We start from the raw sequence: 288,358 nt of genomic DNA, 5'->3' as shown, positions 1-288,358 counted from the left end.
AAAGGCATTAGTGCATACTTGCCCCTTGTCTTTTCATTGATCTGTTAGTGATCTTGAGCATGAGCTGGTGGACGTTATTGCACGGCACCCGTATCTGATATTATTTGATGTGAGTGATGCTGTGTTGTTGGCACGAACACCGAGAGCCTTGCACGTCTTGATCATCAGGGTCTCAGATTTTATGAATCAATGGTACTTATGAATCAATGTTTCCAACTCCAAAGCAATATCACTGAGCCCTAGGAAACCCCGCTTTAGATTACCCACTTGCACAGGGGAGAGGTTGGACTGGGTGGAAAAATATAAATACCCAGGCATCTCTGGTACTCACAGGATAAACCGGTGCAATGACCCGGCCATAGAAAGCAGATCAACGTGGGTCTGTTTCCCCTTGCAGGAATCCTGGGTAGCATGCCAGCCCGGGAGCCAAAATTCTAGGGATGGCACCTTAAGGTGCAGGCATTTGGGGCTACCCGACTTTACGATTTTATAGAATTTTATCATTTTAGAGGATGAATTCCTTAGTAAGATTTGAGGGTACCAGACTCACCTCCAATTGCTATTGTTCCCAAGAAGTAGGTATGCCATCTGTGGAAGATCTGCTATGATCAGAATCCCTCTCAAGCATATGTTTAATAGTGATGGTGTTACTAGACTCAAATGGCTAAGAAAAGTCAGAAAGTAATAGGTAAAATAGGCTAAATCCAGAAAATATGGGCAGAAATAACAAACAGATTATCAGATTGCATTTGTATGTTAAATATAATACGGATAGAGAAAACATGCATTGGGATTGAACCATACCTTACCTGGGTTGAAAGGTTATATGTTATTTTACCAATGGAAAATACAGAGTGGTACAGTTCATCCCGACCAAAATACTGGAAAACACTGTTTTTTTATTTTTATTTAGGGAGTCCCCACGTATTCCCCTTATTTTGTATCCCAACCGTATCCCGACCCATTTGAACCCCTTACCCATATATATTTATTTAATATTTTCAGTGTTTTTCTGCACTATAGTCATGATGAAATGCACCACTTTGAAATTTGCTTCGGTAAAATGACTGGGTACTGGGTTGAAAGTACTTGCGTGTGTGTTGACGAACTTTAGGTTGGATCAATTGCCTTTAAACGCTGTTATGTCTGGTTGGCAAGGCACTTCCTCAGTGTATAATTGCTGCACCTGCAACCCAGAGATTGCAGAAGTGCATTTTGTGTTTTTCTGCAACAGGTAAAATGAAATCGCCAGATCACTTTAGTACTGGTTCTAGGAAAGTGTGGTTTTACTCAGTGCCGGCCTCCTTTCACGTTTTTACTGATGCCGAATGAGCCTTCAGTGAGTTATCCGTTGCAAGATGCTCACTTGGTGCCTTGAAAGTAAGGCCACAGTTCTGATTTCACACATTTGAAAGTGTTTTTTTTAAAGATTATGTTAACTTGCAAGTATGAACTGTTTTTTAAATATTTTTTTAAAAACACTTTGTCATTTTCATCATACATCATGTTACCAGTGTAGATCAATTAGTCAGAGTAAAGGATCTGAAACCTATGCACATAGCCCCCCACCTAGAGCTCCTCGCACTCACCCCTCCAGGCTTACACCTGCTTCTAATAGACATGCCTTTTCCAGTCCCCATGATTAGTTGGGACCTCCCTCTCCACCACCCCCATCTGGTTTGTCAGGTAGTCTAAGGTGGTCTTAAATCAGACCATGCCTCAAGCGTGGCCAGACCTCGTGCCATACGGTGTACCGTGGGACCCCGTCTTCTAGTTGAAGCAACAGTGATGCCACTTCCCTTTCAGCTCGCACCCACTTATGCCAATCACCCATCTTAGGCCCAGCCTGCGCCTTCTAAGCCATTGCGATCACCCGTTTTGCAAGTAAAAGCCCCAGCATTAGCAGTCTGGAGATAGACCCCCTCGCCCCATCTTCCTTTCCTGAGGTGAAGTTTTAAGTGGTTTTTAAATTATTATTTTTATTTGTATCTTTTATTGTTGCTTTTTTTGTTGTCTTTATGGAAATATATTGTTTCCAACATAAAGATTAATTACATTGAGGTGATTGTTTACTGAGATGCTGGAGCCTATGTTTCATCTATTTCCCTATTCCCCATTGCCCCCGTTAATAGGTCACATGGTATGTTATGTCACCAGGATTTATACTGTGCATTGCTGCCATTCGCATGCTATCCAGGTGCTATAGCAGATTTGAAAAAGAGGTGGGAGTGAATGAGTTTAGTGGCAACAGATGGATAAGGCTAGATGACGTTGGTGTTGAGTTGGTGCATCTAGTTCCGAAGCACTGTTAGTCTGTGCAAGTTTATTGGAAGGTGCTTTTTGCCAGAAGGAAGACGCATGTGCCCGTTGTCTAGGCGATGGTATCGAAGTTGGGTGTAGAGGTGTAGAGCTCTGTTGTTTGATGTATGTGTGTGTAGCTTACATGCGGGGTTCCCACTACCTTTGGAGGCAGTATGCTAGAGAAACAATAGAAGAAGCTGGATTGTAAAGGAATGGGTCAGAGAATCTGCTGAGGTGCAATACAAAATTGGCCTATTCATTACATGTCATCTAGCACTAGGAAGCGTGGAATATGTGTGCAGGAGTTTAGACCTGAAATCGTGTCATATCACTACACATTAGCAACTGGGGCGGGGCATTAGCCAATCAGGTTCCATAAAACGCGGGCTGAAATCTCTAATCTCAGCCCACGTTCCATGGAACCCGCAGGCTGCCTCCCCTGCTGCGGGCCGCCATCTTCCCCCACCTTCCTTTTTTTTACTTTACCCAACCCCACTACCCGGTCCCACTTACCCGATTTTTGCATCAGTGGCACTCGCCGCCGCAGCAGCCTCCCTCTTAGTTTTTCCGGCTGCCATGGTAATAAAAGGTGGGCTCCATACGGAGCCCCGCCTTCTACAACCATGGCAGCCATTTTGGACAAGTATTTTCATTCATTGAAAGGGATGCACGCAGCGTCCCGTTCAATGAATGAAAATACTTTTTTCAGCACCCCTCATTACCGCTTTGGTAACCGGGGGTGCTAATGGCATTAGCACTGCTTTCCAAGGGCTGGAACGGGGGTCACAGTCTGGAGCCCTCGCTAACTGCCCTCGCTTCACTCAGGCCTGTCTGGCCATTACCCCGTTCCAGCGCTTAGAACGGGGTGCTAACCCACATTAGAGCTGAGTCCTGACGTCAGACTGCCTGCAGTCAGAGCCAGCACATGGTCTCTCTGCAGAATTCCAGCAAGCACAGAGAGCATGGCTGCGCTTTTGGAGCGTTCCCACTTATTATCAATCAAGAAACGGCTTTTAAACACATCACAATCTGCACGCCGTGTGCTTTTTCCCAACGAAACAAATTCTACATTCATATCACATTTCAAGACTATAAGATCTCTTTCATCAGGGCGAGAAAGCTGTGAAGTATTAACAGGCCGATTCATGGAATAAATGTGCGCCGAAAATCCCGGCGCAGAGGGGCCAATACGTGCGCTGCGCCGAAAATTAGCGAAAAGCGCAGGGAAACCAGCGCACGTCGATTCATGGAAGTCCGTGCGCAAGAAAAGCAGAGGACGTGCGCTGAAAAAGCGCGCGGCGCAGGCCGGCGCACAGGTCAACCAACGTCGTGCGCCACGGCCACTGCGCTATCACTCCGAGCGCAGCGCACAGCTCTAAAGTAGGCGGAACACAGGGCGGGACACTCGGAATGGGGAATAAAAAGGGGCACAACACTCGGAATGGGGAAGAATGTGGGCGGCACGGGGAAAGTTTAGGAGGCAAGTGCGCGGAACGCCCACACGCTCGCATACAACACGTATTCATGGAATAGAATAGGGCAAAAAAGCGCACGCTCAAAGCAGCGCACAGGCACAAACAGGCACAAACACGACCGCCACAAGAAGCGTCTCTGCGCCTGCAAGAAATGTGCGCTAAAAGGTGCGCCAACAAATAGCACCTATATACAGACATGATCAATGTCCAATACTGTGGCCCTCCAGGACAAATGACGAACAAAGGGGTACCCACAAACACAGACACGCGCTGAGAGAAAAAATAAACGTGTGCGTGTATACCGGGGTGCGCGGGAAGTTGCACACGCGATATGGCCGGGTACGTGGATTTCAGGGGTGCGCGGGAAGTTCCACACGCGATTAGTCAGGGTACGTGGATTGCAGGGGTGCGCGGGAAGTTGCACACGCGATATGTCCGGGTACGTGGATTTCAGGGGTGCGCGGGAAGTTCCACACGCGATTAGTCAGGGTACGTGGATTGCAGGGGTGCGCGGGAAGTCCCACACGCGATATGTCCGGGTACGTGGATTTCAGGGGTGCGCGGGAAGTTCCACACGCGATTAGTCAGGGTACGTGGATTGCAGGGGTGCGCGGGAAGTTCCACACGCGATATGGCCGGGTACGTGGATTTCAGGGGTGCGCGGGAAGTTCCACACGCGATTAGTCAGGGTACGTGGATTGCAGGGGTGCGCGGGAAGTTCCACACGCGATATGTCCGGGTACGTGGATTTCAGGGGTGCGCGGGAAGTTCCACACGCGATTAGTCAGGGTACGTGGATTGCAGGGGTGCGCGGGAAGTTCCACACGCGATATGGCCGGGTACGTGGATTTCAGGGGTGCGCGGGAAGTTCCACACGCGATATGGCCGGCTACGTGGATTTCAGGGGTGCGCGGGAAGTTCCACACGCGATATGGCCGGCTACGTGGATTTCAGGGGTGCGCGGGAAGTTCCACACGCGATATGGCCGGCTACGTGGATTTCAGGGGTGCGCGGGAAGTTCCACACGCGATTAGTCAGGGTACGTGGATTGCAGGGGTGCGCGGGAAGTTGCACACGCGATATGGCCGGGTACGTGGATTTCAGGGGTGCGCGGGAAGTTCCACACGCGATATGGCCGGCTACGTGGATTTCAGGGGTGCGCGGGAAGTTCCACACGCGATATGGCAGGGTACGTGGATTTCAGGGGTGCGCGGGAAGTTCCACACGCGATATGGCCGGCTACGTGGATTTCAGGGGTGCGCGGGAAGTTCTACACGCGATTAGTCAGGGTACGTGGATTGCAGGGGTGCGCGGGAAGTTGCACACGCGATATGGCCGGGTATGTGGATTTCAGGGGTGCGCGGGAAGTTCCACACGCGATATGGCCGGGTACGTGGATTTCAGGGGTGCGCGGGAAATTCCACACGCGAATTGGCTGTGTGCTCCCAGGCATTACCTGTACACCCTCCACGGCCCCTGCAGGCAGCACACACCACAGGGAACTACCCTGCACACCTGCTCATGTCTCCCACCACCCCCACCCCCCATCCACCAGGGACACCCTCCACCAGGCCCCCACCCATGTCTCCCACCACCCCCACCCCCCATCCACCAGGGACACCCTCCACCAGGCCCCCACCCATGTCTCCCACCACCCCCACCCCCAGCACTGTGGGGAACCTGCCAGCAGGCCCCCACCCATGTCCAACCCATGTCTCCCACCACCCCCACCCCCCATCCACCAGGGGCACCCTCCACCAGGCCCCCACCCATGTCTCCCACCACCCCCACCCCCAGCACTGTGGGGAACCTGCCAGCAGGCCCCCACCCATGTCCAACCCATGTCTCCCACCACCCCCACCCCCCATCCACCAGGGACACCCTCCACCAGGCCCCCACCCATGTCTCCCACCACCCCCACCCCCAGCACTGTGGGGAACCTGCCAGCAGGCCCCCACCGATGTCAAACCCATGTCTCCCACCACCCCCACCCCCCATCCACCAGGGACACCCTCCACCAGGCCCCCACCCATGTCTCCCACCACCCCCACCCCCCACCCCCCAGGGACACCCTCCACCAGGCCCCCACCCATGTCTCCCACCACCCCCACCCCCCATCCACCAGGGACACCCTCCACCAGGCCCCCACCCATGTCTCCCACCACCCCCACCCCCCATCCACCAGGGACACCCTCCACCAGGCCCCCACCCATGTCTCCCACCACCCCCAGCCCCCACCCCCCAGGGACACCCTCCACCAGGCCCCCACCCATGTCTCCCACCACCCCCACCCCCCATCCACCAGGGACACCCTCCACCAGGCCCCCACCCATGTCTCCCACCACCCCCACCCCCCATCCACCAGGGACACCCTCCACCAGGCCCCCACCCATGTCTCCCACCACCCCCACCCCCAGCACTGTGGGGAACCTGCCAGCAGGCCCCCACCCATGTCCAACCCATGTCTCCCACCACCCCCACCCCCCATCCACCAGGGACACCCTCCACCAGGCCCCCACCCATGTCTCCCACCACCCCCACCCCCCACCCCCCAGGGACACCCTCCACCAGGCCCCCACCCATGTCTCCCACCACCCCCACCCCCCACCCCCCAGGGACACCCTCCACCAGGCCCCCACCCATGTCTCCCACCACCCCCACCCCCCATCCACCAGGGACACCCTCCACCAGGCCCCCACCCATGTCTCCCACCACCCCCACCCCCCATCCACCAGGGACACCCTCCACCAGGCCCCCACCCATGTCTCCCACCACCCCCACCCCCCATCCACCAGGGACACCCTCCACCAGGCCCCCACCCATGTCTCCCACCACCCCCACCCCCCATCCACCAGGGACACCCTCCACCAGGCCCCCACCCATGTCTCCCACCACCCCCACCCCCAGCACTGTGGGGAACCTGCCAGCAGGCCCCCACCCATGTCCCCCTGGCCCCAGGTCCTGACGATACACAATCATGGCAGTAATGGCCAGCATACCCAGCACAAACACCCAGGCAAGGATTGCATGCACCCACATAGTGAATGCAATCACATGACACAACCCCAAAGGCAAGTATGCAAAAGAACACATGTCCGTCACACACACATACACAATGGGTGCAAGTGAATGTCAAAACCCATATCATGACATGTAAGAAACCAAAGAGAAAATAACACAAGTGTAAGATAATATAAAAATGTATTAAAAACAAAAATTAAGTAAACCAATAAAACATACAACTATGTGGCAAAGTAAATAAAAGGTCCATGTCCGAGAACAAAAATGATAAACCAAAAAACAAAGGATTAAAAAATCAATAGAATTTGTCCAAAGCAAAACCATGTAGTAGGAAATCAAAGAAAAACCATTACGTCATGGTGTAAACAATAAGAAAATAAAAAAATGTATCTCCCAAAAAATAACAATATATACAGGAATGTTCCAGGGTCCATGAGCCCAACACCACAAATGAAACCTAATACTAACTAATAAAAAAAATATGTACAAAAAAGTGGCCATTGTCCGAGCGGTCCAAAATAATTAAAATAAATAAAGGAAACCTAGCACTAACTAACTAAAAAACTATATACAAAGGCAGCGGGCTAGTCCTGCGGCTCACTTGGTGATGCTGGCCAGGGCATCCTCGAACTCCATGTCAATGTCCTGGAGGCGGGACTCTGTCCTGGCCCCGAGGTCTCGCAGGGACAACCCCATGTGCTCACCAAAATCCCTGCGAGCCTCCTCGAGGCACTCAGCCCGCCTCAATGCCCGACGCATGGAGATCTCCGCCCTGGCCATGGCGAGCCGCTCCTCTTCCGCCCGCTGCCGCTCCGCACCTATCCGCTGGCCAAACTCCTCCCACACGGAACACACCGCCATGCCAGGGTTGCCCTGCCCTCCGGCCGATGCCTGCCCCTCTGATCTTGATGGCCCTGAGCCATGATGCCTCCCACGTCGAGCCCGCTGCTGCCTCCGACGCCACTGCCTCTGCCAGCACGACGGCATCCAGGCTGATGGTAACCACCGACGCCGTCGTGCACGTGCCCTGCCCGATGATGCCGGCACATCTTCCATCTGCTGGGGTCCACTTGCTGTGTTGTCCACCCCTGCTGGACCTCCGACTCCCAACTGTGGTAGGGATGGGATCCCCACCGAGCTGGCTGCATTGGTCGGGGCAGGTCCACAGGGGGCCATGGTGGCATCTGGGCCGGAAGACGGCAAGGAGAACGACCGGTGGATAGCCTGCACAGAGGAGGAGAGGGCCGTCAGATTGGCCAACACATGCAGGAACCCCCCGAACATGGCCGATCCCAATTGGGCCACGTCGGCACGGTGCACTTCGTGATGACGTGCGTGCTCCTCCCGGGAAGCACGCACGGCATCACGAATCACAGCCGTGCGCATCGCGACCCCAATCAGGACCTGCTCCACGCGGCCAGGGGTTCCCACGGCCGCAGGTGGAGGGGAGTCAGTTGACATGGACATCCACTCTACCTGCGGACGGGCCTGGGACGGGGCATCCCTGCTGGTGCATGGTGGTGCACTCACAGGGTCAGGGACAGCGACATGCACAGGCACCTCCACGGTGACCTGTGCTGCCTCCTGCCCCTGGCCCTGGACTGCACCACTTGCACCAGCAGGGATGCTCCCACCAGGCCCCATGTGTGCACCAGTGTCGGCCTCCTCCTCCTCTGTGCAAACCACCAACCTGGATAGCTCCTCACCGTCTTCCGCCGTAGCAGGCCCCTGTGGGGGCTCACCCACCCCTTCTGCTGCAGCCGTGGGGGCATCCCCGCCGCCTTGCTCCACAGCGCCGTCTCCGCCCTCTTCTTCACTAGCCGCTGCGTAGAGAGAGACAAAGGACACAAGCATCAGGCTACTGTAAAATGGTCCCCTAGACAGGAAGCAATAGCAGATGAGCACCCCTGTCAAAGTACACTTCCATCATGTCCCTCCACAACACATGGGTCAGTCCAGGCAAAACACACACAGTAACAGGCATGGTGCATGCCATGCACATTTCCATGCATGTCCAATTGACTCTTGAAACATTCAATGATATGTAACTCACATGCATCATGGCTCATGCATATCACATGCACACACTTCACCTCAGTTACATCCATCTGGCCCCAAACACTACGAACACAGGCGAAACAAGGGTAAGTTGGGTGCGTCACTGAATCTGTGCATTGTCACACACATGTGTCATGCATCCATGGCATGCACAAGTCACAGACACGCAGGTCAGGCACACAGACATGGCTACCATATATGTACCTGGCATCAGCACCCATCCTTCACCCCCATCCATGTCCAGGTACAGAGACTGGCATGCTCTCATGTCCTAAATCTGCATAGGGCTCCCCATGCCGCATTTCAACACATGCAACAACCATGTGGGTCACACATCACTGGTCGCACATGCATTACCATGATGTCCCTGCACACATACATGCATACATGGCCCATGGCACACATACAGGCAAGTATCATAGAACCAGCACATCGCAACATGCCCTGTCTCACACAGTAATGCTTGCACACTTACCGCTCAACTCCAGACGGGCCTCCCTCTCAAGGACCTGGGCGTGGAGCGCTGGGCGTACGCGTTCCAGGACCCTCTTCTGGATGGAACTCATGCGGCCCCGGCCCCCCTCCACGAGGCGACGGGCCTTCACAAGGGTCCTGGACCTCAAGTCCTCCCAGCGCTTCTTGATCTTCTGGACGTTGCGGGTTGCCACCCCCTCCGCGTTGATGGCAACCACACAGTCGGCCCAGATCCTCTCCCGTCCTTCCTTGCTGGCGCGGGACGATCCAAAGAGGGCATCATACTGCCCCAGGACATGCTCCACCAGGACACCAACTTCGGTGGCAGTGAAGCTGGTGCCCCTCTGCCCCTCTGGCCTGGGGTTGCCACTGGTGCCAGATGTGGAAGTGCCCGACATGGCAACCCCAGAGGCAGGTGTGGGTGGGCAACTGGGTCCTGGGGCTGGGCTGTGGAGCGATGTAATCCCAGTTGGGAGTCTTCAGTTCCAGCAGGGGTGGACACAGCAACTGGACCCCTGCAGATGGCTGATGTGCAGGCACCAAATGGCAGGGCACGGTGGCAGCAGGCAGGCAGGCAGGCAGGCAGCAGCAGATAGCACGTGGGAGGCTGCTCAGGGCACTGGGGGGGCAGTAACTCGGCCTTCTGGGCAGGAGCGTGGTGTTCCGTGTGTTTTCGGGTGGCCAGCTTGATACGGAGTGATTTGGCACGTGAAATTCCTGCACGTCAGCGTGAAATCCGAGGAAAGGCCCTTAGCGCGTAAGTGCATCAGCACGCATACGCGATTCTATTGGACCAGAGTCCCTCACCACGTAAGCGCGTCTGACGTGATCCGCACGGGCGTTCCCCACTCAGCACGTGATGACGGAGCACACGTGGAAATACTGCACGTCAGAGTGTCATCGCGTGTAATTGGCCAAAAGTGCGCGTACACGCGATTGGCCTATGTACGTGTATTACATCGCGTGTAATTGGCCAAAAGTGCGCGTACACGCGATTGGCCTATGTACGTGTATTTCAGGGGTGCGCGGGCACTTACACACGCAAGTACGTCAGCGCACCTGTATGCCTGCTGCGTGGGAATTTCCACACGCTATTGGAGTGGGAACTAGATTCCAGGGGTGCGAGGGTCACACGCTCGCCTAGAACACGCGCAAGGCATTAATTTGCGCACTTATCAATAAACAAGCCAGATGCCAGGATGAACATACCGTTCCTAGCAGCAGTGGCAGTGGGCTACCAAAGGAGGAGGAGGAGGAGAGTCAGGGCCAGAATATTCACACCCAGAACCAGCCTATTTGGGATGCCTGATGACCAGGTGTATGGGAGGTACAGGTTTCCAGCACACATCATACTGGACCTGGTCAGTGAGTGGGAGGATGACCTCACATCACCCACCCTGTGCTCCCAAGCACTCAGCCCCCTGCAGAAGGTCCTGAATGTACTGCACTTCTTGGCCACTGGATCCTTTCAGCGGACAAGTGCCATAGTGGGTGGTGTGTCACAGGCCACGCAGTCACGCTGCCTACACCAGGTCTTGAACATCATCACTGCACGGCCATCAGTCCGCAGGCACATATATCTCCCCAGGACTCATGCAGAAAGGCGGACGTGCATCCAGGAATTCTATGGTGTGGCTCAATTCCCCAAAGTGCTTGGTGCAATTGACTGCACACATGTGGCTCTACGTCCACCCAGGGCAACAGAGCACATCTATAGAAACCGCAAGCACTGGCATTCCATCAACGTGCAAGTTGTATGCAATGCCAAGGGAATAATCACATCAGTATATGCCAACTATCCCGGGTCCACCCACGACAGCTTCATCTACAGAATGTCTACCCTATGCCGGGACCTAGAGGCTGGCCAGCATGGAGATACATGGCTGCTTGGTGAGCATGAATGCCACTGCACATGCATGCATGTCAGATACTGGGTCATGACACAACACCACTAATGATACCCATCACCACCTCCGCAGGGGACAGTGCCTACCCTATCAGCCCCCACATGATGACCCCAATCCGGAACCCCACCACGCCACCCGAGGTAAGGTACAACACAGCCCACATTGCAACACGGGGCATAGTGGAGCGCACATTCGGAGTGCTGAAGTCACGCTTTCGCTCCCTTGACCGTTCTGGCGGGCAGCTGTTATATGCTCCCCGAATAGTGTGCAGGATCATAGTGGCAGCATGTGTCCTGCACAACGTTGCAACACGCCGGGGCCTGCCCGTGGACATGGTGGTGCCCCCACATCCACAACCACATGCACGCCCGCTGCGCATGGGAGGGGAAAGGGCACGGGGGGTGGCAGCCCGTACGCAACTGGTGGCCAACTTCTTCACCTAGGAATCACAGTGCTGGCTAGTGCACACTGCTCTGGCACATACCATCTGACAATCAATGATGACACTACCTGACAATGTCACAAAATTACTTGACAATATACTGTCAGATACACATCAGCCTGAGATTGTTAACATGGAAGTGTCACTATGTGTGCACCCCTACCTACACATACACCAGCAATGCATCACAACGAAAAGACACAACTCCATCAATCAAATATGCATTGCCACAGGCGATTCACTACATGACAACATTGCCATGTCACCCATTCCCTTCACAGTCCCGCCACTGAGGACACCATGTCATGGTATGTGAGAGCAAACAAACTGGCCATCACAACATGACACCGGTGTCACAAATAGCAGTGCCCCAAATGGAACATAGCCGCACTTGAACAGCTAACCGCGCTGGAGCCACTACTACACACCTGTGTAAGAGTAATTTCAATCAAATTACACACCAACCCACCCTGAAGCCCACCCAAACAAGACACAATGCATGTAATCAATGGTAGTCTCATCACCTGATTCTGCTGGTATGTCCTCACCGTCCAGATGTACAGTGATGGCGCCACGCAAAAGTGTCAGTGCACATCTACCGACATGTAGTCTGACTCCAGAGAGTATGCCCGTGTGAAGAACTGTGTGAAATACCTGCAAAACATGAGCAACATATGTAAGTAGAGGCACATATCAAACCATCATGCATAGTTAGGTGCAACAACAATGTACACTATGAATGTCTACACAGTATTGACTATGGACTGGCCAACAGCTCATGGGAGTCCAATGTCACCGTGTAATTTGCTGTCACTTGGGCACACCCTTTGCAAGCCCCTGGAAACGGAAGCAGGAGGGGTGTGGATGTCTGCTACCCAAGCATCGAAACCAAACTCAGGACAAGCCTGCATGTGCCCAGCCACAATACAGTGTATGCCCAGGTACCCACACAAGGCAACACTCTTGGAAAAGAAAAAAGGAAATTGAGAAAAAATGGCCATGAAAGGGCCGGCGGGGGGGGGGGGGGGGGGCACCTATGAGGTCCGAGGACAGGATGCACGCCACAATCCACCTGTGTGGATCATGGGAAACTAAAACACCCCATAGGCTCGTGGCCCACACGGCTACTCTGTTGTGGGAGATGAGTCGCTATCGCTCTGGCCAGATCCTGCAGCTGACTCAGGAGGTGGGGGAGCTGCCTCAGAAGATGGTGTGACAATGGGAGGCAGCCCACGCAAAGCACGAGTTTGCTCCTCCATGGCTGCAAGTAGGCGGGTCTGGTAGTTCTGGTTCTGGGTTATAATCATGCGGAGGTCCCCATGCAGTAACTTCCGGGATGACCTGACCTCCGCACGAGTTGCCTGCATCTCGGCCGAGAGCGTCCGTGTCAGACGCTCCAGCTGCTCCTCTGTCCTTCTATGGGATGAAGCCTCAAGCTCTAACAGGGTCGACCTGAGGTGATGGAATTCTTCCCTCAGGCCTTCCCTGTGGCGCTGGGACTCCATGGAAAGTGATTCCCGCAGAGTCGCCAGTGCCGCCCGCCTGTCCTTGTTGGACGCCAACATATCCTCCCTGTGTGCCTGGCAGATGGACTCTGTAGCCTGCTCCAGTCGCTCCATCAGCCTTTCTGGGGGGACAATGGAAGTGGCCACCCTATCCATGGCCTGTGCAATCATCTCGGATGACGCTGCCTGTTGGTTGGCCATACCGTAGATGGATTGCTCCCAAGCGGTATTGCCAGGTGGCATACGGCCACCACGTTGACGGGCACCACACCTGCCTGGGGCAAGGCGGACTGCGCCTTGCTGTGCCGGCAAGGCCTCAGGCTGCAGGACTGCATTCCCTCTCTGATCTGCAGCCCCAGGAACAGGATCAGAGATTGTGTGGTGTGGCCCTGCATCCGTAACCACCGGAGGCTGAGCTGCCGACACTGACATCCCCATTGAGGGCAATGGCCCGGCTGCAGGTGGGTCGGACAGAGGAGATTTTCTCCCAAGAACACTCACCTGCGACTGCACATAGGTGTCATCCTCCGAGTCTACACCTGAATACTGCTCGGGGGAGGAACCCCCAGAGACACCCCTCGACAGCACGACCTGCAGCACTTGTGGGTTTTCACCCACAAACACACCACGTCCCTCACTTGTGGAAGGTCGGCCCGGGTTGCCCTCCTGGGACGGCTCAACCACCACATCCCCAGCATCAACAAGTGCTTCGTCCCCTGCAAAGACATGAAAGAGAAAAATGGAAACAGGCATTAGCACCATGGCATGCAACAAGGGCTGATGAACAACAGAGGCAGTAGTTCTACGACACATGTCCCACATGACTGGGAGACCTCCTATGCATTCACCATCACTGGGTCTGTAGGGGAGGCTCAGGGCATACAATGTACAGATTGGAGAGCAACGCCTGCTCACCATGCTGCCTAGCACTGCCATCACACATTGGCCGGTGATTGCCATGTCAAAGGCACATGCCATCACACACATGGCATGTGACATAGCCACCAAGTGAAGAGGGAGAGGAGGGCAACTTTTTTGGATTTCAACCACTCTGGTCCTGACATTGCATCATCACATCAATAAGTTAACATGTTGTACATGGATCTGCTAGTCCAAATTGGCCACGATGCACAGTGCCTTGTCTACATCAACAAAATGCAGTAAAAAATGAGATTCCACCTCCCCATCACCTGTAAAGGAATCATATAGCATTCGTGAAGCACCGGTCCAGAAATGTATGAAGGTACAGCGGAGCACTGAGGGGTGGTGGGGCAGTAGGGGATGCCAGTCAACAATCCTACTGGTGCTGGTGTCATTCATGTCACGCAAGTGCAGGGGTGGGTGGCACAATGAAGTGCAAGGGGAAGTGGCGGCTGGAAGTGCTGTACAAGGTAAGTAGGACTTAACGTCAAGGGCAGATGGTGTTAGGCGCAGACAAGTGCTGGGGGGGGTGGCCTATAGGGGTACAGAGACAATCATGCAGTGCTGTGGGCTCGGAGGGGACAGGGGAGGTACACACTGCATCTGGCTCGGCAAGGTCCTTGCAGATTTCTATGTGTCCTGCAGAGTTGTCACATGCCGCAGATATGTGCCCTTGGATTGGGGATCTCATCTTGGTGAAAAGGGTGAGGCGCTATTGCCTTTGGAGCATGTGGCAGGCCAGTTTGCCAGAGGATGAGCATGATGCAGGACATTCCCTCTCTGCCACCCGGCACCTGTGGTCTGGGTTCACAAGAGCCGAGTCATGCCAGGACTCTGCATTGGCATGGGGCTTCAGACAGGTGGTCATGACCGTGGCAAAGACATCCAGTGTACCTGACATAGAGTGGAGCATGGAGTGGGCCCTGTCAGGATGGGAGTGAGCCTAAGGGGGAGCTGGATGGGGGGGAGATTTTGGCAGCATGAGCCTCGACTGACACACACTTCATGGGTTGGAATACCAAGAAGGTGTGTGACAGTGGTGAGGGTGGCTTTGCCTGTGGGGTGGTGAGGGTGAGCTGGGAGGAGAGGAGAATGTGATCACTCCAGGAGAGAGGAGTGCAGAGATGGACGGAGAGGGGAAAGTCAGATGAGATCAGAGCATCAAGAGTGTGCCCTGCAGAATGAGTAGGGACAGACGGGAGTCTAGAGGGTGAGAGGGAGTTGCTGAGGTCACAGAAAGGTCACGTGGGGGGGTCAACAAGCATGCAGGTGGATGCGTACAGCACCAAGGAAGAGGATTTCTGTGTCTGGGGACATGAGTGAGGAGGAGAGGTGAGGACACTCAGAAAGGAAGTAGTACATTTGACCAGTTTTCCCAGACACAGTACGCACAGTTTGTGAATGTCAAGGTGTGGTAGAGAGAGACGTCACACAAGCCATTCCAGAGTGGAGTAGGTCTAAGTAGGAGTGACAGTGGCAGGAATACCCTCAGGGAAGCCAAGGGCACACCCCCCCTGCACAGTAGTGGCGGGCCAAGGAGAGGGTCTCCTGAACATCAGGTAGGAGTGTGTGAAGGATGCAGACAGAGCTGGCCGTCAGACATGTTTCCATGAGACCAAGGATGTCAAGGTGCATAACCTCATGTAAGTGACAGATATCGGAGGAATGCCTGATGCAGCCGCAGTGAAAGGAGTGTAATTGTGGAGGAGGTTGACAGCCTTGGAGGACTTACGGGGAGTGCTAGAGATCAGAGGTGCAGCATGTGTAGGAGTTGGAGTGGGAGGCGGAGAAGGATCATGGGAGGGTGCAGGGAGGCAGTGCAGGATTGATGAGGAGAGAGGAGGGGGGACAGCAGGAGAGGAAAGGAAGTTGATGAGATGTGGGTAGCATTTCTCAAGGAGAATGAGGTTGGCCTAAGGGCCTTGGACTGAGATGCTCCCATTACCATGCACATCAATTGTGGCCTCTGAGGATTGGAAGGAGGCCAGGAGTACACCCCAACGGGTCCCACCATTGATGGTGGAAGAGGAGCAAGGAGAGAGGACAGGGACCATGTGAAGGGTCTATGGGACAGGCAAAGGCATGTATGAGCAGATGTCAGTGAGAGTTGGCTTTGAGTAGGCTCAGATGCACTTGTCAGCAATAGGGTGGGTCGCATTGGAGGGCAGGGTGCCCTCATTTGACTGTTAGCAAGCAGGTGTCGTGAGTAGGGCACGATGGTCTGAACTGTAGAAGTCAGGGAAGATAGACCATGAAGAGCAGCATGGAGTGTGAGGGAATGGGGCTCGAAACCAGACGGTACCAAAGCACACAGGTAGGAGGTGGATGTCAAGGCAACATCCACAGTATGACAGCATGTTGGTTGGCATTTATATACAGAGGACGCATTAGCATGTGGTATCATTGCATGTCAGGCATGTGAAGATGAAACTTGATTGGCTGGGGGAAAGTATAGGAATGGTATGTAAGACATCAGATGAATAGACAGGGGAGTATGAGCAACAATGTAGTGACAAAATGACAATTCAAGGGCAACTTCCATGGTGTAGGGCCATATGTGCACTGTTGCCAGTTGGGATAGTGCTGTGGGCAGATGGTGTTGCACTGAACATACTGGATGAGGCACATGGGTGCCACTATCAACTCTGCCACACACCCCCTTGACAGGCACCCAACATGAATGCTTCACACACACACCATGCACATGGATAATACACACATGCATGTGCACTCACCGGATGATGCCTCGTAATCAGGGAGATCTCCCACACCTTGGAGTTGTCCCTCGGTGACGTAGGATCCAGCTACGGACTCGTGTGGTGTGAGTTCTATTTCCTGTGCTGGGGACTCACCTCCAGTCACCAAGGTTGCGGCATGACTTGAGGCCAGCTTATCCTTTGCCCTGCGCTTAAGGTCATTCCAGCGCTTCTGGCAATCACTAGCTGTGCGCCTCACTACTCCAAGGGCACTTATTCTGTCAGCAATGGTCTGCCAGTGTGCCTGGCGTCTGGCATGTGTGGTCTTGGACCCTGCAACGATGACCATTTCCCTATCATGATCTGACACATACTGAACAAGTGCATTCAGTTCGGCGTCTGTGAAGCTTGGCTTCCTTGATGGGCCGGACTGTGCAGCCGTGCCTGGGGCATCAGCCTGTGCCGGACGTGCACTCTTCCTCTTGCGCTTGGAAGGGGGTGGGGATCCAGAGTGTCCTACGCCGCTGTGGACACTAGGGGCAGGAGCCGTGGTGGACTCAGCATGGGAGTAGGTGCAGGCATTGGGGGTAGTGGGATGGGGTCAGGCCTGATCTGAGGTGCATGAACTAGGACCGACACAGTCTTGGCAGGGTGTATGAGAGGTGGGGTGGATGGAGCCACACCCTGGCTACGGGGGCCAGCAGATGACCTATCTGGCATAGATGCGCGTGCCCTGATGACACCAATGTGCACCGGTGCACGTGCAGTGGACCTGCTGACCTGGATGTCAGCGATGGGATCACCCTCGGACAGGTCTGCTGCCACAATGGGCTGGTCCGACAAGGGCTGATCAGGGTTGGTATCAGCCACATGACCCTCAACTGGGGGGGGGGGCATGGGTGTCCCTGACTGGTCCTCCAGACTGGGGGGGACAGGGGCACCCTGCATGTCACAACCACGTCCCCTAGTGGATCCTCCACGGCCACCACGTGTGGCTCGGCCACCTTTGCCACCCTTACGGCTTGCACGCCTCCCAACCATGGCACTGATGTTATTGTGCGTATGGGAGTCGGTGTGCACAATTGTCCTGGGCAATTGGGTGTCAAAGGGGTTGGGTACCAGATGGTATTCGTACCCTAGTGCAGTGGCAAGGCTATATGACACCCCTGGGGAAAGATGACGGGTCACGCAACGCACAGGCACCCCAGAAAAGTTAAGGAACGTGCACAATACCCCTCCTAGACCACGTGTGCTGATGGAAAACCCTGCACTACGCTGTGGCATCCAGTAACACAATGAACGTATGCGTGTCACACGCAGCCTAGAATGACCTCTGAAGGGGTAGGCTACACACGGGGCAAGCACAGAAGTTAGATACGTGCGTGACTCACCGTCTGCCAGGTAAAAGAGCGTGAAAAATGAGCGCGTTTGGTTGGCAACACCCCCGCCAAAAGAAGATGTGTACGCTGTCTGAGGAGACAGGACAACAGTAGAAGGGGACACTGTTTGAGGGAACAGGCCCAGGTAAACCAGTAAAAGAGAAAAAAGAGAAAAAGCTGTCAGAGGTAACAGGGAGTACGAACTGGAAACGCCGTGAAGTAAATCGCGTGTGAAACGACAAGAAGTACAGAATTCACCCACTCGCTCTCCACGCAAAGCACATACAAGGAAATGGTGTTCTACACTACCTTATATACAGGCCCACACGTACAGCGTCACTTACGGCGTGTACGTGCTTGGCCCATGTTCACCAATCACACGCTTTGTCACTTCTGCGTGTGGATCCTTTTTCACCAATCACACGCTTTGACACTCCTGCGTGTAGCTCACTTTTCACCAATCACACGCTTTGTCACTCCTGCGTGTAGATCCATTTTCACCAATCACACGCTTTGTCACTCCTGCGTGTAGATCCATTTTCACCAATCACACGCTTTGACACTGCACGTGCAGGTAACTATAGACGCACATATGCTGGTGACGGGTTTTCGCGCGATTTGCTGAGTGTGGGGTTTTCACGTGCAAAATCACTCCCTATCAGGCTGTCCACGCGTTCAAACACGAAAGACCACGCTCCTGGCCAGGAGGCCAAATTACAGTCCCCCAGAGCCCTGAGCACGCTCCCACCTGCCATCTGCTGCTGCCTGACTGCCTGCTGGCCACGTGCCCCACAGTGCTGGTGGGTGGGGGTGGTGGGAGACATGGGTGGGGGCCTGGTGGAGGGTGCCCCTGGTGGATGGGGGGTGGGGGTGGTGGGAGACATGGGTGGGGGCCTGCTGGCAGGTGCCCCTGCACTGCTGGGGGGTGGGGGTGGTGGGAGACATGGGTGGGGGCCTGGTGGAGGGTGCCCCTGGTGGATGGGGGTGCAGGGGGACATGATCAGGTGTGCAGGGTAGTCCCCTGTTTTGTGGGCTGCCTGCAGGGGCCGTGGAGGGTGTACAGGGTACACCTGTGAGGGCCCACCCAGCCTATTCGCGTGTGATAATTCCCACGCACCCCTGTAATACACGTACCCTGGCCAATCGCGTGTTGAACTTCCCGCTACCCCTGTAATACACGCACCCTGGCTGTTCGCGTGTGATAATTCCCGCGTACCCCTGTGATACACGTTCCCTGGCCTATCGCGTGTTCTACTTCACGCGTACCCCTGTAATACACGTTCCCTGGCCAATCGCGTGTTGAACTTCCCGCTACCCCTGTAATACACGCACCCTGGCTGTTCGCGTGTGATAATTCCCACGTACCCCTGTAATACACGTTCCCTGGCCTATCGCATGTTCTACTTCACGCGTACCCCTGTAATACACGTACCCTGGCCAATCGCGTGTTGAACTTCCCGCTACCCCTGTAATACACGCACCCTGGCTGTTCGCGTGTGATAATTCCCGCGTACCCCTGTAATACACGTTCCCTGGCCTATCGCGTGTTCTACTTCACGCGTACCCCTGTAATACACGTTCCCTGGCCTATCGCGTGTTCTACTTCACGCGTACCCCTGTAATACGCGTTCCCTGGCTGTTCGCGTGTTGAACTTCCCGCTACCCCTGTAATACACGCACCCTGGCTGTTCGCGTGTGATAATTCCCGCGTACCCCTGTAATACACGTTCCCTGGCCTATCGCGTGTTCTACTTCACGCGTACCCCTGTAATACACGTTCCCTGGCCTATCGCGTGTTCTACTTCACGCGTACCCCTGTAATACGCGTTCCCTGGCTGTTCGCGTGTGATAATTCCCGCGTACCCCTGTAATTCACGTTCCCTGCCTAGTCGCGTGTAGAACTTCCCGCGTACTCCTGATTTGAAGATTGCCCGCTTTGCTTTCCTTGTTTGCCTGCCCTGTGAAGTGGTCCAGGGTTTGCGCAGCCCTTAGCGATGATTTGGCGATTTTGATGGCTTTTCCTTGCGCGAGGGCGTTCTTGGGGGCGTTACTGGCGCTGCTGCAGGCTCGCTGCGATTCTCTGCGCCACGGCTGGTTTGGGAGCATGAAATCCATGAATACGCTGTGCGCGGAAATCAGTTTTAGCGCACGTGCCTGGCGCAGACTATCGCAGGCGCACGCTGTGCGCCAGCCGCGTGCGCTACTTGTGCGCTGGATTCTATGAATTACCCTGTGAATGTGTTGATGGTGTGGCCATGAAGTATACAGATTAAAATATCTCCTACCGCATCTTGGAGTTCCGAGGCCTCGTTCCTCCACGTGGTCAAAGACCTCCTTGGTGACAGGCAATATCCTTACAACCTACATCAGGGGGTATTTTCCCCCATAAATACTGCAGCATGTTCATAGCTCTGAAGCCTGAACTTTAATATTCAGCGAAGCGTGATGGCGAGGTCTGTGCTTCATCGTGTCTTTTTCTGGGCCCCCTACGGTTTACACAAATGACATTTACTTTGCTTTCTCCCAGCAGTGTTTCAACCTGTGCTCTAAAGCAGAAACGCGTGCACGGGGCCAATTTTTCCAGCAAGTTATTGTTAATAAAAACAAAACTCCTCTGACTGAAATTCGGGATCCCCTTAGGCGTGGGTTTAGAAGATATTCAAGCTGACAGTTTGTAACCGTCAAAGGAGAGCCATGGTTACAAACTCTGACAGACCTGCTTGGCAGTCAGTTAGGATTTGACACCCCTATTAGGTTCAAGTGCAAGAACGGAAGCGTTGTTATTACAACATGAAGGAATAAAGGAACTGAAAGTGTTGGTTCAAAGGTATAAACCCAATCATGTAGTTGGAAGCGCAATTAAATAACGAAAGGGAATTGCATTCCCTTTGTCACCCAAACATGTGTGGAATGCCTGAGGGGAGCACTACAAGTTTAGGGGATTCTAACAACACTAACCGGTAGGAGGCAGTGTCAGGTACAAGCCGACGTATGAGGAATGTGTACTGGGTCAACATAGAGCCTGAAAGATCAATCAGGTATTTGTACTTATTGGCGGTGCTTTCTTTACATATTTATTGTTAATTGTAAGGTGCCAACTGCAAGAACTCAGGATTCGTGGCACCTCAACGTGGGGGGAGTTACATGTGCATGAGAGGGCCAGATCATTCAAAGTCCTTTGTGCATACCAGATCACCTACGTCAGGGATCTGCAACCTCTGCCTCTTCAGATGTTTTGAACTATGTGTCCCATGATGCCTCAGTATTGACTATGCTTTATATCGTTGATGGTAGTTGTGCTCCAAAACATTTGGAGAGTCAATGATTGCCAAATCCTGGGTAAAGTGCAGAGGGTAGGGAAATAGGGGAAGCAGAGGAGTCAAAAATCATTAAAGTGAGTGTACTACCGAAACAAAAGCAAGTGTGCAGTACATTCATCAACAGACAACTTCATTAGGAAAGTTGTGTACATAGGCCAGCTGAGGTGGCATAAAAAAAGCCTTATGACTATCACAGTTTTGTTCCTTAAAGGCATTCTTTGAGAGTGTAATTGAAGAGACACTGGTATAAAATGTGTTCTTGAGAAAAAAGGTTTATAGCGGCTTCCTGACTCTCAAGGGTTTTCTTCAGCTGTGAGGTGATCTGCAAGTCATTCCACAAGTTTGCATCAGCGGTTTTTAAAGGGTCCTGCACAAAGTCTCTATTTCAGACAGCACCAATCGTGGGTCTCATAAAGTGACTCTTTACAGTAATATTCATACATAGTGGGGAAACCGCACAGCAGTGGTGCGTTACATTGGTAGTGGTAACGGATGCTATGGCACTAGAACCAGGTGGAGGAGACGGTGGACTATATCTGAGTAGTACAGGTTACTCCAACAATACAAGCAGGTTGATGATGCCAAAACTATACTTGTGCAGGTGAGCAATTAGATGTATGCAAGTATCAATATATTCTTCATGAAATCTGGTTTTCCGACCTATGCAGGAATGTAAACATGCATTCTGAAAATGCAGGTGGGATAAGCCTGGCTTACCCCATGTTGTCAGTTTCTATGCACAATATCTGTGCCCTTTTCATTAAGTGTAGATTTGAATAATATGGACGTCATTACTTGAATTGTCTCTGTGCATAATGACTGAACTCATAACCATCTGGCTACAGCTGATTTTATCCTCCAAAAGATTAAAAGCTGAGTTGAGCCTGCCCCAATTTGAATATATGTTATGCAGGTTGTACAGACTTTTGCAGTATGTACACAACCTGCTGAGACATATTATGGGCTGGTCTCGTGAGAATTGTAATTTATGAAACAGGGGCAAGATACACGCAAAACCCAATTAATTAGGTTTTAAAAGAAAAGATTAACACAAATCAATGCTAGACACCGTTTTTATAGTATACAGAATCAGTGATCTAATACACTATAATAGTGCATCTGAAAACAATACAATACATCCCAATGACATCGTCGTTAATGGCCATGCCATTTTTTGTATCCCTTGTCCCCTTCATGGGGGGCCGCCACACTTTCACCTTCTACACCTTACCTTCATCTTATATTTTTCCTGATGTCTTTTCCTTTTGAACTTTTCACCTCTGTCCAACTGCTTTACATTAAACTTAATCATCAGGCTGGATTTATTGGAAAAGCTATTTTACAAACTCTGTTTTCACATGTTGCCATAATGTTGGGATAAACTCCCAGGTATGCCAGAGGGCCACTAGGAGTTCACAGGCTCTTGGAAGGCCCAGAACCTTCCCCAAAATGAACGTAAGACTCAGTCAAACGGCAAGTTCAAACTGTGGTTTATACCAATCAAAAACAACAGGGATCAGTAAAAGGACAGAAGAAATCCATGGACGTCTCAACATCTCCTGGCTCGCAAGCCAGTTGTGTACCCAAATGACATCAGAGTGATGCTACAACTTGGGCCCTTGTCCAGAAAAACTATTGGACCACTGAATTGGGTACTGAGTAATAGTCCACCTATAGTGGACACTATGCATGTGAGACTACTGGCTCTTGCATGTCAGGTGGATGGCCTGGTCCATCCCCAAATCACTATCTATAACAAAGTTGCAGTGTGAGGGTCTTACCATTGGTTCTTTCCTGTTGTTACCCACCCCTAGGAGCCTGAACTGTGATTGGCTAGAACTGATCTCCCCAGGCCTGGGATCCGCAAAGGTTCTCAGCTCATGGTGTACCTTTTCAAGGTGATAAGAACGACTATGGAGGTCATTACGACCTTGGAGGTAGCCATGCCGCTATTTGTGGCATGGCTACCCCCATTCCGGGTACCAGGTCCGGGTTCCTGGAATGGGGAAATACCAGGCTATTCTGACCTTGGAGGGCCCGGTATTTCCCCATTCCAGGAACCCATCCCATTCCCATTCGAGCCCCCATAGGGCTCAATGGGAATGGGGAGCATGCTAACATCGGGCCCGTTAATGACGGGCCCGTTATTAGCATGTTGGTCTGCTCACGGGACCCGATAAGGACGCCTGGTACAACCAGGCATCCTTACCGGGTCCCACGAGCAAACCTCGTAATGTGGCGGTAGGGGGTTTAACGGGGCCGGCAGCTCTACCGGCCCCATTAACCCCCTCCCACCAGGGTCATAATGACCCCCTATGTGTCTGAATTGTAACCTTTGTGTACCACCTTAGTCTATGAGAGTGCTCTTTTGCTCTGTGCAACACTTGTTTCATTTTATAACATCTTTGTTGCAAGCTTCTGTCGGGTGGCGTGAGATTGGCTGCCTTTCCCAGCCCTGGTTGTTGTCCATTGTCTGAGTCAGCCGGGTCACATGTTCGGAGACCATGATTTGGAGCTGTGCAGCTCTGAATTATGAATAATTATTTGCATTTATTGCAGCTGGTGTTACTGCCATTCAGGGAATGGCATGTCATCCATATCTAGTGACCTTGACAGCGGGTCCTATCTCACACATTTGCTCTTGTCCAGTCTGAATTCAACTCAGCTCAGCTCTTGCTGAGAGACTTGTGGCCTGCTGTAATTTTCCTAAACCATAACGCAGTCCCTAAATTGTTCATGCTCTGCTATATTCTCCATAGGTTAGTCACACTTGGCTCTGTCAGGTCTCATAGCTGCTCCTGCAGTTCCATAAGGTTATTTGAGTATAAGCATCTGCAAGCTTTACTCAGGATCTCTTGCTTCCTGCAGTTTCTGCGTTGCTGTGTTTAGCTAATGGCAAAATAATAAAAGCAATTACATTATGTATATGTATCCATCCTCTAACTATAGAACAGTTTGCTCGTGTTCTTCATGTATTTGAGTGTGTGTTCAGGTGCCGATGTGTGGATGGCATGTATGCTTCATGTCTAATGCTGCCAAGTAGTGGTGTCGCTATCGACATCAGCAACATGATTTGTGGCTCTCTAATTGATACTTTCGGTTGAGGTCTCTTTAGTTGCAGCCTGAGGCCCCTCGTCCACTTTGGGGTCGATTTTTAGCGCACCTGGCCTGTAGGACTGGCTGAAGGGGTACCACTCGACATACTTATCAATCACTGGGGCACTAGGAATTGGTCCGAAATAGTATGGGCGATCTCAGTATCCCCTGTCCTTCTTCCGCGTCGTGTATCATATATGAGCGGGAAGAGGGGCGAACTTCCAAATCCCTCTTCAGTCCCCCCTCTATTTGACCTGTCAACCACATCCTTGTATGATGGTCCTTTTGCTCTCGGCTCCCAAATCTTCATTATTCCTCTGAGGTGTCCGTGATAGTTTTTGTGATCATCGAATGACCAGTGCATGTAACAGCATACTCCTTCAGAGTTGCACCAAACCCGTTTCCCTTCATAGAATTTTGGATCATGGGGATTGTCCAGTTACATGGACCCTGCTGGAAATAGTTCAGACTGCGCAATCTTTGATCTGAGCTTGTCTCGTTCTGCAACAATCTCTTTTTTTTGTTCCTCCTATGTTTACATGCATCAGGATCTGCATCCCGATGGCCTCTTCTGCTGTTTTCTTGCCATGCAGATCTTGATCCCACATGCTGATGCTCCCACCATGAGTGCTCCTGCTATTACCTTCAGTCCGTCTGACAGCCATGATGGCATCGGGGACCACATGCACGCTAGCCAGCTCTTGTCCTTCGCTGTTCCTCGTGCTTCATCTTCCATTTTTGCATGCATCTGTGCCAACTCTGCTACTGCATCTGAGAGAGTTCCGTAAACTTCATTGTTGGCTGGTATAAAATGTGCAACAGGAACTCCCTATCATTGCGCAAACTCCTCCTTCCATAGCTGTGAGGAGATTCAAAACATTTCTATTCTGGAGCGCCACCAACCTTATTGCTCTGAGCTCTTCCTTTATGGCATTGAACCCATTCACTGTAGAGTTAATCATTACAATCAGCTCCCAACGAGTGATCTGTAACCACTTGGCATTCGTACATGTCTATATTCCTGGTATTATTGATGCCAAGAACATTTGTGTTCTGCTGAATAGTCTGTGCTCTGCTGCAATCCCGTCCAATGCCATTTCTGATGGCTCTAATAAGTAATTCCCCCCTCTTTTCACTCTGCTCATTCCTCCCAGCTTTTCCACCTTGACCGATCTCTGCTTTCTCTTATTGTTGTTCATTTTTGGGAAGTCATCGAGCTTTACATCGTTCTTGAGTACAACCAATGAGGGCATATTGATGTGTGCCAGGAAGTATACTCATCCCCATTCAGGTGTCAGCTTCTCAAACGCCTTCAATCCATGTGCCCAGTAATGATCCATCAACACTGCCTTTCCTCCTCTCATTGCTGTGAGTTGTTCAATTGTTTTGCATCCTACGTTCTCTCCAACTTCAACATCACCATTGTTCTGTGTAATGAAGCAACTTCCAGCCTTCTTAGGTTGAATTGTAAGGTTTATTACCAGCTTCTCAAGTACCTTTACAAGCGATACATAAGTTACCTGAAATAGGACAAACACTGGCAGCCCATCACCCAGGCAGGGGACTTACCAACTGCCTGGGTTAGAACCCTCACCCATAGATTCTGTCATTCAGGCATCAACACACTACATGACATCACAACATTCCTTCTTGCCTAAGCAGGCAATACACAACACATCTCCCGCCTTTACATTTACACAACACACACAAAGAAATACTTCACAAGATTCAGATAGCACAGGGCTGGTGTCTTCAGGGGGGTTAGTGGCATCGGCCCAGCTTCGCTCTCCACCCATGTCAGCAACTTTGCGCTCGCATCCCATTCCTTCAGGCACTTGTAATTTTCTTCCTGCACCTTATTCACTGGCGACTGGGATAGTGTCAGTGCCTTGCTTCCCACCACTCCATCTTGCCATCCATCGTTAGTGTACACTCATCCATACACTAATATATGTGGCCTTTCCCAGCATCCAGTCTCTCCTCCTATCTCCTTCACTCTTGTCTAGGGACATGGCAATTCCTTCAATCTGATAGTCTTCATTTCTCCCTTTTCAGGTCTGTCCGTTTTGTACTGCAAACCTTCATCTAGCTGCCAGCAATTGTTCACCATGTATAGTGTCTTTATGTAATTGTCTTCATATGGGAATGTCCCTTTGGACATCCATCTCAATGTGGCTGTCTTCCCTTGGAATCTTCCTTGCGTTTGCATCATCGCAAGATACATCAGACACTGTGCTTTTGCTGCTGGTATGTCAGTTGCGTTGAACGTTCTAGAGGCACTCATGGCATAGGGGATTGAAGAACAAACATAACAGCTCTCCCCAGTGGTTTCCTTACCTACTTTTGACATGTGTGTGTACCACATGTTGTTAGATACTTGAGCAGTGCCAGTGAGATACATGTCTACTCTGTTCATGTTTGTGTCAACACTACGCTTACCTCTCCTTACCTTCACAGCAGTGTCTTCTCGTCCACCTGACATGGTCGTCCCTCCTGCTGGGTCAGGGAAATGCTATTAGGGGATACAGCGGTAGCAGAAACAATAACATATAATTGCCAGAATATGAATCCCATCAAGCCACTGGGAATGAATAGACACGATATAATAATGTTATTTATTGTTTCTTTCATAACCACTTATGCTGCTTGCTCCAGGCAGCCTGGTGATAAAGTCACCCACTTGAAATTTGTGTTACTGTGTTAGTAGTTGTCAGTACAATTAAGCCCCGCAAACCAAATAATCACTAATTGCAAAGGCAAATGCCTCTGCCCAGATCTTTCTTACTGAGGGATCTCTTAAAGTTGCCAACACTGGGAGTTCACCATGCTCAAGTTGTGGGAATGTATGGGCCAAGCACTCTACAAAAACAAGATAATATACTGCAGGGGATCATGCTCGGAATCGTCTGGGACTCCTTATATAGTGCACAAATTGATTAGAGAAAGCTTTGGGGTGATGGGTGGAAGGTAGCATCAGGAAAACAACCTATACAATACCCACGACATGCATGTAGACCTGTGTGTGCGAAAAGAAAAACAACAAACAGACAGAGTATCCTTAGTCAATTTGGACAAGTATTCCAGTTGCTGCTTCTGCTGCTTGGGATTGTGTGACCATAGGGTGTCTGGGTCTTCCTAATTGGGTAATTTCTGTATGCACTTGTAGTTCATCTAGGTCCTGAACGTTGGCCCTGTCGGTCACTGAGACTCTGTTGCATGGTGAGGCCACTGCTTTGTAGGGCTTGACGTCGTGGAGATGGTTCCATACAGTCTTACCAACTAGCCAAACAGCACAGTCTGCTTCCTCCTCTACAATGTGAGGTCCCGTGAATCTAGGCGTATTCCAGCCCCTCACAAAATGACGCAACAGAAAAATATCCTCCACTTTCACTGAATGCTTTAGTTCATAGTCTTGTGGTGCATCGTTGCAGTAAAGATCTTCGTCATCTTCGGGACCTCCCTGGATCCTCTGTATAGATCCGCTGTGTATGGCAAGAGAGATAAAAGAGGCACTAGAAACCAAAGAAGTAATGTAATCATACATCTCTTGTCTGAACACATCTGCACTATTCTCACAGTCTTTCAGTGCTCTTGTGGGAGGAGCCAAGGGAAGATGCATGTGTCATCCTGTCATCACCTCATGGAGCATTAAATGCTGGTCAGACACTGGCTTATTCCAAAATTCAAACAAAAGTTTTAAGTAATTTGCAGTCTCTGATACAGTTGTTGGCGAACTGATCTTCAATGGATATTTGTTTCCTAAGGTCTAAGTTAAGGTGCTGCTTGGTGATGGCTAATAACACTCGGACTGCTGGGTGTGTCATGATTGGTAAAAGTGAAGATTTACTAGTCACCTATTAGCGCACCTTCTGAAATTTGTTCATGAAAGATAAAGAATGTTCATGATGCTAGATTCATTTTTATGAAAGATTTAATGCATAATGATGCCCTCAACACGTGTTTCACCAAAACATTTGGCTCATCAGGAGGGTTTCTACAAAAGAACAAATATTTTTTCAAATTCATTAAATTAGATCATATATAACTCATTGCTTTTGTGACCACATAAGAAAAGAAAACACACATTTTATCAAAAAACAAAATACCCACTTGTAACATTGATCTTTTTTCAAGAAATTGAGAAAGTCAGGCGGTTGATCACATTTTATGGCTGATTATGATTAGAATGAGATAGCCACAGATTATTGACTTTTCACGTTAATTTTGTGATTATATTGACGTTAGTCTTACCTTTACTTAGACTGAATTTGTGAATGAGGTATTCATAAAAATCCTTTCAGTCTAGACTTATTAGAAAATGGTGCCCAGTAGATTTGTCTCGAGATTGTTTTAAAATTGAAATGGCCATGTATTTTGTTTCCACTGTGCTTTTAATAGCAGCAAGCTTTTGCTAGTAGTAGTTCTGAAAAGGAGAGGTAAGTCATTTAGGGATAGAGAGCAGCTTAGTTTCCCCAGGTCACAATCTGTATGTGTGTTCATAACAGATCGCAGGGTAAGTGCGAGCATATTCATACCTTTGTGAGTCTTTACGAAAAAAACGTTTGTGTTTGTTGCAATCGTCTTTTTCCCTCGTTTCTAGAGTCGGTTAGGCACAACCCGACTATTGGATGGTGGCTATTTAAGTGTATTACGTGAGTGCGTAATGGCATTCAGAATTAAGTGTGCCATTTTGGATCGGGCAGAAAAATAAAGTCTTAACTGAGTGTTCATTTTGATTAGAATACCGCGCTTTGGGTGAAAAGGCAGATAAATGGATTATCCGCAATGATATTCTAAATTGGGCAAAGGTCATTCATTCTTTCTTGACGTGATAGTATTTTTAGTGAAAATTACGCTTTGGGTGAAAGGTAGATAAATGTATTATTTGCAATATTGTTCTAAATAGGGCAAAGGTCATTCATTCTTTCTTAGCGTGATAGTGTTTTTAATGAAAATGACACTTTGGATAAAGAATAGACAAATGAATTATCCGCAATGTTATTCTAAAAAGGGAAAAAGTTAAAGATGAAATTGGTGCGCGATTCTGACTCAGTTCTGGATATTAGAAAATTATTATACATTTAAAAAATATAATTACATCTGCTGCTTTGATTCCATTGGTGGAATTATGAGAGAAGATTATGAATAATCCATTGGTTCTAAAGACATCCCAAGTTTCATGATAGTGTTGATATAATCATATTGTACCCACATTAGGAGCAGCTTTATATGTATTAATGAGCTAATTGCTAGTGCACAAATAGGACACATAGATAATTATTAATTTGATTGACATGAAACTCATTAGTGATAATGATTTGAGACATCTGCTCTGATACATAGTAATATCACAATCGCTGTTGAACACAATTTAGAAAGAAAGAATACATAGTTAGATGACCGAAGGCTCGGCTAAGGATATTGCCGAACATCGGTATTCAGTAGATTATCAAAGATGGTTCAATCCATACTGTATATTGATACTGAAAAGGGTTTATAAAACATTTCCCAATTCAGAATCTGTGTTCAAACCTGTGATGCAACAGTCCAGGGATCAAATCCAGAACGCTTCCCTTTGTCTTAGTCTTTTCTCCATGTTTCCACCACTTGGTGATTTTACTATTTTTTCAATTCCAAAGAATTTTATTTTGTCCATTTGTGTTTCTGGATGTTCTGTTAGGATATGTGAACCCAGAGGGAATCTAAAGTCCTTGTTGATGATTGTTCTTATATGTTCTGAGATTCTTGTTTTCACCATCCTAATGGTACTGCCCACATATAGTTTGGTACACAATAAATTTGCTTTTGCAATTTATGAAGTCTTTGATCTTGTGATTGTATCCATTCGGCATCAGAATATTTGAGAGACCATTTTCAGAATACTGTACATTGTGCATGTTACGTTTTTGAAATTTCCGGTTAGGACGGTATGGTTCCATAGTTGTGTGAGCCCTTTTTGTTTTTGATGTAGTTCAAAATGAGATGGGCTTATGATTTGTTTCAAGGTTTTAGCTTTTCCGAATGTGATTTTAGGTTGATCATCCAAGAACGGCTGTAAGTCAGGATCTAATTTCAGTAGATACCAGTGTCTAGATATACTTTTCCTGAAATGTTTTGTTTCTGAGTTGAATGTAGTAATGAATCTGAGTTTTTTGTGACTGTTTAATGTTGGTTTGTGGTTCCTTGTTCTGTAGAAGGTTAGATCGTGATCTGGAGTTGGTTTTGTCTTGTACTTTTCTCAAGATTTTTTTAGAATAGCCTCTTGTTAAGAATTTCTCAGTTGCATATTGTTTGTGCTTTTCAAATTCCTGCGGTTCCGTGCAGTTTTGTTTAATCCATAGATATTCACCGTACGGAATGTTGTTGATTATATGTGATAGATGGTTGCTCTTTGCGTATAGTATACTGTTACCTGCCGACGGTTTCACATATAATGTTCAGTGAATTTCATGGTTTTTGATATAGAGTTCCAAATCTAAGAATTGTATTCTCTCATTGCGTTCAGTCATGGTTAATTTCAAATTGAAATTGTTGTTGTTAAGATGATTGTGGTATTCCTTGAGTGATTTTCGATTGCCTTTCCAGATTACCAGAATATCGTATATGTATCTTCCCCAGTATGCAATTTGTTGATGGTCTGTGAATGAACTGTGATTCCATGCGTGTTCTAATTCATAGGCTCCCATGTAGAGATTAGCATAGGGAGGGGCAAATTTGCCGCCCATTACCGTGCCTTGTTTTTGTCTGTATAGTTCTTTATTAAACAGAAAGATGTTGTTCTTGAGGGTGAATTCTAGCATTTCGCAGATCATCTCATTTTGATTGAAGTATGATATTGAGCGTGTCTATAAGAAGGATTGAATAGTTTGAATGCCCTTGTCATGAATGATGCTTGTATAGAGGGCTGTAACATCAAAAGTCACTAGACTAAAATCAGACTCCCAATTAATGAATGTTAGCTGCTGAATCACATCTTTAGTGTCTTTAATGAAAGAGGTCAGATTATGTACCAGTGGTTGTAGATGACTCTCTATGTATGCTGATATAGGTTCAGTCATGGATCCTATACTGTTGATTATTGGTCTTGTGCTTGGCAGATTTTCAAAGGGTTTGTGAATTTTTCAAAGAAAATAGATATTTTTGTTCCTTTGACTGGACACCAACAGCCCATTCTTCACTGAGTTTTAGCATGGGATTATCCTTAAGTTTCTCATAACAATCCTCATCAAGATGTATTTTGGCCATTTTTAGATAGTCATTGGTGTTGAGCAAGACATTTTTTCCACCTTTATCTGCTTGTTTTACTATTAGTTCCTCATCGTTTTTCAGTTCTCCTATAGTTTTTCTTTCGAAAAAAATTAGATTGTATTTGAAGTTGAGACTCTGGGGGTCATTCCGAGGTTGAAGGTAAGGAATTACTGGCACCGATAAGGGTGCCGATGCCGGTAATCCCTTACCTCCGTATTCCGAGGTCCCTTTGCGGGTCCTTCCTTACCTCCTGCTTTTAGCAGGAGTAAAGTACGGGACCCACAAAGGTACTTCGGAGGTAATTATGGTACCGTAATTTACGGTGCCGTAATTACCTCCTTCCCCATCCCCATTGAGCCCTATGGGGCAGAAATGGGAATGGGGAAGGGCAAAAGGTGAATGGGGAATTACCGGTCCCTCTAACCCTGGAATGGACCGGTAATTACTCCATTCACCATGCCAGATTTGGGACGGTTTCGGAGGCAACCATGGAGCTAATTACTCCATGGTTAGCTCCAAATCCGGAATGAGACCCTCTGTTTCTTTTTCTTTAGGTGATGTTTTCTTAGATCATTTAGTACAGCCTTTTGGAAGATGTCTACTGTATTGCCAGGTGGTAGTTGAGGGTTGAATACTGATTTATTTTTTAAAGATGTGGTTTCAGCTAGATTGAGTTCTAAATCTAAGTCCATAGTGAATGATTCAATGGTATGTATGTCTTCTGTTTCTTGGATATTTAAAAGTTCAACAATATTTAGTGAGTGGGAAATGCTGAGATCTGAATGAAATGTCTTCTTTAATGATTTCTTCATTGGATCTTTTACTGCAAAGATTTTTTTCAATTTCAGAAGTCTTCCAAATTTGAATATGTGCACATTTTCTTGAAAATAATCTGAAGAGGAGGACGGTTGAATGATAGTCCTTTCTTTAATGCTGATTCTAATGCTTTGGAGAATTCTTTGTTTGAGAGGTTAAGTGTTAAGCTTTCTTTTATTGTAGGCTCTCTGCTCTTGCAGAGACTCTTTGTTCTTTTGTGCTGCTTTTTGATGTTCCCTCTGCCCCTGTGTCCTCTTTTGGTCTTTCTTCCTTGCTTACATCTTTGTTTTGACTGTCCATAATGAATTGTGATCTGGTCATTGAGTTTTCCACTGTTTGTGTTTTTTGTACTCCTCTAAAAAAGAGTATGGCCTTAGAGGTTCTTCGATGTTATCATCATTTTCAGATGCATTTTCAATTTCCCCGTCACTAGTTGGTTCTGTCTCAGAGGCTGACATAGAAGCTTCAGTTTCAGACACTGTTAATGGTATTGGCTTGATTTTGATAATCAGATTTTGGGTAATATTTTTCTTGTGAAAAGTGTAGACACGTTTGAATTCATAATCTATTTCATCTCTTAGAAAGGTCTGTTGTTTTTTATTTTTATTTCTTGTTAAAATGTTTCTAAATAGTTGTCCAAAATATTTGAATGTGCCTTCTGGTATATTGAGATCTTCTATATTTTTAAATGTTTGTTCAATTTCTTTTGTCAATATGTCATTCTCATAAAGACTTGCAAAATAAGAATATGCTCGTGCTTACCCTCCGATCTGTTATGAACACACATACATATTGTGACCTGGGGAAACTCAGCTGCTCTCTATCCCTAAATTACTGACCTCTCCTTTTCAGAACCGTTACTAGCAAAAGCTTGCTGCTATTAATAGCACAGTGGAAACAAAATACACAGCCATTTCGATTTTAAAACAATCTCGAGACAAATCTACTGGGCACCATTTTCTAATAAGTCTAGACCAAAAGGATTTTTATGAATACCTCATTCACAAATTCAGTAAAGGTAAGACTAACGTCAATATAATCACAAAATTAACGTAAAAAGTCAATAATCTGTAGCTATATCACTCTAATCATAATCAGCCATAAAATGTGATCAACTGCCTGACCTTTTCAATTTTTTGAAAAAAGATCAATGTTACAAGTGGGTTTTTTTTGTTTTTTGATAAAATGTGTGTTTTCTTTTCTTATGTGGTCACAAAAGCAATGGGCCTCATTACACGGTAGGCGGTGGACCAAGGTGCTATTAGCACCTTGGTCCATGCCGGTAAAATACCGGCACCGCCTTGGCGGAAAGGGGATTTACCGCCCCATTCCAAGGTTGGAGGGGCGGTAAATCCCCTTTCCGCCATTGCCCTTCCCCATTCCCATTTCTGCCCCATAGGGCTCTATGGAAATGGGGAAGGCGCTAATTACGGCACCGCAATTTTGCGATGCCGTAATTAGCTCCGAGGTCCCTTAGCGGGTTGGATATTAACGCCTGCAAGAAGCAGGCGTTAAATCCTCCAACCCGCAAAGGGACCTCGTAGTACGGCGGTAAGGGTTAACGGTCACCGTTGCCATTAACGGTGACCGTTAACCCTTACCGCCGTCCGTGTAATGAGTTATATATGATCTAATTTAATGAATTTGAAAAAAATATTTGTTCTTTTGTAGAAACCCTCCTGATGAGCCAAATGTTTCGGTGAGACACGTGTTGAGGGCATCATTATGCATTAAATCTTTCATAAAAATGAATCTAGCTTCATGAACATTCTTTGTCTTTCATGAACAAATTTCAGAAGGTGAGCTAATAGGTGACTAGTAAATCTTCACTTTTACAAAATTCAAACAAGGCTAGAGGTAAACAGTTCAACCTGTTTTTCTTGGTGCTCTGCTGAGTTTTATCTATGCATTCCTTTAGGAGTCCATTCAGGCGTTCACACAACCCATTTGCTTGGGGGGTGGTACGCACAGGCAAATGTATGCGTAATGCCTAGCAGTGTTGTGATGTGTTGTAACAGCTCATTGGTGAAGTGAGGGCTGTTGCAAGACTGCAGGACCTCACACAAGCCCCAACTTGGGAAAGCTTCCTTGACCAGAAACGTGGCCGCTCTAAGGGCATCAGCATGTGAACAGGACCCTGCCTCTATCCACCGAGAAAATGGGCAGACAACCAATATCATGTAGCAGCATCTTTGGCAAACTTGGATCATGTCCACATAGTCCATGTGGAGATGCCAGAATGAGCCTATGGGTTTTGGTATGGCTCCTCTCACAACTCTCAAAGTATGCCCTGCTGTAAACTGCTGGGAGGTCAAGCAGTTGCTTATAAAATCAGCTACATGTTCATTCAAATTTGTGAAAAACCATGTCTCTCCAATGCGTGTAGCAATTACCTCCTTCCCTGTGTGTATTGGATAGTGTAATTGTGCTAATTCTGTCTTCAACAATGCTAGTGGCATAACCACTTTACCTGTATTATTCTGTTGCTATAAGGCATCTGTTGGAGACATGGAGCATCCTCTCTTTATCCATAGTTCCTTCTCCTCCTGGGGTGCAGCTCCCTGCACCATAATCTGTGTCTCTGGTAGTACATTGTAATCTTCCCTCACCACCATGTTCCTCACTCCTCCTTGAGCCTTCTGTCACTCCTTCAGTTCCCACAATTGCCCAAAATACTCTGTATATTTTCCCTCACCATCTGCTGCTTCATTTCCTCTAGAAATAGGGTCTTCCCCTTTTGTGTGAGCCTGGCACTTCACTAATGCTACCTGTTTTGGATATGCAATCACCTCAATACATTTGCCCAATAATAGCGCATGCTGCATTGGGGTCCCATCTGCTCTCCTGAACCCTCTCCTGAGACATCTGCCAGTCTTGAGTGAACCATTGATGTCATGTAGGCGGAGTCAGAATAAATGGTCACCTCCTTCTCTACACTGTTTTCTAGTGTTAATATAAGAGCCAATAGTTCTGCAGCTTTTGCTGAATAATGGGAAGGTAGTCGTGCACTTACAACCACCTCACTTGTCCCGTCCTCCTTCAGTCTTACCACTGCAGTCCCAGTACGTCTGATCCCATCAGTTTGATCAATTGTTGATGAACCATCAATGTAAAGCACATCTCCTCACTCACGTGCGTCCTCCTCCACTTTGCGTGTCTCACTGAACATCTCTATGTTCTTTGTGCAGTCATGTGCATAATCTACTACCTGAAGAACATCTGCCAAAAATGTTACTGGATTTACAGTCTTGCATCTTATTATCTTCAGTCCTACATTCGATAGTATCACCTCATACCCTGATGCTCTCTGTGTGGTCAGTGTGCTCTTTGGCTTATGCAGTTTCGCGAAGAGGGTGTGCTCCATGTACAAAGTTGTGGTGCACCCCAAGGTCACTTCACCACGGCAAAGGCTGCAGCTGCCAATGAGTGTTCGCACAGATAATGTCCTCTCATCACTGGGCCAAGTTGTCCACTGTAGTAAGCAATTGGCTTATGGCCCATGCTTGTCTTCTGTATCAGTATCACTTTCATCACTACACCATCAGTGTGTGAGAATAAGAAAAAATCCTTTTTATAGTCTAGGGTTCCTAACACTGGAGCAGTACTTTTTGCTTCGTTCACCTCCCAAAGCCTCAGTCATCTATGTGGTCCATGTCAGTGTTTGTGTTCCCCTCTGTGCCTCTTTAAGAGCGCCAAGTAGTGGCCTTGTGTATGTATTGTAATCAAAGACCCATGTGCTGCAGCAATTGCACAACCCCAAGAACTGTTCCATTTCCCTTACTGTTGTGGGCTGGGGTGTTTTGCGTATTGTCTCTGCTCTCTTTGAGGCAATGTGTCATCCGTCCTTGGATCACATCTGCCCAGTGTACAGCACTTCCTTTTGGCAATACTGTAATTTTGCCTTGTCCACTTTGTACCTTTTGTCAGCTAACACTGTATGCATATGCATTGGGTCCCTCCTATACTGCTCTTCTGTCTCACTGCAAATCAACATATCATCTACATACTGTAAAACTGTGCTTTACGTCTGTATGTAACTCAAATCCATCTGTTGAAGATAGATGGTGATTCACAGTACCCTTGTGGCAAACGAGTATGTTTCCACTTCTGCTTTCCGTAAATAAAGCTGGTCAAGTCTTGTGAGTCGGGGTGTAGTGTCACTGAAAAGAATGCATTCTTCAAATCAATGACTGTGAAACAGGCAGCTTCCACTGGGATGCCACACAAAATTGTTGTCGAGTTTGCTGCTAGAGGATACTCTGCTTCTACAATATGGTTAAGAGGTCTGAATAAAAAGCCATGACCTCCTCCCCATTGACCTTGCACACAGGGTACACTGGTATGTTGCATCGAGATTCTGATGGTACCAGAATGCTCTTGTCAATCAGAGCTGTAATTGTCTCATAGATGCCCTCACCTGCCTCCTTGGTTAGAGGGTATTTCTTTACTTTTGGCAAAATCACTGCTGGTTTACATTTAATCTTCACCGCTCCTATGCTCTTTAAGCATCCCACATCATAAGGACTTCTGGTCCATAAACTGCTGGGTACTTTAGCCATGTCCTCCTCCCAAAATGAGGGTGGTGCCTCCAGCGCTATTGCCATTCTCTGTGGCACCTCTCTATATTGTATTTGTAACCAATAGGTCGCACTCCTTTTGAACACCATCTCCAGTTCATGTCTCTCTTCTCTGAATAGTTCATCATCTGTTACTGTGGTCAGCCTGCACCCTTCTGCAACTGCAACTATTACATCCATGCCCTTCCAGTGGTATCCCCTCTGTGTACTGCAATCCAATCCTCCCCTGCCAACACTGCCTCTTTTTCTATGGACACTTTCGTTCCCTCTGGATTGTCCAATGGTGTTTCTGGCCTGAACAAGTATTCGTTTGGGACTCGCCACACCTTTCCTGCAATGCCTGGCATCCATGCAATGGCAATGTCAGTCCCATATTCAAGCATCTCTGGTCCACTGGATCCCCCCTCTGTACCGTATGTCCACAATATGCTTGAACAATCTGCTTTACATTTAACATGTGTATGCCTTGTGTTGAGCACACTATGTCCTTGTCTGTCAATGAGATGGTCATGTTTAGTCTGCTCATGATGTCTTGTCTCAAGATATTTACAGGTGTTTGTCGAGAGTAAAGTAAAGGGAGTGATAAGGTAGTGATAAGTCATGATCTCCTATAGTGAGATATTATCAGTGAAAGGAACCACTTCTCAAGCCCCAGAAAATCCTTAAGTGTTCATGGCATTGCCTGACAACGTAAATGTTCCTTCCCTAATGCATGACCTAGTGTCAACAAGAAAGAAAAAAGTTTTGTCACCTATCGCCACCCATATGCAAGGTTTCTCTGCAGGGTTGGGTGTGATCGACAGGATGGGATACTTCAAGTTTGTCTGTGGGCTGACCCAATTGAGGGTACATGGATAACCAGTTCCCTGTAAAGGGGTTGTTCCCCACAATGGTAACCTCTCCTAGTCGTCGGCGGGTACTGTTGCCACTGTGTCCATGTGTGCTGGTGCATCATCATTCTGTATCTGCGCTAGTTGTTGTGTGCTCCCTCTAATCTGTGGGGCTTGTAGATACTGTGGTATCGGTGATAACATCTGTGGTACCTGCATCTGTACTTGGCCTTTGGTTGTGCTTGTGGCATCTGTTGATATGTACCCTCCATCTGCTCTTGTGGATGTTGATCTTGTGCATAGTCCCGCTTGATATGGCTGCTGGCCCTGCTCCTCCCAATTCTGTTGCAACCCTCTAAATAGACACACCCTTGAGATGTGCGCTAGCTGCCCACAAATCCAGCACTGTGGTGGCTCGCTCTCTTGCCCCTGAAAACCCCCTGAAAAATCTCCTGGGTTCTGCTGCATCTGTTGTCCATATCCCCAAAACCCTCCTGAAACCCCCCTTGGTTGTGATGCATCTGTGGCCTGAAGCCACGCCCCCTTTGTAGGCCTCCCCTTCCTCAGAACCCTTGCTGTGGGCTACCCCGCCCCATGTATACTTCCCCAATGGGTGGTGCAAACTGTTGTGGCTGCTGGTGCTGCTGCTATGTCTGTGGGGTGGGGCTGGTTATAACCGCCCCTTCTATTGCATACTTTGATAGCTTTCTCTGTGCTAATTTAACTTCATCTGCATTCCTGTATTCTGCTTTTTGCTTAACCTTCTCCTGCCCTAGTCTACAACGATGCACTATCGTAAGCTGTATCTCGGGCATCCTTTCACTTCTATTCCTACCAATTTCTTCAAACTCTTCTGAACTGGCTCTGGTAGTCCCTGCACTAATATATGATAAAATATTGCTATTGTTTTGTCCCAAGGCTTTCGAGTTTTGAGGCGCCAAAGCACTTGAATCTCCTGAATGTACTGCACAGGATCTTCATCTTCCCTCATCTTACGTGGCGTAATCGCCCTAATGTCTGATGTGTCTGGGTATTGAGTTTGTAATGCATGCCATACTGCTGCCCTGCAGTTTGCAAATGGTGCCCCATCGTGCACTGTGTTCTGTGTCATCACCGGTGGGAACCCCGCCCTTTTCCATACATCATCAGCTGCATCTCATAATATCAATACTAACAGTCCCTGTATGTCGCCCACTGCTAGTCTGTGGCCAGCTGTCATCTTTTCCCTCTCATAAATCCATTTCCCAGCTCCCACGCTCAATGATGGTAACCTACACTTCACATTCTCCTTGTCTGTGTGCTTCCATGGCACATACTGAGGTCTCACCCCTTCTTTCTCTAATATATGCTGTCACCTCCTCGGGTGTCCTTCTGGTCAGTCTGATTTCTTGAAGCCCTCTCCCGTCCTCAATGCCTGTGCATGCATCTACTGGTTCTAATATAGGTACCCTCCTGTTATCGTCATAAGCTCTAGACAATCATCCTCTCAAGCAAGCTATGTCTGTCTCCTCTTCCTTCGTCCTCGGAGTTCCCTTATTCTATCAATATATGTGTTGTGAGTGGTTCAAAAGTCATTTGTCTGCTGTTCCTGCTCTTCTGAATTGGCCCCTCCTTCTCCTTGTCTGTGGGTCCTAAATTCACATGACGCCCAAGTGTCTGTCCTCGTCCCCATGTACTGTGATTGGCCCTGCTCCACCCTCTCATTCCAGCTATATTTGTCGTCATTGTTGGGTGTTCATGTTGCTACAAACATCATCAGCAAAACTTAGTCTCCTCGATGTTAGATCTGTGTTAGCTTTCATGCTAAGATCAATGTCCACTAAATCATACTTGCTACCTCCTGCCCAGACCTCTAGGCTGGCTGCTCCTCCCTCTGTCGTGCTCTTGCCTCGTGCGTTTGTGCTGTCTGGCTCAGCTCATTTGTCCTCCTTGCGTCTATTCTTTTCCTTATCCAGCACGGCCTACATCCTGACCACCCATATTGCTCACTCGTCCTCCCAGCACGCTTGTTCCTTCGGCAATCTGGCCAACTGTGACTTCCTCTGTTCTCTCTGTACCAATGCACGTTTTCTTGCTCTGCTATCTCTCTCCATTGCTCTGCCTTTTCCAGTTCTCTCTCCCTTTTCTCCCTCATCTCACTTTCTGTCCTTTTCCTTTCCTTGAGATGTCTTTCGATGCTTTCTTCCTGCTCCCTTTCCAAGTGTTCCCTCTTTTCTTCCCTTCTTCGTTCCTTGTCTTCCCACTCCAGTTTCTCCTCCCTCCTTCTCTCTCTGTCCTTGTGCTCTAATCTCACCTCCCTGTCCTTCTTCCTTCTATCCTCCTTGTTGTTCTGTCCAGTCTGTTGTGTCACTGTCCCTTTTTAGGCTTTCTATCACCTCAGTCGTCCATTCTGTCCCTCCATTTGTCTTCCCTTGAATTTTCAAAAGTACTTGCACTGCTATCCATTCATTCACGCTTATGCCCTTGATCTTCTCATTTGCGTGTTACTGCACCTCACTGCTCGCCCCTGCATCACTAGCTGTCTGCCCTGCGCCTTTCTGCGTATCCTCCTTAGTATATGGTGTTGGCTTATATGTCGGATTATAATAACCCTCTGCTGCCCTTAGTTCCCTCATTAGGTACATTCCCTTTTCAACGTCTATATCATCGGATACTACACTTGGAGGAGCAAGGTGAGGTGCAGAGGGATGGCAAGGTGAGGTGCAGAGGGATGGGTCCCTTGGTCCTTCACCTCCTGCTGGCTTAGCATCCACAGACACCTCGCGCATCCCCTCTCCCTCCTGAAACATGCGCCACAACTTGAATATGGCCATGTGTTTGGTCAATTTCTTCCTCTTGTATGTATGCTGTATCTGTGTTAGTAGCTATTGCTGCACGTCAAGGTGGCCATGGTTTGGTTAATTTACCTTCTGTACTTTTGGACCATTCTATGCTATATTTGCATATCTTTTCCTCATAGGGTGGAAGTGTCTTACACAAGTGCTGAAGGGGAGTAGTCCCCCACTGTTACGTTGATACATATCAATACCTTTTACCGGACCTCAAGTCAAGTGCTTCGATAATCCGCTGTTTGGAGATAAAAGTCACAATGCAATAATAATGCTTTCCAGTTTCTAAAAGCCTCTCTGCCTCTACAACTTATCAGGTGTGCTCCGTGCACCGCCCCTCCTTCACAATCAGTGCCTCCTCAAGCACACAACCACAATCATGTGCATGCACCTTCCACTGGTTCACCTCGCCTACCAATCCCAGGTTCTCAATACTAGCTCCTCGTCATCTCAAGCTCTCTGTGTCCTATATGCAAACCTGCAGGTGACGTCACCAAGTTACCAAAACAACATAGAAAAAATCAAACATCGCGCACACACTGTAATGGCCTGTTACTCTCATTCCACACAAAAACCCCACAGCGGCCTCATAGCACTGAAAAACACCGCACGCAAAGAGTTGTATATTTCTTCATTGCAAACACCCGGCATACAACAAGAATCAACTGGGTTAATCATGACTAATTATCTTGCCATAGATTTTCAAAGATGCTAATTTGGAAGAAATAAAATACTGCCATACCATTGATCATAATATTATTGATTGATCTGTATATATGTGCAAGAGGTCAATCTCAAGTCACTGCTACCAATGTGGATGGCATCTTGTAGCCAGAATTTTTCAAGAACCTTTATCTGGTGACATACATACTCTTGACAAGTCTGTGTAATCGCATTCATCTTTCAAAATGGCTACTTTGCTAGAGTACAAAGCTCTGACACCATCTGTGCAAAATCTCAGAAGACACATCTGTGGAGGGGGAGTGATGCCTCGCTTGTCGTAATTTATGACAAACTGCATTCCCTGAATTACACTGAAAGCCACTTCCAGATGCCGCACAACCTTTTCCCTGGAGGACCCCTGAATCAATTTTACATCTAGATAGATCAACTTTCAACTCCCCTGGCTCTGCAGACTGCACCAACTGGTTCCAAAAATTGTGTTTAACTCTGTGGTGCTGATAGCTCGAAAGCCAGGCAGGTCAACCAAAATATTGTCGTACCTCAAACAAACGGAAGGAAACGCCTGTGTGGAACTGAGCGATACCCACTCTGTAGGTCCAGGCATGCCATCCAATGCCCAGACCACAATACTTCCTAGACAAGATGGATGGTCTCCATCTTGAAGTGCCTGTATAACAAGTATTTGTTTAGTTCCCTCAGATGTATCATTGGATAGAATCATTTGTCCTTTCTTTTTATGCACAATAAAGAGGATTCTGAAGAACATGGATGGAGAACACGATGTCCTTTCCATGGCTTCCTTCCGGAGTAGTTCCCTTACCTCCCAGTAGATGACCCTAGCCACAACGCACGTTAATTTGGCAAATGGCGCCAACATTTCTCTTTCATGCTGCTAAAGTACCCCGTGCCCCTTTTCCCCTTCCTATTTCTTGCACCAAATCAAACCATCAAATCCTTCACTTGGCCGACACGTAAAATGAATTACTAATCGATTTTTCACCGAATTTGGGTGATAAATTCGGTTTTGGCTACGTGTCACATCGGATCATTGTGTGTTGCAAATCGTTCAAGGGTTTAAATAGACTTTGTCTCCAGGAAAGATCAGAAGTGGCTCTCCACAGGATTCAGTTCTTGTTCAGATTGAACACCATATCGCCCACTCTATTGCAGTAATCATGCACAAAGGGACTACTTTGCTTTTTCCTTGGCAGCAGCAAGAAAAAGAGGACAACAGATTGGGTGGAGGCACATTTATGGCAGACCAACAGCGTGGAAGGGCTACAGAGCCAATCACAAGGAATTATGGTCCTTGTAGATAGATTGGGAAAAGTTTGGTTTAAAAGAGATAGATTCTTGCTGCTGTCGGGAAAACCAAAGAGATTATGATGCATAATACTCGCCTCTGTGCCCTTAATATCATCTCAAATTAAAAAAAATTCACTGTAGCCAAATTGCCATTCTGAAAAGATGCAACTGTGAAGGTTTACGAATAGCACATATACCACCAGATGAAGGATAAACATTCTTGCAACAGGCTGTTCCAATAAAGAGATTATGGGCATAATGAGCAATTATTGAATATAGAAAAACATAATTGTATGTGCTACTCTGGAAATACAGCAGTATGGTTTGGGGTGGTGTGAATATCACTTCATTGGACTTTAAATCAGACTGAAAATCACACAGTATTACAAAACCCAAGTAATCATTAAAAAAACATTGTCTGAGAGGAGAGATTTAACAAGAATAATCCCACGATGCAAATTGTTTTTATTCCCTAATCATAAACTAAGTGCATCGTTTGTTACAGCTCAAATATAATAGCATCATCACAATTAAAAAGTGACCTGTCACAGGGGGCCTTAAGGCTTAAAACAAAGCTAGATCCCATCCCCCCCACCACCCGATAGAGTGCTAAGGCAAAGTGCACAATATCGCATGAAGCAAATTGACAGCAACCAATTGTTCTCACCTCCAATTGTTCTCACGCTTTTAAAAACATTGCCAGAGTTTAGCGACATTGGTGATTGCTGGACCTCAGAAGAAGCATAAGTGTCCCTCGCCTCTTCCATATTCCATCCGCAATCAAGTGCATTCTTATGTTGTGGAGGCATTAGTTCAGCACAATATGTGAATTCCAGATGATGCAACAGACAAACAAATCATTACTGTGATTGCCACATTATTCAGAAACAGCAATACATTTGCTTTATTGTAATTGGTTATTTATAACGCACTTAATACCCAGAAGTTCCTAAGCTTGGACACGGGATCGAACCTGCATTTCTCCGCATCCTCTTGCTTCCAAGGCGAGCGCATTGCACCTAAACGATCCTCAATGCGTTGACGTATAGGACTGCACCTACCTCTTGAAATTGATGGTTCTTCGCAAGTCTTGCTTCCATCCCTTTCTTCCGTTTAATGAAGTGTAGTGCAGGTGCAAACAATAAAAAAGGCAGCCCACAAAGCAGTGGTAATCCATAGAATGGCTGGTCTGTACTTGGTGGCGAGACACGTAGGTCTATTGGCAGATGACTGTGACAAACAGCAGAGGATATGGAGCGAAAGGATATACAAATAGGGCGATAGGATCAATGCCCAAAGTGCAGGCCCAATATGCTAGTGTGAGCCAATTGGTATCCAGTGATTGTTTCGAAAACCTTTACAGAGAGGTACTTTTTAACGAAACTATATCACTGAAAAAATGCAGAATTTTAAACTAAATATATATGGGGTGGAGTAACAGGTTAAAGGGGGTGGGGAGGGGTTGGTGGGATTAAAAAGATAGCGGAAAGGGTGGATTGGGGGAACCCCCAAATTCACAACAAAAATAAATTTGGTGATTTTTTCAGTATTATAGTTCGGTAAAAATGCTTATCTATAAAAGCTTTTGAAAAAAATCACATTGAGCCGGCCCAGTTTTGTTGGCCAACGTCGGCTAGGTTGAAGGTTTGCGCAGCTAGCAGTTTTGACCCGTGTTACTGAACAAACATTCTTTAAAATGCACATTTTGAAAAACATTTTACCCAAAAAACTCCCCAATGCTTACTACTCAAACAGCCTTCAGACTGTTGCCCACTTTTTCATTTGACGCACAAGCCAATGTTATGCTCCGGTCCGATCATGTCAAAGGTAATCATATTTGAAGATACTTACAGGTGATATGGGTCCACAAAGAAGAGGTTGGATCGTCTCCTTGGGTAATTTGATCCAACGATGAGTCATAACACAAAGAGGCTTGTTTTGTATGTCTAGCCATAAACAATTCAGAGGAGACCACTTACCGCTGCACTCCCTTTAATGTAAGTAGTATCCTCCCATGCTATTTTCTTTTTTTATGGGTGTAGATTTAGCATGGAAATTGGTCGGACCCGGATTTATGTTCTATATTTACAAATGAATTGTAAAATCCGCCTGCCATATCCGTGCCCGGTGGATGGCATATACATGGATTCTTACGAATCAGCCTGCTTTTTGCAGGTGCAGAAACATGTGTATTCAATAAAAATCCAAAGCATTTCCAGCAGCATAAAAATCAGATGCGGCTAAAGATGCTGTAGAATTTGTACGATGAAGTGTGTGGGGGTGGCAGAATCATATATGTTAACCCGTGCACTACCCATCACACAAATCCGGCAAATCCTTGCAAATCCGGTAACAATGAATTCAATATTTTATCCGATTTTTACTCACTGTTCATACCCCCCACAAGGAAGAAAATGTCCCCCAGAGAGGGAACAGGCAAAAGCTACACATGTGCTGATACTATATTCGTTACACCTTCTGGAACCTGAGAATTATTTTCAACAGTAGCTGTTGCTGGTGGCACATCTCAGAATACGGCCTCAATCCACCAATTAATCTGGGCAATGGACCACACACACCTCCCTGGCATACCTGCAGAGCTGCGGCACACCAAGGAGTAATGCTATGACATATCACAGTTCTCCAAATGTGATTGCGGCAATTTATGACACTCGCATACTGTTGCGCCCAGCATCTGCCCACAGAGTTACTTTAATATCCTCTCAATGCGCAGGTAAAGTCAGATGCAAACAACACAAAATCACAGATATCCAGGCACACACATGACATATAAATATTCACTGATAGAGGAATATTTACTCTTCAATCCAAGTGATGATCAAAGTCCCTGAATGACATGCAAGGGAAGATGAAACATTATCTGAAGGCAGTAGAGAGAGAGCAGAATGAAATGACAAATGTTTGTTTGATAAGTGAACTGAGTGATGCGTTCATGCCAACACTGTTCCCAAAACCCTTTGTGTAGTATTTTCCTTTGCAGGTTACTAGTCATCTGTATGTCTGAATATTGGAATGTTGGTGTGCGTGCTTGGAATGTGGAGTGTTGGGCCTCTGGGGTGTTTCACAGAGTGACAGTCTTGGTGCTGGCTTGGTGCTGGATGCCAGTGGTTTCGCACATAGGTACTTGTTTACCTGCACCTGGCAAAATACAGGCTCTTATTATACTTGCGTGTGCAGGCGTGGTACTTCAGGACTGAGAAGGGCCATACAATATTTTTGCGATGAGGACTTGGAGCTGTGAGGTGGAGCAGCTTTGTGAGATCACTGTCCCCCAACGAACCATCCATCCAGCAGGCCAGCCGGCGGGCCAGCTGTCTTCCTCCAGCACTACGTTCCCATCTGTCTGCTGTGAGTGTGCTGGCAGGAGCAGGGGTCGAAAGACCTAGGCCCCGGGAGGTGGCAGGTGACAGAGAGCAGCAGTGGCCCATGCTGGGCTGTCAGCTGTAAGTGCCTGGCTAAGGGAACATTCTGGAGGTCTGCTGTGTTGCCTGACGGAATGTTAGTGGAAGGAGCTGGGCCGGCAGCTACGGTGGGCAGGTGAGCCTATGAGCAGGGCGCAGGAGGAGCAGGGCCTGCAGGATATCATGGTGATAATCCGTTGTGGTGTGGAGATGGGAAGTCCTACCGGTATTGGGGACAGCCTTGTGCAGGCAAGGGCTCCCCATTCCGGCAGTGCCCATGAACCAGTTGGGGATGGGATCCACTTGCCCACAGGTGTCATAATGATGAAATCGTAAATTGTGGAAGGGAGTGGTTCTGACACGTCATATGCTAGTGTTCTGACAAAGGCATGGGTAACTACGAATGGCGTCAGTGCTGCGGTTCCTGCAGCGCAACATGGAATGGGTCAGAGCGGCACAAGCGTCAATTTGAGGGTGAGGCGGTGGCCAGTACCATCCAGAAGGACCGAGATGTGGGGAGATCCTGCAACATTTGAGAATCAGTTTCAGGTAGTGGACACTTCTGTGCTAACGGTAGTTACCTCTGCGTAGCATGTTTGGATTACTTTGGTGACTTAGTTGTGGGAACCTAGACTCAGGAAGGAGATGATTACTGGCGGACAAGGAGAGTAAAAGTATTGACTTCATTAGGTGTTTGTTCATTGGAGACCTGTGTTTTGGATTTGTAACGTTTGTTGTCTTTGTGTGTGTTGTGCTGTGGTATCCTGGGGTTCAGTGAACAATGGACTCTCCTGGGGTGGAGTGGTTTATCTCTAGGTTGCATAGGTTTTGAGGCTTGTATTTATCTAGCGTGTGTCTGGTATAATTGGAATGTGTGTGTTGCGGCCTCACTTTAGTAATATTGCTTTACCTCTCAATGCTTTTGGTGTTTATTGGAGACAGGTTTTCGGGTTGCCTACCCCACTCCTGTTTCCTGGACATGAGGGTGTGGGGTTTGGTTCTGGGTATTCGGGATGAGGGATAAAGCTTTGGGGGTATTTGAGCGTTCCAGCAGGACCATTCATTGTTTTGTGTTTGTTTTCTGCTGGGTGCACTGTACATGCTGCAGATGTAGTGAGTGCAGTTGTGTGCTGCAGGGTTGTGTGTGCAGTAGGGTGCTGCAAGGTTTATTTACATTAAGGTGCTGCTGGGTCATGTGTGCAGTAAGGTGCTGAGGGGTCTTGTGTGCAGTGAGGTGTTGTATGTTATTCTGTGTACATGTTCCTTCCTGTCAGGGGTTATGGGGTGCAGTGAATGGCTGCAGGGCCATATGTGCACTGAGGTGCTGCAGGGTTGTTCTGTAGACAGTTTCCTTCCTGTCAGGAGTTTTGGGGTGCAGTTTTCGGCTGTAGGTACAGCATTGTCTTACCTTGGTGGACTGCAACTAGTTTGGCAATTGTTTCTTTGGGTAGGCTGCAACAGGTTTTGGGTGCATTCGTTTTTCTGGATGGTCAATTGGGTACTGTTTGTTCCCTTATGTTTTGTTTGTTACCTAGTTGGTTGGTTGTGATTGGTTGCCTCATTTTGCATGTGAGGTGGTTGAACATTTGCACAGTGATTGTTGTTGGTGTGTTGGTTAGGGTGTATAGGTGACAGGTTTTCTTTGCTGCTTATTGGTTAGTGGATTGCATTGCTTGTTGGTGGTGTGGGGTTACATCTTGTTATCAGGTCAGGTTTGTCTATCAGGGGTTGCCTGATCTATGTTCCTTTATGGGGGTGTGTTTCCCAGTTTCAGTTTTGGTGAATTTGTAAGGTCCTGGTTATGGCGTGCTATGGCTTTTTGTGAGGTGGTTTGTCTGATGGGGATTGGTTGTGTGCGTTCGCGCCTGGGTGTGACAGACCTAGGACTTCAGGGTGGCAGTCCGGCGTGAGAATAGTTCTGTTTTTCTTTGGTGGTCTCAGGGCTTTGGGTTGTTTTATTTTGATTGGAGGAGAGCAAGTCTGTGCCTGGGGGTGGCAGACGTAGGAGAATTGTGTTTAGGGTGGTTGTCTTCCTGACAGTTTGGTGTGGCAGTTATTTGGCTGGTCCTTTGTTCATTTTGGTGGGCTCTGTTGACTGCCACTGTTGGCATGTGTCGAGGTGTGTCAGTACGGTTGTTGGTTGGTGTCTTGGGAGTTGGTTTTGACCGTAGGACTTTCTGTCCACCTTTGGGTGTGCACGTCGCTGTGTGGATGTGGAGTAAGGTGATTTTGGTGGTATGTTTCAGGTTATTTTTCACTGGCCATGTTAAATCTCCTGGAGAGGTGTCTGGTTTCTTTGGGTTACGGTGTGCGTGGTTCTAGTTCAGTGAACGTATCCATTTGCGGTCAGGCGTTACCAGTGCATTGGTTCCAAGGGCGTACGGGGGAGGAGGTGTAGTATTCTGTTTTGCAGGTTACTCGTCATCTGTATGTCTGAATGTTGGAATGTTGGTGTCTTTGCTTGGAATGTGGAGTGTTGTGCCTCTGGTGTGTTCCACAGAGTGACAGTTAGTCTTGGAAATGGCTGGGTGCTGGATGACAGTGGTTTCACACTTAGGTACTTATTTATCTGTACCTGGCACAATAAAGGCACTTATTATACTCACGTGTCAAGGGGTGCTACTTCAGGACTGGGAAGGACCCTACAACACATTGCCACCAGTTTGAGATCCTTCTGACAGACTCTTACCCCTCTTAACTCAGTGGGCCGGAAAGGGAAATAAATCTGGAACATCATGAGAGGCCTGGAGGTAAAATCCCCCATTCTATGCTCTCTATGAGATCGCATTCCTCAGACTCCCTGCAACAGGTATTACCCAGGCATAGAGATGTTGAGGAAATGGGAGAAAAATGACCCACCCACAGCCATCAATTCCACCCTACCATGACCCCGGGCCATGGCCTGTAGTGGGTACAACGAGATAGTTGGCCGCAGCTTGCAACCAGGAGACTATGGGGGTCATAACAAATGAGCCGGTCCAGAATTAAGGTGCTGGTAACAATGTTACCAATACCTTTTCTGAACTGGCTCACTCCGTGTTTGCCAGTAGGGGCTGGGAACTACTGATAGGCCTGGCCTGCCAGTAGTTCAGGACCCCTAGCTGCAGATAATTCACTGAAGCACTGGCACCATCTACAACGGTGCCGGTGCTTCCCATCCCATGGAGTCCTAGCTAATACCGGGATATTGGGGGGTAGAAACAGTAAGCTGAGGTTGCAGGTAAGCCACTGGTAGTACCAGCGACTTACTGGCAACCTCGGAATGAGAGCCTGTGATTAGTTAAGAGGAAGAACAAGTAGGAAACTAGTCCCGGACCAGGCTGTAGACCCACTGATGTGGCTGGAGAAAGTTACACCAAGAAGTGCTCTTGGAGAAGAGAGAGAATCTCCATCACAGGCTTTCACAACTCTCAGATCCCCATAGGCAGCGCACTTTCCCAGGATGGGTGTGAATTCCATGTGCAGTCAAATGAGTGGTCTAAGAGATCAGAGCATCTCTGCATGGGCCTCATCCAATAACAAAAGAGCTGGGACGCCCACTGCATCAGAGCTCTCCTGCGTACCAACTGCTCTTCACCAGGACCCCTTTGTGCACCCTCGAAGCCAAACCTCCTGCAGATCATCCCTAATGACAGAGGGTGCCCACCTACCCATCCCTATTTCCTGCTCACTAGACACCACTCAAGGAAGCCCCTCCTAGAGCACCCACTCTCAAAGCAGCTCCCCAATTGCTCTGTCTGCAGGACACCAATCGGCCCTCTAATGCTGCAATGCAGACAAGCACAGGCGAACCAACGCTCCAATGTCAGCCCCACATGCTAGGGCCCCTATCCTAGATACCCCTAGAAACACAAACACACCATCATACTTGGCCATAGTTGGCACAGCAAGATGGCTCACACGATTCTGTCTCTGTCGTTGTCTTTACAGGATTATAGGTACACTGCTATTTACATGCCTTAACAACAGCAGTATGCTGACATACTCTGCTACCATGTCCAAAACATGATCATAACAAAGGTAAGAGTAATATAACACAACACCTCCGTGTTTTCTCAAAAAACAAGAATAATCACTGGCCATCTGGAATGCCGGGTGCCATAGGAACCTGGCACTCCACAGGAAGCTTCCGGAGAGCCATGTGCATGCCTGACACTCCACAGGAAGCTTCCAGAGAGCCATGTGCATGCCTGATCAAAACTGAACTCCAAATCTCTCGAGAACGCTTGTTACTCCGTAGAGGAATATACCATTTTCTCCCATTCAGTCTACCAACCAACCTTTCATGACCAACCTGCAAGATCACTGAGGACAAGGGCTAGGCGTATTCATAAACACGGGACTAAAAAAGAACAATACCAGAGGATTGGGTGCTCCCCACTGGCCTCCTGCCCCTCACAACAGCATAAACATCAGTTGAGGTACAGAGACAGCACTCACTTCTCAGTTATTGGTACTTCCCAAGTCAATGGAGCTAACTCTACTCACCCACTCTCCCCACAACGATGATGTGTTCTACTGCATCAAATCAGTACGAAAACCCTATGAAGCAGCACATGTAGCCCCTTACTAGTTATGTTGCCATTGCCATAGATACCTAGGGACATTCTCTCAAATGGCTGAATGGTGTGGACTACACATGCAGTCTTTTATGCTCATCTTAGTCGATGGAATCTTACTTTTAACAATAGTCAAAGTCACAACTTGTTTATCATATAGCAGTTATTCCCCAAAGATTAACCATTGAGTAGCATTCTAAGATTATAAATAAAAATGTGTTACCTTTGTACAACTCAATTGTACTCATTTTATGGACCTAGTTATAACAAAAGCTCAGCCACCTCACTCCTTGCCTTGAAGCTGTGACTAGCTTATCTTCAACATCTTCAAACAAAGTAGTGGAACTCCTCACTATCTTTGAATTTCATCAGGAACTCTCCTCCTCTCCTGTCAACCCTACCCATCCTAATTCCTTTGCAGGCCCTCCATGCAACCTAACTTGCAAACCCTTGGGTACTTCCGCTGTGTTCGGTGCTCTGTTGCTTCCAGCTAGGTTCATAAATCCTGCACAGAAAGTGTTGCAGTGAACGTTGGCTAGCGTTGACGTCCTGGACCAAGGAAATACCCAGTAGGCAGCAAGGGGGTTGGTTGCAGCCACTAGCTCTGATCTGGAAGCCAACCTGTGCCAGTGTTGCATATCCAACACCGCTTATTGGAGAACATCCAGTCAAAAGGAAAATAGTACCCTATGCTGAAGACACAGCCTTGTGTATGTGTATTAAAAACAACCTTCAGTTTGAGCATTGCAGGTTTGAATATTTTATTATTTTTCTCAGTCTTCTAGACCGCTCCAGTTTATGAGGGCTCCCACTTCACACAAACTTAACATGTTCACATATGTTCACTCACTATTATGTGTTCAAACGTACAATAATAAAAACATCAATGGCTATAACCCAACAATAAAATAGGTCCAATAGTAGCTGCCGCCGAGTGGCTTTAAATGGTAGCCTCACAGAAGGCAACCTCACCTTTCACTAATGCCCGGGCGATGCAACCGGCACATAAATGCTGTGAATAGATGACAACGAGGTGTGAGAACGCCTACGCCAGATACAGAAAGAGGACTGCCCTCTAAAGACGGCGTCCAAGTCAGCTTTCAAACAAGACAGCACACTATCACTTAGCAATTCACACGTACAATAATAAAAACATCAATGGGAATAACCCAACAATAAAATATGTCCAATAGTAGCTGCCGCCGAGTGACTTTAAATGGTAGCCCCACAGAAGGCAACCTCACCTCTAACTGTAGTGCAACGTACACAGCACTACTGTACACTGAAAGGATTAAACTATTGGGGACACTATTTTTTCTAAATGTTAGCCTTCTACCTGAGCTGAACTTATGCTTTCTTATAGAAATTATAGCCTAATTAATTGGAGGTCATGCCCTTCTATTCGTGACTGATTTTCGACTTCAGGCTGACGTCACCAGTACAGGAATATGGTAATGTTAATCTGTGCTTTCATAGCATTGGGTAACATCCTTTGCATGTGAGCAGAAGCAGCAATTGGGGTACATTTGATTACTTGTTTTCTTTTGGATATTTTGGACCTTTATATAAATAAAAACAAATGTAAAAATAAATCTGAACAACAGATAAAATATACGAAAAATCCTTGAGTAGAGGACCACAAACAGGATAATTGTCTAGTAAAAGGCATGGGGCAAGTTAGTACTCTCACCTTCAATGATGGCAGAGAGTCCGCTGGTAAGAGGCTGGCCACTGCCTCTTGGCTGGGCCAGGCTAATTAGAGAGAATTCTGCCTATGAGTTGCACCTCACAGATGCGGATCATAGATTCTAGGCATGGTGGAAACGTCATCAGGAAGAAGCTCTAGGAAGGTCTTTGCATGGATGCAGAGAATCCTCATTTTGTTTCCGCCATGCGGCCCACCAGCAGAGCATGGAAAAATGACTGGCAACGTTGGCTATTTTTAACATTCTCTCACTCCGAGTGAGATCTTGTGTCCCCCACACCAGTGGCCCCACTCCCTGCCCCCAGAAAACCATTTGTGAGATCAAACAAAGCCTTCCATGTAGTTTACCAAAAGGTTATGCCAGGTATGGGGTGGGCGTAGAATCTCTATTCCAGGGAGTAGAGGGTTAAACTTGCACGCTATTGTTTACAGAGAAAGCAAATAATTCCTCAATGCCGTGGGTGATTGATATGCAATTTCGCAGTTCCTTCATTTCAAGATTGACTTGTATCCATACAATAGTTCAGGTTCCTTCACTCGCGTATATTCCGAGTTGCTCAATATAATTTCAAGCTTGTGCCCGCACTACATGTTCAGTAAATAGCCCACTGAGGATGGAGTTCTGCAATACAAGAACAAATGTTGAATCCATGAAAATTACATTTTAAATTACTTCTTGCTGTGCAACATCTACTGCAAAATCTATTTCATTTCTGAATTGTCACCTCTGGTTAATTTTTCCACATACCAAAACTCTTAGCTCCTGGGGTCACCAAGCAGGATGTTGCCTGTATTACGTCTGGCTTCCTTTTTTTGTCCAACTACATCTTATGGAGATATTTCAGAAAATAGTGTAATTTCAATGTATGTGACCTGAGTTAGCTCCTCTTTACCTCACCCCACCTGGCTTCACATGTAGCAGAACACTACCAATCCAAAGATAAATAAAAGGCCTTGTAAAAATCTCCAAGAATTATAGAGGCTCGTCCACCTTGTAAGGTCTTGCTCGATTGTTTTAGACAATTGTGAGTAATTTACTCTGTCAGGTATCCCCTTTCACTGGGAAGAGGTATACTAACTATTATTTAGACATTTCTTACCTCAAAGGGATTGTAGTTCTCATTGCACCTGCTTCAGTAGGTGAGGGAAGCATTAATGGGATAGATTATCCCTCAGGAAGTCAAGGGTAAATGGAAACCCTTGTTATTTTTAACAATATAAACCCTTCCAAATCAGTCATCTCTTTGGTATGTGCAGCTTCATCTTGGCATAGGGGGTTGGCAGTCTAGTTTCCTGCTGAACTGAATGGTGCACACATTTGAAACTGTAATATTCTTTGGTAGCAGAAGTGTCTTGCCCGCACGGCTTCTGGGTTAGCAAGAGGACTGGCACAATAGGATTTCCAGCATGGGTTCTTACTTTTTTTTAACAGTACAAATTCTGCAAAGAGGGCCGTATCTTAGATGTTTCCGGATTCATTTGGATAACAGGCAGTTAGTTGTTTAGTTCCCTAATGGTCTAGACTGCGCTTAATTATGACCCTGTAAAACTCTGAAGGTGTAGATTTGTGCCCGCCACTGGCTTTCTGGGTTAGTGGAAGACGGACTTGAACAATAATATTCCCAGCCCAGATTCTTCCCCACATGGATGGTACTGGGCTAATCCCCACGGTAGTTTTTCGACTGATGGAAATGCCAACATAGTCTAAGTACATGTACTCTATCAAATGTAGTTGGTTTACATCAATATAGATTGTGCACAGCATTCATCATTCATATTAGTTGTAGTTAACTGCACTAATGTTCTTTTCCCTACTCCTATTTTTGTTTTTCTCACCTCCTATGCAGCAATACGAAGAAGCTATGATGCATGTTTTTGCCATTCTGACTAATAGTTTTCAGAAATAGTAACTAGACACATATGTTCCTTGAAAGGCACGGTATATGGTCATTTTAACCACAAATATCTGTCTCCCAGAAACCTTCTTACCATATTCAATACGTCTACATTTCCAGTAGCTTCTTTCGTGCTGGCAGTGCCACAGAATGGTATTGCAATCTTATGGACTCCATAAAATGTGCTTCTTTGGTCTTCATGATTATCTAGTCAGGAGGGTGATTAGCCGGAGTTTTTTTAAACCATCTAAAGAATTATGCATAGATTGGACTGTGGGCACTATGATCGGTATAAAAATCCCCGTTTTCTCAGCTCCCCATTTTCTAGAGTTCCTTGTTGACACATCAAATGACGGGCTGTCTCCTTTTAATACACATCACCAAGTATATGCCTCTGACACAGAATTCATCTGCCTGTGTTACTCTTTCTGTTGTTTTTGGCATGAACTTTGGAGAATTAATATTCATTATCCATATTCCACAGGGGAGACCCTTTTTTCCCTCTGCAGGTGTCTGTCTGTTTGCATGATGGATGGGTGCGACGACACAACAACCCTTCTCTTTCAAAAGATGAATGATTACAACAGGAGAAGATTATGTGGTTTGAAACTGCTATTTAGTTTCTTTGGCTTATCCCCAGCCCTGATGAAGTCTCTAATCGTTTCTTTATGATGAATTAGATGGCCAGCAGAAACTAGCAGACCCCATTGTTGTCTTTCTATTTTTCAGAATTAAGTATCACTTATTGAGTCATTGCATAACAGTGTCAAAATCAATTAATATGTCAAATCTAGGAATGTGGGGCTGTGCTGCAAATATTTGGTCCAATAAGTGATAAATATATATTCTGACTTTTGTCTGTTACAGATACGAAAATATGAACACTGTGTGGGATATTCAGAGAAATCAAGATGTTGAATTGATTGCTAACATATGGATGACCATTCTTCAATGTAATAACTCAAATATGTTTTCTTTAGCTGTATATATTGAAACAAATGTGATGAAATTGAATGAATTTTTTATAGGTACATTAAAAAAACTATTTAAAAGATTTTATATTTCTAAATTAATAGCCTGACTCCAATTAATTGATTTGGTCCTTTAGACCCTTTTTTCCCTCCAGAACTGGGTAAATAATATGGTTCACAAATATTAACGCCCTGAGGGCTTTCCTTGTTTTCCTATCCCTATGTGAGAGAATCAGGTCTGAGACCTCAGATTTTGTGTACTTTATCTTGAACTGTGAGGCCTCAGTGAATTCTGCCATTTCCAGCAAAACCACTTAGAGGGAGGACTTGGGCTCTGCTACCATTAGAACATGTTGAACAGACACAAGTTATTAGACTCACCCCCCATTTGACATCCTGAATTTCTGCTTGGCCACTTCTATGGGCCGCCACATTGAGAACAGAGAGTGGGAGAGGCAGCATTCCTGTTTTGTACTAGGTCAGAAAACGTGCTGTTTGGTCCCGCCCTTTCTCTTGGGGCTTAATAGTTTTCAGACTGAATATAGGCTCTATGTGCTTTCTAGACATGGGTTCATGAAGCCCAAATTCCACCAGAAGCTGAACTATAAACCCCCAGTCTACTTTATTAAAGGCCTTCTCTGTATTGAGCACAAGAATGACTGCTTTGATCAATGCCATGTAAGTCTTATCTATGATTTGATTGTTATGCTATTGAGATTTATATTGTGCACACATGCCAATTGCATGGTCTTGAGACACATGGGCAGTTCTGAAAAGAGAGTGCGTGGCTTATGTTAGTGGGGAAATAGATCAAATGCAATATAACTTTGCTCTTGTGTTGATGCATGCATAGTGGAAGTACCCTGTGCTCTGCATGTGGCTCTGTTAATAGATGTCCTGTTTCGATATCATAGAGACATTTGTGTCCAGAGGGCAGCCTTGCATGCCTGTGGTGCAAGGATGCTAGGACTGGAGTAAGTACATTGATTATAGAGGAGTAGTGCTCTATTGTTTGATGTCTACTGGGAGGGTTATTCAGTCGCTATGTGTGAGTGGCTTGGTCGATTTCCATATAGCTGGTTTGAGATTAACAAAGTTAGAGTTAGTGGCAAGGACAAGGGGCAACTTGCAGCATTTATCCCATGTGACTACGGTAATGTCTCAGTAGGGGGTGCTCCTTGGGTGATGTCTCAGAAGTGGTGCCTTTCAGGTAAGGTACCTTCTTATAAGAGTGGAGTGGGCTGGTGTCTCTGGAAGAGGACATTTTGCAGCAACGTGTACATTATTACAGTTGAGAACTATAGGGGCCTGGGGGGATTCATGTAAGACAAAGGGACCAAATAGATAGCGGGAGGAATTCCCAATGGGAAATCAAGGTATGGATTCTAGAGAGGGCAGAGTCTGGGTGGGGTCCCTAGATACATCTTGTCATGCTATCTGTGTAATTGGGGACAAATTGCATTGCATAGTAACGGGTGGAATCACAGTGGGACACCTGAAAGCACAACCTCAGTGGAGCAGAATTACAGTGTGACACCCAGGTGCACAATTACAGTGGAGCGCATGGATCAAATACCATGAGGTAAAATCACATTGGGGCACCTGGGAACAGTATAATATGAGATAGAGTGTTATTAGCTGGTGAACAGATTAACAAGGGGAGGAAAAATTCAAGTCACACATAGCATAACCTGGGCTAGCAAGGCATGATAAGGGCATGACAAGGCATGCCAAAACATTAGATGTTGTAGCAAAGTAAGAAAAGGCACAACAAGGGAAAACATCCAGGTCTCTCCACGCTAATTTCTCTGGCCTCTGCAGCGTGCTGCCATATTTCTCATTGAACTAATGTCCAACCCTCTCTTGCTCAGTTTCTCTTTATCCGTCTCTCTCTTTTTTCACTCCATGTATCTATCTCTATCTCCCCCCTCGCTCTCTCGCTCTCTCTCTTCTCCATCTCCAAATCTCTGTCGCTCTCTCTCTGCATCTCTTCTTTTGGATTGGCTGTGATTAGGATTACAAAGTAAATTGCAGTCCACTGTCACAATGATCTCTGCCACCACCTCCTCAATGGCTTGCTGGCATTCTATAAAAGTCTCCTGTCGCAGACTTGCAGTCTCCAAGCTAATATATCTGCCTTGACAGTCAGCCACTAAAATCCTGTTAACAACAAGGGGAACATTTATGTACAGAAAGCAATGGAACTGGACAGAGTAGTCTCAAAATGACAATCCTTCCCAATCCCACGATAAAAGTTGATTTTCTTGAAGAAATACTGTATCAAGATATTTCAAACATAATTTTCTTAATGAGGGGGCTATTTGTTTGACATATTCAGATGCCAACCATTTAAAGCCCAAACTGTAGTGATTGTCTATTTAACTACAATCAGTTGAGCTTGAAGTGGATGGAACCCTCCCTCTCAAATGGGGAATGAAAATCATGACCTGAAATCAAGAGATCATTGTTGAAAGGAAACCATGTAAAGTTTTACCCCTGTTATACCTTGCAAACCTAACCAAACCAACTCTTAACCCTAACACACTTACAGTGTAACATGTGGAGTACCACAAGGGTCTTGCGTCTCACCAACGCTCTATAATATATTTACGAAGCCCTTGTTTGATGATCTTGACCTCTTGGGTGTCACCTACACGACTTATGCAGATGACACCCAAGTCCTTATCCCTATCTCTGGCAATCATGACAGAGACACTAAGCTGCTAAATAAAATCTATCTCATCATTCATCTCATCTATCTCATAGATGGCCACAAATGGCCTCTGCCTTAATGATGAGAAGACCAAGCTTCTCCTAACGGGCTCTCAAGCCAAATTAAACAAACTGGACACTTCCTTTAATTCATTCTCGATAGATAGCATCAACATCTCGGTATCTAAAGTGGTCCAGGCACTTGGCATCTATCTCAACGCTTCTGTAACCTTGACAAAACAAGTGAACACTGCAGCCTCAGCCACAGCTTACACTTGTAAACTGATAAATTCATGCAGACCATTCCTCTCCTCAACAAGTTGTTCCACACTTGCCAGCGCACTTATATTATCCAAACTGGATTACTGTAATGCACTATATCTAGGAACCAGTAAGCGTAACCTAAACAAGTTACAGGAACTTCAGGATAATGCTCTAAGCACAGCCTTTAGCATACAGAGATCCCAACATATTTTTGACACTAGATGCAAAATTCGCTGGCTGTCTATTAAAAACAGAATCTCCCTCAAAACCTTGACAGTCACTCACAAGTACTTAGCCAATTCAGCACCCAAATATCTGTGCTGCAAATTCACCAAAAATCAGTCCGACAACCTATCAGATCAGCCCAACTACTCTGCCTCACAGTCCCTAAGTACAACAGCCAGAAATCCAGCGGCAACAGCTTCCCTGTTTCAGCCTCTAAACTCTGGAACTCTATACCCATAGATCTTAGGGCAGAACCCTCCTTCACCTTCTTCAGAGCTAGAGCCAAATCCTGGCTCTCCACCCAAGAGTGTTGTTAACTTCTATGGTATCTGTATATACGTCATTGTTCTTTCTGTAATTGTTCCAACTTGACTAGGCAACATCTGTAACCTGCCTGAATTGTACCTCTTGACAATGCTTCCTCACTTCTTGTCTCTGTAACCTGCCAATGTAACCTGCATAATTATCCAAAATGCGCCCAGATACCCGAGGGTCTGGTGAGCTATACAAATAAATAAATACAAAATACAAACATCATCCACAGTACTGTGAGCAAGGCACATCAATGCCCTTCCTGGGACCCATCGCCAACCTTTCACTAGCACCCACAACCTGAGGCATAGTACTAATGAAATGTTGAAATGCTACCCAGCAAAACCCTAAACAACCAAAGCAGTTTCTTATCAAGAACAGTCCATTAACTTGTATAGAGCAAAGGTTGGTGACCTTGTAAAGGCCTGCACATGACTGTACTAGGGAAAGAAAAACATGTGAGCAAAAGAGTGTGTGGAAAAAATAACAAACAATCCCTTTCCTGATCCAGTAATGAACACTGCAGAAATATAGGGTGGGAGCGGATGTTTCAAAGTGGTTGCTCTTCAGAGCTCACAGACAAGCATTGCCTGCTTCTCCTCTTCCAACAATCAATCCCCATAATGGTATTGCAATGCAGCACCAATGCGGGGCACCCACATCCTTCCCATTCCTGCAACATCTTACTTTGGAAAGGCACAGCAGATCATGTCTACAGCTTCAAAGTCTACGACCAGTTCCAGACACGGGAAAGTCAGTCAGAAAGTACCGAATGTTACTGTGAGCATAATAACTGCCCTTTTCGGGTTGCTTCACGGTTCTGGTCATTGCCTCGGGGGTAACCAGCACCACCAGGTATCGGAGATGCAAAGAGCATGACCGCTCACTCCATCATCTTGCTCATTCTTTACATCACGCCATTAACAGGGGACTATGCTGTGCTCTTACGCCTTCCTTAATCCGTATTCCTTGGTTTACTAAACCAAGCTTCTCTTGTCATTCTTATATAAATATCTCTTTTTATCCAAACCTTTCATTCTAATAATGTTTTGGAATAAATTAATAAGTATGGACTATAGAAGCATCTGCATTTCTAGGATTATGCACTGCTATAGTATATTATATCACGCCATACAGGCTGGTATTATCATCAGTACATGAACAATGGACTACTAAAATCTTTTTTTTTTCTGTGACTCGGGGGTCTGCAACCTTTGGCTCTTCAGATCGTTCATATTGCAACTCTCATAAGCTCCAGCTAGCACAGTCAATGGTAAGGGATCATGGGAGTTGTGGTGCAAAACATCTGGGGAGCCAAAGGTTACAGATCCCTAATCTACAGTATTTTCCAATAGTAATCGAAATGACCAATGCATCATTTCGATCTCTAACTTTATCCAATGATCCCGTGTTGCTATGGCGGTGTTCAGACAGATCTTACATGATCTTACAATGACAAAAATTACCGATTTTACAAATTTTACAATGACAATAATTGACAACTCACAATTATTAATTTCCTGACATTATGGTATGGCTCCTACCATACAGGAAATATGTTGTGATTAATAGAACTAGATAGTCTATAAAATGCTGACTTTGTGTCAGTGGCTACACCTTGTAGAACTATCGGATGGTTCTTATGAAAACTGAAGTCACTAAATCCTGAATTATATGTGGAAATTATCCCTGAATTGCTAGAAATCATGTTTGCTCATGATTCGCAAAGCTGCAGAATTCTGCACAATTTTGCTACGATGGCAAGCAGTTTGGTTCCATTTTTTACCACTGAGTCTGGTGATCAACTTAAGAAATTAGGGTCAGGGTGTGGTATAACAAGGAGTGTAGAAACATGAAAATAAACCTTGGCACTTAACAGAAAGTTATGAAGTCTATAACATGGATGAGATTGCCCAAACCAAGAAGTATAATGAAAAATGGAAAAAGAAAAATCATCTCCTCTAATATAAAGATTTGGACAAGCTTTTGTTAGGCATTTGTAGAGAATAAGCAAACATTATTTTGGTCAATTATCAGCAGGGGAATGCCCTGAATAAAATAGGCTGCTAGTTAATATAGCAAAATTGGACTTCCTCACTTTACAAATAGAAACATATATAATTAAGAAGCATTTAGTGCAAAATTAATGAGTAATTCATTTTAAACATCTGTCAAGTGAAGAGTGTGAGGGCTTGACTTGATGCAGGTATCAGGGAGGGGTGCAGGAGTTTTCTACTTTGGCAATATGAAGACAAAATGGAGGACAATGACATTGGCTTGTTCATAATGCCCAAAACATGTTCAATTTCCGTTTGGATCCAAACAGGTGTGGTTAATTTTCATGTGTTGGGAAGCTCCCTGTTTTGTGACTCAGTTTCTTCTAGCACATTTTTGAAATAGGAATCTTCTGGCCATGTATTTACTCAGGGATCTTAGTCTGTGTCTCCTCCCTCCACACTCTGGCTGACCTTCATTTACCCCGAGTGCATAGTTAAGTAAAATGGGCCACCTCCTTTGTTGCTTTGTTGGACATTTTTGAAATGTCCAACTGTTATTATCCAGAAATAATAATTATATGTGCTACTCTGGAAACACATAAGCGTGGTATGGGGTGGTTTGTATACCACTTCATTCTATTGTCGACATTAAAGAAGACTGAAAATCACACACAAAGGCAATACAAAACATAAGTAATTATAAAAGGCTCCTTTCCCTCACTGAATGCATATAGTCTTGTCGTCTTGTCTTTGTCTGAGATAAAAGCATACCAAGAGTAATCCCCGGCTGTAAGTCGTTTTTAACAGCTAATCATGGGCTAAGAGCATCATTTGTTACAGCTCAAACATCATAAAATCATCACAACTAAAAAGTCATCAGCCACAGGGGCCTTTAAAGCTTAAAACAAAGCTAATGCCCCGATAGAGTATTTAAGTAAAGTGCACAATAGCGCATGAAGAAAATTGGCAGGGGCCGATCCTTTTCGCCTCCTAAGGGACATTTCTAAAAACACTGCCAGAGCTTAGCAACATTGGTGATTGCTGGACCTCAGAAGAAGCATAAGTGCCCCTCGCCTCTTTCGTATTCCATCCGGAATCAAGCGCAGTCTTATGTTGTGGAGGTAGCAGTTCAGCATGTGAATTCCAGATGATGCAGCAGAAAAAGCAAGCATTGGCAAAGCCATCCATTTGGGCTTTGCACCTGCTACTATCAGTGTCCATTTAATACCATTATGACAGTGCCTGGTTTTTCAATAGTTTTGTGGTATGCAGTAGACAGGAAGCAAGTAGGAATCTGCTAGTAAGTCTTCAATGTAAGTTCCTTATTTAAGTTCAAAGTCACAAGTAAATATTAAGTAATAGCAGTGACCATACATGTATTTCACACCAAAGATATTTGTTTTTCCACGTACTGATGACAACTTCTTGTAATGTCCCTTCCTATGTTGCCACTAAGTAGAGCTGGCAGAGGCAGGGAACACTGGGGTAGAGCTGAGTCAGGACAAGGCCTTTGGTTCTGGCTCTACAAGCCCAATGCGGGCTGAGCCAGAGTCGCATGGTGGCTGGACCAGCGGTGGAGTCCAAGGGGGAGGGCGTCATGCAGTGTGGGGGGGGGGCGTTAGAGGGGCAGCGTCAGTCTTTTTTTATGGGGAGAGGGGTTGGGAAAGAGAACAAGGGGATGTTGGTGCTGGGAGAGAGGGACAGCGCTACTGTTTTGGGGATGGCAGGATTAGCAGAGAAAAAGAATATGGTGGCACTTGGGGCAGGGTGTAGAGAGCATGAGTATTTTTTTCAAATAGTGAGAAGGCTGGGTGAGTATGGGTAAGGGGAACAAGTAATGTAAGGTAAGGCGGGCGCTTGACTTACCTTTAAATTCCCCTGCCAGCATCAACCCCGTCATTCCAGGAAATGCTCCGCCCCATACCAGCCAATAAAGTGGCTGTGGTGGAACATGAAGTCTGGCAGCCCAGACTGGAAGTGAGGTGACGGTCACCTGAACGTTCTACCAGCAGGCCTGGAGCATTTGTTTTAACGAGTTTCCATGTGACTGGGCAACAGGTGAATTTTGATCAGCCCCTGCTTTGGGCAGGCACTGACCAGAGAGAAGGGTCAGGCTTGAGCCCCAGTACAGAAAGGCACACCAAGAAGTAATCATGAAGAAAAGCGAGAATCTTCATCACAGGGTTTCATCAATTTCAAATCCCCTTCAGCATCGCACTGGCCCTGGATGTACGTAAATTCCATGTTCAGCCTGATGAGTGATCTACAGAGTCAGAGCATCTCCGCAGGGGCCTCATCCAATTAACAACAGAGCTGCCCTGTCCACTGCATCAGAGCGCTCCAGTGCACCAACTCACCCACCGCCAACCACCATGCTAATATGTTCTGCTGCATCAAATCAGCAGGATGATCGGCACAGGCAATCCATTACTATATCCTCCATCAATCTATAGGCACATTTTCTCCCATGGTTAAATGGTCTGACCTGCATATCTAGCATTTGGGTCAGTAATAAGGTTAATTCCAAGAATAATGAAAGTCACAACTTTGAATAGGTCATTATAAGGCAAAACTTTGATTAAGCTACAGACGATGATGCTGACCCAATGTAACATTTTAGATTATATTTTGATGTTTATCAATGGGGAGATAATTGTAATGTAGTATTATGATTTGTTGTATTTGTTTATACATTTGTATTGTTTTAACCGTTTATGTGAATAATTCAAAATGAACCGTAACACAATAAAAAGGTCATAACTTAATTTTCGTGTAGTGCTTACTCCCCTACAGATTACCCATTGAGTATCATTATAAGTAAAAAATGTGTTATCTTTATACCAATCAGTAGTTTAAGGACCTAATAATGATAAATGCTCAGCCTCTCTTTTCCAGAGAACATTATGGTCATAAATTAGAATGTGACTGAAGGGGGGTGGGGGCAAGGCAATGTCACACCATTCCACCACATTCCACCCCTTGAAGCTGTGACTAGCTTCTCTTCACCATCTTCCAACAACGTGGCCGGAACCCTCGCTATATTTAAAGTTCCTCTGGAGCTCTCCCAACCTCCTATCTCGCCCTATCATTCCAATTCCTTTGCTGCCCCTGCAACCTCCTATCTCGCCCTATCATTCCAATTCCTTTGCTGCCCCTGCAACCTCCTATCTCGCCCTATCATTCCAATTCCTTTGCTGCCCCTGCAACCTCCTATCTCGCCCTATCATTCCAATTCCTTTGCTGCCCCTGCAACCTCCTATCTCGCCCTATCATTCCAATTCCTTTGCTGCCCCTGCAACCTCCTATCTCGCCCGATCATTCCAATTCCTTTGCTGCCCCTGCAACCTCCTATCTCGCCCTATCATTCCAATTCCTTTGCTGCCCCTGCAACCTCCTATCTCGCCCTATCATTCCAATTCCTTTGCTGCCCCTGCAACCTCCTATCTCGCCCTATCATTCCAATTCCTTTGCTGCCCCTGCAACCTCCTATCTCGCCCTATCATTCCAATTCCTTTGCTGCCCCTGCAACCTCCTATCTCGCCCTATCATTCCAATTCCATTGCTGCCCCTGCAACCTCCTATCTCGCCCTATCATTCCAATTCCTTTGCTGCCCCTGCAACCTCCTATCTCACCCTATCATTCCAATTCCTTTGCAACCTCCTACCTCACCCTATCATTCCAATTCCTTTGCTTCCCCTGCAACCTTACTTGTGACGTCGCCGTGGGCACTCCCCCTGGGTAGAGTGTTCAGTTGCTTCCCAGCTGGGTTTGCGGTTTATAAATCCAGCACATGTAGTTATGCGGAGAGTGCAGGCTGCTGGCATTAGCTTGGCTTATTCCTCCCTTCCTGGACCAAGGAAATCCCCTGTGGGCAGGGAGGGGGTTGGTTGCAACCACTAGCTCCGAGTTGGAAACATGCCAAACTCTGCTGTGTTGCACATCCAACAATGCCTATCCGGAGCTCCCCTCCAAAAGCAAAGTATTACCCTATACGGAAGGCAGAGCCTGGTGCCTGTGTATTAAAAGCTACCCTCAGTGTGAGCACTGCACCCTTGAATGTCATAGTTTTAACCAAATTGTTTTAAAGATAACTTTGTCAGAACCACACAAAAGATTATTGTGGAATAGGATTGGAATAACATCTTTCTTATTTTGCTAAAAAAAAAAATTGAAATCAAACAGATGCAAAAAAAGAATGTTCTATCATTCTTTCGCCCCATCCTCTAGACCGCTCCCCTTTTATGTCAGTTCAATGACCACACAAGCTGATTATGAGCACATATCTTCACCCAATGTCATTTTATAACATTCCTCAGTCAATTACAGATCTCAGCATGTTTCAAGTTTCTCTTTTGTGTTGCTTCGATGTATTGTTTTGTGGAAACAATCCGCAAGCTGTAAAGCGTTACAACGTTGTGCCCTGTCCTTGGATCACTTGAAAACCGGTAACATGAAACCCTTAGAATGAGTTTTCAAAATAAAAGAAGATATACTCCTTAAAATAGCATTCATTGTTTAATGTCAAGTGGTGTGCATCCTTGTAAGCAGAAGGAGGGGGGTGTCATGATGCCCACCCCCAGGCATCCGGACCAAGCCCATCAGCCCCGGGAGCAGGCATCTATACATTTAGTGCAACCTCAGCAGCCCCGGCTAGGGGCTATCTGGGTTCAGTCCTGGCGCCTTAGGCGCCAGGCTCATAGTAGAAATTAGTCCAGGCGCCTAAGGCGCCAAGCTCATAGTCATTACTTACCTCAGGCAGACCATGCTGCAAATGACTCTAATCCAACATGAAGCCTGAAAGGGACTATTTTTCTACAGGGACTATTTTTTACTCGGGTGTGGAGTCTTCTGCCACGCCCGCCTCGAATCCGGAGCTCCTAAAACAAAGAGGAAAGAAAGGGACAAGGTTAGAAAACGAATTTATTTCTATTCCACACCTGATTCTGGATCCATCTCATCTCCGGACCTGCAAAGAACATCATTTCTGCACGCGCCGCACCTCCAGCTGCAGCGCCGCGCCATACTCACCAGTCTTCACAGCATCCTTCGGGTCGGCGCTGCCTCCATCATTTCTTCGCCGAACTTCGGCACCTAGGAGACAAAAGAAAACCATAAGGTGAGCCGAGGGAACCAACAAATATAATTCTTACCACCATAGACTTACCTGATTTACCACCGGAGGCATCCTTTTGTGACTCTCCATAGTTTCACGTGCCGCATCTGTAAAGAGAGACAAAACAACACGTTTTCCACGTGCAACATTTACCGGACACCGCCGGGTAATACACACTCTTACCTGAGCGCCACCAGCTGCCACAAGAGCATCTTTTCAAGAGCCAGCTGCAAGACAAGAAAGGAAGGGGGGAACAAGAGTGAACATCGGACATATTGAACTCTATGAAGTAAATACTTACTGGTCCTCACCAGGAACCTCAGAGTCAATACTCTCCGGAACTCTCCCGAGCCTTCAAACCAGTGAAGTAACTGGAATCGACGTGCCCCTGCAAATCCACGCAGGATGGAGAGCTCATCTTTCAAGAATATAAGGTGAGATTGCTGTGAGGGCATTTCGGAGATGATTAGTTGGGGAGGACTGTGGGGGTGCCATCACTTGAATCCACAAGTGGCTAAATCCATCTCTCCACTTGCAGGAGAATATTTGTACGGGTTAAGCAGACAAGATTAGGAGGGCAGATCCAGTCAATCATCGCTGCACTACGCATCACGTGGGTGGAGACCGCAACTGTCCGGGTGCGACCGACGCCCCTGTGGGAGCCAGGTGAGCGTAACAGAACGCAAAGCCTATCTACAAATCCCCACCCGGGCGTTATGGAAACCTCAGAAACTGACCAACTAGCCCTATTGTTAGGGGAATTTAGGGCAGAAGTGCACTCCGCGCTCCAAGAGACTAATGCCCTCAGGAGAGAACTGATTGTGTCAAAGGAGCGCACTGATGATCTTGCTAGACAATTACTGCAAAACCAAGCTGGGCAAACACCATTACCTGGATTCAGGGGGAATCCAACTCCTGTTTCATCGAGCGATCCTGTGGATGTGTTTCTACCAGGGAGCATTCCTTTAGCTCCACCCGAACGTTTTGCTGGGGACCCAAACAAGTTTGCCGTGTTTATGAACCAATGCCGCTTGCACTTTTTATGCAGACCTGGAGCTTTTCCGAACGACCAAACCAAAGTAGCCTTTGTACTATCATATCTTAGTGGCAGCGCAGCAGATTGGTAAATTCCATTAATTAACCAGGATGACCCTCTTCTTCGGGATTTTCAAGGTTTTCAATTGAGCATGGAAAGACTATTTGCCAGACATTCACAGGGACAGGCCCTGGATAACGAACATTTATCATTACGACAAGGTAACCAGGATCTACTAACCTATATCGCCACTTTCAATAGGTTAGTGGTGGAAACCGGATGGCCAGAGGTAAAACGAATTACATTATTTCATCGTGGACTTCGGGGTGAACTCAAAGACATTTTGGCCCAAGTTGTGAACCCACCTCAGGATTGTGCAGAATATATAGACTTAGTGGTCCAGTTAGACCACCGACTTCAGAATAGAAAGGCTGATCAAGCTAAGTTCGAGAATAGGGTATTGGTTAAGCCCAATGTTACCCTCAAAGGAATAGATGTATCAGAGCGATGCAGATCGGGGGGGTCAAGGGACCCTTAACTCAAAAAGAAAGAGAAAGAAGACAGCAGATGCAATTGTGTCTGTACTGTGGGGCCTCAGGACATTTTCTATGGGATTGCCCTATAAAAACATCTAAAAGAGTAGTCGGAGTTGCTGATAAAAATCAAACAGAGCCTGATTCAGGAAACGACCACGCCCGACAAGCGTAGTGGTCCGCTTGCCGAGCTTGAAGAAGGATACTCAGACCTCGCACTTCATTATACCAATGGTCCTTATAGATCCAAGGCAGCCATCACGTATGCACGCAGCGAGGGCATACATTGATAGCGGGGCCATAGGAAACTATGTGGACCACGAGTTGGCTTCTAGGATGAATCTATCTCTCTGCAAAAAGACCACTTATGATATGGCATCACCACAGTCGATGGAACTGAAATTGCCTCTGGTCCTGTAACTCATTCCACCGCAGAGATGACACTATTGGGTCAGGATGGGCATCGAGAGACTATTGTGTTTGATTTAATCAATGCCCCGCAGTTCCAAATAATATTGGGGATACCTTGGTTGGAAACACATAGGGCCTCATTACGACCCAGGCAGTAAGTTACCGCCTGGGTCGTACCCTTACCACCATGGTGTAAACTATGTTTACACCATGGTGGATGGCAGATTTACCGCCCCATTCCAAGGTGAGTGGGGCGGTAAATCCCTATTTCCCATTTTACCATTCCCTATTCCCATTTTTGCCCCATAGGGCATAATGGGAGTGGGGAAGGCGCTAATTACGCCACCGTAAATTACGGTGGCATAATTAGCACCATGGTCCCTTAGCGCCATGGATTTTAACGCCTGCAAAAAGCAGGCGTTAATATCACCATGGCGCTAAGGAACCTTGTAATCAGGCGTTAAGGGTCGGCGCCGTTTACGGCGCCGTTAACCCCTTAACGCCTGATTCGTAATGAGGCCCATAATCCTTGTATTCATTGGCGAGAGAAGAGTATAACATTCCCGGATTGTGCACATACTTGTTACTTGAAAAAACCCTTGAACCAAGGCTGGCCACAGTCGCTACTCCAGTCGTGCAGTTACCTCAGGAATATCAAGAATTCCAGTATGTTTTCCAAAAGGAACAGCCATACACCCTACCACCTCACAGATCATACGATTGTCAAATCGATCTCATACCCGGTGCACAACCTCCATGTAGTAGGATCTACGCCCTTACGGAACCCGAAAACCTTCACCTATGACAATACTTGGACCAATACCTTGCTAATGGCTTCATTTGTCCATCCAAGTCCCCTGCATCTTCAGCTTTGTTCTTCGTGCCTAAAAAGGAAGGTGACCTCCGAACGTGCATAGACTACCGCGCATTAAATCAGATCATGGTTAAGAACCGATACCCATTGCCTCTGATCCCCGAATTACTAGACCAAGTAAAGGACGCTTGCATCTACACTAAATTAGATCTCTGAGGGGCATGTCATCTGGTACGTGTAAAGAAAGGCGACGAATGGAAGACTGCTTTTCGCACTAAGTACGGGTTATTCGAATACCAGGTGATGCCCTTCGGGTTGTGCAATGCACCAGCAGCCTTCGAGTATTTTATGAACGATGTCCTTCGTGAACTCATTGACGTCTGTGTTGTTGTATACATAGACGATATTCTAGTGTACTCCTCTTCAGAACCAGACCATGTGAAGCACGTTTGTGCAGTCCATGAGAAACTACGCCAGCAGAAGTTATATGCAAAATTGGAAAAATGTGTTTTTCATGCTACGGAAGTTGAATTCCTTGGATTTATCCTGACTCCAAAAGGAGTCCAAATGGACTCTCAAAAGGTGGATGCAATCCTCAAGTGGCCATCACCCAGTTCAGTTAAAGGGGTACAAAGCATGCTCGGATTTGCTAATTTCTACCGCAGATTCATTCCGGATTTCTCACATGTTGTACACCCTATCACAGCACTTTTGCGAAAAAACAAATGCTTCTTGTGGACCGAAGAAGCTGAAAAGGCCTTCCAAGAGCTGAAAGCGAAATTCACGTCTGCACCTGTCTTAAAGCATCCACACCCCAAACTTCCATACATAGTTGAAACTGATGCATCCAGTTTAGCCATGGGAGCTGTCCTGTCCCAGAAGGATCCTGAAACCGGTCAACTTCACCCAGTAGCATTTTGGTCCAGAAAGTTCTCGGCACCCGAGTTAAACTATGCGGTTACCGATAAAGAATTATTAGCCATCAAATCCGCCTTCAAGGCCTGGCGGCATTATCTTCTCGGTGCCAGGCATAACATTACAGTAATCACCAATCACCGGTACTTGCAGTATTTAAAAACAGCCAAGGCCCAATCGTCGCGTCAACTTCGATGGGCATTGTCTTTGCAGAGTTCGATTTCGTGATCACTTATCGACCACGTTGTAAAAATGGCAAGGCAGATGCCTTATCCCGAATAGGGATGGGAGAAGCATATGCGAACCCGGAACCGGTGCCTATAATTTCAGAACAAAGAATTCTTGGCATAACCACTCTACAGACACTAGAGGATATTCAAGTAAAGATCCAACAACTCTTCGATCCAACAGCCCTGCAGGACTGGGTGAAGAAAGGCTTAGACTACTCAGTCATAAATGACCTACCTTATTATCATGGGTGACTATTTCTACCACACAAGGAACTACAAGAACTAGTCATCTCCAATTATCATGACACCCTGATGGAAGGACACCCAGATATCGCAAAAACTAAAGCTAAAATTAAGAGACAATTCTGGTGGCCCACCTGGCAAAAAGGCGTAAAGTCATATGTAAAACCAGCTGGCCTCTTACAACCTTTGGATATTCCCCCTACACCATGGCACACCTTATCGTTAGACTTTTTTACAGATCTACCTCCATGTAATGGATTTAACACCATTCTAGTTATTGTGGATCTTTTTTCCAAGATGGCCCACTTTATTCCTCTAAAGGGATTACCTTCTGCTTCAATTCTGGCCGAGGAGTTCCTCGAAAACATTGTTCGAATACACGGAATTCCTTCCGTATTGGTCTCTGACCGAGGTAGTCAATTCATTTCACATTTTTGGAAGAAATGTTGTCAACTGGTGCAAATCGACGTGAGGTTATCAACCAGTCACCATCCCCAGACCGATGGTCAGACGGAGAGGACCAAGCAGACCCTTGAACAGTACCTACGTTGCATGGTACACCAGACCGAAAGTAATTGGAAAGATATTTTATGGATTTCCGAGTATGCATACAATAACTCTGTACATTCAGGAACCGGAAAAAGTCCCTTTTATACCATATATGGACATCACCCTCGAACCTCCGAACTAGATTCGCCTCAGCATTTAGAAATGCCTACAGTTAGTCATTTGCATTCTACTATTACACAAGCCTTTAAAGAGGCAACAGAACATTTGAAACAAGCAAAAGAGAAATATAAGAAAAATGCTGATGAACATAGAAGTGAAACTCCACAATACCAGATTGGGGATCAAGTTTGGCTGGCTACAAAACACATACCACTGAAGGGAACTCAGACTTTTAACCCTAGATATTTGGGACCTTACACTATTAAGGCCATTATCACCCGGTAGCCATCAAATTGGAATTACCCTCTAAAATGCGCATTCATCCTGTCTTTCATGTTTCACTTTTAAAACCAGTTCAACCAGGAACAAGATTAACCAAACCACACGACCCCATCTTGATAGATGGAGAACCTGAATTCGAGGTAAAATATATCCTGGACTCCAAGATGGTTAAATCAAAACTTTTTTATTTAATCGATTGGAAGGGCTACGGACCACAAGAAAGGTCATGGGAACCTAGTGACCACGTCCATGCACCTCGGTTGGTGAAAACATTCCATCAGAACTTCCCAGACAAGCCAGGGCCCAGTGGAAGAACAACTTTAGGAGGGGCCTTGGGGGGGAGTGCTGTCATGATGCCTACCCCCAGGCATCCGGACAAAGCCCATCAGCCCCGGGAGCAGGCATCTAGACATTTAGTAAAACCTCAGCAGCCCCGGCTAGGGGCTATCTGGGTTCAGTCCTGGCACCTTAGGTGACAGGTTCATTGTAGGAATCAGTCCTGGCGCCTAAGGCGCCAGGCTCATAGTCATTACTTACCTCAGGCAGACCATGCTGCAAATGACTCCCATCCAACATGAAGCCTGAAAGGAACTATTTTTCTACAGGGACTATTTTTTACTCGGGTGTGGTTCTAGGGACTTCTTACCTGGGACTATTTTTGAGGCTATTTAAACCACGCCCGACCAGCAACACACGCTTCATGTTATTATGCATCCAGCAGCGTAACGCTCACTGTGCCTGCAGCCTGCATCCAGTCTTCTGCCACGCCCGCCTCGAATCCGGAGCTCCTAAAACAAAGAGGAAAGAAAGGGACAAGGTTAGAAAACAAACTTATTTCTATTCCACACCTGTTTCTGGATCCATCTCGTCTCCGGACCTGTAAAGAACATCATTTCTGCATGTGCCGCACCTCCAGCTTCAGCGCTGCGCCATACTCACAAGTTTTCACAGCATCCTTCGGGTCGGCACTGCCTCCATCATTTCTTCGTCGAACTTCGGCAGCTAGGAGACTAGGAGACAAAAGAAAACCATAAGGTGAGCCAAGGGAACCAACAAATATAATTCTTACCATCATAAACTTACCTGATTTACCACCGGAGGCATCCTTTTGTGACTCTCCATATTTTCACGTGCCGCATCTGTAAAGAGAGACAAAACAACACGTTTTCCACGTGCAACATTTACCGGACAGCGCTGGGTAATACAGACTCTTACCTGAGTGCCACCAGCTGCCACAGGAGCATCTTTTCACGAGCCAGCTACAAGACAAGAAAGGAAAGGGGGAACAAGAGTGAACATTGGACATATTGAACTCTATGAACTTAATACTTACTGGTCCTCACCAGGAACCTCAGAGTCAATACTCTCCGGAACTCTTCCGAGCCTTCAAACCAGTGAAGTAACTGGAATCGACGCGCCCCTGCAAATCCACGCAGGATGGAGAGCTCATCTTTCAAGAATATAAGGTGAGATTGCTGTGAGGGCATTTCGGAGGTGATTAGTTGGGGAGGACTGTGGGGGTGCCATCACTTGAATCCACAAGTGGCTAAATCCATCTCTCCACTTGCAGGAGAATATTTGTACGGGTTAAGCAGACAAGATTAGGAGGGCAGATCCAGTCAGTCATCGCTGCACTACGTATAACATGGGTGGAGACCGCAGCTGTCTGGGTCCGACCGACGCCCCTGTGGGAGCCAGATGAGCGTAACAGGGGGACGCTGACCCACACAAAAAAATATGCAATGAATAAATGAATACAAGATAACGAAGATTTATATCCAAGAGCATCCCCAGGTGCCTGTACTCTTTTGAATCTTTCCACTGTTTTAAAAATTTGACAGAACAATGCCCCATTATAAAAAGATGCAGTAATAATGCATTAATGAATGCATAATTAACATGCAACACAATGTTAACAACCGTTGCCTATTAAATAATTAAACAAAGGTGTGTCAAAGTTTTAGTAATTCATAGCTAATGCATAATTATTGTGTAATGTACAAATCACTACTGGCTCTGAGGTCATACTGTACACTCAAAGGATTCAACTATTTGGGGTACTAGTCTGGCTTTTAGCCTTCCTCCTGAGCTGACCTTATCCATTCTTATAGTTTTATCTGCAAATTAGATTCAGTGCTAATTGCCTTCTCTGTGGAGCTTAATTAATTGGAGGTTATGCCCCTATATACGAGACTGATTTTCGAATTCGGACCAGAAGTCACTAGCACAAGAATTTGGCAATGTTAATGTGTGCTTTCCTAGCATTAGGCGACATCCTTTGCATGTCACTAACAGCTGCATTTGGGGTACAGTTGATTAATTTATCTGTAGATTATTTGCAACTTTCAAAAAATAAAAGTAAATGTACAAAAAATGTGTACAACAGATAAAATATACTAAAAATACTTGAGTAAAGGACCACAAACAGGATAATGGTCCTGTAGAAGCCATGGAACAAGTTACTACTCTCACCCTTATTCCCTTCAAAGGAGAGTATCTTCTGTAAAGATTCAGGCTGCTCCCTGGATGCAAAGATCCATGCATCGAAGCAGATGCGGAACGGTTTTGCATTGATGCAGATAATCCTCGTTTTCTTTCCGCCATGCGCCCCACTTGGACAGCAGGGAGGAATGAAGGGCAACAGTTGATTTTTTACATTCTCTGGCTCGCATGGAGAGGTTGTGGCCCCCACACCCTGCCCCCAGAAAAACATATGTGATACCAAACAAGGCACGGTCTTCCAAAGGATAAAGCCAGGTCTGGGGAGGGGGTGGAGAATCTCTATCCCAGGATGTGGAGGTTTACACTTGCACGGTATTGTTTACAAGAAATGTGAGACACCAATCAATTCCTCGATGCATTGTATGAATGATGTGCAGTTTTGAAGTCCCTTAGCCTCAAAATTACATTATATCCATACAGTGTTTCATGTTACTTCACTTTCCTGTATTACAAGTATTTTCATATGAACCCAAATCTGTACCTACACTACTTGTTACAGTAAATAGCTTTCACCATCTGAATTTCTGCAAAAGAACCACCAGACCTGCACACATGAAAATTTGATTTTAAATAACGTATTGGTTATAATATCTACTTCAGCATCGATTTCTTTTCAGAACTCTCATCTCCCATTGGCGTTTCCACATACCAACGCTCCAAGCTCCTGGCTGTTAAAGCAGGATGTTGCCTGTATTACTTCTGGGTCGTTTTTTCGTCCAACCCCATTGTATTGAGATATTGAGGAAAATAGCACAATTTCAATAGATTTTTTTCATCAAAATGTGTGCCCCTTCGCCCTTCGCCTCTCCATCCTCTTCCCCTAGCCTTCACATAGAACGGGACAACAACAATCATAACTTTAAAAAAAAGGACCTGGTAAAAATGTCTCCAGACCTTGTCCAACATTGTCTAGGCGGGCACATCAGATTATACAGCTTTTATATACCATTAATAGGATCAGAATTCATGTTCAATAGGACCGTGCAGCCATGCATCAATTGACATGGGTCAGTCATCCCCAGGAGGTACCATGTGTGTACTCGGTGGATCTCATTTTCCCAAATCCTTGGAATCCACTATTGTGTGTCTTAGATTTGTTCGTGTGTCTCCGTTAGAAATCCTAAAGGCTCTCCACATCATGTCTGCAGTCGGCTGCCTTCCCAAAGAGAGAATGAAAATGTACCTGTGGAGTGGGGAACTATCTCCTAAATAGGAGATCTGACCTCCAAACAAAAGCCTTTAAGAGCTTGAAAACACTACCAATCACATGCAGATAGGAGTGTGATTCCGCACATGCCCGTCAGCAGACACCAGGTCTATCAGGCTAAAACATTTTTAGCAAGGGTGAGGTGCGATACTAACAGAATATCAACTTATATTGCAGCTCAATCCCTTGAAGACTGACCAACTATATGGCCGCTCTCGTATATCAGTGTCCAAGTAGTGTCCTTGAGTGAGAAAACTAGTTCCCTTTCCAAGGCGTCCATGTATTTTTCTCTTTGTTCATGATGTGTTCAGGTCAGCTCATTATAGAGACCTGAAATTAATCCCCTTCATAGTGTGGGCCACCTGTAGAACGTTTTGGGAGATGGCAAGGGGCCTGTTCATTGCCAAGTGTTGAGACTTGAAGGTATTGTAGGCACCCATTTTTCTTCAAATCGATCTCAGATTTAGATTGGAAAACATATTTATATTGACTCCCGGCAAAAGATCTCTAAGTTTGTAGCAGCTTCCACCCTGCCATGTGAAGGGAGTGGGTTTACAATAACCCAGGACTGCAGAGCTCCGTTTGCAACTAAGGTACGCCTAAGACTGTGGTGTGAGTGCTCACGGGATGCAGAGAAAGGAAATAAAAGGAAAAATAAAGGTGCAGGAACTGGTGGATGTGTTGAGCGGAGCAGCGCAGCCCCGTAGCACCACATGTGCCGCTGGGCAGCAGACACAGGCCAAGGATTGAAGACCAACTGGACAGGGTGAATTGGTTGCCTGGGGCTGTACTGTTGCTTTGGTAACACCAAACAGGGTGCTCCTGAATGCATGTGGCTGGCATGTCTCTGCCCATAGCAGAGAGCAAACCCAACGGACAATGCTCTAGTGGCGACTCATTGCACTGCCGAGGCCACAGCAGCGCATCACCAAATGCCCACGTTGCCGGTTGGAAACTGAGGTGGAGGGGAGAGGTGCCAGTGGTCCCAGGGACGAAGGGGGGAGCTGCGGCACAATATTTGAGGGACCATATACCACGGGCCAAGCAAGAAGAGCCTGAGCTCCTGCATGCTCGGACCCCCCCAGCCAAGTGACAATTGGGAGCATCTTGCCTCTGAGTCCCCCCATGTACTGGAGACACCGTAGGGACTAACTGGAGGCTGGCGGCGGGGGCATGGGCGGCTGATTGAGGAGTTCGAGGAGGGTGGTGTGAACGATTGTGGGGCAACCAGATCTGATAGAAGAGCGCTGTACCAGACAGGGGCACTGCAGATTTGGGGCAAACGAGATGGCGGCGTCGAGCAACGCGCACAAACACTACTAGTGCCGCAGGTGGGATTATTTGCTGACACACAGCCACTGGCAAATCTGAAAACCTTTTGCGCCTACCAACACTGTGCATGACAGAGGGCCAGTAACTGCCCAGCGGCACGTGCACCAATAGTGAATCATCGCCAGAGGCACATCTACACACAACATAATTAAGGAAGGCTGGAACTGACGAGCACTGAAAGTGACGCAGCCCCATTGCATGGCAGGTGACGCTGGACGATGTGCGGACACCGCCTGGTAGAGCAGAGGCAACGTTGTTCAAAAAGAAGTAATGCAACAAAGAGCAACAAAACTATGCCCACCAACAGAGTTTTCACCCCATGCTCTAAAAGTGGACAATACTCATTACACTGCAAGTAGCCATCAGTGTTGCACGGACAAGCTGATAACTGGACGGCTGAAACCAGGGCTGAAGTGGTGCACCAGCGAACACAGGGGTATGTCCCCATCTAGAGAAAAGAGAAAGGCCACAATCATCAACTCCTTTAATAATGCAACCAGACCTCCTGAACCAACACTGGGCAATGCCGAATCACAGAACGTAACGGGGGCAAGGGGATGCTGGCAACAAAGATGATCAAGTGCTAGCATCAATTGCAGCGCTGAGATTTTCTATAGAAATGAAAATTGAAGAGGTCAAAGTGGATATGCAACTGATGAGGCAAGATGTACGCAATCTGGCGGAGAGAGTAACAGCAGAAGAAACCTGCCTAAAAGAAACTAGCGAGACCACAAAAGACCTGGAAATGGAGATGAAAGAGCTGGAAAAGAGAAACGCTGTGCTGGAATCGTGGTTGGAAGACGCAGCAGGGCAGGCCTAGTAAAACAATGTTCGATTACTCTGAGTTCCTGAGGGGCTGGAGGGTCTGAACCCTACGGGATTTGTGGAGACCTTGCTACTACAAGAGATTGATGCTGGAAACATCATGCAGGGATTCATGCTAGAGAGGGCCCACAGATCCTTGCAGAAACTACCTTTGCCGGGGTCGCACCCCCGTCCGATGATCGCAAAGATCCTAAACTTTCAGGACAGGGAAGTTATACTTAAATAGTCACGGAAAAGAGGACAGATACAACGAGACAACTCTACAATAGCCATATATCCTGATTACACACCTACAGTCCAAAGGGCCAGAAATTCTTTTGTGCCGATTAAAGGCAGTCTCTGACAATTGAACATCAAATACATGCTCATGTATCTGTCTAGGGTTAAGGTGATCTAGAAAGGTCGTCCTATTTCTCTTGAAACTCCGGTGGCGGCCACTAAGTGGCTGGAGCATAACAACCTGGACAGAGGAGAAGAAACTGTCCCATGACCAGTAAACTACTTTGAGGGGGTGGTGGAAGCAAGGGAAGTATGTACTGAACTGGTTATTATGGTATGCTGGAATGGAACTGGCACCAAGAATACCCATGTTAATGAAACTTAAATTAGACGTGGGTGGCGTCTGGCCACCTAACTTGGGCTCATAGGTCTAACCCACGCAAAGGTTGGAGTCGGCTGGATGCCGACGCAGTTCAACTCGCACACAAAGGCCTGGATGGGGCAGAGCACTGCGCAAAAGGTGCAGCAGATGGGCGTGAATGTTTAGTTGTGTTTGTTGTTTGGACTGTTGTTTATGCTTCACGTAAAATGGTAAATGACAGTGAAAGGTTATTTTGGATGACAGATGGATGGGGGTGGTCGGGGTCATTAAAGCAGGAAAAAAGGGCAGATGTAAGTTCAATGTCAGGTTAGGAGGAAGGTGTGGGGGAGCAAATGACTACATATGACTATGACGGCTGACATCAAGGTATTAACATGGAATGTACGGGGGATGGGTACATACCTGCGCAGAAACCATGTGAAATCCTTCCTTACTAGGAAAAAGGTGTCCATTGCATTGCTGCAAGAAACCCACCTCGTGGAGGGTGAACTGGCAAAGGTGAAAGAGAGCTGGGGGGGTCTGGGGTATGGGGTGACATATTCCAAAAATGCTTGCAGGGTTTTCACATGGATAAATGCCGTGCCCTTCCGACTGCTGTGGATGGAAGCTGGTGCAGATGAGAGGTACTTGATGCTACAAGGTCACATAGAACAAGTAGAAATATGCATAGTAAACTCCTACTTCACCAACCATGGTATCCCAGCTCACCTTAACATGCTATGCGCTAAGATAACACCATTCCAGGAATGTTTTTTTGTTTGGGGGGGGGGGGCTTCAATTGTGCTAGGGATCATAAAATGTACAGGTCACTCCTGGCTACGAGCAGATCAGGATTGGCTCCAGTGGCGCTGAACGCATTGCTACGAAACTTGGATCTAGTCGATGTCTGGAGGGAGGTAAACCCTAGATATAGATGCTACACCTATTTTTCTTCACCTCATTGCTTGTACACTAGAATAGACTTCCTGTTTGTAGGTAGGAACCCAACTGGCGGAAATACAATTGGCGCAATACATGGGTAGGTCAATCTCGGACCACTCACCGCTCCTGATGGAGTGGAAAATGTGAGGTGCCATACCCCCCATACCGATGTGGCGTATGCCCACTGATGCCTTGACAGACCAACTCTTCAGAGATGGGCTCAAAATCAAGCTGGAAGAATGCTTGGAACGGAACGTAGGCAGGGTGAAAGACTGGAGCACGGTATGGGAGGCAATGAAAGTAGTGGTGAGAGGGGGCCATTGCTAGTGCGGAAGGTATCCGAAAGGCAATAATGGTGGAACTGGAGCAAAAGGAGGTGGATATTTGGCAGATGGAAGTAAATACAAGGGGCAGCCGAGATAAGGAGTTAAGCCTGGCTGAAGCCAGAAAAAATTGCCAAGACGCCTGGGAAAGGCTATCGAAATTTGATTACATGGTGAAAACTGCTAGGGTGCACGCAGAAGGGCATAAGCCGAGTAGGTCATTGTCGTGGCTATGCAAGAGGGAACACCGGAGGCATCTAACCACGGAACTTGTAGATGACAAGGGACACGACACACACGACACAACAGGCAATTAACGATACCTTTACTGAATTCTATTCACATCTTTATAGGCATGATGAAGTGGTCCCCAAGATGACATATTAGGGACACTAGAGGAAATAGGGTTGCCTAGGCTGAGTGAAGCACAATGCGATGTGTTGCAACAAGACATATCGGCCGAAGAAAGTGGCAAGGCAATTAAATTGCTGGCCACTAGCAAGACACCAGGGAGCGATGGACTCCCCCGGAGTTCTACAAAGTATACGCGTCAGTTCTGACCCCAGTGCTGCATGAAGTGTTTTTCAGAAGCCTATGAAAAAGGAGTGCTTCCGACAAGTATGAGAGAAACCTCAAGGAAGGCCATTGACAAATGTGGTTCATATAGTGGTTCATATAGGCCAGTGGCAATGTTAAACTACGACATTAAGATATTGACGACTATACTGGCCAAGCGGCTCTCCAGGGTGATTGGTGGATTGATACACAGGGATCAAAACCACTTCATACCGGGCCGCATCACAGCCATGAACCTGCGCCGGCTACAACACGTAATAGCATAAAGGGCTGACTCACAGGCCCAATATGCAATAATCTCGCTACACTCGATAAAAGCATTTGATTCGTTGTACTTGGAGTGGCTGCTTGCAGTACTGAAGGAGTTTGGATTCAGGCAGAAGTTCATTAAATGAGTAAAGATACTATACACAGCGCCAGTGGCGAGGGTCAAATCCGGGAAGTTGGTATTGGCACCCTGGGAGATATAAAGGGGCACCAGGTGAGGGTGCCCACTATCACCCATGCTGTATGTGCTGGGGTTAGAGCCAATAGAAATCTATTTTAGAAAACAATTTCCTGAGGCAGGCATATGGGTAGGAGGAGTTGGCCATTTGATATCGCTCTACGCGGATGATGTATTACTATACCTGAGGGACCCACACCTCAACATACCAGTGATACTGGAGGTGCTTGACAACTACACAAAGGTATCTGGTATCTGCTTCAGCAAATCGAAGTCCTGCATATTTCCGATAGCTGGTCTGAGAGGGAAAAACGTGGTTGAACTACCGAGTGTGGGCCTCCATTGGCAGCTGCAATCATTCTGATACCTGGAGGTGAACATAGGGAACACACCAGAGAAAATGCATGAGAGTAACACGGCAGCTCTGGTGAAGGGCTTAAGAAAATCTATAACATTCTGGTCCAAGTTACTGTTGTCTCTGATGGGTAGGGTTGCCATCACCAAAATGATACATTTGCCACAATTTTTGTACTACTTTAATAACGTCCATTACTACATCAAGGCCCTCTTATTCTTTTTACTAGAAGCCCTCCTACATGAATTCCTATGGGGTGCAGCCTGACGTAAGCTAGAACTCACCACATTCTTCTTACCTTATAAAGGGGGGGGGTGAAGTTGCCGGATTCTGAGAGGTATTACTTGGCAGCACAACTTAGCTTTGTAGCTAGATGGCTCTCAGACGAGGCTACTTCGGAGGAAACAGTGCTGCTACAATGTTTGTTGGCACTGGCATGCCTGAAAGAAATACTATGGCTACCACTGAGGTGCTTGGGTGACACACCCATGATTGTGACACTGGGGCGGCAAGTGCGGCACAGGGCCTTGACACTGTTGAAGCTTGGGCGTCCCTACTCACCTGAGATTCCAATTGCAGCAGATGTTTGTAAAGACAGAATACATCTGGAGGTGGTGAGACATTGGGAAAGATGGGGTGTCTACACCTGGGGCGATACGTATGTGGAAGGTGTCTTTAGGGAGTTTTGATCGCTAATAGAAAAGGAGGGGCTGCCTAAGGGGCAATTTTTGTGGTATCAGAGGATTAGGAGAGCGGCAAGAGGGAGGTGGAAGGAGTGGCCTGGGGAACCGGTGACCGACCCCTTATTGACCCTATTGCACTGTCTGAGTGATGCCTGTAAACCGGTGTCCAGATTATATGGTCTACTAATAGATAGGCCCCATCCCAAGAGTACAGGGCTGAAAAATCACTGGGAGGTGGACCTGGGAGTAGATATAACAGAAAGGGAGTGGTAGAGAATATTACTGTACCCCCGGGAGGTGTCCAGGAACTCCCGCTTAAATTAATTCAGCTTAATGCATTATACCGCGCCTATATGACCCCGCACAAGATAGCCAAATTTAACAGCAACAAACAATCATTGTGTCCCTGGTGCGATGAAGTGGAAGCAGTGCTAATGCACATGTTCTGAGGATGCGGGCATGTATGACGAATTTGGTGGCGAATAGAGCAGGTCTGCAGATGGGCTGGGAATATACGATACGACTGGACCCCGAAGGTATGTCTGTTGGGAACATACCCTAGAGATAGCAAGTTCAAGCATGTGGTAAAATTCATGGACATGGCATGCATACTCATACTGGCCAAAAAATCCATAGCGATGGCTTGGAAATCAGCCAGGGGCCCGCAATATGCACAATGGTATAAGGAATTTGAACGCTGGGCAGAAGCAGAAGCAGAATCAGAGTGTGGGGTGGGATGGCTGCTAAGACTGGGTTGGATGCAAGTGTCACTTATGATGCTTGGAGGACGCTGGTTTGGGACATGTTCCATCTCTCAGATGACAAGCCCCCATGAGTATCCATATGTTTTTGCTAAATCAGCTGACATCCAATGTAAATGAAGGACAATATGCTAATGGTAACCAAAAGTGTGGAGTCACAAACAAGGTACTTGTGCGCTATTTATCACAACTCAATCCGTGAAGCACAATATCAATGAAAAGGGTGTTAGCAGCAGTCCAATACCCACCAACCAATCCACATAGGCTGGCGCTAAATTAACAGTTGTATATTGAGAGGGGTAGGATTGCGCTTAACACCATTAAAGTACAAAAAATCAACAATCTGGGTACAGTATTTTAATGAAAATATATTGAAGAACAGCCGACACGTGTTTCGACACTTGGGTCGTCTTCAATGCTGAATGACAAACATCATTAGCACATGCTAATTAACATATTCAATAGATAACAGTGAAGAAATTGTTGTTGAAATAAATACAAAAAGGTGTTTTAAGGATATTACAGAATAAAAGACATACCAAGAAACAGGTTAGGGGTGCGGTACAGCAGTTGCGGATCAATGTAGGAACACAATAAAAATAAAAGAAGAAATGGACAATAATCAAAACAGGATTCATCAACACAAGTTAAGGTTAATACCCTATTGCCATCTCTAGACTAGTTATGACCAGCAACCCGTGGCACAACCACATGCAAATCCAGACACCAAAAGAGTTCAGGTGATAACCAAAATTCTAGATAACCCTAAAACAATAATTGTGATATTTAAAGGAAGAATACAGGAATAAACACATTAACCACTAATTGGTGACAAGAGGCAACTTGAAACACCAATTATATAGAATCACAACATCCTATAGTAAGGAGTCCGTCAGAGAGTAATAGGACACAATAGAATCACTTACCACACAAAGCTACAAATAATCAGTTTAATGACGATATCCTATTAAGAAAAGAAGTAAAATAGACCTCAGTTCGGAGGCTTCAATGCGTCCTGAATCAGATAATAGAGATTTTTAATTAAAAACGCTCACCGATTGTATATGCTGAGTGGTTCCCGTCAATCAGGACATATTGCGAATGAAAGAAAACAAAGTACAAGATCTCACATTGGCCGGCAAAAATATATAGCCTGAAAGATGACTAAAGTTAGTGAGAAACTGCGGTATTACGGTGAGCAAGAAGCAGATACTCGCAAAGAGATAATTACTTACTCGACAAATCGAGTGAGATTCAAATATACCAGGACAAATCCAACCTACGGTAATCGAGAACGCTCCGAAATAATAGATGCCGCCGGAGACGTCACAGGAGTGACGCCGACGGAAACGTTGACACGTTAAGTCGCTGTAGTGACGTATTATGTCAACAAAGTGACGGTAGCAGAAAGAAAAGCAACCGCAGTCGCAGGCAATGACGTTTAGTGTCAACACAGCACCGAAAAAAGTTCTGAATACCGGCGATTGCCGGAACACATTACAAGATCACGTTGAGGTTCAAATAGATCAACCTTTCAGCATGTGAAAGTTATTTGTTGAACGGGACTCAAATGGAGAGCAAATCTTATTTGGACTCCTTCTGCACAGTAAACATAGAATACTGTACCCAGATTGTTGATTTTTTGTACTTTAATGGTATTAAGCGCAATCCTACCCCTCTCAATATACAACTGTTAATTTAGCGCCAGCCTATGTGGATTGGTTGGTGGGTATTGGACTGCTGCTAACACCCTTTTCATTGATATTGTGCTTCACGGATTGAGTAGTGATAAATAGACACAAGTACCTTGTTTGTGACTCTACACTTTTGGTTACTGTTTCACCGTCACTTTTACTTGTGCTAGCTGACCATCACTTTATCGATAATGGCTGACTATATGGCCAATAGGGACCAAGATAGAGCGGCCCTATTTGCCCTGAGGGGCAGTACCGCAAATGCTTTTAAAAGCAATTTCACAGCTCCTGAAACTCTAAAACAGAAATTTATCAGACTTGAAAGATTATCTAAAAAAGAAATTAATAAGTACTGGGAGCAGGCATCCCTCACTAACTATCTTGAAAATAACCTCATCCCCAGAGGCTTACGTAATTGAAATTTTCCGAATTTCGATAATGAGGAAGATGCAGACCTAGCGGAACAGTGGGTAGATAATCTTAACCAGAGCTCTAAGAACATGATAGAATTATTAATTCTACATGCTACTAGGGAGCATAAAAGAGTACTTACCTAAATTCAGGAACTTAAAGAGGAAATCACTAAAATGCCAAACGCTGAAGAAACTAAACATAAAAATTTCGATAAGATGCATGAAATTTTAGTAGAATACCGAGATGAAATCAAATTGCGTAAATGTAGAAAGTTTTTTCGAGATGATAAGGACTATCGTCAGGATAGAGTTTATACATTCCAAACTAAATATGATAATATCAACATTGGTTCTAAGTTCGCCTCAGCCACTACCTCAGCAAATACCACTCCCGCGAGTTCTGACCCTGATTCTGAAACAGATCCTAGTGAACCACAGACTGATGATATCCCAATTAATGAACCCAATCTAAAGGGCAAACATTTTTTAGGGGAAATTCGGAGATACAAAAAAGGAAATGTAAGATTCGCAAGTACCAAACAAGTTCGCTTCAACAAAATACCAACAGTATTTACTCCAATACCCCCAAACATACCAGGGGAAGGAGGGGGGGCAAGCGGCAGCAGAAGCGGCAGTTCAGACGCAGATCAAGCTCGCCCGGGCATCTTGACTCGCTCCAAAAAACGTTTGGGACAATAACTGATGTTGATCTAGTAACTAATCTTTCCAATCGTACTTTGACTGCTCATGAAATATCTGCCCTGAATAAAGGCTTATCATTTTCACCAAGTGTATGTACTAATTTTGTCAATTTTCAGGTTGACCTCTATAAATTTCTGAGAAAACTTGAGCTCAAAAAGTACTTTGCCACACAGGTGACAATGTATAAACCTAAACCCAAACCTGATCCCCCGAGTGTTCTCAGCATTGGAGATCTTAGAGCCATTGAAACTTTGGTTTCCTTGAATCAGGAGGCAGGTTGCGACATTTCTAATGTTATCCAGGACTTGAATATTAATCCACTTCATTTGGACATTACGGAACTTAAACGGAAATCCAAGTTCACACCGCAATTTATTGGAGACAATGTCATTGAGACCTTTAATCAAGCTCTGACTCGAGACATCCATCAATATATGGACAAGCGCTCCAAACCCCATTGGAAATCTAATCTTACCAAGAATAAAAAAATTGCTCGTCAAGAACTAGCTAATGACAGTAATATTGTAATTAAAGAGGCAGACAAGGGGGGTAATATTGTCATTTTAAACACTTGTGACTATATCACCATGGGCCTTAAACATCTTGAAACCCCCGGCTGCTATCTAACCCTCAAATGGAATCCTACTAAACGTGTTGTACTAGACTTAATTGATTTGATTGGTTATTGGCATTCTAAAGGTTACTTAACTGATGATGAAAAGGATTTTTTGCTAATTACTGATCCCACCATACCAACAATGTATTTTCTACCCAAGATTCATAAACCTTATGACGCTTTACCTGAAGTCAGACCCATCATGAGCAGAATTCATTGGGCTACAGAGAGCTTGTCGAAATATTTGGATGAAGCGCTGAAACCATATGTAACGCAAATGAATTCTTATATTAGAGATAGCACTCACATTCTGAAGGACCTCTTTGCTATTACCTGGCAAACAGACTTCATGCTAGTTACCATTGATGTTGTTGCTTTGTACACTAATATTAATCATGATTTGGCATTACTTACATTGTTTTCAAAGATTGCTCGGCATCATTCATTGAACATGTTTCTATGTTTAAACAATTTTTGAAATTTGTCTTAGCTAATAATGTTTTTCTCTTTAATGATCAATTTTATCTTCAATTGAAGGGGGTGGCTATGGGGGCTAAATTTGCACCCTCCTTGGCTAATCTCTTCATGGCATATTTTGAAGAAACCCACATCTTGAATCAAAATCAGTATAACGCCAATATCGTTACATGGCAACGTTTTATTGACGATATTTTCCTGATTTGGAAGGGTACTGAAGACACTTTCAATGACTTTCTTACCTATGCCAACACCAATACATTTGGTATTAATTTCACCAGTAAATGTGATTGTAAACAAATTGACTTTTTGGATTTACACATATTTGTTGAGAATCAACAAATTCATACGCGTACTTATAGGAAACCCACTGAGGTGAATTCCATATTAGCAGCACAAAGCAACCATCGACGAACTACTATCAACAATATTCCTGCGGGAGAGTTCCAGAGGGCCAGGCAAAATTGCACACGCCCTATTGATTTTGATATGGAATGTAATATCATTAATCAACGCTTTCTGAACAGAGGATATCAAGCCTCTGTAATCAATGTAGCCCATGCTAGGTTTACTAATGTCACTCAACCGGACCTTTTGAACAAGGCGCCCAAACCCAAAGACTCTTCACCACATATCTCTTTGGTTACCCCATTTACGGCTGATTCTTCTATGTTGTACAAAATGGTTGCTAAACATTGGCACATCCTGAGACTCAACAAGGATTTAGAGCCATATTTGACATTCAAACCGAAAATTCACTTATCTGAGATCACCTACTATTAAGTCACGGTTGAGTCCCTCATTTTTTGATAACAAAATGGCTAATCCTTCATGGCTACAGCAATTTACGGGTTTTCGCAAATGTGGGAACTGCAATCAGTGTCCTTGGGCTTTTCCCAAGTGTGAAACCTTCACTGATAAGTTTGGATCTATAGTGACTATTAAGGATTTTATTGATTGTAGGACAACCCATGTGGTATATGCCATTGTATGTGTCTGTGGCAGACTCTACGTGGGCAGTACTATTCGCCAGCTTAGAATTCGTATCAGAGAACACTTGGCCAGTCTCCGGATGTGTGAACCAAAATCTCCTCTAGCAACTCATTGGCAATTAGAGCATCAACTTGCTTCAATCGCTGATTTGCGTTTTATTGGACTGTTGAAAGCACATAAGGGGAAAAGGGGCGGGAATCTCCAGCTTAAACTGCGGCAGATGGAAGCAAAACTAATATGTCTTCTGAGATGCACCACACGTGGATTAAATTCAGATCATGAGATGCATGTTTTCTTGTGAATCCAGTTCACCTATTAATGTTAAATTCTGCGTTTTTTAAATACGTTCTCAGATGTGGGCATCATTGATTAAGCCATCTGTCTGATTGTGGCCAGTCATCACCATGGCGCACCACTGATGCGCGTCCAATCGTCAGCACTTACCATATCTTTTGATAGTGTCATTTGGATATTCTATGTTTACTGCGCAGAAAGAGTCCACTTTCACATGCTGAAAGGTTGATCTATTTGAACCTCACCGTGATCTTGTAATGTGTTCCGGCAATCGCCGGTATTCAGAACTTTTTTCGGTGCTGTGTTGACACTAAACGTCATTGCCTGTGACTGCGGTTGCTTTTCTTTCTGCTACCGTCACTTTGTTGACATAATACAGCACTACAGCGACGTAACGTGTCAACGTTTCCGTCGGCGTCACTCCTGTGACGTCTCCGGCGGCATCTATTATTTCAGAGCGTTCTCAATTACCGTAGGTTGGATTTGTCCTGGTATATTTGAATCTCACTCGATTTGTCGAGTAAGTAATTATCTCTTTGCGAGTATCTGCTTCTTGCGCACCGTAATACCACAGTTTTTCACTAACTTTGGTCATCTTTCAGGCTATATATTTTTGCCGGCCAATGTGGCATCTTGTACTTTGTTTTCTTTCACTCGCAATATGTCCTGATTGACGGGAACCACTCAGCATATACAATCGGTGAGTGTTTTTAAATAAAAATCTCTATTATCTGATTCAGGACGCATTGAAGCCTCCGAACTGAGGTCTATTTTACTTCTTTTCTTAATAGGATATCGTCATTGAACTGATTATTTGTAGCTTTGTGTGGTAAGTGATTCTATTGGGTCCTATTACTCTCTGACAGATTCTTTACTATAGGATGTTGTGATTCTATATAATTGGTGTTTCGAGTTGCCTCTTGTCACCAATTAGTGGTTAATGTGTTTATTCCTGTATTCTTCCTTTAAATATCACAATTATTGTTTTAGGGTTATCTAGAATTTTGGTAATCACCTGAACTCTTTTGGTGTCTGGATTCGCATGTGGTTGTGCCACGGGTTGCTGGTCATAACTAGTCTAGAGATGGCAATAGGGTATTAACCTTAACTTGTGTTGATGAATCCTGTTTTGATTATTGTCCATTTCTTCTTTTATTTTTATTGTGTACCTACATTGATCCGCAACTGCTGTACCACACCCCTAAGCTGTTTCTTGGTATGTCTTTTATTCTGTAATATCCTTAAAACACCTTTTTGTATTTATTTCAACAACAATTTCTTCACTGTTATCTATTGAATATGTTAATTATCATTTGCTAATGATGTTTGTCATTCAGCCTTGAAGTGTCGAAACACGTGTCGGCTGTTCTTCAATATATTTTCATTAAAATACTGTACCCAGATTGTTGATTTTTTGTACTTTAATGTTGTTAAGCGCAATCCTACCCCTCTCAATATACAATATGCTAATGGCACTGCTATAAATGGAGACCCCTAATAGGCGACAGCAGGTGACATACAGGACACCCCTGATCATCTGCATAGAGAAAACAACGCTCGATAATATACGTTGCCTAAGGAGTGAAGAAAGTTTATATTTGTTATTATGTTAACTTGTTATTAAAAACATGTGAATGCACATATATGTGAACTATGTCGCTAAGAATGAAGAGTTTGATACATGTGTAATATGTTTATATACAAATGCCAATAAAAACATTTTAAAATAAATAAATCCAGACAAATCTAAAATTGTGATATTTTAACATTCCTTGATGGTCACAAAATCATTCATCTGTCATCTGATCAATGAAATGATTCCTATCGTGAACGAGGTTACCTACTTCGGCTCACAGATTAGAGCATTTCCAACTAAGGGCCATTTAATATCGGACCTGGAGAGAAAAATCCTGAACATGGGCTCAGAAATAAAAATATATATTCCAGGTTTTGCAAATTCTCAATAGTCCTGATCATAAGATTTTACGTTGGTAAAATAGTTCCATCCCTTCTTTATGGCTTGGATACCAGCATGCAATCATTTGACATAGGCCCTCATTACGAGTTTGGCGGTAACCATGCCGCTATTGGCGGCATGGCTGCCGCCGAAATCGCGTCGGGGTCTGGGTCCTCGGAATGAGGACTTACCGGGCCATTCCGAGTTCGGAAGGCCCGGTAATTCCTCCCTCCAAGGACCCGGACACGATCCTTCCCCATTCCCATTTCAGCCCCCATAGGGCTGAATGGGAATGGGAGCAAACAACGGGCCATTACGAGATGACCGGTTGTTTGCTCCCTCTTCCCCTTGTGGGACCTGGTAAGCACGCCTGGTTTTCCCAGGCATGCTTACCGTGTCCCGCGAGGGGAACTCGTAATGCGGCGGTACGGAGTGAACGGCGCCTGCACCTTTTACAGCGCCATTCACTCCGTACCACCAGGGTCGTAATGAGGCCCATAGACTGGGACAGAATCTAAGCAAAGCTATGCAGACAAGTATTGGGTCTCCTTAATTGTGCTCCCACAGCTGCCGTACGATGCGTACTGGGTTTGACTTCACTCAGAGCCTGGCTAGAGTGCAAGTGGATATCCTTATACAGACTGATCATTTGCCCACCCTAGCCATATCTATATGAAGATGTGCGGGTCTTATTACAGGGGTCGGGGAAAAGTGCATTGACATTTTGACTTTATCGGACAGTACATTAGAAGTACTGATCCATAATCCCCTCAAGGTTAAAGACGCCATTAAATAAATGGACTGGATCAGGACCATTGAGAGGATGAGGGCGGCAACAATATCAGTATCTATGACCCCGACTGATAAATCAAGATCCTCTCTCCCTAGATACTTGAGAAATCGTCAGACCCCAGTATAAGATTTGATTTCGTCTAAACCTTCTGCCAACATTAGAAATTCAACATATCAGAAATGGTTTAGAGATTCCATCTAACATCTGTCAAAAATGTGACAGGGCTGAGAAACAATCCCTTGAACATGTGTTATCTGTATGCCCAGGGACATCGGACCTGAGGGCACAAAGACTGCAAAGATTATTGCACAATCAGTGGTTCTTAGAAACTCATACCTTCTGGTTAAGACCAGCCTCAGGGAATCAACCTTACCTGACAGCGGAAGTCGTAAAAATCTTGAAAGATTTGAAATTGATCGGTGCACAATGGGAAAAAAATTAAATAGTAAGCCATTCTTAAAAAAAATAAAAAATAAAATAAGATTGCCGGAAAGAAATTATAACATCTGAAGAACTAAAAGCGCCACCATATTCAGATTCTCCCAAAATACACACTAGAATGGTCATGAGATGGGAAATGATATGCATACCCCAATTTTAAATGTCTGCATTGGTGAATGTGTTGGAATTTTTACACTGTTATATTGTTGATTTGATTTTAGATCATTTTTTCTCCTTAAATGCGCAAATTCATAAATTTTTCATATATTGTCTACCTTTTTCTCTATTTTCTTTTCTGCTTTTTTTAAATATGTTGTTTTTTCTTTCTTATATTGTGTTTGAATGTTATAGAATGTTTTCTTATGTAAAAGTATTTTTGTGAAAAGTCACATTTTGACTATAACACAATAAAAAAATTCAAAAAAGAATATTCATTTCCATTTACTTTGTTTTTAGCTTTTCTCTGACAGTTCTTTCTGCAATGTAAATTACCATATAAGGTTTTAAATGACATGTCGAAATATATATTATTGAAACGTGTTGCTCTTATAAAATTATCAGTACAACAAATGTCTGTTTGTATGGAGGTTCATGTGTATTTTTGAATGATTATAAGTAGAATTCATCAATGAAGACACTTTTCTAGATTCAAAACATACAGTTAAATATGCGTATATCTTAGACAAGGGCCATGAAGACAGGCTGTTTTCAGCATCAGTCTGGTATTCAGTATTTAAAAAGAGGCCAAAATGGTGCTGCAGTTATCCAAAGGATTACTGACTGAGGATGGCATGTACGCCACTGAATACATCTACCAACAGATAGGTGAGTGGAAAAACTTAGAATAACTTGTTTAAGTGGAAGATCTTAAACTAGATTACTTGAGCGTATGACACATATTTATATAAGCATTCTGTTTGCTTAACAGGTGATTATATTTACTAAGGCCCATCACGGCAGACCTGATATTAATAAAAAGAGGGTGAAGAATAATTGTTAAGCACGATTGCTGGTAAATTCGGTGTTATAAGAGCCACACATTTTTAAAGCATATATCGATATGTAATTTAAAACAACTGAAGGGGGCTGCGAGGGCTGCACAGCAGAGGAGGGTGAAGGGGTGAGCCCATGGACATCGATTTACCAAAATCCCAGGGGTAGCAGAAGTGACATCACTGATCAGATGACATCTCAGCAAGTGATGTCACTTGACCTTTGACCCAGATGACATTCATTCCTCTTTAACCCTGGTGATATTACCGGCTTGCGGGCGTAAACAAAAGTACATAAATGTTACAATTTTAAAATACCAAATACGTACTGAAGCAGACCAGAATATTTTATGTACCAAGCACATTTCCACAAGGGTACTGCCTTTATATGCCATGGGGTCTTGATATGACTGGGTTAGACCCAATATAGAGGCCGAGGCAACATTGGCTCCACAACTGAGTTCACTGTTTGAAGGTATGAATATATCTTTATGCAATAATTATGACAAAGAATTGAGCAATTTTGGGGAGCGCTGTGACTTGATTCTGTCTGAAATGCAATTGTAAAATGGGGCTAGATATACAGAGAATGTCATTGTGTGAACTACAAAGGGAGCTAACCACACATCTGAGGAAATATAAGGAGATACAATCCTACGTGATCAGATTCCCAGGGCCGAAATATTGCTACATTTATATGCACTTCTGTTTTGGGTTACTAAGGATCTCTTGGCAACAAAGAAATTGTCAGGTCTGTAAAAATCTGATGGAGGCAGAAACACTAAAACATTGGCTGATTGGCTGTAGCGCAACACAAGGCCTGAGGAAAATGTGGATGGGGAAGTTGATAAGGAAATTAGAGGATTTAGACAGTGAAGTCATGTGGGCTATGCTCTTGTATAGATACTGTATCTCAATGACCTTTCCTTTAGTGAATATTTTAATAGTATACATAAAACGTTGGGGGAAAATATTTTCCTCGACTAGTCCACCATAATGAAATAGGAAAAGAAATAAATGGTCAGATAGGTGGAAAATGTAATCTTGGGGGTTACAAAGGGAGGCCCTGATGGGTATATAGTTCATGTTATTATATTGCATTGTGTTGAATGGATTCATGTCTGTAATGTTTGTTTTTTAGAATGTTGTGTCTGAAGTGATTTATTGCCATTTGTAATGAACTAAGAGTTTGGGAAGTATATGATTAAAAATGTGTTAAAATCCTTAAAAATCTATAAACACACAATACAAAAGGCCGTGGCACTGCCATAGATATGCCACTTCAGCATTGTATGGCCAATTACCTCCATATTATGTCAATTATAGCTGCATGTCATGTATTTTCATAACATGACAAGTAGATCCCCTACATTGGCAGGTGCAGCGATAATACAGTATCCAAAAATCCAATAGATGAAAGTCACTTTCAGTGCACAGGAGCATTCATTGTTTAATTAATGATATGTGATTTATATATCGCTTTCGCCAAAGTGCTGTACATAGCACATATTTACATACAATTATCATCCCAACTGAAGTTGGTACTCATTTATCAACCTCGGAAGAATGAAATGCCGAGTTACTCTTGCCAAGATTTGAAATAGCGACCTGAAGATCACACACAGATTGCAGAAGCGGGTGCTCAACCCGCTGAGCTATCTTACTGCTTTTCTATTAAAAATGTAGCCTTGATGATGCACAGTAAAACATGTCATGCCACAGTAAGACATACCTAGACTGGCAGCACCAAAATGCCAATCTAACCACGTGAGAACACATCATATTTACTTTATCATAGATGCCCAGTAAAATATACAATGCCACATTAAGGACATTCTGCACCCAAATGCCAGTCTAGTCAGGTAATTACACTTATCATGATTTCTTTATCAGAGAGCCCAGTGCAATATGGCATGCCACAGTAAGACATGGCTGGACTAGCCGCAGCAAAATGCTAGTCTATGCATGTAATAACACGTATTACTTCATTATAGATACCCAGAAAAATATGCCATGATGCAGTAAGAAATTACTAGACTGGCTGCACTCAAATTCCAGTCTAGAGAGGTAATAACACTTATCATGCTTACTTTATCATAGGTGCCCTGTAAAAATGGCATGCCACATTAAGAAATGACTAGACTGGCTGTACCAACATGCAAATCTAGCCACTAATAGCACATATCATACCTGGTTTATCATGGATGCCCATTACATGATAGTGCACCCCCCTCATTGCCCAACCCCCCCCCATATCCTCTCACCTTCTCACTCTCCTCCTTTAACCCCAAAAATCAGCCAATTGGCCGAGCATTACATCCACATCCCAGTATGTCGCCAGGTGCTTAATAGGCAAGTAATGGGTACGAGGAAGAGTAGGACTAGGAGTAATGAAGATTACCAGTAAGTAATCTAGACATTGAAAACAAGCACACACATTCACACACCATTCACATGCTCATTTACACAAGTGCACCCATCCACCATTAACTCACACACCTAGCCACCAATACATCATGCACTCCACACATTACATAATATACACACACACCCGTTCATGCACTCACATACATGCATTTGCAAACAAAAAATGTTCTTACCTTATCCTGAATCAGGTGCTGCTCTGAGGAACTCCAGTGCAATCCGTTTCTGCTGTGAGGAACACCTCTGTAGGCAGGTCCCTCTGGCTCCCATGCTCCATGCAAGCAGGGGAGTTGCAGCCTTCTACTTCCTGTGGAGTGGGGGGCTTCTTTCCGTTACAGAAAACCGTAACAGGAATCATTTCTTTCTGATGTCAGGCTAACTTAAAAAATAAAATGAATGTAAAGAGGGCTCTAGTCTGAGAGCCTCTTTACCTTCGGTTTCCCTTTGCCTCTGCAACCCTTAACCAGGGCCACAGAGGCAGAGCCAGGGATCACACAGGATTTGCCAGGAGTCGCAGTGGAGTGTCTCGAGAGTGGTGGTGTGACCAGGAGAGGTGGACTGTTCAGTCTGGCAACAACTCCAAGACCGCTGGAGCACTGGTGCCGCAGAGTTGCAGAGAAGAAACTGAAGAAGTTGGAGCGAGTACTGAATCTATGCTATGAAAAATATCCCTATCCTGCGAGCAGGCCTGGTGATGCCAGCTCATAGAATGCAAGGTAACGGCACAGCAGGTAACCCGGGAGGGAAGACGCAGATAAAGAGTACCCTGAGCCTATTCGTCCCAGTGAGTGGCATGAAACTAAGAAAAGTAAAAAACAGCATGAAACTACTTTTACTTGTTTCAGTAATATAAGAACTGGACAAGAGAATAAGAATAACTATTGGGTCGGCATTAAATATCTGAAGGAGAAAAACATAGAAACAGAGGAGGAACAAGATGTTAAGTATCTTATTCATAAGGATTTAAAGTACTACAGAAACAGGATGAGAACCACATAAACAAGGATTCAGTATCATTAGTAATCTCAGAGAAGGTGAGATTTTCCGAGACACTTAAGAAAGACATTGGGCGTCATTATGAGTCTGGCGGTAGCCATGCCAGTAAATACCGACACGGCTCCCGCTGGAGTCATGAATTTGCCAGCACCCGGCAATGGGAAATTACCGGGGCATTCCAGCCCCGGCGGACCCAGTAATTGCCCATTGCCGGGTGCCGGTATTTATTACTCCCCATTCCCATTTGAGTCCCATTAGGAAGGCACCCGTGAGCAGAACTTGTAGTTTGCCGGACCGGTAAAAACAGTTCCGGCAAGCTTACCGGTACTGTTGTTACCGGACCGGCAACCTTGTAATGAGGGCCATTGTACAGGAATTTCCGAAGCCCATAACATGGAGGAGGAGAAGCCTATGAAGAGAACGAGTAGGGGAGCCAAAGTCTTGGGAAAGTCCCCTAAAGGAACTAAATAAGTTAATCCAAGAGATAGCTAAAACGTTTCTCAAAATTATCTACTAAGGATGAGGAGGCCTATGCAGGAAAAGTGAGTCCTTCTGGTATTTTGTTATGTTTGTCTTAGTGGTAGGGGCACAGCAGCCCAGCTTTGGATGGAGGACAGACTGTTAACTTTGGATTTTACAACAGACGACGAGTACCTTAGTTAGTTTTGCTAGGCAGGGAGATCAATAGATTGGGGATAGTGAGGCCTTTTTCACTTATTATTTTAATAAAAGAAAGTCAAGAATAGCAAAAAGTAGTCTGTCTCCTTCTTCTGACCTACCACAGTAGCCATTGATGGATTCCTTTCTCAAGGCTCTCCCGCTCCAAGGGGACCAGGCAAGGTTGACCCCTCTCAACACTGTTGTTTGCCCAGGTGGTAGAGCCCCTAACATTGAATAGAAATGGAAAAAAGGGGTATAAACTGCCATAAAATAGGGTTTATAAAGCTGCACTATTCTCTGATGATCTATATCCTGTCACTAACAGAGGCTGAAACCTTGAATTCACCACTTATGCCTTAAAGGAGTTTTGTTAAGCCCTTAAGATTGAAGGTCAATCTAGAGAAAAGTGAAACTCTGAACATCAACATGGATCCCTCAGTAATAGAAAGCATGAAACAGAGGGCTCCTTCCCGCTGGGCGGAATGTTTAGGCATCCGGTTGACACGGCATACCTTTCACCTGCTCCATGCAAACTAGGCTCAGTTCATCACAGCAATTAATCCAGACCTACATACCTGGAGCACACAGGGAATCTCCCTATTCGGGAGAATTGCTTCAATTAACATGAACATTCTCCCAAGATTGCCTTAGAACTGTTGGGCCCTCCCAATACGCATTCCCTGAGGACCATTAAGCAATTGCAGCAGGACATCATATCCTTCATTTGACAACAAGGGAGGCCCAAGGTCCCTAGGATTACCCTCTTTGAAAATAGTGACAACGGGGTTTGGCACTTCCCAGCATTTAGAAATAATATCAGGCAGCACAACCGATGGTCCTACAGGGCTGGGCTGATTCCCATTATATCAAAGAATTGAGGCACCTGGAGGAGAAGGTGATGGGGAGGCCCCTACAGTTTATGCCCTGGCTCCCTTGTAAAGATAGTCCCCTGGGTTTGTACGAATTCCCAACCACTAGGACAACACTACAGGTGTGGGGTGGCATTGTCGTCCAAATGAGCCTGTCTTCCTTCCCTTCTCCTATTACCTCCGTAGACTAAAACACAGAGTTCCAGCCAGCCTACGAGGGGGAGGCATTCTTGGTCTGGAGAGCATGAGGGTGTGAGTATCTATTCCATCTTTATGAGAAGGTGCAAATCAGATAATTTGAGTCATGCAAAGCTACCTCTGGGGTGGAGAGAGGGAGAGGTTTCGCTACTGACAATTAAGGCAATTAAGGCATCTGGGCCTGCAGGCACATAATACAAAAGCTGCACTAAGGCTACTTACGCAGTCCAAGAAAGTGATTGTTACTCCCACCTGTTCCCACTGTCTGATATCCTGTCTGTATGCCTGCCTCTGTGCGAAGCAGAATTATGCCCCCCGCCCCCTTTGCGCAGGCCTGGCATAGAGAGCTAGGCACTGATTTGGTGGTGGAGAGTTGGCAGGAGGCATGGAGGGGTCTTTGTAAAGCCACCACATGCGTACAGTATGTGTAGAGTAGGTTTATGGCGAGGGTCTATCTTACTCTGGATAGAATGAAGCACAGGAAGGGGGAAAGGGCTATGCTGTCATGGATTCCGGGGAGCTGGTATTTACCTACATGTCTGGTTGCACTCCCCAAGCCACATCGTTACTGGAGGGAGGTGTTACACTCACACCACTTAATGACTGGGGCCCTAATCCCGCTAGAACTTTAGGTTTGCCTTCTGTGCATGTTTCTAGGAAATAGGGTTTACATCCTGCACACAAGGGTAGCTATAGTGAGACGTATGCTTTTAGTTGCTAATATCGCAATCTCGTCCCGCTGGCGGACAATTATGGATCCCAGATTGGTGGTCTCAAATATGGTCCCTGCTAATTAACGAGAAAGTCTCCCACACAGTGGTAAAAGTGATCCAAACAAAGCAGTGGAGCTGTGGTCTCGGCAGGGGAGAGAGTAGGCAGAAGCATAGTGCAACATGTGACAAGATTTTGCAGCCGGGGCATTGCAATAGTCTTAAGTGACTAGTAACTAAGGGTCCCATTACAACTTTACACTTGCACCGGGACATGAACGGACATATCCTCTATATAGAATGGCAAATTTGGTCGTAAAATTAGAGGCATGGTAAACAATTCAAAATAAAAGTAGTGGAACACTGCTCCCGACCGTTCCTGCTCACCTCTATCACTGCTCCTACACAGTATAGGACTGTAAAGCAGTATTTTTTTTTAAAGTGGGCTTTCTTCTTGGATTATGTTTTAAAAATGTAATGTGGATTACACCTGCCCGGTGAGATTGCAGGCAATGGGCTTGCTTGGTTGCTCCTGATCCTCCGCGAGGCATCTCAGGATGGTTCGGGACCCTCATGGGAGCTGGGGAGCGGTGTGCTGCCCACCTTGTATTCCTAGAAATCAATCAAAATAATGCTGTTCACTGAGCATGGAAATATACTCTTGGAGGGATTACCCGCTATTGCAGAGAGTGGCTAGGCCTGGCCAACTTTGATCTGCTACCTCTGTTTATGTCATGTTTCGTTTGTTCTCATTCTAGTTTGTGAAGGGCTCATTTGAATGTTTTGAAATAGCTGAGAAGTGAGCACTACAACATAAGATGTGTTGTATCACTGATAAATGTCAATACACATATTTGTGTATGCCAAAAGTTAGCTCTTTCCACTTTCAAGAATTTCTTGTAGGGTATACTTTCATTGATGACCTATGAGGTGGACCAGTGACACATTCACACACCAGGGGTTAATCGTTCCTAGAGAGACATCTCATATTATGGAGGCTAGCCTCACGCACTAAATCAAGAACATTGATATGACCGAAGTAGTTTAAATATACTGCACCTGTAGATCAGGGACAGATGCAATTACATAAAAAGGAATGTTTTCACATATGTATCACCTCTAGAGTACTGCCAAAATTACCATGCATGCAAAAGTGGCAAAATGTTGCTGCTAAAAGATGTTGGCCGTTTTTAATTTTTCGATTTAAAATGGTGCAATAATACGCACATATTGCGGCACACCTCTAGATGGGAGAGCTTGAATGTGTGGGTGCAACCTTTGTGGGTTCATCTCAAATGGGATTTTTTATCTTGGACCTTGCTCTCTATGGTATTGCACACACAAAGTCATTGATGTTGTGGAATACTGTGGGCTATCTTGAGGGTCATGATTTCCTATGTATTCGTTGAGAGACTTCTAAAAGCACAGGTTTACTTCGATCATGAAATCTCAGCAAGAGAAGTCTGCGCTGGTGTTTGCACTTAACTAAGCTTGCCTTCCGCTTACATACCACGAGCTATATAGGAAAGCTCCTGGCTACCACTCGGTGTATCTCCTGCACGGGTTAATGAGTTTTCTGCTTTCAAAGGCTGAACTACCTATCTGATGTTGGAACGCCCTAACTACGATCTGAACTTCCTCCTCTTTGCTTGCCCGTAGCAACGCCATCTGCACTTTTGGTGCCTGTGGACTGGGTAATTTCGCTATGCAGGAGCACAGCGATTCATATCTGTGAGCCTTCCTTCTGCTGGCATCTCTTTGAGGGGCACGTTGACCATTGCTAGGCAACCCCGACCAAAAACGGGAGGCCACGGCCACCTGCCTCGTTCAAACTCACTAGCAGCGGCTTGGAATACCCGCCCTCAGGCAAAGCCGCGGCGAAGTGAGCCAAGTGGGCAGCCTGCTATCTGCTGCCGGGAGATCCGAACTTGCTCCTCGTTGCTTGCCCATAGCAACGTCATCTGCACTTTTGGTGCCTGTGGACTGGGTCACTTCACCTTGCAGGAGCACAGCGATTCATATCTGTGAGCCCTCCCTCTGCCGGCATCTCTTCAAGGGGCTCTTTGATGGTTGCTAGGGAACCCCCACCAATAATACGAGGCCACGCCCACCTGCTTCGTTCCCACTCACTCCCCACGGCTTTGACTCAGCGAAGTGGGACTTAGCTGTCTGCAGCTGTCCGCGGCATCTCCGCGGCTAACAACCACGCAGGCGTGCCGCGCCCCCCAGTACCTTCCCAGATACTTCATTCTGCAGCTTGGTCTACCATCAAGATACTGTTTTTCATCTCCATGACTGTATCCATAATCAATTGTTCATCTCCCACTATTCCTCAAACAGACTGTCGTTCCATTGACTCATGTCAGAATCCCAAACTCATCTATCCCAACTTGTTGACACTTCTACTGTTATTGACCTTATCCTATGGAACGCAAGGTCTCTCTGCAATAAATCCACTGCCGTTTTGCACCTATTTCTACGATTACATCTCACTTCCTCTCTGCAACTGAAACATGGATTCTTCCACATAATTCAATTGTATCCGCCTCGCTTACTTCCTCTCTATCCTCTTTTGCCCATGTTCCTCGAGCCAATGGACGCAGTGGCGGCATTGGCCTACTATTCAGTCCCAACTGCTTATCTGTTCCTTCTCCTCTACCCCTATCGGAATACTCTTCGTTTTAATTTATGTATAAAATCTTCACCACTCCTCAAGCTATTTCTTTTCTTATTATCTATCGCCCCCCTGGCTCATTGGGGTCATTCTGTGAGGACATTAACCATCTGCTTGGTCATACTTCACCTAGTCCCACACCTCTTGTCTTGCTTGGTGACTTTAATCTCCATCTCTCTTCTACTCATTTAACATCTCCCCTTCTCTCAATACTTGATTCATATCTACTTTCTCCACTTCCTACTCCCTCTACTCATACTTCTGGTTCTACTCTTGATTCGATCTTTATTTCATCATTTTCTGTTTCCTCCATATCTGCTTTTCCTACCTGCTCAGATCATTCCATACTCTCAGCTTCCCTGTTCCCACCTGCACCTTCTTTAGGTGTGATCTACGCAACTTCAACTCCTCACTGTTCTATGATACCTGTATGAACTCTTTTCTCTCTCTCACACACTTTTCAACTCTTTTGGCGGATGAAGCAACATCCATTTTCTCTTCATCTCTTGCCTCTAGTCTTGACCAACTCTATCCTCTTTCCTCCTTTCATTCCACTCTCAAACCTGCCTAGCCTTGGCTCTCTTCTCATCTCTCATCGATGCACCGTTTTCTTCGCCGCCTCAAAAGGCGCTGACGCAAACTCCGTTCTCCCGCCAATCAGGCCACTTATTTCTCTTACCATGCTCTTTATGACAATTGTATCAAATCTGCCAAGCGTACTTATTTTTCCGATCTTCTGCATAGCCAATGTACTCATCCCCATCGTATCTTTCAAACTTTGACTCGCCTTCTTTCTCCTCCTACACCTGATCCTTCTATTACATCATCCTTATCAGCAGCTGATCTTGCTAATTTCTTCTCCTCTAAAGTACACTCTTAACACGAGGATATGTTTTCGTCACCTTCATATAATACTTCCTCCTTATCCTTTCCAACACCTTCTATCACTGTGTCTAATTTCGCTCTTGCATCAGATTCTGAAGTGGCCTTTCTTTTGGCCAAAGTTCACCCCACCGCTGCCCCTGGTGATCCTGTTCCCTCTTTATTTATTCCAAAAATCTACCTGTTCTTGGTACCTTTTCTTACCTTCTTTTTTAATATCTGTCTTAACACTTAGACTTTTCCCTCTGCCTTGACGCACACAATTATTATTCCTGTTTTAAAGAAACCCACAACAAATCCTCTGCTTGCTTCAAATGTTTGCCCTATATCCCTCCTACCTTTTTATCTAAGCTTCTTGAGCGTCTTGTTTACTCACAAATCTCAACATTCGTATCTGATCTATCTTTTCTTCCCCCTACTCAGTCTGGTTTTCAACCGCGCCATTCTACCAAAACAGCTTTGACCTCTGTACTTAACTCTCCACAGCTCATTAATCAAAACAGTCTTCCGTTCTCCTTCTTCTTGACTTATCTGCTGCTTTTGACAGAGTGGATCATTCCCTGCTTCTTAACTCACTCTCCTCTTTTGGTTTTCGTGGGTCTGTTTTATCCTGGTTTTCGTCCTACCTATCTAACCGTACTTTTTCTGTCTCCTGGGGCTGCAATACCTCTTCTCTTTCTCTCGATCACAGAGTTCCTCAAGGGTCAGTCATTGGTCCTTTTCTATTCTCTTTGTACACCTCTTTTATTGGCCCTATTATTTCATCCTTCGGGGTATCACACCACTTCTATGCTGATGACACTCAGCTTTTTTTCTCCTTCTCATCCATCACACCTGACATTCATCACACTCTTTCATCTTGCCTCACTTCTATTCAATCCTGGATGACTTCTCACTTCCTTACTCGAAATGCTGGAACGACTGAAGCCCTATTCTTTCCTGACAATATTCTCCCTTCCCTGTTTCCTCATCCTTCTGTTTCTTTTCCTCCCTCTAATCTCCCTCACCGCTCACAATCTTGGGCTTCATTTTGACTCTAATCTCCCCTTTGCCCATCATATCTCTCTCACTTTGCGCGCCTGTCGATTTCATCTTTGCAATATATGTAGAGTTCGCCCATTTCTTACTTTTCACACCACAACGCTTCTTGTATCCTGGCTAGTCTTCTCCCTACTCTTCTACTGCACTGTTCTATTCTTTGGTCTTCCCTGTTCACTTCTTGCTCCTCTTAAATCAATCTATCATTCTTCTATTAGCTCACTTTGCCTTCTCTCTTATCAGGACTCAATTTCTTCTTCTCTTATCTCACTTGGATGGCTTTCTTTTTATTCTCAGCTCAAATACAATTTCCTTTACCTAGTATTCAAATCTCTCTATGGTCTTGCCCCTGACTATCTTGCATCTCTCCTATTATTCTATTCTCCTTCTCGTTCTAACCGCTCTGCTGGTCTTTTTTGACTTAATGTTACTTGTCCCCCTGTGCTCAATCCCGCTTCTTGCTCCTTTCCACGGGACCGTCTTCCTCTATCTCTTCGATCTATTACCTTTATTCTCTGTTCGGTTCTTCTTTAAAAACTAATTTTCTTCAGTTGTCTGATTGATTGATACTGGTTGACCCTGAACAATGATCTCCTTTGCTGATTTTAATATACCACTGATGGTTCTATGTAAAGCGCTTTTGTTAAAGGCACTATATAAAGTATAATAAAATACAAATACAAAATACAAATAGAGAATCGCCATATTGAGCTAACAAGAACGATTAGTCACATGTGTCAATGTTCTGACCCTGAGGCATCTAATTGGTTCGTATGGAGCTAAACTCTCCAATGAGAATAACAGATTGCCTAGGGTGGAGGATGATTGCATCTACTATAGAGAAATCATTATTCAATTAGGCAGAATTACCCTGGGCCAAGAGGAAGAACCTATGCCTTAACATTTAGTTCATCCTACACACTTGGTGAAAAGTGTAATTGCGACTAGTCCCTACAGGTTATATTGGTCTTCATATACAATGTTTAGACTGGGTGTGTCACCATCTCTCTCTTGATGGAACTGTGGATCATCTAAGTGGAGAAAGGGCGCACCTCGTTTTAGGCGGTAGCGGCCCATGCGGTGATCACCACTTCTGTTGTGTAGAGCATTCTCCATGACAAGGAGGACCACTGATGACATGTCACCTTCGTTCATCAGGGTCAGAGGCCCCTGTAGACCCCTACATGAAATGGACCATGGTCCCACATAGGCTCTGCAATAGCCTCTGTGTCTCAGGTAGGAGGTGATGGCATTGAGCCATGCACTTACTATGAAAGCTATGAAGGTGTTATTGTGAGTGTGTGTGTGTGTGTGTGTGTAGTGCAAAGTGCAGTGTTGGAGGCACAGATAACACTGGGACAGGAAATGTGCAATGCTGTAATGTACTGTTGATCCAAACTTTATTATTTTGTTTGGGTAGATGCAGCATGAAAAGGGGGACGGAAATGCATATATTGTGTACCCTGTGAACATTATTTTATTTCCTTACACACACCCTGTAAAGGAGGAAGTGTGGGATATTTTTAATACACAGCTAGTGCTTTTCCTTGTGCACAGCCAGCATGAAAGTGGGTCAGCAATTCCATATATTGTTGCGTTGCTCTCATCCATACCCATATCAGATGGTTGCAGCTCAACTCGTCACTATTTTTATCGTTGCATTCTGGAACGTGTAGTGGTGGCTTTTCCATTATAAATATAGGACCACAATCCGTGAATGCAAATAATAAAGACATGATGAGATGAGTTACACACGCTGACATGGGTCTGGTTAAAAACTATGTGAGATGGACAAGTGGCTTGCTTTGGGCTGCATCAGCATATGGTTCTGAGGACTTGCAAAGTGTTTTGGGAACAGCTAGCACGAGCGGGGAGGGGGCAAACTGCTGCTATATACTGTTGAGACAAGTCCTCATGATTTTGTTTGGGCACAGCCAGCATGAAGCAGTGCTCTGAAATGCCTCTTTGTCTTGTTGGTGACCTGGCCATCACTTGGAGTTTTAATGTGTCCCCCTACCGAACCAAATGTAAATCCAGTGGCTTTGTGCATTAGTTTACAGAGAAACCTTTTGCACAAAGTTTACTCCCACATCGCAAATATACATATTATTAAAAAAAAAAAAATAATAAACAACACATGACGTACACCAAAACAAACATATTACTACATTAGTTACAGTAAAATATACTTCGGACGTTTAAAAATCCGATTTCTTTCAGACATAAATTGCTAGTGCATATGCTGTTCAGACTGCATATCTACAGTTTCACTTAAAACCTATAAATTAATAGCATTTAAAAAGTAGTGAAAGCAACAGACGCAATTACTACCAGTCAAACTTATGTCTAAACTTATTCATGACAAATGTCCCCCCTCCATTACTGATCTTATTTATCACTTTCATTCTACTACCACGGTTCAGGTTAGATTGACATTGAATGGCTTACTTTCCCATCCGATTCCGACTACACGCGGCCTTAAACAAGGCTGTCTGTTAGCGGCAGCCATTTTTAATTATTATATCCAAGATATCAAATTTTCCTTTGAACCCATCCAATCAGATTTTCCGAAATTTAATGGTGTCTCAATTAAAGCTCTCTTCTATGCCGATGATATCGTTCTCATCTCAAAGACTCCCAATGGTTTACAAAAACTTTTATCAGCCCTAGACCACTATGCCATAGAGAATGATTTAAAAATTAACTCCACAAAGACTCAAGTCTTGATGTACAACCCTCATTCTGGTTTCCATACTCGGAAACATTGGCTGATTGGTAATAATATTTCTTTGTCCTTGGTTTCATCATATACCTACTTAGGTATTATTTTTGAAGCCTCTCTCCATCCACTGAAACATATAGCTCAGATCGAAGTTAAACTTCTGACAGCGATTTCACAATAACGTATTCTTCTTGCAAAATTTGGAAAATTTTCCATAATCCCGGCCTTAACATTTTGGCAGATGAAAGTCATTCCCACCGTATTATATGGTTTGGAAACAGGATCCCCCATACCATCTACTACTCTTGATAAATGGGAGGCTACATTTTGGCGGAATGTGTTGCATCTGCTGCAGTGTATTCCCATCTCATGGTTACGATATGAACTAAGCCTCTCTTCTCTGTCTGCACATCTTAACTGGAAACAATGTTAATTTTTTAGGAAATGTCTAATATCATCTTGGATAGACAACCTACTTAAGGTATTGTCGAACTACATCTTTACGACAGATCACGTTTTTATCCGAAGATGGCTTTCAGCAGTTTACAAGATCTTGGCTGACGCAGATATCTCAATTGAAATTCTTCTGCAAAATCCTGGTAAGGCTAAACAAAAAATCCATCAGACCTCCTGGATCATGAATCATCAAAAATGTCTAACTTATAAACATGCTTCGAGCTTTCGTTTTCCACCACATACGAGAGGCACCACACAATCCTATTTATCAAGAGCACCTTCACCAAAATATAGAAATTTAATTCTCTGTTTCCGGCTACATATATGGGAAACGAGAGACCTGCTCTATACGTGTCACCTAATAGGACCTCTTCAAAACTTCTGTCGGTTTTGTCAAACAACCAAAATCCCAGAAACTTTAGCACATTTAATCACTGCATGTCCAATTCTTACCAGTCTGAGACAATTGCATTTTCATAAATACTGTCTTGGATACGCTATGTATGAACCTGATGATTATTGGGATCGTATTTTGGCTCGTCAGATTTGAAAATTCAGATAGCAACGGTCCATTTTCTTCTCTCTTTAAACTTAGATCAAGGAAAAATTGTTTATTCTTAGTTGAACCGAGTACGATGAACTTTATGTCACTGTGTCCTCTTTTTGTTTTTTGAAGAAACTCTGATCAAATTGTGAATACCAGATTATTAATATCTATCTTGTATTTACTGTTGTCCACCCTGAATGGTCCTTAGAGAAATTATCTTAAATTGTTTTTAATATTATTTTAATCTACCATGTTCAGTCTGTGTTGATATGTCATGTTAATTGAAAAGTTGTAACATAAAAATAATGCAACTAAATCAATAATAAAAAAATTCAAAAATTTAAAAAAATAGACGCAATTACTACCCAGAAACGATTTGTTGCCAAAAGGCCTGCACGTTGACCCAGCTGATATCATCAAAACCTTTATTAAAAAACGGATATCTTAGGCGCTGCAGACCTGGGCATTCAATAACGAGGTGAACAAAATGCTCCACTTCACCCAATTCATTACAACATGTGCACGTATATCTAAGGGCTGCACCCCCACCTCTAATGGAATTGATTTCCCCCAGTTGGTAGCACATTTAATCCAAATCTCAGGAATTGTGCTCTCCAATGAGAATTAGGTATCAAGTGGTCAGATATTTAGGAGTTGTACCTTGGTTTCACAAATCTCATTTTAGATGATTGTTTAATTTATATGTCAATATATAGTCCACGGTATCTGACCAATCATTGTTGAAGAGTCTCCTTTTTTGCCTCTCCAGGACTTTCAACCAGTAATGTTGATGTTTTCATAGTAACTTCCATGACGTTTTCTGCTCTTACCCTGAAATAATTTGTCAGGGCAAACACTCTTGTTTCTCAGATTATGGTGGGTTAGATCCTCAAAGAGTGAGTTCTCAAAAGGCAGAAGCATTTTCCTGTGGAATTGTAGCATGCACCTGCTGAACCATCCCTTGAGTGAGATCAACCCTAGTTTGTATCTTAAGACAGAATTTGGGACACAATTTAGTAGGGTCAAAGCCCCTTTCCATACTTTTCCCTCAACTAACCCCAAATCAATCTTATCTGCAATTGTAGAATTTCAAACCAATATAGAAGAGATGGCACTACTTTCCCTGTGTAGAAATGCAGTAAAGGTTGTATCAAGGAGGGATCATATCTATGATTCAGTCGCTTCAATTGTGGGATAAAACCCTTAACTTTTTCTACCAATTTTTTGAATTGAGAACTTCCACGTGGGATGGGACAGTAAAGGAAAACCCAAACAAGTGAACTCATTAGTAATTCCCAGGCCTGATCACCTGCACTCCTCCTATAGCCATATTGTTTTGACATATTTCTGCAAAACCTATTGATATTTGTTTTTGAGTCATTCAGTTTTAAATTGTGGTCCATTGCATATTTATCAATTGTTGAAGCCCTATCTGTATAAAACGTCATTGTCACGGGGTCACCAGTACATATGTGTTGTACCTATGGTTTAGGGGTGGGGGGAAAAAAACACTTTTGACAATGATTCACCCATGTCAGAGACATGCAAGTTGAACAGGCAGGGGGCCAGCACACACACCTGTCATAAATCATTCTTGGAGTCCACCTCTTTTGTGGTGTTCCCCTGCATGTTCAACCTGCTTTTCAATTTGGCCCCTTTATGGAGATAGATTAGACTGTTACAATGTCCCTCATGAAGGCACAATTCTTTCAATTTCCTCTATAGTACCATTTAAGAAGCCCTTGATAGCTCTACACTCACTATGTAAGGGGCCATGCCCTGTCTATGATAAGCGAAGTGTGCCAAGGCATACATTAAAAACCCATTAAGAGTAGTGCCATTGTCCTTTCTGAAGCCAGTGGAAATTTAGCAAGACGCCCAGACTTGTTTGCCCAGGCTTCCAATTCATTCAATACAAGGGCAGCAAATAACTTACTATCAGCATCCAACAATATAATTGGCAGGTAGTCCTTTGGGCACTCTTTAGCCCCTTTCTTGTAATTCTGGATAATACAGGATACAGGATATTTTCCATGTTTTCTGGCATTTTCCGTTTTAGGCTAATACTCTGAAGCACAATGAATAAAATAGTTGCACATATATCAGGTGCATTTTTAAACATGTAATGACTGAGGCCGTTCGGCCCTGGTGCGCTCGACATAGACGCCTTGTTGACAAGTAGCCTGATAGTATCAATACCAAAACGAAGTGTCCAGGGTTCGTCACCAATGGCCAGAGGCTCTGAGTTATTGGGAACTTTGTAGAGGTCGGCGAAGTTCATTTCCCAAGTAATAGCAGGGATTGGATTCATCTGAATAGTAGTTTCAGTACTGTTTAGATTGCGTATTAAAGACCAAAAGTTACAAGAGCTCTTTTTGAGTAAAGTTCTTGACATATCTTCACTATCTCGTTGTACTAGATATGCCTGTGCGTTTTAACCCAGTCATTGTATCCCAGTCTCAATTTGCACACAGTCATGATGTTAGTGTCTGCTGAGGAACTTGATGATCTAACTAATTTAAGATGTAATTGTAGTTCCTTTTTCTTTCGAGCTGCAACAGGATCATATAATTTCTGAACATAGCACCACCACGCTTAGTATTAGGCAGTTCACTCGGCTGTTTGCTGATAAAGGAGATAAAGAGCTCTACCTAAAGACCATTTACACCTGTTTTCCCAAGTAGTGTTATTATAGAATGCTGTTAATAATGAATTACATTTTTTCACGTTATTTGGGTACCAAGTGATTTTTTTTGTTGTTGTTGCAATTAACACTAAAATATGTCAGTGTCTCTGCTGAACGAATATTAGTTTTAATGACAAAAGTGGCCACTAGCATGCAATGATCACTTAAGTTTGTTTTCTCATTTTTGAAGGTATTACATTACATAAATAATGTATCTGATACAAAAATGTAATCATTACATGATGAAGAGCGGTCATTGTACCATGTGTTTTGCCTCTCCAAATCCCCTCGTGTATTTCCATTGAACATTTGTAGACCCAAACAATTTCCATTTGCTACAGTGGATGCATTTTTTGGTCAATTTTCCTGACTAGTGAGTGGCACCGAGCCTTAAGAGAACCACAAAAGGAATTAAATCACTGGCTAAGATTATATCGCAATTATCAGCTACATTCATGAGTGACTCCACAACCTCATCCATTTGGCCTTGCAAAGGGTTGATCGTGGACCTTGAGCGTTATAAACAATCTTTTGGAATTTTCTATGGTCTGCAACATTGTTTTTGCAGCCAGAACACCCAATACGTGTTTGAGACTTCTGAAAGCTCACCTAGATGGCTTGTATTTATTGCTGTATTTAGCCCTCCTGATGGAAGGCCCCCATTATCCCGAGTGGCTAGCGGTTGTACAGTTTTATAGCCATCTATTTTCATTGATGCTAAAAGCCACACTTCTTTAGTCAGGATAACTGGGTGCAGACGTACATTTTTTCCCAACTGTAGTTATTGAATAGTTGAACATGCTCCCTCACATTCCATGAAACAACAGAAGGCTCAACAACACATGACAGTAAATTATAATCCCCCCGCTATACTTTGCAATACGATGGTTTTCTGCAGAGAGGATATTTGGAATCCAGCTCCAGTTATTTGCCCCCATTTTCATCTCAGTGTCTGAGCACGTGATATTTACAATCCTTTGCCCCACAGTAGAATTAGAACACTGAATTTGTAGATGACTGTACTTAGTTGCACACTGTTTCACTTGTTCAGTGGGTCGACTGCTGGTAATCGAGCTAATTTGCTTATTCGGATTCCAGCGACCATGATCAGGAGTCACATCATAGCCCATCTGTTGTAGCACCTGTGATAGTGATCACCACTATGTCTGTTCTTTCATCGTCCACAAAATCTACCAAATCAATGTCCCTCAAAGACAGCTATCAGAGCTTAGGTATCTCATGTATTAAGTTCATAATATACGATCGATTCAAAATAACTTCATTTTCACCCCACAGTACAAATTCCAACAGAAACTGTGGTGTGTCACTGTTATCTTGAGATTGATGCTGTGGTCTTTCCAAAGCGTGCTTAGACTCGACCAATAGCTGTTTAGAGACCATGTCTATGGCAGAATTTTCAAAGAATGTAAACCCCAGTCTGCCTGAGTTTGTCAGGCACTTCTAGTTAAGATCTTTGTATCGTATTTGGGTGTTGATTCTAGGTCACATTGTACGCTGATGTGCTGCACGATGGAATCATGTATTTTAGTTGTCACTCTTTTCTTTGAATCACTTTCCATGGGGGGGGGGGTTCACCAGTGGGACCATAGCAACTAACCGGAGCTGAAACTAGGGGTTTGACTGTAAAAGTCAGTGTTTCTTTCTCCACGGTGGCCAACCCCAGGACCAAGCTTGTGACACCTTCTATTTTGTTAAATGTAAGCCTCTATGGAACTTTCTACAGTTCCTTCTGTTGACAGCTTTCCTCTGTTGATTTTTGGTTTTCTTTTTGGGTGGTGCCATCGGGAACTTAGTTTATTTTTTAACCAGCATTTCTTCAAGTCTGTCCTTGGGAGTCCTGGATGAACCTGGATGGTCTATATATTCTTTCTCGGTCACTAGTATGACAGCCTCAACTGATTTTTGGTTGCACTCTTTCATTAAGTTCAATTCTTTAGCCGATGCAACTTCCTCTAATGTCAGCTTAATTTCACTGACCATAAGTGTGTGAGCCTTGACTTTCAGGTGGATGTTATCATATAGGCGCACCATCGAGCTAAGCACCAGGTTCTAGGCTGAGGTAGTTGGGGAGGATAATTCCATTTTTTCCTTTGGTTCCCTTAGTGTGCGGTGCAGGTCAGGCGGTCCAGGGACGCTGGAAACATATGAGGAAGTGACAGGCATGTGCTTGTCTGTGCTGAACCTATATTTAGTTAGGAAAGAAGGAAAAGATTCCAAACTCTTTGGAAAATCATCTTCTTGAACTGGATCCACGTTTGTTATTGAGCCTCTGTTGGACAGAATGCTGCTACTCATTCAAATCAGTTCTGCAATTAGAGTCCGCAGCTAACACAGGCAGATGAAGGACTCTCACATTTGTGCGAGGGTTCGCTTTTGGATGCACAGTGCTGGTACTCTCAAGTATGTAAAAATGTGTGATCTTTCCTGCCGGTGTCCTCAAGGTTTCTGTTTCTGTGTTCTTGATGCATTGTGTCCTTTTGCTCTCCTGAACCAGGCTGTTTGGTGATTTGATAGCGGCACCAGAGTCAACTTCCATGGGAGCTGGCACCACATCCCCAGGGGCATCTCTCACTGCACAGTGAATTCCGTGATGATATACACTATTATGGGTACCGCCGTAATACAAGGAGAAGATGAGGATTCACTCACTTCATTTGCTATTAAGTTGTGGCTAATACACTGTGTCTGAATTTGGAGAGTGGAGGGTTGTGCAGGATTGGAGGAAGCCTGTGTCCTATCCAGAAATGCGCTTGTGGCTGGATCTCAAGCTCACCATGGGGTCTGGAAAACACTCGCCCGGTGGCAGGGAGGATTGCTGGGCCTCCTCTCCTTGTGTTCTCCAGTGTTGGTCTTAGACATGACATGGTAATGAGACCCTTATCTGTGTCTTGACCTGGATAACGAAGGTGTGCCCAGGGCCCCTTCCATTCAAGTCTGCACTGCCAGTGTCAGAGTATTATGAGATTATATCATTAACAAATCGACTGTTCAGACTGGTTACCTGAGTCAGCTTGTATAGAGTTACTCCAAAGATTATAGGCCTGTTAATCCATTTTTGAAACAAGAGTCAGTCTATGATACAATGTATTCTCACCTGAATTCACTACAAAACTGCCACCAAACTGCATTCACTGCACTCACTTCAGAACTCCACGCCTGATCATGTTATATGTTCGTACACTGCTCTACACTTTTCAAAATCCTCCGCTGGGAAACACGAGTTGCACAAACAAGGGTCCTCGCCACCAGCCACAAAACTGTACTCACTGCTGCACTCAGTGCGGCACTCCGTGTCTGATCACGTTATATATGTTCTTATACTGCTGTGCACTTCTCAAACTCCTCTGCTGGGAAACACGGGTCTCACAAAGAAAGGCCCTTGCTACCAGCCACCAAACTGCACTCACTGCAGCTCTTCGACCCATTGTTTAATGAAATTTCATGAGGAAGCCCACCCGAATCCCCTTGAATTGTTTCAGCCTTGCATGCTATGCTTGCTTCAATGAATTGCTTTAGAAAAAACCCTGATTCCCCATCACTTTAAAAAGTAATTACTGGTCTTAAGTAAAAAGGTGATTTGGCAACGGGGCTTGGTTCTTATTGGGTGTACTAGTAAGTTGTAAAGTTTTTCAATCACACTGTGTCTTTTGATGCCTCTTTACTACCTCTTCCCCGTTAGCATGTTGACTGGTGACTTTTATTTTAAGGACTGCATGTATGTTCATATGTTCACCTTTCCATTTAGCTGCGTTCACTACTTCATTGTTGTACTCTGCCTTTTGCTGGTCTGCATCTTGCAAAAAAGAATAATAAAATATACAAAAAAAAAAAAATTCAATCAAAGTACAGGGTGCATGGCTGGAATAACTGAGGCAAAGACAATGCTATAGGTTATATTAAGATATTCTAAAGGACTATTGATATTTCGGCCTACTCACCGTCTAGCGTTCGATGTTAACTGATTTCTTGCTCTAGGTCTACTTGGAAAATCACAATGAGAATTGCATATATGCACTTCTGTGTGAACCATGTATTTGCCATATTATGTACTATCTAGTTATAAACAAGGTGATCTTAGTGGTGACATGATTAAAAGGGTACTGAGCAAACAGACTCTGGAAAACTCAATGAGATCAACCTATCCTCACATGTATCTATCATGCTTCACTATTTTCCAACTGACATGGGTGACGTTGAAAAATAAAAGGTATGTCACTTCAGTTACCAGAAGTGTGTCACTGACCACAATGTTGCTTCTCAGGATCAATAGCCTGTCAAAGGCATGAACCTATGATGGTGACATCAAGCTCTGCTTTACTACTCAGTTTTGGAAATATCTCATTCACCTCCAGATCCTTTTTCAGGATTGGCAGACTGTGAGGGGGTGATCATCAATCTCTATTCAATATAAAGGTTAACAAGTTCTCAGAAATGTTGTCATTTATCGCTAACTTCCTTCTCACAATTGGCAGTCTCTCGAAGACTTTGTAATTGGCCTCTATATTCTTTCTCGGGATTGACAGTCTCATAGAGGGTTGTAATTATGCTTTATATTCCTTTAAATTATTTTCACAGTAAAATGTATTCATCATGTTTGTTTTACCTTTGGTGTACAGTACATTTTACTGTGCATCAAGGGTAAAGCAAACAGCATAAGTGTTTTTACGTGGTTCGACTGGCATATATAAGCCAGTCTAGACACGTAATACCACTTATGCTGTTTGCTTTAGCCGTTATGCACATTACAGATACTTTATTGTGCATAAAGGGTAAAGCAAAAAAGAATGCCATGCCCTCAGCAGCTCCCACCCCTAAATTTAGCATCCCTGTGGGGCTTCTAAATTTAGCGGTGGGAGCTGGCTGGCACACACCACACTCACATACAACACTTTCACCCACGCAAACAGCATTCAAACAACTCCTTGCATTCATACATACATAAAAACAAACACACCTACATGTGCACCTACATACATACACACATACATGCACACACATTACATACAAAACACCTAATTACTCGATGCCATGGAGAGGACTGTATAGACCTCCTCTCTCCTCCTGTCTGCAATGTAAACACACTACTAACAGGAGAGGAGTTCTCTCCTGTCAGTCACTGTTAGCACAATAATGAGAGGTGATGGAACAATCTTCTGACTCTTCACCACCTCTCACTACTACATCCTACATTTGTTGCAGAACCGAAAAAGCAAAGTGGGGACGTGCCCCCTATTCAGAAGAATGCAGACAATGCACCTGGTGGACGGTCCTGCCTGCCACTCAGGCAAGCGGTAGCCAGCCACTCAGGCGAGGGTGTGGCACAGCCCACCACTGCTCAGTTATTCTATTCTTTAGGCCATCTTTCCTCTTCCTCTTCAAAGACAAACTTTGGAACGCTTGTGAAAAGCAGACATGTTTACACCTCTTCAGAACGTAATGCGGTTACATTCCAGTCTGAGATTCTGCAGCAGACTATCCCATAGAGCAGGGCCTATTTGGATGTGTAGTAGGGCCGCAGACTGCAACCAGATAGCCCTAGTAGGTTTTTAATGTCATTGACGATGATCTAGGTATTTTGGGCTTTTGCCCCATCAAGCTCTGTAGGTGATGCACAAGACTCATTTCTTTGCTCATTCGAAGCCGGTGAATGGTCTTGGTTACTCTGATTCTTACCATCATTCTGCAATGAGATCAGTAGCTGGTAGTCTGAGTAAAGCTGGACTGGCATGTTACATGTTTCCATGTAAACATTACCTGGATGAAGACGACATGTAGGAGGTCCTAATGATGCTCTTATTTCTCGCCTGCCTTCTTGCGTACGCTTTATTCGGTTTTATATTCGTACAAAAGCTTGGGCTTACGAACGACACAAAATCTACTGAAATATGGGTTGGCGAAGGACAGCACTTGCGGACTATGCAATCAAGATAAAGAATCACTACGGCATTTAACATTGTTCGGTCAAGAACTAAGAACGGAAAGAACAAAATTGTTGCAGGATGTGTTAAGTCTGACGTGCTTGATGCTAATTTATGGTGGGAAGCAGTATATGATGATCCAAACCAGAAGATAATCATAGCCCCAGGTGTCTTCTTGGAAGCACTGATAAAAAGACTGGAAGATACAGAGGAAGTTTGTGAAGTAAAAATTGACTTTTAATGAATGCTAAGGCCAATAGCCAGAGCCAAGACCACAGCAACTTGGGCCAGTTCATCACAGGAACTATAAGGAGCGACATAAGAGCTTGGACATGATAAACTGGGAATCACAGTCTTTTGAGCATGGCAAACTGCATGCAAACCTATGCAAACCATAAGTTTACAAAGGTTTACGAGTGTTTGAAACCTTTTTGTAAACCTTTGGTTTACATTGTGTTTACACATAAGTAAACCGTGTAGTTATGCAAGTCCATTTGGACTTAATGTTCCAGAGATTTGTAAACACTAAGTTTGTCATGGTTTAAAAATCATGAATACTTTGTAAACCTAATGTACACTTAATATTTCATGCACAATTGAACATTTCATTTACAAATAAAGCTTATTTGTAATTTTTTGCAAACCTAGCATACACCTCAGATGTGGCAATATTTGTAAACATTTGGTTTACACCATTTACTATTGTTTGTAAACCTTATGTACACCTCAAAACTGTCATTATTAGTAAACATTTGGTTTGCACAATTTACAATGTAAACCTTTGCAAATAGTGGTCAGTTCAGTCTTTTGAGGGCACTTTTACTTTATTAAATAGTAATGTTGTATACCCCTTAAAAACAATGTTTTAAAGGTTGTGTTTTAGGAGTTTACTAACGAATCCTCGGAAACACAGACCTGGAATCTACTGCGGTAGCTGTTCTCCCCTCTCTGCAGTGTCTTAGAAAAGGCACATATGATTTGAAGAAAACCACTTGATTGTGCATCACTGGTAGCACACCAAAAAAAGGTGATACAAATATTTAAAGCCTCTCAACCATGTGATTACATGCCAAAATTATACTGCAGAAATCACATAAGATGTAGATCCATATAAAAACATGCAAAACAATAGCAGGGATCGGACTTGCCAGGAGCTAGGAGTTATTTAGCTCCTGGTTATAGCCTAGGAGAGCCTGGTTAACTGGAAACCAAGAAATACCATGAACTACTTCTGACACTCCAGGCAAGTGGTGCTATACAAACACGGTTATGTGGTTATGTAATATAAACTGAGTAGGTTTGGGTTGTGTATAAAAGAGAATCACGGACACACTTAGGAGACATTTAAAGCATATTGGATTATATTTAAATGGACAATAAGTTACAGTTTGTGTTTTACGCAAAGGTTCCATTTGCTGTGCTCTATGCACTTCCTCCTCGTTCCCCGGCATAGTCCTGCCTAAATGGTGATGCCTGATGCAAAATGTGCTCCTGTTCAAGAAATCCTACTTTCAACCCCTGCAATTGTAACCACCAATTTTCTCTAGGACGTTAGACTCTTGCTACACCACATCTATATAACCTACATGTCTTATGAATTGTTGGTTAATCATCCAGTTATGGCTCTTTGTTTTGTCTTTCTTTTAACTAAATTCAACTCACTGAAATGTCATAAATGTCCTCAGTGTGCCAGACTACTAAAATTAACTTTCACAGGGCAAATGAGTGGAAGCAACAGCTACATAACATGTTTACAGCCATGTGAACCAATTTGTTAGTGGGTTTAAAAGTAAAAAACATTTGTATGCTGAACATTAGGCAAATAGTGGCCATTGGCAAATGTAATAAAAAAAACACTGAGAACTATAGATGAAGCTAATGTACGATATATTGGAAACCCACAATAAAAGCATTTTGAAATACAAGGTCCTATATTTAGACAAGCCCAACATATGCATTTCCTAACCTGCTAAAGTACTGGTGTGCATCTCAACCCTGCTTTGATACAGCGCACCAACTCTCATCTCCCAGAGGTTTCATCAAAATCACAAATCTTATCCCAGACAGTATCCAACATGATTTCACATCCTATGATTGGAGTAGGGAATTCAGACTAAATGCAAGCAACTTACAAGGCAAATGTTCAAAACAGAATAATGGCAATTACAATGTGTGTGACTGTGGTCAAGTATTCATACAAATTGAGCCTTCCAAGTATTGGGGCATGTTGAATGTGGTCATGAGAAATATAGAAACAAACCTATGGGCAGCTCGACACATCTACTCTGCCAGTTCCGTGCTGCAGCAACAACATTATTCTCTTAGCTTCTACATCAGCCACCGAATGTTTGACAGAGTTCATAAAATAGTAACATTGACCACTTACAAAGCAGAAATAACTAAGAATTCCATCTTGAGTCTTAGGGGCCAATTCATGGAACAAATGTGCGCCAAAAATCCCAGCGCAAGCTGGTGCAAGCGTGAGAAAGCAAGCGCACGCGCACGTGTGCGATTCAAGGAAGGCGCTGCGCGTGTTTTCCACTGGTTGTGCGCCAAATCCGTGCATGGCGCACGCGGGCGCACACGTCATCAAACAGCGTGTGCTACGCGCACAGGGAAAGCGCACATAGCGCGGCACACACAACAAAAGTGGACGGAACACTGGGCGTAATATGCGGAATGGGGAATAACGCGTGAAAAAGAAGGTGTAGCTGTGGAAGTACTACAGGGAACTACACGGAACGCCGACACACACGCGAACAACCCGTATTCATGGATTTGAATACAGGAAACCCACGCACGTCAAAAGACGTGCACAGGCGTCAACACGTCTGCCACACAAAGACAGGCAGAAGCGTCCCGCGCATAGTACAAAAGTGCACGGAAACAACAAACACGTATATACAGCTACGATGAATGCCCCATTTGTCGCAGCACTGATCGTGGGACACCGCAGGAGGAGGAGAATAGCCAGGGCCCGCCTTTTTTCGCCCCGGACAAGCCTTTTTGGGATGCCTGACAACCAGGTCTACGGCAGGTATAGGTTTCCACCTCCTATCATCCTAGACCTGGTCAGGGAGTGGGAAGATGACCTTACATCCCCCACCCTCTGCTCCCAAGCATTGAGCCCCTTGGAGAAGGTGCTCAATGTCCTGCATTTTTTGGCCACTGGGTCATTTCAGCGGACTACTGCCATAGTGAGGGGGGTCTCACAGGCCACGTAGTCACGCTGCCTACACCATGTCTTGGCAATCATCACTGCACACCCCTCAGTCCGCAGGCACATATACATGCCCAGAACACCCGCAGAAAGGCAGGCCATTGTCCAGGACTTTTACCGGGTGGCAGACTTCCCCAAAGTGCTTGGTGCCATAGATTGCACCCATGTGGCCCTACGTCCACCTCGGGCCACTGAGCACATCTACCGAAACCGCAAGCACTGGCATTCCATCAACGTGCAGGTGGTATGCGATGCAAAGGGAATCATAACCTCTGTCTATGCAACCTACCCTGGCTCCACCCAAGACAGTTTCATATACAGAATGTCCGCCCTGAGCCGGGCCCTGGAAGCTGGGCAGAATGGCAACACATGGCTCCTAGGTGAGTACAAATGCCCGTGCACATGCATGCATGTCACACACACACAAATACACAAACCCCAATAATCACAACCATCATCACCTCACGAGGGGACAGTGCCTACCCTTTGAGCTACCACATGATGCCGCCAATCCGGAACCCCACCACACCACCCCAGGTAAGATACAACGCGGCCCATATTGCAACCGGGGCCATAGTGGAGCGCAGATTTGGGGTGCTCAAGTCACACTTCCGCTCCCTTGACCGCTCTGGCGGGCAGCTACTCTATGCACCCCCAGTAGTGTGCAGGATCATTGTGGCAGCATGTGTCCTGCACAATGTTGCAACACGGCAGGGCGTACCGGTGGACATGGTGGTGCCCCCACATCCCCAAGCACAGGCACAGGCGCTGCCCATGGGAGGGGATAGGGCACATGGCGAGGAAGCCCGGACCCAGCTTGTGGCCACATTTTTCACCTAAACTCCCACCCCTGCGGAGTGCACACAGGCCTGGCACATACCAGGTGACAATCGATGATGACAAAGAGACAGTCAACTGTCACAACCTTACCACCCTGAGAATGTTGCCATGGAAGAGCCACATTGTGTGCATCCCTAGCTACTTAAACATAAGCAATCCTGTGTGACCACAAGGCACACATGCAAGTTGTGAATCACGCAGACCTGCAAAACAGGCCATGACTATCACTGTTATGTCACCCAAACCCTCCCAAACCACAACAAGACATGGCAAGCAATAGCTATACACCATCACAGTACCAATAAGGTACACATTGACATGTGAAAAATGTAAAGTGGCATCAGACAATGATGCCTCACAAGGAATCAGATGAAATGACGGACCAACAACCTCCCACACAAAAGAAGTCATACCCAAATGCATTCCAACAGTTGTAGTTGTAACATAACAATGAATGCCTGCCTACATGCACATTGTGCATAGCAAAATCAACACTGCACCTTCTGTGTGCCATGTCCACCTCATGCAACACACTGCTCAGCGCACAGCATAGTAAACAGCCATTGTGTGTGAGGCACACCCTAAGCATCACATCTAAGCGACAAACTACATCAAAAAGCAAAATACGCATGTACAGGATCCACAATTGGTCATAGATCATGTGCTGCAGGGACACAGTGTGCACCAGAAGGCAAACCGAGTGTACATGTGGACATGGAAGGGTGGTTGTACATGTAGTGTATCATAGTGCGAGTGTGTGGGTCAGTAGGGACATGCACTCAATATATGCATGTGCAATCAAGTGACCATCAGTGTCCTCTACACATCACATGTGAACATTCACCATGTGTACACCCCAGCATGTCAAGCCACAACTATTCCCTCACACCTGAAAGCTAAACACAACACATGAACAGACATTGATCAGCAAAATACATCATGTACATAGGATACTGCAATTACAATGTCAGGATGCGCATCACACTATAGGGCAAGGCAACTGTCAACAACAAAACACCCCCCTCCCTCACAAATCACCATGACCCACTGAACAACATCACCTGGGTTATGTAGCCTTCATCCTTGAAGTACACCTGGCCACAGGATCACCCTTCCCCTTTGTCAACATCTCCCACCTTGTGTGCAAAAAGTGTCCAGCACCCTCAGAGGCCACCTTAACTTGCAAAAACACCAAATCAAAGAGAACTGAAAGCAGGCCAACACAGAAGCCAAGCAAAAAGCCTGCAGGCAGCAAAACAAACCAGAAGAGCCTCCAGTAGATGACTTGAAGTAGCAGTACGTCACAAAGCCCAAGTACTACCACAATGACGTAACAACCAAGGTAGCACAGTAAAACAATGTCACAACAGGATGTGTACCATATGTGGTACATAACACAGAATAATGCACCACGAACTGATGTGTACTGTCACAGCTCCCGTGTACAGGTGCAGGAGTGGCACGAACCAACCGCCCCCACTGTGGTCGGGATGCCTGCAAGGCCAAACTCACACAGGCCTCTGAGACCCTGGTGGGGAAGGAGGGTCAGGGATATGCAGTCGGGACAGGCATTGCTATACTGGATAACCGGAATGAGGGGCAGGAGAGTGGAGTAGGATTCACACAGGAAAGTAGGAAATGCACAAAAATGTACTTCTCACATTTACACATACACAAGTACACCAAACCTGATCATCATGCACATAGTAACAAATGACTCAAATGGAAGACAAAGAGAACTTATCTCTGGGGTGAGTGCTGGCCTCCTGCCTGCGCACTCTCAGGTCCGGTAACAGGAGCAGTTTAATGCTGCAAAGAGAGCCACAGTTACTAATCTGTGCGTGCCCATAACACATAAACACACCACCATATATGCCCCAAAGTAACAAAATATTCTACAAACAAACAATCTGGTGTGGATGCTTCGTACCCATACGTAACATTACCCCTGTGATGGTTCATACACAGTCAATGCAGTAAGTCATGCGCCGCTGGGTGCATTGCAAATGGAAGACCAATGTGTCACGAATCACACAACATGCAATGTTCCCTGGGTAAGGAGCAAGACGCAAATAGCAAGGTATGACTTCAGAACAAGTGGTGTTCCACCATGACCCAAATAAAGTAGGTAGTGCATGTGTCAAATTCTACATGGTAATGAAATGCACTGCACACGAGTCTGTCCCTTGCTGTCTGTCCCTGTGAGCTGCTTCTTTCCATGTCTTGCAGTGCTACATGGCTAATACAAGTGTCTCAATGGACCATGGTGGACCGGAAGGTATGTGCCACTGGCCCTGCAGGTGCCCCAGACAACTTTCCCATCAACTAGCCATTAGTCCACCAATGCAGCTCAGCTGTATTGTACGCTTCAACACCAATATTTGTCCAAGCCCACCGTCAGTGCTGCTACTAAGCATGCATGTGCAACTGGCCAGGTGGAAGGTCTGCTGCGTTGTGGCCCCCCTGTGCTGCTCACCTTGCCTGGAGTCCCTTGAAACTGTTTTCGGATGCATGAGCGCAATCCCTGTGCCTCTGCTTGCCCACACATGCGCATGTCGGCACCACCAAATGTGTCCAACTTCCAGACGTCCAATGGCCCATGTCTGCTGGCAAAGGTGGTCTGGAGGCTCACCCCCCTGCAGAAAGTGCATGAAACACATGATTAATGCTTTAAAATCATCTGTGTGTCGTGTGTGTCTCTTCAGGCATTACATGACTGGACCATGTCAGAGATGTACATCACAAATCACACCATCAGTCCGTCTTTCACAGGCAAACTGTTGAACACACCATCTACGCCGTGAATTGCAACAAGCACATGTACAGTATAGATAATAAACATACTACACAATGAATAGCAATGGATGTACACATCAATCATGAAACCCCCCATCTAGCAAATGAAGAAGAGTGGTCAATAACACCCCTATCATCCACACTAGGGGTGTTAACACATGTTTCACAGCAGCAGACATGCCACAGATATGACAGTCCAGAGCCCTTGTGTAATAGGCTGTTACACCGAACCATCCTTGCGAGCCCGTGGATAAAGGAAGCAGGAGTGGCATATGTGAGTCAAGGACCCCAAGCTGCAAACACATACACAAGACAAGCTTGAAGGGCCCAGCTGGAACAGACAGTGGATGATCTCAAAGGCCACAAAGCACCACACCATCACATGAAAGCACAATAGACAAACAATTTTAAACTATATTAACTAATTACACTAACTATGAAAAACCTACATTACCTATTTAAACTAACTATCAAATTGAAACTAAACTAACTAAACTAAAAGAAAAATCAAAAATGGCCACATACGACCAGGGGGGGAGGCACCCAGGAGGGGGGAGGTACAGGGTGCTGCTCAACACCCACATGCGATGATGTTGAGGAAAAAAAAAACCTCCATAGGCTCAACGCCTGCACAGCCCGACCTATGTGGGAGATAGACTGTCGTCCGAGTCTGGCTCTTCCAGGAAAGGAGGACATGGCACAGGAGCCTGACCACGCCTAGCCACAGCTTGCCCCTCGTCGGCAGCAGGGTGAGCCTGGTTCTGTGCGGCGATCACACGTAGGTCTGCATGCAGAACCTCCCGTGATACACGTGCTTCCTCTTGCAAGGTAGTACGTTTAACACGGAGTTCCTCCTGCAAGCCCTGGCTGGACAAATGCTGCACCTCCCGGCAAGCATGTAGCTCAGCCGAGATGGTACGCTCAAGCTGCGCAAACCTCTCCTCTGCCCGCTCCCTCTGGGACATCATAAGGACACCCAGAGTGGATCTGAGGGAAGCATACTCTTGTCTCAGGGCCTCCATGTGTGCCTCTGCGTGAGCAGCAATTGCTTTACGCAGAAACAACATTTCATCCTGGCGTGCCCTGTCTGAAGCTGCCATGCCCAGCCTGAGCGAGCAGGCCGTAGACCGTGCCGCCTGCTGCTGCAGAAGCACCTGCCTAGCAGGGGGGAGCACAGATTGGGCCACACGCTCCATGCTCTCAGCGATGTTCTCCATTGCTGCCCCCTGCCGTTCAGAATTGGCAGTCATGTCTTGCTCCCACTCAGTATACAGCGGTTGCGCACGGCGACCACGTTGCTGTGCTTGACCCCTGCGGGACCCAAGGACTGGGTGTCCTCGTTGTGTTGGCACCGCCCACGGCTGCACGACTACATGCCCCCGTCGACGTGATGGCTCAGGCACATCAGTGACTGGTGTGGAGGGTGACCCTGCGCCCCGGTCCACCACAGGCGGAGGTTCCAAGACTGTCTGACCCGTCAGTGCAGGTGTCACGGACAGAGGAGTGTCCGCATCAGAATCACTCACCCCTGACATATAGACCTGATGCACGTCCAACTCGACATGGACGTCAGAGTGGTCATCAGGGCTGGACTCATTGCCAGCCAGTGACAAGATGGACTGTAGCACATGTGGGTTTTCGTGGCCTACCACTCCACTACCCCCACTTGTGCTGGGTTGCTGTAGTGATAACAACCCTGTGACTGGCATGACAACACCATCCTCTTGCTCCATTGCATCATCATCTGAAAAGTAGAGAGAAATAAGGTCAATACACATGTTAGAAGCACACAACACACACACACAGACACCAAACACATCAATCAGACATGTCACACACAAAATAGAACCTGCCATGCATGCTGGGTCAACCTGAAATTGCTTCTGTGATTAGGCATGTCAAAAGGTGTCAGTTTGCACTGAAGTGGGTCAATGCAGTGCAGCAAATATGTACGTTACTCACTATCTACATGTACAAGAACTTCATGATGTGTGTCATAAAATGTGAAGGCAGTGCAAGGTCAACTTCAGGCATCATGTGCAATGTGCATTCAATGGGTAGCATGTCTACAAGCAAACCACCCCTCCCCCCAAGTGCAAATGCAGGGATGCCTAGCATGGTATCAAAAGGCCGAACATAGAACTGTGTATTGACAGACAGTGTTGACTAGCATCAACAGCATCATGTGAATCAAGTGACAACACAGCAAATGATGATGGGACAGTAAGCAGGACACATGATGAAACCTCGGGAGTACAACCACGTGTGAAGAAGACACTACACCAGTTGGACAGAGTCATAGGCCATTAAACAGGCTGAGGCCTGTGACACACAAAGACTGTCTGTTAGGGAGAATTCTCTGTTTAGGCTGGATTTCCTAACCTAGTGAGTCCACCAGCAGCTTTTCTGGATTTCTGGAGTTTGTTTTTCTGTCCTGCCAAGAGTGAGACTCTTTTTCTCCCACTCTTGGACATGATTTATGGTGTTCCTTTGACTGTTAATGTGTTTTATGGGCTATGGGGTCCTTTACTCCATCGGGTCTCATGTGTTTTTACTATGTGTGTTACACAGCACCCTCCGCGCAGTGACACAGGGGTATCATAGTGACACCCCACCATAGACTCCATACCCTGGGATTGACTACTGTCTCCCAGGGCATGTAAAGTCACCATTGGCTTTACTAGTCCCAAATTATGAACAGAAACCAGTACAAACCATCATATTGTGGACGTACTGGTCGGGGCAATTCGATTGCCCCGGGGTCTGTTAGTCGAGGGGGCACGTCTCCGTCCCCCCTGATCGAGTTTTGGCTGGTGGCAGTGGATACTACTTTTTATATTCGACCGCGAATATATCCCTATGGGATTTTCCTATTGTTCGAGGCTACCAATTTTAATTATTTAATTCTCTTAGCCTCGAACATACCGCCAGTTTATTTATTTAATATTAATTCACCGGTTGGTATTTTTGCCAGTACTCGATTCTAAAACGGAGTTTGTGTTCTCTTCTGTGACTCCAACCCAAGTCGAGCCCTTTGTTCCACTTTTGGCGGGCTTCTGCACAGAAGCCTCCAAAAGTGGTGCCACTCTGTCTGGGTACCACAGGGGGTGTTGGAGGGTGTTTAGGCACCCTGGACTGAGTTACCTTGGTAACTCAAGTCGCACTCTTGTGTGATTGGCCCAAGCGGTGAGCTGGCCGGCTGGAGAGTCTTCTTCCCCTGACTGGCGGGCACAACCAGTTTACCTTCTTTTCCTTGCATCCCAGAACGTCTTGTGGTCGAATTGCCCGTGCCAAGCACCCTGGCAACAGGATAGCCACTTACCACTGGACCGCGAATAAAAGGACCGCTCCTTTTAACTGAGAACTCCGCGGCTGGTTTCTTTCCTGCCAGTGCAACGGACTCCTGTCTTCCTCCCCGACGAGATCCTCTCTTCCCCCGGACGAAGCACCAACTTGCATCTGCTGCCAGGAACAACTGCCCCTGCTGGAGTATTCTCACCACTTTAAGGTACCGTGTCCGCCAGGCCTCCCTTTCTAAAGATTGCTACAAGGTAATAATAATCCCTTAACCTTCTGGACTGGGCTGACTGCCTTGACCATCTAACTGGTCCCTTTCTTTTGGTCCAACTCTTTCTGAACCTTTTCAAGACTTTTGTGCACTTTTCAACCGTGTGATCTTGGACACATTTTGTTCTGATCCTCTTAAAGTGGATTTGGCTGTCTGAACTCTAACTTCACGGTTTGACTCTGCCTTCCACTCTTGCTGTGTGCTTGTAAAAGTGTTGGGATCTTTTTCAATTTATACCCTGCCTTTCTCTCCCTTTTAAACTGAATTATTAGAGTGCCATCTGCGTTAAGCGCTCACCGCTGTCTGAAAATAAGTGGGGCTTTACTTAAGACTTGTCTAATATTCTTTTAAGGGAGAGTATATCTTTTAGTGACCGTGTTTTGTAACTGCTTAAAATTAGTGCCTGTGTGTTTTGTTAGATGCGGTTTTAAATAAATAATTATATCTCTTTTACACCAAGCTCTGGTCAGTGTCTGCTTGTTCTACTGTGTTCTTTTTGACCTATTGTGAATACTCTGTATACTGCCTAACTCTTCTTGAGGGAAGTCTGACTGCTCAACCACAGCTACCAAGTGAATCTGTGTGGTACAGACTGCTACCAAGTGGGTTTACTGCCAAACACCTGTAGTCTTAAATCTTTTGCAGTGGTCCCAGAGTGAACTGCACAGGTTTCTGCCTAACACTGGTAGCAGCGGTGGGATTCGTATTGAGTATACACTTTAGTGTGCTTTTTGAATACTTTAGGACAGCTAACCACAAAGCTTACCACTAAAAAGCTGATTTTCAAACTATGTCTGCTATGGAGAGTTATACCCTAGAATCATTGTCTGCCGAAACTGCTGTTTGCTTAAAAGTATTGTATCGACATAAGAATCTCTCTGAGAAGGGCAAGAAATGGAACTTATAGAAAGATTGTTAGAAAACCAAAGCCTGGGTGGTACAGAGGAATCTACCCCCCCAGCAAATGTAGAAAACAGTGATGGTATTGATCTAAATCAAAGTCTTGATAATGAGTCAGAAGAGGAAAGTGAACCTAATGAAGTTAGCCACTCTGAGCCTCTGTCTGCCTTACCTACTGTACCTATTGGGCCTATACCAGGTCCTACATGTAACCCTGCTTATTTTGAACTTGAAAAAATGAAGCTTGAATTAGAGTACAAACGTTTTATTGCTCAATCTGAAAGAAACCAAGAGCTAGAGTTCAGAAGAATGAATGCTCAGGCTGAGCAGAAGCAGGCTGAGTTAAGACTCAGAGAAATAGAGCTTAATCATGAACTAGAAATGAAGAAGTTGTCTGTGGAAAATGATTCTCTCTCCTCTGGTTCCTCTAGGAGTTCCAGTCCCAAAAGTCCCTGGATGCCTAAGGAATTAGTGAGTATGTATGAACCTAAGTTGGATGTGTTGGATTGGTTAAAAATGTTTGAGTATAATCATGGGCTCCAGGACATCACAGGGAATGAGTTACTTCCCTGGTTGTTCTCTAGGCTTCCCCCTGTTGCAACTGATGTGGTAATGGAGTTGGGGGAGGTGGAAAAGAGAGGTGGATAAGAAGGATTATGAATGTGTGAAGCTAGATTTGATAGCTAGGTTTGGGAAGACCCCTTCCCAGTACCTTAAGAGGTTTAGGACCTTCAAAAAGCATGATTTTACCCCTTGGGCTACCTGGGTGAGTGAAAGTTTGAAAAACTTAGAGGGATGGATTAAGGGTTACAGGGTTAACACTTATGAAGGAATGAAGAATCTTGTAATGTTGGAGTCAATCTATGATGCCTGCTCTCCTGAGCTCAGACAGCACTTGGCTGATTCAAAGGAATTGGATTCCAGGACGTTAGCTAAGGCTGCTGACTTGTGGGTTGCCAACAGGGCCACTCACAATGATTCTGGGGCTACTCAGAAAAAGGATGAGGGAAAACAGTCAAGAAAGGACTCCAAAGAGAATTCTAATAATTCCAATTCCAAAGAGGGCCCCAAACAAAACCAAAAGGTAAGCCACAAGGGAAACCAAATCAGACTAGTGTATCTTCTGGTGCCAAACCAGAAGGAGGTCAGAAAAAGCCACCATTCCAGAAAGCATTTGGTAAATGCTTTGTTTATGGCTCTACTGACCATGTGAAAGGAGATCCCAGATGTAAGGGTAAACCTTAGGGGTCCAGCTTGTCTCCTTAGCCTTCGCTCCAGAGGAGGAAGTACAAATGGCAAGTGGAAACTTTCTATTGCTGGCTGATGAACACATTGGAGTCTCAGCCAGTGTTTCTTTAGTGTCTCTGGGTTTGTGGGAACAACAGAACTTAGATGTCTATAATTCTATCCCAGATAATACTAAAGAGTATTATAAGGACAGTATCCAGGTGAATGGTCAGGAGACTCCTGCCATTAGGGACACTGGGGCCAGCATACCTGTGGTGGACAGATCGTTTTTTCAGGCTGAGGATGTTGCTAAGGCACCAAAATGTCTCACCAAGTTAGCTGGAGGGCCTGTGCAGATGCTTCCCCAATTACCAGTTCTCATCCAGTGTAATGACATGACTGTGACGATACCTGTCAGCATACAAAGTGAGGTGCCAGGAAGGGTTCTGCTGGGTAATGACTTAAAAACTCTTGGAGTAGTGTCACATGCCCATAGACCTCCTAGTAAAAGGTTACAGGAGCTCACCAGACCTGCAAGGGAGAGAACCATGAGAGGTGCTTCCAAGGAGATGATGAAGAAAGAGATCACTCCTGCTCCACTGGAGATGTCAGCTGCTGTCTCTAAGAAACTAGAAGGAAAAGGGAAACCTAAAATTTCTAAAAAGAACCTCACAACCAGCACTCCAGTGCAGCCAACAAGGACTTCCCCGAGGTTGTCCAAAGTTACACCAGTAACTCCCCCTCCAGCTGAGGCTGGGAGGGAGGTACAACCCTGTGTGGTTGAACTAGACTCTGAAGAAGAGCTAGTGGAAGGCCAGGAACTCATTGGAGATTTGGATCCTGTTGACCATCCTGAGCTGCAGTCTTTACTGGCAGAAGGTGGACCCAACAGGGCAGACTTCAGTAACGGACAGAGAGAATGTCCAACTCTGGAAGGTCTTCGCCACCAGGCAGATGCTCAGGCTGAAGGGCAAGAGCCTGGGAAATATAGGTTACACTGGGAAGATGGCCTCTTCTACAGTGAACCAACAGAGTCTGTACCTGGGGAAAACAACCGACTTGTAGTACCCCAAGAGAACAGACCACAGTTCTTGCACTTAGCCCATGAGATTCCTTTGGCTGGTCACTTGAGTTTCAAGAAGACTAAGGAAAGGTTCTGACTCTACTTTTATTGGCCAAAGATGGGGGCTGAAGTAGATAAGTACTGCAAGAGATGCCACACCTGCCAGACTTCTAGTAAGGTTGGCTCCAAGAATGTGGCACCTTTAGTGCCTCTCCTTGTAGTGGGAGTCCCATTTGAGAGAGTAGGGATCGACATTGTTTGTCCCCTTGATCCTCCAACCTCCTCAGGCAACAGGTTTATACTTGTTGTAGTAGACCATGCTACTAGGTACCCTGAGGCCATTCCTATGAAGACTGTTACAGCTCCGGCTGTGGCTAAGGCCCTCCTTGGTATTTTTACCAGGGTTGGGTTTCCTAAGGAAGTAATCTCTGACAGGGGGTCAAATTGTATGTCCCACTACATGAAAGCCATGTGGAAAACCTGCAGAGTTGCTTACAAGTTCTCAACCGCATACCACCCTCAGACAAATGGAATTGGTTGAAAGGCTCAACAGAACCATGAAGAGCATGATAGGTGCTTTAGAGGACCCCTTTAAAAGAAAGTGGGACCTTCTACTGCAATGCCTTCTCTCTGCTTATAGAGAAGTCCCTCAGGAGGGAGTAGGTTATTCTCCCTTTGAACTTCTTTATGGTCATCCGGTCAGAGGTCCATTGGCCCTGATCAAGGAGGGGTTGGAGAGTGCTCCTTTCCCCAAGCCAGTCAGAGTGACTGATTATGTGATAGGTCTCCAAAGGAGAATGTCACAAATGATGACAGAAGCAAGTGATAACTTGAAAGCTGGACAAGCACTGGTCAAGCGCTGGCATGACCAAAAGGCTAACAAGGTTGAGTTTACTTAGGACCAGCTAGTTCTCGTTATGATTCCAACAAGGCAGAGGGCCTTGCAAGACAAATGGATGGGACCCTTCAAGGTTGTGGGTAAACTTGGAGAGGTCAACTATCTGGTGGACTTGGGCAATCCCAAGGAGGCTCCAACAGTCTTCCACACCAACAGACTAAAAGCGTATGTCTCCAGACCTGATGTAGGAGCTTTGCTTCTAGCATCATCAGAGGAAGAAGAAGAGAGTGAAGCTCTTCCTGATCTCCTCAGAGGCTTACCTTTAGACGAACAGATTGAAGGAGTAAATCTCTCTTCAAACCTGACACCTGAGCAACAGGAAGAGTGCAAATCTATGTTAAATCAGTTTGCCTCCCTGTTCTCACTTTCACCAGGCTTGACCCCTTGGGGACAGCATGACATAATCACTGGTGACTGTCTGCCAGTCAAAAGCAGAGGATATCGAATGTCAGAGAATGTAAGAACCCACATCAAAGGTGAGGTCAGCAAGATGCTTGATCTCGGGGTAATAGAGCCCTCCACCAGTCCATGGTCTAGCCCAGTTGTGTTAGTACCAAAGGCAGGATCTAAGGAACTTAGATTCTGTGTGGGTTACAGAGCTCTTAATGCAGTCCTAAGACTGATGCCCACCCTTTGCCAAGGACAGATGAGTTGGTGGATAGACTTGGTGCAGCCAAGTTCCTCAGCACATTTGACTTGACGTCAGGCTATTGGCAAATTGCCCTGACAGACCATGCCAAGGAGAAAACTGCATTTTCTACCCCTGTTGGCTTATACCAGTTTAGTGTTATGCCTTTTGGATTGAAAAATGCACCTGCTACATTTCAAAGGATGGTAAACCAGGTTCTGAATGGGATGGAGGACTTCTGGATGGCATACTTGGATGACATAGCAGTGTTCAGCAAGTCCTGGGAAGAACATGTGGACCACCTGAGATATGTTTTGCAGGCTCTTGGAAAGGCCAATCTGACCATAAAGGCAAGTAAATGCCAGATTGGACAGAGTAAAGTGGTCTACCTTGGACATGAGGTAGGAGGTGGAGAAATAAGGCCTTTGCCCAGTAAGATTGAAGCTGTGCAAAATTGGACAACACCTACTACTCAGACCCAGGTGAGAGCCTTCTTAGGCCTCAGTGGGTATTACAGGAATTTCATTGAAAACTATGGGTCCATAGCTTCTCCACTGAATGTCATCTCCTCTCCTAAATTCCCTAAAAAGGTTAGTTGGAATGAGGAATGCAATCAGGCCTTTGAAACCCTGAAAAAGGCTCTTTGCCAAGCCCCAGTACTCAGAGCTCTTGACGAACACCAAACTTTCATTGTGCAAACAGATGCTTCCAATGTAGGAATAGGTGCAGCCCTCAGTCAACTGGATGGGAAAGGTAGGGAGCACCCCATTTGCTTCATCAGTAGAAAACTGAAGGATCCTGAAACAAGATGGGCAACCATGGAACAAGAGTGTTTTGCTATTGTGTGGGCTCTGAAGAAGTTTAGGCCATACTTGTATGGTTCTACTTTTGTCATTCAGACTGACCACCAACCCTTGAGATGGTTAATGCAAATGAAAGGGGAAAACCCAAAACTATTGAGATGGTCAATCTGCCTGCAAGGGTTTGATTTCACCATTGAGCACAGTTCAGGGTGTCACCACCAAAATGCTGATGGTCTCTCTAGGATGTATGTCATCGACTAGAGGTATGAGATTCATCCAGGAGTGGATTAAATCCTCCTGTCCCTTAGTCTGGGAGGTGGGGGGGGCGAGTGTTAGGGAGAATTCTCTGTTTAGGCTGAATTTCCTAACCTAGTGAGTCCCCCAGCAGCTTTGCTGGATTTCTGGAGTTTGTTTTTTCTCCTGCCAAGAGTAGACTCTTTTTCTCCCACTCTGGGACATGATTTATGGTGTTCCTTTGACTGTTAATGTGTTTTATGGGCTATGGGGTCCTTTACTCTATAGGGTCTCATGTGTTTTTACTATGTGTGTTACACAGCACCCTCCGTGCAGTGACACAGGGGTGTCATAGTGACACCCCACCATAGACTCCATACCCTGGGATTGACTACTGTCTCCCAGGGCATGTAAAGTCACCATTGGCTTTACTAGTCCCAAATTATGAACAGAAACCAGTACAAACCATCATATTGTGGATGTACTGGTCGGGGCAATTCGATTGCCCCGGGGTCTGTTAGTCGAGGGGGCACGTCTCCGTCCCCCCTGATTGAGTTTTGGCTGGTGGCAGTGGATACTACTTTTTATATTCGACCACGAATATATCCCTATGGGATTTTCCTATTGTTCGAGGCTACCAACTTTAATTATTTAATTCTCTTAGCCTCGAACATACCGCCGGTTTATTTATTTGATATTTATTCGCCGGTTGGTATTTTTGCCAGGACTCGATTCTAAAATGGCGTTTGTGTTCTCTTCTGTGACTCCAACCCAAGTCGAGCCCTTTGTTCCACTTTTGGCGGGCTTCTCCACAGAAGCCTCCAAAAGTGGTGCCACTCTGTCTGGGTACCACAGGGAGTGTGGGAGGGGGTTTAGGCACCCTGGACTGAGTTACCTTGGTAACTCAAGTCGCACTCTTGTGTGATTGGCCCAAGTGGTGAGCCGGCCGGCTCACCACTTAGCATGTTTGATTGACAGCTAGGCTGAGTGAATGGGGGTGTGCTGCATAAAAGCAGGGCTTTGGGGACTGGAACTTCAGAAGTCGCCACAGGACCTGAGAATCCGACGAGGGAGAAGCTGAGCCGACCTGCTACGACGACACCACCGGTGGAGCCCTGCAGAACCGACTCACCACTTCCCGACGACAGAGAAGATCTCCCGGCTGGAGAGTCTTCTTCCCCTGACTGGTGGGCACAACCAGTTTATCTTCTTTTCCTCGCATCCCAGGACGTCTTGTGGTCAAATTGCCTGTGCCAAGCACCCCGGTAACCAGATAGCCACTTACCACTGGACCTCGAATAAAAGGACAGCTCCTTTTAACTGAGAACTCTGTGGCTGGTTTCTTCCCTGGCAGTGCAACGGTCTCCTGTCTTCCTCCCCGATGAGATCCTCTCTTCCCCCGGATGAAGCACCGACTTGCATCCGCTGCCAGGAACAACGGCCCCCGCTGGAGTATTCTCACCACTTTAAGGTACCGTGTCCGCCAGGCCTCCCTTTCTAAAGATTGCTACAAGGTAATAATAATCCCTTAACCTTTTGGACTGGGCTGGCCGCCTTGACCATCTAATTGGTCCCTTTCTTTTGGTCCAACTCTTTCTGAACCTTTTCAAGACTTTTTTGCACTTTTCAACCGTGTGACCTTGGACACATTTCGTTCTGATCCTCTTAAAGTGGATCCGGATTTCTGAACTCTAACTTCACAGTTTGACTCTGCCTTCCCCTCTTGCTGTGTGCTGGTAAAAGTGTTGGGATCTGTTTCAATTTATACCCTGCCTTTCTCTCCCTTTTAAACCGAATTATTAGAGTGCCATCTGCGTTAAGCGCTCACCGCTGTCTGAAAATAAGTGGGGCTTTACTTAAGACTTGTCTAATATTCTTTTAAGGGAGTGTATATCTTTTAGTGACCGTGTTTTTGAACTGCTTAAAATGAGTGCCTGTGTGTTTTATTAGATGTGGTTTTAAATAAATAATTATATCTCTTTTACACCAAGCTCTGGTCAGTGTTTGTTTGTTCTACTGTGTTCTTTTTGACCTATTTTGAATACTCTGTATACTGCCTAACTCTTCTTGAGGGAAGTCTGACTGCTCAGCCACAGCTACCAAGTGAAACTGTGTGGTACAGACTGCTGCCAAGTGGGTTTACTGCCAAACACTTGTAGTCTTAAATCTTTTGCAGTGGTCCCAGAGGGAACTGCACAGGTTTCTGCCTAACACTGTCAGGCCCTAAACATGTGTGCAACGCAGTACTGAGCCACAGTGGACATGGGAACGCTGATGAAATGCCATGCAATGTATGTCATCCAGGACTTGTATTACAGTGATCATCCATTCAAGGACACATAGGGGCATGCGTGGAATGCACATGGAGCATGAATGGGCACTCATTCCCTGCGTGGCATCTGACCTCTGCACAGTACAAGTGAGATACCCTGCATCAAGTACTAAGGATGTGCCACACAGCATATGTCTGGCAGATTGGCCGCTGGAAGTTAGCATGTACACAGGACTTTACACAACGACAATATTGAAGCAGACCAGTGCAACGGTGGAATTGGGGTGCAGAGCGGGGGGTGGAGGGGCAAGGGAGCATGCCTACATGGAGTACCCGCATGCAGGCAGAGGACACATGCACGTCACTCATGCTATGACATTGTCCCTGGGCTGAGAGGAAGGTCACCCCACGCTACATGCAGAAGGGCCAGTGAGCTGGAACATGGACCGGAGGGGCATACTGGTAACCAGCATGTGAGTAGGGTGCAAAAGTGGTGATGCGGACAGTCCCCGTCAGCTCCACATGTCCACCATCCAGCAGAGCAGACATGCATCAGGGAAGCATTGCATTACTTGCACATCAGAACCATGTACACGTGACATGTGGTGGCAGTCATTCACAACACATCACACAAGTAAAACACACACGTCCTCAACAAACACGCATCAACACTCACTGGACTGGGCATCAAAGTCCGGCATCTCTCCCACTCCTTCGACTGATTCAGATGGTATGAACTTCGCACCGAGTGACTCATGCGGAGTGAGGTCTTCCTCCTCTGGTGCAGGCCCACTGCCAGTTACCAGAGTCAAATTGTAATTTGAGGCACGCTTAGCCTTAGCGCTGCGTTTGAGAATGCACTCACATGTTCCGCAATTTGCTTCCAGCGGGTATCACGGTGGGCAGCCATTGTCTGACAATTAGCACCCACTAGAATGTCACGGCTGTGGTCCCGCACGTAGTCCACGAGGAAGTCCAGTTCCTGTTTGCAGAAAGGCTTCTACTTCGACGTGCAGGAGGTCGTGGCTGTGTGTGGGGTCCCAGCCTGTGCTGCAGGTGCAACCTTCCTCCTCTTGGATTGTGGCGCAGACCTTGGCTGGCTAATGCCACCCTGATCAGTATGGCCAGTGGGTTCAGTGGATTGAGCCAAGGGAGTGGGAGGTGGAGGAACGACCAAAGGCCTGACTTGTGTCAGTGGCAGCTGGGTGCCCTCTAATGGACCCTGCGCAGCAACATCCGCTGTGGCAGGGTCATTGACCGCAACTGTCCTGGTTGGCAGACTCACAACCAGGGTGTTGTTGGGTGCATCTGCCCCTGCACTTGCCAACATCCGGCTGTTCGGGGCAGCAGATGACATAACTGCCCCAGGGACACGTGTCTTGGTCAGGGCAGCCCTGCGTTCCCCTACGGTTTCCCTCCTGGCCTGTTGGAAATCTTCCAAGGGCTCTTCAAGTGCCAACGCAGCCTGCGCTGGCAGACCCTGAGCCTGGGTGGTGGTGTCCACAGCTGCACCTGCAGCTACCACTACCCTTGGGCCCGTGGCAGTCGTTGAAACGGACTGCCGGGTCACATGGGCGCCAGTGCCAGATGCAGAAGCTGCATCTCCCGGAACCACAGGGGGTGGTGGTATGACTGTGCCGACACATGGCACAACATCGTGCTCAAGTGGCGCACCCCTGCCTCTTCCCCCTCTGCGGCCACCCTGGACACCCTGGAGACCCCCTACTCCCTGGTTACCCCAGCCACGTCCCCGACCACGCCCACCACGAGGAGGATGGCCAGCTGAGGCACCCCTCACCTTTGGTCGCCTCCCAACCATGGCACAGATGTAGTAGTGCCAGCACAGATGGAGTAGTGCCAATGGGAGGTGTACACCACAATTGACCTGGGCAATTGGGCTGAAGGGGGTGGGATGCAAGATGTTAACAGCACCCCTGTACCAAGGCTCTATGTGACCCTGGTGATGTAGTGACGGGTCACACAATGCTCAGGCACCCCAAAACTGCAGTAAAACCATGCACGCAACCCTGCAGCCCACGTGCGTGGCACCCAGTAACACGAAAAACGTGTATGCGTGGGACACGCAGGCTACTATGACCTTGTAAACGGGTGCGATACACAGGGGCACCCGCAGTGGGAAAAATAGCGTGTGCGACTCACCATCTGACTAGCGCAATGCAGAAAAACACGCGTAGCCAATAGCCCCAACAAAAGAAGAGATACGTCCTTGATAGCTGTGAAGTTGTGATGGCGCGCGAAACAACACGAAGCAGAAACACACGTCGGTGTCCACGAAAGGCACGTACAGCGAACTGCTGGCCCCGCTCACCTTTAACCCGTGCTGAGGGAAACACCCACGTGCGTCACGTCACTTACACGCGTAGGCCCTTTCCTCGGATTACACGCATTCACACGCAGACGTGCAGTTTTTTTATGCGCGCTGAACCACTATGCCCATGTCACGAGGGAAACGCCCGCGCGCATGATGTCACAGACGCGCTTACGCGCTAAGGGCCTTTCCTTGAATTACTCGCTGATGTGCAATTTTTTCACGTGCCAAATCACTCCGTATCAAGCTGGCCACGCGAAAACACACGGAAGACCACGCTCCTGCCCAGAAGGCCGAATTACTGCCCCCCAGAGCCCCGAGCACGCTCCCACCTGCCATCTGCTGCTGCCTGACTGCCTGCTGCCCACGTGCCCTGCTATTTGCTGCCTGCACATCAGCCAGGGGTGCAGTTGCTGTGACCACCCCTGCTGGAACCGAAGACTGCCGACTGGGATACCATCGCTCCACAGCCCAGCCCCAGGACCCAGTTGCCCACCCACTCCTGCCTCTGGGGTTGCCATGTCTGGCACAACACCATCTGGCACCACTGGCAACCCCCAGCCAGTGTCATGATCCCTGCTTCCAAGGGGTCAGGACTTGCCCCACGACCTTGGAAGCAGGCCCATGACTCTGATCCCAGGAACCAGCCAGTCCCTATAGGGACCCTCTGGACCTTGTCCTGGCGCCAGTGGCACCAGGCTCATGATGATGACTGGTCCCGGCACAGGAAGCGCCGGGCTCATATTAGATAAGAGTGCTTGGTGGACCTACCTGTAGCAGACCATGCTGCTTACTTACCAGCTAACTGGTCTCCTGATCCTTCTCTGCCTGGAACTACTTTTTCTGTCTGGGTGGAGCAGGAGCCACTCCCTGGAAGCAGAACACAGGAACTCTTTTCTTACCTGGGTGAGGCCGTGGAAGGAGACGCCTAAGCACTACAGAAGGCTATTTAAACCACACCCGATTGGTTTCACGTGCTTCGCGTTATTCTGCATCTGCAGCAGGACGCTCACCGTGTCAGCTCCAGGAAACCTCCAGCTCCAGATCCTGTGAACACGAAATAACCTGCTGGAATCCAATCTTCAGTCTTCTTCAGTCTTCTGCAGCTCCTGCAAAACAAAGGCACAGGTTAGGCTAAAGTAAAGGCAGTGAATCTACTTACCTAATCCAACGGCAGCATCCAAGGCGCCTTTTTCTGCCTTTCTCTTCCGGCATCCGACATCTGCAAAGAGAGAGAACATCGGTCAGTAATATTCAACTACAAGTTCTGCTTACCTGTGTTACGCCCGTTCCAACTCAGCTCGCGCTGCATTCCGGCACCTGCAAGGCAAGATACATCGGTTAGTAACGCTTTGTTACAAGACTGCTTACCTGTGTTACGTTCGCTTTCAATCTGTTCGCGCTGCACCTCAGTACCTGCAAAGACAAAAGAGACATTACGGAGCATTCTCCAGCGCTAGTGCAGTCTTTCTACTCACGTGCCATTAGAAGGATAATCTTCATCGTCACAGCATCTGAAAAGGGAAAGACATAGACTTTACAGACTTAAGACTTTTGAAAGAGAAGAGAACAATGCAAAAGGAACTTTAATACTTACAAGGCACGCTCGTGCATTAACGGCGTCTTCGCTCTCAGCAAATCCTCTGCTATCAAGAGGCAGAGCTCGCATCCAGTGAAGCAACTGGACCCAGCGCCCCTGCACAAGACGCAGGATGGAGAGCCCGGCATTTACCTATATAAGGTAAGCGCAATATCAACCCAGTTCCACGGGGAAAGAAAGGGCGAGAGGGGCTAGGAACTTTCCGAACCTTCCAAACACTAATACCTTGGTTTACCCTTGCAGACATCTCACTCTTCAGCTTAAACTGTCAGTGGGAAGGGGGCCCAGTCCGGGAGCAAAACGAACCCTGCGCCTAACACTGAAGACAGTATCCTCGCCAGATCAAGACCTGCGCCTCCGGGGGAACCAGGTGAGCGTTACAGAACGCGAAGCCTTACCACAAAATTCCCGCCCAGGCGCAATGGAAACCTCAGACACAGACCAGTTGGCCCAATTACTCGGGGAGTTGAGGGCGGAAGTACACGCTGCACGTCAGGAAACAAATGCCCTAAGGAGGGAGTTAGTGGTCTCCAAAGAGCGAACAGACGATTTGGCTAGACAATTGCTGCAAGCCCAAGCTGGACAAACTCCTCTACCAACCCCAAGTGGGGGCCACGCTCCTCCAGCTTCCTCGAATCCGGTACAAATCAATCTACCAGGAAATATACCTTTGGCTCCGCCCGAACGCTTTTCAGGTGATCCAAAAAGGTTTGCTGTGTTCTTCAATCAATGTCGCTTGCACTATTTGTGCAGACCCGCCGCTTTTCCAACGGACCAGGCTAAAGTGGCCTTCGTGCTCTCTTATCTCAGTGGCAGTGCCGCAGATTGGTCTGTTCCTTTAGTGTCTCAAGATGACCCCATTCTCCATAACTTCCAGGACTTCCAAGCCAGTATGGAGAAACTGTTCGCAAGGCACTATCAGGGACAGGCCTTGGACAATGAACTTCTTTCACTACGACAGGGCAATCAAGATCTTCTGACTTATATTGCATTATTTAACAGACTAGTGGTGGAAACCGGATGGCCGGAGGATAAGAGGATCACACTGTTTTACAGAGGTCTGCGTGTGGAATTAAAAGACGTTCTGGCTCAAGTGGTAAATCCTCCACAAGACTGTTCCGAATATATCGATCTGGTAGTGCAATTGGATCATCGACTACAGAATCGGAAAGCCGATCGATCCAGATTTGAAACCATACTTCTTTCAAGGCCACAAAGTTCTACGAAAGGAACTGATTCCGTGGAACCCATGCAAATAGGGGGGGGTAAAAGGACCTTTAACCCAAAAGGAGAGGGAAAGGAGGAGACAACTGCAATTATGCCTCTATTGCGGAAACTCAGGGCACTTTCTTCGAGATTGTCCAGTGAAGCCCAAGAAGAAGATAGTAGGGGCGTCTGATAAAGGTACCGAGAATTCTGAGCCGGGAAACGACCTCGCCCGGCAAGTGTAGAGGTCCGCTTGCCGAGCGTTAAAACCATTTCTTTGACCTCGCATTTCATCATGCCCATGGTCCTCGTGAGTCCTGAACAACCTAATCGTATGCATGCCATTAAAGCATACATTGATAGTGGCGCAATCGGGAATTACTTGGACTGTGAGCTGGCCGCCAGAATGAATCTATCTCTTTGTCCAAAGACGGTGAAAGACATCATTACCACCGTGGATGGGACGGAAATAGCTTCTGGACCCGTAACTCACACCACCATGGAAGTAACGTTAGTAAGCCAAGATGGGCATCAAGAGAAGATCGTGTTTGATGTGATCAAGGCCCCTCAGTTTCAAGTCATCTTGGGAGTTCCTTGGTTGGAGAAACACAATCCTCAAATTGATTGGCGAGCAAAGACAATCCGGTTTCCAGAATGCGCTTCTACCTGCTACCCTCAGCTCTCCACCAAACTAGCTGCAACTGTTTCTGAGAGTCCGCAACTGCCTCCTGAATACCAGGAATTCCAAGATGTCTTTCGGAAAGACCAAGCTAATTCTTTGCCTCCCCACAGATCATACGACTGTCAGATAGACCTGATTCCCGGATCCACTCCTCCGTGCAGTCGGATTTATGCCCTTACTGAACCTGAAAATCTCCACCTAAGGCAATATTTGGACCAGTACCTGGCTAACGGATTCATCCGTCCTTCGAAGTCCCCGGCCTCCTCAGCTCTGTTCTTCGTGCCAAAAAAGGAGGGAGACTTAAGAACGTGTATAGACTACCGTGCCCTGAACCAGATTACAATTAAGAACAGGTATCCATTGCCATTGATCCCAGAACTACTTGACCAAGTCAAAAACGCCTGCATATATACTAAGTTAGACCTCAGAGGAGCCTACCATTTGGTGCGAATAAAGGAGGGCGATGAATGGAAGACGGCCTTTCGTACCAAGTATGGACTGTTCGAGTATCAAGTGATGCCCTTCGGGTTGTGTAACGCACCGGCCGCATTCCAGTTCTTTATGAATGACGTGCTCCGTGAACTCATTGATGTGTGTGTAGTTGTATACATTGACGACATTCTGGTTTATTCGTCCTCTGAGGCAGAACACCGAAAACATGTAACCGCAGTACTGGAGAGGCTCCGCAAACACAAACTTTTTGCAAAATTAGAGAAGTGCGTCTTTCATGTTACTGAGGTCGAATTTCTGGGATTTATTTTGTCACCTAACGGAGTTCACATGGACTCGAGGAAAGTAGATGCAATAATCAAGTGGCCCTCACCATCATCTGTAAAAGGGGTTCAAAGTATGTTGGGCTTCGCCAACTTCTATCGCAGGTTTATTCCAGACTTTTCTCGGGTAGTCCAACCCATTACAGCTCTCCTCAGAAAAAACAAACGTTTTGAATGGTCTACCGAGGCAGAACAAGCCTTTCAGGAGCTAAAGACTAAATTTACCTCCGCCCCGATTTTAAAACATCCCCGCCCGGAACTACCTTACATCGTCGAGACCGATGCCTCCAGCCTTGCTATGGGAGCAGTGCTTTCACAAAGAGATCCAGAAACCAACCAGTTGCACCCTGTGGCGTTTTGGTCTCGCAAATTATCAGCCCCAGAAATCAATTACACCATTACCGATAAGGAACTGTTGGCTATTAAGTCCGCCTTTAAAGCCTGGCGGCATTATCTCTTAGGAGCCTGACACACAGTCACTGTCATTACTGACCATCGTAATCTACAGTATCTTAAATCAGCCAAAGCTCAATCCTCCAGACAACTTCGCTGGGCATTATTTTTTGCCGAATTTGATTTTATAATCACTTACCGACCAGGCAATAAGAATGGTAAAGCGGATGCCCTCTCTCGAATCGGAGTAGAGGAACACATGGTTAACCCTGAGCTCGTACCTATTATTCCTGAACAAAGAATCCTGGGTTTGATCAGCATGCAATCCATTGAAGAAATTGAAACCCAGGTTAAACAACTTGTAACTCCAACGGACATACAAAAATGGCAGCTTCAGGGGGAAGACTTCACAGTAAAGAACGACTTATTATACTTCAAGGAACGACTTTATCTACCCTGTACCAGCTTACAAAATCAAGTCATCTCTTGTTATCACGACTCCTTAATGGAAGGACACCCGGGTATGGCCAAGACCTCGGAAAAGGTCAAGCGTCACTTTTGGTGGCCATCTTGGAGAAAAGACATCAGAAACTTTGTCATGTCCTGTGGAGTGTGCGCCCAGAACAAGAGTCCTAAGGAAAAACCAGCAGGCCTCTTACAACCACTTGAAATCCCACCTCATCCCTGGCATACCCTTTCCATGGACTTTATCACTGACTTACCTCCCTGTTCCGGATACAATACAATCCTGGTAATCGTAGACTTATTTTCAAAAATGGCACATTTCATCCCACTAAAGGGGTTACCGTCAGAAGCAATCCTGGCTCGAGAATTTCTTGAAAACATCGTTCGGTTGCATGGCTTTCCTTCAGTTTTAATCTCAGACAGAGGAAGTCAATTCATCTCCCACTTCTGGCGGAGTTGCTGTCGGTTAGCTCAAATTGATGTGAGGCTTTCCACCAGTCACCACCCACAAACCGATGGTCAGACCGAAAGGACCAATCAGACTTTGGAACAGTACCTACGCTGCATGCTGCAACAGACAGGAGGAACTTGGAAGGACATCCTTTGGATAGCCGAGTACGCTTACAATAACTCAGTCCACTCTGGAACCGGAAAGACCCCGTTTTTTCTTTTGTATGGTAATCATCCTCGAACCTCTAACCTGGATCCACCTCAGGATCTTGAAACACCAGCAGTTGACCACCTACATTCAACCATCACCCAAGCCTTCAAGGAAGCTACTACCCACCTTCAAAGGGCCAAGGAACAATACAAGAAAGGAGCAGATCAACATCGAAAGGAAGCCCCTCAATACCAAATAGGAGATCAAGTCTGGTTTTCCACCAAATATTTACCCCTAAAGGGACCACCCACCTTTAACCCAAGATACCTGGGACCCTATTCTGTTACTGCCATAATAAATCCAGTAGCGGTCAAGTTGGAGTTACCCCCTCGCATGAAAATGCACCCAGTCTTCCATGTCTCACTACTAAAACCTGTTCAACCAGAAACCCGATTGACTAAATCTCCTGAACCTATCCTAGTTGACGGAGAACTTGAGTTTGAAATCAAAAATATCCTGGATTCCAAGATCTCCAAATCAAAACTACACTACCTGATTGACTGGAAAGGCTATGGCCCCCAAGAAAGATCTTGGGAACCTGCAGAACATGTACACGCACCCCGACTAATCAAGAAATTTCATCGGACATTTCCTAACAAACCAAGACCTCCGGAGAAGTCAACCTTGGGAGGGGCCTTGAGGGGGGGTGCTGTCATGATCCCTGCTTCCAAGGGGTCAGGACTTGCCCCATGACCTTGGAAGCAGGCCCATGACTCTGATCCCAGGAACCAGCCAGTCCCTATAGGGACCCTCTGGACCTTGTCCTGGCGCCAGTGGCGCCAGGCTCATGATGATGACTGGTCCCGGCACAGGAAGCGCCGGGCTCATATTAGATAAGAGTGCTTGGTGGACCTACCTGTAGCAGACCATGCTGCTTACTTACCAGCTAACTGGTCTCCTGATCCTTCTCTGCCTGGAACTACTTTTTCTGTCTGGGTGGAGCAGGAGCCACTCCCTGGAAGCAGAACACAGGAACTCTTTTCTTACCTGGGTGAGGCTGTGGAAGGAGACGCCTAAGCACTACAGAAGGCTATTTAAACCACACCCGATTGGTTTCACGTGCTTCGCGTTATTCTGCATCTGCAGCAGGACGCTCACTGTGTCAGCTCCAGGAAACCTCCAGCTCCAGATCCTGTGAACACGAAATAACCTGCTGGAATCCAATCTTCAGTCTTCTTCAGTCTTCTGCAGCTCCTGCAAAACAAAGGCACAGGTTAGGCTAAAGTAAAGGCAGTGAATCTACTTACCTAATCCAACGGCAGCATCCAAGGCGCCTTTTTCTGCCTTTCTCTTCCGGCATCCGACATCTGCAAAGAGAGAGAACATCGGTCAGTAATATTCAACTACAAGTTCTGCTTACCTGTGTTACACCCGTTCCAACTCAGCTCGCGCTGCATTCCGGCACCTGCAAGGCAAGATACATCGGTTAGTAACGCTTAGTTACAAGACTGCTTACCTGTGTTACGTTCGCTTTCAATCTGTTCGCGCTGCACCTCAGTACCTGCAAAGACAAAAGAGACATTACGGAGCATTCTCCAGCGCTAGTGCAGTCTTTCTACTCACGTGCCATTAGAAGGATAATCTTCATCGTCACAGCATCTGAAAAGGGAAAGGCATAGACTTTACAGACTTAAGACTTTTGAAAGAGAAGAGAACAATGCAAAAGGAACTTTAATACTTACAAGGCACGCTTGTGCATTAACGGCGTCTTCGCTCTCAGCAAATCCTCTGCTATCAAGAGGCAGAGCTCGCATCCAGTGAAGCAACTGGACCCAGCGCCCCTGCACAAGACGCAGGATGGAGAGCCCGGCATTTACCTATATAAGGTAAGCGCAATATCAACCCAGTTCCACGGGGAAAGAAAGGGCGAGAGGGGCTAGGAACTTTCCGAACCTTCCAAACACTAATACCTTGGTTTACCCTTGCAGACATCTTCACTCTTCAGCTTAAACTGTCGGTGGGAAGGGGGCCCAGTCCGGGAGCAAAACGAACCCTGCGCCTAACACTGAAGACAGTATCCTCGCCAGATCAAGACCTGCGCCTCCGGGGGAACCAGGTGAGCGTTACAGCCAGAGAGGCAGAGGGCCACCAGCTTCAGTGCCAGGGAGCAAGTCCTGGGGCAGTATGATGCCCTCTTTGGAAGTTTGCGCGCCGACTATGAAGGACGGACCAGGATCTGGATGGACATCGTGACTGCCATCTACGCGGAGGGGGTGGCAGTCCGTGACTTACAACATGTCAAGAAGCGCTGGGAGGACTTCAGGTCCAGGACCCTCAACAAGGCCCGGCGCCTCTCGAAGGCAGTGGATGCCAAGGGGCGCCGGGGCCACCTGTCTGACCACCAGATGAAGGTCATCGAACACATATGCCCAGCACTCCACGTCCAGGTCCTTGAGAGGCAGACCCGTCTGGAGTGGAGTGGTAAGTGTATATGCATACTGATTGGACGCTGTGCGTGTCGTGGTGTGCCAGTAGTGTGCAGGTTGCACATGTGTTTTTGTAGGGCCATGTAGGGATGTGTATGAACATGGGCGTGAGGCTGCCACATGTGAGTCCTCTCAGGTGTGAGACACATCGATGGTGTATGTGTTGGTAAGCATGCTGGGCAAATGCAGGTGTGGAGCACACATGTTTGAATTTCTGTGTATGTACGTTGGCATGGTTGTGGTGTCACACATGGATGGTGGTTCCTGCTGCATGTAGCTGCACTGTGTACATGTGCATGTGTGTGTATTTGACAAGTGTGCAACTGTGATACAACTTGGATGCATGTGACACTAACATGTAGAAGGCTGAATGCCAGATGTGACATGGATGGCAATCTCATCACTGTGACAGTTGGTGGACATGTACACATGCATCTAAGTGTGGTGCCGTGTGTGCATGTGTTGTGCACTCCCTGTGTTTCATGTGACGCCAGGCTCACCTTCAGATGCTCATGCTGTTGTATGTGTATGGGTGGTGCTGGCTGGTGCAATATTGCTGTGGAATTGCTCATGTGTGCGAGTACAAATGACATGAGTGTTGGGGAGTGTGATGCCATGTCTGAAGTATGACACTGCCACTCATGTACAACTGTCATGTGTGTATCAGTCCATTGTACAGTGCTCTGATGCCTGTGTTTTATCTCTCCCTGTCTGCAGCGTCAACTGATGAAGAGGGCGGAGAGGGTGCTGTGGAGCACAGCGGCAGGGATCGCACCACCAGCCGGAGACGCAAAGCCTGGCTCCCCTCCCAGATTGTCATCTCGTCGGGGAGTGAGGAGTCTCGTGCTGCGTCCCAGGCAGCAGCTGCCGAGGGTAGGTCCAAGAGGCGGAGGTCGGAGGTGGACTCCTCGGCATCAGAAGGGGCAGCTGAGACCCCACAGGGTCCGACGGAGGAAGATGGCACAGAGTCATCCAGGTTGGTGGGGGGTTTGGTGGAGGAGGAGGCCGCGGAAGGGACACACACGGAGTCTGGAGGTGGGGATTCCACTGGTGCTAGTGGTGCAGTGCAGGGGCAGGGACAGGAGGCAGCACAGGCAGCCGCAGAGGTGCCTGTGTGTAATCATGTCCCTGATCCTGTCACTGCATCATCTGGCACCAGCACGGATGCCTACGTCCAGATCCGTTTTCAGGGAGGAGATGAGCGCACAACAACTGGCCTTCCTCTCCCTGCGGATGTGGCTATCCGGGACTGTGTTGAGCCTGTCCTGGCTGGGATAGAATTGCGTTAACGGGGCATGCAAGGTGACCTGCAGTTTTTTCGTGGAGAGACTGCACGTCGTCTCGCATGCCTCTTTGACCACGTTGACCTACTGGGATGGGTCACCGGTGCTGGATTCCTCGGTGTGCTGGACCTTCTTGCAACCCCCTCCTCACCTAAACCCCCTACGCCCCAATCGTCCTCCATGCCATCTTCCCACCCATGTATCACCTGGGTACCCTGTGGAGCTGCCTCTGACCCAGCGGCCAGGCTGGTGGAGGACACATCCCTGCCACAGTCAGGAGTCGGACGTCGAGCAGGGGTGGCCACTATGACAACTGCACCCCAGCCAGAGGAGGACGTGCAGGCAGCAAGAGCCAGGGCGCAGGCATAGGCACAGCAGCAGCAACATGGTGGGAGCAATGATGGCTCGGGGCCTTCAACATTGGAGGGACAGGCATCGGTCATAGGGCAGGAGGACCCAGGATTTCAAGTGTATTCCATGTGGCAGCGGTTGGACCACGCCATAGATGCGGAGCGGCAGCGGGCGGAAGAGGCACGGCTCACAATGGTCAGGGCGGAGAACTCCATGCAGAGGGCCCTGAGGCGGGCCGAGAGCCTCGAGGCAATTCGTAGGGAGTTGGAGGTGAACATGTTGTCATCCCTGCGAACCCTCGGGGCCATGGAAGAGGACCGCCTCCAGGACATTGAGCGGGAGTTTGATGATGCCCTGGCCCGGGACATCCAAAAGTGAGCCGTTGGACTAGCCCGCTGCCATTGTAAATAGTTTTTAGCGTTAGGTTTCCTTTTCCTCTGATTTGTGGTGGATGGACTATGCCACACACATTTGTATATAGTTTTTTTATTAGGTAGTTTCTTAGGTAGGTTTCATTTCTTTCGTTGGGCTCATGGACCCTTGACAATGGATTTTACATAGTTGGACAATGGATTATTTAGAACTTTTTCTTTTGATTTCACCATGGATCAACAGATTTTTCTTTTTACGTTTCCTTTGGATTTGCGTTGGTAGAGGGAGAGTTTTGACTATTTTTCTTTAGGATTACTTTGGATTGGTTATACTTTTCATTTACTCATCTTTTGCACATGGTTTTCATTTCATGTTTGCTATTTTGTTATGCTTTCATTTCATTGCTTTATTTTTGTACATAATACATTTTCATATTTTAGTTCCATGTGTGGGATTCGCTCATTGGGTTAATGAATGTGAAAATGTGGGTTTACACAATCAATGACAACCAGTGTGTGTGTGTGACGGACATGTGTTGATGTACATAGTTGACTTTTGGTTTGTGTCTTGAGATAGGCATGTCAGTGTGGGGTGGATTGGAAATCATTGTGTCTCAAGAATGGGGTGGCGTGCTGTGGTATTTTAGTGTAGAAGTGGGCCATGATTGTGCATCTTTACTTCATGTAGGGGGGGACATGAGTGGGGGCCTGCTGGCAGGTGCCCCTCACTGCTGAGGGGTGGGGGTGCTGGGAAACATGAGTGGGGGCCTGCTGGCAGGTGCCCCTCACTGCTGGGGGGTGGGGGTGCTGGGGTACATGAGTGGGACATGAGTGGGGGCTTGCTAGCAGGTGTCCCTCACTGCTGGGGGGTGGGGGTGGCTGGGGGACATGAGTGGGGGCCTGCTGGCAGGTGCCCCTCACTGGTGGGGGTGGGGGTGCTGGGGGACATGAGTGGGGCATGAGTGGGGGCCTGCTGGCAGGTGCCCCTCACTGCTGGGGGGTGGGGGTGCTGGGGGACATGAGTGGGGGCCTGCTGGCAGGTGCCCCTCACTGCTGGGGGTGGGGGTGCTGGGGGTGCTGGGGGACATGAGTGGGGGCCTGCTGGCAGGTGCCCTTCACTGCTGGGGGGTGGCGGTGCTGGGGGACATGAGTGGGACATGAGTGGGGGCCTGCTGGCAGGTGCCCCTCACTGCTGGGTGGTGGGGGTGCTGGGGGACATGACTGGGACATGAGTGGGGGCCTGCTGGCAGGTGCCCCTCACTGCTGGGGGGTGGGGGTGCAGGGGGACATGAGTGGGGGCCTGCTGGCAGGTGCCCCTCACTGCTGGGGGTGGGGGTGCTGGGGGAAATTATTGGGGGCCTGCTGGCAGGTGCCCCTCACTGCTGGGGGGTGGGGGTACTGGGGGACATGAGTGGGGGCCTGTTGACAGGTGCCCGTCAATGGTGGGTGGCTGGGGGTGCTGGGGGACATGAGTTGGTGATCACTAGTGCAAGGTGACATGTGGCTTGGCTGGGGGGCATTCCCATGGTGGATGGGCTGACTGCGGGACATGACCAGGGGTACAGGGTAGTCCCCTGTGGTCTGGGCTGCCTGAAGGGGCCGTGGAGTGGGTAGAGGGCACACCTGGGAGGACCAACACTGCCAATTCACGTGTAGGACTCCCCGCGCACCCCCGAAATACACGTACCCCGCTCTGACAGCAGAATCGCGTGTGAAACTTCCCGCAAACCCCAGTAATACACTTACCCCACTCGCACAGGGCCTATCGCGTGTGAAACTTCCCGCAAACCCCCGAAATAGACGTACCCCACTCCAATCGCGTGTGAAACTTCCCACGAACCCCAGTTATACACGTACCCCACTCGCACAGGGCCAATCGCGTGTGAAACTTCCCGCGAACCCCAGTTATACACGTACCCCACTCGCACAGGCCAATCGCGTGTGAAACTTCCCGCGAACCCCAGTAATACACACATCCCACTCGCACAGGGCCTATCGCGTGTGAAAATTCCCGCGAACCCCAGTTATGCACGTACCCCACTCGCACAGGGCCTATCGCGTGTGAAACTTCCCACGAACCCTAGTAATACGCATACCCCACTCGCACAGGGCCTATCGCGTGTGAAACTTCCCACGAACCCCAGTTATACACGTACCCCACTCGCACAGGGCCTACCGCGTGTGAAACTCCCTGCGAACCCCAGAATTACACGTGCCCCGCTCGCACAGGGCCTACAGCGTGTGGAAGTCCGTGCAAACCCCAGCATTACACGTGCCCCGCTCGCACAGGGCCTGCCGCATGTGAAAGTCCCTGCGAACCCCAGAAATACACGTACCCCGCTCGCACAGGTCCTACCGCGTGTGAAACTCCCCGCAAACCCCAGAAATACACATACCCCGCTCGCACAGAGCCTACCGCGTGTGAAACTTCCCGCGAATGAGCGGGGTACGTGTATTTCGAGGGGTGCGCGGGGAGTTTTACACATGTTTTCGTGGTTGGGGGGCTGCATGCTGGTCCACTGGCCTGTGCGCCATGTACTGGATTTGTGCACTGTTCATGGCGCACGGGGCGGGGTTGGGGGCATAACTGGCGCTGCTGCAGGGTCCCTGCGCCACTCTGCACCACGGCTGCTTAGGGATGTTAAAATCCATGAATACGCTGTGCGCCGAAATGGGTTTTGGCGCACGCGGCTGGCGCAGACTGCCGCACGCGCACACTGTGTGCCAGCCGTGTGCGCCACTTGTGCGCTGATTTCTATGAATTACCCCCTTAAAGTGTTCAGAGTATTTGATAGTTTTTCGGACTAATATTTCCTGTTGGAAAGCAACATCATTTGGGGCATAAAAGGCATTAGAGGCTAATAGTGATTTGGCCAAGATCAGAGTTTTGTCGAGTGGAGGACTTAAAAATAAGGTCTGCTAATTCTCCAGTTTATTGAGGATGCTACTCCTTCTTTTAACCGGGTGTCCACAGCAATGTGTTTATTAAAAACACTTTGGGCCTCATCACGAGTTGAGCATTAACACCAGCGCTATTAGCACCGGCGCTATTAGCCCTATCGCCAAACCCGCCGGCGCTATTAGCGCCGGATCACGGGTTTGGTGGAACGGTTAGTGCCCATTCCCCATTGGGCCCATTCGGGAATTCCTCATTCCCCATTGGGCCCAATGGGGAAAATTTGCGCTATTACCGCCGGCGGATTTACAGCCGCGGTAATAGCGCTGAACATCAGCAATTTTGCCGTGGATTTCCGCCAAGGCCATGATCTGGCGACCCTTAAATGCGGCGGTAATGGTGCTACCGCCACATTTAAGGGTTACCGCCAGACTCAGGATGAGGCCCTTTGTAAAGTTTGGTCTCCCCATTGTAAAAGTCTTTCTTATCTGTGCCCTCATTATGGAACTATGGTTGTCATTTTGTGAAGCCTTGTATCCCCCTTGTGAACGTGGGTATAGAATTAGCATGCTGTGACTGACCACATACACATGCATAACTCAAATTCTAAAACTGCAAAACCAGGACTATTAGTTAATTGTGACGTACTGCTTATAAGGAAAAGGAAGGAAAATAGAGAAAGAGAGGGAGAAAGAGAAAAAGGGAGAAAGAGAGAATGACAACCATTAGCACAGAGTGCCAGACCGCTTATAGCGAGCGTCTCCTCCATGGTAGATTGTAAGAAAGTAGGCTAACCATTAGCAATGAGTTCCAGACCGCTTAGAGCACGCGCCTCAACAGTACTTCTGATTCAAAGGAAGGAAGAAGATGACCATTAGAATAGTGCGAGACTGCTTAGAGACAGATATTTACTAGGAATCCAATGGAGTGGAGGGCAGAACAGAGAATCCCAAGCTGGAGGTGAGAGAGAATTATACAAGGAGGGCACAAACAAAGGCCAAGCTTTAAATGCTGGTCTAAAGCTGATCTAAAAATGTTCACAAGTTTGGGACAGTGGTGCAGTTTTCATTACTAAGGGCCTCATTACGGGTTGGGTGGAATGGTAAAAATGTGGCGGTAACGATATTACTGCTGATTACCGCTCCACCCAATCCTGAGTTGGGCAGAAAGTGAGAGATCTACCTCCAGCTTTGAGCACTTTCTGCCCATTTTCGGTGCTATTACTGCTCCGGTAATAGCACCCAGAATGCCCCGGACCCAATGGGAATGGGGACTTATCACCCCACCCCTTAACTTGAGATCCGGTGCTAATAGCGCCGGACCGAGTTGTGGTATAGCAATTTCATTGAGCGTTATCCCGGGGTACCACCTAACTCGTGATGAGGCCCTTAAGCCTAAATGCATATGCATTGAGGAGCCTTGCAATACAATGCCCATTTATCACTGCTTTGCATGTGTGGAAAGTCTAAAAACATCTAACCCTTCAAACAAATTCTCATTAGTCCCTTCATTTCAAGAAGTTAAACATTCTTCCGTGAAAGATGTGCTAAGTTCTATAGTGCTTTTAATCAACTACCAATAAACCCATACCCGAGTTCGAACAGCCATACCAAAAGAAAGAGGATTTATTTATTTCCATTCCTGGTTAACATTAAAATACATCAACAACATATGTCTGTGTGGTGCTGCTGTTACCTCCGACCTAATCAGATTTCCAGAAACCCAACTCATGCTTGTAAAAGACAGTAGGTGAGAACCCTGGCATGCAACTAGGATTCATCTATTTTCAAATGCCCATCCATACACCAGCAGTTGCTAGCTCTCTTACCGGGCAGCTGGAATGGCATACAAGTAACTCTTGAAACACAGACTGGGCTATAGACAAAATGGCTGTTAACTTAAGCCATCTGACTATTTTCTACCGGTTATTACCAGCAATGAGTTTATGAAATTGTTAGTGGGGACATGTTCCAACTAATCAAAATAAAGATTTGATGAGCAGGATCTGTATAACTAGCAGCTGGTACGTGGCATGCCACAAATGAAACTTTCATTTGTGATACAAACTAGTGTCCATTATATTTGTCTTATTGTAATTTGAATGTGATTGGAATTTTGTTTGATAATGTTTTCCTTTTTATTGTGGTGTGATTGTTTTGTGGAAAGTTTATTTTAAGCTATATGAGATGTTTTATTATTAATATGCTGCATTATACTTTTAAATGTTTAAATGTGTCATAATGCTCCTTTAAGGTTATTTTCACATAGGTATATTTGAATGGCACCGGTTCAACTAGGGAGTCAATTGTAGCTTCTGGTATTGCTTGATGTCAAGCTAACTGGGCTCTTTGAATCTACAAGCATAAGATAAATAGCTCACAGCAATTTTACTTCCTGCATTCCATTTGAGGAGGACAAAAGAGAACAAAACGTTCAGTCTTGCACATGGTGCCAACATTTTTCATATGGCCCAAAGTTTTGCACTTTCCACAATGCAAAATACATATTCTGCTGCTAACACTGGACTATCTGGTGCACATTCTCACCCCCTCTCTTGTTACATTACATGTGACCTGGGTGCATATACAAATCTTCCCCAGTTGTTATAAACTCTGTGCGAGGCTCAGGCCCCTCATTTTGTGGTTATCCTCACACTGTTTTGTTCCTGGTGCCACACCAAACTGCAGCTTCATTGACATGGCCTGACACAAATACTAAGCAAACACCATTATTACCAATGATGGCATCAAATAATCATTTGTATTTTATAATAGAGTCGTACACACACAGAGTGCCTGATATCTAAAATACAGATAATACATAAATGCATACATGAACAAATAATGTACACACACCACACAGTGCACATGCAGGCACAAATACAGCCCCATGGCAACAATCTACTTCTCCTGCCCCAGCATGGGTGAATGTGTGGATGAGTGATTGTGTTTTTCAGTGCACAGAACAGTGGTAGAATTACATGGGGTTCTATATACTTATGGATGGAAGACAGAATCATTCATGTATATGTACAGGTTGGTCTGTGATAATGGATGCTAAATTAAGTACCTAAATCCAAGCTTAATTGTAATGCCCACAGTATTTGCACAGGGGAAAAGATACATTATTTCAAATATACCAAAGATGTGAGGGTCAAAAGAGTATCTTCTGACTGGTTGGTCTTCTATTCAACCTATAGGATACACAAATAAAGCACATGTTTCCCCTGTGCAGAGCTGCATGGGACATTCAGATGTAATAAGTTAAGTGAGGAAAAGGGTCAGAAGGAAATGTTACTTATCTGATGGGAGCTTGGATTTGCAACACTGCCATCTCTTTCATTGTCAATAAATGTATGGGATGTGTAACTTGTGGAGCTAAAAATGAATAAATTAGTTTGGATTCCATGATATACTTAATACTTCCATCTTCTAACAAAGATCAAAGGACAATGGCACTTCCATCAAATATTGGCTTGGCTATGGGGTTCATCATGGCGGATGACAGAGGCTGGTGTCCACAGTTACTTTTTGGAGGACATAGGGATTACTGAAAAGTAGCTAATAGGATGCAGGAGGTGTTTCTGTACCAGAACATCTATGGTGGGCACAGACTTCATCTTCATCATGTGCACACACACACACACACAAACACACACACGCAATACATTCAGTGTCTTTCAATTACCTTTGGGAAGGTGGTTGTTTCATAATCCTGCATCTAAATCATATATAAATAAGGTTTTAAAAAGCTAAGTGACATTTTCATATGATTGCATTGGGCCTAATTAGGAGTATGCCAGTCCAGAATTAACATACCAGTAATTCCATTTACCGGCATATTTACGTACCGGGATACTCCAGGTTTGCTGGTGAGGTGACCTAATATATCTCCAGCCAAGAGCTGGAGGTACGTAAGGCAGCTCACTGGCAAAAAAAAGCCACTATTACGGGCACCGGCATCACTGTTGCTAGTAATACTGGCAATCCCCACATGGAGGCCTATGGACTTGATGGAACGGGGATTAACCTACCTTTGCTGGCACCTGTAACATGCTGGTAATTCTGGCATATCAAGCTCCGGTAACGGTAGGTCTGTTTACCGGTATCACACAAGTTTTACTGGCGGGATACCGGCAAATACATAATGAGGGCCATTAAGTTAAAATATGTTAATGATGTTACTTCTATTAATAATGAAAATTCATAATAACTATGTAAAACACCCAGCAATGGGACTACTACAGCTAGGAATGTGCCCTTTATACACTTCTTCTTGGCGAAGCACTATTCCTTGTCAATAAATAATTACAAACGATAGAAGCCTTGATGTAAAACCTATTTAAACAAGTTGTATGACACTGTCATATCTGTATTAGTTGAATGAAGATTTTTAAACAATTCAAGGGTACTTATCATATGGTGAGTGAGGATTCTCCTCTGATAGTTTGGTGTACTGTAGATAATAGGGGACATTGATTATATGGACAGGAGACTTATAAAAAGGATAATACAAAAAATAGAGACATGGCATTAGAGTGGAAAAGAAAGAAATATATTAACACAAAACAAAATGTGCATGGTACAGTGGCTAAGTAATTGCAGGCCATTGCAATGGTGGTAGGGCAACTGGGTGGGAGGTCCAGAGGCCAACACAAGACCAGGTTTCAGTAATAGAAGAGGGTTTCGTCTGATCAACATAACAGCAAAAGAATGACAAAATGATATATTTTCCAAAAAGCATAACGTGTCTTACAACAGCTCCAGCCAGATGGTCCATCCAGCCAATCTTGAGTCTGATTGACAATCCGGATGTTTGATTTGATGTTTCCCATTTGTGGGTTTCCAAAACTCTTTTTTGTTGAGAAGGATGATAGGCCTTCTACGTCCACTCCATCCCATGCTTGGGCCTGCTGGCAGGTCTCCTCTAGCAGGACAAGAGACTGAGTGAGTCTTCCTATTGGGATGGGCATGAAATACCTGCTCACATTCCTGGTACCCGGGACATCTCCTCACAAACCACTTCTAACTTAGGCTCACAGGTACCTGTAGAGATTGCACTGCCTCATATCTCCTCCCACCTTCTCTATGTTCTGCCATATACCAGCCTGGTCCACTGGACCATCTGTGCTCTGTCTCTTTAGAAGGAATACCTACTCTCGTCCAACCTCCACTTGTGTAGTAGGGGTATCTGACCCTCTGGCTCATTTCTCTCTGTCAACAATTTAAAGACTGCCACCTCATTCTTTCTCCTGGACAGCTGGTCTCCTGGAGTTATTTCTCTGCCAACCTCCCCACACCCTTCCTCCCAACTTTCTCTCCTTTCCTGATGGTCCACTTCCACCACTGCCCACAAATGCTCCTCCAGACTCACCCTCCAGTCTCCAAGTCTATCATCCTACTCTTTTCTCAGTACTTCTCCCTTTTGCTACTGTCCGCCAAACACCTTACTTCAACTCAAACTTACCGCCCTGGTATACTGAACTGGCTTATAATTATAGTAGGGTCATTCCGCTCTTTGGGTGATGGATGATGATAGTGAGCACACATGTGTACTGAGGGTTGTGCCTGAGGGTACATGAGAGCTTGCCACTATCTTGGATTCCAGAAGGCCCATGAACAGTGTGTCATGGCCACCAAATCAGGGGCACAGTTGCCCATCCGCTCCCGTGTGGGGAGCTCCTTGGGGCACACCCGAATTCCTCGTGGGATGCACCATGGAGCCTGGTGGGTTTTGTCCTGGCGCCTCTGGGGAGCCAGGCTCATGAGAAAGACTAAACCATGGGGAGCGATGAGCCCATCTAACTTCCAGCCCCATTCTGCACGTGCATCTGGCCTTAGGTGTGGCAGGGTGTGCCCAGCCAGACTGCTTGTGGGCGTGGCTAAACAGCCCAGGGCTATATAAACCCCACCCTCACACTGATCTGTGCTTCGCGTTACTTTGCTGCGGCAACGTAACGCTCACCGCGATCCTGTCTACAGCAACACTCATTCCATGGACTCGCAGCTGACTTCCCCTGCAGCAGCGGAGACCTCGCAGACACTTAACCTTGGATCCAACGCCTCATTGCGATGACTGTAAAGAGAACAAGGGAGAAAGGTTAGCATCTCGAAGGCACGCGCTGCCGCTCAGTCACTTGCATGTGCGCTTATAACTTTACACACCTGCTTCTCGCTTCATTATGCATACCGTGGCTCCATCCTGCATACGGCAGCTTCACTTCTGTATATCGCGGCTCCGCCTCTGCTTACCGCAACTCGCTCCTGCATTCCTTACTGCGAATTCAGAGTCGCATCAACACCTGGGGAAAGAAAGGAACAAGGTTATACATATACAATAAATACCAGAACGAACAACACAGAATAAGACAAACAATACGGATTAGGGAACAACATTGTACACGGACAATCAAAATCAGAACGAACAACATGGAATAAGACAAACAATACTGATCACATACAGACCGAACAACAAGGAGGAAGAGAAGGAGAGCATTGAAGGGACAGAGACAGTTTAATTAAATGCGGAAGGGGGAAAGAGCAGCAACTGACAGGACTACACCAAAACAGGCCTGGGTTAGTCCTCACCAGGGATCAGTGAAGTAACTGGCCCAAAGAAGAACTGAGCCCCTGCAAGAACAGCAGGATGGAGAGATCATCATTTCTAAATACCAGGTGAGCTGCCCAGCATAGCCACTCACGAGGGGTACGAATTGGAAGGGGATGGGAGGGGGTGTAACACAATGCCCGGGCCGCCCTCAACTCAACATCATCTCCCTGTCTACATAGGAGCAGTCTCCAGGGAGCCTGTCCTGAGCTAGCCCGACCAGTGGACCAGGGGAATAGTGTCCACCACCCCGAAGAGGACCAACAGTGTCAGACGCCCCCGCAGAGACCAGGTGAGCGTTAACACAGTGTGAGAAACCAGAAGGTGTCTAACTGACTAGTCCTTGAGGATCTGTCATCCAGGTGGCCAGGACACAGCCATCACTTTTGGATCCAGTTCCTGGGGGTGGACCAGTGTGGTAGGATCACCTGGGTGAGGGGTCTTCAGGGAGTGGCAGAGGGACACCTGAAGGCGAGATGCGGTATCCCTCCCCCCTATAATACCTTTACTCCATCCTACCAGGTAGGGTACCAGGGAACTGTACCCTCCCCCTTTCCCTACACAAACACTATCACACAGTCAGCCAGCTCTGGGAGAAAACAGACTCATACCCGAGCATTGCACCTGACATGTCCCACTACTATGGTCAGGTAAAGTCTGGCAATTACAGTTAACAACTCACACCTGACTTCCATAAGTTTCCCTACACTGATAAAAGGCAGAGCACGAGAGCACACTCTGAGCGAGGCAAAGCACACAAAGGAACAGTGTTTTCCAGATGGCAGCTGAATGAGAGGAGAAAGGTGGCAAACCGAGATCGGAGAGCAAGGAGGGAGATACCCTTGACCTTTACGGCGAGAAACTGTTACATTCCAGAAACCTTCAGATTAAAAGGCGCAAGGCCAGGAAACCAGACTGAAGAATCCTGTATTTTGTGTCAGAGATAACTTTAATACGAATCAGAGAAGGTACGCGACAAAGTAAAAGAGTGGACCGGCACCGCGGGTGTGCTCAATCGAAGGTCTCTGTGTGATGTATCCAGCCAAGAAGTGGCAGAAACAAAAGCACTGAAGTGAAACTTATGGATGAACTGAATCAAAGTGGTCCTGCAATGGTTTAAGAAAATTCCATCGCAGTCAAAGTTCTTCGAATTTTGATAACAAAATGAAAGCAAAGAAAGTGAGATTCTACGGTCTGAGCCTGACTGAGGGAGACCCATGGTCCGAGCCCGATCGAGGGAGGCCAATTGTGAACTTGTGTTTGAGGGGGTCCGATCCCGACTGAGGGAGACCCATGGTGAGCAGTACACCTGAGAACTTGTGAATGTAAAAATCCTGATGAGAAAGTAACTTTGGTACTTGTTTGTTACTCCAGGCACTCTGCAATAAGAGACTCTTGTTGGGAAAGAGACTTAGGAGCAGAACGCCCAGATAGCCATGTTTCGAACTGCATCCTTGTGGCAGAGAAGGCGGAGTGTGTGCGAAGCTCGACTGTGCCACCTTGCCCCGTGCTGAAAACCCAGGGAAGGGAACCCAACTGCTCAACTATCCCAACATATATTTTCTTGAACACTTTTCTTTTGCATACATTGTTTTCCCACACCATTTGTATTTAGACGTAAGGATTGGCAATAAGTTTACTAGTATAGGCCCTTTTATTTTGACAGAGACCCCACTAGTAGTAGATGGTCGTAGCTTGCTCCCATCCTTAGATTTAGGGTTAGATAGGCATTCAAGCAACCCATTGAAGGTTCAATAAACACCCTTCAACTGTGATCACTTGTGTCTGTCTTCACTGTTTGATACCATGCCTTCCTAACAACAGGTATGGAATATCCCTTCTCCTCCCTCTGGAATCCCCTTCTGCACGTGTCTGTTTCAGTATGGGCATCACTACTCCACCAGCATTTGAATCAATAACTAGTAAATCCTCTGGTAAGCAAGGGAAGTGGTCTGTTACATTTAACCTTCCTTCACACTGGGAGTTTGATCCCCATTATGCTGAGAGAACAGGGTTTGTGTGTTTCCTTGCTGATGTGCTCTACACAAATTGCTTTCTCCTTGTTCAAGACCAGGTTTGTAACTGCACGGCCTCCATGGGCTATGCGAGTCACAATGTAAAACAGCTCTTCCAGCATAAGTGCCAAAGGAAAAAAGTGTATTTTCTTGCTCTTCTGGAATTTTGAAAAGTTGACAGGTTTTCTGTATTATACTAGAAGTTCGAGTCTGCATAGGAAGCTTGAATGCCCCCCTATGTGTTTAACTTTATGGGAAGGAGTCTCTCTAACTGTTATGGGCAACCCACTCTCTCTATGTCACTCACTGGTATGGGTGGTGGAGGTGGGGATGAAAGGCCCCTGTGCCTACCCCTTTTTGGTCATGCATATTAGCATAAGGAGTATGAATGCCTGCTGACTTTCCCCTTGGTGGTCCCGTCTATAGGTGGAGGTGGTACAGGCATGATCATTCAAATGACTACCCCCTTCCATAGGACAGGGACCCAGTGAGAGTAGTCTTCAGATCACCCATATTCCTCATCCGAGCCCAAACTCCACTAGTTTGTGGTGGCACCCAGTGCCCTTGACCACCCCACTGTGTGTTCCCAAGGTTAGGTGGAGGACTTGTCACAAGATATGTATATAGTTTAGATTCAGTCTAAACCTTCCAGCCATCACCTCTTTGTCTTTACAAGATATTTATAAGCAACTATGGTCATAATTGCATAGATAACCAGTACCTTTCATCCATTATGTCTTGGATGTCAAAAAGTCAGATAAAACTATTTAGTACAGTGTGCCTGACTGCTCCTCCAGACAATTCGTCAGAGTGCTAAAAGCACAAATATTACCATTAGAATTGTATCAATGACAGTTTCTAGAAGACCCTTCCACAATGTCACAGAATTTAGGCAAGAAAGAATAGAACAATTAGCACTGCACGGCTGACTGCTTGTAATGCGCACCTCCACAATACCTCAGGTTTTAAGAACGAAAGAACAGAACCATTAGCATTGTGTGATAGACTGCTTGGATTGAGCGCCTCTGAAATGCTTTCAGTTTCAAGAATAAAATAGGACAACACATAGCACAAAATGGAAAATGATTTACAATGAGTGCCTTGGCAATGCCACAGATTTTGAGAAAGGAAGAGAGACGTCAGTCTTGTGCGGCTGACAACTTGTAGCAAATACCTACAAGGTGCCTCAGGTTTTCAGAAAGGAAAGAATTAGACATTAGTACTTTGGTACAGATCATTTTTAGCAAGCTCCTCCACAATGCTTCAGGTTTTGAGAAAGGGAAAACAGGGCCATTGATGCTGTGCGGCTGACCGCTTGCAGCAAGTGCCTCCACAACGCTTCAGGTTCTAGGAAAGGAAGAATAGAATCATTAACACTGTGTGGTTGATCGCTTGTAGCGAGCACCTCCACAATGCTTCAGGTTTTGAGAAAGGGAAAACAGAACCATTGTGACTAACCGCTTGTAGTGAGTGCCTCTGAAAATCCTTCATGTTTTGAGAAAGATGGAACAGACCCATAACAATTAACACTGGTTGGCTGACGGCTTGTGGCTAGCAGCTCCACAATGCTTCAGGTTTTGAGAATGGGAAAACAGAACCGTTGTGACTAACCGCTTGTAGTGAGTGCCGCTAGAATGCTTCATGTTTTGAGAAAGATGGAACAGAACCATAACCATTAACACTGGTTGGCTGACGGCTTGTGGCCAGCACCTCCAAAATGCTTCAGGTTTTGAGAAAGGGAAAACAAACTATTAACGCTGTGTGGCTGACCGCTTGTAGCGAGCGCCTCCACAATGCATCAGGTTCTAGGAAAGGGAAAATAGAATCATTAGCACTGTGTAGCTGACCGATTGTAGCGAGCACCTCCACAAAGCTTCGGGTTTTCAGAATGGGAAAACAGAACAATTGACACAGTGTGACTAACCGCTTGTAGCGAGTGCCCCCAGAGTGCTTCATGTTTTCAGAAAGATGGAACAGAACCATAACCACTATGTGGCAGACGGCTTGTAGTAAGAGCCTGTGGAAACCCTCTGATTCTAAGAAAGCAAGAACAGGTCCTTTGCACTCTCTGGCAGACCGTGCACAGCAAAAGCTCCTGAAATCCCTCCAATTATAAGTAAGGAAGAATCATGAACATAATGTGGCACACTGCTTTCAGTGAGAGCCTCTACATTGCCCCTGTTTTCAGAAAGGAAGAACAGCACCATCAACATTGTGTGGCTGACCGCTTATAGCGAGCGCCCCCACAATTGCTTCAGGTCATACGAAAGAAAGAAAACAGCCATTACAACTTTGTGGCTGGCTGCTTGAAGCGATAGCATCTTCAAACCCCCCCGCCCCGCTGATTCAAAGAAAGGAGGAAAACAACCTTAGCACCATGTGGCAGACCATGTGTATCAAAAGCATCTGCAATCCCTCCAATTCTAACAAAGGAAGAACCATGACCCTCATGTGGCCGGACTGTGTACAGTGAGAGTCTCTACAATGCCTCAGGACTTAGGAAAGAAGGAACATAGCCATTAGTATTCTGTGGCAAACTGCTTATGCTGAGTGCCTCCGTAATGCCTCAAGCTTGAAAAAATGGATAACAGAACCGTTAGCACTGTGTGGTAGATCGCTTCTAGCAAGCGACTTGGCAATGCCTCAGGTGTTGAGAAAGGAAGAAGAAAAACATTAGCACTGTGTGGTTCCACAAATCTTCAGATTCAAAGGGAAATACAATATGGCTAGTTAGGACAATATGAGAGACTACTTAATGTGAGTCCCTTTGCAATGTCTTTTATTTCAAGAAAGGAAGAGAACTATGCGCACTGTGTGGTGGACCTTGTGTAGTGAGTACCTCTGAAAATGCCTCGGATTCCAAGAAAGGAAGAAAACAATCTTTAGAAGTGCAGCAGATCACTCTGGAAGATTTTCACTTAATTGAGTAAGGGAGAAATGGACCAACAAGTAAGTAGTTAATTGGGGTTAGGAAGAAGCATTACACCCCACCTCATTACAATGAAAAATCAAACTGTAAACTTGAACTACAATGGAGGAAAAACAAAGATCGGGCAAAAGGAATAAACAATCAAAAGCAAATCTGAGCATACCAAAAGGAAATCGTCAAAGTCAAAAAGAAATACTACGACAACCGAATCACAAAAGCCACCAACACCCAGAAAGAACTATGCAATATCTAGTATCCTGCCTCCCACTTGAATAATCAATGCCTTTCCTGCCCATATCTTGGTCATTCCTCTCCAATGGATGCCCCTGCTCCAGCATACAGATAACATTTTCTGGTGGGAATATTTCACTCCCTATCTTTGGGAGTGCGGAGTGAAAGCATTTTTAAAGGAGTAAATAAGTAGTTCTCATTATCAACTGGTATATTTAAAAACATAGGTACCGTTTCTTTTTGTTGTATCACTGTATTTGCGCTCAATCACAAAATGGTTGATCTCCTCTGTGCACTCTGCACTGCTGAGGCCCCTGATCTCAAAGACATCAACAGAGCAGTGCAGGCGGGAGCAAGGGCCAGATATCTTCCTAGGTGCTACTCCCTCTGTTTTATTTTGTATTCATTGGCAGTGTTTGCATAATTGTATGGTTTAAAAAAGGAATGAACAGTCCTTCTCTGGAGGTCTTCAGTTCATTACCTACTATTCTTTACCCTAATTCACACACTCTCCGCCCTCTGTCTATTATCACAATCCCTCTATTCTTTATAGCTATCCCTTTTCTCTTCCATCATTGATTTAAACTGCTTCCCACCAATGAAATTCATAATCAACTTAACCATGATGCTCTCCCTCCTTCCTGACGGATGAACACTTAATCAATGTTCCTGCTCGCTTTTGTTCCTCTACAAACTCTTAATCCATTATCCCCCAAGCCTAATCCATAGCCCCCCAAGAGAGGTGGGCAATCTCCTCTCACCTCTCCACCACCTCCAACGGGAGTACCATGCCCCTGTACCAACCCTCAGAAAACCGTCAAAGTTGGTAACCATCTTCACTTAGCTACTTTGAATGCTCGCTCTGCTGTCAAACATTCCTTTGACATCTGTCTCCTTCTCGAAAGACATTGACCAAGATGTCCTCGCTCTTACCGTGCTTCAATGCCAGCTCTGTCACTGCTCTTGACACACTCCTTCCTGAGGGCTACAAAATCTTCTCCAAACCCAGACCCAATCAGGAGTGACCCTGATTTTCCCGATTGGGTCCCTGCTTTCATCATACCTACTCAATCATACACCTCTATTGAATGCCTCGTCTACTCTCTCTCTCACCCTCGCCACCATCTACCAGCCCCCTTACCCTCACTCTCTTCCTCTCTGAATGGGACGAACTTGCCTCCTCTCAACCTCTTCCTCTAAACTCCTCCTTGGTGACTTCAACATCCACCTTGACTCCCTTGAATCTTCCATCTCACAGTTCCGTTTCCTCTGTGACTTCGTCTCTTTCACTATTGTTCCTTCTGGGCCGACCCACTCAGCTGGACACATTCTGGACATCCTCATTTCTGGCAACATGACCATCTCTGATCCGGTCACCACGCAGCTCTCCTGGTATGACCACTATCTCCTCTCCTCCCGCCTGGAGCCCCTTGGCCCACCATCCATTCACCCCCAGCACTGCCAGACTCCTTCCAACCGATGAAGTGAGTGTCAGTGACCACCTTTTGTTCCATCTTCATCCCTCCCACCCACTCCTCTGAGTCTCCCTCCGACTCTATCCTTGCTAACCTGCACCTCTCCCTCTCTAACTCCCTTGACATCCATGCCCCTGTCATGGGGAACCCCCTAAAACCTGCCTCCAAGAACAACAGCTTTTATGACTCTGATCTAGCATCTCTGAATGGCAAGTGCAGAATTTCTGAACCGAAGTGGCAGACCTTGGGTTTACCCTATGACAAGCTTGCCCGCCACCAGCTTCAAAGGCAATATCGTTTCTCTATCCCCTCCATTGAAAGGCTCACATCCAAGCCTGCATCTCTGGAGCCACTAACAACACGGCAGTGCTTTTCAAAATCTGCAAGGAACTCGTCAATCCAGCTGCAATCTACACCTCTCTCCTTCATTCCCAGGCTCTCTGCACACACTCTCCTCCACCCCCATGTCCACTCCTGCACCTGCTCCCCTGCCTCCCTTAGCTCCCTGTCATGATGCCTACCCCCGGAGCACCAGGACAGGCCCAGCACCCCCGGGAGCAGGCATCATGCCCTCGGGTAAAAGCCCAGCGGCCCCTAATAGGGGCTCTTTGGACTTTGTCCTGGCGCCTTTGGCGCCAGGCTCATGTTGGACATCAGCCCTGGCGCCATAGGCGCCAGGCTCATAAAAGAGGGTGTTTGGTGCACTTACCTGACGCAGACCATGCTGCATGAAGCCTCAACCCAAATGAGGCTTAGGAGGGACTATTTTATCAAAGGAACTATTTTACTTGGGTGGGGACCGTGGAAGAATACTTACCTGGAACTTCTTCCAAGGCTATTTAAACCACGCCGGGACTGCCACACGTGCTTCGCGTTGCTCTGCATCTAGCAGCTGAACGCTCACCGTGCCTGCTCCTGCATCTTGCCTCCAGCCACGCCCGCCTCGATCTTGGGATACCTGAAAGGAAGGAAGGGAAGAGAAAAGGTGAAAACCAAGAACTTAATCTAACTTCCTACCTGTGTCCGGAACCATCACGCCAGCGATCCTGAAGATAGACATTCTTTAAAAGCATCGCGCTACTTGTTGCAGCGCCGCGCATCACTCACCTGCCTCGTGGGCTCTTCACTATCCACCGCGACTTTCTGGGCATTCCGCCACATCTCTACACCTGCAGGGGAGAAGAAGAGACAAAAGGTGAGCAGGAGGAACAAATGAGGAAAGCCTGATTTTCCGTCACAAAACTTACCTGGCCATATTTGACGGAACCACTCCTCATTTCGGGTCGGCGCCACTTCTTGGCCTGGTACCGCACCCCGGCCCCTAAGGGGAAAAAAGAAAGACATTACTAGAGGGATTCAAAGACATTTAAAGGGATCATTTTATCACGAACTCACCTGAGTTTATCTCCGGCAATATCCCTCGAAGCATCACTTCCACTCTGCACCTGAAAATAAGGACAGATCGCAGGTTAAGAAAAGCAAACAAAGAGAAGACTCTACTCTGGAACTTTTTAAACTGCATACTTACTGCATTTCGCCTTCCGAAACCAGTGAAGTAACTGGTCAAATACACGCCCCTGCACCAGAAGCAGGATGGAGAGCTCATCCATTCAAACATTAAGGTGAGCCTTGATTGGGGATTTCAGAGGTGGTCAGAGAAGAGCAAAGGGGAGGTGGGAAGCAATCACAATACTCTGCAGTCAGTTAATCCCCTTTCTCCACCTACAGAAATATTTTTCTGCGGGCCAGACAAGCCAGATTTGGGGGTCCAGTTCAGTCGGTGTTTCGAATCCTGCGAATCCTGCGCATCACGCTTGAAGAGGTCACAGCAATCCAGACCAGGTCAGCGCCTCCGTGGGAGCCAGGTGAGCGTTACACTCCCCGCCTTCTACCCCCTGCACTCTCCTCCCTCCTGCCCACAACACCAGACGTGATCGCTAAAGTTGTCCGCTCTATGAAAGTCTCCTCCAAACAGGTTCATTCCTGCTCTTCTAGAACCATTAAGGACAACATCTATCTCGCCACGGCTCTCGCTGACTTCTGCAACCACTCCTTCACCACTGGCTCTTTCCCTCTATCCCTCAAGCACTCCCTTGTGCACCCTCTCTTAAAAAAGCCGTCAGCTGACCCCTTCTGCCCGGCTAACTATCGCCCTATCTCAGTTATCCCGTTCCTGGGTAAACTCCTGGAGAAACTGGTCTTCCCCTAACTAACCCTCCACACTGAACTTGTTGGTTGCCTCCATGACCATCAATCTGGATTCAAAGCATCCAGAGGCACGTAAACTGCTCTCATAAACACCTGTGAAGTCATGCTTGCAAAACTCGACTCTATCTCTCCTGCTGATCTCATTCTCCTTGACCTCTCCTCTGCCTTTGACAAATGACTCCATGATACCCTCTGCATCACTGACCAGGCACTGGATTGGCTGACCTCTTTCCTCACTAAACACCCTTCCCAGCTGCAACTCAGCCCTTTCTCCTCCACCACCAAACTCTCTAACTGTGGTGCCCCCCAGGGCTCTATCCCATTGCCATGGCTTTTGAATATCTATCTCACCCCTCTGGCTCACCTGATCTCCTCCTTCTATCCTCATTTCCAGTGTTATGCTGATGACACACAGCTTTCCTTCAAACTTCCCTCTATTACTTCATCTTCCTCCTCACTCATCCCTGATTGTCTGTCCGCCATTCAGGCATGGTGTGCAGCTAATGATCTCTGTCTTAATGTCAGTAAGACAGAGATCCTTCTCATTGGAACACCTACGCCCTCCTTTCCCCCTGCCCTCTGGCCACCCTCTCTTGGCCCTCTACCCCCACCATCCTGTGAGGCCAAAAACCTTGGGTCATCTTCAACTCCTCTCTCGCCTTCTCCCCTCACATCATGGATTTTACCAAGAAGGCCCACTTCCAGCTTCACCTCCTCAGAGGCATTCTCCCTTTCCTCACCTTCTCCCAGAAGCTTAATGTCTCCAGAGCTCTGGTCCTCTCTAGCCTGGACTAGTGCAACAGCCTCTTCCTCAATCCCTCTCTCGACTCCCTAGGCCCCTCCACCTAATCCAGAATAGGGCTGCAAGACTTATCATTGTCCTCAAGCCCAGGTACTGTATCGCTACAGCACTAAATTCTCTCCACAAGATCCCTGTGGCTGCAAGGAACAAATTCAAGACCCTCTGCATCATCCACAAAGCTTTCTGGGGCCTGGGACCACACTCTCTCCAAAACTCCCTCCCAATATACTACCCTGCTAGACCTCTCTGCTCCTCTCACTCTAACTCCCTGATTGTCAAACGTTTCTCTAAGCAGAAAGTGGGGGGGCAGGTATCCCTCCTCGGCAGCTGCCTCCGTATGGAATAGCCCCCCTACGCCTCTCAGACTTGAGCCGGACCTCCTTAGGTTCCAGAAACTGCTCAAAACTCTGATTTTCTGTACCACTTTCCCTCCCCTGCTAAACACCCACTATTACCACCACATTTAAGGGTCTGCCCAATCCCGAGTATAGCCACATTTACCTTCAGCACAGCTGGTGGTAAATGCGCCGGCAGAATGGGCATTTTCTACACTATTACTGCCCCCAGCCCCATTGGGTCCAATGGGCCCAAGGGGGAATGGACAACAACCGTTACTCAGCTACTCGTGATCCGATGCAAATATCACCGGATCGAGTAGCGGTAACACTATTTTCCCTGGCAGTATAAATGCCGGGAGACCGCCAGACCCGTGATGAGGCCCATTTTAATGTCTAGAACGAACATGGAAAACAACATGCTCCTGCTTTTTAAACACATTCTTCAAATTCCATGCATTATGCTTATACTAGCTTCTAGATGACAGAATAGGGGATAGAACATCCAAGGATTATTAGTTGGCATGCTACTTCACATGTGTGAAGCATTTGCCCCTATTGTATGAGTCTTACAATATATAAAGTGAATAGCTACTTGTGATGTGTGGAAAATCATGAATCCCTTGGTTTTGTTTTGTAATATAAAGGTTGCTTTCTTGCGTAGTGCATAAAGACGGAATTTGATGTATAGTGCCATTTATAACATTTGTCAGAAATAATTCAGTTTTAGTGAATAATTAAAGCATGTGAGATGGTCATACTCCAATTTGTGCCACATATGTGTTAACCCACTGAGTTACCTTTAGAAGCTAGAGTGCATTTTTAACCATCTAGTGGTAGCAGCTCATACTCAGATAATGTTGTCCCCAAGATTATTATTGCTCCATGCGAATGTGCCCATATGCCTCATTCCTCCCATTGCCTCTGTTACCCGAGGACAGTGTCAGGACCTTTCAAACTTTTCAGTTGAAAGAGGCCTCGAGTCTCACGGGGTCCCCCAGCAACTGCCCCCATGTTGCCAGTTAGCAGTCTTATGGCACGGAAATATATTCTTTTCTACATTATTTTCGTTCTGGGGCTTTAAATGTGTGTTTAGCAGCGCTCATATTACAAGCTGCATTTGCAGGAGCCCTACAGGTCGTCACTTTTCCCAGGGTATACATACTTATCATCACTGTGTTGTATTTGAACACCAGCTAATCCACTTCAGCCACTTGCTGACAAAGAAGGATTCAATTATTTTCAGTGGGGGTTTAGTGTTTCAGTTCCCTGCTGGCAGGCCGTCTCGTGATAATCAGCGGCTATTACACTGCTGACATTTTTCTGGGTCTCCATCAAAAAAGTATGTACCCAATAAGTGCTTCCGACTGTTTTCTGCTCGTAGCAATGGGGGGGCCCCCCAACCATCATGTTGAAATTAGCTCCCACACATCTTCGGCTGGGCCTGCAGCCACCTCTCAGAGTCTTCTATGCCAAGCCCCAGTACACCCCCTAAATTCTGGAGACTCCACTGAAATGCATCGAAAGGGATGACGATTTAGGAGGTTCACAGCAGAAAACCAGTTACATTTACATTACAAAATGTTGGTAGTTTAATTGTTGGGCCCTCCAAATGAGAGTTACTACTTTGCTTAATACCATGGCAGGTAGCAGTTAAGAAAGTGCCAGCAAGTATTTATTCTTATTCAATTTAGCAAGCTAAACAATAATTTGCACCATTTGAAAGGAGAATGCGAACAGAATGACCGCCAGGACTCACGAACCTGAACCTAAAGATATGACATCAAACTTGTTTCTGTTTTTGTCATTTTTAAGTCCAAAGTGACTGGCACATTGCAAACCTGGTGTCTGTCTCCTGTTGAGTTTCAGTCAAACATCAATATTATATTTTTATTGTGTACCTGAAAGCTTTTGTAGATTTTGGTGTGGGGGATGCAGAGCATAAAATATGTATGTAAATACAATATGTGTTTCATGTACTGAACAGTAGAAGAGCCATTTTACCATTTAAATATAACTGCTACTGCAACTACGTTCCTCAGATTCAAATTGGCTTCCTTACCTTATATTTGCGCTCCAAGCATCACAATTACAGCACAATGCACTACTAATGAGTGACAGTAAAATCGTTTTTCTTGTCGTTACAACTATACCAGTTAACCCTGAGAAAACGAAAGCCACCAGATCCAAAACGAAGTTACATGGCTTGCTGATTATGTTTGTTCTGAGGTCGCACACAAAAATACACAGTAAAACATTTCAGGAAACCAGGACACAGTTCACCCTGTGTTCTATTCTTGGCGAAGAACCAACACTGATGAGAAAAAGCCCTGGTCCGATCGCGGGCCAGTAAGTTACAACGTGACGTGTTTTCTGGCAAATCCTGCATCAGTGCAAGTCAGCCTCTCACTCTACTAGCAAAGGATTTGCTAGAAAAAGCGCGCACAGACCCGCCTTGGCTCAGAGGTCGAATGGCAGCTTCAAGTGTTAACCTGCTTAACCCCTTACTCCCACGGATGTTCACAAAATGTTCATGGAACAGATGCAGATGCCTAATACAATATAACACAATATTCTCGTAGTCTCGTACAGATGCCCATTGAGACTACATGCTTACAATTTACATGCATTTTTCACATCACAGTTTTACACAGCTCCCATATTTTAAAATCTAAATTTAGGAACATTTTGGAAGATCAAAAAAGGAAAGTTGTACCTTTTCCATTTTCTTGGGAGAGAGCTTAATTTTTTAAGGGGCAGGGATTTATTTGTAAAGAGCAGGTATTCGTAAGATGAAGCTGTGTGCAAAAATGCATTGACAAATCGCCCTAAATATGCGACATAAATAAACATATTTGAATTTAGATAAAACACTATTTTTTTTTAAAGTAATATTTAGTCCACACAGGCTATGTATCATGGAGTCCTAGTAGACCAGTAATGAATCTGGCACGAGATAACTGACCCTCATAGATTCTAGAACATCAGTCTAACTTGGCATGATGGAACCAGGCACCTAATCGCATCAGAGGACGTCACATTTTAGGCAGGAGAAATATAACAATTTTTGTGAAATTTCAACATTTTGTGCAGAAAAGTCAGGTGTCTGCTCAAAACCTAGGTTAGTGGTTGGTATGGACCCATCATAGCTTTCACCTCATAATGCTCCATATTTTGGAGGGTCACCACATTGATGGCAATTTTATAAATATTTTTGGAGGGTGATAAAGGTTTGCTGGAAAGTGATTCCGCTGAAGCCCATGGGGATCATTGGGCTTATTGGAAGGGCAACATTTGTCCAAGGCAAGTGACACTTTTCACATTATGGTGTGTTGGCAGGTATGGACCTCAGTGCTAACTGGACATTATGGGATCGAGCACTGCAGTAATAACTAGGCATGAAAGAACCTGTCTAAAGAGTTCAAACTGGCTGTGACAGAGCCAGGTACTGTGCTACTAACTGGGCATGATAGAGTAGCGCCACAGCGGTAGGTAGGCATAATAGAATGTGACATCACAGTGGTAATTGGGCATGGTGCACAAAATGTGTTTGTGTATTTGACCCAGGTGCCCGTATTTGTGACTTTAAATAATTTGCCCATAATTTACACAATGGCAGTCACTCCAGTATTATATGCCACCCATTATGAAGGAGGTAGGAGAAAGAGAAATGCTAAGCATTGGTGCACTGTTGCTCACTGTGGCAGCTACTTACCCGGGCAGCTATGTTGCAGAGCAGTATGCAAGGCAGTGCAGCACCTGAAAGCCTACCCACAGCACAGTAGTGGGCATGCTCACGTGGGGTGGGAAGCAAATCTTACACAACCAAAATGTGAGGTTGCTGGATGTTGTTCTTGCAGGCAGAGTTTGTTGCTATGGAACCCAAGCCAAAAGAAAAAATCTTCCTTCTCGAGCTCTCCGCTCATCCACCTCCAACTCTCTGAGGGTGAGAGGCTTCTCCAAGCAGAGCATTGGGGCAGATCTATCTCCTCGGCTGGGCCTCTCTGGAACAGCCTCCCTGCCTCTATCAAACTTGAGCAGAACCACCTCTGGTTCCAGAAGCAACTCAAGATCTTCCTTTTCGCTTCCGCTTTCTCTCTTCATCTCCCCTCCTGATGCACCTGACTGCTCTGCGCACTGGTCACTTGGTCACACTCTGAACTCGGGCCCAGGCTCCTGCATGTCCAATTGCCCTTGCACTGCCTCCAGGCTCCCCATCACTTAAGGGTCTGTATATGCAGCCCTACAGTCCCTTCTCTCTGCATTTATGAGCCACCCGCTGGCTGCACTTGTGCGTTAACTGCACTTTCCCCTTACCCTCCCCCTGGCACGTCTTCCCTTCCCTCTTCCCTTCACTTGCGCAATCTGAATGCCATAAGGCCTAGTAAGATTGTTATTTTGTCGTCCCTTTGTTTCCCCCTCCACATCATATTCATCATCTATTGACAGCACCGGTTTTTCTCAGCCCTAGGCATCCCCAGTAATACATGGGCATGGTCCATGCGCCTACTTAACCAATGCTTTCTGTGGTTCACGGAGAAGGCAGGCTAGGAAGAGAGGTGTATGTTTTCACATGCAACTTGGAAGAGTGACTGGAGTGCTGAAGGAGGAAAGTAAACAAATGTTGTGTGATGGTTTGTGTATGTGTCTGATGTCATGTGCAATGTTGTGTGTTTTTTGCATGTGTGACGGTGGGTGTGTGTGATGGTGTGTGTGTGTCCATGTGTGGTGATGTGCGTTTGTGGTAGCGTGGGTGTGTGAGGGAGCCAGACATTCTTAAAAAAACTCTTTGCCTGGTGTGTACTTGTTCATTATCCTTGCTCTCTGTTGTATACTGCTTTTCAGTCTATTTAGGAGTGTGACATCACGGAGAATGCATAAGAGAAGAACAAACTGTTTATTCAGTGTTTTCAGTCTTGCCTATAGTTGATAATGGCAATAGGTCATTTATACATGACTCCCTGAATTCCCTGGATGGAACTTTAGATTTTAAGGAGTGGCTCTGACAAACTCGTCAAGAGAAAAGCAGCAAACTGGCAAGGCTATGTTGCGACATTAGTTAGATGAAAAGGGTGCTACATCAACTGATTTTTGTATTCCTTTTCCAGATTAGTCTAAGATCTTCTCTTGAAACTGCGATGCTATCATTTCTAACAATACCAGTGCAAGGTTGTTAGCAGGCCTGTCAATGGGATTTCCCCTGCATCGCCTAGTTTCTTGATAATGTGGTCATATCAACTGTTGTAGGTTCAATCAGGCTGCCCTTGCTGCTGGCATGTGAGACAGCCTCCTTGTATTGCCTGACCCTAGGCATGTCCTAGTTCAAAATTGTGCATCCATGGAGAATAGTTATCTTATTGCATAAGTAATTTGTTGCAAAACAAACATATCATCCAATTCAAAGCATTTCAATGGCAGGCTTCAAACATACATATTTAAAAAATATTTTAGATTTAGAAATGTTGCCAAATATTCGACAACCTTTCAAAATCATACTTTGCTATGGTTTGCAAACATTTAAAAAGTAGTAAACAAAATGTTTTACCCATGTTTACACCATAGTAAGCACTTTGCTAAAGGAATGATTATGAAACAAAATGTGTAAAATGCAAGTGACCACAATGTTTGTGAATGGTTTGCAAGATTCTTGTAAACCTTTGTAAATATTGCTTTCTAGTTAGCAAAGCCTTAGCAAACTTTTGAAACCACATATGATATGGTTTGTAACATGAAAAACATAGTAAACAAATGGTATGCACATGGTTTACATCTTTGTAAAAATTTTGCAAACAGAATGTACACTCTTCAAAATGTTGTGTAAAACCTAAGTAAACATTAAGTTTGAAAAAAGTTTGCAATATTGTAAACTGATGTAAAGCCAATGTTTTGCGATGGTTTACACGTGTAAGAACATTTGTAAACTACCATGTTCATACATGCGTTGGCTATGTGCGACAGCATGGGAAACCTTTTTTTTTTCAAAGTAAAAGTTTGTATGTATTTACACTGCATGCTTAATAAAAAAATAAAATTATTTGGCTTTATATTCTTACAAAAGCTTGGGCGTTTCAAGCAAAGACAAAGAATGAAGAAATGCCAAAGAATACTGATTCCTAATTGCTCCCACTGTAACATCAGTGGGTGAAGAAAAGCACAACTGACGATTGCCGAAATCTGCAGGCGACCAGGATTAATTAGACAGCTCTCTGAAAGCTAACCTGACACTTCATTAATCATAAATTGCAATACTGTCGTGCAAATCTTTTGACAGACAGAATGAAGCCAACAATATTTCTTCTTGCGAATTATTGAAATCACTGCCAGTATAGATCTGGCACTGTAGGATAAAGAATACATTTTCAAAAGAAACAGTAAATTATGAAAATGCTGAAGTTGTAATGACGCTGTCTCGTTCCTCTTCCGCCAGCTAAATGCAGGGCAGCTGTGCTCATTCCAAGCGCTAGATGGGAGCCAGAGGAGCATTTTTTGGCTGAAACCAGGATTAGGGACAATAACATGGGCAGTCATGTACTGTTCGCCCCCACCCGGCAAGTTAAATACCATCCCGTTGTAGCCCACCTTGACTAAATAACTGAGGCCAGACAAGCTCTTATTTGTGGCACAGCAAGGCCGCAATTTTATTCTTAAACATTTCACACTATCACTTCAACCCAAACAAAAACACATTTAATAGTGGTTTTCAATCCCAGACGATTGGCAGCACCTTTCTGTTTAATATTCTTATTCCTTGTCACCCCACTGTTCCTTTATCTCTTTCTTTATTTACAGTCGGCTCTCTTTTTCCTTATCCATTCATTTTCCAGCATACTTAGGTCTCACTCCCCGAGCCTCCCACAGCCTCCCGCTCTGGGCCAAACACATTGGCAGTCACCGCTGATGGGCTGCGGGGAGTGGTCTCATGCTTTCCTTTTTCCACCAGCCTGGGCTGGAAGCTGACGACCACCGGGGATGCTCCTCCTCTTTTTACCATGCCGCCCCCGTGCATGGCTAACAGGGGGCCATTTCCTTTCGGTCCTCTTTACCTTCCATCAGGAGGTTAATTCTGGCACTGCTGGATCACCTGAGTTACCACCTGCAACAATAAAACAATAACTAGAAAACCTGTAAATAAATTACATGTTAGGGTGGGTTGGGTGGTCCAACGATGATCCTGCTGCAAGGGGAGCAGACATCCAAAGAGGCCGCTTTCCCTGCGCAGGTACTAGATATAGGAGCCATAATGCCTTGGCGTCTGAAGCCCTTTCGGGGCGGTGCCATGTGCAATAATTAGGGACGCGAAGAGGAAAATTTAAGAGCCAATATCAAGCATTATTGACTGTCGCTAAGGTCATTTTGCCTTTCGAACTTGCCAGTCTGTTTCACCACTTGACTCCCATACCCCCTCTACATCACTTAGTTACTTCTCTCCTCATTGTCAGTGGTTTGAAGGACTTTTAAGGGAGAGTTTCTGGGATAAGGTGACCAGATTTGTTTTTTTAAACACAACCAGCCACAAACATAAAACTCTGAATAACCCCTTGCGCCCCCCTGACCCGACGATCCTCTCATCACTCTCCCAGATCACACAGTATTTCCCGCTCTGCTCCTGGATATAAATTGTGTCATTTTGGTTTTACGTGTTTTAATTGGAGCAGGCTTGTTTTAATGCCAGTGTGACCCCCACACCTCCCCTAGCCCACACCTCTGCCACTCAGACCCCTACACCACACTTCCCTGCTGCCACATACACATTTATATATATACACGTATGTGTAATTGGTCGATTTCGACCAAAGGTGCACAAAGTGCACACTTTCAAAAAGACATCCATGAGCAAACCTATTACAGCAGTTTTGACTGTGAATAGCAAAGGAGTTTTTTCTAATTTATATCACGGTTCTTGCTGTGTATCCATTGCCTAAGTAGTCCCTGTGGCACAATAATGCATGTGGCTGGTATCTGAAAGGTTGGGGGGCTGAGCCCATCGCGTGATTCCAGTGATCAGCTCTAAGGGATACTGCAAAAATCTGAAACTATTATGATGTTTCTCTGGTTTATAATAGCTTTGGGTTGTGAAGATGTAATTCCTCCCTGCAGTGGAGCTGGGATTGTGCCAGTGGTCAACCTCCCTTTGCCCAAAACAGGAAGGCAGGGATGTCATTTGGGGGTCGCAACAGCGACCCCTGAGGTCTCCCTTGCTACCCCTGTGGTCTCCCTTGCTATCCCTAGAAAGAAAAAGAAAAAAATAATGTATATATTTGTTTTAAATGGAAGCTCCTGGGCTATGGCCAGCACCATGTGGCTCTTTGTTTCTGAGGTGGCTGGCTTTCTTGTTCAGGCCTCTTGAAACACAGGGGGTTCCACAAGCAATGGCCCTAAATAAGAAAGAATAACAAATCATCTTTCTGGAATTCTATACAATAATTGCTAGACTCATAAAAGGTTTATTTTAGGCACACTTCAGGGGCAAGAGTCGCTGATTAAGTCAGATTTAGTCTGTTCTTAAAAACCTCAAATTCACAATGCAGACACAAACTATATGTATTTTGTTTTTCGCAAGTTGCAGTTATGGTATGTTTTTTTCTGATGTTGTCTCTGTTACGATCATCACAAGACATTCCATCTTGGTGTTCTCCGTCACTTGACAAAATCCTTGTGCCTAAAAGCTTGTGCACAGTGTATAAATGTTTGACCATTGCACATCAAGTGGCCATTGATTTTGTGTCTATCTTTCCTATCTCCATGTTTATTAATATGTTTGTTTGCATGTATGAGGTAATGAGCGCCCAGAGTACGGGATGCCGTGTGAGTGCGCTGCGTTCCCTGCGCTACTCTCAATTCTTTAATACACAGTTATGAACTCTCCCAATGGTATGTATTTTGCCACCCTCTGAAACCTGAAAAGTAGATCCATGCAGGCTTAACATGGGCCAACTTTGCACCAGACCTGAAGATGAACTGGCCTGCTGTTAAATCTCAGTTACCAGTTTATTCGTATCAACTTTAGAGTGTAATTTGCTTTCTGACTTTGAGAACATTCAGACATGTAATTGATCATTTTACTATAGCCCGTAAAATAGCTATAGCTGGTAAGATAGCTCAGTAGGTTGAGCACTCGCTGCTGCAATGTGTGTGTGAACTGCAGGTTCGAATCCCGGAAAGGCTGACTCAGCCTTTTATCCTTCTGAGTTCTATAAATGAGTACCAACACAGGTTTGGTGATATTGCATGTATATGTAAAGTGCTTAAAGGTAAGTGCTATATAATAACACATCATTATTATTTGGCCTTGGATGTCTGCTTGCATTCACAGTAATTTGGTAATATGGGTCTATACACACTGATATTAATGATACATATGGTGAGTAATTTGAATATGAAATGTATATCACATCACAGTGATATCATAACCATATTTATCGTAGTGTGCCTAGGAACAATACTATGTGATGCCACTTCCTGTTTTGTCAAGGGGTGAAAGGTTGTGATCCATTATGTCCAGTGATGTCATTTTGGGGTGGGTCAAATGACATCACTTCCTGTGATGTCAAATGACATCATTTAATGTGATGTCATCAGAGGTCAAGGGTCGTGTGATGTCAGTACTGCTACCCCTGGCATTTTGGTGAAATGACGTCCTGGAGGGAAGGAAGGGGCTTAGAGCCAATTCCGGCACAGTCCAGCAAAACTGGGACATCTAGTAACCCTTTTCCAGGTGCCCCTACCATTCACTACTGATTGCATGTTGATGAGTCTAATTGGCTGTCCTGTTCTTACCACTCCAGTAAACGTGCCAATGTTTGTTGGCGTGCTGTAGTTTACAGATCATGTAGAAAAGTGTAGCAGATTATATTGTGCTCGCTCTTCCAACTCCCCCCAATTTTCTCTCCACCAATGGCAACCAAGATGTCCTCAGCAACTCTGCTCATAACTACGTTTAAATAGATGCATTTCTCCTGCTAGGCGATGGTCGATATTGTAGTTATGCAGCCACATAGAGTTTACAGCCCAACTACATGTAGTGCGTGAATGGGGGACATGAGCGGCAAGGGAGAAACAAGAGAGGGGCTGATAGAGGGACATGGATGGCTGATGGGGTCATGGTGTACCACTTAGGAGAGACAATGGGATTGATTGGAGAATTTGAGGATCTGGGCTGATATGGCCATGGCCGGAGAACACAGGGTTTGTGGGGGACAGAGGCTGGTGAAGAAATGTGATGGTCATGGAGGTCTTTGTGGTGGGACGAGGAGGCTTTGGGTCCTTGAAGAGCCCAAATGGGAAGAATGGGGCTGTGAGGGTTTCAAGGAGATTAGTAACGCAAAGTGACATAAAAAAAAATGTGCACTAACGAGAACAGGATGACTTCTCCTATAATTCTATGTCAAGACCCGGAGGCTCATATTATGCTTTCTCCTTCTTTACTGAAAGCTCGAGCAGCCTTTATAAAAATTAAACATTCAACAGTATATCAAAACAACTACAATTTCTGGAACAATTTAGTCTTTAAACTTAAAACTCTATGCCCTCAGGCCTGTCACGTGTCAGTAGTCCACCAGTCACGGCTCTCCTGTCCCGTCACATCACTGTCCCTCCTCATAACTTCCTCTTTCTTTGTTGCTGGGGCAGCAGATAAGTACCATTTTATTTGCTTGCAGCGTTAGGGCTTTAATCTAAGCATTGTGGATAGCACGTTAGCACTGGAGTGTGTGTAACAGCATATACTAGATCTAGTGTAGGTAATTTTTATGCTTCATATATTTTGGCAGCTCATAGCTGCAGAGCGCGTTGTCTAGTGGAACCGAAATGATGACATGCTCGGAGATTCCTCTCAGTTCCAGTGTTGTTGTTTCTGTATCCTGCGCGCGAACACTGATGGTTCATAGGAGCTGGTAACCCGCAGTCGCATTTCAGTATCACAGAGCTGAACTGATCACGCTGCAGCGCATACAGTGGCAATGTCAGAGGCAGCTTTTGGTGCCGGAGGCAGATAATAAGGTGCCAGTGGGAGGCTGTGCACGAGGGGGGTGGTGCTACTCTTTTTCCCCCACCCTGGCTCTCCAACCGTACAGCAGCACTTTATCATTCAGCCCGTTCCGCTCAGATAAAGCGGGTTGTTATTCAGCACACTACATTTATCACGGAGCAGACCCAAGTAATCCTGCAATCATATGTACAGTGGAGCCTAAGATGCAATGGAAACCATGTACATGGAATCAGGCAGAAAGGGGAAAGATACGCAAGACAGGGGAGTTAAGTGGAGCGCAGTAGTGGCTACTCTCCCTCCCCACACCTTCTTACTTTTTGGACACAGAGGGACTGCGATTTTGTTGCACGCTCGCACTCAACGCTGCTACCCCTTCGCCGCCAAACAATTGCGTCGCACAACACTGCAGCCTTGTACTGCACGGGCTTTGCCGCAGAGGGTCCGATGCTCGGTTTTTAAAGCTTTCGATGCATGGACGTATGCGCACGTATTACATGTCCACCTGCATTGCACAACATTACAGCCTTGTCTTGCGAGGGCCCACATAGACCTGAGAGACGCGTATCTAGCAGTGTCCATCCACGAATCGCACCGACAGTTCCTACAATTTCTCTGGCAGGACCAGAGATGGGAGTTCACCTGCCCCACCTTTGGTCTAGCACCAGCGCTTTGGTGTTTCACCAAGCTCCTCAGACTTGTAGTAGCGAGGCTATGTGAACTAGGCGTGAAAATGATAATATACCTTGATGATCTATCCCTTATGGCACAAAATCCAGATAGGCTACAAGAGCAGAGTCTCTGGGATTTCTTGTCAACTGGGAGAAGTCAGAGATCAGCCCACAAAAGAGAATTGAATTCCTGAGATTCGTCATATACTCTGAGTCTACCATAGTCAAAGTCAATGACATAAAGAAGGAAATCAGAAAGGTCCTAGACAGGAATCAGATTTTTCTCAGACAGCTAGCAAGGATAGTGGGGTGCCTCGCCTTGTCTATCCAAGCAATCTTCCCGGGACACCTTCACTATCATGCCCTCCAACGGCTCAAGATCCAGTTCCTCAAACATGTCTGGTCGTAGGAGAGAATGGTCCCCATGTCGAAGTAGGCCAGGAAGGAGCTACACTGGTGGCTCCGACACATGGAGGCATGGAAGGGGAGGGCTATTTTTGGCTCAGCCCCGGATCTTGTCATAGAGTCAGATGCCTGTTGCAGGGGCTGGGGAGCAGCTGCGGGGATCTGAACACTGGGGGGGCGGTCTTCAGAGAAATTAACAAAGTCAACCAGTCAAATTGTGAAGAACACTTTTCCCACTACTCAAGAAGGACAATAAAGCCTGATACAACGACCTCTTACTAGAAAAACATAACATAGAAATCACTAAGATCCTGTACACTAATGCACCAACTAAACAGAAAAGGATCAAAACCACAACTAACATCAACAACAAATGATTCAATGACAAACAGGCTTCCCTTAAAAGGACAGGGCACGTTCTAGACTACTCATGGGGGAAATCAAAGTCACCTAATCACAAACTGGCATGCACAATTCATAGCAGCGGCTACGATGAGACGATTGTAAGAAAGAAGAAATATTACTATCAAAACTGCATTTGTTCTGCACAATGGAAGACTGAAGAATTTTTCAAAATGCGATGGACCCCACCCACAACATACCAGTAATCAACCCAAACCCTCATAGTAACTGCCAAACTCTCTTGCTAGTGCCTTTCAGGATACAATAGTCAAAATTCAAGTCAACATTGATCGCCAGAAATGATCAGATCGAGCAGCCCCCATAAACCAGGGCCATCCGCCTACTTTTATGGAATTCAACTCCATTAAACATGCCAAAGATACTAAACACCTCAGTCTAACAATATGACCCATGCTAAAGGAACACATAGCTCACCTGGTGGAATAACTGAGCAAATGTTGTAACATATCACTAATATTAGGTAGGATCCCAATGTCACTAAAGGCTGTCACCATAACATCCCTCCTAAAAATGTTGAGTGCAGGCCCAGAGATAAACGAAATCTACAGACCCACATCTAACATTCCTTTTTAATTGCTAAAATCCTGTAAAGGATAACTAACACCCAACTGGTACTCCACATTGAAGAGAAACTCCTAGTTCATGAAAAACAATCTGGTTTTCGCTGAAACATGATTATGGGAACACGTCACCTTTTCATGAAAGAGAACATTTTGAAAGCACTTGACAACAATACGCTAACCACCCTAGCAATCCTTGATCCAACATCTGCCTACGCTACAGCCAACAATCAGGCATGAATAGAGAGATTAAAAGTACGGATGGGAATAGAGTGTACTTCCTTAGCGTGAATCATCATCTACCTTGACAGCTGAACTCTCAGGGTTAAAATGGCAGACCTCAACTCAACAATTTTCAAATTAAAGTAAGGTGTCCCCCGGCTCTATCTGATCTGCATGGCTATTTAATATTTACAGTAAAACCTTTGCAGACATTATCAAACACTTCTCAAAATCTGTACAATTGTACGCAGGTGATTCTCAGGTTCTAATGAAACTGCAACCTGATAACAATCAGCTTATAGGTGAACTCCGCCACAGAATTCAGGATTGGAACGTAGATAATTAACTCTGCATTAACACCTTTAACACAGAGATTTATTTATTTGGGACCCCGGCAACACTTCCTTTCAAATGGCCACTCCTCATGGGTATGGCACCCACCCCGTGGACGAGGTAAAGAAGCTAGGTATAATTTGTGACACCAAACTCTCACTACAACCAGAAATAGCCCAGAAATCGCACTTCCAGCTCTACATCAGTAGGAGAATTGTTCCTTACTTGGAAATGACACAGAAAATTGACATGACCAGAGACCTTATCTTCTTTCATCTAGAATATTGTAATAGTACCATATCAGACTAACAAAAAAGAAATAACCAAATAAAGCAGCTAGACTTATTTTGGCACTAAATCCCTGGCACCATATTTCAGCAGGTCGGACAAATCTCATTTGGCTCTCAGTCGCAAAGAGAAAAGCAGACAAGAACAACTATTACTTTATAAAGCTCCCAAAACATTGCTCCTAAATGCCTGATGTTTTGCATAATCAAATACAGACCTGCAAGACTGCTAAGATCTTCAGAAGTTAACAACCCAACCATGCCCAAGTTTCAAATGCTGACACACAGAGGAAGATCCCTTGCAGTATTAGGTCAGAAATTCTGTAGCAACCTCCCCACCACCCTTAAAACAGAATTTACCCTCAAGAGGTTAGAAAAGGAATGTGAAAATGTGGTTCTATGAAGAGAGTATCTAACTCAATTATGTCCACCTGCATTACCCAAATAACCTTCCCTTTATTCCCAATGAAATCTATACTTGACTCTGCCACATTTATACCTTATCATTTGCAGATCCACCACACAGCCACATGTATCCATTAACTGGTGACCTCTAATTTGCGTGCCTTGGCACTGTGAATGTTTACCTGACGTCTTCCCACGTGCACTTGTATTACGTTTGTTGTAATTGAAATAACCAGGAAACACCAGTATTTCTGTAACCAATGGTGTCATAGCAAAAGCATTGCCCACACTATGGGCCTCATCACGAGTCCGGCGGTAATGCAGCGGTTTTACCGTCAAACGTAAATAGCGCTAACGCCAAGCCCCCCGGCGGATAATCCGCCAAATCACGAGTTTTCGTGCACGCGCACCGGGACATGGCTTTAGCGCAAATAGCGTGCAACGGGTAGAACCCTTAAATCCGGCGCACCGTGCGCTATCGCCATATTGCGCTAATAGCGCGCGCCATGAGAGCGTGCTATTAGCGTGTGGGAAACGCGTCACCGCCGCAACGAGAAACAAAGCGGCGGCCATCTTGGAAATCACAGTCCGTCGGATATCACAGCCCCTGGAAGCCATCTATCCCATCTAACAACAAAACATGTCACAGGAGCGCACTAGGGGCAAGACTGCCCTCGACAGGGTGAGAAAGCTCAAATTCAGTGACCAGCAGCTGGCTGTACTGGTGGAAGAGGCCGAGACACATCATGAGGAGCTGCAGTAGCGCAAAACCAGTGGCCAGCGCAGAGCACAGATTTGGCGCAACATCAGCCAAAGGGTCACTGCTGTGGGGCGCGTGCCCCGGGATGGGGAGGATTGCCGCAAGCGCCTCAACGACCTGCGTGTGTGAGTCCGCAGCATCCTCTCACAGCACAGGAGTGCAAGCAGGGGCACTGGAGGAGGGCCACCACCACCCCCACCTGAACTCACACCTTGCGAGGAGAAGATGAGTGCCCTGATTGACATTGGCACCATCGAGGGAATTGGTGGACCGGAGGCAGGCACTGGCATCGATCCAACTGCAGGTGAGTCCCACCCCGAATGCATGCAACTGAAAATACCACACATGCAGACCATGAGTGAATGAATGTGAAGAAATGTGTGTGAGGAACTGCAGACACCCATAAGTGAGCCCTACATCCATTGAACCGTAGTGCTGCCTAGACGACCCTGCACGTGCAGTGCATCAATGTTAGGGGCAGGGGATAGACATCCATAGCCATGGGACAGCTACGTAGAGTTTGAGTGTGCAGGAATACACCCCCAAGACCCTGAGCGCAGTGCACCCCAACCACGCATGCAATCTTGTCACACAAACATTCTCATGCAGTGTACCTCCATACTCACTCACACCAAGCACCACATGGCGACTGAACAAAATGCAAGTTGAATGCTTGATTGATACTGTCTTCAATCCCACTTGTTAGCATGAACTGCTTTACACTAATGTAGGTAGCCTTGAACTCAAACCACACCCTATGTACCCCACAGGCACACGGCAAACCCAACGGGATGAAGATGATGGGGAGGAGGCCACACCATCACTGCGCCCACGGCAGCGAGCCTCCACCAGCACCACTACCCCACAAAGAGGCCGCACGGAAGGGAGCCGACGCAGACCACCCCCCACTTCACCACAACGCAGCCCTACCAGACCGCAGCAGCACCCACATGCCCACAGGGACTCCACAGCCAGCTCACCCCAAGCCACCAAACACAGCCCTGATGCAGAGGGACTGACCTGTGGATCGGAGCCCGACGTGGGAGTGACACCTCCACGTGCGCATCATGCAGGAGGACTGCATTCACCCGGAAGCGGTGACACAGAAGGGATGCTCGCACCACAGGGAACCCCAAGGCCAGGCACACAGCAAGCACAAAGCCCACATGTGCATGTGCGTTGTGTCCGCACACCACAGCCAGAAGAGGACACGCCATCATATGGCAGCCCTGAAGACCGGCACTCAGAGCCTGGCAGCCCAATCCAAGCTGGCGCCATGTCCCCATGCAGCCCCTCCCCAACAGCGCACAAGTGGCAGGCCGGCACTTGCCACACCAGGGGTGCCCTTCATCACAGGGACAGCAGTGATGGGCCGACTGGACGTTATTGAGGCTTAACAGGCCAAAGTAGAATCAATGGCCAAGGTGCACAGCCGGCACATCAAGGCTATCAGTGCATCCATACGCCATGGATGCAAGTACACAGCGCGTGACAATCCGCGCACACGCAGAGTTGCAGAGCGATGTACTGCTGCCCTGACATGGTTTGGACAAAGGGTGAGGGAGTTGTGCGAGGCAGTGTCAGCACTTGCTGAGCAAACAAGGGAGGGTAACAACCTCATCCGACAGCACATGCAGGCAACCGGGTCAGTCCCTTCAACTTCAACCATTCCCATGGAGGGATCCCTTGAGCCATCTCCTAGGCGCCGGTCTATGTGCCATCTGAGGTCACACACACCAGAGGGGCCCGGACAAGAAAAGCGCCCACGACCATCCTAATCGTACATGGTATCGTTGTGGGTGCCCTGATAAGAAACATGCACCTACATGCACTGTTGTGGGGAGTTCCCTGGGGGGAGGGGGATTGTGTGCTGGGTGTTCACTGGGGGAAGGGGGGATTGTGTGCTGGGTGTTCACTGGGGGAGGGGGATTGTGTGCTGGGTGTTCGCTTGGGGGAGGTGGGTATGTTGCACTGAGAATAAATCACGTTTCAGAAATCACAAAGCATGGACAGTAGTGATTGTGAAAAAGTGCTATTTAATGTTGAAGTGACATTTGCTCAATTTACCCATCACCCGTGTTAGTAAAAAACATCAATCAATCCCTGTCTGGCCAACCTCCCCTCCCTCAGCCCAACCCTTTGTGCACGTGCAACACCTTCAGGCATGTCATCACCCTCACTCTTATCCTCAGGTAGCTGCACATGAGCATCAGGGGGCAGTGGCACATTTCTGTGACAGCAGATGTTGTGCAGCATGGCACGTCAGTACAATTTTGTCAACTTTTTCTGGTCCATACATCAATGCCCCTCCCATGCGGTCGAGGCACCGGAAGCGTGCCTTCAGCAGTCCAAATGCCCTCTCCACGCAGATCTGTGTACGACCATGGGCATGGTTGTATGCCTGCTCCGCTGCCGTGTGTGGATGACGCACAGGGGTCATGAGCCACGTGTACTGGGGATATCCAGAATCACCTGCAGGGGAGAGAATGCCGGTATGGGGACAAGGTAAATTCAGTGGGTGTACAGAGCTCAGTCATCAGTGTCAATTTGCCATACTTGTCATTAGGTCAACAACATTGTGGAGTGTGCAGTGCTACAAGCAGAATTGAATCAATGAGGTACTCTCAACTTGGTACGCGTCTGTTTCAGAATGTAACTGTACTCATTCACTTGTCACTGGGTAAAGGGGCCCTTTCATCTACTCCTGCATGTGAGAAGTGGCTGCCTCATGTGTCATTGCCATTCCCTTTGGCTGCATTTGCATTTGCTGGTTGTCACTATTCTGTACTGTTCTCCATGCATTTCCTTGGCCATTCTGGGGACAGGGTTTGTGGGATGTATATTGCCATTACTCAGTCTGCTTATGTGTGGTGCATTTGTGGGTGTGGCGACTTATGTGTTACATTTGCATGACTGTCGGGTGGGCAGGGTGGGATGTCTGTACTGTGTCAGTGTTGGGAGCCATAGTGCTACTCACACAGGAGGCTTTATGGTGGTAGGCCTTCCATATGTCACTGTGCTGCCACATGTCTTTTACATCCTGAATGGGTGTGTTCTGCTGTGTTGGACATGTCCTAGGTTTCTTGTGCAAGGTGCTTGAATAGGAATGCTGCAGTAATGGTGCTGCCTATTGAGATTCATGGATTTCATTGTGTGTGAACAGCCCCATCAGTTGTGGATTAACATGCATTATGGTATACATTTCTACTCACCGAGCAGCCATGTGTTTTGCCCTCGGTGCCTTTCCATGTACGCTGGCAGGGTACTGTTGCGCAGGAAAATGGAGTTGTGGGTTGATCCTGGGTAGCAGGCACAGTAGTGGCTGAAGGTGAGGTCAGGCCCACATGTCATCTGCACATTAAGGGAATGGTACTGTTTCCGGTTTCTGTAGGCTTGGGTGGTATGAGTGCTACATGTGTGCAGTCCAGGGCTGCTATTACATTCGGCACTTGGGCAATGGCATGGAATTGACCCTTCAGCTGGTTCACCTGTGCCTGTGTGGCTGGCAATGCGACGTGCTCATTCACATGATTCAACAGTGCATCCAGCACCTGTCCCAGCATGGCACTGAATGTGGACTGGGCCATTCCATGCATCATGGCAACAGTGTGTTGGTAGCTGCCAGTCCCAAGGAATTGTAGCACAGACACGAGCTTCACTAGCAGAGGTACTGCTTTGCTGATGGCTATGCGGCTGCCGATGTCAGCCTGGATTGTGTCCAGCAACTGGGTGATGGTTGCCCTGTCCAGCCGATATTCAGTCACCAACTGGCCATCAGTCAGGGCCCAGGGTGTTGGCCTGACCCTGGGGATGGCTGGCCGCCTTGCTGGTGCTGCTCGCCCCCTCCTTCTCCTCATCCCCACCACCCCCTGCGCCCCCAGGGCCCTGGCCTGGTTGGCTGGCCTTTGTAGCTCCAGACGCAGCAGGTAGAAGTCCACATCAAGGCTCCCGTCTCCAAATGGCAGCATGGTGTTGAGAAGGGTGTGTTGTGCATGGGTGGGTCCTTTGTAGGCCTCTGAATTGCATTGGTTTCACCTGAACCCTTATTGCTGTCTCCTCCCTGCTCCTACTGGTGTAATGGTGTTGGGGAGGGTGTGTTGTGCATGGGTGGGTCCTTTGAAGGCCTCTGAATTGCATAGGTTTCACCTGGGCCATTATTGCTATGGCTTGTGTTCTTTTACCTCCAGCTTTTTGCTGGGGGTATTGTCGGTGGATTATCTGCCGCTTTTCTGGCGCTAATTGCGCCTACGCCGGACTCGTGATTACAAATGTTTTAGCCAGAATGGTTACTGGCGCTTTTACAGCTGACGCTTGTACAGCCAGCTGCACTTGCGCCGGCTGTAATGGCACCGGCGGTATTTGGACTCATGATCTGATGGACCCTTAAAATTGGCGCTGATAGCCTTACCGCCGATTCTAAGGGTTACCGCCCAACTCGTGATGAGGCCCTATGTATTTGAACTGTCAGCTCAGATTACTGATACCGGCTTTAACTAAGCAGACTACTTTACCATGTAACCTTATCCCACATTCCCCATTCGTTGTATATATTTAACATTGTTGTATTGGACCGAAAGTCCTGTTTTGTTTTTCCCAAGCACTGTGAAGCTGCGAGCTAGAGCATTATGAAAAGCAAACATAAATGAATAAGTTAATAAATAAACAAACCTGTCAGGGGTTGTTAGGGTGTTGTTTGATCTATTTGATTTCTAATCAGTGACGGTACAGAAGATTGCTGACACTTAGGCCTGTGGGAGGCACGTCAGAGTCAAAGGTTACTGTAGCTAAGGTCTGCAGTCACAATAGTTGTTCAGATGCAGACACTCTGCTCCACTTCCCTACTATCTGTAGTAGGTGGAGGTGACGTTGGAGTGTCTGTATGATTCCTCATCAAAGCGCTGAAGCTGTTTCTGGAGCATTGGCCTTGTCATGGTTTGATCTTGTAGTAGATGAACTGTGCAGTGGTAACGTCAGTGGTACCTATTGGCCTTCACAATGTCCCTATCTGTCCATAGAACATGAGTGTCTGTGATTCTGATACATGTTCTGGAATGAATGCTGTTGCCATGGCATATAAGAGACCTGATTTCTCTGATGATAGTGAGACTTGGAACCTTTGAAGGGCAAAAGTTCAACTCTCACCTTTGTCTGCCTTACATGTTAGGTGAAAATTGATTAACCCATTTTTGAAACACTTATGGATAAAGCTCAGCCACAGGTGTGGGAGGAGGGTTAACATCAATAGCATTAATAGTTGCCACCAGCCTATACATAATGACCAGGCTAAATACTTGTTATGTTAATGTTAAAGTATATTTATACCGCGCACTATCACCACCAGAGTGGTCCCCTAGCACTCTGGAGGATCTGAAAGGTAAAGAGGGTGGGATGGGTTAGTAGGGCTGAGCAGGAGAAGAGCAAGAGAGCTGTGATGTGCTGTGGGTAGCATCCGTTCGGTTAACACTGTTTGTTGAGCTTAAGTGTGCTTTTTGGTTGGTTGCCGTCATGTGCTGTTGTGCGAGACTATGCGCCTCATTATAAGTTTGCCGGTCCAGAAACAAGGGTGCCGGTAAACTCACTGGCACCCTTGTTTCCAAAACAGCAAACTACAAGGTCTGTACCTGCCAGGCGCAGCAGTCACGGTATGCAGACTTGCCAAGGGAGCACTGGCACTGTTGTTACTGGTGCCGGTGCTCCCCTCTCCCCACTCCCATAGAGTCCAACTGGACTCTATGGGAATGGGGATTAACAGAATTATTGGTGCCTGACTTCCCGGCTGCCGGACTTGGAATAGCCCGTTGACACGGGGAAGTCAGGCGCCAGTTATTTTTTTACAGGTCTGGCAGCAATGCGCCGGTAGCACCAGCAGGGTTATCGCTGGACCTGTAGTGAGGCCCTATGTGTGGTTTGTTTTTTTGTTGCAGTGTATTGAAGTGCATCCGGTTTGTTGTGCACAGAGGTATTGTTGCGTTTGGTTTTAGTATGACAAGTGTATGCAGATGGGTGAGATTTTTTGTAGGTTTGGTTAATGGCATCACTATCTAGATGTGGGACATGTCAAACTTCCCAATTCTATCCAGAAGTGGCGCATGCTAATCTCAACAATTCTATCTAGATGTGACGCATTCTCGTCCTCACAATTCTATTTATATGTGACGCATCCTAATCTTCACACTTCTATCGAGAAGTGACACAAGATTATCTTCACAATTCTATCAGATGTGACGCAAGATTATCTTCACAGTTCTATCTAAAAGTGATGCAAGATTATCTTCACAATTCTATCCAGATGTGATGCAAGATTATCTTCACAATTCTATCTAGATGTGACGCATGCTAATCTCCACAATTCTATCTAGCTGTGACGCATGCTAATATTCACATACTTAACCAAATACTCATTTAATCTTCAAATACTAAGCTAATCTTCAAATATTTAATCAAATTTGGCACGCAGAATGAATTTGGCATTTATTCTGCTACCATAGTAGTGATGACTGTTTAATTCTGATACAATTGTAGCTAAATAAACAAAAAAAATTGCTTTTTACTTCTACATTGCAGTCTCAAGCCTTGTAATTGCTAGAGAGATGGTATGCAATGTTTATTAATATACACTTTTGCATTTTTAAATGATCTCGAATCAAGATTATTATTTTATTGTGGACCTTCAGATTAGTGGAACTTTCCTTTGAAGTGTGTGCTAATCTTTGGCACCTCCTGCCACCTTTTGAGAAATCTCACTATTTACTTTGTATACATTTGTAAAACATTGGAATTATTTGCGATCATAGGTACAGTCCTCCCCATTTATAAAGCCCATGAGACTACGCAAGCTGAAATCATGTTCAAAAGAGGCACAGCTACGGTTTTTTTTAACACAGCCTATTGGCTACATGCATTGAGAACTAAACAGACATTGCTCTCACTCAGTGATTGAAGTGAGCGGGAACGGTGTTCCACTACTTTTATTTTTCTTCTGTTTACCATTAGTCTATATTGTACGACCATATTCACCATTCTATACAGAGGAGTTGTTCATTCATGTCCTTGTGCAAGTGTAAAGTTGTAATAGGAGCCTTCTTAGTCAATAGTCACTTATACTATTCGAATGCCCCGGCTGCAACACTTGTCACATGTTGCACTATGCTGCCACCAAAAAGACGATGCCATATTCTAAAGCAAGCTAGAGGAGAAAACCACTGAGCATTGCATCTCGTGATACAGCTGAACAATGGTGCAGACAGAATGGTGGCTGGGAGCAGTGGCAAACCAGTGACCTTCCAGTCAATTTCTGTTAGGAGACATTTGCCGCTTGCCCGCGTCTGCACCATTACAATATGCATGCTTTTCATTTGAATCATTTATAAGGTTGCTGGAACTGCAACGCCAGAGTGTGATGTAATGTAATGGCCTTCGGGGGTTAACATATGGAACATTTTCCAAATAAAACATGTTGCAGGAAACATTAATGATTGCATATTAATGTGATGTGCAAACAGGCTGAATAATTCACCTAGTGTGGCTGGCACGCAGCTACATGTTAAGGCAAGTAATCAGTAAGAAACACATTCAGTGCTGTAATGGCGCCCTGCTCAGAAAGCACCTGAATTTGAACAATACATTTTGCAAACAAATTACAGAGTAAAAGACTGACAGTACTTGTCACTGACATTTAAAATATCAGCTGACACACAATATACTCTTTGTCCCCAATGAGACCCATTGTCTTGGGGAGTGGCCTCTAGTTGATTTGACTTCTCCCATGCAATGGTCTAAAGGGACACAATCACCACCCCTCCACTGTGTCCAGGGCATCACTCAAGACACACCCTGCACTGCTATTGAGCAAGGCCTTGGTCTGCTGATCTAACACCCGGTGATCAAGCTTCTGTATGCTTGTATGAGCTTCTTCAGCTTGGTGCTGGTAGCGAATTGCTAGTGAGTGATGGCCTCCGAATAAGTAGCAATTGTGTGAGCTGTGTTTGGATCCCCCCTACTCCAGTACACTTTTTAAATGGCTTTTGTTTTTCTAAATGTTATTTTGTTGCATTTGTCGGTTCTTTTCTCAAGAAAAGTAGTACAAAACCAAGACGCAAAAGGTTCGATGTGTATGTGTGCCTGAAGTAGCAATTAGCCTTGCGGGTTGGTGGCCCAGGAGTTACTCCGCAGCTTGTGTAGTAAAGCTGGAGAGGTTCAAGTATAACCCACCAAGCAAAGTGCAAAGAATCGGAACATTTTGCCCTCTAAAGTTGCACTTTAGTTCCCTCCCTGCAAACAGTCACACTTTTTAATTACATAACTGCAGTTTTAAAAAAAAGCTCGCGACTGGTACATGTGACATTTGGCAACTAGTACAAGGTGAAATAATATTATGAATGAAAAACTATGAGAGACCTGATGAGACTGGTATAGAAAACAGCGAATTCAATGAAGAACTGTATATATACAACAAAGCAGTGGGCACAAAGTGTATTATCAGGAGGGGTTCTTTTGGTCATTCTATTGCCACGATAAACATTTCGGAAAATAAATGTGAAAGTCTCGTGACACTTGTGCAGCACAAATTGAATCTAAAATATCCTTATCAAAAACAGGATCCTCTACAACGAGTAACTCAAAGGCTGTTGGAGTGAAAACACAGATAGTCACAAAGCAACCAGACGGAGACACAAAGGCAGCCATAGAGGCAAGTAAATTCAACTCTACAACACCTATAGAAAGCCCCTTTTCGATCTCCTCGACAAAAGAGTGGTCAGCTACACCAATTTTGCGGACGATACACAAATTCTCATCCCTCTCACTGGTGATCACAACACTGACACCATTAAAACGAATAGAACACGTTTGTGCCCTTGACCACTTGCGCATACACCCAGGTTTTTTGATTGCACATTTATTTTGTCCTAATTATGCAATAAGCATTTAGAAAGAGCAGCCAGATGTTGTCAATTTCTCTCTTTTAATGGCGATGCGTCGGTAGTATGCCAACACGTGTTTCAGCCATCACACAGGGTCCTCTTCAGGGCGTTGCTTAATCCTTACAGCGATCATGCTCTGTGTGCTACGTTGGTTTTTCACTCTTATTGACACCCGCTGGTTACGTATTGTCCTTCTGTTCACATGCGATATTCCGCTCTCAAACTCATGCAGTCTTGTTCCCAAGCTCGTCCTCGTGTGCGGGAGTGCTCACGGAAGCCCAGTGGTCTAGTCTGCGGTAATCCGCAAATTGAAGTGTGACTTAGTGATAATGTGTGGGTGTCACCATCCACCTTTGTCACCGACTCCCTCCCCTCGTTACTCTCCTCACCTGAGCTTCCTGAGTCCGAGTTGCCGGGGAGCAGGCCCCGTCTTAGAAGGTAGTCCTTTTCTTTCTTTGGTGGTATATGTCTGTCTCGAGGAGAAGCCACAGTGACTGCCCGTAATCTGCAGACCTGTGGCCCCTTTCCTGAGGGCAGACCAAAAGGCCAAGGAAAAAAGCCCTAAGGCTAGAAAAAAAAACATAGTTGTAGAACAATGGATGATGATTTCCGGCAATACTGGAGTGAGTTGAAATACGCCAGGGAGGTAGTTGCAGATTGTCAACTTCAGAAGCTATGTGGAAACGGATGGTCCAGTTCCGTAAAGTAAACAGAAACAGGGGAATTCAATCCGAAGAGGATCCGCAGAAGCTGAGTCCCAACTTGAGAGGAGTAGCGAGTGAAGAGTAGTACACTAGAAGGCAAAGTAAGCAGACAAAGGAGGCTGTATAAGGGAAGAAACAAGAGAGTAAAAGTGTGAACAAAGTAGAAGGAGGAGAGAAAGACAAGAGAAAAGAATGTACCGAGGCAAGGTACATGGAAGACCGGTGCCGAGGCCGGCAGAGTAAAAAAGCTGAGAAAGGAAGGGATAAGAGGCCTCGGTGTGAAGTGTAAGGCAGAGAAAACGTAGCGTTTTAACCTGAAGGAGAAAGTAACAACAACGCGGTTGCAACGTGCCGGCCGCTTGGAGCACTGACTGCTAAGTACTTCCAGCGGCAGCCATGTTGCGCAACACTAGACTGTCACTTCATGTCGGGAGGAAGATGTAATGGAACTTTCTATGGCAGAACAATCGTCGGGATAATCTCCACTGCGGTAACCACCGCCAGAAGCCCTGATGTATGACAGTATGCCCCCTACCAGTGCGGGAGTCCCCAGGCTTGCCAGGGTGAGACTGATGAAACAGTCTAAGCAGGCATGGGGCATGCACAAAAGAAACAGGCTCCCAAGGGTCCTCCGACGCTGGAAACCCCTTCCAAGAGACCAAGTATTCAAGATAACCTCGGTAATAACGAGAGTCGCGGATACGAGAAACCTCATACTCTCTTTCACCTTCCGGAACTAACCCGGAATCTCGTATCGTAGATCTTCGAACACCATCTGAGACATAGGGCTTGAGAAGAGAAGCATGAAGTACAGGGTGAATGTGACTATGAGCAGATGGCAATCGGAGCCGATAAGCCACGGGATTAATTTTAGACAGAATAGGGAAATGCCCCAGATAGCGGGGAGAAAGCTTAGAGGGGTGGACCCATCGAGGTAATAATTTGGTAGAGAACCAAGCTTTATCTCCTGGCTTCCATTCAGGGCACACCGCTCTATATCGGTCTACCTGCTTCTTATACCTTGGCTGACTTGCTTCCAGACTGAGTTTGGCAGTTTTATGAGCCTCATTTAGACTGGTTAGTGCTGTTTCTGCAGCAGGCGAGTTGCTGGGTTTGGGCAGTATGGGAAGCATAGACCGAGGATGCACACCATAAGTACAGAAAAAAGGGGACAATCCAATGGCGGAATGGATAGCGTTATTGTAGGTGAACTACGCCGTAGGAAGCAACCGTACCCAGTTGTCTTGAAGTTGATTGCTATAGCATCAGTGATACTGTTCCAGTGAAGCATTGAGCTGTTCGGTCTGCCCTTTGGTCTGGGGGTGAAAACCTGAGGACAGCACTCTTTCCACCACTAGATGAAGACAAAGTGCTCTCCAAAATTTGTATATACATTGACTCCCCCAATCGGATATCACCTTGTCGGGAAGACCATGAAGTCTGAAGATCTCTCTTGCAAATAATTCCGCCATTCCGGTTGCAGTGGGCAACCCCGGTAATGGGGTAAAATGAGACAGTTTAGTCAGTGTGTCCACGGTAACCATAATGCATGTGCAGGACTCCGACATGGGAAGCTCCACTATGAAATCGCTGGAAATAAGACCCACTAGGGTGTGATGGAATTTCTGGTTGCGCATAGGTTCAGACGATGGTGAGGGGCGGGGTTGCTTCCTGTGTAATTAAGGCATGGGTTAAGACAATGGTGAGGGGCGGGCCTACTTCCTGTGTAATGCAGGCATGGGTTCTGACAATGGTGAGGGGCGGGGCTGCTTCATGTGTAACGCAGGCATGGGTTCTGACATGGTGAGGGGTGAGCTGATTCCTGTGTAATGCAGGCATAAGTTCTGAAAATGGTGAGGGGCAGGCTGCTTTCTGTGTAATGCAGGCATGGGTTCAGACAATGATGAGGGGCAGGCTGCGTCCTGTGTAATGCAGGCATGGGTTCTGACAATGGCGATGGGCGGGCTGCTTTCTGTGTAACGCAGGTATGGGTTCTGACAATGATGAGGGGAAGGCTGCTTCCTGTGTAATGAAGGCATGAGTTCTGACAATGGCGATGGGCGTGGCTGCTTCCTGTTTAATGCAGGCATGGGTTCTGACAATGATGAGGTGCAGGCTGGTTCCTGTGTAATGCAGGCATGGGTTCTGACAATGGTGAGGCGCGGGACTGCTTCCTGTGTAACGCAGGCATGGATTCCGACATGTTGAGGGGTGGGAAAATGCCTGTGTAATACAGGCATGGGTTCTGACAATGGTTGCGGGCAGGGCTGCTTCCTGTGTAATGCAGGCATGGGTTCTGACAATGGTGAGGGGCAGGCTGCTCCCTGTGTAACGCAGGCATGGGTTCTGACAATGATGAGGGGCAGGCTGCTTCCTGTGTAATGCAGGCATGGGTTCTGACAATGGTGAGGGGCGGGGCTGATTTGTGTGTAACGCAGGCATGGGTTCTGACATGGAGAGGGGTGAGCTGATTCCTGTGTAATGCAGGCATAAGTTCTGAAAATGGTGAGGGGCAGGCTGCTTTCTGTGTAACGCAGGCATGGGTTCTGACAATGATGAGGGGCAGGTTGCTTCCTGTGTAATGCAGGCATGAGTTCTGACAATGGTGAGGGGTGGGGCTGCTTCCTGTGTAATGCAGGCATGGGTTCTGACAAAGATGAGGGGTAGGCTGCTTCCTGTTTAATGCAGGCATGGGTTCTGACAATGGTGAGGGGTGGGGCTGCATCATGTGTAATGCAGTCATGGATTCTGACAATGGCGATGGGCGGGGTTGCTTCCTGTGTAATGCAGGCATGGGTTCTGACAATGATGAGGTGCAGGCTGGTTCCTGTGTAATGCAGGCATGGGTTCTGACAATGGTGAGGCACGGGACTGCTTCCTGTGTAACGCAGGCATGGATTCCGACATGTTGAGGGGCAGGTTCTTCCTGTGTAATGCAGGCATGGGTTCTGACAATGAGGAGGAGCAGGCTGTTCCTGTCTAATGCAGGCATGGGTTCTGACAATGGTGAGGGACGGAGCTGCTTCCTGTGTAATCCAGGCATGGGATCTGACAATGGTGAGGGGCGTGCCTGCTTCCTGTGTAATGCAGGTATGGGTTCTGACAATGATGAGGTGCAAATTGCTTCCTGTGTAATGCAGGCATGGGTTCTGACAATGGTGAGGGGTGGGCTGCTTCCTGTGTAATACAGACATGGGTTCTGACAATGGTGAGGAGCAAGCTACCTCCTATGTAATTAAGGCAAAGGTTCAGACAATAGTGAGGGGCAGGCTGCTTCCTATGTAATTAAGGCATAGGTTCAGACAATGATGAGGAGCAGGCTGCTTCCTGTGTAATGCAGGCATGGGTTCTGACAATGGTGAGGGGGTGGGGCTGCTTCCTGTGTAATGCAGGCATGGGTTCTGACAATGGTGAGGGGCGGGCCTGCTTCCTGTGTAACGCAAGCATGGGTTCTGACAATGATGAGGGGCGAATTGCTTACTGTGTAATGCAGGCATGGGTTCTGACAATGGTGAGGGGTAGGCTGCTTCCTGTTTAATACAGACATGGGTTCTGACAATGGTGAGGAGCAATCTGCTTCCTATGTAATTAAGGCATGGGTTCAGACAATGGTGAGGGGCAGGCTGCTTCCTTTGTAATTAAGGCATAGGTTCGGACAATGGTGAGGGGCGGGGCTGCTGCCTGTGTAATAAGGCATGGGTTCAGACAATGGTGAGGGGCGTGCCTACTTCCTGTGTAATGCAGGCATGGGTTCTGACAATGGTGAGGGGCGGGGCTGATTTGTGTGTAACGCAGGCATGGGTTCTGACATGGTGAGGGGTGAGCTGATTCCTGTGTAATGCAGGCATAAATTCTCAAAATGGTGAGGGGCAGGCTGCTTTCTGTGTAACGCAGGCATGGTTTCTGACAATGATGAGGGGCAGGCTGCTTCCTGTGTAATGCAGGCATGAGTTATGACAATGGTGAGGGGTGGGGCTGCTTCCTGTTTAATGCAGGCATGGGATCTGACAATGGTGACGGGCAGGGCTGCTTCCTGTTTAATGCAGGCATGGGTTCTGACAATGGTGACAGGCAGGGCTGCTTCCTGTGTAATGCAGGCATGGGTTCTGACAATGGTGAGGGGTGGGGCTGCTTCCTGTGTAATGCAGACATGGGTTCTGGCAATGATGAGGGGCAGGCTGCTTCCTGTGTAATGCAGGCATGGGTTCTGACAATGGTGAGGAGCAAGCTACCTCCTATGTAATTAAGGCATAGGTTCAGACAATGGTGAGGGGCAGGTGGCTTCCTATGTAATTAAGGCATAGGTTCAGACAATGATGAGGAGCAGGCTGCTTCCTGTGTAATGCAGGCATGGGTTCTGACAATGGTGAGGTGGTGGGGCTGCTTCCTGTGTAATGCAGGCATGGGTTCTGATAATGGTGAGGGGCGGGCCTGCTTCCTTTGTAACACAGGCATGGGTTCTGACAATGATGAGGGGCGAATTGCTTACTGTGTAATGTAATGCAGGCATGGGTTCAGACAATGGTGAGGGGCAGGCTGCTTCCTTTGTAATTAAGGCATAGGTTCGGACAATGGTGAGGGGCGGGGCTGCTGCCTGTGTAATTAAGGCTTGGGTTCAGACAATGGTGAGGGGCGTGCCTACTTCCTGTGTAATGCAGGCATGGGTTCTGACAATGGTGAGGGGCGGGGCTGATTTGTGTGTAACGCAGGAATGGGTTCTGACATGGTGAGGGGTGAGATGATTCCTGTGTAATGCAGGCATAAATTCTGAAAATGGTGAGGGGCAGGCTGCTTTCTGTGTAACGCAGGCATGGGTTCTGACACTGATGAGGGGCAGGCTGCTTCCTGTGTAATGCAGGCATGAGTTATGACAATGGTGAGGGGTGGGGCTGCTTCCTGTTTAATGCAGGCACGGGTTCTGACAATGGTGACGGGCAGTGCTGCTTCCTGTTTAATGCAGGCATGGGTTCTGACAATGGTGACGGGCAGGGCTGCTTCCTGTGTAATACAGGCATGGGTTCTGACAATGGTGAGGGGTGGGGCTGCTTCCTATGTAATTAAGGCATAGGTTCAGACAATGATGAGGAGCAGGCTGCTTCCTGTGTAATGCAGTCATGGGTTCTGACAATGGTGAGGGGCGGGGCTGCTTCATGTGTAACACAGGCATGGGTTCTGACATGGTGAAGGGTGAGCTGATTCCTGTGTAATGCAGGCATAAGTTCTGAAAATGGTGAGGGACAGGCTGCTTTCTGTGTAATGCAGGCATGGGTTCTGACAATGATGAGGGGCAGGCTGCTTCCTGTGTAATGCAGGCATGGGTTCTGACAATGGCGATGGGCGGGCTGCTTCCTGTGTAATGCAGGCATGGGTTCTGATAATGATGAGGTGCAGGCTGGTTTCTGTGTAATGCAGTCATGGGTTCTGACAATGGTGAGGGGCGGGGCTGCTTCCTGTGTAATGCAGGCATGGGTTCTAACAATGGTGAGGGGCGGGCCTGCTTCCTGTGTAACGCAGGCATGGGTTCTGACAATAATGAGGTGCAAATTGCTTCCTGTGCAATGCAGGCATGCGTTCTGACAATGGTGAGGGGTGGGCTGCTTCCTGTGTAATACAGACATGGGTTCTGACAATGGTGAGGAGCAATCTGCTTCCTATGTAATTAAGGCATGGGTTCAGACAATGGTGAGGGGCAGGCTGCTTCCTATGTAATTAAGGCATAGGTTCAGACAATGGTGAGGGGCGGGGCTGCTTCCTGTGTAATTAAGGCATGGGTTCAGACAATGGTGAGGGGCGGGCCTACTTCCTGTGTAATGCAGGCATCGGTTCTGACAATGGTGAGGGGCGGGGCTCATTCGTGTGTAACACAGGCATGGGTTCTGACATGGTGAGGGGTGAGCTGTTTCCTGTGTAATGCAGGCATAACTTCTGAAAATGGTGAGGGGCAGGCTGCTTTCTGTGTAACGCAGGCATGGGTTCTGACAATGATGAGGGGAAGGCTGCTTCCTGTGTAATGCAGGCATGAGTTCTGACAATGGCGGTGGGCGTGGCTGCTTCCTGTTTAATGCAGGCATGGGTTCTGACAATGATGAGGTGCAGGCTGGTTCCTGTGTAATAAAGGCATGGGTTCTGACAATGGTGAGGCGCGGGACTGCTTCCTGTGTAACGCAGGCATGGATTCCGACATGCTGAGGGGCGGGAAAATGCCTGTGTAATACAGGCATGGGTTCTGACAATGGTTGCGGGCAGGGCTGCTTCCTGTGTAATGCAGGCATGGGTTCTGACAATGGTGAGGGGCAGGCTGCTCCCTGTGTAACGCAGGCATGGGTTCTGACAATGATGAGGGGCAGGCTGCTTCCTGTGTAATGCAGGCATGGGTTCTGACAATGGCGATGGGCGGGCTGCTTCCTGTGTAATGCAGGCATGGGTTCTGACAATGGTGAGGGGCAGGACCGCTTCCTGTGTAATGCAGGAATGGGTTCTGACAATGGTGAGGGGCAGGCTGCTTCCTGTGTAATACAGGCATGAGTTCTGACATTGGTAAGGGGCGGGACTACTTCCTGTATAATGCAGGCATGGATTCCGACATGGTGAGGGGCGGGACTGCTTCCTGTGTAACGCAGGCATGGATTCCGAAATGGTGAGGGGTGTGCTGATTCCTGTGTAATACAGGCATGGGTTCTGACAATGGTGACGGGCAGGGCTGCTTCCTGTGTAATGCAGGCATGGGTTCTGACAATGGTGACGGGCAGGGCTGCTTCCTGTGTAATGCAGGAATGGGTTCTGACAATGGTGAGGGGCAGGCTGCTTCCTGTGTAATGCAGGCATGGTTTCTGACTATGGCGATGGGCGGGGCTGCTTCCTGTGTAATTAAGGCTTTGGTTCAGACAATGGTGAGGGACGGGCCTCCTTCCTGTGTAATGCAGGCATGGGTTCTGACAATGGTGAGGGATGGGGCTGCTTCCTGTGTAACGCAGAAATGGGTTCAGACAATGGTGAGGGGCGGGGCTGCTTCCTGTGTAATTAAGGCATGGGTTTAGACAATGGTGAGGGGCAGGGCTGCTTCCTGTGTAATTAAGGCATGGGTTCAGACAATGGTGAGGGCAGGCTACTTCCTGTGTAATGCAGACATGGGTTCTGACAATGATGAGGGGCAAGCTGCTTCCTGTTTAATGTAGGCATAGGTTCTGACAATGGTGGCGTGCAGGGCTGCTTCCTGTATAATGCAGGCATGTGTTCTGACAATGGTGAGGGGCCGACTGTTTCCTGTGTGATGCATGCATGAGTTCTAAGATTGGCGAGGGGCGGGGCTGCTCCCTGTGTAATGCAGGCATGCTTTCTGACAATGATGAGGTGCAGGCTGCTTCCTGTGTAATGCAGGCATTGGTTCTGACAATGGCGAGGGGCGGGGCTGCTTCCTGTGTAATGCAGGCATGGGTTCTTATATGGTGAGGGGCGGGCTGATTCCTGTGTATTGCAGGCATAGGTTCTGACAATGGTGAGGGGCAGGCTGCTTCCTGTGTAATGCAGGCATGGGTTCTCACAATGGTGAGAGGTGGGGATGCTTCCTGTGTAATTCAGACATGGCTTCTAGCAATGATGAGGGGCAGGCTGCTTCCTGTGTAATGCAGGCATGGGTTCTGACAATGGTGAGGGGGGGGCTGCTTCCTGTGTAATGCAGGTATGGTTTCTGACATTGATGAGGAGCAGGCTGCTTCCTGTGTAATGCAGACATGGGTTCTGACGATGGTGAGGGGTGGGGCTAGTGTTAGGGAGAATTCTCTGTTTAGGCTGAAATTCCTAACCTAGTGAGTCCCCCAGCAGCTTTGCTGGATTTTTGGGGTTTATTTTTTTCTCCTGCCAAGAGTGAGACTCTTTTACCCTCACTCTTGGACATGACTTGAGAGTGTTTCTGTGACTTGCTATGTGCTTATGGGCTATGGGGTATTTTTTCCCCATAGGCTATCATTGGTTTTTGAATGTGTGTTACACCTCACCCTCAGTGCAGTAACACAGGGGTGTCATAGTGACCCCCAAACATAGACTCCACACCCGGGGACTGACTACTGTCTCCCTGGGTCTGTAAAGTCCCCATTGACTTTACTAGTCTTAACTTAGGAACTTAACCAGTACAAACCATCATACTGTGGAAGTACTGGTAGGGGCAATTAGACTGCCCCTGGGTCTGTTGTCTAGGGGGCACTGTCCCGTTCCCCCTCGCTGAGTTTCTGGCTGGTGGCAGTGGATACCACGGAAATATTCCACCGGAATATTTCCCAATGGGATTTCCCATTGATTTTAATGCACCACTTTTTGGTGCAATGTTAAAGATACTGCCGGTTTATTTATTTAATATAAATTCACCGGTTGGGATTTTTTGCCAGAACTCGCCGTCAAAATGGCGTCTAGGTTCACTTCAGTAACCCTGAACCCGAATCGAGCCTTTGTTCCACTTTTGGCGGGCTTCTGCACAGAAGCCCTCCAAAGTGGTGCCATTCTGTCTGGGTACCATAGGGGGTGTGGGAGGGGGTTTAGGCACCCTGGACTGAGTTGCCTTGCCAACTCATGTCGCACTCTGGTGTGATTGGCCCAAGTGGTGAGCCGCCCCGCTCACCACTTAGCATGTTTGAGTGACAGCTAGGCTGTATGAATGGGGGTTTGCTGCATAAAAGCAGGGTTTTTGGGACTGGTTCTTCAGAAGTCGCCACAGGACCTAAGAAGGCGAAGAGGGAGAAGCCGAGCTGACCTGCCAAGACGACACCACCGGTAGAGCCCTGCGGAACCGTCTCGCCACTTTTCCCAATGACAGAGGAGATCTCCAGCCGGGAGAGTCTCCTTCCCTTGACTGGTGGGGACAACCAGTTTCTGCCTTCTTTTCGCCTCCCTGAAGCATCTTGTGGCCGCCTTGCCTGTGCAAAGCATCCCGGCAATCGGGATACCACTTTTTACCTCAACCGCGAAAGAGGGGTAACATCCTTTTAATCGGAAAAATCCACGGCTGGTTTTTTCCCTGGTAGTGCAACGACCTTCAGCTTTCCTCCACGTCGAGATATTCTCTTCCTCTGGACGACGCCGCGACTTGCACCCACTACCAGGAACAACTGCCACCGCTGGAGGATCCTTTCCATTTTAAAGGTACCGTGTTCCGCCCGGCTTCCCTTGCCACCGATTGTACGGGGTAGATTTAGCCCTCGGCTCTCGAACCTGGGTAAGCCTGGGACACCCTAAATAAACTTTTCTAAACTTAGTAAAACCTTTCCTACTCACCTGTAAAGACTTGTGACATTGTGTGATCTTGGACATCTTTTCGCCTGGCTTTCCCGAGAGTGGGCCTGGCAACCGAACTTCCTTGCTCCGCAATAGACTGCCTTTCTAAACTTACTGTGAATATCTGAAAAGTGTTTTACCTTGCTGTTTTCATTACTTCTGCCTTTTCCCTCCCTTTTTAACTAACTTGTTGGAGTGCCATCTAACGTTAAGCGCTCACCTCTGTTTGGAAATAAGTGGTGTTAACTCAGACTTGTCCAACAAATAACTAGGGATGTACATATAAGTAATAGTGACTGTGTTTTGACTTACTTACCTTTTCTGTGCTAGTGTAATTTATGAGTGTGTCTTTTAAATAAATAATTATATTCTTTTACACCTAGCTCTGGTCAGTGTTTGCTTGTACTACTGTGCCTCTGTACCTATTATGTATGCTCTTTATACTGCCTAACTCTTCTTGAGGGACGTCTGACTGCTCAGCCACAGCTACCAGGTAAATCTGGGTGGTACAGACTGCTACCAAGTGGGTTTACTGCCAAACACCTGTAGTCTTAAATCTTTTGCAGTGGTCCCAGAGGGAACTGCACAGGTTTCTGCCTAACACTGGGGTACAGCTGTGGGATTTGTATTGAGTATACACTTTAGAGTACTTTTGAGATACCTTAGTGCAACTAACCACAAAGCTTAAGCACAAAAAGAAAAAGTCATTTTCTAACATGTCTGCTATGGAAAGTTATAGTCAAGAGTCCCTTGCTACAAAAACTGCTGATTGTTTAAGAGTTCTCTGTAAGCATAAGAATCTCATGACTAAAGGCAAGAAAATAGAGCTAATAGAAAGGTTGTTAGAAAACCAAAGTCTGGATGATGGTTCAGAGGAACCTACCACTCCAGCAAATGTAGAGAACAGCAATGATATTGATATTGAACAAAGTATTGATGATCTTGGGTCAGAACCCAAGAGGAAGATGAAACTGCTGTAGATGTTCCCTCTAGGCCTCTCCCTGCCTTACCAGCTGTACCTACTGGACCTTTGCCAGGTCCCACATTTAGTCCTCAATACTATGAACTAGAGAAAATGAAACTGGAATTAGAGTACAAGAAACTTAATACTCAAACTGACAAAGAACTAAGGCTAAGAGAAATGGAGCTCAAGTATGAGCTAGAAATGAAGAAATTGTCTGTTGAGAATGCTTCTCTCTCTGGCTCCTCTAGAAGTTCCAGTCCTAAAAGACCTCGGATGCCTAAAGAATTGATTGGTATGTATGAGCCTAAGTTGGATGTGTTGGATTGGTTGTCTATGTTTGAGTATAATCATGGGCTCCAGAACCTCACATGTAATGAGTTACTCACCTGGTTGTTCTCTAGGCTCCCCCCTGTTGCAACTGATGCAGTAATGGAGTTGGGGGAGGAGGATAGGAAAGAGTATGAATGTGTGAAACTAGCTTTGATAGCTAGGTTTGGGAAGACCCCTTCCCAGTATCTTAGGAGGTTTAGAAGCCTCAAAAAGCATGATGGTACCCCTTAGGCTACCTGGTTGTGTGAAGGGTTGAAAAACTTAGAGGGATGGATTAAGGGTTACAAAGTGAACACTTATGAAGGAATGAGAAATCTTGTAATGATGGAGTCAATTTATGATGCCTGCTCTCCTGAGCTCAGCCAGCACTTGGCTGATTCACAGGAATTAGATCCTAGAAAGCTAGCTAAGGCTGCTGACTTGTGGGTTGCCAACAGGGCTACTCACAAGGATTCTGGGGTAACTCAGAAGAAGGATGAGGGGAGACAGCCTAAGAAAGACTCCAAAGAGAATTCTAATAATTCCTATCCCAAAGAGGGCCCCAAACCACAAAATAACCAGGGAAAATTCCAGATTCAGTTCGTTCTCTAATTGCTAAACCCAAATAGTGTGCTGAATGCACGACATCTTGCATGGTGAGCACATGATGTGCCCTCTGAGGTACGTTCCGCCATGTTTTGATTTATGTGCCTTTCTTTTGCACAGCATTTTTTGCATTCTATCACACACATTTTTCACTATATGATCACATCTTTCACTTATTTTTCTCACGAGGTGACTTAGTTTTTGGGCACAAGTTGTCTGTCTGGGGGTACTGCCAACTTGGGTCTGGGGCACTGAGGCCTGATGCCTTCACCATATATTGGTATATTCTCTAGTTCTCTTCCCATTTAAAGTTAAACCTTTTGAGTTCACAAAATGTCCCCTGTTACTACCTTTTCAGGAGGACCCCCTACATTAAGGCTGTCTGTATTAAGGCTGAATGTGAAGATCCCAGTACCTGAGGAAGGTGGTTGCTACCCATCAATATACCACCGAAACGCCAACTAGTCCTATGTAATGGTCGCAGGAACTACATTTTCCTGCAGTTTGGCATCATGGACATACACGCTTTATAGCGGTAGGCACATTTTGTCAGTTCCCATATATTGGGTTCCCATGTTTATTTCCTAGTGGGGTTGTACCCCTACTTCTGTGAACCTTTGCATAAATTCTGCTCGCATTGATTGTATGGACTAAATAGTCCTGTTTTTTTCTCTTTGTAAATTGCATTGTTTTTGTATGTTTTTCATGTTGTATGTACTTATTAAATTGACACATTATCTTGTTACAAACTAACAATTAAAGCAAGTTTATAATTTTTTTATGCCAATGTACTTTTTCCCCCTTTTTTTTGCTCATAAAGGTTACTTTGACTGGTGAGAGACCAGTAAATTTTGAATTTGATGTAATCTAGTGTTTAGGCTACCAGGAGAATAATACTGTTAGCTCCGCAAATTATATTTTTTGACTTTGTATGCTCAGGCACACCCTTGTGTTTATAGATGTCTGTTTCCTCCTATGTAATTAAGGCATGGGTTCAGACAATGGTGAGGGGCGGGGCTGCTTCCTGTGTAATTAAGGCATGAGTTCAGACAATGGTGAGGGGTGTGCCTACTTCCTGTGTAATGCCGGCATGGGTTCTGACAATGGTGAGGGGCGGGGCTGCTTCCTGTGTATCTCAAGCATGGGTCCAGACAATGGTGAGGGGCGGGGCTGCTTCCTGTGTAATTAAGGCATGGGTTCAGACAATGGTGAGGGGCAAGCTGCTTCCTGTGTAATGCAGGCATGGGTTCTGACAATGGTGAGGGGCAGGATGCTTCCTGTGCAATGCAGGCATGGGCTCTGACAATGGTGAGTGGCAGGCTGCTGAGGGGCAGGCTGCTTCTTGTGTAATGCAGCCATGGGTTCTGACAATGGTGAGGGGCAGGCTGCTGAGTGGCAGGCTGCTTCCTGTTTAATGCAGGCCTGGGTTCTGACAATGGTGAGGGGCAAGCTGCATCCTGTGTAATGCAGGCATGGGTTCTGACAATGGTGAGGGGCAGGATGCTTCCTGTGTAATGCAGGCATGGGCTCTGACAATGGTGAGTGGCAGGCTGCTGAGGGGCAGGCTGCTTCCTGTGTAATGCAGGCATGGGTTCTGACAATGGTGAGGGGCAGGCTGCTGAGGGGCAGGCTGCTTCCTGTGTAATGCAGCCATGGGTTCTGACAGTGGTGAGGGGCAGGCTGCTGAGGGGCAGGCTGCTTCCTGTTTAATGCAGGCATGGGTTCTGACAATGGTGGGGGGCAGGATGCTTCCTGTGCAATGCAGGCATGGGCTCTGACAATGGTGAGTGGCAGGCTGCTTCCTGTGTAATGCAGGCATGGGTTCTGACAATGGTGAGGGGCAGGCTGCTGAGAGGCAGGCTGCTTCCTGTTTAATGCAGGCATGGGTTCTGACAATGGTGAGGGGCAGGCTGCTTCCTGTGTAATTAAAGCATGGGTTCAAACAATCTTGAGGGGCAGGCTTTGGAAGAAGAAAAGACATCTTGTATGACACACTTTTTATTTCGAATATGTCTGCTTTGACCACTCAAGCAAATAGAGCAACTGAAGAATCGAAAATACATTTTTTCTGAAAATATCCATTCTCAAATAAATAGGATTCCCATTTAATGTGGTCCCTGCTGAATTACTTTGGTATCAGTTCGTACCTCTTAGACGGGTTATCTCTGTCTTCAAAGTGTTTTCGAAATGTATGCAGAAAGCAAGCATGGCTTTTGGCAATGCTCCTCTCTGCAATGGAACCTAAAGTTCATGATTCCAAGGACATGGTGCTTAACCTCCCCGGCAGACATTCTCTCCAAATAGATGAAGCGTTGCTGGCCCTCTTTTCGTTGGAATTCTTGAATGCTGATTGCTGCTGGAGCCGAATGCTAATTGTGTCCGTTCCATTTGCAGATAGCATAATCTCAGAGCCCGTGGCCTCCCTGCAGGCAGCTCTCCCAACTCATCGCGGGGGTCTTTTCAAGAGCAGCTCGAACCCCCGGCGAGTTCGAGAATCTTCCTGATTGGCCCTTTCACTCGACACTTCAGGGTGTAATCAGCTAAAATCCCAGAACGCAGGGCAAGCTGTTTTCAGACTACAGTTTATAATCAAAAACAGTGCACAGTGTCGACAGCCCATGGACTGACTACTATCACATCTGGGGCATGAAAACATGCCTGGGGTCTTTAGCGACCCGTTCGACTAGCAAAGAATATTAGAAAGAAACACAGAAATTGCAGACTGGGTGCAAACAGAATGCAACTGGAAAAGATATTTCTGAAAAGCAGATAGTAAGATAAATGTGGTCCGTTGCACCGTTTACTTTTTTTAAGAGGAGCAAATTGTTATTGTATAATGTATCGCCCTTATATTGAATCAAAACATTACTTATGTGTTACGTTTACAGAGCAAACCTAAAAACGCTCGGACGTGGGCCGGTGATTGTAGCAATGACGTGTATATGGGTACTTCATATGAGAGCACGGCTCCGGGCCATGCCATAGGTGCAGTGCTCACAGGGCGTGGCCAGAGGTCATGTCCTATGGGTCTTAGGAAAGGGTAGTGCATATAGGGAAAGCCACTATGTATCGTCCTGGGTGCAGTACCTATAGGGCTTCTCCATGTTATATAAGTACTTTGAGTAGTGCTTATAGGGAAAGGCACTATTCAATTTCCTGGGTGAAGGAAATGCTATATAAGCACTGTGAATAGAGCATATAGGGAAAGGTACTATTCAATTTCCTGGGTGCAGTACCTATAGGGTTTGGCCATGCTGTATAAGCACTGTGAGCAGTGCTTACAGGGAAAGGCACTATTCAATTTCCTGGGTGCAGGACCTATAGGGCTTGGCCACGATATATAAGCACTGTGAGTAGTGCTCATGTGGAAAAGCACCATTCAATGTCCTGGATGTAGTACCTATAGGGCCTGCCCGCTGGACTTATTGGGCTTGGCCATGCTATATAAGCACTGTGAGTAGCGCTTATAGGGACAGGCCCTATACAATGGCCTGGGTGCAGTACCTCTAGGGCCTGCCCGCAGGACTTATTGGGCTTGGCCACACTATAGAAGCACTGTGACTATGTCTCGGGAGGATAGCTCAGGCGTAACATGCTCGCCTTGGAAGCAAGACGACACGAAGCAACAGAGATTCGATCCCCGGGTCCGCGCTTAGAAACCTCTGGGTATTAAGCACGTTATAAATAACCTATCATATCATATCATATCATAGGGAAAGGCCCCATTCGATGTCCAGAGCATAGGACCTATTGGGCTTCACCATGCTATATAAGCACTGTGAGTAGTGCTTATAGGGAAAGGCCCAGTGCTCTGGGTGCAGTACCTATAGTGCTTGGCCAAACTATATAAGCACTGTGAGTAGTATGTATAAGAAAAGGCACTATTCAAGGCTGTATAAGTACTGTGAGGAGGGAAAGTATGCATGCAGGTAGACTGCAGGCCATGCCCTGTGAGAAGGTCATTAGGACTATATCTTCTGGGAACACTTGGCGTTGCTAAATATCTGCCCACACCCCAGCTGAGTCCGAGGTACTGTCCTTGCGACATGGGCCTGTGTGCAGTAACTATGGGGCATGGCCGCAGTAATGTCAAGAACAAGACCACTGGTGATTTCCGTACCAACTTCTAGATTTTCTGGGCAGGATTCAGTCTTATGGTGCAAGATTAGACCCTGATTGAAATGACCTCACATGAAAGTGTGACCTGGGCGAAAGACAGGGACGTAATTTAGGGTGGCCAGGGGTCGTAATTGCTACCCCTGTGGTCTTCCTTGCTACCCCTAAAAAAATGTTTTAAAGAAATGTTTTAAAAAAAAGAATTTACAAATTGAAGCTCCTGGGCTGTGGCCAATGCCATGTGGCTATTTCAGCTATTTGGCTTTCTGGAATTCCATACAATAACTGCTAGACTCATTAAAGGTTTATTTGGAAGTTTTATGTTGAATGTCGGTCCCAAATTTGTAATATAAATGATTGAAGTTTTAATTCGACTAAAGTTAACCTGTTTTAATATATTGTTGTTTTATGATTTGTATTTTGAAAGTTTGATTCATTTCAGCCGATATAAATACAAATAAAAAAAAGGTTTATTTCAGGCACACTTCAGGGGGTGAGTCACTGATTTAGACTGTTCTTAAACAACTCAAATTCACAATGCAGACAAAATCCTCCAAAAAGCATTTAGAGTAGAATAAGCATCCATTTCGGACTATGCATTTTGCTTTTCGCAAGTTGCAGTAATAGCGTGTTTTTTTCTGCTGATACATATGGTTATCCATTCGTGTATGAAATGTATATCACGTTACAGTAATATTGTAACCATATTTTTCATAGTGTACTTAGAAACAATGCTATGTGATGCCACTTCCTGTTTTATTAAGCGGTAAAGGTTCATGCTCCATCGCTTCCTGTGATGTCACTTTGGGGTGGGGTCAAATGACATCACTTCCTGTGATGTCATCAGAGGTCAAGGGTCATGTGATGTCACTTCTACTACCCCATGGCATTTTGGTGAAATGACGTCCCTGGCGAAAGAGAGGCAGTCAGTGCACCACGTCCAACATAGGCACTGGGGAAAATACTGGAGCAAACCCAAAAAATGTCATAACTACTTAAATACCTGAGCAAAATCGGGTGCCAAAGTAACTTCCCGAATCAGCAGAGGGCGAGAGGTATCATGGGAGATTCAGTCCCCGCCCCTTCACAATCCACAAGATAATACTGCAGAGTCTGCAGGCATCTCCCTGTCTCACTTGTGAACATCTCCGATTGAGGTACCCACACACCATTCCCTGCAAAGTAGATGACGTCGCTCATATGCGGTTGAGACATTTTGTACAGCAAAGCATTTTGATGAAGACCTGCCTTCATTGTGTTTTTGGAAATATAGGCTCAATAAGTCGAAACGTATGTTATCCGGGTTCCCTGCATACTGTAAGGCTCGCTTTGCCCACACGTACGAACCACGTGGACCCAGAAGCAACCATTCGGTATCCTAATTCGATTGCATGTGTGTTAGTCTACTGGACATCCACTTCCTGAGCCATTTTTTTATTTTTATTTTGCCCAACTTCATTTGTGTTACTAGCATGCAAACTGCCATCATCAACGTTCCCGCTCCCTTACACCGTGTGCATTTGTATTTGCATTTGTTATAAAGAAGACACTTTGCATATTTTTGCTTTCTGAGTATGGCCATTGCCTCTGTCCATGCTTGCACACCTTCCTACATGTGTCTCACATTTTTGAGTCTACGATATTTCACTAAATTTGATTCATTTTTACTAGAATCACCAGCACCAAATCCGAGTGAAAATCATTAACTGAGGGACCCAAGATGAGTTCTGACCTCCGGCTCTGGGAACACTTCTAGGGAAGATCACAGCAAAGGCGCCACCTGCCTCAAACATGCCAGTGAGGTCACGGGCATAGTGTGTGCATGGGTTCCAAAATTGCTCTTTTTTTATCGTGGACAAGAAAAAGCACTATGGCGATCCAAGTTGCCAGTCCCAACATACCAATAGCCGCCAGAGAGAGGAACTAAGGACTAAACCATCCCAAGTGTTGCTTATTTCCACTCATAGTTCAATATGCAAAAACAAGATGTTCTCCTGCCCTGGCTCCGCAGCACATAGCATTTGTTATTCTTCTAGAGGACGTGTACTATCATTTCTCCAATATGGCTGTATGACAAACATTTCTCGAGTGCAAACTGACGGCAGCACGAAAGCCATGACCGGGCCGGCCTCTCATGCCTGACATGGGACAACCTGAGGTCTCTGCAAACTCCAATGTTCGTTATACCTATGTGATAAAGTCAATTACTTGTCGTCATTGCATGATACATACGTGTTAGCCTTTTGCTATGGACAGCATGAACAGGGATTGCATTCCCACAAAACAGGCTTAAACAGAAGTCCTGGAAATGGTCTACATGGCTTTGAAATTTTAAGAAATCACTATTAACTGTGAAATCCAGTTTATTCGGCGTTGTTTGCTTGGAAGCAATCACAGAATGGACGGGTTTTGCTGTGGAATTTAGATATGCGCATCCCACTGCTGCTGTCACAAACATACACTGCGGGGTCTGAGACTGTTTTTTTCTTGTTTATTTATTGTATTTGTTGGTAGCGCCCAGACCCGGAGATATCATGGCGCTAAGAAGGCGGTACATAGTGCGTTATAAGATGGTTGGAAACAGTAAGGTCCTTCATCACATTTCATCATAGATAGTCATGTTCAACGTGGACAGAAGGCTGTACAAGTTACACATATTTGTTGAACAGTGAAGTTTTTACTTTCTCTTGGAAGAGTGCGTAAGCAGGCTGAGGGAGGGGGTTCCAGAGGGTGGGAGCGATGGTAGTAAAGCAGGAGTCCCCAGCTCTCTTTCTGGCAAATCTAGGTATGCGCAAGGGCGATGTGGTGGAGGAACAGAGATTGCGCGTGTTGTGTTTATTGGTGATACGGTTCATGAGGTAGGGTGGCAGTGCTGTGTAAGCAGCGGTAGGTGATAATAAGGAGTTTAAATTCGATGAGGAGCCAGTGAGCCTCCCGTCTGATTTGTGAGATGTAATCAGAGCGTTTCAAGCCCCAGACTGCTCTGAGTGCGTTATTTTGGAGCAGTTGGAGTTTGTTGATGTTTTTGGTTGAGGTCCCTGCCAGGATGGCATTGCAATAGTCCAGTTTGCTGCCCATGATAGCTCTAGCTAGGGTGAGACAGTTGTTAGGGTTAAGGAATCCCCTGGATAGATTGATAAGTTTCGTAGAATAAGCCGCAGAGGAAACAATACATGTTTTTGCATGTTTAGTTCTGCGTCCAGATAAACCCCTAGGGTTTTGACATTGGCAGAGACAGGGGTGGTGTTTTCGTCGATGCAGAAGGAGGTGAAGGTAGGACTGAGGTGTTTGAGGCAGTGTGGGGAGCCCACAATACGGAGCTCAGTTTTTTTCGTCATTCAGGCAAAGATGATGGGACGCCATCCAGGCTTTTATGATGCTGAAGATGCGGTTAATGTTGGTAGAATCTGGTTCGTGGTTGCTGGTGATTTTGAGATGGACCTGCGTATCAGCAAAATGGTGTAAGCAAAATGGTGTAGGGTATGATGAGGCTGTCTAGGTGGTCGGAGAGAGGTTTGGTATACATGTTGTAGAGGGCGGGGGAGAGGCAGGAACCTTGTGGGACAACGTGGGAAACAGGTATGGGGTCAGCTGACCCCAAACAAGAAGAAGGTGAAGAACATAATTGTTAACCCAATCTAAGGCACAGCTGGGAGTACAGCATCCAACCCTCTCATAACAACCCTGAAGCTTCTAGCCCTCCCCCCCAAGACGTGTCCAGGACAAGAGGGCAACAAAAACCTGCAGACCCCTGGGAATGCTGATCATGGTCAAGTGCTGTGTCATTAGAGATGTAGTCAATGATGCCATTTGTATTCATACACTTTGATAACGTAACCATGCTCACAGTGGATGTAGGTCATGGCTTGTGGCCTTTCCCTGGGCACAGCATCCTTGGCTATAGTACCTTTACCAAAAGTGTCAGTAGGTCAAAGACACCAGCCATGCCAAATGCAGCATGCCCTACCTAAACAGCCTTAATTGCATGACCTCCTGCCCTACCCTCAGTATAATGCCACATATGCTTGCTCAGTATGCGAGGGCCTATGGTAAAGCCCCGTGAGCCTTGAACAGGTGCTGTTGACCTAGGACATGCCACGGATACATTTGTCATGATGCTCAAAGATGTTCACTGCACCAAATCTGAGATCCCCACAAGCATCTCTGATTTTCACCTGCTACATTACACCTGTTTCACAAAGGTCAAAACTGGAGCAAATCTGGAGATGCCTGGAGCAAATGCGATACACAAGCAGGACAAGGGGGGAACATGCTGGCCTGCTTAATGAGAAAGTCTGACATTAATTCCTGGAGGCTAATACATTGTCAAGAGAATTATCAGTTGGAGACCCAGGCAAATCCGATACTAGAATCGGCTTGGATCAGACATTTTAAAACACTATTTGGTTCCCCAGAATTAGACGCGATAATGAATACAAATATACATTTTTGGGCCATTTCATTTAATAGGGAGGATATGATATGCATGATTAAGAAAGCCAATACATCCAGGGCACCTGGTCCTGGAGGGCTGAGCAATTGTATGCTCAAGGGAAACCTGGAGGCTTGGGCCACGCTTTTGTATGTTTTCTTTAAAAATATAGTTGTGGCACATGGCACACATTTTTCCAGTCTACAAAAAGGAAACAAAATGGATCCCAGTAACTACCACCCAATAGCGTTATTAGACACTGTAGCTAAGATTTTTGCTTCATTAGTATTTTTAGATTTAACCTCTTGGGCGGAAGGGACAGGAATCCTAAAACCTTTCCAAATGAGATTTAGGAGGGGGATTGGTACAATCCTGCCTGTGTTATGGATTCATTTCAACATTTGGCCCATACAAAAGGAGTATTGGATATTTTCGTGGCGAGTGTAAGATCTGTCACTAGCCTTCAATACCATTAACCGGGGCACCCTGTGGCATAAACTAAAATCATGGCATATCCCTCCGCCTCCCTAACATCCTGAAAATGTTGTGTTCAAACACTAAGTTGCACATTAGGCTTATTTTGGATGGGGCGCTTACATGGGTGCATAATGGTCCCTCTTTAGTTCAATTTATATTTGTCGGATGTAGGGGAGTATTTGACCAAGGTCTCGTTGATTTCTCCCAACTTATTTGAGTCAAACTAGTTTGGATTTCTTATGCAGACAATATTGTTTGTTTGTTTGTTTGTTTTTTTTTAGGTGCGCGCCAGACCCAAGGGTATCATGGCGCAAGTCATAAGAAAACGTTCAGCTTGGTTACATATGGGCAAAAGAAGTACATAAAGGATCAGATAAAACATATCAATTTACATGAGGGACTATTTACAAAGCTCACTATATACATTGTTAATTAGAGTCAAAAATGCAGAATGAGAATGAGCAGAAAAGCCGCTAGGTGCATTACATCAGGTACAGATTACAGTAAAAATGTCTAAACTAGCATCTGCCTACTGATAGGCCGCTGCGGCATGGCAATTTACTTGTCATTCCCTTTCAACCAGTTGGTCATGTTCTGTCTGAATTTAGTAAACGTTTGGTCTTCTCTTAAAGGAGGGAGGGGCAAGGAGTTCCACAGTTGTGCTGCCTTGACTGGGAAACTGGATCCCCAATGGTGGAAAGTTTGAAACGTGGTACAAGGTGACAGTTGGAATTGGCTAATCTGGTAGGTCTGTGGGATGTTTTTCTGGTAATCCTATCCGTTAAGTATGGCAGTGCTTTATTATCTAGGGATTTGTGGATGACGGTGGGCATTTTGAGACGAATTTCATCAAAGGTAGATAGCCATTTGTGCTGTCTCCTGGTGCAGGAAATATGTTCCTTTCTTGTTATATTTAGTGCCGTATTTTTTGGATGATGTGTTCGCTCGCACCAATGTACAGGGCGTTACAATAATCCAATTTGGAGAGTATGAGAGCTCTGGAGAGAATTAGACAGCTGTTAGTGGAGATAAAGTGTTTGCCTGCTCTGATTAGTTTGCACGTATATGCAGAAGAAGATGCCAGGGAATTTACTTGTTTTGTAAAGTTTAGAGTGGCATCTAAGTAGAAGCATAGAGTCTTCACCTCATTGGCTACTTTGATAGCATTGCCATCAATGGTGAAGTATGCGTAATCCAGACTTAATTGGATCAAGTGGGGAGTGGTGCTGAGGATGATGAGCTCTGTTTTGTCATCATTGAGGCAGAGTCCAGGGGTGGCCATCCATGCCTGAACGATGCCATAAATTCTATTCACCAAAGCCAGGTCCCTAGCATAATCTCCGGTAAAAGGTAGGAGGATTTGAGTATTGTCTGCATAATTCGTGTAGGCGATACCCAAATGGTCCAGATCGTGAAAGAGAGGCTTGGTGAATACATCATAGAGGGTCGGGGAGACGCACGGTCCCTGGGGTACACCACAAGTAATGGGGATGGGATCCGCTGCTGCCGAGTGTGAGAAGACTCTCATGGTCCTGTTGCTCAGGAATGACTCTATCCATATTATGGCTTCCTTAGAAAAATGGGCTGCTGAGTCCAAGTGGCTGAATAGGACCCTGGTGTCTACCAAATCAAATGCAGCCAAGAGGTCTAGGAGGAGTAGAGCTAGTTGACCCTTATCTCTGAGTTCATCTATTTGGGCCTTAAGATCGATTAGTGCTGTTTCCGTGCCATGTTGAGGGCGGAAGCCAGATTGGCGAGATCCTAGTAAGAGGTTGGATTCCAGGAAATTCTGGATTTGAATGTATGCCACTTTATCTAAGATTTTTAAGAGGAATGGCACAGTCATTATAGGCCTGTCATTTGTATGCATAGTCGGGTCAAGGGTTTGCTTCTTAAGGAGGGGAAGTACTCATGATTCCTTCAGATTACTGGGGACAGCACCCGATGTAAATGAAGCATTAATAAGTTTAGAGATGAAAGGTGCAAGCTCTCTAGCAGCGTCCTTGTTAAGTTGTGCTGGGCATTGGTCACCCTCCCAACGGGTTTTAGTGCAAGTATGACCTTCTCCACCTCAATAACAGAGAATTTAGAGAAGCTGAAATGCGTTTCTTGTTTGCAATGTGGTAATGGCACTTTGTCTTGTTCGACTGCTCCAGGGTCGGTCTGCAATGGATGATCCACACTTGGAAAAAAAGACTAAAATAATTCATTTTAAGGCTGGTACAAAAAAATCTTCTGCCAATTGGTAGCTAGCAAGTAAGAAATTGGATGTAGTAGATTAATTTCCGTATTTGGGTTTTGCGATTACCTCCCAGCCGAAAAAGGCTATTCTTTTGGCCTTGATTAGGAAAAAAGTATTACAGTTAAGCCATCAAATGAAACATTTTCTGAATCAGTATGGGAAATTCACCTTAGAAACTATACGCAAGTTCTATGAAGGCAAGGTGGTACTGGCCTTGCTATATGGTCCAGAAATTCGTAAGGTATTATTCCCAATTGACATGACCCCTTTGAGGTGTTGATTTATAAACATGTTCTCTCTCTCCTTATGTGTGTTTCGGTAGTTTTAGTGCATCACAAACTAGGTCTGGTATCACTGAATACCAGACTACTATGGAAGAGAATATTACTATTTGTGACATTCCGTGATGCTTCCACTTTTTCATTATTTGCGATGTTGCTCTCTGTGCTGGCGGGTGGGAGAATAGTTATGTACAAGTATGTGAAACAATATTGTCCAAATGTGGTCGGCCACCACTGGATGATTCGACGCACATGCAGGCGAACAAGAGGGATCTCAACCAATTAGATTGGTGTGACACATGTCCAAGTATTGGCAGATATCACAAATTTGGTGAAGTGAAGTTAGTACACAAGCAGGTTGGTGTCATGGCAGCTTACCTAAAGCGTTTTCCTTAATTTATTAGAAACAATGAAGTATTGTGCCTCCAAAAACAAAGGGGACGTTTGATCTATTTGTAGATTTTGCACAAGTGAGTATGAGACGCTCAGGCATGTAGTTCTGAGTTGCTAGAACCTTGCAGAGGACAGGATTGTGTTCATCGGCCGCTTTGTTCACTCCACTGAGTTCATCTTAACTGAGGCTTTATGGGAAATATTACATACTACAAACTCTGTTGCCCTGATCATTGCCCCCCTGCAGTTTTTTTAAAAAAAAGATTGGAATTATCAACTAAAATTTAAAGTTTATGGGCCTCATTACGCGGTAGGAGGTAGTCATGGTGCTTTTAGCACCATGGATACCCCCTTACCGCATACCGGGTCCGGGTTCTCAGAATGGGTACTTACCGGGTCATTCCAACCTTGGAGGACCGGGTAAATCCCCATTCTGAGAACCATTCCCCATTCCCATTGAGCCCCTATAGGGCTCAATGGGAATGGGGAAGTAGCTAATAACGGTAACGCAATTTGCGGTACCGTTATTAGCTCTGAAGTCCCTTAGCGGGTCCCGTCCTTAACACCTTGTCGGACCAGGCATTAAGGAAGGGACCCGCTAAGGGACCTCGGAATATGGAGGTAAGGGATTACCCGCACCGGTACCCTTACCGGTGCCGGTAATCCCTTACCTCGTACCGCGTAATGAGGCCCTATGTGTTGGTCATATCACAGGTCGGATGATTTGTATGTGAGGTATGGTCAAATGACATTGGAATTGTTTATAACATGTTTTAATTATGTTTTTATACATTTTGGATTTGAAGATTTGTTTGAGTGTAAACTTTGATTTTGTGAAAGGTTTATTTGCAAACCATTAACACAATAAAAAGAAAATTAGGTTTGCTCATGGGCATCTCCGATTTGCTCCAGGGAAAATCTTGGAGAATCAGGCCCATTGTCTCTACCGTGTAAGACTGCAGCACATGGTCTGTCTGTGTCTGTGAAAAGGTACAATACACTTTCCAGCAGTAGTGTGTAGAATATGGTAGAGGCATGATCTGCAAACACTAGTTCTGCAGCGTAGCCTGCCATCATGCTCCTGTTGCAGCGTCTACAGTCTCATGCTTGCAGTGCATTTCCTTATGCCCATTCTGAAGCATAGTGGGCATTGTGCCTATGTTTGGATTGCCTACATATCATGGCCTGTGGCCATGCTTGTATATGGTGACCCCTACCCACAGTGCTTGATGGATATTATTATCAGCAGCCTTATCCTGCACCCATAATGCTCGGCTCATTGCCTGTGGCCATAGTCTGGTATAGCCTGCTATCTAAGTACAAATATGGGTTCAGTCCATCAAACTGCAGTGCCTGCAGGACAACCATTGAATGACACATGGAAATGAAGCAATTATAGTACCCCAAAGCTTGCAGGGCCTGGCCTGTGGCCACCCCTTTGCACAATGTCTTCCCTGCTGTACCCATAGCTCATCACCATGGGTCATGGTTTGCCTTCATGTGCCCAGCTACTCACTTCATATGTCAGGTTTCAACATCAAATGACAGGGGAGTCTCAGAATTTAGCAGGTATGCCTAACTTTTGCCCTGGTGCTCCAACATTTGGCAGTTGTTGCTGTCATTTTCCTACTTATACCACATGCATAGTTTTATATTATATGCAATGCTACGCACACCATATTCCAGTTTTGCAGTCAAATGTCCATGCACTTATACCTTTTGATGCGAAATGACACTGTAATCCCCGGTTCCACCCCTCCCACACTGCCATCATGTGCATTTTCCTCTGACCCCCATTGTCATTATTTGCTCTGCAACCTTTGATACATTCCACCCTCCGCCCCAAGCATTTAGCAGGAAGAGTACCTCTTCTAAACTGCACCACAAATATAGCAAGTATGTCAGGAGAACTGATCATATATTGTCACCAGCCTTTGAGAAAATTTCAACCATTATAGGGCTCAGTGAAGAAGCATGATCACCGATGTTACCCGCACTCTCAAAGTAAGATCCCTAACCCCCTTGTCCTTTTTGCAGTACTGAGGCTGGTATCTCGCCCTTCCCACCCTCCCAACCAACTCCTTCACCATCATAGTGGGAATTGAGGTCAGCCCTGATTAGTTGTTGATGAGGGTCAGCTGACCTAGGAATCACTCCTGATGTATGGGTGGCTCTCAGGGCAGCCAGCAAAGGGCTCAGACAAAGGGAACCTTCATTGGGTACCTTCCATCCCTGTTTGACTGTTCACCCTGACACCCGAGCCCTGCCAGGTCCCGCCCTCCTAGTCTGCAGCTAACACCAGGTAGGAGACTAGGCCATCGATGTACTGATGCATGTTTGAATCTTGCTGTTGTTTTGTCCCACCACAATGCATTTTCTTCCCACAGTGCTCCTGGGTTGGGTCTGCATTTTGAATCTCGCTGTTGTTTTGTCCCACCACATTGCAGTATCTTCCCACAGTGCTTCTGAGTTGGGTCTGCATTTTTAATCTTGCTGTTGTTTCATTCCACCACATTGCATTATCCTCCCACAGTGTTTCTGGGTTGGGTCTGCATTTTGAATCTCACTATTGTTTTTGTTCAGCCACATCGCATTATATTCCGACAGTGCTTCTGGGTGGTGTCTGCATTTTTCCGTCTCGCTGTTGTTCTATTCCACCATATTGCATTGTCTCCCCATAGTGCTTCCCAACCGCATTTTGCTACTTTCCACTGCCATACTTGCTTTTCTTCCCTTAGAGTCCAGAGTGAGGGTTTCCCAATTGTATTTGCTACTGTTGTCCACCGCCATACTTGCCGTTCTTCCCTTAGGGTCAGGGCAGTGGGTTTCTCAACTGTATTGTGCTAAATTCTGCACTGCCATACCTGCTTTGCTTCCCTTAAGGTCCAGGTTACAGGTTTCCCAACTGTATTTTGCTACTGTTTTCCACTGCCATACTTGCTTTTTTACCCTTGGGGTCTAGGGCATGGGTTTCTCAACTGTATTTTGCAACTGTTTTCCACTGCCATACTTGCATACTACAAAATATTACTATGTATGCTTACCTCTGAATAAACACTTATCAATTACACACACCCAAAACACACATCACCTCATCCAAAAGAATACAGCAGAGACGACACAAAATTCGGACCACCTGTTCACATAATCTGACCCTTCTGTCTAGCCCAGTCGCCTCACAATTTGTCATGGCATCCATGCTCTCACCTGATAACTGTGGATTGCTGCTAGGGACCTAGCCACTCCGACTCCCACCTTTGTGCTGGTTAGAAATGCACATGTGTATTTTATAAATTATTTCTTCACCTCTCACATCTCTGACTACAGTCTTCCAAAGGGCGTGCAACCCCGCAGAGTGTTGAGGCCATACCAATAGTAGTATGAGCTATACAAGTGACATATAATATAACATAACATAATCTGTACACAACCATCTTTAATCCAAGCATCTTGTTTGTGTAAATTGACAGTAACCATGAACCTGGCCAGATGCCTGCAAACAATGTCATCCTGTGGCACCTTTGTGCTGCTTCGAGTATTTTTAGACACTGTGGTTTGGATTACAAACTGTGGTGTTGCGCGTGTCTGCTCTAACCAAGCCCTCTGTCGGAGCAAGAACCTTGTTTAGAAGCTTGGGTGGGTATTACTTTATAAGGAAACCCACTGTGCGGGGCATGGACGTGGGTAGACAGAGGTGGTGATGGCACAGGGCCACCAGTGGTACAGCCAGGAGCAGAATGATATGTAACGTATTCAAGGAGACAGTTGCCTAGGGAGAGGTATACTTCCGCAATAGGCTTTATGTGATGGGGGGAACACAGAGATTACTTTTGGGAAGGAGGGGGGTTCAGTTGCTGAAAACGTATTTTTTTGTTCGTGTTTTTTTAACTTTCATTGCTCTTCTCTGTATTGTCTTTTGGAATGTGTTGCTCTGGACCGTGAAAGGCAAAGCAGAAGTGGACACATGTTCACCCGCCCTAAGTGTGATGAATTTTTATGCAGGCCGCACAGTCATTTGAATATTTCTAATCGTTAATTCTCTGGTGAACTCTGGAACCACACAATGTCCTGGGGTGGAGGATATGCCCCTGAAACTTGTTTTTTCCTTGTGTGGTTCACAGATCTGAGCGTAAGCACATGGGTTCGACTATTTTCAGTCTGGCCTCAGAAGTTAGATTGCAATTTTCTCATTTGAATATCATTTTTTTTTTAAAGACACTGGTCAGATCTTTCCCGCTCCACAAGAGGAGTTCAAGCTGAAGGGAGCTCTAACTAGCTCAGGGGTTGTCCCCTTGACGGGTCAGCATGACCTGCTCCAAAAGTGGAGAATAGGGGTCTCCATACTGATCTTGGCAACTTTCCTGCCGGCTTGTCAAACAGTGCCAAAGTTATACGCGTCTCAAAAGGTGATCGGCCTATTGGAAGACCAACTCAATCCAATTTGCACAGACGCTATCGCCAGCTCTGTAGTGTACTGAGATATCTTTGCTAAAGTTTTTAGAAGAGGAATACACCTGATTTATTGAAACTGTATTTCTTCATCCTCCAAACCCAAAAGCTATTTCTAGGATACCTAACTCAGGTCCTAGAGGGTTCTACTATATAGATATAATGTATGCAAGACAGTTATCGGCTGTGGTCGGGTGGCAGGGGACCAGGACTCCTGGTGTGGGAAAGGGACAGTGAGGAAAAAGCAAAGGAGGGTGGTGACCCTGTCTCTTAATGCCACAACCAGGTACTCAATGAGCCTACTGTCGGAAGACAACACCACTGAAACCTCAGGTAAGAGGCTGTGAGTGTGCAAATACCACACAACCTATCCAGAGGTAAAAACACAGTTAAAAAAAACAATTAGAAAAGCAACCACTAGATAATAACAGAAATCTTGATTTTCTCAGACGTCAATTTCGGTGTCATCCTTCAGGATTGCATCTAAATAGTCAATTATTCGACAAGTCAACATCACGTTTTTCCCTCCGAGAATTTGGAACCACCAATCTTCCATGTTTGAATTCATCGGGGCGTATTTTCCTAGGTGGAATGTTCTTTGGCTCTTTAGTTCCACACATTCAATTATTAAATGTTTGCTGGATTCTACTTCGCCCTTACAGACTCGACATAAATTGTCAAACGTGTCTTTGTCATGTATCCTGTATAATTGGTCTTTTGTCCTCAAAGCATTTAGACGCAGTTTCATGAATCTGTCACGATGATGTCTCGATGGAAATTGTTTTAAATACACAGGGAGCAAATCAAGGCTATTTGCAACTGGGCCCAGATACAACGCAGGTGCCAAATTGTTGGATCGTTCTAAGTTTAGGATGCATTGCCATGGCTTTATTTTCCTTTTTGCAGTTTGCGGACAATTTATCAGCGGCTCCAAAGTAATGTCCGCATAGGACAGTGTGGCTTTGAGTGTTGCTTTCCAGTCATTTATCAGAGAGCTTGTGTGCTCTTTGTCACAATTTCCAAACATTTCATACGCCGGTTCTGGGGGCTTAGATGCATTTTCCTTAGGAGTGACATTGATTTCCATAAAACTGTTCCTTGAAGAAAGTCTAGTGCAAGTTAATTTCGAATTTTAATAACTGAGATGTGATTGGGTAGCCTCAGGACCTTTCTCCAAAATTGACCTTCTAAGTATGGCCATATTCTATGGTGTAAGTTCCAGGCAACTTCGACACCGTAGGTTGTGCTGGTGTTACCTTCAATTGGTAAAATTCATGTACAGGTGACATCGTAAATTTACCAGAAAGTCTATGCAGTTTTGCAGCTTGTAGTGCAAATGTCATAGTCTGATGAATTAGGTCCTTTGACCATGCCCATGCTCTTATAGAGGTGTTGAAGAGGATACCCAAGTATTGTATTTCTTTTATTTTTTCTGTCTTTTCCGCTGCAATTGACCATGTGAAATTTTTGTTCCTTTTTCCTGTTGTCAACCCAATTGACATGACTTTGGTCTTTGCTATGTTGATAAACAATTTGTTTTTAATCATGTAGTTGTCTAGAGCTGTTAGAAGCCTTTGAAGGCTGATCCAAGTTTGGTCGGATAATACTATGTCATCAGCATATGTGACACCTCTTATTTGGTGACCATTGACTTTTGGTGGAAAACAGTTGACTTGGTTTAATGTGATTGGGATGTCAGCGATAAACAGCTTAAATAGCAGCACGGCTAAAGGACACCCTTGTTTCACTCCTGTATTTGTCTCAATGGGGGTTGTTAAGTCTCCATGTTGTTTCAACCGTACCCTGATCGAGGTGTTTACATGGAGTGCAATTATGGGCTGTACGATTTCTTCGGGACAAGCCCAGCTCCTCCATTTCTTCCAGAGTAGGTCTCGGTTTATTGAGTCAAAAGCTTGACACATGTCGACAAAAGCTAGATGTAGGTTTCTTTTTTGTTTTAGCGCTTCAAGCTTTAATAAGTTCAGGATTACTAGGTTTACTTCAGTCCCCACGCCTTTGGTGAACCCAGTTTGTCGATGATCCAAGCAGTTTGATGTTGCGGCCCAGTTTGCTAGCTTCTGCTGTAAGAAAGATGCCATTATCTTGCCAATCGTGTCTTGCAACGCGATTGGGCGATAGTTGTTTGGGTCTTCACGAAGACCTTTTTTGTAAATAGGCACTATTATGGCCGTGGTCCATGATTGTGGCAATTTTTTTTCCATTGTGATGTGTTTAAAGAAGATCTCGATGAAGCATGACCATTCTGTTCTGTTCTTTTTTAGCATTATGTTACTAATGCCGTCCGGGCCGGCTGCTCTGGAGTTTTTAAATTTCAAAATGTTAGTGTTAATGTCTTTGAATGATTCAATCCTGTCCCAATCCACTTGTGCAACATGGTTGTCCTTTAGGGTACATTCATCTTTAATAAAGAATAGCTCGGCTACCCCATTTGCTAGCTTTACATTCTGGGAGGGAGCCTCATTGCTCAGGATTGGCCAAATTTCTCTTGAATTTTGGGTCACAATTAATTTTAACATCGAAGGCCCTTGTTCCTGATCCCTCATTGAGGTGAAGGATTGTTTCCAATTTGGATATTTTTGTTTTCTTTTTTTTATCAATGAGGATGTTAATGCACCGAAGTTTTTCTTCAGTTTCCTTATGTCTTTCCATAATTTCTTTTTTTCTGTGCAAATCGTTGTACTCCACATGTGTTTATGTTGTGCATTATTACTTGTTTGCCCACATTGAGGAAGTCGGAATTGCATCAACAAGGGAGTATAGTTTACCAGTGGATCCACGTCAGCGTTATTTGCTCGTATTAAGTTGGTCATATTTGTGATCTGTTTTCTGTTTATTCTCAGGGGATTTCCTGCTTCATTTGTTTCTATATTTCCTTCGTACATCCTGTCAGCATTATTTTGTTCTGTTAGCCAAAGAAGCACTAAGGCGTCATGGTTGCTTCTTGTCGTTGTATTTATTGATAGTTCCAGGACGTGGTCCCAGAGATTTAGTGACACCCAGATGTAGTCCAATGTTTTGTGTAAGCCCACGTTGTGCCACGTGGAATGGGCTGGAAAGTCACTGATTACATTTCCATTCGTCATGACACAATTTCGCATTTCCATAGCTGGAATCCAGTTTTTGCATCTAGTTGAGCCAGTTTGACCTGTAGTAGGGCTTGCGTTTGGTTGAAGTGGTGTGTCGATTAGATCTGCAAGATTTAAGTCACCACATATTATAATCTTTAGATCGATGTATTCTAGTTGTCCTCGGTCAATTGTTGATGTTATTGAGTTAATGAAGTGTTTAGTAGAGATCTTTACTGGATTCCAGTATACGTTGATTACCAGCATATATTTCAGTTTTCCCACTGCATGGAGTTTTAGTTGTAGCAGTGTGCCTTGTACAAAGGGGTTCGGATTCTTTGATTCTATCACTTCCCAACCTTTCCCTTATTTGACCATCGTAATTAACCCTGAATAGGGTCTCCCCAAGCTGTTTTTAACTGCAAAGTTTGCAAGAGTAAGGTAGCCGTCTCTCGTGGAGGTCTCACGCAGCCACGTTTCTTGCAAACATATAATCAGGTTTAAATCCAGGTCTATAGAAAACTCATTGAAAAGGTGACCAAAACCCCTTGTGTTCCAGGATATGACTGTTGAACGGTCCCTCTTGGATTCAATTCATTGCTAAGCTGGATTTCTTTCGGATCTTCGAGCAAGGATGCTTACTTTTCTTTTCAGGTCCACATTGCCACTGGATTTATAGGAATTTGTGGGGAGTTTCATAGTTTCCCTGAGCTTCAATCAGACCAGGTCTTTGGCCTTTTCGTTTAATGAGGATATATGATTGTCGTTTATGGAATTTTTTGGTGATGACCCTTCTACTTTTCCCTCAAAACCAAAAACCAACAGTTCCTCAGAGGCCGCAAGGATTGCCTGGCGTACCACGTGGGATTTTATGTGCAGCAGTACTATGTCAGTGCTGCTCTTGGAAACGTATTCAACGATCTTGATGTCGTCTGTAGTTATTGTCCAAAGTGCCGGAACACTCTGGAGTAAATTCAGGATGTTCCTGCGATTTAGGTTTATTGAGTCATTGTCTACAAGCACATTCTCGACTCTCAATTTGCCCAAGGACTCGTTAACCTCCTTGATTATTTCAGTAGACCCAGTTTTGTTTATTTTGGATCGTTGGGCCGCTGTGAATTTGGGGTTTGGATTTGAGCCATTGTGTGCTGTGGTTGCAGGGCCACCAGCCGTTGATTTTTGGTTCTTTCGCTGGTGTGTGACATCATTACTGTCAAGTCTTGGTGACTTTACCAGGTTGTTGTGCCTTTGGCGTTCTATTCCTGTCGAGCTGGAAACCAAGTTCGGGTTTAAGTTGTCGTCTTGTTTTCTTTTCCGATTCAGTTTGGTTGTGGATCGGTCCGGTCAAACGTGGCAGCCGAGTGTTCACGTCTGTTTTGATCAAAGCTGGACGACGTCGTTTGGCTAAGTTCATCCGTCGAATTGGCTGAATATGTGTACAGGTCTGCAAGATTGATTGATGAGGCTATGGAGTGGATTGAGCTACATTTGGATTCTCGACGAGCACGTTTTTTCGGGTTTCCTTTATCAGGTACAGTGGGCACGTTTGTTTCATTTGTTGTTTTTTGCTTTTTCTTTGCATGTGCTATAGATTTTAGATGCTCACGGTCAAACAGCCCAAGCCTGGTGGGCGTCGTTAAGTTTCTTATAAATTTCCTGGAACTGGTCGTTTGCTTCTTTGCGTCGGCCTTTTTGTTGCTACTACTCTTTTTTCCTGTCTTTGCCTCCTTTTCTTTTGTTCCTTTGCTCAACGTGAGTTGAGTCGTCTTCACCAGACCTTCAAATGTCAGGAAGGCATTTTTGTCAATCAGGTCATGCGGGCCGGCTTGCGGGTCCGCTGAAGCAGATTTTGATGAGTTTTGTTGGTTTGATGGCGACGGGTGCTGTGTTCCTTGAAGTGGGGCATTGTTTTCCTGCTCTTGTTGAGGGTCACGCCCCTTAGCCACCTCCGCGACTTGTGTCACACTTTTGTCACTAGCGCATGTGACGCTGCGATTCAAGTCAGATGACATTCCGAATTCAGTTGGTGTTTGTGTGTGTACAGTTGCTGAGCATTTTTTGTGGGGATCTCGGGTTGGTAACAAAGGCACAGGACTGGTCGAGGCTACCGCTGACTTTGTTCCTTCGGTGGCGTGATTCTCGCGCTTCTTCCTGTGGCGCAGCCATGTCATACATTCCAAAACAGGTGTGCTTTTGTTAATTTTTGCTTCCTTAGTTCAAAATCTTCTTTTAGCCTCTTCATTAGGCGCGCTTCCCGCACAGCTGCTTCATGAATCGAATCGTTGGCATTTTCTGGTGTAATGAGTTGATCTGATTTTGATGAGCGTGAGCCCAAGACCTCTGCTTCCAAGTGACACAGAGTTTTTGAAATCAGAACTGTGGATTCCTGGACCGTTTTATCGATTGAAACAATGGCATTGCTGTGTGTTGTATTTGCCGTTGAGGCAAGCTTACTTTCGTAGTCAAGTTTCCATTTTGATTTTGCCAAAGTCATCTTGGCAAGTCGTTCGATCGTACTTATATTAGGAGTCAATTTTGTCAAAGTGGTTGAAATGTTCCTTGGGACAATGTTGTCTCGGTTTGCTGGTTTCAAGGAATCAGGTTTTTCCATGTGGTTTTTGTGTTTTTCGGTGCAATCATATCCTGACATGATGTCGCTCTCTGAAGCAACGCGGCCAGCTGTTTTTTCCGCCGCCTGGTTGCTTCCATTTACCGGTCTCGAGGGGGACAAGGCAACTGAAACTTCAAACAAGTCTCTGTCTGATTCCTCTAACAGGGAGAGCCGTAATGGAGCACTTTTGTCAGGTTCGGGCTTGTCGTGATTTATTGGCGTTTCAGCTCGCATGGCACTGCTATAAGAATCTTTGATTTTTTCCATTGCTGTTTGCATAAATGCCGGTAGCAATAGCTGTGAAGGCGAGCGAATGTCATCACCAGTTTGGTCCATGTGCGTGGGGGGGCTTGGGTCATTAGGCTCATTGTGTTGATGCGCTAGTTTGTCAAGTGTCCAATTATTCAAACTTGCAATCACTAGTGTCGAAAGCCGCTGAATCGTGTCGACATTTTTTGGCTCATTTCGCCCTCCACTCCCCTCTTGCGCCCCCAGTTGTGCTTCTAGCTGTGCTGTGTCACTGCTTGCAGATTTCTCGGCGAGGGCCTGGCTAAGAGCTTGAACTTGAGTGCAAGTACAAGATGTACATGAGTCAGGAGAAGGATTACCATTTGTTGATTCAAGTAAGCCAGGTGTTTGCATGTCTGTTTGCAGTGACTGAGAGTTGTTATGGTTTGCTTGGGTGTTTAGGGGATCCACTATCAGGACAAGGGGGGATATTTCCAGGGTTTTACCCCAATTGTTTTTTGCTTTAAGGCGAGTTTGAGGACCAGAGTCTTGCATAACAACTCACCTCTCCTATCCCCTCCTCTCCTGCAGACTGCAGACTGAACTCTGTCGAACTCTGCGCACGCTCCACGCTCTTTCTGAGTTTTTAAAGGTGCTTGGGCTTGTTTTCCTGTAAGCCACACCAACACCGTTCTGAAAGCAGAAAACAAACACAGTAGCTGCAGCTCCTCTCTCCTCAACGGTTTACTGCAGACTGAACTCTGCCGAACTCCGCCTTTTATTTTTAGTCACACTAAAACCAATGTAAAAATTATGTGTTCAAAAGAAAGAAAAAAGAAGGAAAGGAGTCTTCACAACACGTGTAAGAAAGGGCATAACAAATAATTTTGGAAAAAAAAATGTTTTGATGAAAAATCCAATATCACACACATGGAGATCGTAGTGGGGTTAGTACATAGGTGTGGTGTCTTGTGGACACTAAATGTTCAACATCAAGCACAGAAAAGGTAGAGCACTACTTGATTAGACCGGCTCTATCGAAAAAAACCTATTAGATGTCTTAGGAATATTTTTGTGAAAGTCGACATATGTTTCGGCTAATGGCAACAAAAAGAATCAGGCAATTCACAAAACAATTGTCTGTTGATGCAAGTATAGCCGTCTTCAGGACCGGAAGAAGTTACGAAACTTGATACTGTTGAATGCTTCTTATTAACCATACTGTTGTGCAAATGGAACCCACTACAAAATAAACAAACATAGACACAAAAATGTATTCAGAATGCAAATAGTGGTTGTAAAAACAATCATGTTGAAAATACTAGCAATATTAAAAAGGCAGAGTCTTCCTTGGTGGTGCACATTTTTACCATCATTACTGGTTATGGCTGAGAGACAAACATGAAGTGCCTGATTTATCATGCATTGTTCAGAAGGGTGTATTTATTTCAACCTTCTATACATTAATTATAATAAACTGAAAAAGAACAGCATGTATCTAAAAAGAGCATGCTTTTTTAACGATTGCTATGGAGTTATTTGCCAGCTAGGGACAAGAATTCCCGTTATCATAAAATGAATATAATCTCACGTATGCTTTAAATGGTGACAAAATATTGTTAGATATCAAAACGTGCTGTGCAAAGTACAGCAAGAGCCAAATATTGTTTTGGTCGAGATCGTTAACAATAATCTATGCACGAAAGAACTGAGTATTAGTAACAACCACACATGGATTGCGTATATGTTTTCAGTGGTTGGTTTGCATTTAGTGCTAAAATGACTGAATACATATACCAAGACGTCAGGAATGGCGTAATTAACACACCTACTTGTTTTTTTGCTGTGGGGGCTAAAGAAGAAGGACCCCAACTTGTTGTAATTGTCAATAGCACAGCGTCCCGGATTCGTGTTGTCTTCAAATATTTTATGTCCCCAGGATGTATCTTTCCTGTTAAACAGACACAAAAAACGCGAAATCAGGTACCCGCCCGAAAGCTGCAAAAGGCACGTGGACTAACTATTAACAGCTGGTATAGATTATGCAAGTGTTTCCTACGTCCCCCGAGTATCTTTTCCGTTGAGCAGAGCAAACGGAGAGCAATAAAAACGCCCGCCCGAAAACTACAAGTAGGCTGAATGCTAGCCGATGTCAGATGGTGAAAAGTAGTCGAATAAAACAGAGTTTTTTTACCTCTATATTTGTAGACAGTGGGGGTCACTCGGTCATGGTTTTTAAATTTTATTAGGCCTCCATTAACGCAGATGTGGTGGATACATTCCTGGACATACAAAATAAGAGGAAAAGACCGGTCAGGGACTCGATTTATTATATCCAGACAAATGCATGGGGAGGCTGAGATAGCTGCTTACCAGCGTGTTTTCTGCCGGGCTCCACACTGCGGTCGATCTCGCAGGGAGTCCTGTCGCCGTAGTTGAAATACAGGAAAAGCAGCAACCAGCATAGGGGGAAAGGGACAGGGCAATAGGTGTGGGGTTGTGCTTGGGGGGGTGGGTAGAATCAGGAGGCAAGGCATAAGTGTGTGCTTGGGTAGTGAGGATGAATCAGGACATCAGGTTCATGTCTGTGGTTTGTTGGTGGGGAGAAGCATGCATAGGCTGTGTTTTGCAGGTAGTGATGAGAAGCATCACAATCCTAAGGGCTATTTTTGGGGTGAGGCAAAGCTCTTGGTGTGGACGTGTGTTTGGGTTGATAGGGAATAGGCAGGAGAATCTGCCTGGTACAGATGTGTGCTTTGGTGTGTGCTCAGTGGTGGGGAAAGAGAACAGTGCCAGAATGGTAGGTGAGTCATTGCGTTGCTGTAAGGGTGGTGGGATTTCCTTGTGGTGGATTCTGGGCACCTGCCATAGTAGGAGCGGTGAGCGTGCATAGAGTTTTGAAGTGAATGCTTGTTTTGATTGAGAGACAATCGAGTGTGTGGAGTGCTGGGGTGATGTGTTTGTACCTGTTCAGTCTTAGGAATAGTCAGGCGGCCGAGTTTTGAATACTTTATCATCTGTTAAGTAAATATGTCGGGAATCCAAGGTGAAGGTAGCGGATGTCTGTTTTGATCATACCTGTGAGATAAATGCCATGTTCCTGTCTATGAAGGACAGCTAGGGCATATGCATTGTGCTAAGGTTGGAAGAAACAGATTTATATGATGGCTTTAGTCTGTGGTTGTACTGTGAGGTTGCTGTCCATTGTGATTTCCAGATTTCTCACAGTAGGGGTAGATAGTGGGCAAAGGCCCATTACTTCCTGCAATGGGATTACTTCGGGGTTAGGCGATTAAGCACCACAGACCATAAGCTCAGTTTTGGATGGGTTGAGCTTAAGTGTGTTAGTTGTTATGCAAGAGTCCATGTGTTCAAGGCCTGTGTTGAGGTCAATAGTGTCCACTACTGGATCATTGGTGAGTTTGTAAACAATGTGTTTGCTGTTAAAGCAGGCAAAGCCTTTGTTACTAATGAAGTCCAGGACATAGGGTCATGTAAATGTAGGATAGAAGAGGAGAGAGATTGGATCCTTGGGGTACTCTGCATGTCAAGTTGACAGTAAGGGGTCTGAAAGGGGCCATGACTTTAGTTTCTGTTCTTTCTGTGAGGTAGGATAGCTCCAATGTCAGGCAGTCTTTTTAAGAGAATCTCATGATCAATGCTTTTGAATGTGGCAGAAATGTGCTGTAAGCTGATTGCACTGGTTGAGTTGCTGTCTACGTTGTTCTTTAGCATGTGGCAGAACAAATAAAGTGTAGATCCCGAACCTCTCTTTAGCCTGAAGCCATTCTGTGATTTGTGGAGGAGTTTGTTGCTCTCAATGTTTTTTTTAAAATCTAGATAGATTGTTAGTAAATTAGTTTTAGTAATTAGTTTGCAGATGAAAGCTGTGGACATTATACCTCGGCATGTTGGGTCAGCTGAGAGTTTTTCAAGGGGTATTTGACAAATTCTGTTTTGAAGGTGACTGGGGCATTTAACTGCTCGATGGAGGCATTGAGTAAGGATAGGAAAGCAGGTGCTAATTCTGGGTGTTTAGGTATCGTTTTGTACATTTTGTGGGGGGACAGGTCTTTCTGAGAGCCTAATGGCTTGCTGGAGTTGATCAAGGAAAGCAGTTCCTAGTTGTTTGTTAGGTAAGTGTTTTTTCTTTGGGGAGGGGGAAGGAGTTGTATGTTATACGTATCCATTTGTGCTTAATCTAGGAAATGAAAGGGATTCGTGAAGATGGGTAGGACCCCCTCAGAGGATGACCACTAACAGTGTGGCTGCAGAGTTATGGAGAGAGAGAAAACTTGTATTCGGCATTGCCCAATTAAGTTAGACATATAACATACAACATTCAAGCAAAGGATAACAAATGTACACATTAAGTACAGATAAAAACGCCCCATACAAAGTTAATACTGAATTAATACAGGAAATATAAGCAATTCATGGAGATCTTCGAATCTGGTACGTATTTAGATATATACTAAACAGCAATCACTAAAACCAATGAGGAGAGCACTGCCCCCAGCCTCATTGTGCATTTATATCATTGTGTTGAAAATCTAAGGTCGGTTGCAACATATGTAGTACGTGAGAAACCAGCCATTAATCTTCCGTGTAACTATATAAATGATTAGTGCTTACCTACTCAGTTAACCTTAGGATTCGACCCCCCACTCCATTGGAGTCAAGTCCCATCGATATAGAGTGCACATCTGAATACCACAAAGGGATCTAGTCTCCAATTTATCAAATTAATTGCCGATTTTATATCCCTAGCCCCTGCCTTTCGCAGTACAGGTCTCAAGTACAGTCGCCTAAAATACAAAGAATTTTGGCGCAATAACATGACGTGTAGGACTGTTTTATTTGGATTCCCACGCATCGGGCACTGTGCTCTGTTGGAGGCGGCCCATGACTGAGTAACAGCTGCCACCGGTAAGGTATCTAGTCTTATGCATAAGTAAAGGGACCTTTCAAATAGCTGCCGAATATAAACCAAATATGCTTTAGGAGCAAAGGGGGTAACCTCAAGATATTGGGGGCCCTTTTTTAGATCCATAGCCACGTGCAGCAATTCATCTCAGGTGTTATTAACTAGGGCCTCTTTAATTCTTTGCTTTGCGCCAGCACGGTGACACTCGGGATTAGTCCACAAATTTGCTTCGCCCATTTCACAGAGGCTGTTTTTTATGTGACGGACACATGTTATGGATCTTCCTCCGTCTAATGACATAAGGTGACTTAATGCTGACTGAGAGTTTTCTAACCCCTCTTGATTCCACAGTTTTAGACAGAATAGAACAGGTTTGAGCTTAAACGGAGTAACCACAGGAACAGAATCAAGTTTGATAAACACCAAACCAGTGGGCGCACTTTTAGGCAATAATAACAGCATTTTTAGGAACTTATGTTCGCTTGGGATTAATTAATTCACATTGGCGTGTCCCCACAATTTGGCCCCATAAAGAGCTGCGGGTAGTGCTTGCTTTCCGTAGAGGGTCAGGGCATTGGAAATGGCTCCACCTTCATGTCTGACATGAAAGGATCCAATAGACCCGCTATATTTAGCTATATAACTGAATGCTTCACATGTTCCACCCAACCTCCTGTATCTTGAAACCTTACACAAAGGTAATCAAACCATTTAACTTAGGCTAGCTGAACTCCCTCCACCTTGAGCACCACTGGTATGTATTTTGTAAATCTGGACCGGAATACAAAATATTTAGGTTTTTCTATGTGTACGTCCAATTGTAGCTCCTTGCATTTTGTAATCAATTTTGCCAGGGCTACCTTCAAACCTTGCGGGCTGGTGGATAAAAGAACAGTGTCATCCGCATAAAATAAAGCTGGGTATTTACTTGATGACATTTGTGGGCAGTCCTGGCACCCCATTACTAGGGCATCAATTACCTCCTGCATATAGAAGTTAAATAATAGAGGTGCCAGGGTGCAGCCTTTCCATTCCGCCTTATTAACTGGGAAAGGCCTTGTAGTTTCCCCTCCCAGCTCATAGCAGACTGAAGCGCTGTTTACAGAGTACAATAAACAAATGATATTCATCAGGTCAGGAGGAACTTTGCGTTGAATAAGAATATTCCACAGTTTTACACAGTCGAAAAGCAGTTTTAAGATCCAGAAATACTGCATAAAGTTTCATCTTTTTTAGGGCTACATATTTCTGGATCAATAAATACAATATAAAACATTGGTCGAGGGTACCCTTTTTCCTCCGATAGCCAGCTTGTAAGTCTGTGATAGCATCATTGTTATCAGCCCAGTCCTGGAGGTGGGTCAAACGTACCATATCAAACAGTTTACCCGCGCTGTCCATAAGGGAAATTAGGCGATAGTTTGCCGGGAGATTCTTCCTACCCTTCTTGTACAGCAGGATTATTTCAGCCTTCCTCCAGCACTCCAGTATTTGACCTTTCCTAATAATAGAGTTAAAGACTCTGAATAGAATAGGAGCCCAAATATCTGCCTGACCACTGAAAAAGTATCCAGGGATTAGGTCTGGACCTGCTGCATTACTGCATTTCTGGACAGATGGAGCACATTCTACTTCCACTAAGGTGATGCATAGGTGATCAATTGAATGTGGGAGCTCTATTTCCTGGGGTGTGGGGTATGATTCTGCACAATCATGTTGGTCATAAAGAGTTGAAACGTGCTGTCACCAGACCTCTGCGGTAATGCAGCAATCTAGTTTTTGGTTCGCCTTGTAATCCCTTATCTGTTACCAGTTTGCAAAACAATACATAGTTTTTAAACTGTAACGCTTCATGCAGGGACCTCCATTTGTCTGCCACCGATTCCTTTTTCTTCCTTTCAGCTAACTTTTTAAACTCTAACTGGGCCTGTCACACAGTCTCTTTAACCACCCCTCCTTCGCTGCAGCACAATCAATAATCTTTCTTTTAGCCTTGCAACAGTCCTCATCGAACCCTCCCTCTTTGAAGGGAGCCTTATCTCTTATCTTCCCCACAGTAACCGAGATAAATTGAAGTATTCTCTTATTTAGATTCTTGTACAGTTCTAAGATTGACAAATCATTGACCTCGTTATCACAAATTTCCTAAATGTCACCTATTATAGCAGCATAAAGGAAGGTTTTGACTCATTTTCTAAAATATTAGCCCATTCTACAGATTTGCTTGCATGGCCAACTATTTCCAAGGGCTGATTTTTTTTGGGCCTTGGTCTCCGGGAGTGGGGGTTGTTCTTTCCCTTAAGTATAGTACCATCGCATAATGGTTGCTCTCTGTTCTATTTTGTACCTAGAAGTTGGCTACCCTTGTTATGGAGTAGATGCAGGGCTAAAACGTGAACGTTTCTGGGCCCTCGAAAAGTGGATTGCAGTAGATCACTAGGGCTCAGGCAGCCAATTAAAAATCAGTTTGGCAAAACAAGGTTCATTCGTTTTCTTATTGACAAAGGAAAATAAGAGTGTGGGTTAAGAAAGAACTCTACAGACATTGCTAGTACACGCATTGCGGAGTGTGGGAGAAAAGTCAACAGTCATTACAATGGCATAGCTAGGTTTCTCTGACAATTCACAGTTAAAGGGAATTATCCAAATACTGCATGGAAAAATAACCCAAATGACTGCACCTCTTTCCAAGGGAAAACAAGGTTTATTACTGACATGGAGCTCTCTGATTTTTTCCAAGGGGTTACATCTTGTATAGGCTGATAAGCCATAATTAACAATACTAACATAATAATGAGATACAACATAATCCCTCCACCCTCACTGACCAATACCTAAATAACTTGCTAATGTCCCGCTACAGTCCCTGGACTGATTGACCCCATCTAATCTAAGCCCATTCCCCTATAAATGGGGTACCCTACATCGTCACTTGAAAATCCAGGTACGGTATTGGTGGCTTCCCCTTATTGGCATATTCACAAATTAAGACCCTCATGTGATGTGCACCCTTCCGTTTCAGACATGATTAAAGTAAACTGGCAAGGCCAACTCTGCATTAATAGACAATAGGCCTTCTCATTATACGAGCCACTGTGGCGCACAAGTTGCCTCCATAACCGTGCACTAAATTTATTGGTATCTCCTCGGCTCCTCCTTTCCCAAATCACAAAATGTTCCAGACATGGCTACCCCCTTATCACCTACTAACACCAGGTCCCCAGTAATGACATGACTGAGGCACCACTCTTGAGTCTGAATTTCAAGGAAGGGCTCTAGTGCTCTAAACCTTGCCCATTGGAATCACAAAACCTTATGCCCTGTTCTCATAAAATTGTCCTTCAAAAGGCACATCCCTACCAGCTCTCCCTGCAGCTCACATTCCATTCCCACCCTATTCAAGGTCTGCAGCTGGATACAATTTGCATTGTGGGTGCCTCTGACCTTGGATTCTCTCCAGGGAAAACGGAAAGGTGATTTGTTTTTGGAGCTAAGCTACACAGAGCCACAGTTCCACATCACAGCCTGCATTCTGTTCTGTTCAAAGTGTCCCAGGAAAAAGCCTCCAATATGGCGGTTCTTCTGCCATGTTAACATGCTGACCTCGCTTCAACCACAATACTGTTCTGACTCCATCTTTCACCTGCTTCAACTTCTCCTGCACCTCACTGCCGTTCATAACTTCGAATGCATCAACTAAACACCGGGCCTATAATACTCGCCTGCCTATAACCTATGCAACTGCAGTAGTAATACATTTGCTGCCCTTTCAGTATTGCTATATGTAAGCATCTAACATGTGTCAAACCTAACTAAAACCCATACATGCACCTTCTCTCACACCATCCTCAAACAACTCCCACAATATGTCATGCTAATATGTTTTTCTCCTTCTAAACCTTTTTGCCTGGCAGGGATGATGTACGTTCATCCCAACATTCCACCCTTTAGTTCATACTCCATCAACTAACCCTGCTGTCTCCTTCCTCCTATAATCATCCTCCATAGGTACCCAAGCCTTACACACATGATGTACACCATCCTCTGCTAAATCAACCCAGCACTCAACATAGTTCTCTGGGTCTGGTGGGGGTGGGGGTGTGGTCAAAGTTCTCAGGGCTTCCAGAGTCCACTCTATTTTCACCATCCTTTGCTTTACAACACATCCCATCTATCAGTCTGTGTGTACTTGTGTTTTGTAACAGCAAGAGGTCTACCCACCCTGATCAATACCATCATCATGGCACTCTTCGGTAACCTCTTTGTGCAGCACATCAGGATCATCTGGCACAAACAAAAGAATATGATGGGAACCAGCCTTTGTACAGCTATTTCTAACCATGACAAGGCCCATGAAAACATTGAATCAAACCAATCGTCAGCGTTGACCCCTGCTACTATCTTCATTGCAATCCTTAAATTGTGCAAGGCACCTATTGCATAGGACAAGGATCCATTGTCTGCATCATTTGGGGTTTTAAATGCAGCAAGAAAGACCAATTTTCTTGCATATGCCCCCTTCCATAGCTGTGAGCAAGTCCAGAAGATATCTGTTCTGGATGGTCATAATCCTGATTGCCCTTAACTCGCTCTTTATTGATATAATACCCTGCTCAGTCTGGTTCGCCATCTAAAGCATCTCCCACCTGGTGATCTGCAGCCACTTGGCATTGGCTGCAGTCTAAATACCTGGCACCAGGAGGGAGGTAAAAAGGTCTCAGTCGGGGGGCGTGCCTTTGAGCGCCATCGATGTAGCTGCTCCCTTGAGGCCAGCCGTGCGAAGCCCGCCGCAATTTTGATATAAATGCTCTCCCACGCAGTCCTGCAGGAGCCCAATTAACCCTCAGGGCGTCGGAACGCCTAGGGCATCTATGGGCTGAAGAGGGGAGCGTAACGCTCTCGCAAAACAAAGTTATCCGCTCTGGACCACTGGGCCTACGCCAGCGCCGGAAGACCCAAGATGGCGGCCGCGCCTATCCCTAAGGCCCGGAGATGTGGGTAACCGCGCCCGAATCTGCCCTCAGCACCGACACGGCTCGCCATGGCTCCTGGATCCAGTGAGAGGTGCCGGGCAGCTCCCTACCGCAACCTCCCCAAAGCAAGCTGCACGCAGCAGGATACGCAGCGAGGTCCCCGCCTCCCCCGCAGCCCGCCTTTGCTGATCTGCGGCGCCGCAGGACACAGCACCTCGGCGCTGGCTCCGGAGCGGACAACAGCACGGACGGTGCCCTATCAGGTAGGGGCTGCTGGGGAATAAGTGTCGGGTTGGAGGCCCGTCTCACGTCCTTCCTGGGCTTCCCCAAAGGAGCCTGCAAGGGGGCAAGCAACGACGCCACCCACCTGGTGCCCCGGCCCGGTGCTTCCGCCTTTGGCTCCAGGTACAGATGAGCTGTTCCCCATGCTGGGTCGCCCTGCCTCGGCCTCCCCCATCCCCTGCTAAGGGATAACCCTAATTCTATAACATCTTCAGAGGCGGCTCACTTCAGCTACCCACTTCCTGGGGCACCCCGGCCCATTGCTCCGCTCATGCTCCGTCCCCCAGCTAGACTCCAGTGGGATCCTAGCAATCTGATCGCCCTCCTAGAGCTGAGTATTTTACCTCTGCCCCCCACCGGACAGAGGGGACTTCTCCTTCGCTCAAATCCTTCAAATTTATCGAACTTGTGCCTCCACATTAAGTTGCTTGACATCGGCCGACCCCGGGACTAACACCCTTGATCTATACCCTGCACCTTGGTGGCCACCACCATGTCTAAGCAAACGAAAACAAACAAAAATGCAGACATTGCCACCATGCTTACCGCTCCAGACAGGGGAAAAAAACCAGAGCTTGCCAAGCCCACCTTACTGACTTCCCAAGAGGGGGGTGAAACCCCGGCTACCAGGGGCGATCTGCTGGCTTTCATGGCAGACATTAAGGCCGAATTTCGGTCCTGCATGTCGGAGCTTACCACCAAACTGGAGCAAACTGACCACAGGGTGGCCGAGGTGGAGCAAAGGCTAGGTGAAGTCGAGGACCACTCCCAAGACCAGGCAACCGCATTGGGAGACATCCAGCAGACAGTAAGAGCGCCCCAAGACAAATGTGAAATCCTCAAATTCAAACAGGAGGACTTGGAAAATAGAGCCCGCCGCAACAATCTTCGGATTCAGGGAGTCCCATCCTCAGTTCTTGTATGTAGGAGACTTCTTCCAGGCCCTCCTCCCGCAACTATACAAATCCCAGCTACTGCTGGATCGGACCCACAGATTGCGCCCACGCCGGGGAGTGGACTCAGACCTTCCTCCAGATGTCATCACTAGAGTCCACTACTTCTCCACGAAAGAAGCCATCTCCGCCATCAGTCGCTCTCGCGATGAGCTCTCCTTCTAGGGCCTCCCTATTCAGATATATCAGGATCTCTCACTTCTAACTCTGCAAAGAAGAAGGGCTCTCCGGCCCCTGGCCCTCTTCCTTCAGGAACGACAAGTCAGGTACAGATGGCTTTTCCCCACGGCATTGCAATTCTCATTTAACGGCTCTCTCCGGAGAGTTAGTCACCTGGAAGATGCCGCCACGATCATGCATCCGGCCTCCCCAGAGGGGGCCACTTTGCCGAGTCCGGAGGCAACAGGGAGCCCTAAGTCAGCCCCTTCCCCGCAACCCAGGCGGTCCTCATGGTCGAGGGCATCCTGAAACAACAGGAGGAGGTAATCAGACCCTGAGCTATGCTAAAAGATCCGGTACTGTACTATCTGCCTAAGCGCCCATCCCCCTTGGCTAATCTAAAGCATCAGCTCCGGCCCTGCACAAACCTACGATCTCCCATTGCGGCGGGCTTCGTCCACGGATTATTCCCATTCCAAGGTTCGTTCCACCTTAAAGTCCTTGGAAACACATGTTATTTCTAGTGTCTCAATTGGCCCTGTTGGCCAGGGGTTGGGCTACACCCACAATGTTACCCACCCCGCCAGTAAAAAAGTTGGCCCCCCGTTGGGGGCCCCTGTTAAAACCCCGAGTGCAGGACAGTACGCCTCCAAATCACCCTTATGATGGCAACTAATAGACGACCTGTCACCCCCCCCAGAGCAGGGAGTAACTGGGGCTCTGACCCAGGAGCATCAGACGCTGAGATGCCTCTCATTGAATGTTAACGGGCTTAACTCCCCCCCCCCAGCGCAAGTCAATCTTACAGAACCTACAGGACGAGGAGGCCGGGGTGGCGTTACTCCAAGAAACTCACCTCCTCCCAGCTGACTTCGGCCGCCTTCGATCCAGCGCCTACCCACGCCAGTTTTTTGCCTCAGGAGACTCTAAGAAGGGGGGCACGGTGATCCTGTTTTGGAAAGACCTAAATCCCCAGATATTGGACTCCATAACCTGCCCAGAGGACCGCTTCATGGCCGTCAAATGCCTCCTGTTGGGGGACCTTTACACCTTTGTATCAGTATATACCCCCAACTCAGTGCAGGCAACCTTTTATGACTCGTTGGGCTCCTCTCTCTCGGGCTTTGTAGAAGGCCAAACAATAATAGGAGGAGACTTCAATGGAGTACCAGACCCCACCAGAGACAAATCCCACTCCCCCCACCCCTGGTGATTTCACACAGGCCCTCAGCCTTCTGTGCCTTTTCAGAACCCTGTAGGTGGTGGACACGTGTCTGGTGCTCCACCCCACCGAGAAAGACTATTCCTTTTTCTCCTATGTCCATCGGACATTCTCTGGAATTGACCTCCTCCTATCTTCGCCCCAAACCCTCGCTTTCACCAATGAGGTGTCCATTGGCCCAAGGATCCTATCAGACCATGCTCCGATAATAATGGAACTTCGCATCCAGAATCCCAAAGCTAATACTCCACGCAGATGGGCGCTTTATGACCCGATCCTCAATGACATGCCAATCAGGGACAAAATTGCGACTACCATAAGGAACTTCTTTGAGGAGAACCCGGTCTCAGATACCTCCCCCGCTAACAACTGGGAAGCGATGAAAGCTGTGGTTAGGGGAGCCCTGATAGCCCAAGGTGTGGCATTCCACTGGGACCGGAGATGTATCCGGCAAGCCCTGGAAGAAGAACTGCTGCCAGCAGAAGAAGCCCAAAAGAAAAACAGATGGTCCCCCAGATCTCAACAAGCCCTCCGCTCAGCCAGAAAGAAACTGGAGGCCCATTACGCTGAGCATACTGCACAACTACTGTCCAAGAGCAGACAATTTTACTATGCCAAAAACAACAAGGCTAACAAGCTGCTGGTAGCCAAGCTGGCCAAAACGAGACGCACCAATACCATTGCAGGGCTCCGAGACCCACAAGGGGTGATTCACTACTCTGAGTCAATGAAACAACAACTTGCTGTGGGCCACCTAACCCAGGTCATGACGGCACCCCCACGAGATCAATCCAAACAAAAAGAATACCTGAGGAAGGCCGCCCTACCACGCCTACCCGATTCCATGAGAGAGCAGCTGGAGGCTCCAATAACTGATGAAGAGGTCAACGAGGCTATCAAGGCCCTCAAATCACGGGCCCCGGACCTCGATGGGTTCTCCTCAAGGTTCTATAAAATATTCAAACCCCAAAGGATCCCCAATATGGTGACACTTTTTAACTCATTCAAGGGGTCGGGCTCTGTGACCCCCTCAATGCAAGAGTCCACAACTGTCCTCCTTCCTAAACCAGGGAAGAACCCGAGAGACCCAGCCTCGTACAGACCTATCACCCTACTGAACATAGACACCAACCTATACTCTAAGTTCCTGGCTAACCGGCTATCACTCATACTTCCAGACATTATCCACTCCGACCAAACAGGCTTCATCCTCCACCGAACTGCGGGAGACAATATCCGGATAACCCTGAACTTGATAGACATTACGCACCGAAACTCCCAAGGTCTCGCCCTGATGGCCCTAGATGCAACTAAAGCTTTCGATAGAGTGGACTGGTCATTCATGGAATGCACCCTAGAAGCCTTTGGTTTTGGCCCAATGTTCCAGTCCATGGTTCTAGCCAACTACAAGGCCCCTAAAACTATCCTGAGGATCAATGGTGCCCTCTCAGCTCCGATCCCCCTGTCCTGCGGGACAAGACAGGGCTGTCCGCTATCTCCCCTTCTCTTTGCCCTCACAATGGAATCCTTCGCCCAGAGGATCAGGCAGAACAAACTCATCAAGGGCCCGCAGGTGGGCCCATCTCAACACAAAATCGCCTTGTACGCCGATGACGTACTGCTGATGCTCTCAGAAACTAGCACTTCAGCAAGGCATGCCCTGGCCAAAATAAAGAACTTTGGGGAAGTCACCTGCTTCACTGATAACTTTGCCAAATCAGTGGCCTTGGGAGTCGGCCTCCGACCAGAGGAGCGCGAGGCACTAACCAGATTGTGCCCAATTAAGTGGCGGGAACGGTCCATCCCCTATCTGGGAGTTCACATTTCAGCAAACCCGAAGGACACCTATCAGGCTAACTTCCCCAGATTATTTTGAGAACTAGAGGGAGACATGAAGCACTGGACCACGCAAGAAATCTCATTAATGGGTCGGATCACGGCCACCAAAATGAACTTGCTTCCAAGATTCCTCTACGCCTGCTCCTCCCTCTCCATACCCATACCGACTCTGGCCCTTCAGGATTTACAGAGGAAAATGCTAAAGTTTATATGGAAAGGCAAGAAGGCCAGGATCCCCCACAAGACCCTGGTCGGTAACGCCAGGCTCGGGGGCCTGGGGGTCCACAATCTCCAGGCTTATAGAGCAGCGGCGCAGTTAGCTCACATCTACACCTGGCAAACAAGCACAGCCCACCCCAAATGGGTGGAATTGGAACAAGCTCAACTCCCGCTCCCCCTCCGAGTCCTCCCACACATCCAGCCCCACAACAGGGAACGCTGGAAGAACATTTTGCGGACGACGAAACACACCTTAAGCTCCTGGGACTGGGCCCTGAAACGGAAGGGAATCCTGAGAGGCCAAAGTCCTCTCTCACCAATCTTTCATAACCCCAACTTCTCTCTGGGGGCTCATCCCCGTAACTTCCAAAATTGGGCATCGAAACCCTGGAACAGCTATACTTTGGGAACAAACCCTGCACCTTCGAACAATGCAAAGAGGTGTTTCAACTCCAGGAGGGAGACAGATTTACGTACTGCCAGCGCCGCCACTGGTGACCCCACCCCCAAACCCTCCAGGCGGCCACCCGCCCCCTGACGCCCATTGAGTTAACTCTCAGAGACTTACCAGCTAGAGGCAGAACCTCAACCCTATACAGACGCTTCCTGGAGGACTTTCTGGTGACAAAAACGCAATGTATGGCCCAGTGGGAGGCGGACCTGGGTCACCCGATTGACGATCAAACATGGGTAGACATCTGGACTCATACCCACATCTCATCTTCCTGCGTCACCAACAAGGAATGCGCATATAAGCTCATGCTGCGATGGTACTACCCCCCACTCAGACTACACCATATGAACCCACAAGTGGATCCCTCCTGCTGGAGGGGCTGTGCTCTGCCTGGCTCCTTCTTTCACATGTGGTGGACCTGCCCCAAGATTCGGCAATTTTGGGTTAGGTGACTTTCGACCATCAAACAGATTACCGGGACCGCCCTCCCACAGGACAATGAAACCGTCCTACTGGGGGTACCGACCCCGGGGATCTATCCCCACTCCGGAAATAGAGGGAAGCTATTAACGCAATGCCTCTTAGCAGGCAAGACTGTGCTGGCCCGCTTCTGGAAGTCCCCGGATGGTCCCTGCATGGCTCATTGGTGGGGAAAACTCTGGGACATCCTGATTGCTGAAAAGGTCACCGCGGCGAGAGCGGGGGTCCTGCACCGCTTTCAGAATATTTGGGCCCCAGTATTGGACTACGACCAGCGATTCCCCGCATTGACATTCAAACTGACCAACACCCGATGGGCTCTGAGAGATCAGGAGGTCACTCACCAGACGGGGGCGGTGGGATGAAGTTGTGGCCTGGGAGAACCGGAGGAGGGGGTTGGGGCTCTGGGGCTGGGAAACCGAAAAGGGGAGGGGGGGAAGAATACGGACCTGAAAAAACTATTACTGATATGCAATGTTGTCATGCAATGCTACTTGTAAACTGTCCTGCCTTGCTTTAAATAAATACTTTAAAAAAAAAAAAGGTCTGAGTCTTTGTAAATAGTCGATATTGATCTGAGATTGCCTTCAGATATCGGAGGGGTTTTGGACAGGTAGTTTGATCTCTTCTGATGACGAACTCTTAGTGAGTAACAAGCACCCTTATTGAATGGGGGCTTAGTTGGTTCTGGGGCTGGCACATTTATCACTGACAAGTGGGAGTCAGGAACTACCAAAACCGCTGAGTGAGTGCAGGGTGGTCAGAGAACATACAGCCCTCCATGATGATGGGAGGCGTAGATATGCATTTTGTCCACACACTCCGTACACATCCATCAATGTGCCTTTAGTCAGGTCTGGGATGAACACTGTCGTATCACAATGTCTGTTTGTTCCTATGGGTACAGTGCCGTTTCCTCAGAAGCAAAAATAATACTCTGCTGGCCTCTGTACTTTGACTGGTATTTCACTTAACTCAATTCATGTTAATTTTGGCATGTAGTTAACCCATACTATGCCACAGTTCTGATTTACGCGTGGTCACCACATCTTCAGGAACCCTCAGTAAGCTCCCTGCTGCACAGCTCTCTACTCCTGCAACTCATCTATTATTGGAAAACAAAGATCCCTCCATATTCAGCAATGGTCATACTATGCACAGGGCTTGTTCTTAATTCTTTGCACAATCCTCATCATCGCTGTCCATTATTACCACTAGGACAGTGTGCCCTTGGAACAAACGTCGTACTCTGCACTGGGCTATAAGAGGCAGCATTTCTTGAGGCATAAACAACTTGGGTGCGCCCATCGCATGAGGTATTAGAGAGCATGCGTAGCAGCTCTCGTTTGACCTCTGCCTCCCCAACTTGATTATACCACAAATTGTCTGATTCAGGGTGGTGCACATCAGTCACAGTGTCAAAGATTACTCCTTTAAACTGGTTGTACTCTATCTCTTCCTCCTAATTCGTGTTATCCCCTAAAATACATCTGTTTGGATTTCATTCCCATGCCCCCTTTATATGCCCCCTTTATATACATTTCCACAGAAAGACACTAGACCTACTCCACAAAAAAACATTTACTACATAACATATATATTACACAACGCTTGTATTGTTGAGCCTACAGAAGCAGAGAAAAACAGACATCCACGCAGACAAATGCAAATCCTTCATCATGGGGAAGGGATTCACCAGCTGCAAGGTGGAGCGGTGCTGGGTGACTTCCAAACGTTGGATAGGGGGCTCCAATACCGCAACTCCTTAACCCATACAGCAAAGGGGGTGGCAAAGATCACAGTAAAAGGTCCCTGGAACTTCTGCTCATTGCAGCCGCGGACAACATTCCTGACATACATTTGGTCCTCAGGAAACAGCTACGGCAGTGAAAAGTTGAGTTAATCTGTCACTGATGTTGTAGCTGTGACTTCTCTTCTAGGAGCAATCTGGCAAAAAAAAGTTATACACTTTGCTAACTCCCGCAAATACCCCTGAAACTCCCCCCCAAAACTCCTGCTGCTCTGTGAGCATCTGATTCTGTGCGTGTAGGAGTGAGAGGCATGTGCATCCTTCCCACCATCGCTATCTCATGCTGGGACAAGTGGTGGTCTTTACTGTGTTGTGTTCCCAAGCTAAACAAAGCCAGGGGGAGATATTGCACCCAGTTCCTCCCTAGCGGGGCACAACATTTGGATAACTTGTTTTTCAATGGACCATTCATTTTTCCAATATCTCTTTGGCTTGTGGATGGTAGATCAAGCACAGTTTATGCTGGATCCCTAATAGGAACACTATGGGCCTAATTACGTGTTCGGCGGTAGCCGTGCTGGTAGAACCGGAAGGTAGCCACCGGACCCGTAGTAAACCACTGGCGCATGACTTCTCAGTGCCACCGGGCTATTCCAAGTCCGTTGGCCGGGAAGTGAGGCACCAGTAAATGTGTTAGTCCCCATTCCCATGAAGCGCCATAGGACTCCATGGGAATGGGGACACAGGAATCACTGGCGCCTGACTTCTCAGTGACATTGGGCTATTCCAGGTCCAGTGGCCAGGAAGTCAGGCACCAGTAATTTTGTTAGTCCACATTCCAATGGAGCCCCATAGGACTCCATGGGAATGCGAACACAGGAGTACCAGCACTGTTGACAATGGTGCCGGTACTCGCGTGAAAACTCTGCGAGCGGGTGCTGTACTGCCAGGCAGGTCTGACCCTGTCCAGTAACAATGGTGCCGGTAACGTAGTCTTACCAGCACCATTGTTACCGGACCGGCACAGTTATAATGAGGCCCTATTTCCTTGGATAATTCAGTAAAAAAGTGAATACCATTATCAGATTTTAGGACCTCACATACTCCCCAGAGAGGAAATGCCTCACATAGCAGAAATATGGCTGCAAATTTGCCATCTGGGTGTGTGCAAGGGCCAGCCTCAACCCAATGGGCGATTGGACACACAACAACTATGAGGTAACAGTAATTACTGCACCTCTTAATCATGTCCATGTAGTCCATATGAAGCTACTAGAATGGCCCAATGTGATGGGGCAATGTGCTGCGCCATGTCCTCAGTGTCTGGCCAGTGTTGTAAAGATGACACATTTTGCAACTTGCCACGAACGTGTTATTGAATTAATGCAAGTTGGGGACAACCCAGTCCTCCGGAATGTCAGCAGCTTTATGCTGTTTAGAAACATGCACTGGGTAGTGCAGCTACTGCCGAAGCATTACAACCTTATCTATAACATTTTGCCTACAAATCAAAATCAGTCAGTGACTGTGAGCAACCCCACTTTACCCAAAGGTATTTCCTGTCCTGGGGTGCCTGGTCTTGTTTTTCAATTATTTGTGTAATCGGTACTGCAGTGTATGGAATTGCTAACTGCAACTTGCCACCTCAGGATATGCATTGACATCTGGATCCCTGTTACACTGCCTCTTTGGTGACATTTTCTGTTGTATCATTGCCAAGAGTAAGGAGGTCAGTATTCTGGGTGTGGGCAGCGCATTTAAAGACTGCTACTAGCGAGGGGCGGGATCATTCAATCTCTCTAATAAGGCTGCTTGATCCACAGGTGAGCCATCGGATCTCTGAAATCCCCTCTGTTTGCAGAATGTACAGTGGCGGTGACGTATACGACTCAGAGCAAATGGTCACTAAGCATCCCTGGGATGCTTCTTATGCTTCAATGAATGCAATCAGTTCTGCTGCCTTATCCGAATAGTGTGCTGGTAACCTTTTCTGTACTAGAACATCATAGTCTCTATCTACAAGGCACAGCACTGATGGAGCTGTATATCTCTGGCCTGTCTCCTGATCAATCGTCAATGACCCATCAATGAAGATGACCTCCCCTTCCTCAAGTGCATCCTCTCTAACTCTTATTAAATCATTTTCAGGGCCTTTATAAGTGACAACATCATGCACTTCCTCTCCTTCATCAACTGGTATTGTGATAAACGTGACCAGGTTTACTGTATGACATCTCACAATATGAATGGATGGCTTTGACAAAATCACTTCATATGCTGAGGCCCTTTGTGTAGTCACAGTGGATTTAGAGCTTTCAAGAGTTGTGAACACTGCATGCTCTACATATAGTGTTAATGAACACCCACTAGTGATCGTTGCTGATTTTTGAATGGCAAAGGCTGCAGCAGCCAGTACCTGTTCACAAGGGTATGACCCTGCATTACTGAATCTGAATCTGTTATGCCACTGTAATATGCTAGGGTTTTGTGTCCTAGAGATGTGTTCTGAGCAGATACAGCAGACATTACTTGTCTATTGGAATGTGAGAACAAAAGAAATGCCTTTGTGTATTCGGGGCTTGTCAATACTGGTGCATTGCTTATGACATCCTTAAGCTCCTGTAAACATGATATAATTTCCCCATCCATGTAAGTAACCTTTTTCTTTTTTGTGCCTCCTCGAGTCCCTGCAATAGAGGTTTTGTGTAAGTGGAATAGTCAACAAAAATCCATGCTCTACAATAGTTACACAATCCCAGGAACTGTTGCATTTCTTCCACTGTATCGTGTTCTGTACTGTGGCTGCTCTTTCTGGTGTTATTCTTTTCCCTTCAGAAGATATAATTCGTCCCAAATGCACTACCTCTTTCTGACAGTACTGCACTTTGTCCTTATCTACTTTGTATCCTTTCTCTGTGAGCAAATGCAACAGTCTAATTAAATCTGCTCTACATAATTCTTCTGTTCTGTTGCACACTAAGAGGTAATCTACGTACAGAATGGCAGCACTCGGTACATGTATATTGCCCAAATCCATGTCTAATACTTTGTTAAAAATACTGGGGAACTCACAAAACCCCTGATGAAGTTTAGTGTGTTGGAACCTTTGCCTGCAATAGGTAAACAAGGTGGAATATTGCCAATCTATGTGTAACGTAATGGAAAAGAAGGCATTTTCTAAATCAATGATAGTATGTAGCCTCAGTTGGTATGTTACAAAGGATCGTGGCGGGGTTCAGTACAACTGGGAATTCAGCCTCAAGGATGTTATTTAACAGGTGTAAATCCTGTATCATCCTCCAGCTTGACCCTTTTGCTTTTTTGACAGGGTATTTCGCTGTGTTGCAAAGGGATACTGAGGGTATTATAATGTTATGCTGCCATATTGCAACAATTGTCTCATGTATTCCTCATCTGCATTTCTTGACAATGGATACTGTCGCACTATCGGTAAAACTGCTCCATGTTTCTACTTGATACATACACTCCTTTTTAATTTTGATACGTACTTCCCCTATGATCTTCAAGTGCCCTACAACATGGGGGTTGTCCGTCCATAAAGTCCTTGGGACCTGTAACAAGTCCTCCTGTAGGTGTGTAGGCGTGCATTTAGCAATTAGTATTGGACAAGGGATACAAACATCCAGGATAATTTCACCATCAATATCAGTGATTGAGTCAGGTCAATGCTACTCATCTCCCTCCTCATCAGTCCCTATGAGCACTATGTTATAATCCGCAAACATCACCCCCTCCGAATCTAATGCAATAACGGTACAGTGAGTGTGATCTTGGGACACTGCTGGTCGAAACAAAAACTATGACGGCACCCTCCATGGCTTGTTTCTAATACCTGGCACCCAACTCAACAACACTGTTGCTCCATACATAAACACATCTAGGTGCAAAGGTATTCCTCTAGTGGTGCCATCACTATAGAATGCTTGTGTTATCGCCAAAACCCTAGCATAACAAATTCCTGGTGTGGAGCACACTACCCCTTCTTCCAGAAATGTAATTGTAATTTTCAACTTTCGTAACAGATCCCTGCCTAACAGGTTTACTGGAGTTGAAGTTGAAAACAATAGCATAGCTAACACCTATTTGTTACCTACTTTGATGGGTAGGTCTTCTGTGAATGGAACCAAATTTATTTCCCCAGAGAACCCTTGCATGCCGATTACTTTACCTGATAAGGGGAAACGCCCTTCCTTTATGCATGAATTTGTTGCATCTGTGTCAACCATGAAAATGAATGATGTGTTGCCTATCCCTACACCTTCCAGAGGTTCATTTTCTTGGTCAGCAGTAACTGATAGGATTGGGCACACCTCAGCCCTCTGTGGGCTGTCCTAATCTGGATGGGTGTTCGACTCTGGCACACAAAGGGGTTACCACCCACCAGACTCGCCTCTTGATATTGTGTCATTGTGCCATATGATGAGCCATTTTAATCCTATATCTGTGGTGCTGGCTGTTGTGTTTGTTGCTGTGCATATACAGGTGTGCTAGTTAGTGCTGGTGGCTGCATCTGCTGTGGTTGCACCTGCTGTGGTAATGGCATCTGATACTGCGGCTGTTGTCCCTACTGGGGCATCTATGCAGGTGCCATGCCATCCAGGGCACTTGGATGCATCATCCCATACTGCTTTGGATATGTGACTGGGGGCATCAGTCTGGTGGGATATGCGTGGGAATCATAGGCAGCTGCTTGCCTACTCCTACACTCTCTCGCAAAATGGCCCATTTTTCCACATGACCAACAGAGACCTGGTCCACCAAATCTTGGCTTCATCCATCCAAATCCTCCTCCTGTACCTCCTTGTAATGCTTGGAATCCCCCTCTTTCTCTTGAATAACCTCCCTTATACTGTCCCTGGTACCCTTGGTTGTCTGGATAGCATTCATATCCTCCTATCCATTCCGGCACCACCCTCGTTTCCACCAGCACCATTTACGGCTCTACTTGCCCCACATGCAGGCCCATGATCACTGCTCCTTCTATGCTTAATTTTGCTGATTTCTTCTGTACTGACTTTGCTTCAGCCTTCTGCACGTTATTCATTACTTCCTGTTCCTTCTCTTGTCGCTGTTTGCAATGATGCACTATAATTCCCTGAATCTCTATCCATCCCTTAGCCTCGATCCATTCTACCTTATCCAAATCTTTCTGGACCTTTTTGGGAGTCCCTTCTTCAGCATGTGAGAACATATTGCTATAGTCTTATCCTATGAGTCCCCTGTCTCTGCCCTCCATATCTCCTGAATTTGTAATATGTATTGTGCTATCGTCCTTCATAGTACATGCCATAATTGAATGCATGTACGGTATCGCAGGATATGCATTTCTTAGGGCAGCCCACAGTCTAGCCCAGCAATCATTAAATTGTGTTGCATCATGATTGTCATAGCCCATCAGTACCCCTGGATACCCTGCCTTTTTCCAAAAGGCATCTGCTTGATCACTTAATACTGCAGCAAACACATTTTAATGCCTCCTACTGCTAGTGTAATGCCTGCTGTCTTTTTCTTGAGCACATAAATCCACTTGCCCGGTCCTGCTGTGAGCAATTACAGTGCCTTGATCAAATTATTTCTATCCATGTGTGGCCAGGGCACATACTGTGATCTGCCCGGACCTTTATGCAACAATGGAAACTGTGTTCTCACCTACTTCACTGGTAACTTTCTCTCCCTTGCTTCCCTTTCACCACGGCCATACGACAAGGTCACGCTTTCAGCCATGGGCCCCACAAACTCTCTACTCTTGTTGTCACTCTGGGTGGCACCTCGTCCACCTGCCCCGCGTCTGTTCCCATTCCACCTCCTTTGCTACTCATGCATCAGCATCTGATTGACTAATAATCTAAACCCCCCCCCGCTCGTGGTATTTCTCCTCAATACCCTTTATCAGTGCAACCAGAATCCTATGTTTCAATGTGTACATACCTAATCGCAGTACTATCAATCCTAAATAAAATGTCACCCTGCTCAACACTCACCAGTTCCTCCTAGAGCTCTCCACTACCATTCCCCTGTGTGATAATGCCCCGCCAAAAATGTCATCATGCAAAAAATTCACTGAAAAATTCCAGTTTTTGTGGCAACATTCTTACATGGAACATGCAGGGGACACTCCTGCAACCTCCAAAACTTTTTCTTTCAAGGGGACCGGGGACAACCCCGCTCCCCCTGTCCCTATATATATGGTCATCTATATAATGTCGCCATGATCTTTTACTGGCAACATTATGTACGGCAACCATATATATAGGGACCTTATTATCTGATACCATCTAACCTTAGTTGTGCAAGCTCTGCCTCCGTCAAAGTGCTGTTTCTAAATGTAATGTCGTTGTGCCCTCTTCTCTCCTTCAATTACCAATGGAGTGCATGTGACATCCGCTACTTGGGTTTTCAGAACATTCTCGTTAGTAGCGGGGGCTCTCTGTCATGGCCCTGCATGGGGCACAAAATCTGGGTCAGTGTAACCTGCTGGTGCTTGCGTTGGCTTGCATCCCTGTGGGGACCGCAAGGCTGTGTGGGTTCTAGGGGTACGATACACTCTGAGACTATACTAGGTGTAGGGGTGACACAGGGCACTTTTATGACATCTTCGAAATCCTTCACCATCTTCCACAACTCCAAAACACCTTTTCTATTTCTAAACTTCTTCCTCTTATACTTTTGGCTAAATATGTGTACATTTGCCCCAGAACATCTTTACTATTCATTCCTTCTTTGGGTCACAGCTTGAAAATCCCTCCTCTCATATCGACCCACTCTTTGTGGTATTTTATAATTTTCTCCCTGTATAGCAGAAGTGCTGTGAACAAGTATTCAAGTGGGGTAAGGGAATTCATAATTATGGCACATTCGTACTTATAATAGTCTTTGCTTCCTAGACACCGATCCAGCAGCGCCAATCTCCCCTCCCCCTCCCAACACTGCCCGCACTCACCATCTTTCCCCCTCCACGTTCTCCTCGCCTCACACACCACACACCAAAACAAACCTCTCTCCACACAACCCAAACACCACCACTCTACACCACAATAACTCCCAAAACACCTTAAATCACAAATCAGTCCTATCATAATTTATACACAAAATGGTATAGACACTTCTTTCATCTTCAAAACAAGGGGATTTACCTCCTTATGCCCCCTTGTGCCAGTGCGACGGTGCAAAGCTAGTGCCTGCATGAATGGAGGTGGTAATTCTCTAATTTGCGTGAGAACATTTCCCATGCAAATGAGGAAAAAACCTTTAATAATAGGTTTGCCCGATTTTTCATGACCACCCGCAGTCACCCCACAGTCAACCCTTAGGAGTGCCCCCGAAGGAGTCTAGAACTGCAACGACTACTGTGTGGATCTTCAGCGGCCGACTGGAAGGACAGGTTCTCTACTGGACGTGCAGTCCAGGAGTGGCAGGTGAAACCAGTGCTTTGTTACAGTATGCTATACTAAGTAAGAGATTTTGCTGATGTGTGATGGACCATACAGTTTTCGCAGTAACATGGTGCTAGGCACACAGTGTAGTCAACTTGAAATAGCGCTTGCTCGAGTCAGCCCTTGGCACCACTTTAAGTAGTAAACGCTGTGGAGTTCGAGTCAACAGTGATTCTCCTTTTCTTCACTACTACCCTACTCAACCTGCCGCTGTGGGACACTAATGCGAATGCAATACACTAAAGCAAGAAAGTAACTTGAGAGCACTGCCTACTACTGTGTGGCAGAAGTCATCTCTGGCTTAATTTTGGAAGCTGTGCTTCCGTAGAACGTACATTCTGACCCCATTGAAGCTGCCATAGCACAGTGGCAGACTACCCCACAGAGCCTGCCATAGCACAATGGCAGATAAAGACGAGGGCAGTTGATGGAAGTTATAGACATTGCCACATGTGTTTAAGGAATCCAATGTGAGGATGACAGAACATGGGAATTGAGGGTTTGGCACTGGGAGTCTATCTGTTCCTGTTCTCGGTCAAAGCCTGCTATGAGCTTGCCCAAGTGTTCCAAGTTATCCCATGCTCCCAGTGTCCCATAAGTCAATCGACTTTGAACAGGGCCACTTCTTCATAGTACAGTGAACAATCGTTAACATTGAGGTTTTGGCATTATGTTGGCACATTGCTCACATTGCGGTGGGACAGCACGGTACTGGCATTTGTTAAATCAGCGGGTATTGGACTATTGTTAAATTAACTGGCCCTTTCCTGGAGAGCGTTTGTGTTGCTGACATTTTGTTCTTCGCACTTTATGGAGATTACTCTCCAGCTGCTCGCTATGGTTTTTTGTGTGCTTTTGACCATTTCTTCTCCAGGCAACATTCCTCTGTAGTGTTGCCTTTCAGAACACTGCATACAATACGATGCCCTATTTTCACCTACCCACCCTATTTATTGTATGCTTTTTTTACCTACTAAGATAGGAAATGAGTGATGGTACACAATACCAAATTGGTGAAGACTGTTTTAAATGCTAACATGATTAACATGTGCCTTTATTTCAAATTCAGTTTCTGAAAGCGTGCTTGGTTCATTACAAGACTCAATAAACAGTGACGCCCTGCACACGAAACTGCCTCTAGACCCTCTCTAGCTTGGAGAAATGGGTGCATTGAGCATCAATCAGGTTTGCAAAGTCTTCATTATCCCACAGACCAGAGATTAATGGAAACTGTACCACTACATCAGGGTACCGGCAGGTCTGCCTAACTGACAAAGCAAAAGAGAGGTCAGCATTTTCCTCTCCAGAAATCCACTTGCAGCTCATTGTTACGCCCTCTGGGTTAGAAAATACCCCTGCCACCTTTCAGAGTATGGTAAACCATGTACTGACAGGAGGATTTCAGGGTCGCCTTCTTAGATGATGTTGCTGTTTTTCACCTGCAGCAGGGCCACCTTTCAGAGTATGGTAAACCATGTACTGACAGGAGGATTTCAGGGTCGCCTTCTTAGATGATGTTGCTGTTTTTCACCTGCAGCAGGGCCACCTTTCAGAGTATGGTAAACCATGTACTGGCAGGCGGATTTCAGGGTCGCCTTCTTAGATGATGTTGCTGTTTTTCACCCGCAGCAGGGAAGAAAGACAACATATCCCACCTGAAACAGGTGCTTCAAGCCATTTAACTCCATGCCAAAAGCATAGTGTACACCTGTGTCTTACTGCATCAGTATGCCGAGCTGCAGTTCCTGCTCTCCAGTGGAACAGAGCAGGTTCAGAGGTCACAGGTGCCAAATTTGAAAGCTGCTGGGATAGTCAAGTCACTGCAGTGCAGGGGTTGCATTTAAGTCTACACCTCTATTTCAAAACCATCAAGATTATGATAAACTACCAACTTGGTGGCAGCATACTCTGAAATTATAAGCCATGCCTAGGTTTTGGTGTGGTGTCTGGCAGTACAGAAAATTATTAAAGCCATATCTGATTTTTAGCATACCAGTGTCTTCTCTGTGAGCTAAAACCAGCTATGGGAGGCTATGTGGATGACTGACTGTCTGTTGCCCTGTTTAAAGACTCACATATCTTTGAAGAACAGGTGTGGTGGGTACGCTTAACAAGTGGTGAAAAGACAAACTGGGTCATCGCAGTAGTGGGGTTCTTTAAAATGATCGGCCTAGACGAGCAGGTGACCAAAAGGACTTGAGGGGAAGGAACTAGCTACCTGTTCATCTGTCTACTGAAAAACCAAAGACTGAACGATTGAAAGAGGAGATTGAATAGACAACGAATAGCCAACAAAGCGAACAATTGTGGGGATCGAACTTGATCTGCTTTTTTTTTTTTACAGTTTTTCTTCTACTTTGTAAAAATTGTGACTACAATTAAAACAAATTAAAAATTAGACAAAAGGAAGGGTGCATGCCTGTGTTCTTTCTCTGGGAGGAAAGGTAACTCCTCCATTGCCAGGCCTACCAAGCCTAGCTTGAAAGAGAAAATTCCATAACAAAGGCCTGCCTCGCAGTAGGGGGTTGCACATCAGAGAACCTTTGAAGAGGCAGGCTTGGAAAAGTGAGCAGATAGGACAGTCGGAGAACGAAAGTGGGTTTGAGGAAGGATTCCTCCATTTTACTTTCTGCAGGCTTTTCTCTCCTTCCTGTCCCCTGCCCTTCCTGTGGAAAAAGGCAGTCTCAGTATGACAGCAGGAGGCAAAGGTCCTTGTTTCAATGATGGGGATTGAACCCCTTAAAGAAGGCTTGCTTTCCTCAGATACAATAGGGGCTTTCCCACTCCTTCTTTGATTTACTTTTGAACCTTCAGCGACATCAGGAACAATTCATCGGGACATTCTATGAAGGCCTGCCACTCTTCTAGCAAACCCCTATAGGTTGGGAGAGAAGAGACTGAAAATGACTTGCACAGCCCTAGAACCTCCTCCAGTGAGACTCACAGCATCCAGAGACCCAAAGGAGCCAGGTCTCCTGTTTTTCTCAAACCAACATACACTGCATCCGAACCATGTTCACCACTTTCTAACATCCAGGACACACAATACTGCCTTTGGCACTCTCCTTCGAACTTTAAACCGCTGTTGCTGCATCATCAAACTGGCTCCACATTGTATCACTCGTCTGACTTGAGCACTAGCACACCATGCATATGACTTCAAAACGCTGCATCGAAATAAGCATAAAACCACCAGGACATCACATCATAGGTGTACTCAAACCTCTGGATAATCATGTCACACATCGACCGGAACCAGTGGTACTCATCGTTTTAAACCACACTCAAACTGGTAACCACTCATGGTGATACATTGACCTGTATCGCTTAGCGCTGCCTTTGAAGTGCATAGAGAACTGCCCCAACCGTCTCAGCACTGACATGCCACCTCGGATCAACGTGACGCACCACGGTCAAACCACCAAATATTGTAATCCAGCACTTTCAAGTGGCCCCGTACCCCAGGTACACATTTTGGGGCCCTAGTGACTAGTTAAGTACCCTTTTGTCGCATTTTCCACCAAAGACATATCCTTCTGAATAGCATTGTTGCATTTGTGCCTATTTTCTCCCTGACAAAGCATCCACACTTACACATGTGTTCTGCATTTGCTGTCTTCTTTTATAGGGTGGGCGTTTATAGTGTTTTTAATAGTTAGTTGTATAACTGATTTGTTTAATCAAGGTATATATTAGAGCCTTGATTGGACATTGTTTTATTTTGGAACTGTTCTACTATTGCTGTTTGGGTTGCTATTGTCCCACATTCACACCCCTTTTAAGAGTATAGCCTTCCCTCAGCCCACATTACCACAAAAGGTAAATAAGGCATATCACTTGGCTGTGCCTTTTTCACCTTTATGATTGGGATCACTGCTGGTTTGTAGAGGTGCAGGGGCTGAGTAGGCAGTTTAGCCAAAACTCATCCTTATACTCCTGCAGAACAGAAGTCATTGGGGGTCATTACGAGTTAGGATGTAGCCATGCCGCTGTTATCGGCATGGCTACCCCCTTACCGGGTACCAGGTCCGGGTTACTTAAATGAGGAATTACCGGGCCATTCCAACCTTTGAGGGCCTGGTAATTCCTCATTCAAGGAACCCGGACCCGGTACATCCCCATTCCCATTCGAGCCCCCATAGGGCTAAAGGGGAATGGGGAGCATGCTAACAACGGGCCTGTTAATAACGGGCCCATTGTTAGCATTCTGGTCTCCTCGCGGGACCCCCTAAGGACGCCTGGTTTTACCAGGCAGCCTTAGCGGGTCCCGCAAGAAGACCTCGTAATAGGGCGATAAGGGGTTGGCGACTCCAGCACCTTTGCCGGCGCTGTTAACCCCTTACCGCCCAACTTGTAATGACCCCCATTGTGTCACAGGGACTGTGCCTGTTTAAGTAGGCTTGTAAATAAGAGGGCTTTCTGAATATTTTAGCATGTATCAATGTGAGAATACAAGTGCAATGTAAATGTTCCATACGGGTGCGCACATGCATGGGAGAATGAACCCAGTTTAAATATTGTAGCATGTGGCTAGGCACATGAATAGGAGAATGGATGAAGTGTGAATGTGTATGAACGTAGGTACTGTGAGGAACTACCATCTGTCAAGGGTGTAGAAGCCATGGCTTTTCTTATTTATATTAACTTATAAAATGCAGCAGGTAATTCCATTACAGAAAGGGTGACCTACTAACCAAGTCCTCCTTCCCTACGGCTCCATGCCAAAGCACAGTGTACACCTGTACCCTGCTGACTCGGTAGGATGTTTACCACACCAGCTCTCCAGTAGCACAGAGCAGGTTCAGGTCAAAAGTGCCCTCTTGATGGCTGCAATGACAGCCAAGTCACTATAGTGCAGGGGCTATATTTAACATAATCACCCCTGTTCCCAAAACGACATAGCTACTTCACTATGAGTATGTTATCCTGGTGGCATGTTAAACTGTAAAGATAAGTCATACAGTTTTAGGTATAGTGGATAGTGTCACGCAAACTTATCCAAGCCACATCAAATTGATATCACACGTGTCAGCCCTGTGAGCCCATTTAAACTGTGGAAGAGTTATTTTTATTTCCCACAGTCAGGCACTCTTTGCTCCTGCCAGCAAGACTGTAGACCTGTGGGTTGGCTCTGTTTGTGCCTTTGTGAGAACAGGTAATGTAACACCCTGCCCAGAGAGATATCCACTCTCTGGGTACAGAATTTCGAAGAGCACGATGACTCACAAAAAGAGTAGCCTTGCACCAAGGTGCTGCATAGAAAAAGGGCCTTTGATTCTAATGAGAAGGGAAGCGACAGGGTTAGTGTAGACAGGGGGCGCTCCTTACAGCTGATGGAAGATTCTTGTTTCTTACTGCTTCTATCTTTCCTTCCTGTCCCAAAGCATTTTGGGTGGGATTTCAGAAGGCAAAGTCCACTTGTACCAAGGGATTGGTCCCTTAAATCAAGCTTGCCTTTGTCCGATTATCTGTAGATGCTGCATTTAGAAGGGGTCTCCAACGACTTCTCTGAATCATCTCTGGACTTCAAACCTTCAAGAACATTTCATTGGACCCTGTTCAGACAGCAGTCCTTTCCAAAGTCCTCCAGTTGTGAGCTGAAGACAGATAGTCCAAGGCAGAGGTACATTCTTTACCCTAAACATACCCAGGACACATTGGGAGTGACCTGCTGCTGCAGCAAGAACTGCACCTCTGCCAGCCACACTGCTACCCAGGACCTCACCGTGTTGAAGGACCCATGAAGGTGTATGTCACCCTTCCTCATATTTGGAGCTCGCGAAAAGGACTACTTTTGCCCCTGAGATGCTGGAGCAGGACCCACAGCTCCCGAGAGCCAAGACAATCAGGATTCCCCTTCTGTGGCCTGAAACTGCTGTGAGCCATGATGTAAGCTCATTAAACACTGTTTCAGACCAACCAGACCTTCTGGAGCTGCCTAAGGCACTCCCTGCCATTTGAATCACTGGAACCAGTTTGCTGCTGTACCACAACAGCTGAAAACGCGTTGTTGCCTCAGCTCGAACAAAGAAGCATAGCTGCACATGCAACACTCAAACCACTGTTCGGACCACCCATTTCTTTATCGCTAATCCATCGATATTTGAACCGGTCATGGTGTTCTTTCCGAATCTCATCCTTTGAGGCCTGCATTGAACCGCCTCACCTGCGAATACCATCATCAGCTAATCCACCATCAAACCTAGACCATCTAACTGAACCTGGTGGCACTCGCGATACGGATTGCTTAAGCACCACTTTGAACCACAGCCTTCTTCAGTTGGACACTGCCTCATCCTGTGTTTTCCACTGACCTACTGCGACTGCTTCATTTCGAACTGAAGCAAAGCGCCAAACAGCACTGAGAAGCCTGGTTCGCCCTTCTCTAACTGTCAAGACACTGCCATGGTGTTATTGCCTGATAACTGCACCGTTCATTTTGGGCCCTAGAGAATGGCTAAGTCACATTAATACCTTTTGCATTCAAGAACATATCCTTTTTGAACATTGTGGTTTTAATTGCCTCTTCTCTCCCTGTCTCTTTAACCAAACCGCTGCATCTTGCTGTCTTGCAAATTCTGTGTGGTGTGTTTAGTTAAAGTATATCAATATATTTATAGAACCTTGGTTGGAAATTCCTTAATTGTGAACTGTTACACTTTGTTGTTTGGGTTGCTACTGTTTCATATTCACCTCCCTCTTCTGAGTATAGCCTTCCTTTGACCCACGTTAACACAAAAGTTGAAGGAGGAACATCTCTTAACTGTGCCTGTTTTACCTTCATAATTGGGTCCAATCTTGGTTTGTAGAAGTGTGAGGACCGAGTAGGTGCATTAGCCTCTACTCATCCATGTAATCATGGAGGCCAGAAGTCAATCCATCACAGGTACGGGTCTACAGCTGGAGATGATAGCCTGCAGTACAAAGGGAGGATCTCTAGGCCAAAACAAATATATGGCCATGTGTTCTAGCAGTGGCATATCATTTTCACTAGCATTATGGGAGAAGCCAATATAAAGGTTTTCTTACATGAAGAGGACCTACATTGGTGCAGCTAGCAAGGTATTCTAAATTCTAACAATGGCATATCATTTGTATTTGCATTATGGGCAAAGCAAACATAATGAGTGTTCTTATGTGGAAATACTGGCCTTCATTGGTGTAGCGAGTATAGACATGTTTTCTTCCTGTGGCATGGTATTTGTTACTGCTATTGTGGGCAAAGCCAACGTGTTGATTGTTCCTAAACGGGGATACAAACCAACATTGACTCAGCCAGCATGGGTATTTTTTCTAACAGTGGCATATTATTTCCAATACCACTAAGGGCAGAGCCAGCATAAGTGTTCTTATATGGGTATACTGGCCTAATCAAGCACAGCCAAAATGGGCATGTTTCCTATCAAGTGACATTTTTACTGGCATTACAGGCAAAGTCAACATGTTGAGTGTTCTTCAATGGAGACACTGGACTACATTGGTTAAGTCATTGTAGGGTTAAAATAAAACATAGAAAATGTGATTTCAATGTTGATACATGGAGAGAAAGGTCTTTACTTTTTCAGTGTTGTTACACAACAAAAAGACAGAAGTATTCATTATAAATCACAGTATAATTTTATCTTTGGACAGAATAATCTATTGGTAGATTGCTATGATAAGTTAAATGTCTCAAATTAGGCCCTTTTCTCTTTTGCACGTAACAATTAAATTCTCTGAACTCAAAATGAGCTACAATGTACCTGTTTTGCAAAGCAACCATTAGTTAAGCTCTCAGGAAAGCAAGACTCTCCCCCTCCCCTATTAACATACCACTTTATTCGATGTATTAATATAGACAGAGCCACTGTGTTTACCTAAGACAATAGGCCCGGGTCTTAAACTTCAAAAATAATATTAGAATAGCATTAAGAAAACAAGCATTGTATTGGAAATCCAACCCAAAACCATGGTCTTATTTTTAAGTAGTCTGAAGACAACCATTCCAGTGATGAATGATTACGTAGATGACCAGTAAGTGCATTTTCAAAGAAGCAGATGCATAAAGAAAAGAGGTCCAAGACCTTGGAATATATCAGGCCTTGGTAGTTAAGAATATATTGTCAATGTATGTGTTGGTTAAGTTACATTACATTTTCAAACAATATAAGGTTTCTACTGATAATGATCCTGCCCACTTAGCTGAGGCTGAGTTTGTATGCATACTTTTCATATTATAGGAACTCTACCATGGATGAAGTGGCAGGAACTTAAGTTACATCTCTAGATTCAGGATATTCTTATGAGTCTGAATATCTCATTTTCACCAATATCACATGTCCATGTCCATGTCGAAAATGATTTGAAAAATGATTATATCATTATTTATTGTGTTACAGTTTCAAAAATGTAAACCTTGCATAAAACAGATACACTGTAAAATTACCTGGATATCAAATATTACACACAGACTGAATAGCGACGTAAAAAAGGATATAGCAATTATTCACATCATATTAACCCCCAATTTATCATTCAGTATCATAAAAACAGAACTAATCAAAGAACAATTACAATTCCTTACATCATATTAACTCCAATTCATCATTCATCATTATTAAAAAAACAACTAATATCTAAAAACAATTATTCTATTAGAAGTCCATCGAGATGTGTGTAATCAATAGTGTGCTCTACATTACAAAGTGATAGGTTCTCCATAGTTCAAGTAAGGTTACTCCATGGATCATAAGTCAATGATATGTTGGCCTTCAACGAGCTACCAAAGTGAAGTATGCTGAAGTGCTCACCACCTGTTACATCAGACACTAATGTGACCTAGGTCCTCAAGAGGTTACCAAGGTGGTATGTGCTAGAGTGTGCTAACTACCAATTACATCAGACACTAATGTACTATATATGACACTTCTGTCCTAACTCATGGGCATTTATATTCCCCAAGCATCTTAAATGGTTCCTTTAAGAAGGCAACCAAGGTTAGAATCAACAATAACTGTTTGCCATGCATACAACATACCCACATTCCTCTCTTCTCAAGGAAGCCTTGGTGTGTACAAATCTTAAGAAATAACTTATTCTCACATCATTATCAGTTTTCACTCCTAAAGGGGGGGCTAGGTAGTAGCTGACATATATCCTTATGATGCATGAAATTCAATGGACCAAAAGATGTAAATATGAAACCCATGGTGAGTGTGAGAAAGTGAAGGGAAACTACCGCAGGCTCTGTCCAATCCAAAACCCTCTATCAAATAGCAATGCATGCATGGAGTTTACTAAGTATTTAAGCTCAAAAACATAGGTAGAAGAGAATGTTTTTTTGTGAAAACAGAGAAGCAAAATATCCAGACTGACAGGAGAGAAGAATATATAGAATCCATCTGGGTGTAGCTAATGGGGAATGTTTTTTTGAAAGGGCCTTATCCAGAATGGACAGAATGCTAAGGCCTTTCTCAAGAGCAGGATGAGATTACCCTAGAGTGATTTTGGAAAAGCTGCACAGACTGGAGGGAAACCTTACCTGATGAGCTGCTTTTGGCCACTCTTTGTCTTACCTGGTTTGGGCATTTTAGAGGTATGTAAAAAGTTGGTAACTATAGCCCCAGATTATTTTGACATTTTTCCTGACAATTGATGAAATCCCAGACAGCAATTAAAGTATTTTGAAAATCCTGCTTAAAGATTATACATCTGAAAATGGGGATATAGTGTAAGGTGTATGTGCCTTGTAATTTATGATTAAAATTGAAATCCTAAGTAGTATCATCATAGTAGGGCCTTTCTCCTGGAATTTGGCATCTCAAATAAAGGTTGAATAACGATACTTTGATTGCTGTCTGCCTTAGTCACTAAAGTTATTAAAATCAATTCCTTAATGATTACATGGAACTGGGGTGTTGAGAGGGTGAGCCTGATTCATTCAAACTAATGAGAGAGTTAGCCTCTGCCATCCCAGCATTCCAAAAGAAAAAGGAAACATGAGCAACTCATGTTTTTACGATTATTGACAATGTCATAGAAGAGTTAATCAAATAGTTTCTATATCACCCAAGCTAATATCCAATAGTGTGACATATATAGTGTCCAACATTTTAGACATAAATCAACCAGAGATTTTGACAAATCATATTTTAAAGCAAGCATATTTCTTTGATGCCAATACTTGTTAATGATTTCAAAGAAAATAAGTAAATTGCTTTGTTTTAAACTTTATTCTGAGAACTGCTTCTCATTTTGATCTCAACGTAGGCAGTTTTATGGTAGATGTAATTCTCTAATTCAGATTTTTTAATGTATTTTTGTGAAAATATCAATGTCAATTTGTGTGCCTCCTTATAGTAAAGTATCTGAACATGTGTACAATTGTCATTTGTCTGTTTTACAGTGTATGGGTGTTTGTGTGAAGATGCAAAGTAGACTTGATGTGTTGTGTTAACTGAAAATGTTGGTGAGAGAAAAGGGGGTGGGAAGAATTGCATTCATTTTCATTGTAGTCAAAACTTATCTGTGGTATTTTAAAGGTGACTTTCCCACCATTGCAAGTTGGTGTGGGTCGCTTGCATTGCCTTGATTTACTATTTAAAATAAAACAAAATGGACCTCATTACGAGTCTGGCGTTAGCCATGCCGGAAAACCCGGCAGGCTGCTGCTGGACCTGTAATACCATTCCGCCTCCGTGATTGCCGGAATCACTGGGGCATTACAACCCTGGTGACTCGGTAATTCCGGAGGCGGAATTCCGTAAATCCCCATTCCCATGGAGTCCGATAGGCCTCCATGGGGATGGGGAAAATGGAAACACTGGTTCCGTCTATGACGGAGCCGGTGTTTCCATTTCCGCCTGCAGGTGGGTGGCGTTACTCCCGACTGCAGAACTCGGAATCAGCCGGTCCGGAAACAGCAGGGGCGGCGGATTTACTGCCACCTTGTTTCCGGACCAGCAGACTTTAAATGAGGCCCAATGTTATTAGTAAAACAGCCTGTTTCTTGCCAGAGATAGTGGGGTGAGATTGTTGTTGTGATGGGGGTAGTAGATCCAGGATATTTCTCTGTAAACAAAGAACCAATTATAAATGTAAATATACATGATTGGATATATTTAATTACAGCAGCATGGACATGTTTTCTTTTAGCCATAAGCACCCTTCCATGGACTGGAATGAGTGGCAACGGCTCGGATGTGAGTTAACAGGCCAGAGTGTAGCGAGGGCCTTCAACGAGGGTCCTGGTGCCATAACCACCCATTCCAGCCCATGGAGCGGGTGCTTATGGTTATTAGCACCCCGGGTTTCCAATGTGGAAACCCGGGGCACTAAGAGCAAAGTATTTTGTTTACATGAACGGGAAGCCTCACTGCATCCGTACATTGAAAAAAAATATTCACTAAAGATGGCTGCCATGTATCAGGAAGGTGGGGTTCCATCAGTTTGCTTGGAAAGTCGGATTTGATTAGTATATTCAGCCTGTGATCCAAGCAACCTGATTGATTGTGTCCCCCGGAAAGATGAGCATTTTCTTACTTGGCACTGCCAGCATAAAAATGTTTTTGCACTGGTAGAATACTGGCATATATTGTGGGAAAAGGCATAATGAAAAAGTTTTTGATAATGCTCCAGTGCACTGTTGGTGAGCCAGCATCAACTGGATTTTTCATTTGTTACCCTACAAAACCGCTTGTAAACTGTGTGTACAGAAAGTGTGCTTGCTGTAAATTGCCTCATTTTACCCCAATATTTAAAAAATGTTCAACTTGTCCGGTTGGGGCTTCTTGATAATGTTCAGTTGTTTGCACACATTCATAGGAAATGTGTACTACCCTCCAATTAACCAATTAAAAATATCACCAGCTGCCAATTTAGTGGTTGTTTCTTTTTCTTGTGTGTAAACCTGGTTTCTTACTAATGTCCGAATAAATAAGGGAAACGATGCATAATGGGAAGCCTTTGTGCCATGCCACATCATTTTAAAGCATAGACCACCTAAACAGTTTGATTAAACACAAGGGTCCAGCATTATCCCAGAGGGTTTGTTGTAACATATTGTTAATACATTAAAATCATAAAAGCATGTTAAGCCACACCCAAAGCAACACATATGAAAGATGTTCACATATTAATAGTGTAAGCATGATTGACAATTAACACTTAGAGAACGAGTACAATAAATTGAAATCATGATTCAAGCAGTCAATGTATACATGGAAAGTTTCAGATACTGCCGAAGGTAATGCATGTTGCAAGTAAAGGGGGAACATCACCTATCCAATTACGTTGTTTTCAGTTCCTCATAAATTAAGCTTTCCTTCAAGAACCTTGCCTGCTACAAAGTGGGCCAGATATATGTGGCAAATCTGTTTTATCAGTATTGAGAGAGTAGGGCCAGCAAGCCCCACAAGACAATAAGCTCATCCAGTGGATTGTATAATGTCTCACAGGATAAGAGTATATGATTTCCAAAATGGAAGTTGAAAAGTAACATGACTGTGCACAAGTACAGTACAAATTCCTGAAGAACAAATTCAAATTGAAGGTTGTTGTTTACTTCTCTCTCACAGGTATACCACCTGTGGCCATTCTTATCGTGAAGTATTCACGTTTTCTGGAAAATGCACTTGTTATGCCCGCGTAGATGCAGTCGGACAGAATTGTATAGAATACTGGGTAGAACTCCAGGATTAAGGGAGTAAGCACAGGAGGGCCTCCTCTTTGCCTCCCATCAACCGAGGTTGTTTACCAGCCTCCCCATCCAATCATGTGACTTTCCATTTAGGCCTCTTGCTTCATTACCTCTCAAAAAGCTGCGTTTGCATTCTCATTTAACTCTAGCAACGTTGCTTTGCCGTGTTTTGACCCGGCATACAGAACTGCTTATTATTGCATGGTAAACACTTGTCAGTTTGATGTAACACATGCTTTGTTTATTTACATTTCTTTTCGATCTTCTGCGCAATATTTACTAACTACTTCCAAAAGATTATGCAATATAATGACATAGATATAGGCTAGTACTCAATTTCAGATCCCTTCCAAGTTCAGGAAGGGGTAGCGTCAAACAAAAGCTTAGCTAGACATTGCTGTTGGTATGCTCCATTCGTATGGTCAAAGAACAAAGGATATAGAGCTCTTCTGAAAATTGTCTGACAATCCCTCTTTAATTTGAATATAACAGGAACAGGGCATTGGGCCTCATTCCGACCATGCCGGTATCCTAGCAGTAGAGCCTGCAGGATACCAGCAAATGTGGATACCGTTTCTGGCACTGGCCAGCATTGCCGCCGGATTACGAGTGCCGGCGGTGCAGTGTAAATCCCCATTAATGGAGTCCCATTGGACTCCAAGAGGGGATTTGCTGTCATTACTGCCACCGGAATTGCCAGTGGCGGTAATGAGGGCTTTTATTACCGGTAGGGCGACTGGGTTACCTCCAGCTTTCAGCTGGCGGTAAGCCAAGGTGCCCAACCGGTAAACCCGGTTGAGCATGTATATGCAAAATTACTATATAGATATACATTATTGTTACACCACAGTAGTGAAGTCCAACGCAAGTGCTGGAGATACCAGAAGTATGGCGTGTCAGTTGGTTTGGACATGTGTACATAATGAGAACATCATAGTGATAAGGTACATTATTATTTTAATTGGTACATTAGTTTTAGATGTTATACATTAACAGGCGTTGTAGCCACATTGGGAGTAATTAGGCCCCCTTACTTCCCCCTGCTCCCATATACATGACCCCACTGGTTTGCCGCTTCACTAAAGCCACACAGCAGCGTGGCCCCACCTTAAGCGACCTCACCACTTAGACACCCGCTCTCGGGTTCCAACTCATTGTACCTTTCACGGCTTGCGACACGCAGGCGCAACATCTCTCTCTCTTGAATTTATCAGGCACCTCCACGGCAAGCGCAAACCTATCCTTGCCATCTTTGAGAGCACAATGCGCTTTAGTGTTCTACACGGTGACACTGTACCATAGTGAACTGCATACACACGTACACATGTGGTGACACCATGAAGTATCACCAGGACATATATAAATAAGATGAGCTTGACTCCGCGAATACCCTTGAAACATAGCTCTCAACCATTTATGTGGCAATGGCGGGTGAAAACACCCGATTTTATTTTTGGCGGGTGAGAGGCCCATTAAAACGAATGGGCGTGCAGGAGGATTGGCGGGTGAGGCAGCTGTTTACAAGGGGGGTGACACCCGCCAAAAGCGTGCGAGTTGAGAGCTATGCTTGAAACCACAGAAATTGGAGTAATGAGGCTCAGCCTCTGTATCCAACAACGCCACTGACAGATCAAAGCTGCCACAAGATAAAGACAAGAGTGCACGTTCGGGAGAGCTCCGGCCCCAACTATTAATTGTGTGTGGTGTCACTTCTGCGCATGCTGAGTCTCTGACCCTCAAAGCTGGATTGTTTGTCGTCCCCAATGATAACGATTTGGGAGCCCTGCCTTCTATAAGCACAAACTATTGGCATGGAAAGGGAATACAGGAAGAAGGTGGCACGGCCTGGAAAGTTGTTGGTTGGGTATGTGTCAGCCCCTTTCCATGGCCATACTAAAGATGGTGGGCTTTCCCTCTCCACTACGAACCCCTTTCCCATCCAAACCACGCGCGCGCTGGATTCCTCGCCCTTAGTCCATTCCAGGCTGTCACACGAGGCCCAGGGTGGCTGGTAGCTTGTGTGCCCCACCGGTAGCTGCAGAGCTCCAGCAACAGCGCATCGGGCAACGTCACCGCGGGCAGTCAGCTGACCGGCGCTGCTCTGTTTGTGTGTCCTTTCCGCATGCACGTGCAGAAATGGATCATAATTCGGAAAGGCGCTGTCTACCACCCGGGTAGCACATAGGCCTTGTGTGATTCCTCCCTGTTGCCTCGACCAATAGCGCCTCGGTATCGCTCTCTGCACCGTGCACAGGGAAAATATGCTGCTTTTAATATAATTTTATTGAGAATTTTACAATTAACAGAAGTGATTGATAAAGAAAACAAAGTGTGCATGCATGTAAGCAAGCTAACACAACAGGAAGGTTTATAAAAAAAAGACTGCAATTATTTAAGAAATTTTTATATTAGAAGGAGAGTGAGGCAGTGGGGATATGCAGTGGCAAAAAGGGGAAAAGCACCCTAAAACACTTGGCGTTCATGCGGTAAGTACAAACCTGGGAGGCAGATCGAAGTGGCAGCATCCATGCTATGTTGATGCACAACACAACACACTGGGGTCTGCAACCGCTGGCTGGCCAGATGGTTGCGACTACTCCTCTGATCAGCCCTAGCCCCAGGGGAGGAGTTGGGCAGGAACAAGACGGAATTGCAGCTTCTGTGTAGACAAGAGGCCCAAACCGCCCCCAAGATGAGGAAGCTGGACTGCATCTGAAAGTCATCCTTTGCTCAGCAGCCCAAACAATATAACTGTGCCAAGCTGTATGTATTTCTCATGCTTTGCACACACTTTACTGTCAGGGTAACTATTCTAATTTACGAAATGAGCACCATACCAAGTGTGCATTGCATGCTCAGAAGGAATGAATGTTTAAATCACTAGCACAGATATGTTTGATAAATTGGTGGTCATTCTTATGTTCCCAAAATGCACTTTGCTTTTATGGAAAGCATCCTATATTCAGAGAAGGCACATCATTGGACACTTAGCTCCTCCCCCGAGTCCCGCCCACACCACTGACAATCTGCCCCACCCCTGTGTGAAGGAGAATGGGGAGGGGAGTTCCCCCAGTACATTTTGTCCACTTCCAGCACTGCTCTAGTCAGCATAATGAATGGGTAGAGATCATGGGAGTCATAGTCCAACATGTCTGCAGACATGCAGGTTGTAGAATCCAACAGGTATATGCAAAGGAATGGCCTACTATTCTGTTCTTATTGAATTTCGGGATGACCGAACATCTCGATGTTAATGAGCGTACCGTGCATACCGAGCTCGCATTTTTCGATGAGAAGTTGCGGTATTGTGACTGAAAAGGCTTGATTTGCCATGCATTAGGACTATAAATCAATCTATGTTTCTACTAGCAGCCACTGTAGCGAGCGGAGGGCTGCCAGGATGTGCTGGTATCTTCCTTATCTAGGCTGCAAACGTACTGCTGCATTTTGAACTCTCAGCAGCCGAAGAAGGATATATTTTGGGATGCCCAGTTGAGCACTCTTAGTATAGTCAAGATGAGACATGAGTAGGGTCTGGGTCTTATTGACGACACCCTGGCTTTCCCACTATGGCCTTAGAGGCATCACTGCACATTCCACCCAGGAATGCCATGCTCCTGTCCACATGTCCCCAATTCTATAAAGGACAGAGCCGTCCTAGCATTCAGCAGTATTGCATAAGAAGGCAACAGGCACTATGGCGCTCAGTGGTGGAAGAATAATTCCTGAGAGCAAACGAACTATTTTAATAGCAGACATTCAGAATATATATCTCACAACGAAAGGTTCTGCATTTTTACAAAAAGTACAAAGGTTTCTGATTCCTAGTTCAAGGACATGTCCAGTGTAGGAGAAGTACCTTCTCATGGGCTGTGCCATCACCTCCCTATAAGGGGATTAATAGTATTACATATGCTGCACAATTATTATTATTATTATTATCATTATTATCATTATTATCATGGTATTTATAGAGCGTGGTCCTGGCTTCGAGAAGCAACAGAGCGATTTACAGAGGTATACAACAGTACAGTTTGCGTAACAGAGTGCTTTTCAGAGGTAACAACAGAACAGATATACAGCAGGGGGGTAGTCTTGGCGTAGGACATGGGAGGGGACGGGAGGGTCAATCCCCCCGCAATTGTAAGCAGGGGATATAATGGCATTCATCCACCCAGAATATCTTGATGTTGTTGTGCACTGTGCATAGACAGTGCACTGCTACTGCCACTGCTGCAGCCTGCGCATAAATTATCATTCCTGGCTGGAGAGTGGAGACACTTGCATGAAAGTTTTGCTCGAGGCGCGCCTGCGGATTTGACTCTGGGCTCTGCCGGGCTGGAGAACAAATTGCACATGCCCCTGCGCAGTGCACTGCTGCGCAGCCTGCATGAGTCCACTGCTGACTACTCGTCGTGTCGAAGCGAGCAGCACGAGCAGGCAGCAACGCATGCTGAGATTTAGACTGGGCCGGGGCCGGGCTGGCCTATTTGCTTTGCAGCAGCAAAACATTCAAGTGGTTGCAATGCATGCTTGCAGCGCCTGATCCGATCTGACTCCCTCTCGTGTTTGTCTGATGGCGAGTGACTACTCTCTGAGACCGAGGTGAGCTAAAGCATTGAGGTTAGTGTGTGAGACTTCACTAACGGAGAAACCCCAATGTCTTTCAAAAAATAAAATAGCCCCTGGGAAAAAATATTTATGCGGGAGAATCGCCCACTGTTGAACCAGGGCATCTACAAGACAATCACAAGTCACAGACAGCTGTAGGCCTGTACCAAGAAAATACAATGTTAAAGCCAGGTAGAGCAACAATACTAGACCAGCAATAAAATATAATGTTTATTAGTGGCCAAATCTGTCACAGGTCTGCCAAAAAAATCCAATAGCACAGTCAGCTAAACCGCTACACCAATGAAATCACCCAATGTTAAATGCACACATAAAACACTGAAGTTACAACAAACAGTAGACGGGAACCAGACACACATTCCCCGACTTGTTACAGTAAAGAAGCGCCACCTACAACCTGCCTTGCCTCGGCAAAGCAGCGGCGATGCATACGTACAGGCTTGGAGAGTGAGGTTTGTTTTGGGGCTATGTTCAGGCCTCTGCGCGTGGCGCAATTGTATGCACAATAAAACGCTGACTCATGATGGCGGTTCACCGGCCCGTTCCGAACTGCCGTGAGGGCGCGAAACGGGCCCATTTATTCTTGGCCCTGCATCATGACACAGGACATCATGACGCGTGTCACATGGCACCACACTCCTATTTTTTTATAACAACAGGGCTCTGGCCCTTAGAACAAGTTACAACTGATAAACATGCATAGTGTGAATTTTAAACAAACATTGCAAGTGCATAGTTCTTGTAAATTGAGCAACTCATGGCTTCTCCGGTGGTAAGACCTCAGGTCATAGTCTTTGAGCCGCACCAGCGGTCCTCTCAATTCTCTGGCGGGGTATCGCTGTTCTTCCCTGCTTGTGTGGGCCGGCCCTCGGAAGTGCTTCGGCTCCCTGGGTGCTGGCTCAGCGGATGCTCCAGGCTAGGGCTCCCCCGCATCATCATCTCCATCATCCGATTCGGGAAGGCAAACTGCAGAGTCCCTGTTTTGTCCTTGCCAGTCGACGGGCATCGAGGGGGTGCTGAGAGTCTTCTGAAGAAGCTCGAGTTTCGTGTGACTATTCCGTGGTCATCGGCAGCTGTCACTTGTGAACATTGTACCCGCACAGCCTTCATCAGGGTAGGCTCATGTGGGAGCGAGAGTTTTCCTTCAGAGTGGCAGGTCCTTACTAGGACAGTGTCTCCGACAGCTATGTCGTGATCTCTAAACCTTGCATGTTGTTTTCACTCTGGATGGTTCATTCTCTTTGGGCTTGTACTTTTCGATTTTTTATTGTTCCTGGAACTCTTCCTTCCGGGTCAGGCAGGAATGTGTGTGGGCACCTCCAGAAAAGTGCTTCGGCAGCAGCTACTCCCATTGAGCAGTGTGGCGTTGTCCTGTATTTGAGAAGAAATTGGAAGAGGGCTCTTTTTTCACATGATCCTTGTCCATATGCTATGCGGAAACACTTGTTAATTGTGCGCATGAAGTGCTCCGCTTCGCCGTTCGCCCGTGGGCACACAGGCGTCATCTTTCTGTGACTCTTGCCTCTTCTGGCTAGGAACTCCTCCAAACCCACGCTCTGGATGTGGGATCCGTTGTCTGAGCATACTTCCTTGGGGAAGCCATGGGTTGCAAAAAACGTTTCCATTACTGGAATGACATCTTGGACAAAATCGACTTCTGGGTATCTGGACCGCTGGTCACTAAGAAGTGTGAAGACCTCTGTGTTGACTCAAAACTCCATGTGGACGGTGTCCCATGGTTCTTCACTTCTGGATAGCCAGTTCTCTGGTGTGGGGGGCTGCAGCTTGGCACCATGTGCAGGCTTTGATGCACCCTTCCACCTTTGACTTTAAAGCTGGAAACCAGACTTTAAGCCTTAAGCGGCTCTTCATTTTTGCCGCGCCTTTGTGCCCATGTTGAGCAAGTGTCATCACTCAGTCAATTAGCTCTGTAGAGATAACTATGTCCTCTTAGTAGGAGCCCATCCTCTGTGAACGTGAGCTCACCCCGTGCTTTCCACAGTTGTTCCAGTGTGTGTTAGGCTTCTTGTGTCTTGGAGCTCAGGTCTTCGAGGACTGATTCCCACTTCCCTGTTTTGAAACATCTGTCATTTGCAGAGGCCTACTTTATTTCCTTCAGGTTCATCGAGTTGGGGGACAGAGTTTTCTATGACCAGTCGCAGGTGCTCCTTGGCTGCTGCTGCTGCTTATTCCGTGGAGGTAGTGTTTGCCGGCTTCGGGTGTCGAGACAGGTAGTCTACGTTGTTCAGCCCTGGTTTGTAGTTCAGGTCCACGTTGTACTCCTGGAGTGCCAACAGCCATTTCTTGATACGAGGTGGATGGTTTGCCGAACCACCTGTCATGATGGGAAGAAGGGGCTTGTGATCGGTGATCACATTCACTAGCTCCTGTAAATGTATATGTGGAAGTGGCAGCACCCCCAAAGTACCGCTAAGGCCTCCTGCTCTATTTGCGAATACCTCTGTTCCATGGGTGAGAGTGGCTAGCTTGGATATGCCACCGTGCAATGTGTGCCATCAACATTGGCTTGAGTGAGAATGGCACCTAGTCCGAATGGGCTTGCATCCACAAAGATTTCTGTGCTCTTTTGTGGGTCAAAAAATAATAATATGCACTCATCAGACAGTGCTTTCTTTATGTTGTCGAATGCTGTCTGTTCTAGGGCTGACCATCTCCAGGTGGTCGTCTGCTTGGTGAGGTTCCTCAGGGGTTCTGCCACGGTCGCTAAATTTTCTATGAAGGGGCCACAGTATGTGACCATGCCCAGGAAACTCCTTACTTCTGACACTGTCTCAGGCGGCTTGGCCTCTTAAATATCCTTGACTTTCGCCGGGCTGGCTGAAATTCCACTCCCTGGAAGACGAAACCGAAAAAAATGTGATTTTGTCCATTAAGAATTCACATTTCTCGCGGTGGAGGGTTAGGTCCAAGGCTTGGATTCGGGTCAGGACCTTTTCCAGTCTCTCCAGGTGCATGCTCTCAGATTTGGCATGAATGAGAATGTCATCACTGACATTTAGGGTACCTGATAGTCCTGCCAGCTTGCCACAATTGGCATTTTGGAATACTTCTGAGGCAGATGAGATGCCAAAGTTGAGCCGTTTGTACCTGTAGAGACCAATGTGAATGGTGAAAGTCGTAATGTACCGGCTGTCCGGATGGAGTAGGGGCTGGTTGTAGCCAGACCGGAGGTCAACTCATTTTCAGGCTGCCCTCTGCCACCTCCTCTCCCTCTCTCATCTCTGATTGCCTAACTTCCATTCAAGATTGGTGTGCCGCTAATGCTCTTTGTCTGAATGCCAGCAAGACGGAGATCCTCATCGGCACACCTTTACCATCCTTTCCCCTCAGTCTCTGGCCGGCCTCCCTTGGCCCTCCTCCTACCCCCACCTGTGAGACTAAGAACCTCGGGGTCCTCTTTGACTCCACCCTTTCCTTCTCCGGCCACATCTCTGAGGTCTCTAAAAAGTCAAATTTCGTACTGCACCTCCTCAAAGGTACTCTGCCTTTCCTCTCCTTCCCCCAGAAGCTCATGGTATCCCAAGCTCTGGTTCTCTCTTTGTTGGACTATTGTAACAGCCTCTTTCTAAATCTACCTGCCTCTACTCTACGCCCTCTGCAACTAATCCAGAATAGGACTGCGAGACTTGTCCTTGGCCTCAAGCCCTGGGATCATATCTCTCCAGCTCTGAAATCTCTCCATTGGCTCCCAGTGGATGCAAGGATTAAATCAAAACCCCCTGCATTGTCCACAAGGCTTTCTGGGGCCTGGGTCCAAAATACCTTCAGCTATCCCTCTGCAAATACCTCCCATCTCAAGCTCTTCACTCCTCTACCTCTAACTCCCTCAGGGTCAGTCGTTTTTCAAAGAAATGAGCTGGGGGTAGATCTCTGTCTTCGGCTGGAGCCTCCCTCTGGAACAGCCTCCCTGACACTCTAAAACTTGAGGAGAACCATCTCCGGTTCCGGAAGCACCTCAAGACCTACCTCCTTTCTTCTGCCTTCGCTCCTCCTCTCCCCTGCTGATCTGTTCTCTCTTGGCACCGTGCACCTGGCCACCCTCTGTCCTATGGGCCCATTTACCTGCTCACCCCACCACCCTCCCGCACTGCCTCCGGGCCACTCCTTGCACTGGGGACTGTATCAGTACCCATACAGCCCCCCCATTTTCTTCCTGCACTTATCAGACCTACCCTGTCTGCTGCCTTAAACCTAGCACTTGCAAATTGCTGGCTGACCTACCACTGTTTGTTGCCTTTATTATTTATTTATTGTTATTATCTGTTTCTACTCTGCTTCGCACTTTCTACTTCTCCCCCCTTCCAAGCACTTTTCTTCTCCCCCTCTCCCATGCACTTGCGCGTTCTCAATGTCACTGGTTCTAGTAAGATCGCTGTTTTGTTCTCCCCTGTTTCTCTCCCTTGCCTTGTCGCGCTCTGAAACACTTGTGTATGAGTATGATAGAAATAAAATATCAATATCAAACTTAGAGAACACTGCGGCCCGTCTAGCTCTGCGATGATATCGTTCAAGATGGGTTTCAGGTGTCTTTCCCTCTTGATCGCCTTGTTGGGCAACCTCATGTCCACGCAGATACAGACTTTGTCCGGTTATTTGGGCTTGTGTGCTACGATGATTGGGGAGACCCAAGGAGTGGGTTCTTCTGCACTTTCAATAATGTTGAGGTTGACGAGGTCTTGAGTCTCCTTTTCGACTTGCTTGCGGAGGTGGATGAGCACCCTTCTGTGCTTCAGAGCCACTGGCTGGACTGTGTCATCTATATGTAGCTGGATGGGTTTCCCTGACATCCGCTCGATTCCTGTAAAGATGTTGGGGAATCTTTGGAGCAGCAGTTGGACGTCCTCTAAGAATACCTTGTGGGCAAAGTGGACTAGGCCTAAGGCTTTGGCTGCGACACAGCCAAGTAGCGTTAGTGTTGCTACTCTTGTGATGTAGAATCTGGCCCATATGGATGATCCATCATGCTGCACGGTGGTGATGAAGGCACCTTCCAGTGGTAGAGGAGTCTTTCCCCCAAAGGTAAAGATGCGCACCTTGGTGTCCTGAGGTGCCGGCAGTCCTGGTAATTTCCGCTATTGTTCGTCAGCCATTACATTCATTGATGCTCTCATGTTGAGGAGTATGTGCACTGGGGTATCTAGGATGGTCACGGCGCACCGGATTTGGCGTTTTCCCTGCGTCCCCACTGTTAGTACAGCTGACACAAAGAAAACATCCTTGTTATCTTCTATCAGATTCATGCCTGGGGGTTCTCCTTGTGGACCTGTGGACACCGTGTTGGTGGATTGGCCCATTCTGTCCTGCGGGAAGCCTTTTGGGTGATCCTTTCCTGTCAGCACTGTGGCTGGGTCTGATGCCCTGCACACCCTCGCAAAGTGGTTTGGGATGCCACACTTTGTACAGGTATACCCTTTTGCCGGGCAGTCTTTTTCGTGCGGAAGGTCATACCCAGATGTGGGCAGGGTGCTGGGGCATTATGTGGCTTTTTATGCTGCCAAGGCATTTCTTGCGCCTTGGCTCCTTGGAGGTTGCCGACCCACCAGGCACACTTCTTCCATTTTCACTGATTTTACGGCTAACTCCATTTTGGAGGCTCTTGCGTCTGCCAGTTCATGGGAGCACCCTAGGTCGAGGCTTTATGGGAGCGTGATTCCTAGTTCTCTCAGAATTTGTTTCCTTAGTTTTGCTGATTATCATCCAATGATAATATGGAGTCTTACAGCCTCCTCCTAATTCTTCCACCTGCAAATTGGGGCTAGGTGTCTGAGACGGATTTGGTATTTGGCCAAGTTTCCGTCACTGTGCTGCATAGCCATACGCATCACAAACTTCTCATAGTCTGTGTTTACCATAGGGGCAAAGTAGTCTTTCAATGCTTTGATGGCTGCGTCATATGAGTCATTTTCTGGGTGTAGGTTTTGGAAAAGTTTGTGGACCAATGTTCCGGCTAAATATATCAGGGTGCACTTCTTCGTGAGGATGTCCTTTTCCCCCATCACGTCAGGTATGGGTTGTCGGCGTGGGTGTTGTTGTAGGGGTGCACAGGCACTCCAAAAGAAGCAGCTGCCCCTGTCCTATGGCTGGTGAAAAGGCCTTCTGAGGGGGTGCACAGGTGCTCTTTGGGAGCCGCTGCCCCGAGAGGCATGTCTTGTGGTGACATTGGCACCTTCTATGCTTGTGTCCCTCGGGGGGGCATGGTGTGGCTGGAGGAGCAAAGTGGCAGCGCACAAGCACTCTCCTGTGAGAGCCACGCTGTGTGTCCTTTTCGTTTAGTCCCTGGTCCACCAGGGTGCACTGAACGCTCTGGGTGTTGCCAAAAATTCAGACCTGGGCCAGTGCAATACAACGGGGTGCTGTATGTGGGGTGGGAACCCTCACTGCTGTGCCGCAGTACAAAAAAGGTCCTTACTGCAGGCTGAGGGATGGCGTTCATTGCGGAGCGGAGGCTCGGGTGCAGCAGGATCCTCACCCAGAATGCACGCGTCAGGGTTCGCAGCACTCGTCGACAGTGTTGTGGGGCTATGTTCAGGCCTGCCCACGTGGTTCAGCAGTACACACAATAAGATTCTGACACATGGAGTTTCACCAGCCCTGTTCCGAACTGCTGTGAAAGCGTGAAACAGGTCCCTTTATTCTTGGCCCTGCGTCATGACGCGGGACGTCATGACGCATGTCACATGATACCAAAAGGCTGGAGAATATCGGGAGACGAGAGCCCTATTTAACAGCCATGGTGAGCAACACAAACATGCAATGTGGAGGAAAAAAGCCTGAGGCAGTGAGGCTGCACCTGCCGGTGAACATGTGCATGCACAACCAACCTCACAATGTAAACAATACTTTGTAAACACTAGGTACAGTCACTCCTCTTTACAACTTCCCAACTGTAGAACTATGCAAATGTTCCCTTGAAGCCAACATAACATGAACACAGTTCAAAGATCCTCCTTGCATGCTTGCCACCTTTCCAAGTCTCTCAGAGCTAGGAGTGTGCATCAGGTATGAGACAGCTGATAATATTGCTTTTTGTAGAAACAGCGTGTAGGAGGGGGGGCTCCCACCCCAGCCCACTGGAGAGAGGGCGCTGAGCACGAGCACTGGTTGGGTCTTCTCATGACGGCAGCATATGATGTGGGTCACAAGTCTGCTAGGGCTTGTGCACTTGCGTCGGCATCTGCTTGCTCTTGGTCAGCCATGGTGGCCGGTGTTTAGTTTGGTTATGGAGTCGCTATGCACTTTTGTATGGTCCTTTAGTTTGTATGGGTGGTGCTGCGTTTGCTTCCCTGTTGCCGGTCCTGTCTGGTACAGGTCTTCTCTGCTGCTGGTGCGCATATGTTTGGGCAGCTTTCTAGGTCTGTCTTCTTTTTATTTCCTGTACGGGTCCATGAGGTGGTGTTTGGCCTGTGTGGGCTTCGGTTTCCTAACCTTCGTATTGCCTTTCGGTGGCTCCCCGGGCTTGTTCAGACGGCTTTTAGCCCTTTCCCATGGGTGCCTTACTCGGCTGTTGGGTGGTGTTGCAGCAGTGGGCCTTGGCTGCTCAGTGCACTACTGCTCTGTTGGGCTTTCTTCTTGGGTCGACCTGTCTCGTGGGTGCTGGTGGCGAGCCCTCCACTGTGTGGTTTCGCTCAGCCATGTGCTGTTTGATAAGCTTTGGTGCGGGCCTGTCCTCATTTAAGATGCAGGTGGCTGTGTGTGTCCTGTCCCTTGGGGTTTGGTTCGTGTAGTGACTGTCACGCCTGTGCTGGCAGCCGTTGGCCTCGACCCTTCTTGGGTGCAGTGGCTCCTAGTGGGAGGCGCAGGGTTAACGCTGCTTGGTTGTTGGTGCAGCTTGATTCGGCTATTGTTTTCCTCTATATATACATATATATATATTTTTTTTTTTGGTATGTTGTCACTTCGTTGGGAGACACGGGGTTTCCCTTTCTTTATTCGTTGGAGTGCCCAGATGAAGTGTCACTTCGCAGGGAGACACAGGGTTTCTCGGTTAACCCCGCTGGGTATTATGATTTTTTTCAATTGTCACTCTGGGAGACACGGGGTTTCTCTTGGCCGTGGCTCCTTTCGCTCCCAGTCCCCGTCCAAGCTCCTTACTTTGATCGTTGCGACCGCGTCGGTCGGGTAATTCTTCTCGTCCTCTCCTGGTGGGCGGACGGATCAGCTGGGCCTGCAGCGCGGTCGTGGTCGTCTTCTTCCTCCGCTGGCAGCTCCGCAGTTGCCGATCCGGGCCTCTCTTCACTGGAAGATCCACAGCTGCTGGGGCTTCCGTCACAGGTGCACGGGCAGGGCACACGGGCCCTCTCTAGCTCCAGGGAACCCGGACTTCCGCCGGCACGCAGTTCTCCTCGCTGCTGTCGGGCTGGCGCGCAAGCCCTCTTCAGGGCACACAGGCCCGCTACTCAGATGGGGCTCGCAGGCCCGCTGCAGGGCACACAGGCCCCTCCTGTTATTGCAGGGCGCGCTGGCCCACCGCTGTTCCTGGGCACACGGGCCCACTGCAGGCATGGGGCGCACGGGCCCTCCTTCTCTGCCGGGCTCGCAGGCCCACGAATGTTGGGCGCAGAGGCCCACGTAGCTTTCTGGGCGCACGGGCCTGCCTTGTTTGTCGGGCTCTCGTGCCAGCGACCATTGGGCACACGCACCCCCAAAATCTGCCGGGCCCATGGGCCCACCTAGTTGATCGGGCTCACGGGCCCGCGACGAGCGTTGAGCACACGGGCTCACACAACCTGCCGGGCGCGCAAGCCCACCTTGTTTGCTGGGCGCACGGGCCCTTCACTCTGGGCGCACGGGCCCTTCACTCAGGGCGCACAGGCCCACTGCAGGGCTCACGGGCCCACCTCCTACGGCCAGGCACACGGGCCCACCACGAGGGCACACCGGCCCATTTACTCTGGGCTCACAGGCCCTTTCCTTGTGTTCCTCTTCACTGCGGGGCACACGGGCCCTCCTCCAGAGCTCCTCGCTGGTCTCCCTCTGTTGTGGGCGAACGGGTCCTCCGTCGCCTCCGTTGCTGGGCACACGGGCCCCTCCTCACTGCAGGCGCACGGGCTCTCGGCAGCTGCCTGGCACACGCGGCCACCGTTGGTTGCTGGGCTCGCAGCCCCGTCCGTCTTCACTGCGGGCTCTCGGGCCCACGGACACAGCTGGGCACACAGGCCCCCGTTGCTGCTGGGCACCCGGGCCCTCCACTACTGCTGTTGGGCACATGGGCCCTCCACCACTGCTGGGCACACGGGCCCTTTGCTACTGCTGGGCGCGCAGGCCCTGCACTACTGCTGGGCATACGGGCCCTTCATTACTGCTGGGCACACGGGCCCTTCACCTCTGCTGGGCACACGGGCCCTTCACCACTGCTGCCAGCTGGCCATACAGCTCCTGTTCCCATGGACATCTTTTGGCCATTTTCTCCATGGCGTGGGACGTTTCGCTTCGTCGCCAGTTGTTATACTGCTGAGCTGGCCATACACGTGCACTACAGACAGAAAACACGGGAGCCATTCTGCTCTCCAACCTTCCCTTTATTCCTCCGTAACATGACTCCCTCTCTCTTCCCTTGCCCCTCCCTTTCCTCCCGCTTCCCGCTCCCTCCCATAGTCTCGAGCTCCCCTCTTAAAGGGGCTCTGTCCTTTTTCCCCTGCAACAGCTTCTCACGCTGAACATGAGTCTGATCCCTCCTTTTATGGTTCCGAGTAGAAGGGGTGAGGTGGGAGGGTTCCACCCCCGAGAATGTTTTGAAATGGTGCATTTTACAGAATAAGTCTATGCGGAAATTACAAAAAAATAGGATTCAAATTTCACAGACCGTTTTGTGTACGAGATCTTCTGCTACTTCATCTACCAAGTGTGAGGGTGACATTTCTGAGAAAGTTCGGAAAAAGAAAAGCAATTCTGGTGTCGCTACCATCGGGAGATAATGCACACAAATATTGGGGGGAGGTCCGGACGCCATTTGTTTATTTTGTAAAAAGACGTATATTTGCCTGCGCCATTAACCGTTGGCAAATGTATCATCTCTTTCCCGTTTCTGTGAGAGAAAAAAAGCTCACAACTTACATGGGTACAACATGGGCATAGTTAATATTTCCACAATATATGGAGCAACACGATTAAGGCATGTATGAGTGAGACTCTTTATAGAACATAAACTGTCCGAATTAACAGCTGGGTGGTCCCATTTTTTGGTAGCTTGGGAAAATCGTGTATAGCGAGTTAAAATGAGTCGATTGTGAAGCATATTAAATGGACATGGAATTAAACAGCCCTTCTCTGCTCTTGAATCAATAAAGACAAGGCATCAAGAAAAGGTTATGGGGAAGGCCTAAATAAATGTTATTTTGTTGAACATGTCCTGGCTGTTGACTTTGATTGCTTCCATCAAGCAGTTGGCACTCTCATCCATCCTATGGACCCACAATGTCAGTCTTTAGACCATGAGGTTATCATTTTCTAGACTCAAAGAACTTAAAGTTCTGGTGATTTCATTTGACTAATCCTGTATGAACTACCAACAGGCCCCATGTTCCCCTTCTTCCTTCCTTCTTTTTAGACATGCTGGGCTTTGTAGTTCCACATTTACACTATAGGTGTATGGGCCTCCAAATCCCAGCAGGCAAAGTGCTGGTGGTGGAAATAAAAACGGTGTGCAGTCAAAATATCGAGAAAAAAAATGTCGAATGACAAAAATATCGAGAAAAAAACGGCAAAAAAAACTCGAATTATTTCTTTTTTTATTTATATTTATTTTTTGGCTCTCGTAAAAAAAAAAAAGGTAAAAACAAAAAAAAAACATTTCGAATAAAAAAACGTATTAAAAAAGAAATTCGACTATTTTTTTCGACTTTTTTTTCTCAATATTATGACTATGAACCAATAAAAACACAGATGAATGTAGGGGACCCCCTTCAACATGGTGCCAGGTGACAGAGATTTTCCCACAAATCTGGCAACTTGGCATTTCTCAGACAATGTAACACATGTGCCCTGTGTTCACCAACAGAAGCTATGTCCCTCATCCATGTGCTGGGTCAGATCATTGGCGATCTGCTTGTGGTAAAAACAGAGGCATGTGCTGAGAGCCCATGCCATCATTTACGCCAGCTAAAGTGAAGTGCCAGTTTTGCATCCCCTTGGATCCAGAGGGCCATTTTGGTACCCGGATCCTTGTGGCGCTCTACGTGGCCATCTAAAATAGCCATATTGTAGCAAGACCCAAGCAGCAATATGGCTGAAAGATGAGAACAGCAGTGGGACTCCTTCTGTAACTCGGGGTTATCATGGGTGCCGTGTGCAATCAGGGAGGTGGGGAGACAATTGGGGAATTGAATAAGTGAAGCGAGAGGAGATTGGGGAGGAAGCAGAGATGCTTACTCACATACCAAGCACAAATAAGACTGTGTGCGAGCCTGCGAGGTACTGCGTTAAACGGATGGCACTACCGGGAAACTACCTTTTCTCCTATAATTTTCAGCTCCCCTCTGCTTATGGGTGGTGTCGGGTGACAGAAAAGGAGAGCAGTCCTACACACCCCCCCATGCGCCACACAGAACCAGTCCAGAACGCCCCATCTCTTAGGAGGGAGAGGTGACCAGTACGGCCGGGACAGTAAAAAAAACATCGAAGGCGCTAAATAATTAAAGTAGTGCAGTGTGGGTCCATCGGGAGTCGAGATTACAACAAGACGATCAAAGAAATACTTTTTTGTATCAACACCACCACGCAGCCGACTGAGATGTTATCCTATTCCAATACATACATACTTGAAGGTCCCCGAAAAAAAACATGGGGTGTGGGTTGTCTGATCAGGGTTAAATATTAAGGGACTAGAACTCTGCTAAAATTCTCATGCCGGCACACCAAGCTCTGTTTATTTTTGCTTTCTCCTCCGGGACAGTCCCACTACAATTTAGCATAGTTTCTTTCAAAGGTTTCTCTGGGGACTTCATGGCACCCTGAGCCAAAATTTTAAAAAGTATTTTCCACATTACATGGACTAGCTTTGAATGGTAAATTATCCCCCACCCTAAATATTCAGGTGGAAAGAACTAGCACATCTGTGACATTTCTTTATTGCTCACCTAATTTTAGTTTTTTAAACATTTTAAATGGTTCCCCGATACGGCCCCCCTCCAGGGACGGGTACTGCATCCCCCTCAGGTACTAGTGAAAGCATGCTGGCGGTGGCGGGTCCACCTGAATTGCTTGCCATGCCTGTCACTCACTCCTGCAGTGACCCATGAGAATCCAGCAGAGAGGGACTGAGCCCTCACTCCCCCATGTGCCCTGGCTCTACCTGCCAGAGTCTCTGCCACCATTAGAATTCGCGTGCAAATATAGTGGGGTGACCATGCATTTTAAGTGGTCTGCCACGACACACGAAAAGTATAGTGTGTGTTTCTTGACCTTGATTCGAGCTTTAGCTTCTTTCCTGTATGTGGTTATGGCTCTCCTCGGTCAATGATTTACAATATATTTTATCCCATTTGCAATTCGCATGTGCTCCGATTAAAAACACGCTGCTGTTGGAAACGTGATTATTAACCTTTGGCAATCAAAACACCTGTTTTTCCGATGTGGGTATTAAGCTCATTGGTCTGTCTTTTATATCGCTTGCATCCTAAATTGCACAGATGAGCTGGGTGTCTTTCTTGAGCCACCTCTCCAATATTCACATTATACATTAGATTAAAGCACTCTTTTAGGGGATATATACTAACATAATGCAAATTAAACCCTGCACACTAACACATGTTCCTTCTTCAAGGCTTCTGTAATGTTGATTAAAACCTCTGAAGGGCATAATGTTAAGTATGTGTTACATATCATCCTATATTGTTCAGCAGCACTCTTTGGGCTTGATTTACAAAGAGTTTTTTAATGGGACTTCTCCATTGTAAAACACTTGTGGCACTTTGTTTCTAGAGCCAGAGATGCTAACAAGACCCTAGCAATGTAACATTACAATATATATTTCTGAGAGATCTCTTGTTCCCGTTGCAGTGTTAGGCAAGTGTCAGGTGTTGGAAAGCTAGCAATGTGCTTGTTCCAAAACTTCATAAATAAATATGCTATGCTGTGCGCTCTTAATATTGTGCTTCATACGTCTTTAGTTCAAAAAGGAACTTTGAAGTGAAGCAGTGAAACTCGTGTGACCGAAGAAAGCAAACCCAGAGCGGATTTTCTATCACTTGCAGCATCCGAACCTCAAACAGGAAAGCAGACAAATTACACAGCATATTAAGTGAGCAAAGTTGATTAACAGAATGGCCTATATGTTGCAATCTCCTTTCGTGCCGATCCTGCATGTATTGATGTTTGGTTGGAAGGATTACTGTTTTTATTTCCCTCTCTACCCACACCACCTTCTCATGGGAACGCTTTATTCCCGCTTTATTCAAACCATACCATCAAACTTTGCACTCAAGTGCCTGTCAGTGTTTTTTGAAAGCAGCTGCAAACCCGCTACTGGTGTAATAAAAATGATGCACCCAGGTCTGCCTTCAGCCAATCGATTTATGAGCACTCTGCGTGTCCTTCACTGAAGTCCTGTTAAACAAGCACTGGCAAAGCCAACAGTTTAAGCTTGTGTATCAATATTAGCCATTCACCAGGCAGTGCTATTGTATATCCATAATGCCTAGATAGTCTCACCACTTTGCAGCTGCCAGCTGCTACAATCCAGTAAATCCCACTACGACAGTGCCTGGCAAAGGCCTTTCCCATGCCTACACAAAAGCCAAAACTGTTGGCATTGCCAATGCCCATTGAAGAATGCCTTTTATCAGTGTGCCCTGCTGTCCTTCGCAGCATGGGAGTAAGATGAAATGGGTTAGGGATCCGTGTGACCCTGAGAAAAAACATGGGGTGTGGGTTGTCTGATCAGGGCTACATATTAAGGAGCGCATCTGGGAATAGAACAGGGCAGATGCTCTAGCGTGTTCCCTCCACACCACAGAAGAAAAGCGCAGCTCATGATGGGGTGGTGTGTGGAGCAGCAGAGTGAGTCACCACAAGATACGCCTAGAGGATAGCATAAGTAAAAATGAGGTGCAGCGTTTGGTGATATGAATGGCAAGATGGAACGCAGTCAGAGACACATGATTAAGGAATGTTAAGGGATGTAAGTAGAGAGATGCCTGCTGGCCAGTAAGGTATTGAGGTTCGAGGCATGTAAAGACACACACAGGTGCTATAGGGGAATAATGCTGGGTCAGGGGCAAAAACCAGAGGGAGAAAGCCCAACCTGAGTTCACACTGTCTGCCTGTGCTGTATCACTGTTCGTTGGACAGAGCTTGCTGCTGTCACTCTGCTAAAATTCTCATGCCGGCACGCCAAGCTCTGGTAATTTTTGCTTTCTCCTCCAGGACAGTCGCACTACAAATTAGCATAGTATTCTTCCAAAAGTTCCTCTGGGGACTTCATGCACTCGACCCCCTGAGTCAAAATTTAAAAAAGTATTTTCCACATTACGTGGACTGGCTTTGAATGGTAAATTATCTCCTCCTAAATATTCAGGTAGAAAGACACATCTGTGGCATTTCTTTATTTCTCACCTAATGTTCACTTCTTATAAAGCACATTTCAAATGGGTAAAATATAAACTTTCCATCTTCGAATGCATTATAACATGCAAAAATGATTTGCTCTGCATAAACCCACAATAACACGGAAGAGTGATATGTACTGCATGAAACCACTACAAACGAGCATTAATAAAGCCAACAGATTTGGCTTTTGTGTAGCCATGGGATTGGCATTTGGCATGCTCTGCCTGAATGGCAATACTTGACCATTTACGACAACAGCTGCAAAATGGTGTGAACACCTGGGCAAATGATACCAGTGCTAGGCAAACGCCTATGATACCTATACACAATCCATCCAAAATTGTTGTCTTTGAGAATGCTTGCTTTTCATATGACTTTAGTGCAAGGAAGAGATGCATGGACACACACACTACTTATAAATCAAGTGGCTGAAGGCACACTTGGTTAAGAAACGTTCTATTACACCAGTAGCACATTTACAGCTGCAATTATTATTTGTATTTCTATTATTATTAGGGTATTTATCGAGCACAGACCGTGCTTCGGCAAGCAACAAAGCGCTTTACAACTCTTGGGAGAAAGTACACACTGAGGAAAGTAGAGATTCATTGGACCGGGGAGCGAAGAATGGGGGTGGAGGTGGGGGTGGGCGAGGTTAGACAGTTTGGCAGCAATGGATATGCAAGCAAACAGGGGAGGAAAAAGGAGAGAGCAGATCCCCCAGTCTCAGGATAGCTGGGGAGCTGAGCCAGTAACTCTCAGAAGAATGCTTAGAAATAACACTGTAAGGCCCCCTACTGCACAAAGTTTGGTGTTACTGTTTGTAGAGATTGCTCAAAAAGTTCTCATGCAGATATGTTTTGGTTGGGAAGATGCAGGTAGTGGGTTGGTATGGCGATAGGGATTATTAGCATGGGGTAGTCAATGGGTGAGTCAATAAACAAACAACACCCACAAGCTGTGTGCCTCTCCTGATATCCTATATCTCTCCTATATGTAATCCAGTGTAATAGTTTTGACTCATAGGTGGCGCTTAGGCATCACCTAATAACCAAAACTATTAAGGGGTGCCTCCTACCACTCTGAAACAGAGGGAATAATCCACATATTGCATTAAGAACACTGATATTGAAATCATCTATAGCCTTCCACCTTTGCAACAAATCTGAAAATGTAAAATGTGCCTACTTCAAGCCTCCCAGGCATCTCACCCTGTGATCCACTCTGAGAACAATCAAACATGTACTGGCCTAAGAATAAATATATTGACAGCCCAATACCTATGAAAGACTTTGAGGGCTGTTGCAGAGTATGTCGGTGGTTAATCAGAGTCTGATGTGAGACTGGCAGAGTCTATCCCAACCCTACTGACCTCTCAGAGGCGCAGACACTTTGAGAAATGCCCTAATGTGTCCAGCGGTGGGGGAGCCAGCTTGCCCCCACACTGGGCTCCACAGTGCAGAAAACTTCCCATGGCCATTCTAATCCCTATGGCAATTCCCACCCAGTTCTTACCCCCACCCAAAACCTCCTCATTGGAACTATTTGAGCTAACTTCATTCAAGCCTTACAATCAAACTTTGCCCTCAAGGTGTCTGCGAGTGGTTACTCAAATTAGTCTTCTGAGAGAGAATGACCAATTGAAGTTGTAAACACGCTACTGCTGTAATAAAAATGTCTTGACCAGGTTTGCCTTCAGCCACTTCATTTTAAAGCACCACGTGTCTTTCACTGAAGTCCTGTTAAAAACAAAGAATGGCAAAGCCAACCATTTTGGCATGTGAATGCGAATTAAGCATTTGTCATGCACTGCTATTAGATGCTCAGGTACTCAAACCATTTTGCACCTGCTACCATCAACGGCCAATTAATAATAATAATAATAATAATTAGGCATTTATATAGCGCTACGAACCCTCAGGTATCTGAGCGCTGCTTATTATTACCCACGGTGTGTGGTGGTGCTCATTTATCGACCTCGGAAGGATGAAAGGCTGAGTTTGGCCCCGCCGGGATTCGAACCTGCGTTAACAGGCTCTGCACGGATGCGCTGTGCCACTTGACCGGCGATACAGCAGTGCCTTTCCCATGCCTACACAAACGCCCAAACTGTTAGCATTGCCAATGCTTGTTTTGCTTTGCCCTTGATTTACAGGACCATGCATCAAGGGTAAAGCAAATATACTACTTGGCTAAACTGAACCACTTTGAATATAGGTTGGTCTAGTCAATAATAACATTTATGGTGTGTAGTCAGCCTGAACATACTTTCTTTTATGTCTGGGAGTCCTTATATGGTAATAATGGCATATATTGGTGCAGCCTGAATGGACAGACATGGGAACAACAGCACGGATATATTTTTATATTAGCATATGTTGTGTGCAAAAACGACATGACATGCATTGGAAAATGTTCCTGTGCATGGTTGGTGACTTGCAACTATTGGTTTTTTTTATGTGCTTCCGTACAAAACCAATTGCAAACTGTATGGATTTCTACCCAACTTTGCAAAGAAAGTGCTGGAAAATGCATCATTTTAACCCAATGTTTCAAACATTTTCTTGTGACTGAGACATCCCTCAAACTCCTCTTGTTTGGGGGTTTGGTCTACCTTACTGTGCTTTGTCGATCCTGCATAATTGATGCAAACATTTAAGCCTCTTCAGTTCAGAAATGCACCAGCCCCACTTTACATTATCTATCTGTCACTGTTAATGATGTGGGTTTTAATTTGCACACAGGAGCAGGATGCTCCTTAATGCTGGTATGACGCACCACACACTGTGATACCATCTTATTAATCTTTATGCATATGATACAAAAGTTAGTCTAGCATAAACCTTTCTTCTGTACAGAAATCTATCTTTGCTGTAGTTGATTTGCAGTTGTAATAATTACCCATATTTGGGTTCCTCCACATAACCTCAAGGAGGGATTTCTCGCGTCTCCTATTTGCGACACCACTGGACCAGTGCAAAAAATGGTAAGGGGGCCTCACCCAATTTTTTGCCCCGGGCCTCATCACTCCTTGTGACAGCCCAGGCCAGGCAGTTGTTTGCTATTTCACTTGCATGCAAAGACGAAGGTTCTGCTCGTGGTGTGCCACGGCCCAAGCCACGCGCCTGCGCATATGACTCCAGGAACTGTCAGGGCGAGAAACAAACTGCACGTGCCCCTGCGCAGTGCACTGCTGCACAGCCTCTGGAGTCCAGTCACAGTGCTGCTCACCACTGCCGTAGAAGCGAGCACGGAGCATGAGTGAACAGGCTGACTGAGGCAGCAATCCAACGTGCTGAGTCTCAGGCTGGGCAGCGACGGTCACATTCTATTTGCTTTTGCAGCAGCGATCAGCGAAATTCAAGTGGTTGCAGTCTCACTTGCTGCTTGCTTGGCTGTCTGGTGTGGGCGGAGGTAGCCCTGCAGCGGGGATTCTGGTGTGGACAGAGGTATCCCTGCTGCAGGGGTTCTGGTGTGGACACGGCTATGCCTGTAGCAGTCATATGGGCAGAGGCCAGTGGTTGTTCATTGGATAGGTGGACAAGCGTTTAATTTGGATCCACCTTTAAAAATATAGAAACTGCTTTTTATTTCTTCTACATTTGCCCATGTGTCTCCCGGCCTTCTCTGTCCCAGTTTTCTTCTATCCTGCCTCTTGTTCTCACACCCCTCTGCTTATGGGTGGGGTGATGGGTCGGGTCCGCTGCCTGAAAGGAGAACAGTCATACTTGTACCGTAACCCACCCTGGCCCCATGCCACATCAGGGACCAGGTCACGGTGACCCGGTCGCCCGGCGGCTACCCTGAAACGCAGTAGGGGAACTTCAGGACAGTGCGAGCTTTAGGGGAGATGTGGGATTCGGATGATTACTGAAAAGCTTAGCACTGGCCACTGGCTTAGGATGTGCTCTGTGTGTCTTTTCAACACAAGGGAAACTGCCAAGGCAAAGAGGCCAGTAGGTAATCTCACAGCAGCCCACTGGTTTGCACCCCTTACATTCTTTGGTGTGCTCGTACACCACCTGTCAAAAGGCTGCCGCCAGCCCCTAACTGATGTGCGTGCATAAAGGGTCCTAGAAAATGTCCAGGCTTCGAAGGCTCAGAACCACCCAGATCTTTTGTTCTAACCATTAATGGTCAACAATGGGAATCGCCAATGATGGACATTTGGGAGAGAATTGGAGGTTACCTACCTTTGTAATCAAGGCACATTGGTGGAAGGGAACTTCTAGCTGGTGGGATGTTGAAAAGAATACATTTTAGGACTAGAAACTCTTTTTAAGTATCTTAAATGGAGAAAGTGAACAGAGGCACGTGTGTTCTGCAACCTAGCAGAATTGCCACCCTTAATCCGAAGCTTACGCGCTATACAGGACAATGTCTCACTGTAGCATGTAATCTTTCCCAGGCTATGCCACACTTTCTCGACAGAAGTAAGGAATTGCTCTCTGGAAAAATCCCTGACAGTGGCACTAAACCATTCCTTGCCTGAATGGAAGATTCTAGGAGTGCCCTCGCAATGCTACCCACATCCAGCCCAGACTGAGCCAATCCTTGGAACGCTGGCATTCCACTGCTTTTGGGGTTCAGCATGTGCTGGGTTTGTCACCTCTGCTGAAAGAATATGTGTTTGCTTGAAAGCAATAGTTCATTAATTACACGCTCCTATTTCCTGTAGACATGAAGCAGCTTTGGGTGCTCTCATAGTAGTCTCTTTCACAAGCACAGTTTTCACCTGAGTGCCTTGATGTGGGGAAGTCACCTCTGGGGGCTCGATAGGTAGGTTCTCATGCTGTGTAACATTCACTCTCTGTGGATTACCCTGCATTCCTGTTGAAACTCACCCTTTGTCTTCCTATATTACCTCTCACAGTTTTGGGTGTTCGTGAAGACTGGGCTAAACAAGGCAGGACAGATCTAGCCCCCCCCCCTCTCCAAATCCCCTCAATATGCTCTGGCTCTCTCTGACAGATTCTCTGCCACCATTTGAATTTGCTTGCAAATATTAAAGCAGATAGTGGGGTGACCATGCATTTTAAGTGGTCGTTACTCTGCTACAAAAGTATAGTATAGTGTATGTTTCTTGACCTTGGTTCGAGCTTCAGCTTTGTTCCTGTATGTGGTCATGGCTCTCCTCAGTCGGTGACTGCAATATACTTTATCCCATGTGCAAATCACATGTGCTCTGATTAAAAACACACTGCTGTTGCAAACGTGATTAACCTTTGGCACTCGAAACACCTGTGTTTCTGCTGTGGGTATTATCATGTTAAAACTCTCATTTGTCTGTCTTTTGTATCGCTTGCATCTGAAATTGCACAGATGAGCTGGGTTTCTGTCTTGAGCCACCTGCCCAATTTTGACATTACACATTAGACTCAATCATGTTTGTGTGTGCAAGATACACTAAGATATAATGGATTTGGTTGACATACAAACAATAGCAACAGAATGTAACATGCGTACAGAGTGCGCAAAAGAAATGTGGTTTTTTGAACAACTGTGCATGATCATCACTCACTACAAATAAATTGACAGTTCCTTTTACTCTGTGGTTTGTGTCCGCAGCAAAGTCCCCAAGGTGTCTCCTGTCCCTCCCAGATTGTATGTGTCTCCTACGCCCCTGACACCAGAGCAATACTTTGGAACTCACTTCTTTATGGTTCCAGCCTCTACCACATCACCATTACAGCACACTGGGGCTTGAGGATCCAGTTATGGAAATCGAATAGGGGCTCCACACGGAGGCCCAGCTTTCATTTCCATGGTGGCCATTTTAAGAGAGTTTTTTTTTTTATCCCAAACAACTGGTCACGCAGACGCATCCGTCATGGGACATATAGAACATATTGCTTTTGGCATCCCGGTTAGCAAACAGCCCATGGAATGGGTGATTATTGTTCGATCGAAGACCACCATCTCTTCAGCAAGAACCTGAAGACACACCTGTTTGTGTGAAGACTCTGGTGCCTGGTTGTCTATTGGTTTCCCGTTTAAGAAGGCAATGAAAAAACAGACACCAGGGAGAGCGGTCATGTGAGTGTGACCCCAAACTATGAGCACACCAGTCTACCCACACATCACAGTGTGACTGGATTTCTTTTCTGAACACTTATTGTTTACAGCTAGGACGCTTTAGTGAGTGCATGAATCCACATTCTAGCATTTGTCAAACACATATATTTGAGTGCGTGCTGTTGCCAACAGGTAAGCATCCATGCAAATGTCCCCACATTATACTTTATACTTTATACTCTGGATCTCTTCAAATGCACTATACGTTAATATGGAAAAAGCAGCAGCTTGCTTTGCCCTTGTTTGGGTAACTTGGGATGCTCTGGAATAAGTATCATTTTGTAGTACTGTGTGGAGTACCCTTACCCTGATCCATTGGAGTCCTGACTCATGAATGGCATTTCACTGGGTCTTGGCACCAGTTAGTGAAAAACATCATGTGGACTGAGTGTTTTTTCTCGCAGTCCCAGGCTACTGATGAGCACAGGTTGGCATTATAAATATGCTCACTGAACAAGTCCGATGTTCCCATACCCCTACTCTTTAAAGTAAAGCTGAAGATCATCTTAAATGTTTTTAATGAAGAGGAAGAGACCCATTGTGCATGTGCAGTGACCTCCGAGAATGCTCAGCAAATTGGGATTGTAAATAAATACAAATAGGAACACACTTCTTCCACACTCTGTGGCTGTGAAACCCTCTACCAACATCGAGCGATCCGATCCTCACCATGAACCATGCCAAAAAGCATCCTATGCTTCTACCAACATCGAGCGATCCGATCCTCACCATGAACCATGCCAAAAAGCATCCTATGCTTCTTGGAGTCCTGCACAAATAAGAGTTCCTAGAAGCCAGCTCTCCAGGCGTTCCCGGGAATGACAGAACATCATTTACTAACCGCTAGACCCGAGGAGGACTTGACATGGCCGACAGCCAGGCACTGACAGCGCTATAACACAATGCATTTCCAAGATGCTGAACCCTATGAAAATGCATATGGCAAGAAGAGCAGAGTAGGTGGGGAGGAGTGGTGAGGAGGTGGAGAGGAGTGGTGAGGAGGTGGAGAGGAGTGGTGAGGAGGTGGAGAGGAGTGGTGAGGAGGTGGAGAAGTGCTGGAGGAGGTGGAGAGGAGTGGTGAGGAGTGGTGAGGAGGTGGAGAGGTGCTGGAGGAGGTGGAGAGGAGCGGTGAGGAGGTAGAGCTGTGTGATGAGGTGGTGGAGAGGAGTGGGGAGGAGGTGGAGGGGAGGTGGAAGAGGTGGAGATGTGTTAGGAGGAGGTGGAGTGGCACTGGAGTAGGTGGAGTGGAGAGGAGGTGGAGAGGAGTGGTGAGGAGTGGTGAGGAGGTGTAGAGGAGTGGTGAGGAGTGGCGAGGAGGTGGAGAGGCGTTGGAGAAGGTGGAGATGTGTTAGGAGGAGGTGGAGAGGCACTGGAGGAGGTGGAGAGGAGTGGTGAGGAGTGGTGAGGTGGTGGAGAGGTGCTGGAGGAGGTGAAGAGCGGTGAGGAGGTAGAGCTGTGTGATGAGGTGGTGGAGAGGAGTGGGGAGGAGGTGGAGGGGCGGTGGAAGAGGTGGAGATGTGTTAGGAGGAGGTGGAGTGGCACTGGAGTAGGTGGAGTGGAGAGGAGGTGGAGAGGAGTGGTGAGGAGGTGGAGAGGTGCTGGAGGAGGTGGAGAGGAGTGGTGAGGAGTGGTGAGGAGGTGGAGAGGTGCTGGAGGAGGTGGAGAGGAGCGGTGAGGAGGTAGAGCTGTGTGATGAGGTGGTGGAGAGGAGTGGGGAGGAGGTGGAGGGGAGGTGGAAGAGGTGGAGATGTGTTAGGAGGAGGTGGAGTGGCACTGGAGTAGGTGGAGTGGAGAGGAGGTGGAGAGGAGTGGTGAGGAGGTGGAGAGGTGCTGGAGGAGGTGGAGATGTGTTAGGAGGAGGTGGAGTCGCACTGGAGTAGGTGGAGTGGAGAGGAGATGGAGAGGAGTGGTGAGGAGGTGGATTGGTGCTGGAGTTGGTGAAGAGGAGTGGTGAGGAGGTGGAGAGGTGCTGGAGGAGGTGGAGAGGAGCGGTGAGGAGGTAGAGCTGTGTGGTGAGGGGGTGGAGAGGAGTGGTGAGGAGGTGGAGAGGCGCTGGAAGCGGTGGAGAGGGGTGGTGAGGAGTGGCGAGGAGGTGGAGAGGGCCTGGAAGAGGTGGTGAGGAGGTGGAGAGGCGCTGGAGGAGGTGGAGATGTGTAAGGAGGAGGTGGAGTGGCGCTGGAGTTGGTGGAGAGGAGTGGTGAGGAGGTGGAGACGAGTGGTGAGGAGGTGGAGCGGTGAGGGGGTGGAGAGAACTATTGAGAAGCAGCAGGGGCGCAGATCAAGGAGAGGGGAGGTGACAAGGAACATTGAGGAGGAGAAGGAAGTGCCGGGAAGGAGCAGTCTGTCAGCTGTCATACTGTTGGAAGTTAATTAGCATGTTTTCAGATACCTACACAAGGACCCTGTGCTTTGCAAGGCAGAGCTTATTCAAAATCCTGGCCCCGGCAAAAAAAAAAATTGCCTTTTATATTGCGTTTTCTGCTGGAGTCCAGCCTCTATCTGTGGGACTGGGTATCAAACCCATGCTGCTCAGTGTTGTTTTTCTTCCAAGAAAAGCACATTGCCTCCTGAGCTATCCGCCCGACCCACAGCAAAGTGCCTGAAACGTGCAGTCTGGCACTTTGTACACTGTTGCAAGCTTCTTAGCATGTTCAGGTAATTGATGTAGGATAATGAGCTTTGTAAGGTAGCACTTAGAATCCCACCATGGCCAAGCACTGCCAGGAAAGTGCAGTCTGGCAGCGGGTACACTGTTGGAAGCTCACTAGGGTGTGTTCAGATATGCTAGGGCCCGGAGCTCTGCAAGGCAGTGCTTATTCCAAATGCCCATCACGCAGAAGGCCCAGCAAAGTGCCAGGAAAGTGCAGTTTGGCGGCTGGTTCCCTGCTCGAAGTTGTTACCGTGTGTTCAGATACTTGCGCTGGAACCTTGAGCTTTGAAAGGCAGTACTTATTCAAAAAGCAGCCTCCAGTGCCCTACTTGATTGCAACACGACCCCTTATAGATGGGGCTCGTTTACGCAAAGTGCAAAATAGTACAAGAGAAAGTGTTTCTGCAAATACTCCAGACAAGTTAACAAGCAAGAAAACTGTTATATTAGTGACATTGGCAGACATGGGCAAGTTTGTTGGAGTATTGTGGAACTCTCAATAATGATAGCCGTAACTAATCCTCTGATCACAG

Source organism: Ambystoma mexicanum, chromosome 2q (assembly GCF_040938575.1).
Source record: "Ambystoma mexicanum isolate Mex_15411 chromosome 2q, UKY_AmexF1_1, whole genome shotgun sequence".
Taxonomy (NCBI): domain Eukaryota; kingdom Metazoa; phylum Chordata; class Amphibia; order Caudata; family Ambystomatidae; genus Ambystoma; species Ambystoma mexicanum.
This window is presented reverse-complemented; position numbering follows the sequence as displayed.